Below are 237,130 nucleotides of genomic sequence, written 5' to 3'. Positions count from 1 at the left end.
TAGTCATATTCTGCTTAAATTGTTAATGAATTTAGCTTCTGTTAATTAATTCTTTGTAATACAATGCACATTCATATTAACATCTAAATTAATGAATAAATATTATAATTAACCTGTGTTGATTGGCAAGTTGAGAATGTTCGGTTTTACTGTTGAAAGTCACACTAGATGGCGATATAAGTCTACATTTACCTTGTTTTGAATTTGAATTTGAGTTAAAATGTTATCAACGGTTATGACTTATGAAATCAAGTGGCAATGAATAGATAATTAAGTGTATGTATTATTTATAATAAAAAAAATACTCCTTCGTTTTTGGCTGTGCATAGTTTGTTAGTGGTTTTAGTATCGAATACCATAGTAAAATATGCTATTCCTAATTCTAAATAATCCTAGCCTACTTTGTAACTACAATCTTTATCTACATTTGTCTTAACATTAATAGGTACCTACCTAAGTATTTGATTCAGAAGTGAAGCATAATTATTAAACACAAAGCTTAACACAAAAAAATACACAGGATAAAATATAGAAATAATAAAATGTTTCATAATAAGGCAATTATCCTAACATGAAAAGATTGCATCACAACTGTCTTCGGTTTAAATAGATTGCTTGTCGAGAGCAGTTGAAAAGCCAAAATAAACAAGCACCAGCACCGAGAAGAATCCTCACAAAAAGCGGGAATTTGATAAATGGCTACAGACGCAACCATTTATATGTAATACGACCACTTTATTCTGAACCACGGAAATCTTTTACTTAACACGGCATTGAGCTAAGTTGGGGGTCAAAACAACTGGTTTCCAAGCTCGCAAATCCCGCGTAATTCATCAATCCACGTGATTAGGTGGATTTAGCTGAGGTATGGAATGTCTACTTGTACGAAATCAGCGGGAAATGTGTATTGAAAATACATTAGGCGCTATTCGTAATAAGGTGATCAAGGAAAGTGTTTCTAAGAAGTCTACACCCAATAAAGTTCACTTGCAAAAACTTTTACGCTAAACTTTTTATTGAGTGTTTTTTATTCGGGTAGAGACCTCTCACAGCCTATCTAGGAGACATTTTTTTATTTATTTTCTATAAAAACTCTGTATTTGTGTCAAAGTGTGGGTGGGTGAGTAGTTAATTTTGTTTTTTATAATCAAGTTTCAAACTGTTTATTTCATTAAATTATGGTGATTAACCAATTCGTAGTGATTAACGAATAATAATATTATATTATTATAAATTGTCTCATCTTTAAAACATTATTTTTGAAAATACATTTTATTCCATTTTTCTGTTCTGAGCTCGTAACAAAAAGGTTTTTCTGCGATCTACAAACTCTACACTGAGCAAAAAAGGTCATTAGTTATTATATGTTTTGCTCGTTAAAGGTCGTGGACATGGTTAACAGGATAACCTTAATGAATTTAAAAATACGTCGCGTATTAATAATCAGTCTACGCAAAGTTTTCCGTACCAAAGATCAACATTTGACAATACCTTCATACTAGGATTTGTGAAATTACGATTTTTGATAAATAAAAATTGCATAGATTGATTATACCCATAGTCTAAAGACTATGAAATAGGTATAATCATCAACAGTATTCATACTGTTGATGTTTTGAACTATTTATAAAGACTTTACATGAATTAATACATTTAAGCTGGGATGTTAATATCAATAAAACTGCCTTAACATCAAAACCGTTTATTTCCGTATATAGGTAGATAATAAATTATATATTATTTATAACCTTTATGTATTTAATATACACAGAGAGAGCATAAGGCGGGGGAGACGATACACGAACAATCCTAAGTAAATACATCTTACATCTATCTATACATTACGGTACTATGAATTTCGTATGATATGTCATATAAGAAGTTACGAATAGGTATATGGAATCTAATATAGCTATTATATTTTGAAAGTTATTCCTAGATTGATATTCAGCTTTTATCAAGACTAGATTAATGACAACTCGAAACAGCTTTCTTAAAAATATTTAACAGATTTTTCGTTGCAATTTCATACCACAGAAGCCTTTATGATATGGATCTAAGTTACTTCTAATCTAATGAAGATATGTATTAAATAATATCATCAGACTATATTTACACGTGCCTCCCCCGCCCTGGCTCAATGCTCGTCTCTGCGTATATTTAGAGCAATATCAAACGTTCTAGATACAAGAGTTTATTCATTTAACGAAGAATTATTTACAAAAAACATCACTATTCGTCTTTTCTTTTATATGTACATCGAATCGTCCTTACTTATTTACAAAGAAAGCTTATTAATATCGTTTAATACATCGTGTTTGCTTATTTACATTACTTAGTCTATTGAAGATCGCAAAAGTTTAGAACTTATATATACACAACAGTAAGAACAAGTTTGATAAACAGCGGTTAATATAGTTTAAAGTTCACACCACAATTGGTTTTCGTTCTCGCATTTTGCAAGAACAACTCTTTTTTTTAATGCTACTACTATTGTTCTTTTTGGTCACGTCGGTAAGAGACTTTGACGTTTCCCGCCGCTATAAGGACTCTGCTCTTTCACTTATTATCTTCACATTTGTACACTTGTCGAGAATGTTGTCTCTAATATTCACAGCCTTTATGTTGTTATAGTCGGGTTTATCCTTCTTCTTGATTTCATCTTTGTCTTTCTTCTTGGTGTCGTCCTTTTTCTTGGAATCTTCTTTGGCGCTGACCGTCTCTTTGATTTGGACGGTCTGCCCGTTGGCCAGCTTGGTGAAGTCCGCAGGCTCGGTCTGCGTCTCCTTATCCGCGCAAGGCACTTCTATAAAAAATAACATTAAGTTTCAAAAAAATGGATTGTACGAACTACTAAAATGTTGGTATATTCGAGCATACAAAAATTTAAAAATACAGTATTTATGTCACCTCGTCTGGCAAAAAACTGGTACTTTCCGGCTAACGGTAGTCCAGGAACCCAAAAGAGATAATGGTATTCGAAACTCATAAATTATTAATCGTATTATTAGTCGTTTTTATCGTCATTATTATCATTTATCGTTAAATTACGATGATCGGCGCAGAGTTTTTTCCCAGAGCATGCCATGTTGTATACTCCAGGCTCGCTCATCAGCCAGGCAAACATTTATGCATCATAACTCACTCTTAATCTGGGGATGTGGCAGCGGCTGCGCGGGCGGCGGCTTGCGGCTGTAGCGCACCGGCATGATGCTCTGCCGCACGTTGCGCTCCGGCCGCACCAGGATTATGTACAGCTGGAATATTAGCACATAACACCTATGGTTTAAACACTAGACGTGAACGAAAACGATTTTTTTAAACAGTTACTCTCTTTGATGCAAAGAAGAACATAGAAAAGAAAGAATATTTCACTTTTGGTTTCTTGTTCTAGGAAGTGACTACTTCTACTTCCACTAGAGATTCTGCTATTTCTTTATATACGCATAAATTACGTAAGATTTTCACATAACTCGAGCTTTCCCAAAAAAGTTTCTTCATAAGATTTTTCTCTCAGTTCTCCTAATGTTACTTTATTACCTGTCTGGTTATTTGCAATCGATTCGTGCAATCGATTGCATTACAGAATACAGTTACGGAGGTATGCACCCAGAAATCTAAGTTAGAATGGCCTAAATTATTGTCTGCACATTCTCCTAACAAACGTACAAGCAGAATAACGTACCTATATCGCACTGAATTAGTCGTGAGTACTGTCACAGCTAATCCCGTTGAGTTTTAACCTTTAAAACCTTAGATGTTTGGTAAATACCTTGGGCGAGAATAAGCAGACAAGGGTAACGCTGGCGCTGAGTGAGATGGTGACCGCCATGCTGGTGACGCGCAGCGGCACGTGGCTCGCCGTCCCGAAGTACAGCGGGACGAACGCCAGCCAGATCACACAAGTTGTGTACATTGTGAAGCCTGCAAAAAAATATGCACTTCTAAGAGATGAAATTCCACAAGCAGTTCAAATTGCTTAAGGAAAAAGTAGTATGAAACGTATCTACATTCGACTTTTTTATAATCTTATCAATGTTATTTAAAGTTTAAAAAGTTCAAGTTAAAAGTTTTATCCGCACTTAGCCAGAGTTGTGTGGTGCACTAAGGCAATGAGCCGGTCTTAACATAATTAATTTTCTTCTGTAGGTTTATAATATTGAATTAAACAGAACTAATTGAAATAAAATAATATTAGTTACAACTCCTTATTAACAATTATATGGTAGAAAAGTAGGTTTTATCGACATACCAATAGTAATAACATAGATTGTAGGCACAGAATGTAGGTTTAACATTGTTTTCACATTTCAATTTTAAAACAACAAACTGTCCATATTTATTTTGCCAGAAAAAAATTCAGTTGGAATATTTTTCAAAATGTATTTTGTATTATTTTGTGAACAGAATAGTACTTTAAACATTTCTGCGATTTCAGTATCTAAAAAAGGTGCAAATAGGTACGCAAATTCAATACGTATTTTTATTTACGATAAAGTTTTTTTATGTCCCTACTCATATGTTCAGGGTTTATTTATTCAATTCAATATACGGATTAACATAACATTTACAAAGAGCTTTATAGTCGATACGTTAAAATAAGTACCTACGCAGAAATGATTACCAAATTTCACTGATGCAAATGTGGTTATTTTTAATCAGGGCATCATTCTCTTTTATGAAGGTAATCGGCTGAAAATATATGCAATTACTGGAATGATTTGGTTGTAACGGATTCGTGTGGATAAATAAATAACAACATATAAGCGCTTCTATTAGTACGTTATGTCACTCCAATTCACTTAAATCTTATTGCTTTCGAGTACCTGTAATGTATCATTATAATAAACCCTTTCAATCTTTATGAAACTCTTGATTTTGTCTTCAACGTAACTGAAATGTGGTAATATTGTGAATTGTAAGTGGTAATATTGTCTGAAGAGATAAATCACTTTTAATAGATAATAGAATAGAGATAATATACTTCTTATAACCTTTCACTCCTTTAAGTACTTATTAAAATTAAAGAACTAAGTCGTAAATAAAATGTTTCCATGTGAATTTGTGACGCAATAAAGAAGAAACATCCATCTAGTATAGAAGCTAAGGTTTGTCGTTAATAAGTCCTTACAAACTTATGCGTATAGGAGGAAAGCCAAAACTCATACAAGAAACTCCAAGGAATACGCCTCAAGAATAAATATCCACAAAGTTTGCAAGAAGCTATAAGTGGCCCTACAAATATACGAGTATGTAGGTAATCGATCCGAAGATCAGCGGTAATCCGAGGGTCTATAATGAGCTTTAATCCGCCATTGTCAAGGATAACAAGCTTCCAAGTATACGCAATTAGAATTTAGTTGGCAATGTCGCAGTATTTGCGTATAAAGCTTTTGTTGGTATAATGAATTGCCAAATTAGTATTCGGCTTTTGATTTGTAAGAGTATTAGTCGTACCATTAAGTCCAGTAGTAGGTAGGTAGTAACATTTCTGCTTTATAAATTATAACCGTAGGAAAAAGAAACATAGATAATATTGTAAATTAAAAAAAAAATAGCAACGTTATTAAATTTCACGGGTAGTGGGTATCCACTCACTGCTATCCTGCAGTCGTTAAACTTCTTCGAAGATCTCATTGGTGGTATCAAAAAATGTAACTCGAATTGACCATTACGTTACGTATACGTTCTTTCTCTCAAGTTACATCCGAACAGCGAGGTGGAATATCCCCTAAGTCTTTTACTGTCCCAGGAAAATCCCGTGAAAAATTGCGATCTAAATGTCACTGTAATATAACCTTAACTAATGAGTTCTACGATAGTACACACAGAGCCTTCCAAAGGTTTACTTAGTAAGTTATGTTCACATCAGCTCAACTTTATCGAGTACTTTGGCAAGTGTTTGGCAATAACTTAATTATGTAAATTTGTGCAACGCTGCCAAGCTGTTACAAAGGGGATCGATATTCGTCTTATCTTGTGAACTATTCAAACCCGACACTAATGGAATTGTTTAACTATTCTTGAGTATCACGAGAGTTACCCGAGCAAATGATATGATGTAATGAAAATCTTGTACCGTTATTACTATCTTCTTGTATTTAAGTGTGTAATAAAAGTTAATTTTTTTATGTCATTTCCAAATAATTATGCTTTTCAATGTTTTTTCTCAGCATTACTACTACTGACATAAAAATATTTCAGTAAACAATGTAAGTACTTGGAATAAAATATTTTGATTCCATTTCATTTCATCAAGCACTATTTACTTTTATATATGTCTGTCGTTGTTCTTCAGTCAAATGTAGAAAATGAATAAAATAGTTATTTTTACTAGGTTTTACAAAAACTTCATAGTACCACAGGTTACATCACACGTTAAAGTTTACTTATACTGATATTAATTTTAAATGTTTGCTTTCCATTATAATAAGCGAAAACCAATTCTATACATTCGTAATGTTCAGGTAATTCCTCATAAATAACTTCATTTTGAAATAGCCGTTCAATAATAAAATAAGTTGATAAGGTCAATCAGCTTACAGTTATTTGTAGAACATCGTTTCTATCACAAAATAGCTTACTTAGGTCTACTTGAACAAATAGTTTCCCTTTGTACTTTCTGAAAGTTATTACAGCAAATACTACTTAAGTGTCAGTTGAGTTTTACTTTTGTTGGGTATAAAAACTTGAAATTCGTTTAAAAGAAAGTTAAATAATGTTTCAGTTTACAAGATTTCAGATTTTTTTTTGTATAGTTTTGTGGGTTTTCACTACATAGATTTTGTACCCTTAAATGTAAATGTAACGATATTATTTTTATTTATTTCATAATAGGTTTACTTTTGGCCTTAATGTCGGCTCATATTTATAATTTTACCTTTTAAACGTTTACCACCTTACCTTAGGTTTGCCTAATTTGTTATTTATATAAAAGCAAGAATACAAAACGCTAGCCTGACACAAATCTAGCCTAAAATAAAGCATAAATGTGAATTTCAAAGTTAGTTGCTTGTTTGGCCAGCGATCAACCTAGAACTCTTGCGTGACTAAAGTAGATACACGACACGCTACAAATATAAACAAAAATCAGAATAAAATCGAGTCTTACCAATATGCTTGCTCTCGTTGAAGGCTTCGGGGATCTTCCTCGTCAGCACCGCGTAGACAGTGCAGATCAGGATGAGTACAATAGGGTAGAAGAACGCGATCATGTAGCTGGCGTCCACGTACGAGTCGCACACCAGCATGTTGTCCTCGCGCGTGGGGTAGTGGAACATCGCGCGCGCTGGAGCCACTATCATCCAGACCACTACGATGAGCACCTGGAATAGAACGTATTGCTCTAAAATAATCAGGCAGCAAACAAACGTGGTTGTCACGTTTTGAGTCCGATCTTTTTCATATATTAAGATACCAGGAAAAAAGACACAAGGTCACCTCGATTATCGGCTATATGAAAGATTTACTATTATTAATTGAAACCGTGACGGAATAGTTAAATATATCTCAATTGTTTGTAATGTAAATAGGAAAAAAGAATTCACATTTCCATGTGAGGATATAAAAACTAAATGAAACGAGACGTTGATCATTTGATTGGAATACCGCGACACGAACGTAGAAATCACTATCTTAATGGCAAAAGTTGACTTAAACTTGTACTAGATAAGTTAGATCGAAAATTAAATTAACCGAAGCACAAATAACTCATAACAAGAAAACTAAAGTGATTTCGTTAATAGATTTAAAATCAATTAATTCACATAAAGCGAGGATCGTTGACCCTATGTCGATAGAGCCACTTGATCCCTTCTGAGGGTCGATTGGACCCACATAGAGAGAACCGCCGAGTTGCAAAGTAATTAAAATTTGCGGCGCATGATTAACTAGCGTCCTTTAGGGACACTAAACCGGGTTGGTTGTGGTTTGAGGAGTAGAAAAATCTACTCTATTTCCGTCATAGATTTTACGTTTGTATGATTACATATTAAGGAGTATATCTGCTTGCTGTTTTATTTCATACTGTGTTCCATAATATACTATTTTTTTCTGAAAAGTGCAGGTACAAATAAAGCGTATTGTTGAAGTGTTGTAAAAGACAATGTTTTCATAAATAAACATGTTTTATTAATGATTTTTAATATTTGTGTGTGTAAAGTGTGTATGCGAGTTTATGTGTGAGTGCGCAACACTCACTCACATGTAAGAAACATATTTTATTATTGCTCATAAAAATAGTTACTGTCATAGATCATCTAAAATCTAAAACGATAACTACTTCAATTCTACGCTAATATTAATTGATAATTATTATTTGGATAAGAAATAGAATGGAATATAATATTATGAAATTTCGAACATTTGCTCATATTTATGTGGTTAATAATCATTTTGTTCGGGATGGAAAAATCGTGAGGAAACGTACGTGCCTGGGAATATGCTGTACCCAGCTGTGGAATAATGAAATATTTATGAAACAAACAATCAGTATACGAATATAGGTCCTTATGAATATTTACTCCTGTAAGAGAACAAAATTAATATAGGTATTTACCACGTATATTCCTGTGTACAGAGAAGTGTACTGAAGTTCCGGAAGCTAGACGTTTACCTCAAATTGACTTCTCTTGAGCAATCCAATTAAGCGCCTTTAATTAAATTAATCGACCCTTTAGTCCCTTACAACGAAGTGCACGGCAAATAACGATCTTCTAATAATGGTTTGGCGAGGCATGTGTGGCTTACCACAATAATGACTCCGTTTTGAAAATGATTCTAGTGTTTTTTGTTTATGTAAATAGTAGTAGTATTAGTAGTAGTAGTAAATCCTATTATTATGCAATTATGTTGTACTCAATAGCCGGCAAAGAATCATAACTATCAAATAATCAATTTATAATTTATTGATCATTATTCTTGTATTGTTATTAGATATTTTTTCTTAATATGTTTCGCATGCAGTTTGTACCTATAACTGAGGTAACACTTACCAAGATTATTACTGTATAGCTGCCTCCAATACAATGTTATACTGTTTACTTTGTTGGTACAACTAATAAAGAAATAAACAAATTACTATATTTTTTACTACTTACTACTACTTTTTTAGATTTTTAGTGTCAGTGTAAGTTCCCTTTAACCCAAAATGGAAGTGGCTCTCAGCTATGATACAGGAATGGGTGACTGTCTTACCTGTATAGACACAAGAGCAGCACAGATCGCCAGTTGCGAACTGGGCGAGATGAGTATGGGCCGCTTGGCGGAGTGCTTGCTGGCGTTGAAGATGCGCGAGATCCTGTTGGTCTTCGTCAACAGCGCCGCGTACACCACCGTGAAGCAGAAGCCGGTGCCGAACCTGCGTGCAGTTTCATGTTTATATCGTTGGAGCATTCTATTATTTAAGCGATATCATAGTGATTTGAATATTAGAGTTTTTTGAAGTCCCGGCTTCGCAAACAGACCTCAGATTTTTCGGTGTTATGAAGGTTATTATTTTACAAGATATTAGGACAAGTAAAAAGTAATCAAAATTATATTTGCTGACAAAATTCATTAAAGAAATCTTAAATGCTTATCAACAAATTAATGAATTTGTCTAACATTTTCTAACAGTGGCAAAAGTGTTTGAATTCTATTGCCAACATAAAAGTGTAAACTGAAATACTATAGATACGTGAGAACTTTCTTCTTATTCGAAATCATTAAAAAGCAGTGTAAGTACTCAAGCCGCTAATATAGAAATGCTTCCTTTTATTCAAAAACCATTATTGTAATCGAACGATAATATTGTTTAGTAGCTATATAGTTAGCTTTATTTCAAAACTTGTATTTTTATTGAGTTTTTCTAAACTCGATTTTTTTGTCTCTGTAATTGCTACACATGCTGTACTAATCCCCTAACACACTTTACAAGACAATCCAAACAAAGGATCCTTATCTCTATATAGTTTGGTCTGTTTGTACGTACAAAGTGTGATGTAGACTTAAAGTTCCAAGTGCCGAGTGTCCATTTACAAAGCTTAAGAAAACCGACGAGAAATGTTGAGAAAAGCAAATAAGGGCTGAACAGACTGAGAATTTTGTAGATATTTTTTATTATTATTTACATTGAAGTCATGTTTCTTTTTCTCAGTGGTTTATGAAAATATTTTTCACGGGTTCATTTTTAGTTACTTTATCGTTGGCTGGCGTTAATATTTCTGTTTTATGAGCGGTCAGAAAATATTCCACACGGGTTGGCTTACCCATAATCCAAGTGTAACATTTCGCATCGAAACACTTTTGAAAAATATAATCCAGATTTCCTTTGAGAAACCTCTGGCAGTGGGATATAACTAAATATGTATTAACAATTAGCGATGTCGATGTAAAATTATTTTTCTTATAAATTTTCTAATTACTCGTATCTGCTTACCTCAACTTTTTAAACATTAATTACCATAATGTGTTTGAAGCCTAAAATTACCTTTGTATTGAGCAGAGAATGTCCGTTGGCCGAAATACAAGCGCAAAGGTTACGAGATAGCACATCAAGATCCCCGCGAGCAGGACGTAAGATAGCTCCCTCCCGCTCGCGCGCACGACCGGCGTCGAGCTGTGCCGGACCCACACACCGCACACGAAACTGACAAACAAACAAGTAAACACGAATTAGTTCTTCTGTTAACCCTTACGTGGAGGAAACATTTGTGTTTCCTTTGTTTCATTAAAGTGTTAACACCTCACTTACTTGTTTGCGGTTTGCAAGACCTATTTCGGAATGTTAAGGACCAAAGTTTGTCTATTCTAGAGCTCTATTCACCTCTATTATAACATAATGCTAAGTTTTATGTGCCTCAAAAAACAAGTATGTGAGGGATTTGTATCTATATTTGTAGTATAACTGACTTCTTTTCGTATATGAAATGTAATATTTAAATTAATTTATTGCTGAATTCAGGTAATACAGTTCTTACGATATAGTTATATGATTAGTTTCATATAGTCAAATCTTATTAACAAACACGGAAGTTAAAAATTATTTATTAATAAAGATTTATGGAATTATTGTCCTGCTCCGCTTAAAACTTAAATAACTTACGCAGTCAACAAGATGCCAACAGATGAGAAGGACATGGCACCGATGGCCCAGGCGGAGTCCGGCCTCAGGTACACTTCAGGGATGGGTTGGCAGTCAGTCTTGGTGGTGTCTGGTAAGGTGCCGCGAGGGCACACCATACACGCTGTTTCTACGTACGGCGAACGGATCTGCGAACAAGAGAATCTATTTATGGTGTGCACAAACGGCATGCAGTCTACTTGATACTAAGTGGTTACTGGTTTAGGACTTCTATAATCAAATCCAAATATGATTGTAGCCTTAACCGAGGTCGGCCACAGATTTCGTTAGTGAGGATTAAGTTTGAGCTTCGGGTAGGTAAGTTTCCGTCTCTACAGCCTAAAACATAGCAGTGCTTGATATTGTATTTATAAGACCCAAACTGGATATCTAAATATGTATATTGTACAAGAACCACAGTGGATATCTAAATTAAATTTCATGTATTTTTCGGAATCAATATATTTCATATATATGTGTTGAATTTATCTTTTATTTTTCTTATGTTATTTAATTTTTAATTACTTCTTTTAACAGAACAATTTTAGACCCGTAACAATGCTTCGAAACCATCCCATTATTTCTTTGTCTAGACAATTGATTCTAGTATTAATATCACGATATTCTACAAGAGAAATCCTTATTAGATCGACGGAAATCTTTGACAGAATACAATGCCGGGTCGACTAGAGCACATTATTATTTCCACAAAGAAATGATAAGATCAAGCTATAGTAGCATTGAATGGCAATGTTGAATAAAAACGCTTACATTTGTTATATAAATCTCAGATAACAAAATAACAGAAAAAGCTTTGTACACTTTATATTGAAATACTTGTATTATTTTACATTATGATCGAAAATGTCGCGAACCTGAAATATTACATTATTTTTATAATGTTGCTGACGATAATTGACATAGACGAACGATGGCACGTGGCTGCCGCCCATGGACTTCTGTAATCAACCTAAGTTAGGATTAAATATTCCTACCTGAGATCGACCCCCTACCCTCAGATGCGCCGCTACCCCTGAGATCTAAACTGGAACGCCTCGGAAAAGTATTTTTCCCTCACCACACCCTTCAAATCACAACAGGGCAGTGCTTAACACTGCTCTTATTAGGTTTAAATAGGTGTGGCGGTGGTGCTGCCGGAGTCGAAGTACTAAGAGTTCTACCACCTTTAAATGGAGTAAAACCTTAACCTTAAACAGGAGTTCTGTTTATCATTATGTCGAATTAATTTGTTCACCGACAAAGAATTCTACCGAAAATTTATTTCGCACTGAACATGTATTGCACATTTTTGTAATTCGTGACAATTTGGCAATGGTCAGTCTATATTGTTGTTGATCTGAGGTACAAGGTAAATAATTTTATCCAGTCTTTTGTCAACTCGCGTCGCCAGACGGGTGTTAATCGATTGCATGTTACTGGGTTTTTATTTCGTGGAAAATTTAATGGTTCTGCTCATTGTGAGAAAGATCCTTTGTATGGAATAATATACTGCTTTTACGAAATAACAGAAATAAATGGACATTTCCTTACAGGTCTCAAAGGTCTTTTGGGTCCTAGAAATTAGCACGCAGTCCACTCGTTACAAACACAACAGCAACAACAGTGTTTAGTAAGGCTGCGTTACGGTTTGAAGGTCTAGTAAGGGAAACATAGGTACTTATCCTAAGTATTCCAACTTAGTTATCTTAATCTCAGGTAGGAATCTAATCTTATCTGGGGTTGAATACAGATGTCAATGGGTGGTGGTAACCATTTACCATCAGACGATTTGCATGCTCGTTTGCTAAATAAAAAACTAAAGACACGATTATCCCAAGATAAGGGTTTTATCATAGACTTAAGATAGATCCTAGTTCAATTATTAATCGACATCTTCCATTTGGAAATTCGGTTAAAAATTTAGACTACTATACTAGAGTATACTACATACCTCATACTGCGTGCAGTTGAAGCAGTGCCAGCAGCAGCTCTCCCCCTCCACGTACTGCTTGGCCTGCCCCAGCTCGCACTCCGCGCTGCACACCGATTCGGGAGGCCTTTTCTCACCCCACTTGAACTGGATTTCTGTTAGGAAGAAAATGGTATAAGTATCGAAACTGTACTTTAGGTTATAAGCTCGTAAAGAGGTACGTGTAATTAAAATATAGTTTAATACCTAAATGTTGTTTAGTGCATTTCACTCAAAACGTATTACAGCTGCTTACATACTTACAAAGAAGCATTTAACAAATTGTAATTCTGATGTCAGGCTCTACGAGATTTTTTTTAATTAGGATATTTATGATACAGATACCAATTTCAGTAACAATATTAAGTAGTAAAAAACATAAATAAAACATACAAAATGTTTAAATTTATAACAGAAAATTAAACTGAAAGTAGTCAACATAAGATATTTCTTTCAAAAGTAGAATGGCTCCTGTAATTCTGTACCAGAATTCCCGAAAAACGGGCTATTGGCAGATTTCATTCATTCATTAACCCAATTTGAAATTTTTGGGTGTGTATTTATATTCAGGTCGTACTCTGTAATTCAGGGCGGACATTGAAGGAATTACGAAAAAATCATTTGTTTTTAACTGCTTCCATTAAATCGGCTTCCAGTGGAGGCTTTGCATCAAATTATCTGATGTAAGCGGATTAGTATTCGATACGCCACTTATAGGATTACAATTTGCGTGGATATCGTCTAATAATTCTTATGGTTGAACGTGCGGGAATGTTATATAACCATGATTTCCAATTGCGGGGTATAATCCGTAACTTATAACACAACTGTAATAATTATATACGTATTTCCTTATCCATAAATAAATATGAAGGTAAAAACTACAAAAAGTGCAAATTTGCATGTAACACATGTAAAACTTGCATATAAGACGATTTTTTTTTATAATATAAAGGTAGCAGACGAGCATGCAGTCCACCTGATGGTAAGTGGCTACTGCCGCCCATGGACATCTGTAATCAACCCCAGATAGGATTAGATATTCCTACTTGAGGTCGGCCACAGATGCGCCGCTACCCCTGAGGACTAAGCTGGAACGCCTCGGAAAAGTCTGTCTCCCTTACCACACCCTTCAAACCGGAACACAGCAGCGCCTAACACTGCTGTTATTAGGTAGAAATAGGTGTGGCGGTGGTGCCGCCGGAGTCGAACCACAAAGGGTTCTACCACCTTCAAATTTCCTTAATTAATTAATTTAATTGTAATCCTTAGGAGTGGTAACTCATCTGTGATCAGCTTCAGGTAGAATTCATTTTATGTACGTTATTGGTTACAGATGTCCATGGGCAATCACTGCTTACCATTGATAGAGTGCAGTCTCGTTTACCACTTCAATCTTAACAAAAAGTGTTCTGATGTTGAATGGTTATTGTCCGTGTATAAATTGGATAGGAGTAACAACTGAAACCGCTGATGTATCGTCTACCCCTATGGGTCTAGATACAACCCCTATGTGTCGAGATAAGAGACAAAAGCGCCCAAGTTAACAACGTTGAACCACAAGTCAAGTGTCACTTGTTCGCGTTCAAAGTAATTTTCGGTAGAATATAAAAGTAAAAACACTGTTAGTCAATTTATCTGTTACTTTAAACTACTATTTCAATTAACTTTGCTTTAACCGAGGCCCGAGTGGCCCGAGCGATGCTCCGGTGCTTACATCCAGGTTACCGTTACGTACGAAACTAGGTATCTACAAGACCTACATTCGTTCCCGACTCACTTACGCGGCACCGGCATGGTCCGCGTTGGTCTCTAGGTCGAACCGGCAGCGTCTCCAAGCGCAGCAGAACCTGGCCTTGCGAGTGATTGCGCTACATCAGGAACGACGTGTTGGAGCGCGACCTTAAAATGCAGTCCGTGGAGGAGTTTGTGGTCCGCCTCGCTCGCTCGATGTACGAGCGGGCTGAGGCCGGACCACACTCCCACCTAAAGGGGTTCGCGCCCCTTCACGATCGACCACCTGAGGGACGGCCGCTTCCGCGGGAGATCCCAGGGTTTGTTCCTCCCTCCGACCATCAGAAGGGGGACTGCCAGCTTGGTAATTTGACCGAGTCCCGTACCCCCCGCTAAACAGCGGGGTTGGTAAAATTTTAATGTTGTCTCATTATATTATGATATTATTAATAATATTATATTATTATGAAAGAATATTAAAAAAATCCGGGGGGTATTCACCTCCTTGAGAATGTGCCCGGGCAAAGAGGGTACCCTCGAGACCCGAATAATCCCTACCCACCCCCATATTGCAAACGCAGACGCGGCATATGAGAGACCGGTGGGTATGAAGTCCAATCTTGCTTGCTGCGGATAGTTGTCATATTTGTTTTATTGTATAGAAGTATCAAAGGGGCATGCAGTTCACCGGATTTTAGGTTAACCCATATACGAGCAAAGTTCTACTTGTGGTCGACCACAGATAGGACCATGTTGGACCCTGAGAACTAGGCCTAGAGATAGGCCTCGTATATAGTATGTCTCCCTTATCATATCCTTCAAACAAGAACACAGCAGCGCTTAATACACTTGTCACTGTATGACCCTCATACTTCTCCCTGAAAGATAGTCTATAAATATAAAAGCATTGTATGTAGTCATCAATGTCCTGAGGTCTTACGGTCTATGTTGAGCTTTAACTCCTCATCCAGGTACTCGCCGACCTTCAGCCAGCGGTACACGCCGCGGGAGACCTGCTTGAAGTGCAGAATGTTGTATCTTGTCGGACCGTCGCCGTTTGAATCGAAGTGGAACTCATCTCCGCTTAAACCTGAGAAAGCAGGAAATATAACAGATTGGTTGGTAGTTTTGCATTATTTTTAGGTCAAAGAAACTCTGCAGTTGGAAACATTAGAGGTAGAATATTCAATATTTGTGACTCGGATGATTTTTTTTTGAGCTGGACGTTTTCTTACTTTGTTTTCATTTTTTGTCCCAAGAAATGCCTTATGATTTTTCAAGGATAATTTGAGATAGAGGGGTTATCTGTATGCACTATCAAGTATTTTATAGCTAATATGTAATAAACAATCTATCGATTGTTTGCATACCAACGATCCAATATTTGGCTGATAGGCAGCAATTGTCAAATTTCGAACTTTGAAGGGAAAAATAAATGTCAAATAATCCGAAACCAAAAATTCGCCTGAACAGATACCATACTTAACACCGATAACCTTTAATTGTTCAATTTGTTTTATGCAAGAGGACCTTAGTTATTAAATCTAGATCCATACATTTATAGCCTTACCCTTAAAATGCACTTTCCTTAGATACCGCAGCAGGTCAGCGCCACTGGCTGGCCGCATGGCATCACACAGCCCACGTCTGCCTCCACACACCGCTGCGTGCATATCTCTGTAACAAAGTTCATTATGTATCCATTTTTTTTTGCGATTGGATTTGAATAGGACAGGATAAAAAAAATAGCCTAAGACGCTTTTGGCGGTTGATGGGTGAAACTGGAGATGAAATTTAATATATGCTTTCATGTTTGTACCTACTTTAAACTGTCATTTCGGGTTGTTGTCGTTTGATACCGTAACGTTTGTTCGTGGTACGGTAAACCCGGTATCTATATTAGACCAGTTTATCCCTTGTTGTTGTTTTTTATGTCTCTCTTAGTTTCAGAAGTGCAGGGTCTGCATAGTGTATAAGCGTCCGATTACCTCTTTGGCTGTGGTACGAGGCATGCAGCACTGACTGCTATTGACGGTACTTTGAATATTCATAGGTCGTTTAATCACATAGCAAGTTCCATCGCATTGGTTACGTCATTTTATATTAAAGAAATGAACAAAAATATTTAATGTAGAAATATTAATAAGTAAATACACAATGCCTCGGAACATTACTCCATTTTCTCCAATAAAACTTACCAGTTGCCATTCGAGAGCACTCGAGGATATCTCTTATCTTTTCTGATAGTTTGAGTTTTCAAATAGCTCCATTGAGGGCATTAAAACTCTTTGTTACATTAAGATTGCAGCTCCACTGTAAAGCGAGAGGACAAAGAGCAGATTATGAACCGGTAAAATGACACAACTTTGTAGAATACCGGTTACAACGCAAATTATGTAGCCAATTATCATCATCATCATCATCATCAACCCATTACTGTCTACCGCGATGGCCAAGTGCGGATTGGTAGACTTCACATACCTTTAAGATTTGTTTTTTTATAAATCTCTCAGGTATGCAGGTTTCCTCACGATGTTTTCCTTCACCGTTTCAGCAAGAGATAATTAATTTCTAATACGCACATAAATTTGAAAATCAGAGGTGCGTGCCTGGGATTTAAACCTCGGACCCCTCGATCGAGAGGCCGCGTTTCTTAACCACTAGGCTATTACTGCTTTGCCAATTATAAATTTACATGATTGTGAAACGGTCAAAACATTATTAGAGAAATATTTTAAGTCTATAGTATGACTTTTTATTGTTGTCTTTCTTAAACCATAACTGCGTTTGGTCCTACGCATATGTAGGTAATAGACTAAAGGTAGAACCTCTTTTCTATGTGGAGTGGGTTACAAATGTTCAGGGGCGGCAGTGGCCACTTAATATCAGGTAGCCTGTAGTTTGCTACTTCAATATTATAAAAAAAAAAACTAAATTTATATAATAAAGCTTGCTAGGTAAATAATAAATACGCGTAAATTATATTTCTATGTGTTAACTCCAACTCCATAACAAATAATAAACAATAAAAATGTTGATTTTAACGGCACATGTGATGTACGCTCGTATGTGGAAACGCTTTGGTTCTTCAATAAAACACAAAAAATGCCTTCGAATCCGTCGATGTATATACGCGATAGTATAGTACTTCGCAAGCGTAGTACAGAAAAGCGTGTGTTACATGTATTTTGTAGGAAAACAAATATACCAAAAAAACATGCATTTCCAGTAGAACTTAACCGTCTTAACCAGAAATTATTTACACGTTTTAAACCAAAACAGCTAATCGCTTTATCATGTAATCGCTTTAGTAGTACGTACTCAAGTTGCAATGTATGAAAAGAATTTTATACGTATGTCTAAGTATATTATGAATATCATATGGGAGTCTCTTGAACCTTCCCTCCCATTCAAATCTCTTTAAAGCTAGAACAATGAAGTTCAAACATTCAAATTCTCGAAATTGCTCTCAGTCACATAACAGAACTTTCTCAGATTATTTCAACTTGTGAATATTTCCAGGATAATCTATTTTCTAAAATTAATAAAATCTAAAAAACTACGTACCGGAAAATTTCGGATGAATATTCAAATGGAAACAGTTCTGAATCGGATTGGGACTCGTGGCTAGTTCAGGATTCATGAGCCGGCGCCGACCGTTAGAGGCCTAACAATACTGGATTAGAACAGCAAGCAATAGAATTTTTAACTGGATACATACTGTTGTTATTGCTTATAAATATTTTTATTCATTTTTTTAATGCCGTTGTAGGAGAAAAATCTCCATATTTATTCTATAAAAAAGATACTTTGTTATTTAGACTTATTATAAGTTCGGGTCTTGGATGAAAATCTGTCTGTTCGGATGTATAAAACTGTGATTGTTACTGCATCGAGTATTCCAACTTTTAAAAAATAAAAGGTGTATCTAAGATTTCTAATCCTTAAATATAACAAGCCACTATTTGTGCACATCTATTTCTGCTTTATAATACCAGTACGCGCAACTACATCTTAAACTGAGACACGGACCCTTAATTTAATAACACAGAGTTACTTCAGATATATGTATGTACGTATAACTAAATGTATTTTACATTACTTCGAATACGGAACAAATCAGATGTACATTTTAACCCAACTACAAAGCACGTAGGTGTAACCACTTTGTATTACATTAATTGTAATTGAGAATTAAGACGCGGTAGATTGGGATACTTGTATATAATACCACTACATTATTCCCGGGATCTCAGAACAGATTCGATTAATCATGTTAGATCCTACAATGTAATCGGAATTATTTATATGGCGAGAGCAGTAGCATCGGAAAATAGTAATTTCCGAGCGCCGTCATGGATGACAATAACTTTAGAAAACAGTAACATTGGAATGAAGTAATTTCGAATAGCAGTAACTTTGAAAATGTGTACTTTCGGAAAGCAATTACTTATGTAAACAGTATTTTAATAGGTTGAAAATATCCATAGACTGAGAATTTTTTCGCTACATCCTATATCTATGAAAATATCTATTAGTATTTAAAGAAAGGTAATAATAATAATAATCGCTGAATTTTTCAATATCTGGCGTACCCTGCGCCAGGAAATCTAGATGTGACTACCCGAAAAGCACATCCATTTCGTTGTTCCATAACACGGTACACGCATACACCTAAAAAAACAAATTATGCAAATAGAATTTAGGCTCAAATTTGTCCGCACGGCACTTACGGCGTAACGTTTCAAACTTTACAATTAATCCTTTTGCTCTCAAGAACAGTTGCCCAAACCCACTGCGGTCACACCAGCTGTTATACCAGCCTAACTGTTGGGTACAGTAATTGAATCAACAAGATTCAACCTTATTTACTCTACCCTTCGGTCCATTAAACTCGCCCTTTTTGTGCCATAAATTTTAAATTCGTTTACTTACATAACAACCGGCTGACTGACTGACGCACCATTTGCTCGGTTTTCGAAATGGCTTCTATATTTTAAATCAATTTGACGTGTAAAGTGGTGTACAGAGATAAAAGACCAGCAAGGCCTTTTTCAGACATGTTTTGTGTACTCGAAATATGTCTGGGTCGCCCTAATTTGTTAGGTTGCTTAAATTATCTTTGAAAGTACAGCCTAAAGTCGGCCGGTTTATGCTTTAGACCACAACCACAAATGCCCTAACGGATGTTACCCGAGGGCCATGAAGAGCGATGTTTTAGCATTGATATATTATGTAACTACCGATATACTAGATGCTCCATGTTTTAAGCATATTGCATTATATTGCTAAGTATCTTAAATTTATGCGATGCTTCTTGCGAGGCGTGTTTTACACTCATCGATTTTGTATTACATGGATGCTATAGGCAACAAAAAGCCATTCTTTTTTTATAATATAACAGTAGCAGACGAGCATGCAATCCAACTGCGCCGCGACTCCTGAGGACTAAGCTGGAACGCCTCGGAAAAGTATTTCTCCCTTAACACAGCTTTCAAACCAGAATACGGCAGCGCTTAACACTGCAGTTAATAGGCAAAAATTGGTGGTGGTGCCACCGGAGTCGACCAACAAAGGTTTCTACCACCTTTTAAATACATCCCCATAACGGAAATCTGGTCTGATCGAGGGTTAAACCTGGCTGTGCCTGATTATCAAACCTGTAACGCGCTTGATCCACCACGTAGATCGTCTGCTAGTGGTTAACGCAGTTACAAGCTTTGTACCAGCCTTTGACCTCAAGGACTATTACACTATTTGGGGTCATATTTTCCACGGGTGCTGTCTTCGTGGGTGTTTATTATTAATTAATTCAAGCGCAAGGTCGCGTTGCGGTCTGCTAAACTGCCACTTACACGGAGAGAATTATCCTTGCACGGTCCAGTTAGTATATTCGTGAGTAAATATTTCAAGGTGGTAGAAATTTGATTTTCGGCTGCGGAGGCCCCACCATTTCTGCCACATAATTGATTTTCGGCTGCGGCTCCACCACTGCCATTTTTGCAATATAACAGGAGTGTAAACACTACTGCATTATTTTTTTTTGTTTTTGTCTCTTGATTGACAATCTTAGGGACTCCAGTAATTCAGTAGACGTTTTTGGGTGTAAAACATATGGTTTGTTTTGGATATATAGCCATGGCACTTCATTGGATGGGCAATTTCAAAATTAAAGCAATTCCAAGTTTTTGCTAGAGATATGAGGCGAAGGTGCTTCAGAGCTTTCGTGTTTCGGAGGGCACGTCGAGATCTCAATCCCAGTTGTTATCATTGGATACCGGTGAAACGTTGAAAAAAGCCTCGTAGCTGGATCGTAAACAAAAAAATATGCAAAATCTCTAGCTTATTAAAACATCCATCGTTTGAATAACAATACCCATTCTCTTTTCAAATGCGTAATGCGTATTTCCATAGCCATTATAAAGCAACCACTTTGCCTAGACACAAACCTAATACATTATTGCTGGGTTTAAGGCAATTTATTATAAGCTAAGCTCTATCACATTTATCACGAACGAATGCTCTTTGATTTGCATTTTCAGCTCGCGAATATATTAGGGGTTAAAACAGCTCTGAAATATTACTAAAATCACCTATTATATTTGAACAGTCATTTCAGAACTATTACTTTTGCTCTTTGAAAACGAACATAAATTAGGCTTTCTGCTCTTATTTGGAATTCTCTGTGTTGTATGTTCCATAAACATATGCTGAACACTTTGTGGGTTCAAACAACCAGGTGTAGCACGTACATTTACAAATCAAATTACTTTGCGTATCGTAAGATACCCGTCCTTGTTCCTATAATACATAATATACAGGAAAAAATTGTAGGGATGAGTACATAAATGTTGTTATATCTAAGGACTCAGGGTTCTAGCAGCGCCCTTTAAACTCTTTTGGACGCTCGAAACTTCAGCAATTGATTTCGGAAACCGCGATGCATTGAAATGCCTGTTAGACGCTGTCACTGAAATGTAATAGCAAGTCGCCAAAATATAGTGCAGCATCGATGCAATCGACAAAACGCGAATCGTTGTGCAGTCCTAATATTAGGGCTGTGAGGAATCTCAAGTTAAGGTTAAGTCTTTTTATCTCAAGTTAAGTCAAGTTAACTTACCAAAACATTCAAAACACAATAAAGTTGCGCTACTGGAATTTAACATGGACTCAGAGTAATATTCTATATTATATTAAATCTTTATTCGAGACAAGCCCTCAACTCTCAGCTTTGACACTTATAACTCTCACGTACTTACTGCTGAAAGCATGAGACTGTAAGCACCGCAAATGGACGCTAAGTGTACGTTCGCAGTTTCGCAATACATCGCTGGTTTTATTGTACGTTGTTCCGTAAGTCTCGTGCTGAGCGCGTAATGGATCGTGAAGTTCTGGGAGTAACGGTTATGGTTGCACGGTCATTAGTAGTGATTCAATGAGTGGTATTAGTACCTGACCTGAGTATATTTTTAATCCAGAATTATTTTATAATAACTTTATTCTAGATTTTACACAATTGCACAATAAGTGGTTAAAAGTATCTACAGCTCTTCATTTAATTGAAAAGGTATTATTCGTGATATTGATTATTGAATATTAAAGATAACGAACCTGTTGTTTTTGTGTGACGGCGGGTACGGACGGGCCTGTCAATTTGCCTAAATATAGAGAAATAATGTTTCCTGCACACAGCCACATCAGATTTATTTTTGTCATAAAATGCAAAACAGAACATCAAATTCTAATCTACATGCTTGCGTTGAACACTGAAATGCGTATCTAGGTTAATACCTAGACAATAAAAATACCTATATCGTCGTAGTTATAAAATCCAGGGTAAGGGGATAAAGTAGAGCATGTCATATAGGTGTTTATACTACATAGAGGGACTTAATACCTGTTTTACAAAATCATGAAAAGTTATTTAAAAATAAATTCACTAACTGTTATACTGTTGACTATTAACACTTCTCGTTTCAAAGAATGCTCTTGGTTAAAATGGACTGGATTTTTTTTGCGAAGCCTGGAGTATAATTAAGTGGTAAAAAGTCGAAAAAAGTTGGCATTCAGCCAACGGTAATAAATTTTAGTGTTTGGTTTCCATGACGTGTGTTTGAGGATTGTACAGGATTGTGTTAACATTATTCTTACATTGAATCATTTGTATCAGATTAGCGATTTTATTATTTTAGTAACGGCACTACACCAAATTATTTAAAGTGAAGTGTCAAATAGCTAAACTGCACGTCAAGTAACCATACGCTTGAATCGATTTTAGATTTTAGAACAGCTCAATATTTTAGAACAAACAGCGACACACACACAAGTGTAAACTTACCTTATACGTCTCACACAGAATTATCGTAACACACAACATTTTATAACATACAACACTTTGTAACATGGCGTCAGTATCACCTAAAAATATCGGTTCTGAACATAGTGGCAGAGCTTTTATATAAAGCTCATAAAAGCTCCGACTTGATTCGATTAAACAGAAATAGCGACGCCTCAGGGAAACTTCCAAGGACTAAAGTAGGGATGGCTATATCATTTTGAAACCAATTTCGAGAAAATCTTTATGATTTTGGCCAAAACTCTATAACTCGATTTTAAATATTAATTAGTAATTCAATGTCATATAAGTATTTAAATATAAGTTACAATTGGTTTGGTTTCAATAAGATGTCTTATGGCATATTATACTACAGTATCAAAACTAAAAAAAAGCTTGACGACAATATTCATGTTGCGGATAATGATGAAATAATAAAATGAAAATTTAATGAAAATGGAAATGATATAATTACTAAAATATAAGAATGTACACAATTTTGACGACAGATTATTTCACTAATTGATCTCAGATCTTCCTGCACCAAGTACTTCGTACACGAATCCATCCAGGTGTACAAGGATTTCTTGTTTCATTTACCATCAAACTCCAACAATATTAACGGTTTTAATATTTATTTAAATTAATTAATCAACTAACGTATTAATTCAATTAATTTGATGAAATAATTTAATTAATCAGTTTAATTTCGGTAATTCATCGCGATTAATCGATTTTGCGCTTACTTCCCCTCCCTAGCTTGAAACTCAACAATACACGCGTGAGTTGGATACGGGAATTTTGAGCGGATTTCCTGATAATTTTATAAAGAAGCGAGAATAATGGGTAAGTATAAAGTTATCCGTGTTCATCTCCGAATTATGTATTGTCGAAACTTTAGCACTTTCTTCGATTAAACTGATACGGACCAAGTAATAAAATTCTTTGATAATATTAATTGTGAAAATTTTATATTTTATTAAAACACGTGTTTATTTCATCTATATAAAGTCGCCTATATCTATTAAATACTCCTTTATTTCGTAAAATAAAAGTAGTAAACCTGTTCCTGATGAAATCGTGAGGTAGGTATGGTACCATGTAATTGTATATATAAAATGGGTATTGAACATCAACAAACATAACGGAATGCCATAGGAGCATAGCTTTTACTCTTGTATGCCTCGTGAATCTCGTGATACGCAAGCTGGCTCGCGAAATTACATGGACTTGTTAGGAAAATTTTAATAGTAGAATGTAGTAAAACTCTTTCTGGTTCGACTCCGGCGGCATCACCGCCACACCTATTTCTGCCTAATAACAGCAGTGCTAGGCGCTGCAGTGTTCCGTTTTGAAGGGTGTGGTAAGGGAGACATACCTTTCCGAGGCGTTCCAGCTTAGTCCTCAAGGGTAGCGGCGCATCTCTGGCCGACCTCAGGTAGGAATATCTAATCCTATCTGGGGTTGATTACAGATGTCCATAGGCGGCAGTAGCCACTTACCATCAGGTAGACTGCATGCTCGTCTGCTACTCCTATATTATAAAAAAAACATTTCGAATTGCGGAAAATTATATTGGTTGTATATTCGCTGATGATAGAAATGTAATGTTCTAAACAGGTTCTAATAAATGACTTATTAAATTTAGTCGACTCACTTAAAAATGCAATTCAGGATGATACTATCTCATGTGAGTCTTCGGAAAGACATTTCAACAAGTTCTAAATGTAGTGATGTTGATGGCTTCATGCATGTGGGAAGTTATAATGGACGACTGAGTTAAGCTGTTCGAGTTACTACTTAAATGACATGAGAACTTGCTAACTTTGTTTGAAATAAGTCTCTTTGAATTAATTATCAATATATATATTTTTTAAAGAGGTTGACTTTGCTGTGGTGCGACTGAATTTCGCTGTTTTAATATTTCTTGTTAATAAAACTGTTTATTATTGTATTTTCTGGCCGATGGTTAATATCGTATTTAAAATGGACTTCGACTTTGTATTTGCTGTTCTTAGTTGAGGAAAATATGACTAGTCTCGTGTTTTCTGTTTCCGTTATCGTAGCAACATAAATTTTAATCAACCTTCTAAATATGAAAACGTTGATCCAAATTCACCTCGTAGTTCATTAATGCTCGGACAAATGAGCTAAAAGCAGTTTAAAAATAAATAAATGGTTTCTTAGAACTTTCCACGAGTAGCTTTATAACCCCAACTATATCTTATAACAGAGGCTTTAGGCGGCTGTGGTCTTGTTAGAACGTTAGAGATATTAATATCAATCGCTCCTATAATTTGCCAGGTTGCAAAGCGCGGTAAAACCCTTTGTTGTTCGTCTCTTGATCATTGCCACACAAATTTCTAATAACAGCAGCCAAACACAACATGGCTTTGACGGGTGTGGTAAAGGAGATACATGTACCTACTCATGTTCATAGGATACAACATAGACCCCAAGGGGTCCTCTAGTACAAATATGGGCAACCAGCTAGGACTCTCATCTTAATGTCTCGGTGGCAACGACATGCTACTATATACAGGGTGAATTTTTAAAACGGGCCTTCAGGGCCAAATCCGAAACTATAAGGATTAGCGAAAAATGCTGAAAGGAGTTACGAGGCCGATTTTGATAAAAACTAAAACTGCATCATTAGTTTTTTAAAATATTTTTTTCCTTAGCCGGGAATCGAACGAGTTCACTTTGAAAAAAATTACACCTCTATATTATTCCACTATCTGATAGTGTCGCTTATAAGGATCAAATTCTGGGAAGTAATGTTATGTGACAAATTAAAGGAAAAGGAAAATTTTGAAGAAAATACGTATTTATCCATACATTGGCATACTAATCCTTAAGGATTATACATAACAAATAATTTATGTATAATTCTTTAGAAACGACATTAAGTCATACCATTGAAGAATTTATTGGTTAATCAACTAATTATTCGATGTTATGACTATGACATACGGCTTAGTATGAGAAAGTAATAGTTTGGCAAATAAGTTACCGCCGTTTTTAGGATTTATTTTTTAATGAAAATAGATAACTGATTAAATAGTAAATTCTTATTGTTTGTTGTTTACAACTTCGTTTCAACGTTAAATATGATTTTCTATATCTCTTTTTTTAGCAATCATTCTGATTTGACTCTAAAAAGTAATTCTCGCAAATTGTCAACTTTACATCTGTATTAAACGAAACTCCGCCCATAGCAAGTAAATCTATTTTAATGGTCCTAAAAATAACCTTAGCTAAGTCGGACATAAAAATATAAATTTTTGGGAAACAAAACGTCCATTTCGAATGATTAGAAACATTGAGCCAAAAAAAATGTTAATACACAAAATGTTTAAATTGATGAATGGCGGGAACTTAACTGCCAAATTAATATGAAAAAATATGTATTTTCTTAAAATTGAGGCTTTTCCTTTAGTTTGTCATTTATCATTACTTTCCAGATTTTGATCCTTATAAGCAACACTATCAGATAGTGGAATAATATAGAGGGTGCATTTTTTTTCAAAATGAACTCGTTCGATTCCCGGCTAGGGAAAAAGTTATTTTAAAAAAGTAATAATGCAGTTTTAGTTTTTATCAAAATCGGCCTCGTAACTCCTTTCAGCATTTTTCGCTAATCCTTATAGTTTCGGATTTGGCCCTGAAGGCCCGTTTTAAAAATTCACCCTGTATATATAAAAAATCTGTGATCTCTTAAGTCACAGCAGTTCATCGACACAATATAGGTATCTTAGTCTATTTTTAAATAGGGTTAAGTTCAAATACCTTTACGATATTCGTACGTAGATATAACATTATTATGTCGTAACTATAGATCATACGAGTACATTATATATATATAATCCTGAACTTACCACTGACTGACTGACATGCCGTTCTCCATGATGCCGTCTAGGAGCGACTTTGTTGTCTATGGCGGGTTTTCTCCTCTCCCCCCCGAGGCAAAGGGAAAAATATGAGATGCCATAGATTCAAGATGGCGGCCGATTTAAAAATTTTAACTTTTTTATTTATTGACTTTATGCTGATGTTTGTTTCTTTTTCGAATTATATTCGGGTGGGTATTACGATGAAATTGGAAAAAAATGAAAAACCAAGATGGCCGCCGAGATATTTGAGTTTGAAATTTTTCAATTTTCGAGGTGTTTTTGGGAGGTCGTATCTCTTGGGATTTTTAATATTTTTTTGCCATTTTTTAAAATTTTCTCGGATATATCCTCGATTTTGCCAAATTGGATTTAATTTTTTTTTCAACAAGATGGCGGGTCGTCTGTTAGGCGATTTGTAAAATGTACGAAAAAACGGATTTTTTGAAGTGAAATATTCGGAGGTTGGCAACGTTTGAGCGATTTGGTTTGTTCGGGGCGGTCGTGGGGCTCGGTCCGAAGTGTTGCCAGGTTAGAGTTTTTTTCTCCCCACTCTTACAATTTTTCAAACTTTTCATTCAAAAATATGAAAAGTAGAAGGAGAAATATTTTTGATGAAAATTTTTCACTGGAATATTTTTTTTGGCTGTCGTAATGACATTTGACCAATTTCGTCGATGTCGACTGGCAACACTGGCCGCAGGATTTTTTTTTCAGTTTTACGAAAAATCGACTTCCTCGACCTGAAGGAGTGGTGGGGGGTGGGTTTGATGTATGAGTGGATTTTTTTATTTGCCTCCGTGTCTATGGGAAAAATCTGAAACTTTCAAAATTCAAGATGGCGGCCGAGCTGGATTGGGCAACTTTTTTTTTTATTTTGCACCTATCCAAGATCGGTATCGTTTCCGGCTAACTTGAGGGCGACTGATACGATGAAATTAGAAAAAGTTGAAAAAAACAAGATGGCCGCCGAGATACTTGAGTTTGAAATTTTTCATTTTTCGAGGTGTGTTTGCGGGGTGGCACTGATGTGTTTTTTTTAAGATTTTTTGTATTTTTTTCGTTTTTTTTCTCGGATATATGCTCAATTTTACCAAATCGGATTTTTTTTTTTTTTTAACCAGATGGCGGATCTTGAGTCAGGCAATTTGTAAAATGTATGAAAAAATGCATTTTTTGAATTGAAATATTTTGAGGTTGGCAACATTTCAGCGAATTGCCTTGTATGGGGCGGTTGTGGAGCGTGACTTGAAGTGTTGCCAGGTTTAGGATTTTTTTTCTTCGTTCATACTTTTTTTGGAACTTTCCATTCAAAAATGTAAAAAGTAGAAGGAGAAACATTTTTAATGAAAATATTTTACATGGGTATTTTTCAGGGGGGTCGTAATGACATTTGACCATTTTCATCCAAATTAACTGGCAACACTGGGAGCTAGATTTTTTTTTCACTTTTCTGACATTTCGAGTAGCCCAGCCTAAACTATTGGTGGGGGGTAGTAATAATGTATGAGATATTTTTTCGGTATATTATGGTGGTTATGGGAAAAATGGGAAACATACAAAATTCAAGATGGCGGCCCTCCTGCGATTTTCAACATTTTTTTTATTCTGCGCGCCTACCTGATATTGGTGTCATTTTCGGCTAATTGTGGGACGACAGTTACGATAAAATTAGAAAAAATTGGAAAAACAAGATGGCCGCCGAGATATTTGAGTTTGAAATCTTTCATTTTTCGAGGTGTGTTTGTGGGGCCGCAGCGCTATGGTTTTATTAATATTCTTTCGACATTTTTATTTTATTGGACGGAGTGTATCCTCAATTTTATCATATGGCAATGTCATATTTTTTAAACCAGATGGCGGACCTTGTATTAGCCATTTTGTAAAATGTACGAAAAAATGCATTTTTCGAAGTGAAATATTTTGAGGTTGGCAACATTTAAGCGAGTCGCTTTGTATTGGGCGGTCATGGAGCTCGGCTCGAAGTGTTGCCAGGTAAAGATTTTTTTTTCATGCTTCATACATTTTTTGAAACTTTTCATTCAAAAATGTGAAAAGTAGAAGGAGAAATATTTTTAATTAAATTTTTTCACAGAACTATTTTTTATGGGTGCCGTAATGACATTTGACCATTTTTGTCTTAATCGACTGGTAACACTGGGATACAGATTTTTTTATCACGATTTTCACTTTTTGAGTACTTGAGCGGAAACCATAGACAAAGCATATAAGTTATGTACGGGAGATATTTTTTATTTCAAATGGACCGTATGTAAAAAATCGAAAATCCAATGTTGCCATATACAAAAAAAATGTTTTCATACAAATGCATTTTCTACAGGATTATCGAAGATTTCAAGCTGTTGCCACTATTTGTCGTCATTTTTTTGTATGAGGCGCTTAATGGCACTTATAGATTGTACCAATGTGTAAAAAAATATTTCAGTGTTGCCATACAAAAAATAATAATTTTCATACATGTGCATTTTTGTATGTCACATTTCAAGCTGTTGTAAATTTTTGACAACGTTATAATGTATGACGTGTTTGTATGTACTAATAAACTGCATATTTTGGTAGAAAAATATTTTAGTGTTGCCATACAAAAAATATTAATTTTCATACATACGTATTTTTGTATGTAATATTTCAAGCTGTTGTCTTGTATTGGTAACATTAGAATGTATGAGGCGTTTGTACGTACTAATATTGTGCACATTTTGATAAAAAAATATTTTAGTGTGGCCATACAAAAAATAGTAATTTTCATACATTTGTATTTTTGTATGTGGTGTTTCGTGCTGTTGTCTCCCTTTAAAGACCACCACCACCAAGCCCAGCATCACTAAATGAGGCGTTTAATGGTAGTTATAGACTGTATAAATTGGTGGAAAATTATTTCAGTGTTGCCATATAAAAAATAATAATTTTCATACAAGTGTATTTTTGTATGTCATATTTCAAGCTGTTGTTTCCTTTTGATGTCATTCCAATGTATGAGACGTTTGTAGATACTAGAAGTATTAACATTTGGGTAAAATAATATTTCAGTGTTCCCATACAAAAAATAATAATTTTCATACATATGCATTTTTGTATGTAATATTTCAAGCTTTTGTATATTTTTGACAACCTTATAATGTATGACGCGATTGTAGGTACTAATAGACTTCACATTTTGGTAACAAAATATTTAAGTGTTGCCATATAAAAAATAATATTTTTCATATATATGTGTTTTTGTATGCAATATTTCAAGATGTTGTCTTCTGTTGATATCATTAGAATGTATGAGGCGTTTGTAGGTACTAATATTAAGCACATTTTGATCAAAAAATATTTTAGTGTGGCCATACAAAAAATAGTAATTTTCATACATTTGTATTTTTGTATGTGGTGTTTCGTGCTGTTGTCTCCCTTTAAAGACCACCACCACCAAGCCCAGCATCACTAAACGTCCGTTTTCTGTATGAGGCGTTTAATGGTAGTTATAGACTGTATAAATTGGTGGAAAATTATTTCAGTGTTGCCATATAAAAAATAATAATTTTCATACAAGTGTATTTTTGTATGTCATATTTCAAGCTGTTGTTTCCTTTTGTAGTCATTCCAATGTATGAGGCGTTTGTAGATACTAGAAGTATTAACATTTGGGTAAAATAATATTTCAGTGTTCCCATACAAAAAATAATAATTTTCATACATATGCATTTTTATATGTAATATTTCAAGCATTTGTATATTTTTGACAACCTTATAATGTATGACACGATTGTAGGTACTAATAGACTTCACATTTTGGTAACAAAATATTTAAGTGTTGCCATACAACAAATAATAATTTTCATATATATGTATTTTTGTATGCAATATTTCAAGCTGTTGTCTTCTGTTGATATCTTTAGAATGTATGGGGCGTTTGTAGGTACTAATATTCTGCACATTTTTATAAAATAATATTTTAGTGTGGCCATACAAAAAATAATAATTTTCATACATATGTATTTTCTATTACATATTTCAAGCTGTTGTATATTTTGACAACATTAAAATGTACGATGCGTTTGTAGGTATTAATAGATTTCACATTGTGGTAAAAAAAAATCAGTGGTGCCGTACACAAAATAATATTTTTTATACGCATGCATCTTAGTATGTAATATTTAAAACTGTTGTCTCCTTTTGAAGTTATTACCTAATACGTGGCGTTGTTAGCTACTAACAGTTTGAACCATAGATATATTATACTAATAGATTGGCAATCCGAAAGAGTCAGAGTATAGTATACGTATGTGTTAGAGCGAGATAGACAGGCGAGACATTATTAACATTATAAAAATAAATAAAATTAGGTTAAAACCTTTCACTCGAAAAATAATGCTGGCCACATATTTAATTGGCTGTAACGCTGTATTCGTGATTTAAAAAAAAACAAAAGGGTATTATGGCGGGAAACGGCAGATGTCAAGGACGATGTTTGTGGAGGTCTTGGAAATAAATAAAAATAACTAGGTTGATTCAAGTCTTCCATTGGAGATACCCCCAACAATTCAGCCAGTGGGATCGGGTGCGTAAAACTGCGTAAGTTAATTTATTCGATATATTTAAATACAACAAATTAAGAATCGATACAAATGTTGGTTGGCACAGATTGTTTTAAGTTTGCTATCTGAGTTTATAAAATAGATATATAGTAGTCTAGCCGGGCGTTTTTCAGGAATTTGATTTGATTTTGGGTCAAATGTTTTTGTTTTCATTTTACCTTAATTTGATATAAATCATAATAACACTATATTAGAAGTTCTTACTTACACAGTCGAAATATAAAATGGCAGTACCGTTGTTATGAGCAAATGTTATATTTGTTTAGAAGAACTTTAATGTTATAAGACAATTTTAGCAGGCTTCAAATTATTAATATTTCGTGATACATTTAACACCTCACGTTTTGGAGTATATGTTAAATATTTACTAGGGTTCATTGTGCAGATAATATCCGAAAGTAATTATTGAATTTTAAAATTATCGATGTTATATTGTTTAACATTATATTATCCGTATAATAATAATAATGGGATTAGGTTATAGAAAGTTTGTTCTATTCCTAAGTGTCCATTACGTTACGGACAATTGGAAAAGTATGGTTACAGCTTGTACTTACTTACTTACATTTTTAAATAGAATTAATTGCAAGTTTTATTTTTGTTTTCATGTTAATATTGGATCAAACAATTAAGAATACCTGTGGTCTTTGGAATGTAATAATAACGGACTGGGCATTCAACACTAAAGTATTAAAAGCACCTGTTACCATTTCGAAGGAGAAGAATTACGAGTCATAAGATATGAAAGAAGAAAAGCAAGACAAATTGTTTAGATTATTTGGAGAGAATTTGATGGTTATCGGTTACAGGGTTTATAAGTATATATTTCGGAATTAATTTATGAGTCGTTTAAAAATGTATATGATTTAATCTTAATAAGCTAACTTATTGGTATGTTGAGAAAGCAATAACTGGTTTGAAATTTTTTTATGACTTGAGTTTTTGAGTATTCTATTTAATTTAATTTAATTCGTTGTATGTGTTAAATTGTTTGTGGCTTAAGTTACCTATATGAATTTTACCCGTGATTATTCATTTTGGAGTGTAGCTCTACCATGCACATAGCAGGAAGGGGCGTAAGATGTTAGATTCTATTCTTACGTATTAATTTATAATTATTTATCAACAGACACAGACACAGATTTTGTGGATGTGGTATGTAGTCAAATAAAGGATACAAAATGTATTAATCTTCAACATTTTTGTGACTTTAAAAGAGGGGTAAAATATAAGATTTACTAAAGAAGGGCCATAATCAATTAGGTATATTTGGATATTTTCAAAGGATGGACAGGATAAATATGATATACGATTTACAAAAGAAGGATATAATATAAGAGGTATATTTTCTGCACTGCTCTGCTCCTATTGATTGTAGCGTGATGAAAAGTATACTATAACCAGCTCAGGAGTATGAAAAATAATTATATCAAGTTTCGTTAAAATCCGTAGAGTAGTTTTTTTTTCTATAACGGTTATATAGACAGACAGACAAAAATTTTAATGATTGCATTCTTGACATCAGTATTGATCCCTAAATACCCCCTGATAGTTATTTTGGAAATATATTTCTTGTAAACAAACTTCTTCTTTTTTTAGATAAATGTAAAGCAAGATACTGGAGCTAATGCTTTATTAATTATATGTAAAAATAATGGCATTTAAAAAAAAATAAAAAGAGAATAATTCTTTTTAAAATTAAAAAAGACAAACCCACTGAGTTTCTTACCGGATCTTCTCAGTAGAGGTCGCGTTCCGATCCGGTAGTAGTTTAAGAAAATATTGTAACTGACAATTTGTAAGTGCCGCCGTTGGCCTATACAAAAATAAATATATTTCATTGTACAGAATTGACCTCTCTACAGATTTATTATAAGTATAGAATTAATATAGATAATATAATATAAAGAAATAATGTATGACGCGTTTTTATGTACTAATAGACTACACATTTTCGTAAAAAAATATTTTAGTGTTGTCATACAAGAAATAACAATTTTTATAAATAGTTATTTTTGTAATATATCTATCTATTTACAAACTTAAAATCTATATACAATATACACAAAAAATATAATTTAAACAAAAAAGAAATATTAAAACTTAAATAATTAAATATAAAACAATGAGTCCAAATCACTGCCTCCCGGTAGAGTCCCAAGAATGCTGGCTGCGTTGCCGCGTTGTATGGCCAAACTTATTCTTTGGCCAAAGTACGCACCAGCTCTTGGGTCTCCAGAAATGTCAACCAGACGCGACGACATTTCTTTGTAGAACCGTCGTGCTTCTGGCCCCCACGGACCCAGAGTCTCTACCGCAAACGGCACAAATATGTAGCCATCCCCCAAGGCTGCATATTTGCGCCGCTTCACAGATTCAGCCGCCTCTGCCGCACCTCCCGCATGCGTCGAGGTCACTGAAATATGGGATGGAGCCAGCGTATCCACGCAAGTCGCATCCCATACAAGTGACCTCCCCTGTTTCCAGGGAACGAGAGTCATACCGTCGGGCCGCTTGCCATCATCACGTGCAATACCATTCGGCTCAAGGCAAGCCGGCACGTTGATGGTAACAAGGGCCCTTCGGATGATATCGTTGACACACGCATGACGCGACAAGCGACCAGCACTGCGGCGGCAAGACAGTCCGTGGTGGCCAAACTGGCTGACATTTTCACCACAGAGACAGCGATGTGGCTCATTTGTTTTCATACCTAAACGCAGGCAGACACAAATTGAAAATGATATATTATCAAAAAACGTACCTAAATTGTATGATGGTAAAGCCTGCAGCCAAAAACCTGACTCTTTTTCAGAGACTGCTAAAAGACGAGCCCGCTCTGAAAGATTTTGTGAGTTGTCTAAAAGTTTTTTTTGGTAATATTTACAAATGGGCTCGTCCCACAATCTCTGAATAGTTTTGTCATCAGGAAAATTTTGCCCTGGGCAGGCCAATGTCCAGGCAGTTTCGGCTTCGTTCACATAAGCAATTTCAGGATTACTAAAAGACATTTTATGTAGTATCTTGTCAATTAAACTTTGTGTGCTATGTGAAGAAGCCAAAAACGCCGGTAAGGATACACTGGAAATTTTGCGAATTCCCAAACCTCCGTACCGAATAGGAAGGGAAGCCTGAGACCATGCATATTCGGAAAGATTACAATTAAGAATTTTGACAAGAGTGTTTCTAATGAGTGAATCCAGAGAATTTAGAATACTTGTAAATTTAAAAATAGGACTACATCTGCATAAATATGTAAACCTTGGAACGAAAAGACAATTTCTAATAATAAAAAAAGCCATATGAGAGTTGATTTCATAAAGTCTGTAAGAAATATCATTAAATTTCTGAATATGTTGATCTATGAGCGTTGTCACAGACTCTAGAAATACTGGAGCACCGAGGAGTTGAAGTGTATTTTTATTTAAAATTTTGATGCCAGGTGCTATTTCACTAAATTTTATAAAAATATCAGAATTTTGTGAGTTGTTAAAAGTATCATTAATATACAGTTCACATTTTGAAAAATTAATATTTAGACCGATATCTGAAAATTTTTCAATTATCTCTTTTAGATCCGAAATTACTGAATTTACTTCACCTCCTAAAGTGCCGTCATCTAAATACCAAACATTTAATTTAGAATTTAGATGTGAAATTATGGGGTGTATAGCTAGACTAAAAATGGCCGGCCCAAGTGGGTCGCCTTGCTGGCAACCAACAGAAGAAACTATTTCGTTATTCTTGTACATTAATTTTGAGGGGGTACTATAACACTGCCAAAGATAATTGAAAATTTTGGGAGCGAAAGATTTGATTGCTTTTAGCAAGGCGCCCCTATCAATCGAATTAAATGCATTTTTAATGTCCAACTTTAACAGCACTTCACCTCCATTATTTAAAAGAAAAGTTCGAGTGGCATGTACAGCAGCCTCGCACCCTCCCTTGCTTCCAAAGCCCAATTGCACAGGTGAACATTCTGACGACACTATTGGTGAAATATGTCTGCAACACACTTGCAAGACGCAAGACGGCGGAAAGTACAGCCTACAGCTATTGGACGAATTCCGCCATCCTTTTTTTTAAGGGCACATAAATTGGCATTATTTTTGTATATAATATTTCAAGCTTTTGTCTCCTTATTATGTCTTTAAAATGTATGGCTTATAGACAAAAAAATCACGACCCAAATTCTTGGTAATTTGCAAATATTAACTCATATCTTTTCCAAACAGCCTCAAACAGAATTAATAAAACATCAATATCGGGTAAAAAATGTAAAAAAATTTTGCACGCAAAACTAAAGAAGACAACCGTTTCGCGAGCTGCTTTAGCAGCGAGCGCACACAAGCGATACCTAGTTATTACGTATAATTATACAGCACAACTCCAGTATAACTTCTCGCAGAGCTCTGCGTAACAGCGAATCTTGCTGAAACTACATAGAAACTTTAGCTTGTTGATACATAATTTCCATGCAATTACTGAAATGGCAAATAACTAATACAATTTAATAATACCACTGCTGGTAAGCGAAGGAAATCAGCGCGATGGTGTAGTTAGGTACTGTATATGTATGTCTGCGAGATTTCCATTATTTTTCCGGGTAGGAATCCTATTCTGAGCTGATGTCCAAGGGCAGCACATGACTGATCAACTGATCACTTACCATCAGACAGTTTGTACTGACGGGTTCATTAAATCAACCTACTTAATAAACTTAAGCTAAAAATATTGCTACAGCAATGCTTAAATTAAACATCTTCAGAAACAGTTGTATAGAAATATACTTTTAAATTTTATTTCTTTGTAAATGGAAATTTATAAAGTAATGAAATTTAATATTTTACTTGTAACACAGTTGCAGGCACTAAATTAAATGACATCAGGGACGAATCTAGGACGAATAAAAAAAAGCAATGATAGCCTAGTGGTTTGAAATTCGGCCCATCGCGACAGAGGTCCGAAACTGGAACACCAGGCAGGCTCATGATTTTTCGAAGTGATGACTATATTGATTAAAACAAATGGCTTTAATGATTAAATGAAACATCCTAACGAAAGATAGATATATGAGAGTTCACAAAAAAGGACTCGATGAAATGTGACATCTATCCACGCCACTAAGCCTGAGTGGTACATTTTGGTCTAAACCCTTCACTATCTATAATGGGTTGATGGTAACGAATAAATCTGGAAAACCTCACGGATCTCACGGAAAAAGCAAGAAAGAGCTAAAATACGGGCTTGCGTTGCATAATAGAATTTGAGCTTTACATTAAGGCTTGTATAAAGGAATTTTAAAATACAATCCCCTGTAGTAAATTGTTTTCAGCTGTGAATTGTTAATGTACGCCATTGTGGCAAGGTTTCAGCTTAATCGTCCTTTCATTCTTAATGGATTCTTTTATCAATGTTTTAAAGTTGTTAAAGTAGTGGACCGACTGTAGAGACACCAACGTTCTACATTTTAAGGTTGTCAAAGGCTTTTTGTAAATCAATTTAGTATAGTTTCTCTTCTAGTCTTGGTTCTCCTTAAAATAAAAAGGGTTTTAGTTTTTAGTCCAACACGCTTTTTTTTTTTAATGTAGAAGTAGCAAACGGGCATGCAGCCCACTTGATGGTAAGTGGAATTTGCCGTCCATAAATATCCGTAAACGACCCCAGATAAGATTAAACTTGAGATCGGCTACTGATGCGTTGCTGTCTTTGAAGACTAAGATGGAACGTTCCAGATAAGTAAGCCCCTTTTACCACACCTTTTAAGCCACAAAACAGCACTGCTTAACACTGCATTATTATACTTTCTATAGTTTTATTCAGTGTAGGTGTGACGGTGGTATCTTGCGAGTAGTTCCATAAAGACTTTAACTATCTTCAAAGTGATAAGTACCTAATGATAAGGACCTTGAGAAGTTTTTTTATGAAAAATTCTGTGTACTTACCTACCTAATGTAAATGTAAAACCTTTTAAATGTTTTCGTCATAAAAAATATACGAAACCAATGGATAACCTCTCTCCTTAGGGACGTCGGTTAAAAAAAAAAAACAAAAAAACAGCTCTATAATATTTAATAGGATCGAGCAAATAAATATACCTACTATTTAAACGCTACTACCTTTCACTTTTATCATCAATAAATTATTAAGTACTGGTTCTGTGGACTACGATTTTCCTCTGAAGCACGCTCTTCATGATAAGAACGAGGCTTTAAAGGCACTTAGACCAGCATCTTTGTTTATTACAGCTATAGAAAAGAATAGACTCCTAATGTAAAATACTCTATCTACTCGTGTGAGAATTGATCCATCCATGCAGCTCACCTGACGAGCGGTCACACATCTGTAACCAACTCAATACAGAACGGGGTTTCTACCTGAAGCCCATTGCAAATACGTTGCCATTCCTCAGGAATAAGATCATCGTCTCATAAGCAAGTCAAACAGCATCAAAACACAACCACCAAAAAACAAAAACTACTTCATGGTAGAAATAGATATGGCGGTGGTACCTTCCCGGTCGAACCACTTTTAAAGATGTACCTTTAGCGAGAACGTAACCATATGAAAAATTAATTTCAATGAGGAGTCTGATTGCTTAGATCCTCTACGGGCGCTATTCAGAATTTTTCTCACGTACCAATTACATCTACCGTGTCACGTAGGGAACTAGTAAAAAGGTACTTTGTAATTAACTAATGTAAGTTCTTTCTATGTAATGTAAAGCTGTCAAGAAAAGTAATTTAACGCTGAACACTTTTTGAAATTAGATAAAGAAACATCTTTTATTGTTAGATATATTAATTTATTGTAATACTAGTAATACATTTTAGGAAGTCTAATATTCTTTCGTAATTTCTGTTTTTTTCACGTATTATTGACCAAATTACGCTCTAGTGTCTCGTGTCCTCAATCAATGGTTATTCCGTAATAGTTCAACGTATACTAATAAGCTTCTCTTCTATTTTGAAGTTAGCTTAGACCATCATTTTATAGCCAATGGAGCTAAAATCATCTATTGCGCCTTTTATCTGAAACGGGCTCTCAACAATAAAAGCCCTGAGAGGCACTCAAGGCGAACTCTCTCTGTTAGGTCAGCTCCCGACTGAGGTTTCGCGGCAAAATACGCAACGCTAAGTACTTGAGTACACGGTACATAGTTGAGCAAAAGTTTGGTACATTTCCTTCGCCTATATGGGTTGCTTGCATATAAGCTTTGAGATATAATTTTAAGTGTGAATACAAATGGACGAAATTATATTCTGTACAGAGTTATGTTCCCAGAAATTTGAGGCTTATAACCCCCAAACTGGCGAATATAAATATTGTAACCATTTCATACGATGTTGCTATGATTATGAAATATTGACGTATTTTTTCATCAACTTTTTCTCCCTTACAAATCAGAGATAATCCTCCAATATGCAAGGATATAAGACTGATATAAGGAAAAGTTATATGGGATGTATAAGTATACCCGTTTAACGTTAAATTAATGTTCACTTCTTTTAAGATATATATATTACAAAATTCCATAATTTTGTCCCTAGTCTCGACTTGTAATTCTCTAGCTTTATAACACTAGCTACTATCGCCACTACTTCCATGTATTATACGATACAAAGTATTTTTCTTTTATTGCACCAGATTCCCGAAGTATGTATTCTGAAGCTACACCTCATCGATGCCTCGATATTTGACCCGGCGTGCTGAATGCAGATGAAAGCATTGTTGGGTGAATAGGTAGAGAAAAAACGTTACATTTTTGGCGCGGCTTCTAACTTTGGGCAGTTTTGAATTTCAATTTAAAGTTCCCTGTTGGTCCGGGGAAGTAAAAAGCTTTGGATTTCAATCCGAAAAACTTTCACGATAGTCTACGATAGTTTTATATACAAATCGGTAGGTAGTATGAATTTTGATTTCGGCCTGAATATTGAAACACCTCTGATTTCCGTAGTTACGTGAGGAAATAATATTTACCATTTACATCATAAAGAAATGTTTAATTTTTTCTTTTCTAAATACAGTTATTTTTAGTTTGTTTGTTTCTTTCTTCTTCAGTCAGATCATTCAACAGGCCTATGAAATGTGACAAATACGTAATGAAATTCCCAATTTCATTTTCGCGTCAAATACCTATTATTAATATTGGGGCTGTTGACGAAGTTTATGATGATGAAGTGCGATCGCGACCCGATCTGTCACAAGTGAATGTAGGTAGGGATGTGGAATAAGAATCGACTATTTAATCGAGTTTTTATTTCGGCGTCAAATTTCGGGGACTAATGTCGACATTCTTTTTTGAGCAGCCAATTTTGATTTCAGATTTAAAAAACTGTTAATAGATTATTTGTACAATAGATAATCGATATTTAATACAAGATATATTTTATATAAAGAAAAATCGATTATGATTTAATCGTTTTTTCACTCGCTTTCACATCCCTAGTCAATTTATATTCACACAAAACCTTCGAAACGAAACTCATTCGATGCCAGATAAAACTGGTACTATCATAAATTCCACATATTGCTCCATTTGCCGGAATAAGTGCAGTTCGCGTGTTATTTTTATTATTTGTCATAGTGTCGGATACTATTTGGCTTGGTTTTGGATCGTTAATCTCTAAAATGTTATTTCATTTTTAGTGTATCGTTCACCTGAAATAGTCCGTGAAATGTTTTATGATTTCTTTTTCGCGCTTGTACCCAAGTTTATATTCCGCGATTTTATTTTAGTATTGTCGATTGCGTGTACTCTTTATCGTTCATATTGTTGTATTATTGTTCATATGAAATCATATGTGTAAAAGTAATACAAATTTTCCCAGCAATGTTTTCTTTTCAGTCTTATTGTCTCCAGAATAAGCTAATATTTAAATACTTTTATTTTGTATAATTTATAACGTACAATTAGGCTTAGAGAAAGCTACATATGTTGGAATACTTAATTGACATAAATTTCAATTTTAATTGATTGAAAAGATTGGCTTCTTTATAGATAAGTTTTTCTTGGAACAAAGACTGCGCCCCAGCTCCAATATAACACAAACGATTATGTTATTTCTATCTAACTGGACTCGATATTGTTATGCCGTTCCGGTGCTTTGGTAGGAATCTCCTTATTGAATGCGTGTACTGTCCATGACCCTTAAACTAACTGTCGGTTTAAGCTCTAAAGGCATTTGACCAACATCAACTGTCCATTAAAACGTAACATTTTAATTAAAATGCACAACCAACGGCTCTTGAAATAAAAACTAAAAAATGCCGCAAGTATTCGCCACAAAATTCCTACGATTTTTCAACAAAAGCGTCAATCACCGCGGCAGAAATGCAGGTCAAATTTCTGCTACCGATATATTACCTGAGTGAAAATCGAGCAGAGAAGTTTTTAGGGTGGTTATACACATCCGTATGTAGACGGTTAAAATGTACAATCTCTTGTGATTCTACTGATGTGGCATTGCTGCCACTTTTGTTTTCTCGCTGTAACAAAACGGCTCTTGTGTTCCGATTTACATGCTACAATAGACATATTTATACGAACAATTCTCAGACTGAGAAAGGGTTTTTGCAATATTCCACCAATTTCACCGAGTGTAGATTGGTACACACACTTTTGAAAACAATTTAAGTCTATTAGAAAAAGTCGTGAGGAGCTTATGTACGCCTCTTTGCGGTAAAACAAATGATAATTATTATAATTCTTTAAGTTTTGTTGCTTTAACATACCATCATACCAGAAATAAATGCAGACTTCTGTGTTCCACAAAATTGCTTCCACCAAACTTTTATCTTCACATTTCAGTCGTAACGTTTTGTAAAATATAAAGTAATTATGAAGACTAGAAATTCATTTTATTAACAAAGATCTATAACTTAGCCTTATCGTCGTCTTTACTTGGGATCTCAGATCCTTAAATAACGTATTCGATTCAATAATCAAACTCGAAGATCTAAATTCAACTAAAATATACAGCTCCAAAGTTAACATCATTATTTAAGACCAGGTCAAGATCTTAAATCGTGGTAAGTGTCTTATTCAAGGCACAGATATCCCCATTCCTGCCAAAGAAATGTTATTTTAAGTGCCACTAAAAGGGCAGCCGTCCCTTTGCGTAGGCAAAATCCTGATTTTATCTTACGGAGAGGATGGCAAAGTAATTGATCCTTGGACCGGCATTTGGTGAAGATTTTGGCAGGTTTTGTTATTTAAATCCTGCCCCTGACTCCTTAAGATACCTCGAGAGATAATTCAAGAACCCTTGCTGTATAAAGTATGTTGTATTAATGCTTTCTATACAAGATAATATAAGCAGTAATTTCGTATAAAATAATTATGTTAGATTTAATAATATTATAAGTATGAATGCCTATGAAGGTGCTAGAACCCTTTGTGGTTCGACTTCGGCGGCACCACCGCCACACATATTTCTACCTATTAACAGCAGTGTTAGGCGCTGCTGTGTTCCAGTTTGAAGGGTGTGGTAAGGGAGACAGACTTTTCCGAGGCGTTCCAGCTTAGTCCTCAGAGGTAGCGGCGCATCTGTGGTCGTCCTTAGGTGGGAATATCTAATCCTATCTGGGTTGATTACAGATGTCCATGGGCGGCAGTAGCCACTTACCATCAGGTGGACTGTATGCTCGTCTGCTACTCCTATATTATAAAAAAAAGTACTTTAGTAATATTTTTGTAATCCAAGCATTTTTGCTTCGTCACTGACAGTATTTTTAGTACCTGGTGCTTTTCAAAGATATTGAAAACCAGTATTTTGGCAAAAATAACGTATTTGTAAAATTGCTAGTATTGAATGCATTTTTAGCGACATTAAAGCCCTAAGTTTTTTTAATCAATGATAAATTTTAACTCACCTGATTCTGAACTTAATATTCAAACTTAGAGCGACATCCGTACTTCCAATAGATACCTAAATAATTTAACTATAGTAAATCAGTCATACCTTATAGCATAAGCGAAGGCCATGACAGCATCAGACACGAACTGCAGCTGCCGCTCGAACTCCGTGTTGTTGACGGTGAGCCTCTCGCGGCCGGAGCAGCTCTTCTCGTACTGCCCGTTGTACGGTGTGCGCGGGCTGCCCGGGTATCGGCACTGGAAATGATCTTCCCAGAATTCTGTTGAACAAGACACCAGTATTTCTTCATGGTCCAATGGAGTTGGTAATACGATTTAAGTTAGATGAAGATGTTGGTTTCTTCGTTGGTAGCTCGGCTTCATTTAAGTCTGGATAAAGCTAAAGTAAATTTTTTAAACTTTACTTTGCCTATATGATCAATCGGTTAGATTCATTTAGCAGTCTCGTTTAAATAAGAACTTTAATGCAAAATACAAAACGCAATCCAAAGCAATATATTGCACAAAAATATCTTGCTGTATGATTCTTAGAAAATATTCCACTAGACCTTTTCCAGTACATCAATCTAGGTTTAGAGCAGAACATAGGTATAGTAAATTAATTCATTGAAGTCTTGAAACTTACCAACAAACCAAGGATTTCTCTTATTATTCTTCACATTCAGATCCAAGAAATACTCCTTGAATCCTACCACGTCATTGGCTTGCGGCTGGACGCTGATAGTTCCCTCAACGGCCCTCTCGTTCCCTTCAGAGACCAAGGAGCGAGCGCTCCATCCGTCGGAGCCCACCCAACTGAAAGAACTAGTGGCGTTGGCTCGCTCCACTGCTCGCATAACGCCGGCCACTTCCTGGTCTGAACCGAAGATTATTGCACCTGAAACAAATATGAATATTAGAGAACTATGTTTATACTTGAAACTTTTTGATAAAAAACGGTGGATTATATGCATATAAGAGTGCAGATTTATTTTAACAAAAGTTTTCATGTCCTAAAAATAATCTCTTTATTAATTTGATCGATTTGATTCATCGGTTGTTATTACTTTGCAATGCCTGATATTGAAACATTAGGTACATATTTCCATCCTTCTTCATCTTATGCAGATACTAGATACTGTTATTGTAAAATAAATAAAAATAATATTGTTGTTGTAATGATGTCGAAGTTTTCTACTTTCGAAAACTGTTAAAACTCATAATTTCCATTTTCGTTTATATAACCTACATATCCTTTATATCCGTTCTTTTGTTTAACTCATAACAACTGTATACCATCCTAAAATCCGCAACATCATTTTATTTCCTGATTTAAATCAATTAGTCTGATAAATATTGAATGTGGCGAATAAAATGTTATGGCGACTGTTATAGTCGCTTCAGGAGCAATATCCCCGGAAGTTTCTCGGGAGCAAAAGAATAAATGTCGGATGATTAGGATTTATCTTTACTTGTGGTAAAAGGGAAACCTGTGCGTAAGCAATAATCATTACATCTAACTCCAATGAAGTATTTTATGGCGGTTGCGAAGCAAGTGGTTCATATATAACATATTATAGCTGGATTAACTTTCATTGCTGGAATAAATCACTCTATGCGCCCAACATTGACAATTTTAGGCGTAATGAAAATGTAATCGATTTTATGAAACGAATGAATTAAGCTGTGGAATGAAGTTTATGAAATGAATGATGAATGTAACTATCATTCTTTTTTTATTCAAAATACAGTACATTTTGTCCGATTGTTGCTCAAATTTCTCTAGTTTCATTATTTTTAAGTGACCTTCTAAACGAGAGATGTTCTCAATTCATCGCATATACGAGTATTACAATATGATTTAATAGCGATAATAGTATATTAGAAGTTCGTATAATATTTCTTTATACTACTTTCTAGATTAATTTAAATCTTGCAGAATCTTATGTAATCCAATATGTGCACAAATTAAGAATAATCTTCAGTAAATCTATTTTGTCTATCAAATAATCTAGGTTTAGGCTTTAATACGTCACCATTTAATCTAACTAATATAATAAAGCCTGTGATGATTTATGGACGGATTTCTGTTACTCTTTCACGCAGACTTTCACGTAGTGATTAGATTTTGATGATATTAGTCACACATATTGTTTGTGACTTGGATTAACAAATAGAACCACAAAGTCTATAATGTGGTAAAGATCTACCCAGGAGGAGCCGCAAGCAAATGCTAGTAAATCCTCAATATTTATTTCATCCGTACTAATCCTTACTTCCTTACTAATATTATAAATCCGAAAGTAACTCTGTCTGTCTGTCTGGTTGTCTCTTCTTCACGCCTAAACCACTGAACCGATTTTAGTGAAATTTTGTACAAAGATAGTCTGAGACCCGAGAAAGGACATAGGATAGTTTTTATCCCGGAAGTCCCACGGGAAGTAGGGATGGCGATCTAAGATCGATTAATCGGAGAATCGATCTTTTGGACCAAAAACATCGATTATTTCAATCGATATTAGTAAGAATTGAATCGTAAACTATGCATTTGATCAAGTGATGATCTTAAGCAAAGTTGTTGTCCATAAGTCCACGAAGGTTTAAGAGTTGGTACGACCAATTTTCGCCAGATGGCGCGCGCCACTGCCATTCCAATGAAGGTATGAATTTGCAGTTTTATGTTTGTTAGTTGATATGTCATATTATTTTCTTTTAAACGCGGGCGAAGCCGCGGGCAAAAACTAGTTACTTATAAGATTAAGTGGGTATGTGTAAAGTATGTAGGTGTGAACGTGGTTGGGTAAGTAATTAACAAGTTACACTTGCGTCTAATTACACTTGTGTATATTACCGATATTAATGAACGTATAGTGTAATCTTAAAAGAGAAAAAAACAATTTTATTATTTCTGCATTTTTTATCTTAAAAAAATCTCTTTAGTTCCAGTAAATTGGCAGATTATGTGGTATAATCAACAAGTTACGCTATCATCTTGAACCATTCACGCCTCGATAGGAAGTGCTCATGTGCATATTGAGGGCTTTAGAATTAATTATTCAACACAATCCAAAGATGTAAGTGTTCCAATCTAGACAATCTGTAATTGTTTTTTATAAAGTGAATTAAAGAACATTTTGTTTAAAAAAGGTGGTTTTTAAACTCAGTTTAGTGTAATGAACGATTGATTCGGTAATTTTCGGATTCAGAAAATAACTTTACATTGATATTCGGAATTTATCATTGATTTACTAACCACTGGACGACTACAAAAAGTAGTGGTGAACTGTAAATATATTCCAAAATCTATCTAGATCTACATAAGTTGAAATTATTCAAAATATTGTATTTACGATTCACTTTCAGAATATACAGATACGTAGACTTCTGGAATGGTTATTTTATTCTGAATTCAAATGCAACGTATATTTTACAGAACTTGCTCGCAATATTATGAATTTTCGTAAAAAATATTTAAAGATGATGTTGTTATAATTGTGTTGTTTGGAGAACCGACAATGAACCAACAATTCCTATTGTTGGCATTTCAAACAAAATAAAATCTTCAGTTATTTTGCTTCTATACTTAGACCAAAATAGTAGTAGAAGTGTTCTTGCGGCTTAATCACATTACCCATAACACCTTATGGTCACTTATTCATATTCTATAAATAATTACATTAATTACCATAAAAATGATTTATTTATTTAATTATTACAAAATCCACAGCTCTTAAAATCATACAAATACATTTCTTATATAGTATTTCTTACAGCCAAATAAATAAATAAATGATGTCATCGAAATTTCGGATCCGCTAAAACCAAATATGATAAAACTTTCCTATGAGACAACTTGAATTTGCTTTTGGACGAATTTTAAAGAAAGTTGGCTTTTAGTCGAGTCGTCATCCGAAGCAGGACTTGCCAAAACTTTGGACGAAACTACGGTTTTCGTGCATTTCATTTATTGCTCCTCATCGCATTTGACTAAAGTTCATCGAAATAAAACTTTGAAACAAGGAAAAAAAAATGTCGAAATATCCTAAACTTCTCTTTTTTATTATGTCTGACTTAAATACACCATCTTCTTCATCAAAGTGGTTTTGTAGTCATATTATATGTGTGTGTGCGCGCTAAACGGCAATCATCGGTTATTGAGGAGCTGTGGATTCAATTTGCGCGCGCACTTTAGCGAGAAATTGTCCCGCGTCGCAGCTGCCTATCAGCGGCCGCAAACCCTATTTGTATCGGTCGTATCGGGCCAATACACTGTAAGCAGTTCTGCACTTGAATGATTTATCACAAGCCTTAAATAGCGTCCTCACAGCATAGTATGTTAGATTTAGATATCGTCTAAATATGTAGAAAGTGCCTTTTAAGTTGTTTTGTTTAGCCTATATTAATATATCATGTTGTCCTATTTCAATAGCAGTAAGTCATGGCTTTATCAATACCAATGTTTTTAAAAGTATTTAAAAAGATAAGCACGTCAATTTTTGTATATTCTCTTTGAAATTGGCAGTTTAGTGATAAGAGCGATGTGTGTGCGCGCTAAACGGCAATCATCGGTTATTGAGGAGCTGTGGATTCAATTTGCGCGCGCACTTTAGCGAGAAATTGTCCCGCGTCGCAGCTGCCTATCAGCGACCGCAAACCCTATTTGTATCAAAGGCATCGGAGCAACACACATGTTAACAGTTCTGCACCAAATTATGCTTAATCGGAAATTGTTTTCAGTATGGATGGTTTCAATCGGTCATTAAAGTTGGTAATTTAATCATAATTTTTGACAAAGACTTAAAACATTTAAAATATTTATCGAAAGGTAAATTTAGTCAGTCTTTGCACAATTATTTGCCCTTCTCTCGAAAGATTTACGTCATAAATAAAAATAGTAAAAGTTTCTATAACAAATCATGTATGAAGTCTACGACAGAAGTTTATCATTATAAATAACTCTTAGAAAGAAAGGTATTTTCGCATCTGAAAGCTTCGGTGTAACAGATAAAAATATGAGACTAATGAATAAGTTTTTCATTAAAAAAGAACTAGAAGGCTAATTTGTAATCTGCCACCTCTGACTTTATCAGAAGTTACAACCAAAAAGCACTTACGAAGTTGGTCGTAACCGAATTAGTTCGCGACAGGATATAAGAAACGAGTGAGAACCCACAGGAACAGATTAAAACTTTTAATGGAAACACTCACGTACCTACATTCCAGGCCTGATTCTGGTCAGGGATCCTATTACTTCTAGCTTAGAGAGCCTGATGATATTGATTAGTTGAAAGGAAGTACATTAGGATGCTGACTACATCTGTGGTATGTGTCGCCTGTCAGCCGAATTTCTTTCATGTGACAAAAAGATAATACCTGCGATTTATGATACCCGTATTGGAGGAGTTATTGTAACGTGATGCATTTCTGTTTTGGATCTGGGTAATTGCCATAACACAGCAAATAAGACTATGAGTACAAAAAAATATTATTTTAATTTTTCAGCTATTTTAATCTCCATTGGAACTAATTGAACTTGGTCTTTTGGAGAAGATATTTTTTATAGAAGATAATTAAAAAAATTAAGATCTTATTAGATTTGTACAAACATACTCCTTTTATATCTCACGTGTCATTATTGCTGATGTCAAATAATAGCTTCATTATGAAAAGGTAACAATAAAACAAATAAACCTTTGGTATAAGAGACAATAGAAAATAATGAGACGAATCAAAGCCTACTGACTCTCTAGGCCCGTGAAGACGTAATTATATCTGTGCGTACTTTGTGAACAATGAAAATGTGACCGAGGTACCACATAAATTGTTCCCACAATGATTCCATTTTTCATCATAATTATAACACACGTAATATGAATCTAATTCTTTACTAAAAGTCTTTGATTCCAAAATAATTATCGTTTCTTATCTTACTTTCAGAAAATTAAAAAGCCGTTTAAGAATACGTTACCGCCTTAAACGTCTATAATAATGGTGTCGTTTATAAAACTGAAAAGTGACCTACGAATATACCTTTTTAGGGTTCCGTACCCAAAGGGTAAAAACGGAACCCTATTACTAAGACTTCGCTGTCTGTCCGTCTGTCCGTCTGTCCGTCTGTCACAGGGCTCTACCGCTTAAACCGTAATAGATAGACACATGAAATTTTGACAGAGGAGGCATAACGGTGGCAGCTATAACAACAAATACTAAAAATAAAATAAAATTGAATATTAAAGGGGGTCTCCATACAACAAACCGGATTTTTTCGGCATTTTTCGATCTAACTGTTAAACTGTACTCGGAAGACGGTTGATTTTTTTGTAATACGTTTACTACTATAACTGGTATTATAATAAATACAAATAAGAACCATAAAACATATTTTAATATACTTATTTTAATTTTATTATACTTTGATTACGTATAATCGTCGTCCCATTGTCACCCCCAACGCCATCTATTTGTGTGTTATATAACTAAGTATTGTTGAAAATCATAAAATGAATTAAAATAATGAACATTTGGTAGTACGGAAGCCTCCATGTGCGAGTTCGACTCGTACTTGGCGAATTATTTATATAATATGATATTAACTAGTATGCAGTACACCTGAAGGTAAGTGGCTACTGCTGCTCGTGGACATCTGTAATCATCATTCTCATATAAAATTAGTTACTCCTACTTGAGGTCAGCCAGATGCATTGCTACCCCTGACTACTAAGTTGAATCGCCTGGGATAAGTATGTCTTCCTTATCACATTTTCATTATCAAACCAGATAAATAGATGTGGTGGTGGTGGTTTCGGAGTCAAACCACAAAGTTCTACCACTTTTCATTAACAGAAACCACCTGATGGTAAGAGGGCCATGCCCCCGCTAGACATTTATTATTAAGTCCAAATAGGATTACAGTCATTCCTGATATACCGAACTGCCAAAGTACTTCAATACATTATCAATAGAAGAATGCCTATGGCATAGGTTTTGAGGTACAAAAGGAAATTATTAGGATTTTTACCATTTCACTACGGAACTCTGAATATTCTCTCAATGTTTGTTTTCACGAATACTGAAAGCGATCATACATTTGGCTTGAATTTCAAATGAAATTTTAAATTGACGTCAATTCATGTACTTAACTCGTGTAAACCGTTAATTATTTCCATTTTAGATTAAATGACTAGTCCGTGTGCCAAAGAATAATATTTTAAGAATTATTATCTGTCTTTAGCGATATTTTCACTCGTTTTTATGATTTGAAGAGAGCTAGATTAATATTCTGATACTCGCATAACAAGATTAGTACCGACCTTGATTTCACGAATCCCAGAAACTAAGCTTGTCTTACGATGTAGGATTAAACGATATTTATGACATACTAATTTAAATAACAATTTTAAAATTCCAAGTAAAATTACCATGTTGAAGAAAACTATTCAGCCAGGTTTATAATAAAACTTCGGATCAAATATAATTCGTTTCAAGAGTTATGTTAAAAAAAGTCCCTAGAAGTCAAACACATTTGGGAAAATAGAAAACGAAAGACGGCTTCAATGACTTAGACATGCATATAACGTAGAAGAAAACTAATCTTCGACTATAAGACATTTGGTTGTTTTAAAATTCCTGTTCAAGTAAAATAACGTGGTTACTAAACAATATCGTTACCAATATATTTAATCAGATTGGTATAAGCTGTATTAATCTCTTAATCCTCTTCATACTTCAATATGATAACAAACTTACAAATATCACTTGATCATTGTTACCAGGAAGAATCGAAGAACGTTTTTGCGTCAAAATATCCGCAGATATTGTCAGAAGGTGGTAGAAGCCCTTGTTGTCCGACTCCGGCGGCACCAACGACACATCTATTGCCTTACAACAGCAGTGTTAAGGTTTGAAAGGTCTGGAGACATACTTTCGAGGCGTTCCAGCTTAGTCCTTAGGAGTAGCGGCGCATCTGTGGCCGACCTCAGGTAGGAATATCTAATACTAACCGGGGTCGATCACAGATGTCCATGGGCGGCAGAAGCCACTTACAATCCGGTAGACTGCATGCTCGGAGTAGTACTCCTATATTATAAAATAAATCTTGCTAAGCCCGAAGCTCACAGTGAGACAAGTCCATAACATAGAGATAACAAGATTAAGCACGGCCTTGATTTTGCGATTCCCAGTGAGAAATTAAAGATAATTCGATTTTGTTTTACGAGTCATGGATATCGTATCCAAAAAGGACTTGCCTAAAACATTTTAAATATAATTAAGTAAAATTTTATACTGTCGATTAAGCTGCGTATTTTATCAAACAATTTTTATTATGAATGTCCTGGAATATTTTGGAATATCATCAACTTTATATCGCACTTATGGTTTTGGAAGTCTGGGCCCTGGAACAACATATAATTCAAAAACAACAAATTTTCAGCACTAACTTATAGGGTTACCTTTTGATGACGTCACGAAACCTTTCTCAAATAATGGGTAACAGCTGGTCCATTTATCAGAAGGGATGAAAGGTAGTTCCGATAATGACTTTTAGTTTTCAGTTATTCCTATACCCATTTGGATGATGGACGTTATTCTAGGGTTAAAAACATTAATCTAAATCGAGCTGAGGCACCAGAAACTTCCGAATCGTTAAAAATATTAGCCCAATTGCTGGAATTAATGAAATCATGAAAAGTGCAACGTATGTTAATGTTTATTTTGATATTATTTTCCTTAATCCACTTACACAGTTCACACCTTGCTGTTCTATCTTATATATATATATATATATATATATATATATATATATATATAAATTATAAATAGTACTGGAGTTTACAAGAACCAGTCGCTTATGAAGCGACTGAAGCAAGGAAGATTTCAGATCTAAAATATATTGTTTGTGTCTTTGTGTATTCATAGTATACACGATAAAGGAAATTCTAGTACAGACTATGAGTGTAGAAACTTTCTACTAGGAAGCAAGATTGTTAATTTACCTCTAGCCCTGGGTTTGGTGAGTAGTTTTTGCACAATCTCATCGTACGCGGTCTCCGCTGCCACTCCAGAGTCCTTCACCAGCTTCTCCTTCACTGCTATGCAGATCCCGCTGCGTGCGAGCAATGCTTCGAGTTCTTCAAAAGCCTGTTGGTGAAAAACAATAACATTATAGAAATAGATTTCTGCTTTATATTGGAAAGCGCAGAGCTTCGTGGCTTAAATTTAAATTTACTGCTTATTGGCTATATTTTCGTGCGCTTTCCCACTTCAAAACACCACTTCATTCGAAGCCATTTATTTTAGTTCTTGTTGTTTTTTTATCATATTAAAGTGGCGATCGAGCATGAGTTCACCTGTTAGTAAGTGGTTACTGGCGCTCATGGACATGTTAGATGTTATATCCCTGTTAAATTAGACTCTTACTTGAAGTTGATCATAGGCGCATTGCTACGCTTGAAGGAGTAAGTTGGAACACCTCGCATAAGCATGTCGTTACCAAATCCTATCAAGTGGAACACAACAGTGCTTACACTGATATCAGTAGACAGAAAAAGGCAAGGTTCTATGCTTCGGGAGTCGAACCACAAAGGGTTCTATCACCTTCACTTGTTACTACAAAGCAGTTAAACCATGTCGGCTTCAAAGCGTGTTCGAGAACATTCGATGCGGATTTAATAAAATGTTTAAACCATTGTTCTAAATAAATAACGTAACGTTTAGAAATATTTTCAATCCGAATAAATTGTTAAACCCAGCTATTACTTCCACTGAAGTTGGTACAAGCTAGTTCTAAAACTGTCAAAAGCGGTTTAGGGCATTGTTTTCGAATGCAGCGCACATTTCTGAATTATCAATACCGAGCGACGCTTCCCACATTGTGTAATATGGGCTTTGGCGAAATGACATAAATGTACATAATCGCATTCAATTCGGCAGCCAATTGTCAAATAGAATATTGAATTTAGTTGTGGTTTTAGTCATCATGATATCAAGCGAGTTTCATTGTTAGTGGTCGTGTAATTATGCATATTTCCTCAATGCAACACGAGAGTTGAAATTGTAATGCAATGCAATGTATTTGAAGTCAATTAATCGAGAACACTTTTTGAGGGTAATTATAACTGCGTAATTGCCTTTGTGGAAAGTGTCATGTGTTCATGTCTCATTAGTATTAGCTTAACTCTTGTATCAATTGTGCAAACCAGAACGCAATTATAAGAAATAGGAGTGAAGTTGTTTACTCCGGACAAAAACAAAAGACCTATCCGACTCAGTATTATAACTGTAAACTGTGTATGGGCATCAGTGATAATTTAATATCACTATTATATATAATTTGAAGGTGGTAGAACCTTTTGTGGTTCGACTCCGGCATCACCATTGCCACACTTATTTTTTATTACAGCAGTGTTAGGCGCTGCTGTGTTCCGGTTTGAAGGGTGTGGTAAGGGAGACAGACTTTTCCGAGGCGTTCCAGCTTAGTCCTTAGGGGTAGCGGCGTATTTGTGGCCGACTTCAGGTAGGAATATCTAATCCTATCTGGGGTTGATTACAGATGTCCATGGGCGGCAGTAGCCACTTACCATCAGGTGGACTGCATGCTCGTTTGCTACTCCTATATTATAAAAAAAACATGGACAGCATGCTCTTTTACTAGCACATTTTTATAAATACAGGTATGTACTTACTTTGAGGGTGCCATGACAGTAACGACAAGTGTAAACCAAGATACGCAATACTATTCATATCTTACGCAACATTTTCTAAAATATCTGTTATAAATTCAAACACCCAATAGTTCCAAAATGCTGACTTTTCGTTTAATACGTAACTTTACACCGACGCGCCCAACTTTTTATTTCGTACAAAAACTAAACCAACCGCTGCGTAGCAGACATTAAAGTGACGAATGAACTTCACTGAAAAAAAAACCGTGAAAAATGTAGCTGGAAGCTGAAACATGAAACATTTAGTCACGTTTGTTGAAATGTTTTTGAGTCGCTTTTCGTGTATGGACGAAATGAAATACGTTTCAGATGAAGCCTTTTGTTACGAAATTCGGGAAAAAGAACATTATTATGATTACACTCGCGTGTGAAATATATAAAACTCAGACGTGGAACTAAAAGTGCGACATGTTTTTAACGGTATAATTATGTAATGTTATTTTGTAACATGATTTGGGTTTTAAACTAATGTGTTTAATTTAATTCTCAGTGACAACAAAGCATTTGTATTAATTCCAGATATAAATCTATCCTATTTGGAGTTTTATAAAGCATTATTGTAGAGCAACAAGCAGTATTAAACTCGTGGTGAAATGAAATGAAATTGTGTGTTCCGCTGTTTAAAGTCAAGGCAAGTACCTCTGATTTTTTAAATGATGTGCGTATTAATATTTTTGATTTGCTGTAACGGTAAAGAAATATTTAAGACCTACACACCAGAGAGTTCCTAAAAAACTTCTTCCGAAATTGTACCAATCCACGCTTGGTCAGGACGATGGGTAACCTAAATCGCTCTCACTCTGAGACCTGCGCCTAGCAGTGGGACAGTCAATACTTGAGGAAGAAGCACATATTTCCTACCTTGTGCACTAAGAGGGATCTGGGTCCAGCAATGGGAGTGTCATTAGTTGACGAAGAAGAATACATTTCCCGTCTTGCGCATTATGACCGTTGATCGGTTGATTTAATGTTTTTATGTGACAACCTAAATTGGGGTTTTGTTAGCATCGACCGTTGACTCGCAGGGTTCGGTTTATTCAAACTGGTTATTCTCCATTACATTATGGATATTTATGCAAAGTAAGTAAATGAGTTGTCCGCAGTATAAATCGTTTTTGGCGAGCTAGATAAATTTGAAGCAATTTACAAACAGTAATTTAGATACAAAGACCTTTATAACATGGTTTTCGTCTTCGCAACAAGCAGGCATTTGACGGGGATAAATTGGACCCGCAACCTTTTTATTATTGAAAACCTTGTATACATCTAAGTTTACTATTACAAACTGTTAGAGTAAAGGCAAGGTACATTGATTTTTTAAACTGGTTTCTGAAAATAAAGCCTATCTTTTTAATTCTTGTCGGCTTGTCTCTTTGTTTGATTATGTAGTATGGCTATTATTAATCGCGAATTGTGAAAAAACTATTCAATTAGTTTAAATGGATAGCTTACAGTTCTAATACGATAAAATTTAGACCTAAAGCTACACGTTTAGTAGAATTTGAATATTCAGATTAACTCTGCATACTATGACTCAATGTTTAAACAGGAACTAGGGCGAGAACAGAAATATCCTTACTAAGATCTTCGATCTTTTACAAATTAGATATCTATCTTTTGTTTGATTTCGTACAATTCCTTAATATATTATGTGCAGTGCATAAGTGCTTATGAAATCAAAATTGCAAACATATACTTTAGTTTTATGAAATTTTCTTTATATAGATACACGGAAACATTACAAACATATCAGATCTAGTTTGATTCTAAAAATCTACTGATTAATTCTATTGATTAATATTTATTTACCTTAATCCCATAGCTGGACTCTTCATAGATGATGGAGACGTAGCTCCAACCCAGCTTCTTGACTATCTCGACCATGGCCCGTACCTGGTGCAGGTCCGAGGGTATCGTCCTCGTGAAGTACTCGAACCGGGCCTTGTTCGACAGCTCTGGGGACGTTGAGAAGAAGGATACCTAGCGAAGAAATATAAGTATGAAGATAAATCAGCAAAAGTAGAAGACAAAGGAAGAAAATAGTAATAGAATAAAATGGAAATTCTTACGCGCCGAATACAGAATTTTTAAGGGAGGCCTATATCGAACATTAACTGTAAAATCTAGTAGGTAGAAATGGGAAATACGCACAGTTGGGATCTCCAGTTGCTGGCGAATAATAGCTCAAACTCCGTTTCATTTTTATTTATCGTAATTTTGAGCTTATTTTCTTTCATATTAGCATTTACGTTCAACATGGTGTAAATGGCGTGATGTGCTTAAATATTTGAAATCTCAAACATTTTCAAGAAATCATTATAATGATAGATCTTTTAGGTGTTTTCATCACGATGATCTTAGGCAGGTTTCCTCGCAATGTTTAATATTTAAGATTACTTCTTACTACAAGAGTAATACTACATTGATATACTTCGTACAAGTATTTCTCTCTTATACCAATCAAATTTTAACAATGTTGTTATTAGGTAGAAGTAGGGAAAGATGCATCCGAAGTTGAACCAACTTTAATCCCTACAGATAATGATAAATATTAGTACTAAGAAGAGAATATAAAAAAGTAAGTAATCAAAGTTATAAATTTTTACATGACTAGTGTCCACCTCACTAGATAGCTTTAATCCTTCTCACTCTGCGAGAAGCTTCAGAAGGGTGCCTTATAGGAGAAAAGACTCATCGCAAACTTTAAGGCTTTTATTTTTTCTTGAAAAACTCATAATTAAATAGACGACGGTCAAACGCCTCCGAAAAGAGATTGAATTTCAGTTATGTTTATAACTTAACGGATTAGACTAACTTGAGGAAACTTGTTGAATGAACCAAGTAAAAGAGAAACTTTTAATTGAAATGGCCAGAGGTGCAAGAATATTTAAATATAATTTGCCTGCCGCCGTGCTTTTGCGGCTTCTTTTAATTTAGTTTCATTTCGAAAAGTTTTGTATGGGTGTGTGTTTGTGTGGTTTTTCTGTGTATTAATGAAATGGTAACGGAAAACATCTATGCGGAAAACGTAGAGAATTTATTATTCACTTTTTTTACACATTTATTTATACACAAAGATTTTGTATTTTGATCTGTTTAAGGTCCGAATATATTATATGGCGATATATTCGGAAGGTATATTAGAGTAAAAATAGACCCGACATGGTAAGAAAAAATGAAGCGACTTATTACCAATTGTTGCTTAGTGGTTCTGTAATATGTTGCAATAATCGAACCTTGAAAGGGTCCGATAAACTCTATTAATAACTTTTCCAATTAAAGATCATACCGTCACTAGAAAGGTTAAACCCGACATGTCTATTCTAACCCTTGCATTTAAGAATTTTAGCCTTTCTAGTGATGATATGATAAATGAACGAATATTGCATAAAGCTACGTCATGCAGCGCTGATTTCAAAGTAATCTTTTACACGCGTACAATATAGGATTGCTCTCAAAATATAAGGTGTTATATAGACATAGCCACTGTCATTAATCACAGTCAAGATATCGTTTTCAAAGGACGCAAAGTCGAAATGAATGACGCGGTTTTGCATAACACCGTTTCTTTTGCTCCTTTTGACTTTGAAGGGTCGAATTACAAAGTGAGATGTGAAGGGAATGAAAATGGAAGCGTTAACGTAACGTAAACGCAATTCTTTATTCATAATTAAAGAATTTAAACCAAATAACCTCTTGGTACTGATAGTAGGATTTTTCTGTGTAGTAAGTGCCATGGACACGCATAGAGGCAAATACAATACAATCAATTCTGGTCTGGGCTCGATTGTGCTCCGATTACAGAGGTTTGCCGCGACACTTATTTGCCTTTTATAATAGTAGTGTGAAACTACTGTGTTCTTATCTTGAGAGTGTAAGATGGCAGAATAATGTGAGTAAAGAACAACTATACAGTAAGGCCAATCAAGGCCAAACAGTTAAGTTTTTAGGGGTGTAAATTGGAATGCTTCATTTGCCTGAAATGGCGGAGGCAATTGGCTAACGAGGACAGCAGTACATATCTTTTTGTAAGTTGGTCATGGTGGACACTTAAATATATAATGATATATAACCTGTACCGTATGAGTATTTTTCGAGCTAATTACACTTTCCACTCAAGGTAATATGTCCGCTGACGCAGCTGCCTAGACCCTTTTATTATTTGGTAGCAGGATGCCCGTAACCCCAGACTCGGCTACCAGCTGATTTATTATAGCCAAACACATTACAGATCCTAATTAAGGCTTCGTTTTTTTACATATTATGCAACACAACATCTACATCTCAAATTCTAGTTATCATTTTTGAAAGGTAATCCCCATAGAGTAATTTCCCTTCCTAAGCATTAAAAATAATAATGGATGAATGAAAATCGCGACGCAGCGAAAAGCGTCGCAAAGTAGTCGCAAATTTAGGTGGCATTTAATCCAAGATGTTAGCCGGGCAAAATTAGCAAAACACACATAGTCTATGCGAGTAGCCGCAGGTACACCTGGGTTTGCTCTATAAGTTAGTTTCGCACCTATGGAATAGCAGAGACAAAAATGGTATGTGGGTATGACTACAGACAACATAATCTGTAATACTGATATACTAAATACTGATTCGTTATTAATATGTTCCTTTATTTAAAACACAGGTGACTGTGTGGACATGTATGAATGGAGTTTCGGACAAGTGAGCTTGAGTGTGCGCGTGATAGACTTGTGCGTGTCTTGCATGTCTGTATATGTGTCTCCATAACAATATGCACCTGTGGTATCTTGAAGAGTCGCAGCAGGTTGGCGACCTGCACGGAGGTGACGCTGGAGGCGGCGCCCACCACGCCGGAGATCACCTTGCGCACGGCGGTGGCGTTGCACGCGTACTCCGCGTCATCGATGTTGCTGATAGATCCTGGAAGAAGACGGGTTAATTAGCTCTACTAGATTTCACTAATTAATAGTTTATGGAACTCTGTAACTTAGCAGATTATTGAGATAGTCTTTGCTCCAGCGCTGGTAGATATGTTTCTTTTATAGGGCCCCTAAGGTTCAAATTCGACACTCAACCTTATATTTTTCGCAGTTTATCCATGTGATTTACATAATATCCTGAGCAAAGCTATAGACCTGAGGGTTTTCTAAAAATGTCAAAGGTGTGTGGGATAGGTATCAATAAAATGATAATGATGCTGACGCTACACGTAATTTACGAAGAGAATTTTTCCAGCACAATTACGGTTTTCCGTTACGACAATTCCTAAGAAAATCAAACAAAAGGCCTCTTCCTGAACATACAAGGCGCCCATTGTAGGTGAGAGCCGGTCTTAATTCTTTGTGTGGGATATTTACCTCTTTCTGCATTAGAGGTCGAGTGTCGGGAAATCTCGGCGAAGTGAGCACTTGCGGAAAGGTCTGAAGATTTCTTCGTTTGAGCGGGCGGATCGATTGAATTGCTTAGTCTGGTTAAGATATCAATACTGAGTAGGTTGTGGTTTTCTATTGTGTTCATATTATAAATATCTTTGAAATTAACATAGATATGAGTTGATGGAATATATAATTATTATTAAAACAAAAACGCCGACAATGTCTGTTTTAAAAAGCAGTAGATAGTAATCGCTATCTAGTTTGATGGGACTGGCAAGGCAACAAACGCTTCGACTTCACATAAGAGTCATTTCATCTTAGTTCTCCGGTTGGATTCCAGTCCTTTTCAGAGCTGATAACAGGCATATTATGTGAGGTGGGAACTACTAACTATAAAGAGGACTGCAGAACTTTTACTTCTACACAAACTGCTAAGATGGCGCTGCTGAATCACGCTATCGAAGTTTTCTAAATATTTGGCTTATATACAAGCTCCGAATTGAGACTGTAGGAGCACGGCCGCGGCCCAGGCACGATCACCTAGCCCGGCGGGAGATCTCTCTTTGAAAAAACAATCCGTTTCTATTTAAAACATCCCTGGAATCCTTTGATTTTCCAATATCTTTATTTCATACCTTTATTAGTCTAAAATATTGTTAGCATTTCCGTATCTCTTGGTGCTCACAAACAATACTTTAATTGGCTCCAGTGCTACGGTTCGAGCTATTATATTCAGATTTTACGAGAATTAATATTGAATTTGCGACGTCATATTTCACGGTGTTGCCAAACTTGTAACGCTATCGGGATATTGATTGTGTACGAGTTTGTAACTTGAACATTTCTGTATTTAAATGAGGTTTACAGAACTAGTAGGTACCACTAAAACATTTTGTTAAAACGTTTGTTTTGAAATCGGCGTTTAGAAATTAATAATTATTCAACATATTTTAGAGGCACATAGTTCGTTGGAACACTGCGTAAATTGTGTCCAACATGCACATCGACATCACAACAATTTATTCAAGTAGTAGAATCCTCTGTGGTCATACCCCATAGGAATTGCGTTTAACAATGCTGTTCCGAGGTGAGACATACTTTTCCGAGGTACTTTTACTTTATTCTCAGAGGTAGCATTGCTAATAATGCCTCAGTAGTCAATCTCAGATAGAAATCTAATTTTATTTGGAGTTGTTTATAGATGTACATGTGCGGCAGTAGCCACCTACCATCAGGTGGACAGCATACTCGGTTTTTAAATGTTATAAAAAAGAGAAGAAAATACATATAAAAACCGTGTGCTATACAACCAATATATAGTGAAACTGATAAAATACTTTTCTCTTACAATAAGGAAAATGAGTTTAGAGGAAAACATCACGCGTTAAGGAAATTGCATGCTATCTGATTAAACCGCCCAAAATGAGGGCGTTAAGACAAAGTTATTGTTATTTCAAAAACAAATAAAGCGTAAAGAGCGAGGCTGTATCAGTTTACTTTTGTTGTTGATTGTTGACGTGATAATCTATGCTGTCTATGGGTATATTTGTTTCGATGGGCTTATTTGGAAAATATCAGAAGTGATCTGTTATCTATAGGCAAGTTTACATTTAGACTGCCAATTAAAAATGCTTTTTAACATTAAAATACGAGATCTTACAACGTTAATATGTAAATAATGTAGTCTCACACTTTTACTGAAATAAAACAACATACTTATTTTCGTCAAGCGCAAGATTTCCTTACTAGGGAACTACTACGTATTCCCTAGAGACGCTTAAACATAATCTACCAGTAACCGCTCATATTTCACCTCTGTTCAACCCGTTCGATTCCCAACCCACGCCTTTTTATATCCCAATAGGCACAATACATAAAATAAGAAAAACGCCGATATGAACGCTTGAGTGCCAAAACAAAGAACATTTTTGCCACCACACTGATCTCTTCAGCAATTTGTTTCATGACACGTTTTAAGGTAATGACATGTTATAATATAGTGAAATAATCTATGCACAATGTCATCTTTGAGCTTAAAAGAAATAACAATACAATTTCTAGAGCCCAATTATTACGTTTTGGGAATACTGTTTGCAGTATAAATAATTCGAGCGATATGTATTGAGCGAGATAAATAATATATTGATCTTACGTAGTCGAGCTAAAAATAAACAAAAATGTCCTTATGTATACGAGTATATAAAGCAGCGTATGCTACGAGTATATGTGTGTGTAATCGCTGTTGTGATTCCTACTTAGGGTATGTTAGACACAGATATAAATAAAAGCAATACCAAAAAATCTATCTTTATATATATATATATTTCTTATGTGCGTTTGTATGTCACTGAACTCCTCCTAAACGACTGGACTGATTTTGATGAAATTTGTTGTGTGTGTTCAAGGGGACTTGAGAATGGTTTAGATTCACAATTTAGTCCGTGGGAAAAGGTCCGTCCGTTTTTTAATTAATTTTGATGATCTTTAGCAAAGTTGTTGTCCAAGAGCCCGCGAGGGTTTGGGAGTTGGTAAGACCAATTTTCGACAGACCATCACTGCCATTCCAATGCAGGTACAAATTTTCCGTTTTATGTATGTCATATTATTTCTTTAAAATGCGGGCGAAGCCGCGGGCACCACTAGTGTAATTATATATTTACTGTTTTCCTAACACACCATTAGGTTTCGTTTGGCGAGCTTGCGAGTTTATTTTCCATGTCTTCCTTGGGAAAACATGAAAAACACCGTTAAATATGCTTTGTTTCGGTACTCTAGCCTTAGCTAGAGTACCGAAACAAAGCATATTCCTGCCGCCACATTGATCTTCTGAACCAATTTTTTTGATGGCACGTTTTACTGAGCCGTTATATTGAAATTACTGGTCTGTCTCATCACTGACAATGAAACTACAAGCGATTGAGCGACCGTCAGTGTTTACTCTGTTGTCAGTTAGTAAGACATGGAGAGTCGCAGTGAAAAACTAGTGTTTAAATCACTGGCCATGTTTTTGCTTTGGTAGAGGCCTTTCACAAATCTCATCGGGTGGACTGCATGTCCGTTTGCTATCTCAACTTTAGTCAAAATGTAAGAGAGACTAATTTATCATACCATCTCACATACAAATTAATATGGCGATGGTTTCGGAGTATTAGAACGATACGAAGTTCAGATACCTTTATTCGTTAAATCGATCGAGATAGGTCAAGAGTCTTATGAGGGCATTCTACATGATGAACGATGGATCGGGAAAGGAAAACTGGTGGAAGCGAACATTAATTGGAAATTGGTATTGGCAAGTTTAATTACCCGTGTATCGAGGAATTTATTTATGAAATATGAGTATTGAAGAGTATGGCTAACAAATTGACGATTTTTATAGTATAATATTTTGTATCATAATCCCAGGAATAGGGGGGATATATTTATTTCTATAGGGTAAATGAAGGTTTTAAGAACTGGCTGTTATATTTCTCGACAAATCGCGTATAAATTTACAATTTTAATTAAGAAAATCGAGCAAAAAACCCATAATAACGCAAACTACAATTCTTCAGTGATATTCAAGATGCATGTTCTGGACATTTGCCTTTTTACTAAGGTATCAGTCTTCTAATTAATACTGTAAATAAATAGAATTGTAGTCTGAATAAAATATTTGTATATATTATTTCGTAACAACACATGAGATGTTTCGGAAACCGGCGATACGATTTGATTAAATATCAAAGATGCGGCGAGAGTTTGGTGATTACTTAATATGGTCTAAGAAAAACTGAGGAAAAAGAAACAATTCTAAGCTACTCCTAATATTGTCTGAGATGATAGTGATAGATTTACTAAACGTATAAAAATCTTACCTTTTATAAAGTCGACAGCCATCTCTAATCCATACGTGTCTCTATCACAGTCATCCAGAACATGCGCACCAATCTTCACACCAGGAATCAATTTTAGCTTATTGTTTATTATATCCAACGTATACAGCATTGTTTCTAATGCCTGGACCCCGCCTTGTGGCATCACTGGTCCGCAAGTCATGCTGTCGGACCTCTCGTGCACCATCATGAGACCTCCGAGCACCAGGTCCCCTTCGATCACTGCCTCTCTCTTGATCGGCCAATGCTGGGGATGCTTCTTGTCTTTCAACTCACCGACCTGATCATTGGACATGTTCATCCAATCGCGACTACCCCAACTATTTTTATTTTCGTTATGAAAGGATACTATCTCATAGCCGAGTATACTTCTGTCTAGATATGTTTTTTCCTTGAAGTCGATGACAGGGTCGTAGTAATAGAATTTTTCGAGAAACGGCGTTTCTGTCGTCTTATGTCGATGTCTGTGGTGGTGTCTTGCACTCGGGTTCTGGCGGTCTTCCAGGATGCCGTGCTTCATTTCGGAGTATCGCAGACAGAGGAGGAGCGTCGAGGTCGCCAACCAGGTCGGGCCGGGACGCATGTTAGTGTTCTGTGTCTCATGCCACCCACAAGTGTTTGGTCCATATTGTGAATCTGAGTGCGGTCATTTTATTCTGCAACAAATAATACATCAAGAATTAGTTTCAAGAAAAGAATTCAGACTACACTGGTAATGTTTAGGTTGTATAGATTAACTATTGTCGGTTTGATAACTGATAGGTACTTTTATACCTATAAATATTTAAACCTTTAATAAATATTAATTAATTTAATACAATATTAAACAGAAAACTAAAAGCAATTAAATCAAACAAATCTTGACAACGATGTTGAAATTAATAAAATAGAAGGCAATATTCAGTACTCGCAACAAACTTCTGTTAAATTAAATCCGAATTCATATTTGGGTAAAACAGTTCAAGTGGTCAAAAGTAAAGTTTTTAATTATAACAAGCCGTTAAAGCCCTCGTTTAATTGTTTTAAAATTCAGCTACGTATTTCATATTTTGGGTTAAACGTTTTATCTTAACTAGGTAATTTTATTTCAAAATTTCAATAGACTGGGAATTTTTATTACTGGTGGAGTTTTATGTGGTAGGCATAAATCTAATAATATCACTATTTCTCATAAATTCCTGTAATATATCATATAATATTAACCATCTTACATCAAATGCAAGATATCATGGATTTTTTACACTCAAAAAGTTACCGTCGACCTTACGTATAAAGTAAAGCAACTTTGGACGCGGTCAGAAATTGAACAGGTCACCAACTAGGTACTTCAATTTCACCTTATTTGTATCTAAGCTTGCTTGCTACTGTGCTCTGGTGCGTAATACAGTCGTTCCCGCCTGCTACTATTTGGTAGCAACCATCATAACTTAACTAAGGGTTTGTAAATAATTTCAACAAATAAGGGCTGGTCACGTCTTCGTATTTTATGTATTTAGACATACTTTAACCGCCATCAACCAATAGACGACAGCAAATATAAATAAATTATATCCAACATTGGCGTGGGTAACCTCGTCCCACGCTTAAAATAAACTTTGTATATTTTCTTCATTTCGCCTAAAGAAGTATTATTTCAAAAAGGTTTGCAATGTCTGGTACAAAATACCAGCTACATTAGATTTTCCCGCTAATGCTTTATCGAACACAATGTAATGTATTGTTTTGTGGTAATGGATTGGATCGGTATCGCGCCGCGGCTTACGGTGAAGTGCTACAGTGCTGTTCAATGTGTGAAACATAAATACAAAACACTTGTATTGTATTTTTAATATATATATAGTATTTTATATGTTTTATACCTATAATATCAGGTTCATAGTGAACTAATTTAAAAAAAATCCTCATTAAGAATGTTCGACATGATCTTAGTCATGTACTTATAATAAATACTAAACATTTCATTGAAAAGGTTTTAAAGTTTTAAAACCTAATAATAATTTCCCAAAGTTACTGACAGTAGTATTTGTTAAGTTATTTATTTATAGGTTTTCATTTTGTATTTAGTTCTTTATGAGATAAATTTTCAAAAATAATTCCTCATGACTAGGCTTTGCGTTCTTTACCTTTATTATAATTATCTAAGTGACTTTTGTCGTTATTATAGAGAACTACCCTCAGTATTATTACGATGCTGACCAATTGATTTTATCACCTTCTATCACGAATCCATCCATCATCTTTCATATCCAATCGAAAAATACGGCACCCTATCGGTTTTAAAAATAAGTAGGTACTTCATCCACAAACTCAGTCAACATAATTATTAAACTGGTTGGAAATTGGCGAAGTTAAAGTTAATCAAACATAAACGATCTTTCGATACTGTAAAAGTTGTGCGTAATATTGGTAAAGTTAAACCTAAACATATATTAATTTTCCCGATCACGCACAAAATATTGCTTGTATCAAGAGAATATTGTCAAAATGATGCCGACATTTTTGCTCGCACACACAGAGTTTTTGCAAGAGCTCATTAAAAACAACTTTTAAAAAGAGCTAACTAAAAATAAAAATCCTGTGAATTTAGATTACAATCTTCATTAAAACACGTATGTTATTTGAATGACAATGCCATAATTTGGTATCTTGGAGCGTGTACTTATTCATTAATTTTATTTTTATCAATTTTATGCCGCAAACTTTATAAGGTATGCTCCGAGAGAGGGAATTCTCGTAAAAAAATAGATATTATTGTAAATGATTTTATTGTAACAATGACAAACAGTATCTAAGATACTGAAATAAGTTACATTCAGAAATCTCAAGTAAGCAGAGTGATGCGAACTGCAATCAATCTCTGTTGATTCTTTCAATTTATTCATCAAAATCGAATCTGTTTAATTTATATGATAATTGAGGAACAATCCAATCTTATTATTTAGATTGGATTGTACCTTTTCTATCTATACATTTAAAGCGAGTTCAATAATGAGGTTTTCAATTTGAAATTGCATTTTGTATTGTGTGTTGTAGTGCGCGCCAAACTGCTAGTCCGCTCTAGTAAAGTTGTTGCGAGCAGGTGTAGTCATACAATTTGCTATGGTGACGCGATTCATTTCTATATTGAGAGCGGGCAAACAGTTTTATGCAGAATATACATGATTACTTGTTGAATCCAATGAGCAGTTGTAACGACAATGTCCGACACTGTTTGGTCACTAATCGGATTAGTGATTAGTCTAATCCACACTTTTCTACCATGGATCACATTTTTATAAGATCTAAGTAGCAAACGAACCGCAGTCCACTTGACGGTAAATGATCACTACTATTAACCAATGTGACAAAGTCCATATGGAATAGGTTTTACCTAAAGCCAATCCCAGATGTTTGCCACTACTGGGGACTAAGAGGGTCATTTTACTATGCGCCGGGTACGATATGCGGTTATTTCATATCTTTAACATTTCAACTCAGTTAAGTAAATAAAATTAAGAAAAACGCATATCGTTAGTACCCGTTACATAGTAAAATGTCACAATTCTTCGATAATTTTAGTCTACAATCTTAGACTAAAAGGGTCACCTAACGTACAGGTACTTAAGCCGGCCAGTACTCCACCTCTCCATCGAAACGTGAATCGCTTTACGCTACATATAAGTGTAGCGGCGGTACCTCCCTCTTCGAACCATACTGGTTGGCTGGTAACTTTCTCCCAATCGCCAGAAGAGATGCACCAGCAGTGTCTACAACAATTTTTTGTGTCAACAACATGATTGTCATGTGCTTGCACTAACCGATATATAATTTCCCACCGCCTGTGTACGTGATTGTATTTAATTACAAGGTCTACATAATTTCGGGAAGCCTATTAATTAATACGACAGAGGGCCGGAGGGATTCGGAAATTGCGGTTGATTGAACTGGGATCAGGAATATTGATACATATATTATGGAAATAGTTGTAAATCGACGTGGGGCTCCCTATTGGATAGTTGTCGTCAACCCATTACTGTCCCACTACTGGGAACGGGTATCCTCTCAGAATAATAAGGATTAGGTCACAGTTTACCGCGCTGGCCAAGTGCGTCTTGGCCAACTTCACATAAGGTATGTGAAGTTAGCCAAAAGAACAGACTTTTTTAAATCTCTCACGATGTTTTAATTCACCGTTACCGAGGCTGAGTTTCAATCATTAGGCTGTTTTCGGCTTTTTTTCGGATACTCTGAGGATCTGATTTTTCCAAGTTATGTGTATATGCTACAAGAAAATATCGTGAAGAAACCTAGAGCCGTTAGAGATCTTTGAAATAGTAATATTATCATGCCCATCAATTTCAATTTTATGCGGAGTAAACGCAACTTCGTTAACATATAATATTGTCCAGAGACTAGACAAGAAACTTGACAATAATAACAATTACAAGAATGTTTTAAATTCATTCAGGCCTTTTTTATGATTTGTTGCTCTACAATCGGCCTATTTTAAATAAATAATGTTTATTATAATGTCAATCAAGTTTACAAAAAGTAAAATATACTTACAATTACAAAATCCTATTATTTTAGTAAAAGGTCAAAAAATATCAAGTACAAAACATCTCGTTTCGTAACATAATTTGTAACGCCAATAATATAATACAGTAACGCAATACGGCAATCAAAGGGCAAAAGCAAATCAGTTTGTAGGGTAAAGGGCCAATTCCAACGATTCGTAAAGGTATTTTTTACCTTTAATTTAGAAACGGTGAGGGTGAATAACAAATCATGCGTTTACAGCCCTATAAAGTATTCCTAATAGGGCCATAGTTATGTCGGGCAAAATGTCTGCATATTATTAGAAAAGTTTGCATATTAGGAGATTTTTTTATGAGTTGGTAGAACTCTGACTTTTACGTAAAGAGACGCTTTCTAGACTCACAAGCCTATATTAGGGATACTTGTGTCGTGGGTTCCGTGGACACATAAAAGACGAATACACAAAAATCCTAACAACAACATCTAAGATCAAAATTCATTTTAAGATATTTGTTTAGCCGGGGATCGAACCCGGAACCCTATGCGCGTCAGACCGTTATTATAGTTAGACCGCACGCTACGCGGGTCGTCGACGACCTCCCACGTACTAATCGACATCAAACGTGCGGCTTTTCATTATCCAGCGCTGCTGTATTCTGGTTTGAAGGATGTGGTAAGGGAGATTTGATTTTCAGAGGCATTCCAGCTTATTTATCAGGGGTAGCGGCGCATATGTGGCCGACCGTGTAGGAATCTTATCTGGGGTTGATTATAGATGTCCATGGGCGGCAATAGCCACTTACCATTAGGTGGACTGATTGCTCGTCTTTGCTACTATAAAAACATATTATTTGTATTTTGTATTTTATAAATGGTATCGTTTCTCGTTTATGGTTGGTGGTTAACAAATGTCTTATACTCCAAGAGATATGGAGCGTGATAAAGCACGCTCGTAAGACGAGTCAGGTTGTAAATCAGATGGACACTCACATTTAAGTTATTACGTATTAAAATATATAGCACTTGCAGTATAATGCTTTAAATCAAATCAAATCATTTTTTTTTATTCAAAATAGGTTCTTTACAGAACACTTTTTGAATGTCAATACAACCACCACTACTTCACAAGGTGTTTCGTTATGGAGAAGCGTCGAAAGAAATTCCATAACACATCTTTTTAAAAAAATGTTTTTTACAATGTTAAACTTAACCTAATGGTACATGTGGAGCTGGAACTACTTCAGACCACACCGATTTGTCAGTGAAATAATCACTTATTTATAGTACGCTTTTTTACATAGCGTTTGTTTAACGACATTTTTGAACTATTTTTCTGTGAGATTCAAAATGTGGTCAGATATTTAATTGTAGTAGCGAATACAGTTACCCATGAAAGATTTAGCCACCTTGCATAATCTATGTTTAGGTATTGCTAATTTATTTCTATTTCTAGTATTAAAGTTATGGCGGTTACTATTTTTTTCAAACATATCAGTGTATTTTCTTATATACATAATATTTTCATAGATGTATTGACTATGTATCGTCAATATGTTAATGGTGGGAAACAGTTCTCTCAGGAACTCACCACGTCGCAGACTATATATTGACCTTATTGCTCTTTTTTTAATAGTAAATATAGAGTCTATGTCAGCAGCACTACCCCGCAGCAGAATGCCATAAGACATAATGCTGTGAAAGTAACTGAAATAGACAAGCCTGGCAGTGGGAATGTCTGTTAACTGTCTAATTTTTCTGACTGCAAAAGCTGCAGTACTAAGTTTGCTGGACAAAGCAAAGATGTGAGGACCCCACTGGAGTTTAGAATCAATGGTTATCCCCAAGAAAACAGTTTCATTGACAGATTGCAAAGTCTAACCAGAGCGACATTCATCCCCGTACTCCTTACATTTGGTAGCATAAATTTAATACATTTAGTTTTATTAGAATTTAGGAGTAGGTTATTTGCATCAAACCAGTTCTGAATCAAGTAAAGAGTTTCATTAATGACGTTGGTAACCTGTGATTGTCCTTTACTACATATGGCAAATCATTTATATAAACTAAAAATAGAAATGGACCTAGGATGGAGCCCTGAGGAACACCTATTTTAATATTAGAGCCTGCTGATAATGTTCCATTTACTTGCACTCGTTGTACTCTATTGTTTAAATAAGAATTCATCAACTATCAATTTAGAAAAAGAATTAAGAGTTCGCGACCTAAGACTTATATTTATTGACGCTGAAAAAGTTGAAACAGATATTTTCGTAATTACGTTAGGGCAAAAAAGTGTGGAGTTTCATTTCAACTTAAATTTGTTCCTAATACTAGTGTTTATAACTCTATACTGACATATTTTTCATATTTATACATTTCTCAAGGCCTATTCGATTTGGTAGCACAAATTGATACCAAATAAAACAGCTCTTATATTTAAACACATATAGCTTATAAGGAGGATGAAGGGTAAAATACCTTGAAGAAGATTACCAACCAGGTGGACCCACCAGACAAAGATCGCCCCAAAAGTGCAGAAGACCAAGCACACTGTCGACATTTACAGCATAACCTCGTAACGACCTATGGAAGCTGGCACGATCTTCAGCTACGAAGACACAACGAAGAAGAAGCATATTATAAATAAAAGTTTAAAATTATATACCATAACCATATTACAGTGAAGGTATTCTTAAGACTCAGCGGCGTCTTATCAACTTGTCGGCAATGCCGCCACGTGCGATAATACCCGGATTATGAGATTATGAATTAACATAGCTTCCCTTATCGCATACTTAATGCTGCTGGTTTGTTCCAGTGGTATTTTGTTTTATCTTAGCCTATCGAAATGGTAAGTATTATGGCGTACACTTTTAGCAGCGGCATTTGGGGGAATGCATCGATGTTGAATCTCAATTTAGGGACTTGCTGCGAAAAGGTGCATTCTAGAGATTGCTGTATTATGATCTTCGTGCTCAGTTACAGCACCGAGCGTCCAAATGCAGACGCAACCGTCGCTTAATATATCGAATTAAGCGTCAGTCAGTGTAGAAAATAGCTTCTGAAAAGCAGCTAAATCTTTGATGTTAATAAAGGCCAAAATGGGTCGTGTAATAATTTCATTTACTTAGGAGGCCCTGCCTTGAAGAAGTCTGAAACCATTACAAATGAAAAAAAAAATCGCGTTATTGGTCCTAAGGACTAAATTGGAACGTCTTACACCTCGGCTGATTTACTACCGGACGCAACTGCGTTATAGCAGAGATATGAGCAGGCATAAGGCGGAAATAGATGTACCGGTAATGCCACAGCTGCCAAATTATAAAGAATCCTATCAATATCATTATCTTTTAAGCTTCCATTTACATACAAAATTATATTTATATGACAGATAAAAGTAAAGCTCTTCTAGTAATAAAACTATTAGATAAAAATAAGTATCCATTGAACCACTTCAATTTCTATTATTTATTTACTTTAAGCTCTCAAACATATGAATTGTCCGTTTGGGACCGGTCAGGCTTTGTGAAATGTTTTGTACAATTGTAATTTTCTTAAGTAAATTTGATACTAAAATTGGGGCAATTGAAACCGTCGCAGTAAAGGAGACGACCTAACTAGACGGTTGTAAATTGGGCTTCCTCGGAGCTCAAACTATATTACTTCTTTGTGATGCGATGAGAAATTGTACTTACATAAAAACTTATCCCAGCTGGGAATGGCGACTGTATATTGGTATGGAAGTGTAGGTTGGCTATAAAAGTATATATAATTTGTACTGGCTTGCTTATTTATGAAATAGGTAACAATATAACTTTTACGTCATTACGTAAAAGTTCTCAGTTCTCAGCTCTATCATTATAGAGCATGCTAAAAATGTAACGAGAGAGAGAGAGAGCGAGTTAAATACTCTCCATTAAAATCAAGAAACAAAAAGTTTTTAAAACAAGCTTTTTAGTAACGTCCTTAGATTTTCGATTGTTTCTCAAAAAACAAAACGCGCGTAAGTGGCAATGGCCGCCCATGGACAGTCATACTCAACCCTGGATAGAATAGACAGGACAGGATTAGTCCTGCTACTTATAGGCACTACTACTAGTGTGAGGTCGGCCCCAGAAGCGTAGCTACCCTGAGGACTAAATTATAACTCTCGTACATTTCTCCCTAACCACATTCTTCAAAACAGAACCCAAAGCAGAAATAGGTGAGGCGGTGGTGCCTTCAGGCTCGAACCACAAAGGGTTCTACTTTAAGTACTTTGACGACCTGAGTGGCGGAGCGGTCACCATACAGGTCTGACGCGCCGACGGTCCCGGGTTCGATCCCCGGCCAGACAGATGTCTAAATAATGAATTTAGGTTTCTGTTTTTAGGTTTGGGTGTTAGTGTATTTGTCTCTGTGCACCCACAATACAGGGAATCCTAGTGTGGGGTTGGGGGTGTAGAAAGCGTTTATTTAAACGTATGACGACCCGCGTGGCGGAGCGGGCACCATACTGGTCTTACGCGCAAAGGGTTCCGAGTTTGATCCCCGGCCAGACAGATATCATAATGATGAATTTAGATATCTGTTCTGGTTCTGTGTGTTTGTGTCCTCGTCTCTGTGTGTGTCAATGTCACCCACGATACAGGGAATCCTAGTGTGGGGCTGCGAGTGTAGAAAGCGTTTATTTATTTATTTATTATGTTTAGTAGCAAGTAAAATCAAATACACCCTCTCATGTCAGGGTGCTATCACAAAATGGAAATGGGAAAACTTTTTCTTATTTTCCATCACGTTTATCGTTAAGGAGGCTCATTTTCTGTATGGCGTAATAAATTTCCGTTACACTAAGTAACGGGAAGCTGTGATACAGCCGGATTTATCGCACACTTCTGCCATTTTAATCTAAATCGGGATTCGGTGTTCTGATTTGCATTTCCGTATTTATATAAGTGATAGGGAAAATGCCTTTTGCCAGAAATTGGCACAGCGTTTTTTATCTAAAATCCAAATATTCAAAGTCGAGTCAGTTAGGTACCTAAAAAGGTAATTAAAAAATGTTTCATATACAGAATCACATATTCATTTATATTAAATAGGAGCACTACCTGATATATATTATTTTTAAGGCCTAAGCTAAAACGCCTCAAAAAAGTTAATCTGACTCACCCTTTGAATTAGAACAATCCATAACCTTCCACCGAAACGCAAGGATTGCTTACCTTGGAAAAATATGTGTCGATGGGACGACCTCATGGTTCTACCACCTTTCAAATAAAACGCTTCTGACATCTGGACCCACTTCCTTAGTTTTACGTATATCTATAAATATTATATTAGGTACTATAACTCGTTATTACTATTTGAGTTATGTAGAGAAAAGTAAATTTATAAAAGATTTCTCCTTTGTAACAGCAAGATAATGCCAGACCCACACCAGGGCACGGCCGCGGGCTGGATACGCAAATCAGTACATTACAACTCGCTTAAGATTAACTGTACGAACGTGAAAATTCTATATCTTAGCTATTATTCTTTCAGGATTATGTCGAATGTGTCGTCTGGGCTTTTAGGGCTTGTTATAAATAATAGGTTTCCAATGTAGCGAAGATATCAGATGTGACGAATACATTAGTGTCATCAAAGACACTTGATAGTAAGTGGGTATACCTTTCGCACGAAATAACAAAAATATATTTATAAATACAATAGTTAATGTAATGGATAATGAATTATTCATTTTATGTACGCATGTGTGTAAACATGTGTAGTCAATACACGTACAGCTTACGTGTGTGCACAAGACGTATGAAGATGCCAACATGAGGACGACATGCTGTTTTGCCGTGAGCAGCTGGCGCCGGTAGTTACCGGCCGGCCAGTGAGACAACGTGTGCAGTCGATTTCATAGAATTTTGCATCCACTGATGTCGTTGCCGTGCCGTGCCGGTACTGTCCAATAAGAGCCCAAACACATATAATAGTTTATGCAACTAGATGTAACATTCCAAAACAGATGACAAAAATCTAAAGTTAACATTTGAATTTGAGTTTAGTGGGATATCAAAATTGGAATCTTCTAAAAGTTAGTCGATAAAATGCATTGCGCCACGCATACTGTTATAATACTCTCCCTATATCTATATGAACAGAATAGCTATCGTCATCCGGTTATAAATCAAAAGATTTGCCTAAAACGTCAGGTAGTCCATAAAAAGTCCCTAAAATACAATGCGACGTCATATATTCCAGTAGATAACGTCAGGCGGTATACATCAACGCTACCCATCACATAGCGAGATACCAATGTTTTATAACCCCCATTCGTCTCACATCAAGGCATTGTGTGAAAACACGAATTTTTAGCCATATTCCATGTTCTTTATGGATAGCATTTGACCCCTAAGGGGTTGGCGGCACTTCATTTAACACGTTGCCTGTCCGTGCATTATATAATATAATGCATTTCAGATCCAGCAATGACGTCCGTGCATTACATTTAATGCATGGGCCTATACTTTTTAAATGAAGTTTTGTAGAATGGGCGTAGGAGCTACACTTATAATATTTTGCAGACGTATAAGCTGTGAATTAGGAATAATAAAACACCAATGTCCCCCGTTTTTTTTTTTAATTGGCTGGTAACAAGAACTGACTTACTAAATAACATTATTATTTCAATAAAATCTACTGTGAATTAGTGAGAATCGTTATACGAGTAGCATTGTAAGCAAAATGGTTTTTTACATGGAATGCATTCGGTTGTAACTTATGCCGACTTCTTCCTTGCATCAGTGGCTGTGAATCCTGATTCCTTTAGCTTCTTGTAGCAATTGGTACAACGTTTTTGCCAAATTTTTCTATTAGCGTCCTTGGGTATTTTCGTTAATGGTATCTTACATCGCTTTCATCAAGACTTGAGGGGTCACAAGAATGCGTGCTTTAAATTAATTAGGGAGGCGCGGCTATACCTGGTTTATTTATTTTATGCAAGATTTAAAGAAGTATGAAGTTTAAATTGTCTTTTTTTTTTCAAAAAGAAGATTGCTTTGGTTTGGTTGTAATATTGGACATAAAAAATATTTCTATCTGTTGTTACAGTGCAAATAAATATCCTAACTAATTCAAACTCGTCCGTAAGAATGAGTTAAATTAATAATGCATCAGTGGCCGACGTGTAAAATAAAACAGTAAAGAAAAATCATATCTTTAAAATTGTACTCGTATGTAGTCGTAATTGTTACATTGACGTTGGTAACCCTCATAACACTATTCTGAAGAACGTGTAATATATGATGTCATAGTTTAAAAGATGGCTGTATGTGAGATACATACTTGCCATCATACCAGCTTCGAGATACGGATACTTTTATAGCTTCCATTTATCTCGCATTGAAGTATTGCGAAAACACGCATCTTTGGATATATTGTAAACCATTTTATAAATAGACGCCTTTGACCTCTGAGGGGCTGGCAGTACTTCATTGTATTTTATAGTACTCATTTCTTTTACATTGTGCTCTCGTGTATTGTGTTCAAGAACTTGCAATATTGAAGATGTATTCTTTAATGTACCAATTTTAACGTTAATGGAGAGGATAAGAAATTTCATGAAGTTGCGTTGTACACATTTCGCAACTGACGTCGTGCGTATTCAATGAAATAACGAGCTCCTTCGAAGGCAGTATACACGTAGATATTTTATTGTTGTGTATTATAAACCATTAGGAAACATGAAAGGAGTACCATATCTCACCAATATTTTTGATGGTAAGTGGCCAAAGCCAGCCGTGACTATCTGTAATCAATCTTAAATTAGATTACAGTCCTGCCTGAAGTTTGTCACAGATGTGTTGCTAACACTAGACTAACCACTAAGTTGGAACGCTACGAACATATGTCTCTCTTGCTACGCCCTTCAAACCGCAGAAGCAGTTACCATTGTTGTTATTAGCTATTTAGAATGGATTCCAACCACAAAGCTTTCTATGTTCGTTAGTATTCTATTAATCGTAGTGCAATAATAGTAAAAAAAAAAACAACAGACAAGACACTTAACTATTAAAAAATGCGGTCTCATATATGCATTCGCAAAAACGCGTATTTACGATACTGCAACCGAAAGCAGCAAATCATCAAAAGCTAAATACTACAAGTAGTTAGTCTGTTACGGCCACCAGACAAAGGTCATTGGTAACCTCTCAACCTAACCACAGACGAGTTTAATAACGTAAATACATTACATTTGGGATGCCCGAATTTAATTTTGAAATCTAATCGAGATAGATCTTAACCCGCAATCTTATTTGTAATAGTTTCTTGAAATGGAAATGTCTATGATACAATTTGTAGTTTGCTGTCAAGTTTAGAGGACGTTGATGAAATTTTATCTATTCTACTAAGAGAGAGTAGACAATGACAATAATGGAAATATTTTAAAAGTAGTTTTGAAGGTTGTAAAAATCTTTGTGGTGCGACTGCAAGGCACCACCGCCAAACCTATATCTGCTTAATAACAGCTGGGATAAGCGTAAGGGCATTCTGGTTTGAAAAATGTGGTAAGGGAGACATACCGAGGCGTTCCAACTTAGTCATGAGGGGTAGAAACGCATTTGTGGCCGACCTCACGTAGGACTCTAATTTTATTTGGAGATGTCCAATGGCCGCAGTAACCATTAGATCATCTGCAATGTCGTTCGCCCTTCAAAATTATAAAACCACACATACCTACTATGGTTCCATAAGTATGTATTGTATTTGGAGAAATTTAAATTCATCTTATTCAATCATTTAAGTACGCAATTTTCAGCATACCTAATTTATTCATGCTCAAATAATAAATACCTTTTCCCAAGATTTTTTCATTCCTCGAATTTTTAGTACCAATTTACTTAAGAGAGAAAAATTGTATGTATGTAGCATTTTTATTGCCGTCAACATTCCTGCCTTGGAATGAATTTTGGTAAAAATGTCTGAATGTTGTAAACGTAGATTGTTTTACAACATAAATATAAGGTATGTAAGGAGACAATTTATATACCTATGGAAATATGTACGTATTTTATTTGGCTGTTTAGTTAAAGGGTTGATTGGAGTTGCGCAAGACATTGTTAAGTGTACTTATTCGAAATTAATCTTGACAGTAGTTTTAAAATGTTCAATTAAAGTTTTCTTAAAAAAAATAACGTTCTTAAAATTTTAGTTATTACACTAGTGGTGAGTTAGGTAGCGGGTAGGGAGATGTAACTTTTAAAAAAGAATTTATTTAATAAAAGAGAGCACAACCGATCGCTCTGGCGTTTCTTACAGAACTAGTTACTACTACTACATAATTTCTTAAGGCTACGTTATCTAAACGGTAACACTACACTTCTCACTTCCACTTATTGTTCGTTATGCTAACGTAACTCCTCCCCCCTTTAGAGAGAAGCGCGCCGAAGAATGCTGCTGCTGTATCTGCTGCACGTCTGCTGGCGCTGCTGCTGCTGCTGCTGCTGCTGACGTCTTCTTGCGGTACGTCAAGTACCACCTGATGACCAATACTGCGCTGATTGATATGATGATGATGTAGAGGGAGATGGATGACCAGCTAGGCCTTGATGATACTGGCGGCATGTAGACAGGTTCCTCGAGCTCTTTAGCTTTCTGTAGGATGTCTTCGAGGTTGTCCAACGGGACATCTTCCAACTTCACACTTATTGTGAAATTACTCGGGATGCTATACGTCTTAGGTAGCGGGATGCTCTCTTGGACGTTCAGGAACCTCCGATGCGTTGTTAGGGTTCTTTCTGCTATCTTCACTCTACATTTATTGTTTACAGTAATAAGGGATACCCCCCTGCTGCGTTGATATATGACATCATTTCCGCAAGTGGATTTAATTACTTCTTCTCTTTTCAGGACAACGATCCAACTATTTTCTTTTACTTGTTGAATTATATTGTTTTCAAAGCTTGCCTTTGCATAAGAACAGTTATGCGGGTTTTCATGTTGAATTAGCTGCGCAATGCAATCTTCTGACTTCTTCAGGGCCTGCCATTCTACGTGTCGGCATATAACTTCGGAATCTGTTACATGTATACACTGCTCGCGAGGATACGCAAACTCGTTACTTCCCAAGATAAGGTAAGGGCTTTTTGGAATAAGGAGCGTGTTGTTTTCATTAGGGATTCCATATAGATGGAGCAAGGAGTAAGGTTTGTTAGTTACTAACGGTATTTCTAATATGAAGTTAAGAGATTCATTTGTACTATAGGCTTTGACGGTAATTGACTTTATTAGAACGTGTATGTTATCTATCGTAGGTTTATACGGAATTTGTAAATCTATTTCTCCTTCTATGTTTTTTAATTCTTCTAATAGGTGACTTGAATCTACTACACTTGGATGCAGTTGACCCAGGTTGGAGAAGGTTACCGCGTTCTCTAAGGTGAGTAACCTATCATATATTTGCTGTAAGCATACCGTGATTTGATTGTATATTGCTGCCGCATTAATGTAACCTTGCATGTGCTTAATTTCATTTATAGCTACCTCTATTCTTTCTTGGTTTTTCTTAATTTTATTTAAATTATCATTATATTGAGCTATAAATTCTTTCATTAGTCCTACTGTTTGCCTATTCTTATTTTCACTAGCTACAGACCAGCTTTTAATCTCTTTTATTTGACTTTCAAACCTCCTAGCATCTTCTTGGTCTAAATTTCCTGTTATTGCTTTAACTACAGAGCCTAATCCATCAATTAATCCTCTTTTTGCCCTTCTATTTACTCCTGCTAATCCTATTCTTTCTAATCCTAAGTATACTAACTTATTTTCTATGTTTCCCACTAAATACTCTATTTGATGTTTACTAATTATATTTCCCTTATAGCTAGATATATTTTGATTATTGTAATTAAACGTATAATAATCTCTACATACTTCTACGAATATTTCACGTATTCGTGACATGTTATATGACACAATAAGATGGTATGTATCCACCTGGTTTCGAACCATTGCTTCCTTAAGCACCAATACACCATTGTGGCTGTCGATTGGTTCTATAATCGCGGTGACTCCGGTGAGTCCGAGGGCTGCGATGAAGATGAAGGTGTTCCTGAAACATGTACGGGGCGTCTCAGCATTCTGAAGTGAACCCTGATTGTTTTAGCATTTACGTGTTTACCTACTATCTCCGCGATTTGTTCCGGGTGTATACGTACAATCGTGTACGGACCTATATACTTTGGTTCTAATTTACTGCTGCGAGCCGTTTTAGCTACTTGCTTGTAAACTTTGTCGCCTACTTTAAACGATGCTATTTCTGTATTCCTATTACCTTTTTCTATTATTGCTTGCTTATCTTTTGCTAGTTTATCGCTTTCCTGTATAATATTTTGACGTAACAAATTGTCTACCTGCTTTTCTATTTCCTGTTTTTGTTGTGGTGCCTGTCTATAATTACGCACAAAAATAGGGGTACTATCTGTTAATCGAAGTTTATGTTTAACCTGGTGTGTAAAAGTTAAAGGAATTTCTTCACAATAAAATAAATCCCTGTAATTAAAACAAAGTTTCCTAATGTCCCTCTTTTCTTCTTCGTTCATATGTTCTGTCCGTAATCGATTTAAATTTGCCTTTAATAAATCGTCACTATATGCTACATTAGTGTATACGGGATGTTCATTATTTACTTCACATAACGGATCTAAGTATGTCATTTTAACCGGGTAACCTTTCCGTAATCTTATTTTATTTTCCGATTTATTTATAACTGTTGTCTTAATAACTCCACTTTTTACTGCTACTAAAGCCGCGGGAAACAATAAACCACTTTCGGTTTCTTGTTCTTCTAGTTCATAGATGCCTTCGCTATAATTGCAAGCTAATGATATTAGTTGTTCAGTGTATGGATGGATTGTGATGTATGATTTAATATCGTTTTTGATTGGAATAATTGTCGATTCAGTTTTTAAGATCATGTTTTTCATGTCTATTTGTGCACCTAAATAGCCTAATAGGTCGACTCCTATTAGTCCGATAAAGTCCTTGTCAAACTCAAACAAAAGAAACTTATGTGTTAGATTACACCTAAACATCCTCGGCAATTTCAGATAAGCGACTTCATTATGCCTTGTTATACCATGCGGCGTTTTAATGTAATGGGTCTCGGCTTTTATCTGCATGTTTATCTTTAAGTTTCGGGCTACATCCGGGCTTATAAGAGACTGCGAAGCTCCGGTGTCTAATAAAAATCTGCCGCCTAGTTCGCTAATGTAAATATACGGCAATTTATTACTCTTATTAATATTAACATATACTAAGTTTCTTCTTTTATTTCCTCGGGAAAAAGAAAATTTTCCTCTTCATTTTCTTGTGGATAAAATAATTGAGGTTCCGGCTCAAATTCTATCGTTTCGTTTTCTAATTCGTTGTATTGAACATTTAACCTATGCTGCGCCGGTTTAATGTTCGGCGGGATGTTTGAATTTTGTTGCGCGAAGCGCGGTTGAGCAGCACCCTGAGGCCGAATATATTTATTACCGACCTGTGGCGGTATGCCACGTTGCGCCTGATAATTTGCCGGTGGCACTGGGTACCTATAATAATTGTTAGGGATTACATTTTGCCTAGGAGGCATTATTTGCCTCATCCTATTCTCCGATACTTTCCTGTTTTTTAGTTTTAGTTCTTCTTGTTTAGCTATGGCTATGGCAGCCTCTAGTTGTTCTGTTCCCCTAACACGAACACTGAGAGATATTAAAGGATCTAATTGATCTAAAAACACATTTAATGCCATTTTTTCATAAAACTGTTTTTTATCGATGTCAAAGCTAATTAATGCGTAAGCAATATCCCTAACCTTTTCTGCGAATTGGTCTATCCCCAACCTATCTTTCGTGAGTTGCATTAACTCCTGGACCAGTTGCACCTCGTCCCTAAAATCTCCGAATCTGTTTTTCAATATGTTTTTTATATCTTCCCACGTACGGAAATCACTGTTTTGGGAAAGCGCCTCTACCGCTTTACCCGTAAGTTTGTTTCTAATTATACTAGCTACTGCTGATTCTTGCACGATCTCTATGTCTTCTAAGACACTTTCTACTCCTTTAATAAAAAATTCTAACGTTTTTTTATTACCGTCGTACGATGGTAATAATATTGACAACGTTTTAAAATCAATTGCCGTTTTTTCATTTTTTGATTCCTGAGCCATTTTAGCACAAATGAATTCAATAAAACACAATAAAAATAACACACACACACACAGTAAAATAACACAAATTAAATAATTCAAATAACAAAAACACTAAAACAATGTTAGTTATATGAGGTAAAATGTAGGAGTCTCGGGAGTAATCAGAGTAAATGCTTACCCCACAAGCATTGCCGATTTCATGGCGTGAGTTCCGAAGAGCTGGAGCTGGATCGGCGTGTCTGGACCCGCTGAGGTTCTTCTTTGGATTCGCGTCGCGGATTACCCGAAGTCACCAGTTCACACACAGATACTGTCCGTTTATAACTGATTTTACACGGGAAACCGTTTATTCAGATCGCGAATCCTACCGACTGCGCCAGTTAGGTTGCGGGTAGGGAGATGTAACTTTTAAAAAAGAATTTATTTAATAAAAGAGAGCACAACCGATCGCTCTGGCGTTTCTTACAGAACTAGTTACTACTACTACATAATTTCTTAAGGCTACGTTATCTAAACGGTAACACTACACTTCTCACTTCCACTTATTGTTCGTTATGCTAACGTAACTGGTGTCTTGTATTTGTTTCAAAATATCCTTCGGTAAAACTGAAACAACATGAGCTGAAATTTATATTCGTTTGTCTTCGACATGAATAACGTTTCTTCATTCCCAGCCTTATCTCTATCGTGGTTACCAAAGATATATACAGGGACACGTATATAACCATTTCTCCCATGAACAGATATTTATATTCATCAGGTAGTAAAGCTAGATATAATGGTTGTATGACCCATAAATAAAATTTTGGTCGTCATATGAATATTGGTCGGGGTCGTACAGTATCGATTGTGGAAAACATTGGATTTTACCTTGAAGTCTTATACAAACGTATGTATCTCATCCTGAGAAATGAACACAAATTACACGGAATAAGTAGGTATTAAGCGAGATTAGAGAAACGTGTTCTATTCGAAAACATAATAGAGAAATTCAATACTAAACTCTCTGAAATAGAGATAAATCTTAATCCAGTTATACAAACTGAGCCGTTTACTCTAAGGGTAAGTGTGAGGGGGAACTTGTATTAAACTTTAACTCACACATAGATGTAAGGAAGAATTGGTATGTGGGAAGAAAGGATTAAGGAATGACGAATAATTTTCATTTTTCTTACGTGATGCATCGGAAAATATTATGCTAGAACTGGGTATAATATGATAAAAGATTTCAAAGACTTCAGTTATACTAAAAAAATATTTTTTTCATTCTTGGACTTGTACCTTCTTTCAGAACCAAGAGTGTTTGAGCCATAGTCATAATATTAGATGACACACGAAATGAAAATGAAACGACGAGCATCGTCGACGAAACTCATCCACATAATTTTAATTTAAAAGGATTCATTTATTCTGATTTAATCGTGACCAATTTGTACAGTGTAACTATACTATTCTTCTGTTAATAGACGAAAACCCAAAAGAATCTATGTCTAGTCAGGCTCTTAGTGTTGGTGTACTCATTTTTGTGAGTGGTAAGCTCGCACGTAATAAAAGAAAAATATTATTCCCTAAGGCTAAGAAGGCTAGCCACTAGTTTAGAAAACTTTTTATAACTTTGAAAGTAGACATTACATTAAAGGACAAAATCCTTATGTAAGAACGTCTATGTAATTCTAAAAGAGAAACATATTTCGCCACACGCGACATTTAACCAACCATTTATAAGACCCCAGATGTACGAGTAGACATTAAAATTATTTGAACAGCAACATTCACGTTAATTTGAAGCCGCGAGATGGAATCAGTGAGGCAGAAGCGCTGCGGAGGGCAGAAAGATACACTGATATGCGTAAGGTCACGAGTATAAGGTCTACCTACCAGAGATGGGCGATATTTAAGGTAAGTTGAAATTAGGGGTTCCACCATCACACCTGTTTGAATATAATAGCTGGAATCAGAATAAAATTGTGATTTAAGTAGCACTCTTTGTGAATGCGATTTTTTACCGCGCGACTGTTACGGGCAACACCATTGCGATCGCCATATTTTAGCGATTTTATTGCTTTTTTTGTACTATAGAAATAGTGAACGAACATGCAGTCGACCTGATGGTGGTTACTGCCGTCCTTGTATACGTAACGAGCCCCGTTAAGATTGGATTTCTCCTCCAGGTCGGCCACAAATGCGTTGCGCTAAGTTGGCATGCCTCGTACATGTAGGTATGTCTCCTTAACCACATGCTTTAAACCAGATCACAGCAGCGCTTAACACTGCGATTATTAAGCCGAAATAGTGTAGCGGTGGAGCCGTCAGAGTTCAACCTACAAATGAATCTACCACCTTCATAATATAGGTGCAAAAAAACGTTGTGTCTAACCACGCTATGTTAAGCTATGAAAATGAAAAGATCCTATTAGTAGATATCCCGCACATCCCTCGCTTAGCATCCCCGTGAGGGGCCCTAATGTATCACGTAATTTATCACGTTTAATGTGACGGTATGATTGAGAAGAGGCTTTAGTAAAGCCCAGGACTTATGTTGCTTCTTTGGTTCATTTCAGGTGACATATCACCGGATTATTATATAGGGTTACGGTGTTTACGGAATTGAGGTAGCAAAGAGACATACAGTTCATGTGGAGCTGTGGTAACTACCGCTTTTAGACATGTTTTCGTTTTAATGAGAGAGCTCTATCATGTTGTCATGATGATTCATCTAGTTGATAAGTTATTAAAACAACAAAAAACTCAACTGCTTGAAAATCCGCCCATAAATAAAAAATAAGCCTATTGTCACACCCACGTATTTCTAACGACACTTGACTATATCAAATCCCTTAAGCCGTTTGGGCTGTAGATGTGCTAAAAATGAGACATTCATACATACATATGCATTAACCTCAAAACATTACCCTCTGCAGTCGGGTATAAAAAATACTAAACGCATACATATCTAATATGAAAAAGCGCTTCAGGCATTTGATTTAACAATTGTTATTGAATAATAACGTCAGGTACATATAGCTTAAGATACCCTTCGAAATATAAAAGCGTGCATGAATTTAACCACTAGCGGTCACCCATCCACGCAACCATCCGCGTTAGATACTGCTTAATTTTATACTTTGGTTGAGATTTACGTAAGCTATGGTGCTATGCGTACTTCAGCTTTTGAACGAAATCCTAAAAACGAGATTTCACATTTTGGTGAAAACATTTACTCTAAAATCATAGTGACCCATCGCCATTTTATTTCTTTGTGTGGGTTAATTTAGCGCTACAAATTAGAGAGAATGTGGTTCTAAATTGTTTAAATGTCTGCACCCAGCTTTCATTCTATTCTAGTGCAATAATTTAGCTACATAATTTAGTGTCGCAGCGCGGTACAATGCCACTTTTTGTGTAGCGTCCTTTAAATTCGCAAATTGTGTTGAGAATGGGTCTGCAAGTTAATAATCCTGACTTATTTAGTTACGTTTGTGGGGACAGTTTTAATTACAAGTCACTTTAATTACTAACCTTAACTTTGCTTAGTAAGTCAATAGTTTTTAAGTCTATTTGTTTAACCATTTGTTGGTATGAAGCTTAGCATAATTTTATCTTGAATATTCGTTCCTATATATTCCAGGCGTCTTCGATTTTTTGATATCATCTATTCATATTCTCGAAACATTTGTCTATCTAGTCGGAAGGCGGTTTGTGCTGTTATTTTTGAGTTTAGCCATTCTAGGTGGCAGTGGAGATAAGCAAGGAAAGGTCTATACCTTTCCTTGCTTATCTCCACTGCCTAGATTAGTATCATTTAGGGGATGGTTTTGTTCTTCGTGCATTGAGCCATCGAGCCTGTTGTTATCATTAGGGAGCAGTTGTCGAAGGTTGTTCAGATGGAGACTTCTTTACACCTTTACACATCCTTCAGTCATGGGGACCTCGTCCTTGATCAGTAGTTTGATCATTCCTGTCATTTGGTCAACCAACCTACAGTCCATCTGATGGTAAGTGGCCAATGCCGCCTATGGACATCTGTAATCAACCTCAGATAAGTTTACAGTCTTAGTTGGAACGTCTCCCTTACCACACCATATACAAGCTATACGTATATACAAGGTTACGTTATTATTTTTTTGAAACTAAAACAGCAGACTAAAATCACGTAGAAAATTCCTCTTAAATTTCCAACATACACTATGTTCACTGTATTCTTTTTATTTTTCACCACAACATTTTATGCGAAACCATTACGACCAAACAAAAGTTTGTTTCACTGGCAGTTCGGAATTTTCAGTTCAGTTTTATAGTTTAGTGCAGCATGTGTTACAGTGTCAACTTTTTGTCAGCTTCATTAAAATAATACCTTTAAACTTGGCTGGAGTTGCTGTGTGTGTGTGTGTGTGGTTGTGTCGTACACAGTGGATTTTGTGAGGGTGACGATGAGTTTGGTTTTATCGTACGAAAAACTTGTTATAATACTGTGTTCTACGCTGTTTTACAATATGACAGTGGCGAACGGGCTTGCAGTCCACCTTATTTCATTCTACTGCCGCCCATGGAATTCTGTAATCAATCTGAGCTAAGACAAGAGTCCTACCTAAGGTCGGGTACATATGTGTTGCTTCTCCTGAGGACTAAATGAAATGCCTCATGTCAAAGTCTTTATCCTCGATGTTGTCAACTGTATCGTCGTTTGATAGACACAATGATGACTCTATTAGGGTTTTATTATATTAATGTATGAAACCCTAACTGTACTGATAATTTAATTCTAGATTCTTTTAAACGGCTAAATTATTTATCCCTTTAGATGAAACGATAAGTAATTATACATTTTAAGCCTCTCAGCAGAAATACCTAAGAAATGTTAATAAAGAAGCTCTCAACCAGTTACTTTTTGGACAAAACTTAGTTTCCAAGTAGCCGTAGGTTGATGAGAACCTAAAGAAATTAAGTTATCTAACTTAGTTATAGCTAATTCCTCTATGTAATCTAATTCTAGATAATTACGGAGATTTCACAAAGTTTTCGTCAAAAGAAATTTTAGGTGTAATGTTTTGAGAAATTCTGCGTATTTTTGGCTGAGTTTTTAAGAAAATAAAGTTGGTAAACGATTTTTTGTTAAAGGCCGTTAATACTTTAATCGTAGGGTCTTCTGTATTTAATAAGATAAGTTTTGCGGCCAGTTTTTCTTGTGCCTAATAGTTTTTAGGATTTTTTTTACTTGACTGTGGAAGGTTTTTCGACCGTATTTATGTCTCATTTTTTGGTTTGCCCTACAGCCAAAACTATTTGACGGATTTTAATAAATGAGGTGTCGTTAGAGTCGTCTTAATTTTGGGCGTGAAATATTCTATATTATTTAAATTTTCAGCATTTTTTTAAGCAGTCGGGTTTTTATTTTTATAATAAACACTAGTTTCAATTACTATAATGTTTGACTGTATTATTTATCAAATATCCGGTGTCACATATTGTGAAAATTTCAACCCGGCAATTTATTACGGTACGAAATGATGCTCTTCAAAGGTAGACACAGACAGATATCGTAGGTGTATTAATAAGGCTCCTTTCCATAGGACCGTAAAACGCTGACATTAAAACGCATGTCTGGTTAATGTCTTAGGGTCTTCCCACACTTGTCGCCGTGGAAATGACTTGGACCGCTAAGAAATTTTTGAACAACGTTGATTCTTCATGTTCAGCATCTCACGATGGAGACACAGAGTTCAAATCCCAGGCATCTTTGATTTTTCGCCTCTATGTGTGTGTGTTAGGAGACTATTACATGTTAGTAGTTTTTTTATAAAAAGCTGGAGGGATACGTAAAAATATATGATCACAGGTCAAGGTTCTACTTCAAACAATGGGTCATGTTGGGAAAATATTCCTTCAGAGCAGTAATACAAAAATGATTACTGCTCTTAAGGAATATTGTACAACTAGGCTATCCCTATGTATTCCTATTCCCCTACCAAAGATCAAAATTTGACAATTTGTAGTAAGATGAAATTGTCAATCGCTCTTTGGTAAGCAATACAATCGGTAGTTTGATATTTAAACCTTTGTAAAGTTCTATAATAAGTAAAGATACGGCAGAGAAACAGTATATCAGGAGATACCCTTAGACCATGCGTGTACAATATCTATTAAGTGATAACATTTTATGGTAGTCACAAATTGCTCAGTAGCTGTTACAGACGTTATATTATATACGGGGGTGAGGGGCGGGGGTAGTTTAATTGCCTATAAAGATAGTTGGTGTATTTTTAGTTCGTATGTGGGCGGGTGTATCGTTAAATATTTGGCAAAGTTTTATGGGAATAATTTTGTATAGCATAGTAAAATTGTTGTTCATACGAGTAATTGAAGTTCTCTATTAAACAGGGGTTAGTATGTCAGCGTTCAACGCAGAAGGTTAAGTTTTGATCGCCGGATGGGCAGACATCAAAATGATGACAGATAGGATGGTGTACCTACCTTTATTTAAGATCACAAAAACAGGATTAAGTACTTGTACGGAACAGTTGTTGAAATCAATTTCGTGGCAACTTTCCACAACGCGACTAATCCGATCTGGCTATAGAAGTTTTATAAACAAATTACATATACCATATACATACATACGTTTATATGTTCGCAATCTTTGAATTAAGATTTCTGAAGCTCGGTGATAACCTAACCTTTTTTTTCTTTTTTTTTGGTTTTCGAGGGGGAAACCTTCAAAAGGTACCCGACCACGTGGGAGCGACGCCGGGTTATGTGGGATTTTTACCGCACTAAAACCCCCCTCCGGTGGCCGTCCTCAGCGCTTGGTGGAGAACTCCGGGATCTCCGATGGAACACAACTGGAGTCGGTGATAATCTAACCTAGCAGAAGATTCCTTTGCTACTCTTCTAAGAACAGATTCATGCCCAACGGTAAAACAGTTTAAGAAGATGATCGTACAGTAGTAAAAAACTAACTTGCAACTATCAACTAACTTGCAGGAGAAGTTATACTTGCATTGAAAACTGATATTCTAAGACAGAACTTTTAAAAACACATTACTATGTAAATTGAGTAACATCCGCAAACTTCCAGGGCCGAAGTTGGCGCACCTGAACCGATTCCGATAGCATGACTTAAATTGAAAAACATTGCACTTTATCAATTTATAAACAGATAGTGAAAAAGGCAAAATAGAGTTTACTTTTAAAGTACAAGTAGCAGAGGAGCATTCCGCCCGATGGTTCCGACTACTGCTGCCAATGACTTGAACTTGACAATGAATTTGACTGACAAAACGGAGTGGTATGAAGTAGTTCCAGCTTCATATGTACCATTAGGTTAAATTTGACATTGTAAAAATGTGTTTTTTTAAATGTGTTATGGAGTTTCTTTTGCTGCTTCTTCTCTATAACGAAACACCTTGTGAAGTGGTGGTAGTTTTATTGACATTCAAAAAGTGCTCTGTAACTTTATTTTGAATAAAAAAAAATATTTGATTTGATTTGAATGGACATCTGTGATAATAATTGATATCTCCGGTCCACTACTAAAGCGTTGTTACTCCTGAAGACTAACTTGGTACGCTTGGGATGGGTATGTTTCCCTTACAGCGCCCTTCTAACTAAAACACAACGGCACTTAACACGGTGATTATTTGGCAAAAATAGATGTGGCGATAGTGCCTCTGTAGACGAACCACAAAGGGGTGTGCCATTTTAATAATTAACAAAAAACTTAGATTGTATTTTTGTAAAATAATATTTAATAATTGTAAAAATTGTAAAATAATTTAATAAGAACTAAATCAATATCGCTAACGACTACGCTGTATTGACAAACAACGATATCTGGGGGGCTAGCCAAGTTGACATTCTACAGTCGCTTGCGCTGTAGAAACGCTATAGAAACGCTAAAATGTATGAAAATATCAATGATCACGTGATCAAAATAGCGAAGTAGAAAAGTCGTAGCCAAGTTACACGATAGAATAGAACGCTAGCGATTCTACAATGCCCATGTCATTTCTTTTTTCCATACAAATGACAACCTTTGACAACCTTTTGATAACCTTTTGACTTTTTTGTCAAATTTGTTAGCGAAGCGTATTCTAAGATAAATATCATAGTGAGCGATCGCGCCGACCCTGTAGAAAACGTAAACGCTAATAAAATGGTGGATTCTGTATCAGCTGTTTGTCACTTCACTACGCGCTATCACTGCATTATAGACTTTAATTACTTTTGATCATTTGAAAATGTATACTTTAAATGTGTTGAACTTTGAATATGGCTCTCTATAACTAGTGTATCCTAAAATATTATAGAAATGAATTGCAAAGCCGTTTTTCTATTTTAAATTAATATGAGCATATATATATAACTAGATGACCCGGTGAACTTCGTACCACCTAATTATGAGTGACTATCTGTACCCCGTAGTTTCACTCGTGTAACAGTCTTAAGGGTTGATCTAAACAAACAAACAGTGACTCAGATGCTTCATTATGTCTTATGATCATTTTCTTAGTGCTCCAAATTAACAGATTTTAAATTAAAGTTCCATACCCGATTAAACGACCGTAAGAGTTGATTTTCCAGAAACGGTGAAATATGTGTTCTATTATTTTCAATATAAAAGCTAAATTCTAATTTTCATAGATTTTGCTTCAAAATCTGCCGACTTCTAAACGAAGTGCCTTTTAAAGCCAAATGCAATTTTTTACAGCCTTTGCTTCCAAATTAACGGATTTTAAAATAAAATTCCAACCCCTATTTAACCAACTTAGGGTTGATTTTCCAAATATCGTAAAATAGATATTTAATTACTTTCTATCGAAATCCCAAATACCAATATTCATATAGTTTTGCATCAAAACTGGGCGACTTTAATACAAACTTTCTCCCCTTATTTATTCATGGAAACGCGGTCGAACAGGATAAAAAGTATCCTATGTCCGTCTCCTGGTTCTAAGCTACCTCTCCACCAATTTTCAGCCAAATCGGTTCAGCCGTGCTCGAGTTATAAAATACTTCACGGAAACGCGGTCGAACGGGATAAAAAGTATCCTATGTCCTTTTCCTGGTTCTAAGCTACCTCTCCACCAAATTTCAGCCAACTCGGTTCAGCCATTCTTGAGTTATAGTGTAACTAACACGACTTTATTTTTTATATATAGATATTGATTCAACACGTGTTCGAATGTAACTCAATGAAAACAAAATATTTTTTTTCAATTTTTCAATTCGATTGCAGCGCCAACTGTTGGTAAAAACTATCATTAGAATAGATTATTATTTAATATTTGAAACTGCGATGGTAGCGAAGTCTGTGGAATCCAATGTGAAACATTCCAAAATCAACAACTACTTACGAATTAAAAATTAATTAAAAAAACCGTTTCCCACGGACTAAATTGTGAATCTAAACCATTCTCAAGTCCCCTTGAACACACACAACAAATTTCATCAAAATCCTTCATCAAATTCCATCAAAGTCCAGTCGTTTAGGAAGAATTCAGTGACATACACACGCACATAAGAAATATATATATATATATATATATAAAGATAGATAAAATAGAACTTAGAGTTATTCCAGTATTTAAATAAAAGTATTGTCTCAGTTTAACTGTTTTATTGCATCATTATATTAATGCTTCTCATATTACTCGTATCTTTACTTGTAACAAAACAATTTATTAAAACCTTAATAGAAAAAAATAATATTAATATCAGTATCCTTTTTTTTCATTATTATCACCAGTTTCCCTGCAATTTCCCTGTCTAGGCAAAAAGCTGGTGGTTATGAGGTTTCATTTGTTGGCATGGCATGTATAGTATACACCCAGTGGCGTAACCATTTATAATTATTGCCTCCTTGGAAGCCGCTCCTACGATGGAAGAAGATCCTGAGTAGCTCTACTTTTGATGAGTTTAAAAGTGCGGGTGGATTTCATAAGCTCAGTAGTAACTTCATTGGAGTGTCTTTATATGTCGAATACAATGATAGGTTACCCCTATGGACGAGTATATGATTTTAGTTTATTTGTCACTTCCTCTTTCACTGTTGTCTCTGTGGCATCAGCTACCATGTGAAGCATCTTCGATTGGAAGCGTTGTATGATGTCCAAGTTTGAGTTGGATGCGGTTCCGCAACGTTTAGATCCATATGACCATATTGGTTTTAGTATGGCTTTGTTGCTTGATGTTGCTGAAAGACTTTCGTGCCATGAGCAAGTAAATCTTACGTCCAGATATTTTCTTTTAGTACGAGGTACGTTATTCGTACCTCAGTTGAAGTAATAATTTTATATAAAATACTGTTACTGTCATTAGTAATATCTCTATAAACAATATGTATACTCTTTGTAAACAATCACCAATCACCATAGTTACCGTTCATAGACACATTATTAAGTCTAGTTTTTGCAAATAATTGTAATTAGTAAAATAAATGTACTATAAAATATGGTATATTTTTTATGTATTTTATAATGTTTTATTGTAATATTACTATTAAATAATTAATCAGTACCATCTAGGTATTTTTGGTAGTGTAGAAACTAGACGATATTGTATTTGACGGCTAATTGATATAAATTGATCGCTAACCATAGACTTATCGTATATGTACAATGACATTTGCTAACGAATAGAATAGAAAACGAATAGAATGCAAAGTTTGTAACATGGCTAGCCCCCCTGATTACAACCTTTTAAACGATCGACTGTTAGTAATATAATCACCTTAACCAATTGTTGTTCACATCAGTTTAACATTTCGCAAATTTTGAAATTTGCGAAAAAAAATACTAGACAAAAGTAATTTATTAATTTATTAGTACGGACATACGTTGTCAGAATCAATATGCGCTTCTATATTTTTTCGATACACTAATCGGTTATATATTATTTTATTGTTCATTATTTCTAATGTGCGTAAATACTTACGTATTTTATTTATGGACGCAGCAAACTATTGTACAGCTTATATCAAAATGGGGCACTATATGATATACGATATGACAGGAGAGAATTTAAAATTTAAAAAGTTAAGTATATAAAAAATAAAACGTTGATAACAACATGAAACTAACTAACATAACTTGTAAATATAAGTTTTTTGACAAATTGTGACGTATATTACATAATTTTTGTTAATTTTAGTTTTAATACTGTAAAATATACTTGACAGCACGGAGATAACATTAAATTGCTTTAAACTTCTTGTCACGTCATGTTTTACTTTGGGTTCTCCTAAATGTAGCTAATTTGTAACTAAACAACCTTTATAAACTGTTACTCATCATCTCGATATACAAGTAGCAAGAAATCTTCTCTGCTTGATATTAAAAGGCCATTGTTTGATCTGTAATCAACCTCAAATAGGAAGCTTGCAATGGGAGCATCACTTTCTTAATCGCCAAACTCAAACATAACAGTGCCGCATTCTACATACCAAAGCACAACAACGCTTGTTATAAGGCGAAAATACATTGGTGTGGCCGTGGTGTCTTGAAAGTTAAAAAATTGAGAATTTTACTTTATATTTTATTTAACAAAAGCTTTAATGAACTTAAAAGCTTTCCGCACTTACACACTGAACAATCAAATTGCAGAGCCAGTTAAAACCAAACTGCAACGTAGATCTCATCCGTGATCAAAACTTTCCGAATTAAATTCCGAACTTCGATAATTTTGGCTTTCAAACACCCAAAGAAAGTCGGAAGCTCGACAAATTCACGAATAAATTCGGCCAGTCCTACATTTATCAGTCCCTTCGAATTCGAGGCCTTAATGTAATTTTCGGTCTCGCCTTTCATCTCAAATATCGATGTAAAATATCCGGAAAATAGTACAAAACCTCGTTTGGGAGTGAAATTAAGAATTGACTTCGATATTGCTTCGTAGCTTTGTACGTAATCGAATTACGGTCGATAGTAAGTTTATGATATTTTCAGGCCTTACACTGCGGATCTGTTTCTTACTTATATATTTTTGAAATAAATTAGTATGTTGTTCAATAGATTTCACTTGTTTAAAGTAACGAAAATCGTAAGGTATAACCGTATACTACAGTTCTTTATAAAGTTGAAGTATTAACGAGCTTGCTGTAAACTTGACGGTGAATGGCCACTGTCGCCCAAGGACACCTGTGACCAACTCAAAATAGAACAGGGGTTCTCCCTGAAGATGGTCACTGCAGCGTAGCCACTGTAGAGGTGGTTATCATCATCATCATCAACCCATTACTGTCCCACTGTTGGGAATGGGTCTACTCTCAGAATGAGGAGGTCTAGGCCATAGTCCACTGAGATGGTCACTTCATATAAATATAAGTCAGTCGGTATCCACATCATTCCAACCAAAACGCAGAACTGAACATGTCACCCATCCACCTCTTGACCGCGCCAAATATAGCTTAATTTTGTAATTACGACCTACAAGACGTCTTTCAATAATACTCATGAAAGTCACCTTATTAAGTACAGATTCAAATAGATTTGTGAACAAATCAATTAATTTAATCTCAACGATAATTTATTCACAGATTTGTATTTAGAGATAAAACCTGCCCACGACAATAATCCTTTACAAAGCTCGCGGATTAGTCCTCATTAATTATTTTCAATATAGACCCAGTCTGAACTTAATTGAAATACTAAACTTATTAACTGTTACAAATCTCTACGCGGTTTAGTTTTAAACCAAAATTAGGTTAGTTTTCCTTATGTATCCTTTTGGTTATTTAGTGTGGTGACTATATCTTGATAATGTGGTGACTTCCCACTACTCGTCAAGATAGTAACATTAACATAGGTATGTTATTTGTCACATAATATTACTTCTCAGAATTTGATCCTTATAAGCGACACTATCAGATAGTGGAATAATATAGATAGAGGGTGTATTTTTTTTCAAAATGAACTCGTTTGATTCCCGGCTACGGAAAAAAGTATTTAAAAAAGTAATGACGCAGTTTTAGTTTTTATCAAAATAGGCCTCCTAACTCCTTTCAGCATTTTTCGCTAATCCTTATAGTTTCTGATTTGTCCCTGAAGGCCTATTTGAAAAATTCACCCTGTATTGTTCAGTGGAACATGAGGATCGTTTTCTACATAAATATGTAATACAAGTTTATCCATCAAACTTAGCAAAATTAATTTCCGCTGACATTTTACGGTTAATTCAATTTCTACTTTAAGTCTTTGCTTATTCATTTATTTTCAACTTTAAAAGCTTCAGACTAGAGAAGTTAAGGAAGTCGTCAAACAACGCGCGGTTTTGAAAGCGAAAAAATCGCGGTAGAAAATGTTTGACTTTATGGTAACACTGCATCTTATGTCTATCCCGTCCTCTTTAACAGTTATGGGGCAAAATTTTATGGTCCAGTAGTGTAACTTTTGATGGGAGCCTTATTCTTCAGAGTTCGGGGTTCGATCATAGGCCAAGGGTATCTAAACAGGGAGTCCTTTGTCCATTGATATTTTTTAATGACGTCGCACCAATTATCTTAAATGTATTATTTTATGACATACATTACCAATTTATTTTTCTAAAAACGTTACTTTAGAGAGGTTAAACTTCATTCCATATTGATTGAAACAAAACATCGTAAAAATACGTAGGATATTATCAATATAAAAGACAAAAGTAGAAAACGAATAGCTTATGTTACCTCTACGACAAGCCGTACAAATTACGAGATAATTGTATCGTCATAACGGCCATATGAAGGCCGCAGCGCTTTGTCTGTTAGCCGTAATTAGCTCTTGTGTTTCTTTTACCCTTTTGTAACAGTCATTATTTTATTATTTTTGATATGCGAGTAATATTGTGACTAGAACATATGATAGATTGCTTGTATAGTTCATTTTATGTACCTAATATATTTTTTTGTTAAAGATTTTTATGGGAGATAATGATCGTTATCAGGTTTTAAGTGTGGGGGGAATATTTCGTGGTCCGAACGATTTGGGCCACGAAAGATTATTTATCTTATTATAATAATGTTAAGCGTGGCTCAGGGGTAGATGGGCCGTCCCATCGAAGAAATCGTCGCAGTGATGCCACCTGGCTGTCGGCTCCCGCCCGATCCGACACAACCATGTCCTGAGAGTATTTGTGTCGAAGACAGGACGCCGAATCATCTACCTAACCACTGCTCGAAGATCGGACGAATTGCCTCAATATTCCTCAGGCCGGCACTAGGATGCGCCAACCTTGAGGACCACGTCTCCATAGCCCATTGACGCAGCTCCAGTTCCTGTCATACGGGCGGGCGGCCCCGGGATCTATGTGCCTCCTCACGCCACTGACGTGGCGACGCGAGGGTCCTCGCTTCCAAATACCAGGGCGAACTGCCCGCCAGCACGCAGGCTGCCTCACACGAGATCGTGCGATAGTCCTGTATAACCCTGATTGGCCCAGGGGTACTAAGTCAACTGTACTTAGAAAATCACTGTGACTATTATTGAAAAACAGTATTATCAATAAATAACGGCAAGAATTAAATTAAGAAAATACAACGGAATCGGCACATTAGAATAACGATGCTCCTTTTTTTTCAATGAGGATGGTAGATGTAGTTGCACTGAGGAGGAATTACCAAAAAATAATATATATTTGTGTTATAATACATGTACATCATACTTTTGTACGCATTTTCGACTTCATCAATATCTTTCAAAGTGGCTATTACAACTTATTCATGATATACTTTAACATTTAGAAAACATCGTTATATGCTTACATGCATAAGAAGTCTCCGTAATGTTCTCGAAAATTTGCAGGAGCTATCAATATGTTTTACACAGAATATAGCCAATTAATGGTAAGAAGTCACAATCGTCTAACATTAGAAGAACAGATTATATTCCTGAAGACTACGTTGAAATGCCTATTCAATACGAGTATGTTCTAGCACATTGATCGAAAAACTTTTTAAAATTCAAAGCTTGGAGACTTGATAACCATTAAGGAGAAAAGGTTTTCAAGTGGTGACCACTTTAAGGTAGAAAGTCCTTGACCAACAGACCAATGACTTAAAGAAGAAAGCCGGGAACGTAGTGAATCACAAGGCTCAAGAGCGGTTGAATAAGCTTCAATTAGAGGCTCAATAAGATAACGATAGATGTTTGATCATCACTTCTGGTTCACATAAGCCTCCCTCAGTAGGAGTTGTCGATACTCTACTAACCGTCTTTTAGATTTAAATATTTAGTTACATTAATAAAAAATATCTATTTAATCAAATTAAAATAATAATATTGAAGGTCGCAGAACATATTGTGGTTCGACTCCGGCGGCATCACCGCCACACGCATTTCTGCCTCATAACATAACTTTGTTCTGGTTTGAAGGGTGTGGTAAGGGAGACATACTTTCTCGAGGCGTTCCAGCTTAGTCCTCAGGGGAAGAGGCGCATCTGTGGCCGACCTCAGGTAGGAATATCTAATCCAATCTGGGGTTGATTACATATGTCCATGGGTGGCAGTAGCCAATTACCATCAGGTGGACTGCATGCTCGTCTGCTATTCGTATATTATAAAAAAAACCTAGGATATTGGTTAGAAGGTGTTCCGGACATAGGTATATTGAACATAATAAAACAAATTAAGAAGATTTTTTGAAAATCTATTCCCTAAGAGGGTTGAGTAGGAAACGAAAGCTAGTGGGCATAAAAATCCCATAATTCATTTATAATGGTCACAAAATAGAGGAGGCACGTGTTCGGGTTTGCATTAAAACAAGCGTAACGAACGCCACTCGCCTGTCGATGAGTTATGGCCCAGTTTCAGGATAAATGTTTCGCAGCAGAAATATACTTCAAAATAACCTTTTTCGAAGTGTATTAGCCAAAGACTAGTTATTTATAGAAGTGACATCGTATTGGGGTGTTACAATCAATGAATAAAGATTTTTTGAAGATCGATTCCCTACGGGAGTTAAGTAGGAGACGAAAGCTGGTGGGCAAAAAATCCCATAATTCATTTATAATTGTCACAAAATAGAGGAGGCACGTCGTCGGGTTTGCATTAAAACAAGCGTAACGAACGCCACTCGCCTGTCGATGAGTTATGGCCCAGTTTCAGGATAAATGTTTCGCAGCAGAAATATACTTCGAAATAACCTTTTTCGAAGTGTATTAGCCAGAGACTAGTTATTTATAGAAGTGACATCGTATTGGGGTGTTACAATCAATGAATAAAGATTTTTTGAAGATCGATTCCCTACGGGAGTTAACTAGGAGACGAAAGCTGGTGGGCAAAAAATCCCATAATTCATTTATAATTGTCACAAAATAGAGGAGGCACGTGTTCGGGTTTGCATTAAAACAAGCGTAACGAACGCCACTCGCCTGTCGATGAGTTATGGCCCAGTTTCAGGATAAATGTTTCGCAGCAGAAATATACTTCGAAATAACCTTTTTCGAAGTGTATTAGCCAGAGACTAGTTACAATCTAGGTTTTACAATCTTTGAATTGAGTGAATGCTTAGGAATAAGTTTTTTGAGTTTATAAAAATTCCCTGAAATAGAAGCTGAGACAATTAAGTCTAAGAAATACGAGTATTAATATACTTAATGTTATAAAATTAAAACGTTAAGATTTTTTTATTGATTTAAAACAATCGTGTACATGAATAACGTGGAGATCCCGGCTGCGTTGAATTAATTTGCAAAGTCGAGTAACGTCGGGCACGGTCAGCAATTTGATGTGTAACTGCTTGTCGTTAAAATTCATGCATGTTTCCGTGGTGTGGGATACATGTTAAGCTGTCTGTTCTAGTTTTATAATCCAACGATACTAAAACATCCGACAAGCTAGGTATATAATGCTCTCAGTTTCCTTAATAATAGGTAAGAAAATAAGAGTTGCGATAAAATTAGTTCATACTGGCATTTCTATAGAAACATTACTCTGTGGTATCAACCAAAGGAGAGTTCTTGTTTAATATCAAAATGTACTGGTTAATTTGGACATTTTTCCTTTCCTGTGCTACAGCGTAAAAGTTCGCTTCAAGCGTAAAAGTATAAAAAGTAGCAAATGGACGTGTAGCCTCTGTGTGGAGTAATTAGGGTTATTTTAGTATGGAAGTTTTAATGAATTCTGTGTTTCTGGTCTCTATATCTCTAATAATTTCCAATATTATTTTATCATTATGATCACGTCATGCTGCAAAATTTGTCAAAATATTGGTGTAAAAATATTTACTGACAGTAGTACTTGATTAAAATACATATTGTTTAATGTATGTATAGTCCGCGTAAAACTGCTAGTCCGCTCTGAATATAGAAATGAATCGCGTCGCCATAGTAAATTGTATGATTACACCTGTATAATTACACCTTTGAAGGTGGTAGAACCCTTTGCGGTTCGACTCCGGCAGCACCACCACCACACGCATTTCTGGTTCATAACTGTGTTCTGGTTTGAAGGGTGGTAAGGGAGACATATTTTTCCAATGCGTTCCAGCTTAGTCTTCAAAGGCAGAGGTGAATATGTGGCCGACCTCAGGTAGGAATATCTAATCCTATCTGGGGTTGATTATATATGTCCATGGGCGGCTGTAGCCACTTACCATCAGGTGGACTGCATGCACGTCTGCTACTCCTATATTATAAAAAAAAACCTGTTCGCAACAACTTTAGAGCGGACTAGCAGTTTGGCGCGAGCTATACACTACATGAATCGGTTTTTTAGTCAGCTTCATGTATACTTATTAAGAGCCTATCTATAGACGTTTGCCAACAAAAATAACATAGTAATTTTTTTACTACAAGAAATATGGAAAAGCTAATAATATTTGAATATAACACTAATTGTGTTATCTCGTAAACTTAATGAATAAGTGAAAGCATATTTTAATTAAAAAGAGAGGAAAAGCTATGTGCTAGCCTTTATCACGATAGATCAAGCGAGTAATGAGATAGCAACTCCAGGCAACGATGAGTTATTGCGAAGTGCGGTGACAAATGTACACAATATCTTCGACTTGACATTTCGAAGATAAAATATTTTTCAGTAGCGAAATTAGATACCGTGATTTGAAATGTAATATTTTTTGAAATATTACACTAGCAAATGAGCGTAAGAATGGTAAGTACTCGTAGTTAGTGTCGTTTTACAGGTCATATCAAATGTGTCGCGTATGTGTCTGACAACAGTCGAACAAAGTTATCAATTTAATCTCGTTAGAATAAAAATCGAGAGTGGTTTTAAAACTTTCATTTAATATTTGGTAATAGCCTGCACATAGTAACTTCATTATCATGGAAAGATCCTTTGCTGACAAAAATGAAAGAAAAATGTTTATATTCCCATTTGAGTTATGACCACAAATATAGTTCTAATGATCAATGTTCTGAACCGCTGTTGTTCAAAAACCAATTATACTTTTGAAATGAATGATGGAGACCAGAAATGCCGATTCACTGGGACTTAAAACGCGATTTTGATGAAACTGGATTTATCTCAGTTTACTCGTAGATTGGACGGAATTTGAGAAAATAGACTTTTAATCGTTTGTGATTTATTTCGTCTTCAGAGGTATACTATATTTTTGTACGTGTGAATAATTCTTATACAATGTTATTTCAAATAAAAATTAGAATTACATTTAAGTTCTGTTATTAAAAAAGTTTGTTTAGCGAAACTAATTTTTTTCTATAAAATTAAGTGAAACTACTGATGTTGATTTTTTAAAGGACTATAAATAAGAACAGGAACTTAATATAATCAATGCGAACGAGGGTATAGCTTAGTAATCTGTGATACACTTAGCAATATCCTATAAAATATTAGGCCACTAAAATCACTTAATAATACAAATAATTATAATTATCTTCCCCAGAGTATCGTAAAGAATGAATGAACGTTAAGCATTAGTTATTCCAATTTCACTTACCTAATCAAAAATAGCCCGTTTGTGGAATAATTTCAGACTAAAGTTTTTCTATCTAATGCAATCAATCAAAAATAATTTTGGCGATCACTTGAATAGTATTATGCTAACAAGTAATTAATTTAAAAAATCAAAAACCCGACTGCATCAAAAAGGCTGAAGTAGAATTTGCAAAAGCAGTGAAATAGGCATTTCATTATTTTTATCCAGAAAGCCAAATACAAAGTTTCATAGTAGGTGTCTGCTTCAAAAACAAAAAATGTTCAAACAATATTATCCTATTTTATTTTATCCTCGTAGTGTTCATTTACGCTATATAAAGAACCTATGTGTAAAATTCCAGCACGCTTAAGTTCAGCGGTTTCCCTTTGCGTTGATCTTTGGCACATCAACTCTCTCATTTAGTCAGACAGTCATCTCGATGTGTATATACTAGTATATATGTACTAGCTGACCCGACAAACGTTGTGTTGCCATATAAATAAAAAAATGTTAAGGATGAATAACCCTTATCACTTAGGTGTAAAAAATAGATAGTGGCCGATTCTCAGACCTACTGAATATGTATATAAAATTTGGTGAAAATCGGTGAAGCCGTATCGGAGGAGTACGGTCACTAACACGAGAATTTTATATATAAGATATATTATATAATGTATGTGTAATCTCCTCTTAATTTCCTTTATTTTGACACCCTACTCGATAGGTTTGGTTAACTTTTTTAAAACGTGTTACTATTTCGCGAAAAAATTCACCATTTACCGTCTATAAAATATATAACTTCAGTAAATCAAAGTTTCGGTCATTATTTTACCTCGTTAGAGGTAGCATTTCATTATTTTTATCCAACAAGCCTGATACAAAATGTCATAGTGTTTGCTTCAAAATTGACGATAGTTCAAATGAACTTTTAACCCTTATTTTACCCTCTACGGGGTTGATTTTTCGGAGGGAGATAAATAAGTGCGTCCTTGTTCCTATCCAGAAAGCCAAATACAAAATTTTATAGTAGTTGCTTCAAAATTAAAGGATTTAAAAAAAACTGTTTTCCCCTATTTTACCCTCTTAAGGGTAGAATTTCCAAAAGGCCTTTCTTAGTACTTATTCAAGCTATATAGAGAACCTGTGTGCAAAATTTCAGAACTGTAAAGTCCTTGGTTTAGGCTGTACGTTGATTTCTGAAAAATGAAAAAGTCATTTAGTTAGACAGTCAGTCAGTCACCTTACTGTTTTATATATATATAAATATGTTTTTATAATCTCCGTTTAATTTCCTTTCATTTGATACCCTACTCGATAAGTTCGGTTAACTTTTTTTTTTAAATGTGTTACTATTTCGCGCCAAAAATCCGCCATTTTGATTTTTTTTTACTAACACCTATCTAAGGACACTCGGGTCATTGAGACAAATATAATGACACCCTAACTGTTGAAATTCATCCAGCCGTTTGTTAGATCGGATCAAATAAAGAAAGACAAACATACAAGATACGCGCGAAAAACATAACCCTTCCTTGGCAGTCGGGTAAAAAATACACACTACAAAATTCAATACAGTGTGAATCTTTTTCTGTGATTTCAATTGAAACACTTCGTTTCGCTTGGAAGACTTTAAATAAAAATATCATATATATAAGAAAGTATATGTTCAAAAGAAACTTACAATTACATGAAATAACTTAGTGCTCTATTAGGTATTTGTTCCGTTCCGGGACCAGATTAGGGCTACGGTATCATCTGCCTGTCGTAAGAGACGACTAAAAGGGGGCTTCCGGGGTTGCGGACGGCAAGAGTGGGAGCTTGAACCGCCCGGCCAGCAACCGTCGTGAACACCAGATGGAGTGGTGAGTTTCAAGCTCACCTGGGCGGAGCCCCATGGGGCAACGCGCCAAGTGGACTCTGGTTGCGTTCCGTTGGAGATCCCGGAGTCCTCTACGCAGCGCCGAGGACGGCCACCGGGGGGTTTTAGTGCAGTAAGAATCACACATAACCCCGTGCCGCTCCCACGGCACACTCTACTTGGAATTGATCACAAATGTCTATAAACGGCAGTGTTCAGTATTTAGGACTGATGGAAATACTGATTATAAAAAGTAAATTAAAAATTTGAAATGTTGACGTTTCTTTCATTACTCACATGAAATTATACAGACAGTCACAATTTCGAGTTCGTCACGGGACGAGATATAAGTATATATATTTTATTACGAAGGTCCTGAGGACCTATTTGGGAGTCGCGAGTGAGTGTATTGCATCAAGGACGACCGGTCGCCAAAGGGAGCAGAGCAGAGCAGAGCACCACTCATCGGTATCTATTTATTGTTTTACACTTATACTTATTGGCACTAGCGCACAAGGATTCTAAATTATATCGGATTAGAAACCAGCGACCTGAAATTCATATAGGCAGTGATCACTTATTTTTGGATGATCAGCATGGACGATTGCGAGATATATAAAAAAGAAATATATGAGAGGATATATTATATAAAACTTGCTTTTCATGTGAAGTTATTCAAACGTTATCCTTAATAACTTCCAAATATAGACGAGATTGGTAAGAAGCCGTCATACCTGTCGATCAATATGAAAATGTGGGCTAATAGGTTTGTATTATTAATACGAGATCTGCGAAGTTCCTTTGACAATGTAGCTTGACTTGTTTGACATCCTGCTACTAAACGAAAGCGACGAATTTTTTGTTCAAATAAATAATGTCGTGGTTTAAATATCCAGCTGATGAAGATGGTGGATCTTACGGACTACTACTCTTTCTAAAGTAAATTTTCTTTACCTTATGTCATTAGTTTTTAGTGCTACTATTGTAACTGAGTTCTGTAGTATTTAATTCTTATGGCAATGATGGAATATTCGTGAATTTATCGCTAGTACAATATTGACTTACATTTACATCTCCTTTATCTTTGCAGCTCTTATTGTCATTTTATCTAAGATTGATATAAAAAGATTCTGTCCGATGTAGAATCTGTCAATGTCGACTAAACCAAAGTAGCTGTTTCAATGGTACTGCTGCTAATTTCATCGTCTGCAATCTGATTTTAGAATTACAAGCTTTTTATTGCAAACCAAGGCTCCTTATTCGGCAATTTTAATGTTCACTTGTGTCTTCTCTATGCGCTTATACTGAAACGCTGGACGCGTTTTGCTAATGGCTTTGAACGTGAATTCAAGTTCAGTAGTAACTCAATCATTTTAAGTACATTTCTCCGAGGTGGGTTGGTCTGAGGTAATTTGGAACTATTGGATGCTGAGTACAAAATTTGAAACTTCAGATGGAAGCGCACGTGAGCTCATTCGATTTCATTGGAATTTAATTTAGAAACGACTCACGAATATGTTTGAACAATCTCGGAGGACTTCGTTGAAACGGGATGCAATACCATAAAGTTGTAGTAAAAAGATAACTTAGTTAAGAATGGTTGAGGTTTATCCAATAAGAATATAGGAGTCCCAGAAAATGCGGAAAGTATGCGTATGGGCGTAAAACTAAACTTGGCATTTCCATCTTGTTCTTCTTCAATTTTGTTTTAGATCACACATATAAATATTGTAATATTAATTGAATTTAAACCACATCTGCGTTCCTAGCATTTCCACTAAAACTCTGTTAATTATTTGAATAGCCGTTACCGTCTATGATGATAATAAAACTTCTAGTAAGTAGTAAAAAATGTGATTTTTTTCAATTGTATAAGCCACTAGTTTATATCATAGCTTTCACATAAAATTTTACACAGTATTTACTCTTGAGGATTGAAAACTCGTGCAAAGTTCAAAGAATTCTTTGTAAGAAAGTGCAGTAAAAGGTGTTGAAAACTAGTTAAAGTAACGCAGACCACAAAGTAGTTTTTTATACGGAAAGTTCTCGAGTCAAAAGTTATAATAAGGAAACGCAACAGTTGTTAATAGTTAAGATACAATATTCCAGAGGCTGTAAATAGCATAAATCACTACGTATACAATATTTTAATTTCGGTGACTACCATTGCACAGTAAATGACTTACTTACTAATTTTTAGTGGAATTAATTTCGCCTTGCAGAACTCTTCACATGCTTCACATGCGTTTAGAATTGTATTTATGGATTTAAGAATTGTAAATTCAGTTGAAATACAGCGATATTATTCATGGGTTTCGAGTCAAGGAATGAAATTGAAGGACCCTTGGATGCATCGGCCGACACAATAGTTTGGTCTTCAAAAGTAACCTAAAGCTAGATGTCATTCCGCAATATATTACTACAACGAAATACTAAATTCACAAACGAGTATTGTAGTAGTGACGTAAGTTTTTCTTTCATATTGTTAAACATACAAGTATCTCATTTCTTTGTATTCTTTGTATGTTACGAAGTCAGAGAAAAAGAAATAAAGTCTACTACTGATGTTTTTAGTTTGGATATCTCCGAGTATTCAGTATTGCGATATTCATCAGATTGTAATGTGTCTTTATTCTAGTTTCTTTGTCTCCTTTACTTCAACTTTGCGAGTCAGAAAATTAACCTAGAACAATATACTTGCTATATATTACTGGCTTCTTATATTTAGCATTAGGTTGGGTCTCTTTACATATACATGAAGAAAACGAGATTTTCATATACATGATAGAAATTAATTACTAGTTCTACCAGTCATATTGTGGATATGTGTAATTTAGGTTTTCTATGCATATTTTTAATGACTACAGCACCATCTATCGGATCGTAGCTAAGAAACATCGCCTCCACTAACAATGTACCAACTCTAATATACATACAATTTATAGATTACGTGAGAAATTCCAAAGAACTTCCCGATCCAAAACATTAGACACCCGTCCATTGGCGAAATTCTAATGATACTGAAAATTACTGTAAAGGTCGTTTCGGCGTATTTATATTCACTCCGCGCCCAAAAACTGAGCAACTCCAAGTAATATCACAAGTTTGGATGGTATTTTAATATCTTGGAGAATTTGTTAATAAATTGATGAAAGGAAAGTTTGCCCTAATCGAGCGCCAACAGCTTCTTGTAGGTATTTCGGAATTGTTTTTGTTTTAAGGCTTCTGAGATATATTGTTTTATTTCAATGCTACATTTTACGATATTCTAAAGGTATGATGTCGTTTTGTGGTATGAAGAGCGTCAATAATAGAGAAGTAATAGTATTCTTAGTACCTGTACGTAATATATTTAGCTTCATCGCTTTATTTCCAAATTACTGAGTATTCCTAAGTTAATATTACGTTTATTTGCGTGATACAAGAACATTAATTATTTTATGCGTATCTGTCTGTCTGCACGAAATAATCCTGTAATTGATTGAATGTTGGAGCGCGCGGCTTAGGGCTTGTTTTGACTAATCGATTATGAGAGTTAAGCACGATCAGACGCGGTCGGGAGGTGGATTGGTGATCGCAATTGGCTACATTTCATGAGTCAAAGGTCCTTTATAGAATTGTAAACTATTTATCTGATCATGTGATGATCTTTAGTAAAGTTGTTGTGCATGAGCCCACGAAGGTTTATGAGTTGGAACGACTAATTTACCACAGATGGCGCCACTGTCATTCCAATGACGGCTTACATTTTCAGTTGCATGTACGACATGTTATTTTTTTTAAAACGGGCGAGGCTGCGGGCACTACTAGTAATTAAATAAGAAACAATGTTTGCGCTAAAGAGCAGCGAAGTATGCTTTATCTATCTATAGTTTATCTATTCGTATTGTTAGATGTTCGATAACAATGCAGGTAACGAGCGCCGTAGATATCTGCATCACTAACAAGGACGGTCTACAATTAGATACAACTTCATTTTGACTTCGGAGTATTTACGTTGGAAGTATTTTTAGCGTAACTATTGTAGCGAAGGAATTTTAGTCGGAACAATTTATTGCAACAATTTTATCGTGACTATTTGTGTTACCAAATAAAAACAATGTAAAATATATGTCTATTAGCAGAATAAAGATGTTTTACTTAATAAGAAAATATCTATTTAAAAGATGGCTTTATCCGTCAACAGCCAATCTGTATCAAAGGCCAAGATTTTTTCGAAATTTAACAATTAATTGTTGTTTTTTTTCCTCAATTAATATGTTTTTTATTTTAAGCACAAATAAAAATAAAACGAGGAACATTATTTAACTCACTTTACAATTTCTTCAACTAAAACCTGTTAATGTTGCTTACCTGTGAACAAAAAAAACAAAAAAATGCGATTAGTTTATTCAGCAACAATAATCAGTAATTAATGTATTATTACTTTAAGACTTATTATTCGATACTAGACATAAAAATGTTACGATTCTCTGACTCACTGTTTACATTTTTTATCTTGTCTCGACTTCAAATGGTGATAGGGATAGACGCTAAGTGAATTAGCCTAATTCAGCGGCACGGCGCGCCAAGTGAAAGTTATAAGAACCAAAGTCCATCGCTTCGTTGACCTTTGGCTAAAGTAATAATTTATACTCATTACTGAACTTTTTGGAAACGTCGAGGTTAGTCCTGGTGTTGTTTATGGATGGATTTAGTATCTATTACGGAGAATATTCTTATATATAGGCATAGATTAGTAAAGATTACTCACTCCTAACAAGAAAATGTACCCAGTTGTGAGAATCGAAATAGTTGTGTAAAAAAGTTTTGCCACGTCGCCGTGCTAAAATGTCCCTAAAATATTTGAATTAATTATTTATTTATTATGTAAATTACGCAGTATTCGTTATTTATTCGTAAATTTTCTCTAAAAATGTTTTTATTTGTCAAGAATTCAAAAAATAACTTACTAATAAGCCGTTTGTGGCTTCATTCAATTTCAAGGCGGCGAAGTATCTTTACCAATCTATGTATATAGGTGTATTCAGTATACAAAAAGATTGTGAGTCAAACAAGACGGCAATTGTATTTTACTTGTTGAGACTTGACAAAAGTTGCGTTTTACATAGTTACATTACTTATTAATCCAATATTTTCGATTTCGTTTCACAAAATAATTCTAAAGATATATGTTAAAATAAAAGGGTAAAGTCTACACTTTTAATTTGGAAGACCATAACGAACTTAGATAAAACATTAATTGCTTAGATTAATTTTCATTCTTTTTAAAATTCTAAAGTGTATTTTTGCAAGCTTTGATTTCTTTCGAAGCTGAACGAATTTTATACTGAAAAACTTAATTAAAAATATTAGTTGATTTTTCATTGCACGTAGAAATATTAATTTCAATATCATTCTAAAATTACTTTGCTTAATTTATTTTTTAAGAAATTTTAGAAAACCCTACCCGAGTAACAGCAGATTATTTATTAATAAATTTCCCAACTTATCTTTGCTCGACAGGGGCAGGCAATTTTCTACGTAGACTACAATGTATGTGGAACATTTTTTCAATACTATCATCGCAGTACGCACGAGTGAGTCCAAATAAAACGAGCAGTCGTTATTCAAGCCGCGAGCTTTCTCGAGGGAAGTTAAAGTCATTAACTGTGCATTTGCATCGCTGCGTTTCCGCACTTAAACTTTATTGCACAATAATAAATATGCAAGTAGAATAAACGTTAAGATCAGTTGCAACAGTTGCATTTTTTTGTATTTTATTGCTGAGTTACTCTATTTCCCTAAATGGAGGAGGTCTGTAGTATAATGTGCGCGGTCGGAAGTTAGATTTTTCATGGTACGAGTATTTTTCGGCTGTAGACCGATCTGGTTTCAGTTGGATTCGGAGTTGTTCAGTTGATGATATTTGCTTTTATTTTAGCTACTCCTTATGATACTCCTATAACGACCTTCTTAGGCGAGGTGTTCCTACAAAGAATAGTAAACTACACTATGCTAAATTTCACATTCATAGTCAGACCAGTATTATGATCGCGGTCGATTCTTAACTCTTTTTGGGCATGGTTGAACTCAACTTGAACTCAACATCAATGCATTATTGGTAATTCGGTAATTAGCAGTCGATCCCAGTTTTTATACGTGAAAGCTGCGAAATGGAGTGTGTTCGAGACCCTTCTAGCTGGGGGAAAATCCAAGTCCATCCATCCATCAGCCTTTTGAGGTCCACTGCTGGACATAGGCCTCCCCTAATTGGCGCCACTCCAACCGGTCCCGTGCCCTTTGAATCCAGCGGTTTCCCGCCGTCTTCTTCAGGTCGTCGGTCCACCTGGTCGGGGGGCGGCCTGAACTCCTTTTGCCTCCGCGTGGTCGCCACTCGAGGACCTTTCTTCCCCATCGGTTATCGGTCCTCCGAGCGATGTGGCCGGCCCATTGCCACTTCAGCCTGCTAATTTTGAGAGCTATGTCGGTAAGCTTAGTTCGTCTACGGATTTCATCATTACGAATCATGTCTCGTAGCGAAATACCAAGCATAGCTCTCTCCATAGCACGCTGAGCGACTCTGAGCTTTCGAACGAGGCCTACGGTAAAGGACCACGTTTCGGCGCCGTAGGTCATCACTGGCAACACACATTGCTCGAATAGTTTCGACTTCAGGCACTGAGGAATTTTGGACGAGAAGATGCTCCGTAATTTCCCGAACGCAGCCCAGCCGAGTTGGATTCTTCGAGTGACCTCCCTCTCAAAGTTGGACTTACCCATCCGGATCGTTTGTCCCAGGTAATTGTACTCGTCGACAACTTCGAGAGGAGTGCCATCAACAACTACCGGTACGGGTGTGACATGGACATTGGACATGATTTTCGTCTTGTCCATGTTCATCTTAAGACCCACCCGTTGTGAGGCACTGTTGAGGTCTCCTAGCATTTTACTGAGGTCCCTCAGCGAGTCTGCCAAGATGACTATATCATCGGCAAATCGAAGGTGTGTGAGGTGTTCACCATTGATGTTAACGCCAAGACCTTTCCACTCCATCAGCTTGAACACATCTTCCAACGCAGCGGTGAACAGCTTCGGCGATACGACGTCGCCTTGTCTGACTCCCCGCTGCAATTGGATAGGGTTCGTCCTCTGGTCGTGTACTCGGACTGACATGGTGGCGGCTTTGTATACACACTTCAACACCTCGATGTACCTATAGTCGATCTGGCATCGCTGAAGGGACTCCAGCACCGCCCAGGTCTCGATAGAATCGAAGGCTTTCTCATAGTCCACATAGGCAATACATAGCGGCAGATTATACTCCTCGGTCTTCTGTATAATCTGCCGGAGCGTGTGTATGTGGTCCATGGTGCTGTAGCCTTTTCGGAATCCGGCTTGTTCGGGAGGCTGAAAGTCGTCAAGCCTGCGTGCAATACGGTTAGTGAGGACCCTCGAAAAGAGCTTATAAACATGGCTCAGAAGCGCAATGGGCCTGTAGTTCTTCAGTAGGGTTTTATCGCCCTTTTTGAAGAACAGTACCACTACGCTTCTGCTCCACGCTTCCGGGGTAGTTCCGCTATTGATCACGGAATCAAACAACTTTTGGAGCGCCACTAGTACGGGTTTCCCGCCAGCTTTTAGCAGCTCTGTTGTGATTCCGTCATCTCCCGGTGCCTTGTTGTTTTTAAGCTGTTTGAGAGCCCCTCTAATCTCGTACAGGCTGACTTCCGGGAGGTCCTCGGTGTAGTGTCGGGTCAGCTTGGCACGTTTGTCGTTCACCATCTTACGGGCTGGAACTCGTGCGGAAGTATACAGCTGTCCGTAGTAATTCTCGATTTCTCTCAGAACTTCGGGCTTAGACGAAACTATGGTGCCCGACTCGGTCTTCAACCTCGTCAACAGACTCTGCCCAATGCACAGATCTCCTGCGAACACTTTCGAGCCGCGGTTTCGCTCAATAGCGTCTTTTACGCGATTAGCGTTATAAGAACGCCAATCGCGTCGCCTACTTTGGGAGATCTGTTTATTTAGCAGCCTGTATTTCGACATTGAGGTTGGAGACTGCACACATAGTTCTCGTCTCTCCCGCATAAGACCAAGAGTATGCTCTGAGAGAACTCGAGACTTACCACCGGAGGGGGCCTTGAAGTACTTAGACCCTACCTCGTGGACAGTTGCTACAACCTGGGTGTTAATATCGTCCACGGAAACGCAAGAATCGAGGCACGCGAAACGGTTTCGTAACTCAATTTGAAAGTCTTCGGAGCCCTGGATCTGGACAGGTGTTGGGCGGAGCGTAGACTTCATCAGGCGTGACCGTTCGAGCTTAACGTTGATATTTAATGTGCCTCTTACCATCCGGTGATCACTTCCGGTTTTCACCCTGTTGATCACAGAGACATCATTAAATATGTGCCGTTTGTCTGCCAAAATGAAGTCTATCTCGTTCTTAACGGTACCATCGGGACTTATCCAAGTCCACTTTCGCTGTGCCTTCTTCTTGTAGAAGGAGTTCATCATAAAGAAGTCTTCCCTCTCCAAGAAGTTGGCAAGCAAGTGGCCTCGATGGTTTCGTTGTCCAACTCCAAAGGGCCCCACCTTCAGTTCGTCACCATTCCGCACGCCCAGTCTTGCGTTAAAATCCCCCATAACAACGGTATAATGGGTTTTTGAGGTATGTATGGCTCTACTTATGTCCTCATACATAACCTCAACCTCATCGTCTGGGTGTGTCGACGTCGGCGCATATACCTGTATGACCTTCAGCGAATACCGTTTAGATATTCTGAGTATAAGGTACGCTACCCTTGCCGACACACTGTCGACCGTTACCAAGTTGTTTACAAGGGATTTGTGGACGAGGAACCTGACACCTCCTTGAGACAGGTGTTCGCCCTCCCGGTGATAGAACAAGTTACCGGATTTAAGGATTACCGTGTCCTCCCCCTGTCTTCGGACTTCTGATAATCCTAAAACACTCCAGTTTAACTTGTCTATCTCTTCTTCCAGCTCCTGTATCTTCTCGTCGGTCCTCAGTGTCCTGGTATTGTATGTTGCCAGGTGCAGAAGTCGTCGTGTGTGGTAGCCGACTCTCTTCCGGGGATTCTTAGCACCCCCTGCCCCGCCGTTACCTTGGCCGCTACCATAGCCCGGAATAGCGGGGCCGCCGGGGACTGGGGGCCGTGGCTTTTCTGCACCTTTCATAGGGGGTTTATTGCCATAGTCACCGCGCCTGGCATGCGTGTTGGTGACCGCAGTGGGTGTTATTTATTTTACACAGGAAGATGCTGCTGCCCATCTCCTGGTATTGTCCCTTAGTCGACTCTTACGACATCCACGGGAAGAAAGGGAGTGGTGCTATTCGGGGCCGACACCACACGGCTCGGGTGGAAAATCCAAGTATACCAAGTTAAGCTGCAGTCGATTCACAAATTCAAGTAGGAATTTAAACATGACGAGTTGAAACAATTATTAATAAGAGCAACGGTTTTCACCTTAAACACTGATTAAACCCGATGGGTGTCAAAGCGACGCCATTTGCATTTTGGTCGGATTAAAAGACGGATCGGGCCTAATTGAGTTTCCGCGGAAGGCCGGAGCCGTCATTACCGCGGGCGAACGATGAGATTTTAACTGAACTCCTAACTGGGTTTTAGGTTTGGAAACGTTTGTTTGTCAGCTATGCTGGACTGGAATACTCTTCCGATTGATGGAGTTGTATATGGTTAAGGATTAAATGCAAGGGACAGATAGCGTGTACTATGTAGTTATTCCTTATCATATAGCGTCACAGTTATAATGTTTTTAGTGGCAGTCAATGTCTAATTACTACACATGGCACGGTATTTATTTCAGAATGCCGAAAATTTAGGTTCTAAACTATATCTCATATGATGTCTTAAAGAATATTTTCGACTTCTACGAAAGTCTGTGACAATTAACTTGAAATACGCAAATATCTAATTTCCAAAAAAGCTAGTAGGTACATTCAATATTTAATCATTCCACCACTCATTTATTTATTGAATTTATGTACAAAATATTTTCTACTTTACTTTTACTCCTTCGTTCTCATTTATATATTTATTTACATGTCTGTTATTTATTTGATCACACGGTACAATCCCCATTATTATTGCTGATTCAGCACATCAGTCTTTAATAACAACCAGATTGACAGGTACATTAAAGAATGAACTTCTATTAACAATTTGATGGCTTGTCAGAGGGAGTGGAATTATTACTGAAAGCTCTGATTAACTCGTATCGTGATACAAATGCTTAATCTTCATTCTGATGAGAAATTTGATTGCATGGCATTTAGTCTTCTATTAATTTGTATTTGGATTGTTCTCAATTACAGATGCGTTGGTTTCTTCATTTTAAGAAACTTATTTAAGTAATATCTAATCGCAATAGTTTGTTTCAATAAATTTCAATTTAATAACGCTTATGTCTACGCTGATATTTTAATATTTTTGCGACTTACATAATTACTATGAAGATTTTGAAGTCAATTCTAATGTACAAAATATTAAAAGCAGCTTAAATATTATTATTATTTTATTATCCATAGATATTTTTGGGATACGCAACTACTTTGGTGCTTTGGGGACAAAAATGTTATTTATTAAGATCACGTAGGAAGAAGAAGTAAATATTGATACTAAACTTTCAGCACACGTGCACTAAGCAGCCATTCAGATAAAATATGTGGCAATACGATTTCTGGAAATCCGCCACCAGTTACAAAGCATAGTTACGAGGTACGTGTGGTTGTACCAAAATTTGAATTTTGCGCGAAAATTTGAATTTTTGGCGAAAATAGCGAATACCCAATGCGATTCGATTGCGAGTAGAGCAAACGCTCAATCCCAAATTGGGACCTCGTTAAGATGCAACACGTGCTTGGATTTGCAAAAATTCCTTTACAAAATTTTACTACACTTTAAATTCTTGTTACACGCGATGGGAGTTTTTTGCTGCTTGGAATGGGTACCTAGAAAAGCAGTAGCTAGTCGGCATTCAAAAATAATATATTTAAACCACATTTGAATATCTGCCGAGGTTGAGAATAATAAAAATAAGGTAAATTGTACTGTAATACGCGAAGGTCTTTTTAAACAATGTTAACAATAATATATAGAGCAAACATTTCCATTATTTTTCAAATATAATCTCAACTTACAATGATGCTCATGAAAATTACCTAATTATCGTAGGACTGAAGGTCTATCTTAAATAATTGTAGATCCAATTTGCCTTTCAATAACAGGGGGCCTATCACCATCTTTTAAAAACCATAATAGTTAAGGAAAGTTTAGTTCCTCCTTAAAACAGTAAAATATTCTGTTATACACAGTTGAACAAATTGAAACCCTTATTAATGTTTCGCTTATTCATTGTATAAAACTAACTGAAATTGTCATATTTTGCTTAAAATGTTAAATTTCCTGCAAAAAAAGTAAAAATATGATTAAATTAATATTGTTTTTAGAGATGGTAGTAACCACCCAGAACGTAACAGAAGCTATGTACAAATTGCCAAAAAGAAGTAATTGATGTAGCGATGGTGGCAATGGAAACAAGAATGGTTTAAAATTTTCGTTTTGTAAATATATATAAACGAAATGAAAGGAGTAGCTATTGTAATAAAGGTATATTTTACGAGAAACGTTCCGATCCCAAATTGAGAGCTCGTTAAGGCGCAACTTCGTTACTTTTAAAATTTGCGTATTTCACGAATATTTGGAAGCAAAAGACTAGCAATATGTGATGATCTTCCAACAAATGGTTTTACATTTCTAAAAATTGCCAGATAAAAGATGAAATAATGGCGCTATACCCAGGTGATATTAAATATCTTCACTCCGTTTGCATGAAATTGCTGAGGGCACCAATAATGAGAAACCTTTTTGGATACATAAATCTAAGGATAAGGTAGACGAGTTGGCGAATGGAAAATAGTTATCGTCGTCATAAATACTTTGCAACTACAATTTTAAAACAGGTGCAAACTTTTTGCACCTGTTTTAAAATTGGCATATAATGTGAGGCAAAGAATGTAAGAGGATTTTAGATCAATTCAAATGAAAATTAAACGGTCTCTGTCATCAACAATTTCACTCGTCCACGGGCACCCGTTGTGGATTGTCAACGTGAAATAAATTAGCGCGGAATTGAAAACGAATGACAAAACAATGGGACAAAGGATCACATACCACGATACTGGAAGTAAAGGGAACATAATATTAAAGTTCTGGGGTATGTAGAACTCAGTATGGTGTAGATGTAGATGAACCAGAATAATATTTTCAAATTTATATTAGCACTAAAGTTTTAAGATGTCCATAATTTTAACAGATATTGACGACATGTCAGAACCGTTTGCTACTTTGAAGACATCAATACAATTTTGGGTATGAAATGTCTACGACTGATACACGAATAATCAAATCAGTAGACGCCACCGGAACCGACAGAAGTGAGACAGCCGAATGACATGAATTGTTCAGAATTCATCCATTATGAATGGATGACGGAATTACATGCAAAAGCCTAACGTTATCAAATATGTTAACTGTAGAATATGACAAATAAAATATATTGTGTCGTAACACTTAAGTTATTTCTTCAACAGACAAATAAAACGCAGGAATAAAAGTTTCTACCCGATAAAACGAATAAATAAGAATATCAAGATAAAATAAAAAAATCAGTAGTAATATTACTTGTTAAGTTAAGTGACGCCGGAGCAACAATTTGTAATAATTTGCATAACATGATCAAATTTCAAAAAGTTGAGTACTCGACTGGAACTGGAATAAATTCAACTCTTATTTTCCATGTCTCAAAACGCGAAGCAACGACAATAATTTGGTTATAAACCTACGAAGTACAATACGAATAATATATGCAAAGTTATGGAGACACGAAATACATTTCATACAATTTACCCTCTTTCTTGCATTGTACAGAATAGTATTTTTGTGAGATTATCCCTGAAGCTGTCTTTTTTGTCGTGAAATATGGGATTCCAGATATTAAGTTACCTGTCATAATATCTTGGGCCTCAGGTGTCTTGTGACAAATATGGTAAAGGAAAATATACATAGATTTTCAAAATGTTATCACTATTTTATTTGCGCCTACAATAATCATATCAACTGTTAAAGTTAGATAGGTAGTAACTAATGTTAATTTGAAATGTACGTTGATGAAAACTAACACTATTGGCCATTAAAAATGTAGACGATGTTGTACTGGAAGTGAAGGGAGTTAAAGATATAGACTACGTTAAAAATCCTTTTTAAAAGGACGTTTTTGTGCATCAATGGGATTATTTTATATTTATAATACGTGCTGTTAGTGCAGACATGGCCTCGTAAAATTAAATGATGACAGATTTAATTTTAACAAATTCAATAATAACCATTCTTTAAACCAGGAAACAACAGCGCAACAAAGTTTTTATAAGTTAGAAGTGATAACGTCACAGCAGTTGCTCGTCAAAGTTTTATCACAAGATTACGTCTTGGATTATGTATTAGATCGCATATTAATAGGACGGCGATAAATGTTTCTTGTAACTCTAACGCCCTTATTTGCAAGCTGTGGGTGGCCCTTATGATTGATGATTCCTTGTGGCTCGAGCCATTAGTTCGTCATATTGTTACTCAGAGAGAATTTCCGTGTATTAAAAAGGAATTTAGGAAGACAAGCTACAAGGAAACTACTAAAACTAATATGAAGGAATACCACTATTCTCTCAAATTTGCTTGGGAGATAACACATTTTTTTACTTGTTACATAATATAGTAGGAATTATAGTTCTAAATTGATAGTAGAACTTGCTAGTTTGACTGCGATCGCACAATATACCTTTTACTTCTGTAAAGTTGATGTGTCCTCATGTACTTTAGAGGCACGGAACGACAAATAATTGTAGTAACCTATTTGAGGTTTATTTCCATGTGATGAAAACGTTTTTTGGGATACAATGGTTACTTAATGTAACTTGTATACTTCATTAAGGGTTTATTATTGTTTATACACAGTAATATAACAACAAAGGAAAGAAATCCAAGACTATTGCAAGCAGACAAAGCCGTGAGTCTAACCTAGTTTAACATACAACTCAAGATAAATATTTGAATGTGATCCACACGAAAAAGGGTTCAACATTCCGGCTCTAACAGAACATTTGGCAAAAAGGTGCTGAAGAGGTGTGCCGAGCATACATTTTAGGCGTGGAGTGAAATTTTGTGGATTCTTGCCAAAATGTTTCGGAAACGTCCGACGTGGGTACATTAAAATTTGTGTTCTTTTCGTGGATATTATTTTTGTTCGAAAATTTTGCGAAGTTATGCCGAATTTACGCCTTGTACAGGTTTTTGAAAATAAAATACGAGCTGTAATCTCACTGTTACCATAAAACATTTTTTAGTAAACTATGCTATTGCCTAAGAAGTTTTTTTAGATGGAGTGGTTCCACTGTGTTGGTACCAACACCTTACTTATTTCTATGCCGCTTTGAAAGGTGTAGTAAAGTAGAGACAACTAATTACAACTCGGTTTTCTGGGGCAACAACGTTTAAGTAGCTGAGGTCATGCAGGATTTCAATCTTGTTTCTGATTGATCAGGTACAATTCTTGGTGGCCGGTGTATCATCAGTTAGATCGCGTGTTTTTTGGTATTATAATATCATAAAAAATCATAAGCGAAGCTGCAGATTACACAACATAATCGCATTAAGTCCTAAGTAAAGTCGGTAGAACCTGTCGAAACAAATTTTAAAGCAATACGAAAAATCAGCTCTTCACCTAAAATATAATCTATTAGACCTTTTTTATCTACTTTGAGCAATACACAACAAGTAATAAAACGTTGAACGAAATATTGTTTCATAGAGTTTAATCAAACATTAAAAGCTAAAGAATAATCGTAATCAGAAATTTATTAGAATTTTTATACGATTTTTGTCTGAAAAGTTTAGAGGACAAACTCCACAATTAGGCTATAGTTTATACGAGTTTTTATTCATGTTGCAAATTTCAGCTGGTTTCGTAACTAATTACGCCTGACCTGTATGAACTTCGCAACAATTTAGTTATTTAACATACGAAATAATATAACGTATTTTACGTAGCTAACTATGCTTCACAATGTGTAGCTTTATAGTATTATTTTAAAAACTGTTTACATGCGCAGATAAACAGTTTAGGCATTTTAGGCAGGTAACACACGAGCGACTATCAGCTAATACACGCTAATACAATGTCGGCGATGGTCGCCGTCTGTCGTCACCCACTGCCAACTACAGAGGGTGGGTTAGTGGCTGCCGTGATGAAAATTTTGCCTAAACCCTTCTACTATTTCGTAAGCCAGTCAACCCGACTAAAGCTTCTACCAAAGCCCCGGTATAAATTTTGAGAATCAAATTTGGAAATGATTAATTTACAGCAAAACGTCAGCCATCATTGGAAGCTCCTAAAATATGTTTAATGACAAATTTGCAAGCTTCGCCCGGTCTCATAATGCTTTAAGTTTAAACATTTTCAACGTCGGACGCGTCCAGCATAAGGCGCTTGTTGCACCGATACAGATAAAAAATACCCGACTCTACTAATAATAATAATAGTCTTTATTTAATTCAGCTAATGCCAACGGTATCAGGTACAATCGTCGTCAACCTGTTACTGTTGGCTGTTAATGGGTCTCATTTCAGAGTGGGCATCAAAGGGGTTTAATTTTAATACGTCGTGCTGGCAATAGTGCGAATTGATATACATTACACGCTGTTGAGAACTTTTTTAAAAACTCTCAGAACGGCAGAGGAAAACAACGTAGGAAAACTATGTAGGTTTCCTTATGTTGTTTTCTTCACCGTTATAGCACGTATAGCACGATCATTAATTTTTAATACACGCATGACTTTAAAAACATAGAGGTGCGTCCCTGGGGATGCAACCTTGGACCTCCCAATTAAAAAGCAGAGTTTCAGATTAGATTAGTAAAGATTACAGATTGTCACCGTCATCTATTTTCGTGATCGAAAAAGTTTTAAAAATTGTAGTTTTTAGATCATTTTCGAATGAAACGATATTTCTCCGCACTTTATCTTCGATTTCGTGTTTTTGCACCACTTAAATTTATTATGTTACATTGTAGCGCGTAAATAATACCATGCCAGCCATTAAATGGCTGACACATTTGTCAGCTGTTTAAGCCATTTAATGGCGTCCTTCAATTACAAGGCGGTGAGATGCCTATACTTATCTATGCTCTATGCTATCATGACTAACACCACCACTAGGCAGCAACCTAGAACTGAACTTAAGTGAAACTCTCTTAAAATTATGATTGAAAGAAAAAAAATTGCAGAAAGACTGTAGGTTGATTTGCTGCTTGCATTTTTTACAAAGTAGCTCGTTTCGCTTAATCGCTTGCAGTGAAACCGGCGCAAAAGCGAGCAAGGCTGGCACAACCCGTCACCGGTCATTCGACATTAATTAAAAGTACAGCACCTTCCCCCTAAGGATAAAAGGTATCACACAAAATGGCCGACGCTCCTCAAAATGGCGATCCCTCGAGCTAAATTGGTTTTGATAAATATTTTAAGGTGATTTATTAGGACCTCTATTATGATGTAGGGACTGATGTGTCTGCATATTGAAGGGGTTTTGTGTAAATAATTTAAAGTTGGTTATTTTTTGCGTATGTAGGGTGACTCGTCATTATTGGAACCACACCTGATTGTACCACTCCGTGTACATAATAAATTGATTTTAGTGCTACTTTTACAAATAATGAACTACTTCAGGTTTTTAAGTTTATTTCAGACTAATCCTATTAGTTTATTCAAAGTCACGGAAATTTATTTCCAAGTGGATTTTTAAACTCTTTTTAAAAGCATCATTACATTTTAATTATGAATTCAAATCCTTAATATTATTAAGCCGTATGAAGTACCACATATGCAAAGCAAAATAATATACTAGGCCAGTTTTAGTAGTCGCGTTGTGTCAACACCTACCTTTATTACAAAATACCTAGGAATATTAAACAAAGTAGTTACTCCACTTTGTAGTTTTCGTAGGCTCTCGTAAAATGAAATTTTCCAGCGCTTGCATAAATGCTGACGTAATGACGTAAAACAAAATGGCGACCCTTTGTATTAAAATGAGTTAAGAGCGAGCGGCTAATTCATTTTGAGCTGATATGAGTACAATCTAGAAATTCTTGAGACATTCTCGTCAGGAAAATCGTTTAATTTGTGGGCAGAGATAACAGAACATCTCGTTTAGTTGCTTTAAGCATTAGAAGTATGAATCGAGAATTCAGTATGTCTGATGAAGCCTATGGAAACTTGCTTCTACGAGTAGGTCTAAGTAGAACAGAAGTTCTGTTGAAGATGGTGACAATGTGAGTATGTGTTTGTAACCACGTGTGGCCTTAACGGATTTTGAAGTTGTGCGTCAGGCGTCGACAAACTGTATTATCTATAGAACAGCAAATGAACAGAATCAAACTTGCCTTCAAAGATAATCTGCAGACTCAAATCGTGTCAGGGGTGAAATACCTTCCGAAGCGGTGGTAGTTTGTTGACTTTCAAAAAGTATTCTATATGAATCAATTTTGAATAAATGAGATTTGAATTTGAAAATTTGAATTTGGGTGATGCACACGGTGGTATCATAGGGCTCAAAAAAGTAAGCACGACCTGATCTTGCAGAAAAGTAGTCTCAATGCACTTTACAAGTCACACGCGGTAGTACGACTACTCCACGTGAAAAGAAGGAGCTAGAGGGCAGAACATCATTACCTATATTCTCGCTGAACGCAAGACGACGACTGATCACGAGAAGAGTCATTAAGAGACAACTCTAGTATTTTTTATATCTACCCACCTACAAGTGAATTGTACAGAAGTAAACAGTGTCGTTAGATTCTGCCTCAGTCATAGGAATTAATTTAACAGGTAAAAAATCTCTAAAAGAAATTTAGCTGCAAATTATTAAACTGTCTAAAACATACGTGACGTTTTTTACATTTTCTTCGTCCTTTTTGATCAGACGGGTTTATTGGTTTTTTACACTTACAAATTATTTTCCAAATCGTATTAAATGGAAGGGTCCAATATGTTAACAGCCGGCCATCAGTCATCTCCCGACCCGGCATTATGCAAATGTTCCGGGACCACCGGGATAGCTGACAGACCCCCGGGATACGATAGCTCTACGAGGAATTGAATTTTTTGGAGCAAACACGAATATGACGTATCTGTTTTCATTTAAACGAGCTTATGAACACTTTTTCGCTTTTATTTACGGTTTTTGTACACCTACGTACCTCTATTTATATCCATTTATATCTATAAGAATAGGCGTTGTTGTTCTGGTATGTAGGTACATAATATTTTACACGTGACCGATTTAGTCATTAAGAACTCCCTAAACGCATAATTCACTGATTGCAGGTGATCTTATATGAAAGTGAATGAATGAGTAAAAGTGAGTGCAAGTTTCCATGAGCGACAATGACAATTTTTTTTCAATTTCATAGAAAAATGTTTTTTACCACAACCGAAATATTAATATAATCAATAAAGTACATATATGTATGAGATTCTATTTCAAAAAAGAAAAATCTTGTGCACACGTTATTAAGGTTTTCTGCTGGTGAACGGACATCCGTCTTTAGTTTTGTCAATACAGGATTATGCAAAATGTGTTTGCGGAAACCGTCTTTTTATGGGAAGGTCAATAAATGCTGTCGTAAACAATCTTATCAAACAAATTCATATTTTGTCGAGGGTCATGTAGACAAATCGTATCGTTCGTGTAAATAAAATATGAAACTCGTATATGCAATGTTCATAAAGTTCATAGTGCTGCAACAATTTCTAGTTGCAAGCATAGCCGTTGAATTATATTCTCTGTCGTGCAATGAAACACTTGTCGTTATCTCGATATAGTGGTGATATTGCCGAAGCCAACATCCACATCGCTCGACGTCTAGAGTGCTAGATTGTAGTGTTGCAAAATAAAACATAACGTATTGTAGCAAGAAATCATTGTGAGAAATAGTGCTGGACCCACGGTAACTTAGCTGAGATATCCGAACTTCATTACTTCGGATACTTAATTATTTAAAAATCGAACCATTTGAAAAGTCACTAAAACCGTTAACCGTTTAAAGGTAAAACAGACAAACGGACATACGGACAGCGCAAGTTAGAGATAGTCTTGTGCATAAAATCGTAAATAGCAACGTAAATAAATATGATTTATAATTAAATCCAATTACCTCTTCCCGAATCTCTATAGCGTGTGAGCAAGATAAACAGAAACCGCCATTTCGGTTTCCATTCTTTATTGAAACAAATTACACTTATCGAGTCACCGCGTCATTGCGTCATTTCCAATATACTGGAGGGTAGGATACAATTTGTGATAACGCAAGTGTCTGAGGAAATACTTATAGCTGATACGAAGGTCGAGTTTCGGAGTCATTTTTATCTCCACGGCCTGAGTTGGTCAATAAATTTTATAAGGCTGGATGATTTAGGATGGTCTGGGATGACTGTCGGTTAAGATAAGGTGGAAAGGGTATTCTGGATGAGAGCGTCCTTATAACTTCGCACTTGTATACTCGTACCTAGTAACTTTTTGCACTTATACTTTGCAGTTTGCACTTCTTACCCGTTATATATTCTAGAATGTCAACTCTGTTGGCACCACTGGCATAACTTTTTCTTCGTAAACTGCAGTGTGTGTTCAGCTATGAAGGGTGTAGTGTAGTAAGCGATATACGAGTACGTGGCATTCTAATTTGGAACACAGAGGTAGTTGTGTAGAATGGCTTTGTAGTCGACCTCAGGTAGGATCCTATCCTATCTAGGATTGATTGCAGAACGCCATGGGTGGTAGTGGCCACCTACCATCAGACGGTCTACATGGTTAGCTACTTCAAAATTATAAAAAGGAACTGTACAGTATTTCATATTAATCAATAACTATATCTACTTGTTGACGATGATGATTATGATGATAGATGATATAGGTGTGTGTAAATGTATCTATGTATATTGTATATTTATGTTATTTTTATCCAATTTAAAATCAGATAGACTTAGTATTAATGAGAGTAGATCTCTTATTAAAACGTTAATTGTATTACAGATACGAAGTTAATTAAATTCAAGAATCACTATATTACACTTAAATACGTATAATCCTGTACAAATACTCGGTTGACTGATAACGGTACACATTCGAGGGTCGGATAACCTTTAACTAATGTTTTAATTAGAGATCAGCAAAATGGCCCCCGAGTAGGATTAAAACGGCACCATAATCTCTAAGATTGAGTCCATATTGTATGGTAAAATATCAGTTGTGTGTTGGTTATCTCTGGCTTATGATTGTTGTGTTATGAATAGACAGGTATTATTATTGTAATGATTGTTACTCATCCAACTTGTATTCTGGCTTACGAGTACTTAAATCGTCATTTTTTTAATTTATCGGAAGGCAAATCTTAAACCAAAAGGACTTTGATATGAAGCAGTGGTTGGCTGGTTAGTGGATGAAACTCGTCGTCTTATCCGGGGTCCGGATCCACCTTCATTTTTTTTAAGTTATGAGCGAATTAGAAATTACCGCGTACTGTTGCGTTGAAGGAAAACTGGAAAAAACCTATGTCTGAGTTAATTAAAAAACTCTCATACTACACCTTAAAACGTGGAACAATACTTTCAGAACTTCAGCCGCAAAAACAATATTGACAATTATGAAGCACATATCTAAATGATAATATAGTAAGACTATTTACTTATGTAATATGGATAAAGAGATCGTGAACACTACGTATTACCTCTTCAAATAAATTTATTCAACACAACGGGTTCTCAAAGTCTTCGAGGTCCCAAATTTAAAACGGGAATACTTGAGAATAAAGACAAAAGAGACAATTACGAAGATCCCGGCTCAAGAGTTGCTCAGGAGAAAAAATGACATCGTCAAATAAATGATTGCCAAACTTCCGTCGGCTTAATGTTACGAAATTAGTCCGGTCGTCCTCTCAGAAGACATTTGTTACTGTGTTGGAATTTGTTGAACAACTGCCTTAAGTTTCAATTTTTAGGGCAGAATAACTTGGACGAAACAAGGGATCTTCAGGAAATTTTATCAAGCAGAATTATAAGTTACGCAGATGGTTTCGATTTTAAGTGGAATATTATAATATTTTATGTTAGTAGAATTGAATTGTGGGTTGTATTTTAGCCTGACGTCAAAGGCAGATAATATATTCTAACTTAGAACAGATTCAATTATAGCGTGTGTGATTGTATTTAGGTATAACTACTATCCTATTTGGGTAGATAATGATAGATATGATAGATATTTCCGAAAAGCTGTTTGAAATTCTCTGATGTTGTATCGTGTATATTAATTTGTATGGAAAAATGTTGGGTACGAGGCAAAATAATTTTTTCATCTAATTAAACTACACTTGATGGAAATTTATGAGATAGGAAAATCTTTAACGATATGGATAAGCTATATTAACTGTAAAGATCGCTAAGAACAGTATTTATTTTAAACCACTATCAACGTAACTCAATTAAGATTTTTTGCTCAAGGAAATTGCAGAAAAACAAAACCTCAGCAAGATGACGAGAGACGTAAAACTAAGTACATTTTTAATTAAATTCTGCAGAAATCACGAGGCAAGTCCGCCGTTAGGGAGGAAATGCTCTAAAACCTCATTTGTTTTCAGACCCGCAGAAAATTTCCATCTGGGGTGAAATCGAAAAAATTGAATCAGAAACAATTTTGGGGCCCACAAATAATCACAAACTGCCTGCTAGGGGCTCCTCGCAATAAACGTTAGGATAGTCATTGCCAAATTTCCGCAATCTTTCCCTTGAAATAGAATGAAGACTGTAGATAAACATAAAGTAGCTTCGATTGTACTTTCGTACGGGGATTTCGGGTTAGATGTAATAAAACTGCTATAACATTCTAATGGTCAAATAGACTCCACACGCAATATACTTCCAACGCGAACTGTTAAATAGAAACGAAATAACTTAAAAGCAACAGGAGTGATAATTGGATTAATCGAAATTCCGCCGTCAGATGTATTGTATAAAGAAATGTAATGAATTTAAGCTAATTAAAACAGTTGTTAGTATATATTTTACTGACTAAGATCATAGTCAAAATGTGACGTAACATTTGATATATCGGATCGATGATTTACTCTTACTCGAATCTGTTTGTTTGAGTTTTCGTCAACTTATCAACAATTTCCATATTTATGTACAATGATGTAATTATAAATATAGTTTAATTATTAAAAAAAATTAATAGGCAGCACTGTGGTCGAATTATTAATAAACTCCAATTGACATATTCCTAATCTTAACCAGACATCAAATTATCCTTAACAAATGATTATTATCGTGCTAATGGACGGAGTAGAGCATTTTTAGGTTAGCTAGTATTTATATAAACTTAGGGTCTTATAAAAATACTATCTCCAGTCGTTTGACCTTTGCACAATAAGACGCCATATTAGAAAAAGTTTCCACTAAAAGTGTCGGCGATAATGAAAACATTGTCGACATAATGTCACCAGGATTTTCTTGATTTCAGCGTCCTTTTTAGTTTTGTTCGTTTGAACACGCCTCTTTCTCGTTTCATTAAGTACCCTATATTATTATATTTGTGCCCAAGGTTATGAGAATGTACTTACTATTATTATGCTCATAAAATAGAAGACAGTCATCAACGTATAGACTTGCGTATAGCTATGATGTTAGTGTAGGCCATAACTAATCTACAAAGTTTAAGGAATGGAATTTGATAGTTGGTAGAAGCAGTATAGTTTGAACAGGGTACAGGGTATATGGTTTAGGGAACAAAGGTACAATCACCATAGCTATTGTTAGTGTAAAGCGATTTTTCATTTCCCTGGACGGATGTGAATGGTAGCTGACTTACTTATGGAGCGACCAGAAAATTTCCAGTAAAACTAGTAAAATCTTATTTTACTAGTAACAACTTTATTATCATTTTCAATTTCGTTCAATATTATAAACCATACACAATTATTTAATACTAGCTGGACCCGGCAAACGTTGTGTTGCCATATAAATAAAAAATGAAGTGTGTCATCCATAAAAGATAGACATATGCTGTCGTGGGATGTTTTTTATATAATTTTAAGGAGAACATTTCCGTCATACATCATTTCTGTGTAGCTTTAACCATTAAGGTTTCACACGCGACGAAAGCTTAAAAAATGGAGTAACTTCTCCCGTTTTCCCAACAATCCCTTCACTGCTCTGCTCCTATTGATTGTAGCGTAATGAAAAGTATACTATAAGCAGCTAAGGAGTTTGAAAAATACTTTTACCAAGTTTCATTAAAATCCGTCGAGTAGTTTTTGTTTCTATAATGGTTATACGGACAGACAGACAGAGAGACAGACAGACCGACAGACAGACAGACAGACAGACAAAAAAATTACTGATTAAATTTTTGGCATCAGTAATCGATAGGGATCGCCCTAATCACCCCCTGATACTTATTTTGGAAATATATTTCATGTACAGAATTGACCTCTCTACAGATTTATTATAAGTATAGATTATAGGTCGCGCGCGCGCGCTCATCGCTTGAGCAGGCAATGTATTAGCTCCGTAACAATAAAATCTATAAGTGTCATAATAGTGAAAAGTACACAGTAAAACTTATACCACAATACAAATAAATAAACAAGTGATTAAGTTATAACATCAAACTTTATGCAGTGAAGTGATTTAAGTGATAAAGTAACAATTTTTGATTTCAATACCACAAGAAATTGCTAGAACTGTGTCGGCTGACTCATCGGATTGCTCCACTGCAATCGTTATTACCATATATGGTCACGAAAGTTAACATTACTCATTCTATACTTGAAGAAAATAACGCATCCATACCAGTATTTCGGACCTTAACGCAGCGATCGTCGTAGCCGAGCGGCAGTATACACACCTTGCGGACCTGTAGTCGTGCGTTCAAATCTCACCGACGCTTAATTTTTTTATTGTGTTATTTGGATTGGACTGAAGATCTTGTTTGACAGTCAAAGGATCGAATCTCGACAAGTCAACATTATTTGATTTTATTTTAATTTTATAAAAAACAAAAAAAAATATTTAAAAAAAAAAAAAAAAAATTGGACAGTGTAATAAATTATATAATAATAAGGAAAATGAATGAATCTAGCAACGTAACATTTAGAAAACAGAAAAAACTGATGTCGAAATCTTTAGATTCGCTAAATAATTCAGATACTTTAAATTCAACATGCTCAGATGACCTATTAGGAAAAAGTATTGATTTATCTACACATATACCTTCTAATATTATTGACGAAATGAAATCGGAAATGAATCTCCTCAAAAATAACTTACAATGTACGCAAAATGAGCTTGACAATATAATATTAGAGAATATAGAGCTTAAAAAACATATAACACAACTTAATCAAGAAATATCTTTACTAAAAAATATTTGTAGAAGTCCAATAACGACACTTCGAGTAAACTCTAATACCAGTCGTAAGAAAAGTGCTCGAAGACGTCTAACTGATAGCTTTCAGGAAAGTCCAAACATATCGAGTTGCGTTGATGAACCCCAATCAACAACATCTTATCAAGAACCAAATACCATACCAATTGAAACAGCTACTTCTCAAGCTACAAATAATCCAAAAACTGTACCCGATAATGACCAACCGATAACTGAAATACGGAAAAGCTACTCTACTATGATCTCACGCGACCAAAAGATTAATAATAAAAGCAGGAAGAATCTTGTTGGGAAAAATAATAAAAGAAGACTATTTATATTCGGCGGTAAACAGTGTTCTAATCTTTCGAATACGTTAATAAAATCAAGAGAAAACAGCCCCTATGAGCACTATAAGGTGACTTCATTTATTAAGCCAAACGCTTCAAGTGAAGAAATTTTGCTATCCTACAAACTATACGACATTAATAGTAATGATAGAGTCATATTATGCGTAGGCGAACATGATAGCAATCCAGTGAAAATTATGACTGAACTATGTGCAACTCTAAAACATCTGAATATGTGTCCCGTTATTATTTTAAAAGTTCGAAAAAATATGTATCTTAATGAAGTTATGTTAAATAATATGATAAAAACAATAAGTAGTCAATTTTGTAATTGTAAATTTTTAGATATTGAATACAATAATGACCTGAAAAGATATAATTATTATAACTTGTATGAATTGTGTAAAAAAATTAATTATGAATTAGACCAAATTGATTATAACTTAAAATTTCTACCATTTAGTAAAGATGCTCTCAAGTTATCACATACAGGGATAAGTGTAATGAAAAAATACACACGAAGTACCCAGACATCGCCCCAAAAAAAAGAATGTAACAGTTTTTTTCGGAACTACAAGTGTCGATGGAACCTATTTTAGAGTGATGCATCAAAATATTGCAGGCCTCTTAAGCAAATCCAACCTATTACAAATCTATCTTTTAGAATTGCGTAATATAGATAAAGATCCTGACATAATATGTTTAACGGAAACTTTTGTTGGGAAGGGTTTCGAAGATCTGATAAAAGTTCACGGTTACGATCTAGCGACATACTACCATAGATCAAATTCACAAAAAAGGGGTGGAGTATGTATACTAGTGAAAAATAAGCTTCCTAATATACCTTTGGAATGTATAGTATCACATGCCGTTGATTTTGACTTTGAATGTTGTGCTACTAATATAATACATCTAAATATTATTGTAATCTGTATATATAGAACACCAACATCAAATGTGTCATTATTTATCGAAAAATTAGACAATATATTAAGGAAATTAACATATAAAAACAATAAAAAAATTATTATTGCTGGGGACTTTAATATAAATACGCTTAATGTTAATAAAATTACATCAGAGTTCATTAATTTGATACAAAACTTTAAATTTATACTACACAACAATGAACCCACTAGGCAACATACATGTATAGATCATATAATAAGTAATATTATGGAGGCTAAGTGTGAATTATTACACCTTGGTCTTTCGGACCATAATACAGCGCAACTGTTAACCATTCCCACTACTTATAAACCTGAGTCAAAAACATTTCACTATATTTATAAAAAAGACTTATGTGACGAAAACATCAAAAAGTTTAAAAATTGCATAAAAAGTATCAGCTTTTTAGAGGTGTTTTTGGACAATAATCTTGACTCTTCATTCAATAACTTTCATGATCTCATAACACTGTTTTATAAGCTATGTTTTCCTACAATAAGACTGAAAATAACAAATCAGAAGACAAATAAATGGATAAGTAGAGGCCTTAGGATTAGCTGCAAAACCAAGAGATCGCTTTTATATGCATATTATGTCAATAAATCAAAATATAATAGGATTAAATATAAAAAATATTGTAAACTTTTAAAATGTTGCATAGATAAATCGCGAAAATTATATAACGATAAAATAATATTAAATTCAAAAAATAAATGTACTGCAGCATGGAAATTAATAAAACAGCAATCTGAAAAAACGACAGCTCTTGACAATGACTCGATAAAAGAAATAATCATTGATGGAAATAAAATTACAAATAAATATGACATTGCTAATGAATTTAATAAATATTACAGGAGCAATAAAGCTAATACAATTAGAAATACTCATACGATGAAAATAATGCACATAAATAATTCTATTTTTCTGAATCCCTGCAGTACTGATGAAGTTAAAAACATAATCTCGAATTTAAAGAATACAAATGCTGTAGGTTTTGACGACATTTCAACTAAGGTGGTAAAATCATGTGCTAATGAGCTAGCACCTGTACTGACCCATTTAATTAATCTTTCATTTACAAGTGGAACATTTCCAAAATTACTTAAGAAATCTATAATTAAACCAATATACAAAAAAGGAGATAAATCTTCAATCGATAATTATCGTCCTATAGCACTAATCTCGGTATTATCCAAAATATTTGAAATATCAATGCATAATCGAATTACTGATTTTATAACAAAACACAACGTATTATGTACTGAACAATTCGGCTTTCAGAAAGGCAAATCTACTACATCAGCTTGCTTTAACATTGTAAGTAAAATTATTAAAAATGTAGACGATAAAATACCTACGGTAGGAATATTTTTTGACATGAAAAAAGCTTTCGATTTTGTTTCACATGACTTATTATTAGGAAAATTAGAACACTATGGTATTAGAGGACCAGCCTTACAGTGGTTAATTACATACCTACACAATAGGGAAATATGTGTAGAAGTTAATGGTTTCCGTAAAAAAATGTATCATGAAAGATTTAGATCATGCTATATTACACAAAATGGATTTGGTGTACCGCAAGGCAGCGTTCTTGGTCCCCTCTTATTTATAATATATATCAATGACCTTCCTCAAACGACAAACGTTCCGTGCACACTATTTGCTGATGACATATCTGTTGTATTGACATGTAATAATAATTTGGATAATTTCGTAATTAATATTAATAAATCTATTGACAAAATAATTAAATGGCTTATGGATAATAATTTAGAAGTAAATTTGTCAAAAACTAAAATTATACAATTCTGCTCTAAAAAGAGTAAACGTGGAAATTTAAATTTAAATATAAACTACAATGGTCAATGCGTAGAAGAAGTGACAGAAACTACATTTCTCGGTATTAGGATAGACAAATACTGTTCATGGATACCGCACATAGATTCTGGAAGTAGCATGCTTTACTAGAGCTAATCAAAATTTATTTGTAAAGGCAAGTGATATATACCCTAGAAACTCTAGAAATCCAGACCGACTAGTACTTCCTAGAAAACCTAGAACAGCTTTCTATCACCGAAATTGTGTCGCTATGTGTGGAAGAATATTCAATGCTGTTCCTACGGACATAAAAGACTTGCCATTAACAAAATTCAAACATAGGCTAAGATTGTGGCTAATTGACAAATGTTTTTACAATGTGCAAGAATTTCTTGACATAAAATGATTAAATTATTCAGTATGTATTATTAAGTTTTATTAAATTAAAATTTTATTTTTGTATAAGTGGCTAAAAGTCTTGACATTGTAATTATAATGTATTCTAATTTATTAATTATGATATTTGTATGTATAATTTTATATTGAAATAATAATAATTGATCCTGTAATTTTATTAATAATTTTGTACGTCAGTGATGACAAAATGTATATGAAGCATTTTACAAAATAAATTTGATTTGATTTGATTTGATTTGATTAGAAATACTGAAATAAACGTTATCGTAATTTGATAGCAATATTTGCAAAAACCAAAAAATACCTAAGTTGTATTAAATTATATATTTAAATCAAATGCTTCCTTTCAGACAAAGGGCCTACGAATTTACCTATAAAATATTAACATAACGAGAAATAAATTTCTAGGGCAAAGTAGTTAGGCAACACAAATCAAGTAAAACGACTTGAAACTGTTAGCTCACGTAAACTATCCGAATTGTAAGCACTGAACATCACGCAAGCATTTGTAAGGAGATAATTGTAGGAATAATCAGACAAAATAAATGTTATAGTTTGTCTGTGAATGTGCTACCATTAAACCCTTTTGCATGACGGCGGATGGTAATGTTTTGACTCACTCCAATGCCCAAATGGTTCGAAGGATTTTGCACTTTTTGCATGATTGTAATGTTTTTCAAGTTTTATATGAATGGATGACCCATATTTTGACACGCCCCACAGCCCAAATGGTTCGAAGCATTTTAACATATTATCGACAATGTTTGCATGTTTGATGGGTGCCATGAAAACAAAATAGACCTGGCGAAAAGCAAAAATTCACATTGATTAATTAGAAATCTGCTTAGCCGGAAATCGAACCCAAAACCTACTGTGTGGTAACTGTCACGCGTTTCGGGTATCTTCGTGTAGATTTTTAAGTTACAACTGAAATCATTTATTCAATAACCTTACACGTAGACCCAAATAGGATCTTCTTACGTCCCTTATTAATAAATCATCAATTTATCCAATGTTTGCCTATCAAAGATCGAAATTCATAATGATAATTTCTGATGATGATTCATGATCATGTTTAATAGGTAGACATTTAATGACGGCAGTTAGTAGTATCGTATCGTAAATCCATAAAACAAATTTAAATTTGAACAAACTTTGAAGTCGAAATCCCTACTCCTGCAGTTACTGGGAAGACTTAAGCCAGTGCAGAAGTGTGATTTACATAGTCTCGGTATTTCCAGAGCAAATTCTATAATGTAATTCGGAATTTGGAAGCGTTCACTTCGAGAGTTTTGTGAGTACTTTTGGTAAACAGGGATGAAACTTTAAACATTAAACTGTATATTTACATTATTTTTTTCGATTTTGTTGATGAAATCTATATGGCTGAGAGTTCTGCAAATTATTTCGTAGAAGTGTGCGGCTACTAATGCACACTTGACCGATATGGTTAATTTTTAGAGGCGATTAATATCCAGCTATGGGACAATAATGTCATTGTAAACACATTAGTATCCCACTGCTGGGCACGAGTTTGCTCTCGAAGAGAGAGGAATTTAGGCCAGGTTGTCTAATTGCGCATTGAGCGACTTCACAGACCAAGTTTCCTCATCATGTTTAATTTCTATTACACAACATAACCTTTGTAAAATCGGAGCGTGCCTGGGCTTTGGAACCTTCAAACCCTCGGATCACAGTTTCAATCACTAGGCTTTTTCTGCTCGGGACAATAACGAGTCGATGATAAATAATATATCACAAATCAACTATATAAACTGTAATATGCGAGCGGGATGTAAACACAATATGTAGTGGAGCTCGCAATCTCCGAATACGGCACTAGCGCCCACTCCACTCGATTGCATTGCAAATGGCGAGCAAAACCTCACATTTCAGTACGCTACAAACACAGTACGCCACAAACTGTTTTTTTTTTAAGTGTCATCATCTGTTGCTGATGTCAACACGTTGAGTGATGGAAGTGATATTGTAGTCCCAGTCTTTTCAGTGGAAATATTTGTTTGGAAAAGTTTTGAAGATTACAGTTACCTTTGTGATTTGACTGCAGTGGTGGTCTGCTACACATGCCATCGTGCCTTTTGCCTTTTGAAATCGAAATTAAGCACTGTTGTGCACTGGTTTTGAAGAGTGTAAAACGATATTCACGAAAATTACATATGACTAGTATAGAAGATTAGTATGAATGAAACAAGGGTTTGGTGGAATTAGAGCACGTGCGAGGAACATTATTAGAAACACCGATGAGAATTTTATGACAGACTGTTTGAAAGAAATGACACTGAAGAAAATTATACGTATAAACCTTCGGGCGCACTCTTTCATATTCGAAAACACATTCACACATTCAAACCTATAGTAAACATACTTTAGAAGGTGGTAGAAACCTTTGTGGTTCGACTCCGGCGGCACCACCGCCACACCTATTTCTGCCTTATACAGCAGTGTTAAGCGCTGCTGTGTTCTGGTTTGAAGAGTGTGGTAAGGGAGACATACTTTTCCGAGGCATTTCAGCTAGGTCCTCAGGAGTGGCGGCGCTTCTGTTGCCTCAGGTAGGAATATCTAATCCTATCTGGGGTTGATTACAGATGTCCATGGGCGGCAGTAGCCACTTACCATCAGGTGGACTGCATGCTCGTCTGCTACTTCAATATTATTAAAAAAACTAAATAAACCAACATATGAATAAAATACATAAACCAATACTTATTAAAATACACAGTGCGTCGCCTACAACTAGGTTAGCTTGTTCCTTCCGAACGTTGGTCGAAAAGACGATTCAACTTTATCGCACCCCATCATTATTTCATAATGAAACTTCGATCTAAGTTTAGTTCTGAAGCTTAGATTGAAGCAAGAATTATTACAAACACACTCATGAATAAGACGCAATATAGGAACGAAAATAAAAAACGGATTTAAGCGATTTCAAACCAATAAATTGCTTAGTTCTCGTAACAATCCCGAATGCTTGCACTTCGCTTCACAGGATTCGATTGCATATGAAATGCCAGACGAATCCTCTTTGGCGTTACAGCTAACGTTGTATGTCGTTCAATACAAACCGTCTACAGACTCATACAGTATGTAAACGATCATTTGTTGCTGACGTTAACATGGTTAGAAAAAGATCTATTTTAATGGAAACAATATGAGGTGCGTTTTGAAATAAGGGGTCTCTTATTTTCCCGGTTTTAAAATGACAAATTGAACTAGAAGCAAGTTGTTTATGTCCCAAAATAAGGGGTAACTTCGAAAAATAACATAGGTATCTGTGAGGATTTTTCATATCTTAGCAAGATGCTTGTCAATAAGTGATTTTTTATTTTAATTTGTTAAATTCAAGATGTTATAGAGATTTAAATCGTAGAACACCTGATCATATGTTTATTAGGATTTTAATTGATATTATTTTTTTGGATAAGAGCTTAATTTAAATCAAACGTTATTCCTATTGGAAATAACATTTCCCGTAGATAGAATCAACATCATCATCAATTATCAACAACCCATTACTGTCCCACTGCTGGGCACGAGTCTCCTCTCAGAATGAGATGGCCTAATCGGCCATAGTCCACCGCGCTGGCCAAGTGCGTATTGGTAGACTTCACATACCTTTGAGTTTTTTTTTTATAAATCTCTCAGGTATGCAGGTTTCCTCACGATGTTTTCCTTCACCGTTTAGCAAGTGATAATTATTTTCTAATGCGCATATAACTTATTAGAGGTGCGTGCCTGGGATTTGAACCTGGGACCCCTCGATCGAGAGGCCTATCACTGCGTAGATAGAATCACAATGACAAAACCCGAGGTAAATTTAAAATTCAAATAAAAAAATCTGAACATGGCGAACCACGTGTGTCCGAACCGAACATAAATTGCTTAGAGACCTCACAACAACCTGCACAACGCCACTCCACCTGATTGCATTTGAAATGGCAAGCATAACCTCTATACCGTGGTCCGTGGTGAATAGTGGGAACATGTTCAATACAAAGTTCAATACAAACTTTGTTCAATACAAAGATCCCAGTATGCCCTTTTTCTGTGGCAATACCACACCTCGTGTCTATATACTTAATTATGTATTTTCAAATCATCATATAAAATACCATAACTTTTAATGGTTTTCGCACATTCTCTGATTTTATGTACCTAAACCTTTTTATATGCCACTGCTCGACATAATTCTGTTCCCACACCTGGAGAAGAATAAGAGTGATTATAATCGAAATCACAGAACCAGATAAAATGTAGTCACTAGCGGTCATCCGTACAACCGCAGACGCTCGACGTTGCTCAACTGTACCCGGGGGGCGCTTACTCGTACAACAAATGAAACCAACAAGTGAAAAGCAATAAAAGTTGAAAAGACGAAACAGCAAGTCGAGATATCGCCACTGAGGCAGAAGAAACCCGAGCTCCGTGCGATTGCACACTCCAGGCGATTTTCAGCAATCCCAGCGTCCAATGATGACCTAAATAAATAACAAACCTGTAGAAAATGCAGTCACTAGCGGTCATTCATACTACTACTTACCGGCGACCCCTTAGACTACAAATTTAGAGTTGTTGCAGGGCGCTTCGCTTTCTCACTACTTTTATTCTGTGCTACTTCAATATAAAAGAAATCAACAAGTGAAAAGTAATAAAACCTGCAAAGACGACACAACAAGTCGAGATGGCGCCACTGATGCGGAGCAGGAAACCCGAGCGCCGTGTGATTGCACATTTCAGGCGATTTTCAGCAATCCGCAGTCATGTTTACGATTCGCGAATATTGCCGTAACTATTCAACTGAAAAGTTTTTCAGATCGTGTAAAATACCTGTGTTTTATTGCGAAACATCAGATACATAATACCATATCGGAGTGTAACAATTTTGTAATCTTTTGACTTTGTTGTGCGTATATGATATCTATGTATTAGCTTTAAAATATTAGTGCATTAACACTTTGTCTATTATCCTTGCTATTTAGAAGCCATTGGCTTTGCTTAGCCTGACACTGAACCCAGGATATTGTCTCCACTCTCTCTACGTCCCTAGCAGATGTAGATAAATAAAATGAGAGAGATTTTATATGTGTACAAAAAATAAACAATAGCATGTACCTTACGTTTGATTAAATTTTCCATCCCTTGAAACACGAGTGACCTCGCTGACAATGTTTTAATCTCGTGCCTGACGTTACAGCTACAAGGGCTAATCAAACAGCAAAATGCAAGCTTACAATACGACTTTTCCTATTTTCATTTCTTTTTGGCTTTCCAAAATAGCGTTTTTCGGTTCAAACAAACTATGGGACGACTGACCCGGGAAAATTCCAGCGATACTGTTTTTGTTCTTTGCCGGGGTTAAATTTTTACTAGCCAGTAAAATATGAAACTTTAACTTACTTTAATTACTACGAAACTCATTAAGATGTGATCTCAATTAGATATCTTGCACTTCTTTTATGGCTTTTTTTGATTACTTTTTAATCTCCGAAGTAACTTAGAGTCTTATCTTAAATAGAAAATAAATCTTATTATTATATTAAGTATCTTTGATTGTCCTTAGAAGTCTAGTGGTCATCGGCCTCTCTTAGAAAATAGAGCTTCATTATTTATTACTTATCAAAGTTTATTACTGTTATAGTCCGCGTACAACTGCTAGTCCGCTCTGAATATAGAAATGAATCGCGTCGGCGTAGAATATTGTATGACTACACCTGCTCGCAACAACTTCAGTGCGGACTAGCAGTTTGGGGCGGACTATACAAGATAACATTAACATAGGGCAAATAATTTAAGAACACAGCAACTATTATTAACAAGAAATAAAAGATAATATAATTTATGAAATGTAGCCATGTCACGAAAATGTGATGTTTTCTATATATGAGCAGTGTTAAATTCTGTTGTTTTCTGGTTTTGGTTAAAGATCTACAATGATCTACACAGTAACTATGTATATTACATCATTATTGATGTTAAATCGACTAGACGCTGTTGACAAATACCCAGTACAAATAAGAGAATCGATAGCAAGTTGAAGGCAAACACAGCTTACCTTGCGTCATTATCATCGCACACAAATCCAAATATTATCGGACGGCGTTGTGTAAATAACTCTTACTAGCTAAATACAACGCTTTGATATAGCTTAGTTTGCTATGAATTATTATGGAAGTAAAACATAATGTAATGGTTTAAAAGTATGGTAAGGGAGACATACATTCCCGAGGCGTTCCAACTTAGTTCACGGGAGTAGCAATGCATCTGTGGCCCACATCAAGTAGGCCTCGAACCTTATCTGAGGTTGATTACAGAAGTCCGTAGGCAGCAGTTGCCAAATGGCCACCATGGCTCATGCTCGTTTGTTAATGCTATTTCTTAAAAAAAACCTTTCATCATAGGTCACCGGAATTCGTAGCTAAGACCTTAGGGAATTGGGTGCCTTCACAAATATTGCAACTTAAAAATATAGTGAGAAAACCTGTTACACCTACTTGACTTTTATTCCAATTTAAAACCTAACTTTTATTGTTCTACATTTCATAGATATCAAAGCCTGAATAAAATAAGCCAAACGCAATCCTATTAATGCATTGACATTCTAATGTCGTCATTTGAAAACAGAATTATGTAAATTAGTTCAAGCGAACAATATTTAGTTGTTCAATATCAACTAACAAAATGTATGTGTATTTATGAGTAGTCACATATAAACTCACGTCCGTATAAATACAAATGTTCTGATTAATAAAAATAGTGTACGTAGTCCCACGCCAATTAATACATAAATCTAAATATATATAACTCAAAGGTGACTGACTGACATAGTGATTTATCAACGCACAGCCCAAACCACTGGACGGATCGGCCTAAAATTTGGCATGCAGGTAGATGTTATGACGTAGGCATCCGCTAAGAAAGAATTTTGATCAGTTCTACCCCCAAGGGGATAAAATAGGGGATGAAAATATTACTTCGTAACGCGAGCGGAGCCGCGGGCAAAAGTGAGCATAAAATGACACAGGCCAAAAGTATGACGTCAAATGGATATATGTATATAATTGATATATAAAATATACACAAATATACCTATTGAACAAATTTCTCCACATTGGGCGCACACAGAACTAGAATCAAAACATAAAACGGCAAACAGACCGGAATATCCACATTGATGTTTTTGCGAAAAAGAATTTTGGGGTCCAGCTCCAGCTTCTACATATAAATCGTCGATATGTTGCTACGTATTGTACGTATGTTCGCAGATATTGGTTTGTGTCGCAGATGCCTACAAATAGCCTCATACATTATTTAGCGACCGTCTGCAACTTCAATGGTGTGGAAAATAGGAACAGAACTTACTTTCCTGATATGGAGAAGCGTCTCCAAGACACTCGTCCGCCGGGAGAGGATACAGCCTTCCATTTCATTAACATAACTCTGCTTAGAGTCAATTTGTATATATATGATAGTGGAAGTCTGTGTGGTTCAAATACGGTGGCACCGCCGTCACACCTATTTCTGCTTTATTTTCAGCTGATGTGTTGTCGTTTGAGGAATGTAGAAAGACATTAAGGAATGTATTTAAAGAGGTTAATTAAATAGTTAATTGTATCAGGCATTACTTTGCGGTAATCCATGCTATTAAGTTAAGATTAAAACTACTTCGCAATAATCCGCTATAAATGTGTATGATGGTATATATTTTAAACCATGCAGTATGTAACATCCTCCCTCCTACAAAGGATGCGTGCAGATGCAAAAAATTAAAAATATATGCCACCATATATACATACACCAACACGTGTTTTGCTCCAAAACGGAGTATCATCAGGGTAAGTTGACTCTACGACGGTTAATCGTTAAGTTTTCAATATGTGCTAGAAGGAAATCTGTTATAGTTTTCCTAAAAAATTACCGCTGATGTTGCTAACAGATTTCCATACTGAATGTAGGCTGAAGTGACGGCTAAACGAACAGTATGCCTCCCTTTGTGCATAAAGGATTAAATATAGCAATAGCTTTTTTCGGCCAAATTATTATACAGTTACTGTCTGTTGTACTACAGCGAAGTCTGTTATATCTAAACCCGGTCACGGGCTTCTACGAGTCAATTAATAGATAGCCATCTTTCTATTAATTGAAAAAATAAATTGACTAGTCTATAATAGTAATATCATATTTTTTTTTCATAACAAAATATCTCGTTAAAAATATAAAATCGACTTAAAAGTAATATTTTCGTTAGTCATCTGCTTACAAAGTCCTTTTTTGTCGAGTTAATTACCGTAGTAAAACTGACGGCAAATTGGGCGTCCAATTAACGATCACTAGTTAGATAAGCAAGAACCGTTTAATTTTCTCTTCGGTGCAAAATTTTCATTTTAGCATCAATAAAGATGTTTTGTGGTATCTTCTTGTTTCTTGTTTCTTGTTCATCAAATATAACAGAATTTAGAAACAGTGATTTTATATTAAAATGATTATTTTATCGAAATAATATTTATTATTTTAACGCTAAAAAGTTTTCCCAGTTTAGAACAAGGGTTGACGACAAGCATAGAATGAGGATATGTTGTTAAGAAAATAAATAAAAATAATTTGACATCTTCAAATCATAAAAACAGGCTCCTTCATTCATTTCTTCAAATTTCACAATTTTAGTTAAGGAGAGGAAAGAATTTTGTATTTCTTAAGTGTGAGATGAGTTAGGACAAACTTGCGGAAATAGGGTCGCACACCGAATTATGTCCGGAATTTCCGAATTTTGTGGAACCTGTCTATCGTGGGTCAAAGGTAAGCAAACCACCGGGCCGCGGTAAGCATGGTTTTTCAAAGGATTTGGCAGTTTTACAGGTTGATGGGCTGTTGAATGGCATACAATATTTTATTAACGAGACCAGATATTTTATCGCATAGACTTTGGTCTTCTCGTTTAAAGAGGTTGATTTGCCGAAATATTCTTAACATTTATTTGAAGAATAAAAAAGTATTCTAATTGGTTTTATAAATAATTTATGTTGTTGTTTAAATTCGAGGAATAAATGGTCTATTTATCTATCTATTACTTTACGGTAATCTTCTTCTTTATAAAATACTGTGTAAATTTATATCTGTGAACCTAGATATTTTTGTTAATAAAGCATTTTGATAATTATGTACATACGTTGTCTGAAAATGTTTAAAAGTATTTCGATAACAATAAATCAAACTGTTGTCAACCTCTCTGATAGGTCTTAATGATACAATCGTATACCATAGCCCATATACCTTTTTTGTTTACGAGGGGGAGACCGTCAAAAGGTATCGACGACGTGACGACGTGGGAGTTTCACCGGGTTATGTGGAATTGTAGCCCATGTACCCACTGTTGTTACCGGATATTCATAAAAAATGAAAATAGTACACATTACGATTCAAATATAAGTTGAGTGTAAATATAATAAAGATGTTGAAAATTTTATTAAATATTTTACTAAAATTTTCAACAAATCCGCATAATACCCCACAGCAGCGTAGTCTCTCCGCTACTTGTATTTTACTATTTTCCTTGCAGCTTCGCGGAATATCGTATTTGCACTTGACAGGTTAATAAAGTACCAAAGAATACATAGAATGCATAATATTTATCTAAAGAAACTAGATATTTTTATGTTAAATTTCAAGTAGTAAAAATTATAATTGTTATACATGGGCTGAACAATTTGGTGAATAGATTACATACTAAATTTTATATATTAGAAAATCTTTTTTGTAAGGATTCTGTTCCTATCTGGGACTTTGGACTTATGCACTTTAGACTTATCTTCAAGGGGATTGCTCGTGTGCAACATTTAATTGTGTTTGATTATGTATTTAGGTTTTCTTGCTAATAACATCAGAAGAGATTTGTAAGTCAGTATATTTCAAACTACTGATTGGGACGTCCTCGTTTAACGATAATTCTAGACTAAAGTTCCAAGTTCTTTGAAGTAACATAAAATATCGTTAAATTTCCAGCTCATGAAGCGATATGACGCAAGTGGGACGCATGCGGACACAATCCCACGCGATAAGAAAAATACCCGATGTGGTAAGGAATTGCTTTCCTGAAGCGTTTTAACTTAGTCATAAGTAACGTAACTGTGACAAACCGTGAGGTCACACTTAATAAACCTCCCTTAATATAATCTTTATACATTAAACATTTCCAAAGATACGAAATTTCTTTGAAATATTAAAGAAATTTACTCAGTTTAAATCAAATTACCAGAGCTTTAAGTAACTCTATTGGATTTTCTCACTTTAATTTTGACTAGTTATGTATTAATATAAAATCCTATTCGTTTATTCTGAAGTAATATTCCAATATGCTGCATCTTCGGCTCCGTTCAATATTACCCGATATTAAAAAAGTCTCCAATCCGCCGTAGATAAGCCGATTTGTATCTTTTTCAGAAATACGTGGTGTATTAAAAGTCTATGTAGGTTGAGATTATTCATTATTCTGTTCAACATTCTACATATTATTGGAACTTGAGATGTATTCATATGTTGATATGATTTTCCTTGTGTAAGGATTAAACACGATCGCATAAGGAACGAATATTTAGTTAAGACGTCTGTAACTAACTGATGAAAAGATAATTTAAAAATTTAAAGACTGTTTTATTAAAATATGTCTCTAAAATTTTAATATAAACTCTCTCAATACATTTTAAAATTAGAATTACCACGAAGAAAAATCGAAAATCTAATTCATGACGGTTAATAATTTTTAATTTTGAACTTAATTCGTTATAAGTCTAAATTCAATACCTTATTAAAGTCTTATCTTCACGAAACTTAATTTTGAAACTAATTTATTTCTTAAATACCTATACATAAATAGATTGTTCACGAAATCTTCTAAAGCTGATTTTCACCGGTTCGATGGTCAATTTATTTATCTACATTCCGAAGCAGATCTAATGGAAACTTTGATCAAGAACTTGGTTTGAGCAGTCTGTCGGCTTGGAAATTAGTTAGGGATTATAATTGGCGTTAAGTACGGATTTAGTTGTAGTAGACATCATTGATCGTTTATTGGAACTTAGTGTCTAACTGGACTAGGGGATAACGTATGTAAGAATGTTTATTTATTGTACAATATATTTATGTACAAATAATTGACATTGTATTCATTTTTATAGAGAACACAAATGTATTAATAGAATTTGTCACAAATATTTCAGGAACATTACATTGTCATAGAGTTAGAACTTTTTTGTTTTTATGTTAGGAACGTTACGACACGGCAATGTTTTGACTCTTACTTATATAACTTAAAGGGCAACTTATTTATTTAAAAACATAAGGATGAAACTTTACAAATGGAAGCTTATATATGTACACAACACAAATTTAAAGATGCCAGTACGAATTCGATATGTCGTTTTACTGTCGACGATAGTTGGCGTTGGCTACGGCATGCCGGTGTCGTGCCGTGTCAGTGAGCCAGCGCGCAGTACAATTTTATAGAGTTAAGCGTCCACTGATATCGTTGTCGTGCCGTATTGTTGTCGTACCGTGTGGTTGTCGTCCGTGAAGAAGAGCCCATCATGGTATCCAGCTAAGATTTTAATTACACCGCTGCGAGCGATGCTCCGCAAAACCTGAATATGAGCTTGACGAGATACTTGACACCGATTCGAACATTTGTATTGTAGAAGCGAGCATTGGACTTTTTTGTAGTGAACTATCTTATACAAAAGGGATTTTTACGAAGTTTGTAAGAAGTCTGAACGATTTTGGCTGTTTCATGTTTGTTATTTATGTGTAAGGGAGCTGATACACGAGCGTCAGTTTATGTGGACGACCGTCAGTAAACGTTTTCGCGTGTCGTAAACGACCATAGCCGAATAATTGTTGTTCATGTTTAAGTGTGAATATCGCTCGTGTGATACCTTCCTTGGATTCATTGACGTTGGATCTAGCACGTAATGCAAAAAATGCATGAAATAAATAATTTAAAAATAATTGGATAGGTATTGGATAAAACAACCATTATTGTACAAAGATCATTATGGGATGTTTGGAAAACTCCAATTAGTATTACATATGATAAAATTGTATGTCCCGTATTGTTTTCATTTTTGCGGTGAATATTCTGATAATTTATTTCCACGAAAGAACGTCATTAATAATTATACGGATTGTTGCTTCGGCAGAGTTGTACAAGTCAATTTTAATGATTCCCTATATCTTTTCTTCCTGGTAAAGTATGTCTCCCTTAACACGCCCGTTAAACCAGAACACAGCAGCGCTTAACGATGCTGTTATGAGGCAGAAATAGGTGTGGCGGTGGTGCCGCCGGAGTCGAAACACAAAGGGTTCTACCACCTTTGTTACATTACATCACAGTGAGTAAGAATTTCACGATAACTACGTGACAATACTTGACGTAAGCCTGGCTTTTTGGTTTTGTTTCTCGTGTCTTGTCAAGTGCTGCTCTGTCTGACGTTATATTCATTTTTGAAATACCTTGTGACCTAGACTTGGGCGCCGTGTGCCATTCACAGATTTTTTTTTATATAACTTGGCTAAAACCTGACGTAATTCCAGTAACCGACGTATTTCCAGTATAAACTATCGTGGGTATTGTTATTAGAGGCGTTTTGGAACCTACTTTTTATTAAGGACGAACAATTTCATCCAGTACTGTTTCATTTTTACTACCGCCCAATATTGAATGATATTAATGTAATTATTTTTTTATATTCTACATATAAGAATTTAAGTATGTCACTTCTTTTATTAAATTAAATATATTAAAAACTATTCGCATATTTTGTTATGTAACAAATTATTTCACTTAATGTCTAGTCTTGTTTTGTTACAGCTAACATAATGTTTTTAAAGTTAAAACTTGGAACAGTTCGAGTTTTGTAACATAAAACATAATGTTTTTAAAGTTAAAACTTGTAAATTTCTTCAAAAACACGTGTACGAAGCAACGTGTTCTCTTTTCATCCTATTTGTCGGGATTCGTTTTATTTCCCGTGCAGTGACAAGTGGCGTCCAACGAGCGCTTTAGTGACGTCTGGATACATTTTACTTTGGTACGGATTTATATTGCGAACTTTTCTATAAAGATTTTGATGAAATATATAATTTAAATCAAGTATAATAAAATTAACTGGCTGACAATGAGGCTGTTTTTAGCTATACATATTAACCATATCCGAACAATACATTAATATATCTGAATAAAACAAACGATTCTGGGATTAAAATATTTCTTTCATTTTATTTATTACTTGTAATTATTATAAAGTATCTAGAAAGTATTAAAGCAAGTACCTACTTGTAAATTAGGCGCTTAAAATTTATAGCAGTTGTGTTAAACTGAAATCAGATATTGACCTTTATTATTAAGTTAGAAAAATAAAAAAAATATCGTTTATTGTCACACGATATCAAACACTACTTAACTTAACTACTTAAGCAATTTTATTTTTCATATCTTGGCTGTCAACTTGTTATATCATAAACATAGATAATGTTACGAATTGATAACATCTGTTTGGGATGTGATCTTTTGTTATATAAGCCCCGTATTTTCGATATTTGCAGTAGTATAAACGAACAAACGTAACTAAAATATTCTCACAAGAATAAAGCAATGAGTTTCACAAATAAAGTGGTAATTGTGACGGGAGGCAGTGCGGGTATTGGAGCGACTACTGCTGTTAATTTCGCGAGAGAGGGCGCCAAAGTCGTAATCGTAGGGAGAAATGAGGAGAAATTAAGGAAAGTTGCTGACAATTGCCTACAAATAAACCCACATTGTCATATCGTTAAAGCAGACATTACAGACGAAGATGAAGCAAAACGTGTCATAGAGGAAACGATTGGGAAGTATGGAAAGTTGGACATACTCGTAAATAATGCAGGAATTATTCGGGAAGGCAGCATTCTGGATGGGAAATTATTGAAAGTTTTCGATGAAGTTATGAATACTAATCTCAAATCGATCGTCGTTCTGACTTGTGTAGCCGCTCCGTATCTTATTAAAACGAAAGGTAATATCATAAATATTTCCAGTATAGCTGGAACAAGAGTGAGATCTCCACGTTTCACAGCATACAGTACTTCAAAGGCAGCTCTTGATATGCTAACTCGTGCGACTGCATTGGAGATGGGACCTCACGGTGTCCGAGTCAATTCTGTAAGTCCTGGACCTGTTAAAACGGAAATAATTAAATCCGGTGGAATCAATGAAAATATTGAAGATTTAAAAACTTCAACAACGCTCGGCCGAATAAGCGATACCCAAGAAGTGGCTGACTTAATTCTATATCTCGCCAGTGATAAGGCCAAGGGCGTCACCGGCTCGAATTACATCTGCGATAACGGCAGCCTTTTGTACAGACCATAATATTTGGTTGTTTTTAAATTGTATTTCTGATTTTTTTATCTTGTATGACTAGATTCGTGTAATTTTCAATAAATTATATTTTGTCGTTTTATTGTATTGTTATATTACGTATATTTATTATTATGGCAATATAAATTATTTTGCAACCAGCAAAAAAAAATCGATTTCCCTCCTTACTGATAGTCCCAAACTAGGATTTCCTGTATTGAAGGTAGGATGGAAACAAACGAACATGTGTGTAGAAGTATCTAGATAAGTATACGAGTAGAACAGAAATATAATTTATCATTCTATCGTCAGTCTAGCCGGGGATTGAACCCATAATCCTCTGCGTTTGAGATCGTTACAGTATCTACAATCATTCACTATGCAGTATATACTCGTAAGTATAAGTATAGTGCAGTATTCACAGTACAGTTATCTTTCTTTTCAATACCATTGAGTATATAACTGGATATAACTTTTAATTACTGTTCCATTCATAAAGCCAAGCGCTTTTTATTCATCCGAATAATTAACTAAAGCTAGTGCTGAACGCAGACAAAGATGACCGTCAAGGGATTCATCCCCAATATTCCTTTCAAATAACGATGATTGGTAGCGAATTGAATACACCAGATCGAACGACCCAATTCTGTGCCTATCGAGGGAGAAAAAACGGCTTAAGCGATGAGACTGGACATTTAATATTCCAAGATAATCTTGAAAGTAATTTATATCCACTGCTTAAATATTAATTTGTGCTATGGCCATATTATATTTGTAATTAATACGTATTTTAGGAGCATTGTGGGTCGAAATTAGTGAATGGATTATGGCACATGAGTTAAAACTCTTAATAAAATCTGAGAACGGTGATAGAATCAGTATAGTTCGGCTAGGAAGTACCACCGCAACATCTATTTCTATCGTGAAACAATTCTCGCGTTCAGTAGAAGGGCGTGCCAGGTGACTTATACATGAGGCGACCATGTTAGTAGTTTTAGTAAAATCCCTGTTTCGCATGAAATTAATTTAAATTCCATATTTTCCATATTCAATTTATTGCTACACCTCATTCATGCGTTCATGTGTTCCTAGAATTGTAAATAATTATAGAACAATTATAAAACTAACCATGATTGCAATATTGAGTATTGAATTAGCCGCTTACCATCAAGTAGACTACGCCACGTGAGAATTCATTTAACATTAGATTCGTTTAAATTTAGAAACATCTAATGAGGACCTCACAGATGTTTGGGTAACAGTAGCTTTATTCAAAGCGTCTCCCCTCGACTCTTAAATATTAACTTTGAAGTCAAAATCATCTGCGCTGGAAACGGATGCGCTAGCAATATCAACAAATCAAATTAATAACTTCCGTCTCGAAGGTAAAAGTTAAAAAGACGTTTGCTAAGATTTCGAAATAATTTTGTTTAATTTGCAGATGAGATCTTCCTCGGAAATCTTTGATATAAGATATTATATATGTAGCGGTAAATATATATCGAAAATAGTTCTTGAACAAAGCAGTTTAGGTATTTATTAGACCCCTGACGCTGAGTCTCGGGTTTTGCTAAATTGCGTACAGACTGTTTTTTCTGACAGACAGACAGATGACTCATGATGACTTACACCACGTGATTATGACTTTATTCAGCTTTATAATTATGACATTTCGAATTCAGTCCGCATTTTTTATTTATTTTCATTCGGTAGCAATGTTAATTGATTATATTTTGCACGTCATGTGTGTGTGTGTATCCCGCACCCAACATTTTGTGAATAAATCACGTGAAAGACTGTTTATTAATTTTTATATTTTATGGTTTTATTGGATGGATGCGTCTCGTTTCGTAAAATGATTTTGTTATTTTAATTACATTTGTACGTTAATTTACCATGCGTTAAATGTTGATTTTAAACCGCTTATAATGTTTTGCATTATGTTATGGGACCATACATTGCTATAAAATAAGAGCATTGGGCAAAAACAACATTGAGAGCAAAGACTTAAACAAACAAAGTATTATGTAGTCCGAAATGGTGGTGCACTGAATGATAATGAATTATCTGAAATGTTTCATTGATATCATAGCATGATAATGGTTAGTTCGTTCGTTTTCATCTACGTTATTTATGTAAGTTTACCTACATTAAAAACTGTTCTGTTTTGTTTTTAAATAAAAAGTCAAGAAAAAGCTGATTCCTCAGAAAGCGGACTTAAAGTAAAAAGGGACTGAACTCCATTGCCTCCAACTTAGGACATAAACCTTTGGATCAGAACCACATCGGTTAACATAAAGTACGAACTTCGGACCCCAGCTTAAGGTGTCGAATAAAACGGAAATCAGTAAAAACTTTCGGAAAGGTGCAAGAAATGTCTGCTCAGCCTCCAAGTTTGATACTTTTACGACCTAAGAATTACTGATTAACTGGGACGTAAAAATGAGAGACGCCGATTTTTCCTGAAAATTATCAAAGAGCAGGTATCAACCTGATCTAATTTAGTTTTGGAATTTGGTGAAATAGTATGAACAGAAGGTGGTCGAAATTGCTTTATTATACCTGTTTAATCCTCGAATGGTTTTTTTTTACCTGACTGCGAAGAATGTTGTTTTTTCGGGTGTATGTATGTCTGATTCTTTTGCACGCCCTGCAGTCCAAAACTGTACAACAAATTTTAATATATGTATAATAATATGACATGTTGTTAAATTCTACTGAACGTGGAAGTGACATATTTTGAAACAGTCAGGTCTTTTTGTTATTTTAATAATTTTCTACTGGAATAATAGTAGGAGAATAATGGTAACGATAATACTGATGTTTTGTGGTTGCGTAGCTGTTTCAGAGGTTTAGGGGTAACAGACTACTTGTAGTTTCGGGACCTGTAGTTTCGGGACTAGAATAGATCTACGGTATCCCCTGCCTGTCGTAAGAGGCGACTAAAAGGGGCCGTCCGGGGTTGCCGGCGGCAAGAGTGGGACCTCGAACCGTCCGGCAAGGAATCCCGGGAAGGACGGCGGCATGTGTGGTCGCATACGTCGTAAACACCAGGTGTGCGGGAGGAGCGTAAACTGCTCCCCCCAGGGCAGAGCCCGACCGGGGCATTGCGCTAGGAGGACTCCGGTTGTGTTTTATCGGAGATCCCAGAGTTCTCTACCAAGCGCTGAGGACGGCCACCGGGGCGGTTTTAGTGCGGTAAAAATCCCACATAACCTGGCATCGCTCCCACGTCGTTGGGTACCTTTTGTAAGATTTCCCCTCGAAAGCAAAAAAAAGGGGTAATATACGAGTGACCGTGATCGTATATACGAACAAGTCGGAACAGCTCAGTGGTTGTGGCTGTCTGAGTACATATTTTTAAACAGAGCATATCAGCTGATTTACAGTTTATACTGTTATAAGGCAAAACGGGTTGAAACACTTAACTAAACACTTGGAAATTGTAGACGTAGTATTTCTGTTTTCATGCAAAAATATTTTATTATTCGCACTTTATTTTATGAATCTATAAAAAGTACTCAATTCTAGCGTGTAAATTAAAAAAAAAGTGCACGGAAAGGAACCTCAATGGAGTCGCGCACGAAAGCCCGGTATAAATATTACAGCTAAAAGTTTTAAGCAGGCATATATTATGATTACGTGGACACTCCACATCTTTATAACATTATTATGAAACTAAGCCAAATATTCTCCATTTTCCGGTCCCTGGAGAAGCCATAATCCCTTATCACGGAGGAGCGGCTGTGATTATTCCTTGGATTACACGGTGCACTGATCAACAGCCGCGTTTAATGTCCTTTTCGGGAAAATAATTCAGTATCGCGTTTCATAAGGAGTGTAGGGGAAATGTTATCTGGTTGTATGTATTTTTGTAAAAAAATATTGAGAACCAACGTTTTTAAAATAGAAAGATATTTCAGCGCCTTGAAATGGATGAAGCCATAAAACGCTAATTTGTCAGTTATTTTTTTAATTATTGAGAGATATAAACAATTTTACAGAAAATGTACGTATAAATAACTTATACTACGTGATTTACTCAATAAATAAATGAGTATTTAAACATTTTAGGGACATTTTAGCACGGAGATGTGGCAAAACTTTATTTACGCAACAATTTCAATTCTTAAAATTGGTTACGCTTTCTTGATAGGAGTGATCTATGTATTTTACTCATCTAAGGCAGATTTGTAGAAAAGTAGATAAGTAAATGAAAGTAGAGCTCGAAAATCCTTATTTTAAAATTCATATTCAAATTGGAAGATTCTAGACGGTTTGCTTTAAATTGCTTTAGAGTAATTCAAGAAATACTGGATAGGATTTGAATTACTTTATTGTTAAAAATATATGTTGCAACATACGTAACACATATTGAAGGTGATAGAACCCTTTGTGGTTTGAGTCCGGCGGTACCACCGCCACACCTATTTCTGCCTCATAACAGCAGTGTTCAACGCTGCTGTGTTCTGGTTGGTTCATTGGTTACAGTACATAACGTAGAATTAAAATTAATGCCAAAACACAAAATTTCCTGAGTCGAAGTCGCGAATAACGCAAATTTGAATAAGCATAATATTGTGGGAGATGGCTTAATAATAAAATGTATATGCCAGCTGTTTGTAAAAATAGCCTCATTTGTATACCGGTACTCTCTATTTGCAGAGGAATCCAAAGACATACAGAAAGCAGTAGATAACAATAATATACTAGACAATCTTATCACTAATAAGTATCACTGTACAATCGTGTAAAGAATTACATTAAATGTTTGTACCCCGATTTTTATAAGATTTGTGTGGGATTGATATTAGGGAAATGAGTCGAACCCAAGTAGAAATGGTTACTACTTCCTACTTAAGGTCGTTGCAATGAGAATTACGTTCTTCCGATTACTGAGCAAGTTAATTTAATTCATTTTTAAATCAAGCAATGTTTTCATTTTAAATCAGCGCTGTACTGCTATTTTGAGGCATAAATTTGTGTGGCGTTGGTACCTCCGGAATCTTACCACGAAGGGTCAATTAAATACTTGCAAGAACTAAACTACTTATTGTATAAAATGCGTTAGTTAAGAGGCTATATAAAGTTTTATAGAGGGCAGAGTATAGCGTACCGAAGGAATACCTTTAGGAAACTTAAAAAAAGATACACATAGGAAGCTCGCCATAACCATGCGCTAACCATATCGATAAAACCCTCATTTACATAGAAATAGGACACTCGCGATACCATTCAGGCACATTGCGTAGATCCTATCACTTCGCGAAATTATATGCGAAAGAGCCAATTTGGCTGTTTATGTCAACTTTAACTCAGGACATGAAAATTCTAAGAGCATCTTTTATATTTTGAAGTGCTAGTCTTTATGGTGTATTTACTGCATATTATATACACTATAGCTATTCATAAAATACGTCAGCAATTCTGACTGAGTAGTCAGTATAATGCCGCTTCGGACGCTTGCCAAACCGTCAAATTTAAACATGTGGATAGAGCATATGATGATTTGTGTAGGTTTGCAAGCGCCTATACCATAGCTTTTGATTAATCCAAACGTTAGCAGTGGTTTGGAGATTGCGGCTAACGCCAAGCGTGGACGCGGCATGAAATTATAAATAGTTGACGAGATAGGGGAGAATGGGGTGATTATGATAATGACATAGTTTCCTCTTACTATTATTGAATTAAATCACGTAGGTAGGCTATTTATGTTATGAGCGATTGACTAGAATCAGTATAGGATACAAGGATAAACTTAATTCTTACGTTTATTTTTATCTAAGAGTATTAGATATATTTATCCTATATAAAAGACGGATTATATACCATCCTATCTCATTTAAATAACAATAGGACAGTTGCGTATTCCATTCACGTCTTGCGTAGCGGGGACAATATGATGCGAATGTGTCCTTTTACCCCTTTGTTTAGGTTTTTCTTTATGAAAATGGAGTAGTGTGTGATGTATGTGATCTATCAGATGATACGCATTTAATGTCATTCTTGGGTATGGTTATACATCCATAGACCCCAAACAGAATTTGCTTCTAACCTGCGGTCCATACATATCTTACTTGAGGACTGCGTGTCTCTCCCATACATACCACAAAACGAAAACACAACAATAGCGACACATACTTGCTGTGATGAAAAAATATGTATGTGTGTGCTTGCAAAAATGTCTGCATAAGTGATCTCATCGATTCTAATACCTATAAATGTATAGTTGAGCCAGAAAACATAATTTAAGTTTTATAGTTATATGAATGAAGCCAAAGAATACACAGATATGTCTTGGGCTCATTTACAAAACCAATAATCAACAAGTCATCATTACCAATATTCATAATACGAACGCAGCAAACAGGAAAAATAAAGGCATAAAAATAATATGTGCGTATACTCACTCACACATCAATATAACGGATCTGAAATCCCTCATTTACATAGAAATAGGGCCCTCGCGTATTCCATTCACGCCCGCGTTGGGACGATACGACGCGAAAAATGTGCACTAGCCCTTCTATTATTTTGACTTGAAATATTTCGACCTTAAGTTACTTACGCAAACACCTTAAAATAATAACCAAATAAATAATAATTTCATAATAACAGAACAACCAAATAAATAATTATTGTGTAATATGAGTTGTGTCCGTGGTTTCCCGTTTAATAGTGTGAACATTCGCGAGATTTCACTTCTAGGTTTTTATTGTTTTTGCGCGATACAATATTTTTTTAAATAAAAGCCTAAGTTATTCCTAATAACATCAGTTAATTGCCAACGAAAGTCCGTCAAAATCGGCACAGTCATTTCAGGTTTAGCTATAAGAAACAGACAGATAGGTAAAAAATAGCTGATTTTTTATATATCTACCGTAAGCCGTACTCGTGCTTTAAAATAAATAGATTTTACTTTTTTAAATTGGTAATAAATAATAATGAAGCTAAAAATGAAAATTAAAAGCAATGTTTCAAAGAGTGAATCACTTTTATTACAAAGGAGTAAATTATATATATGTACAATAAATTGTTTGAGAAAATTAGTCATTAGTCACTAGTTTTTTGTGGCTTAACTTGCGAATATTTTAAAATGAAAACGTACTGTTAACCGCAAAAAAGGTAGAAAGAAATAGGAGAGCGAGAAAAGATAGATAAACCAGGACTGTGCGTAGCGACTTTATGTAATTCGACAAAGGTCCTTCTCACGTACGAACCCGATTTAAAACACCAAGCTTGATAATTTATTGCCACCATTTGTTCCACGCTCCCAAATCTGGAAACCTTAGGTCTTAAAATCTTTATCTTGCAGCTGGCGAGGCTTATGGATGTTTTATTCATCATGAAGCTGAATTAAATCGTTTTGGATTGTCCGCTGGTTCCTTGTGATATTGCAATGAGTGGTAAGGTTTTAGGACTGATTGCCCTTATTGTTGTTTAAGTAATGGATATAAAAAGTAAGGCTATTATAATATGGTTAGTAAATAAGAAATGATCCAAATAAGGATTTTAAAATCTTTGTGGTTTTTTTTTGAGTATTTTAGTAAAAAACAAATTAGGTTTACGTCGATTTAATTTTATTACAAGTGTATATAGCGGAGACAATAATTATATATAATTAGATATATGTGAAAATTCAAGTCTGCTTAATTTACCTACCCGTGTATGCTTAAATTATATTCCTAAACCAATTCTAAACCTAAACAATTTTCTTAAATTGTGATAAAGTAACAAAAATAGAGAGAGACGTCATACATGATACATCACAGGTAATCTTCAATAAAAAATAAGCATTACGTTCCAATATCGGGAATCGGTGAAGATCATCCAATCCATCTTTATGGCGACTACATCCAATAAGAAAGGGTCCAATCAGAATTTAGGTATAAAAGAAAACAAAACGAAACCAATTCGTCTCATAATGGTTTACTATAACAATTTATCAGTCTTCTAAACCTTTTCTTTCCATCTAAACCGCAAAATAGATTACAATCTCGAAACAATTTCGTCTGAGTCGTGTTAGATGTGACAACTAGCGAGACTGACGAGTAGAATTAGTTGCAAACGATGTCATTTGAAAGCAATTTCAGCTAAATTTACTGATTTTCGGTTCGATTTTTTTAGATTTTATTTTAAATCCATTTTCCCTTTTTTATAAGAGTAAAATAGTAAAGAAAAATTGCGATTAATCTAACATGCAAGTGATTACTGCCACCCATGGACATAATCAGCTCCATAAATATACCAGTCGCGTTACTACTCCTGTACCCTTAGTATGAGTTTTTAAGTTTTCACAAAAATTACTGTAATGTAACTATGTAACTGTGTAATGTATTTACGTATTACCATACATTTCCAATCAGTTCTGCTAGGGGTGCTGATTGGAAATGTTTGGACAAATACGTAAATAAATACAATAACAGTCATTTTTGTAAAAACGTAAAAACTCATACTAAGGGTACTGATGTCAAAGGTAATCCCGTTATATCTAAATCAGTCGCCATTCACACCCTTCCAACTAAACGTAAAACTGATTCTCGCTAGAAATAGGTGTGGCGGTGGTAGCTACCCGAACACCTTCCAGTTCAATTAGTAGACTTATTTTAAAATAAAGAAGAAAATTATTTCACAATACTAAAAGAACAGATAACAATAATACAAAAGCTTTTTAATGTCATTTTAATAATTATGAAATTGCTACCCAACGTAACGTTTTAAGAGAACTTAACTCACCATTCCGTCCTGCTCTCACAACATTATCTGAAACGAGACAAAATACAGATTAACGAACACGTATCCCTATGTCGTTAATATGAAAATTTCTCATTAACATACACGTGACTGTAATAATTAATGCCACGCTGTAATTAACTTTGTTATTAATATAGAGATTTACAAGTAAAGCGATCACGTTGAAGGTGTAATTGAGACACTGAATGCTGTAATCTATACTCTAGGTGAACTAAATTATAATTCTATGTCTGGATATATATAGAAAACATAGGATTTTATAAAGGACTTGTCTAGTGTTAAAATTATCTAGAATTAATTTAATACCGATGGAATGAGGGGCCAAATTATTCAAAACAAGTCATATTTTGTGAAAAAATAACTATCTTCACTTCTGTTACCGTTTCTTCCACCTGTGGGCATTTGCTAGCTAGAAATGTAAAAACCACTGTCTCATACTTACGTTATGGTAAGTACCGTATAGCAGTAATGGTATAATTTTCCATGGAGTAGAACATACTATATACTATAGGTACAAATGTTTGCAGGAAGTGACATAAGTTAGATTAACCAAGAAATTTAAGCATTAAGCAAAAAAGGGCAGAATCTCGTTACAAATGAGGTTCCGTGAAGAGGATTCTGTAGAAATAACAATAGATATTAATTAAATCCGTAACGAGATCGCCGCAGACTCCAATCTTGGTGACAATGTTATCGCATCTGTGTTTGATCCTATAACGAATGTAGGTCAAGGGTATTACTGGAAGCATTGCTTCTTTAGTACGCTTATTACGTCTTTTTATTTTTGGAAGATTTATGTAAAGTAAGAAATTTAGTAGTCTTGAGGTCAATCTTAAATGCATCTCAGAGACCAGAAGAATGTACTGTAATTGTACTGTAATTGACATATTAGGATTCCTTGTGTCGTGGATGCCATGGTAATAGACGATACCGTGGTGGAAGAATGCTCTGTAGAAAGAGTAATTTCTGTCAATCCAAATTTAGAACTCCATGAAGAAAAAACAGACCTCCCTAAGAGGGTGAGGAGAAACGATACAAGACGATAAAACACTGCAACTATGTTACACCGTACAAACTAAAATATAATAAGTTCCGTCAGATAGTTAGCAAAAACCTAAAGGGCCGTATAAACATTGTACGATATAACTTGACGACCAGAGTAATATACAAATTGATTCGACCAATAAACATTTTTCCCCATTAATAATAAACACATTAATGAGAACCGATCCTTCAAAGCGAAAGTCTATAAACTACACTCCATCCGCCCACGTCCGAGCACAGCCAGCTAATAACAAACCCTAATACCCAGAAATTAGGGTCGTGATTACTGGAGCGGTTAACGAGAGAATTGAATTAGATGAAACAGAACAAGCCATACTTGTTGCGTCTCACGAGGGCGTAAGATCCAATCAATTTTCAATCTTACACCCCTATAAATAGGGATTACGTGAAATGCCTTTGTGATTCAAAATAAGTATAATAGGGATAAATATTCAGAAATCAGCGGAGAGGAAAGCACTCTACGGATTTAATAAAGTTTATCCGTAGAGCGACGAGAGTTCGTAATTATGGCGATGAGTCCCGAAAACGATTAGGCCCAAATAATATAGGACAGCGCTCGAGGTTGAATAAATTAATAGTTGAAAACGCTAAACAAACACGCTTTTGGAAAATGCAAAGGAAATAATCATTATTGGACTCGCTTCTATATACCCTGTAAAGGTCTTAGTAAGCGTTTTTTCAAAAAATGTGAAAGAAATGCAAGCATTTCCGTTCACATACCATTAATTTCAGGAACATTTTTCTTTTTATAACCGTACGACTTATATTTCGCTTAACTACAAACATTGCTTATACTAAGGCTTAAAGGGTAAACAGATAGGACACGACTGAACAATTATTATTATGTGTTTTAGTGTTCAAACAGGATTTGTTATCCTTATTGCTAATTAATTTGTTTTTTTTTTTTAAATAATTATCTTTATTAAATTAACATTTATTACAACCATACAATGTTGTTGTCAAAAACATTTTTTACGAATTTGTTCCAACCAAGTTGGTCGGCAAATTTTCTATTGGGGCAAAAGTTAATAATTCATAAGAAAATATTATTCGTAATTAGATTCATAAGGAAAATTAGTGAATTTTTAATAAGGCACAGCCAATTATCCCACTGCGTGGCTCCTACCTTTTGTGCCGGTGTCGAAAGTTAACAAAATGTACATAAATTTGTGTCATAATGAGTCACGTTATTGGTAAATTCCTTCTATCGGCAACGAACTCATATTCCTACGCACAAAAATGTGCGAGATTTTTTATTAAGTATTCATACATCATGCGCTAAAATAGAATTTAAAATTCATAACCTTGAAATATTACTTTAGGAATTATCAAAGTAAGAAAAAACATAAGTATTTAGTTGAAAATTACAAAATGCCAAACCGCCACTAAAAAAAAGTGTAACTGATCCGGCTGGAAGGACCAAAATGAGTTTATATTTAGTATAAACATCTAAAAGCGGTTAAGTTGTGGATAAACTCGCGTAGCAATTTCAACCACAACCAGCTGTTGCTTAGCCGTTAATTTGTTGCAGCTTTCCTAACCGTCCTATGGTTAAACCATCGTAAACATGTAAGCCTACTAAGCTTCATACCTCAAGGTGCTAAGATCTGAAGTTCCTGGTTTTATTAGCTGAATATTGCCGGTCGTAAAGTTTAAGATAACCAGGATTGATGGACCTCGTAAAGGTTTCGGCTATTTGTAGATCTTGAACGAAATTGTAGATACATTTTTTTAATTACTTATAGTTTTATAACCGACTTTAAAAAGGAGGTGGTTATCAATTCGGCCGGTATCTTTTTTTTTTTATGTATCAATTACTCCGCCGTTAGTGGACCGATTTTAATAATTCTTTTTTTATTGTGTAGAGACGAGCCGAAAAATAATTCAAATAAATGTTGGTTTAGTACATATTTCTGAAGTCGGCGCTCATATTAGACACGCCGTTTACATCGTTATCCAACGAAATATATTGAGCGCCGACTTCAGAAATATGTACTAAACCAACATTTATTTGAATTATTTTTTACTTTGTAGTGACATAGAAGTCGGTTGAATTTATTGTTTGAGTGGCTTTAAGCAGTTTGTTTCGTTTCACCTAGCTGTTTTAAAGTATTTATTCAAATAAATAACGATTGCCAACTTCAATGCTTATGCTCTTATTTTTAATACTACTCTTCCCATAAACGTAAATAAAATCAGTAATGTAATCAAATAATGTTGTTGAGAAAACTCTTTGTTATTACATAGAAACTATGGGTTAGTTAAGGGTAAGGCTAAGGTTACGGCTAAGCTTCAGGGATTTTATAGAGAGTAAATACCATGGACTACTTTAAACCCCAACACTCGTTAATCCGTTAAGTAGTTAGGGCTGCAGGACATAAAATGAAATATATGCTCGTAAAACATTACCCTCGGCAGTCCAACAAAAAAGGATTTTGTATTAAGATTTATTATTAACGATATTTTATAACCGTTGTCTCAAACTACAATTGTTAAGTAAACCTATTAGAATGTGCAGTGCGCGTGAACTGAACTTTCTAGTTGAATGCTCCCAAGTATCCTAATTTCACTTCCAATCCCCGAGAATACAAACTGCTACTTGTACATAGTTTGAAGTACTTCGCACTGGAACAAAACGTTAAGTCGCATTGTTTCGCGATAATCCTTGTTTCCTATTGTTTATTTGTTCTGTAAAGCGACGACTTACAATCTTGGCTTAGAAAGATTCAAAGTCTTATTAAAACGCTTATGAACAGTGTTTAGCTATTGAGTGTAAATGTATGTTTGTTTTCACCATTATGTCGAATTCGACATTCCATTTTAATGAAAAGTCCCATATACATAGTCCCAAATATAAATCAGTTATTTACGGTATGAAAACAGCAAACTATCAGTCTCTAAATAATTATGTTCAATTCGGAATACCTCAAGGAAGCATACTAGGGCCGTTACTGTTTTTAGTCTATAATATAAATATCAATCACAGTACCTATTGTAAATTAGGATGTTCTTTTTTAAATTTATAAGCAGGATAAATAATAAGTTGCAAGAATGGCTAACCTTCCTAGGTATTGCGCTTAGGAACTATAACTTATTTGACGTTTCATATTAATTAATAGTTAAAACTTAGATTACTTCAATAGGAACATATGAATTATTAATGCAAGCTTCCCCCCTACTAAACCATATTAGCATTAACCCACATATTTCCGGAGAGTCAAACTGTAACCAACGGAAGTATTCCTGAATAAAAAATGCCTTCGAAAGCCGGAAGCTAACGACTAGCGTGCGAGGAATACACAAAATTCCCATGCGCTCCGATATCCTTACGTTCATTTACATACATTTGTTCACGCACAAGTATCACGAAATGAAATGTATGACAATTTCCTCTTTTTCCAAAACTCTATTCAAGCTCGCGGTATTTCTAGCTTCAAAGCGATTTTCAAAGTTTTCTTCCAAAAGTTAGTTATTTCCTGACAATATTTATTCCTTTAGAATTCTCTCTGAACATCAGCTAGTTACCATCGTTTAGAAAGTTTCACTTTGAAGAAGTTGCGCAAAATTTTCTAAAGGTTAAATAAAAAAAAAATCCATTGTTTATCTTTATATCATAATCATGAGAAATATGAAAATATAGGATCCATTATATGAATTTTAAAATCTATTCCCTAAAAAACGGCGTCCAATTAGAATTTAAATATCAAGCATCATACCATGCGAGTAACATCAAAATGCATTTAAGCCGTGTGAATTGATATCCGATAAAAAAACTGTGAAACCAGAGCACCTCGATTAAATTTAACCGGAACATCGATTTAATTTAAACCTTTGAGGCTTAACTCTAACAGTGCCACCGCATGGTATTAAATGCCAAACATTGTGGGACATTTTATTATTTTTGCTGTAACAGCAGTAGTTGCTGGTTTTGGCAGTAATGTTCATAGTTCAGCATTATAAACACTACTAATTCTCCCCTATAGCACAAAATAAATATAGTTTATAAATACTAAAAAACACGCTTTTTTAATAAAATCAACCAAAAAGTAGAAAATAATTTTCAATCTAGGAATCAATTAGGAACAGTAAATAATATAATAGTGAAAAAAGCGTGGGGTTTTCGAAAAAGTTTTCGAAAAGCGCCCCATAGTTACATACATATATACAAACATATATACATACATACATACAACCCAAGCTAATAAAAGCGTGTTAATAAATAGATGGCAGAGTCTATTATCGTTAAACTTTAGCAGTGCTGGTGCTTTTCTAACTTCTGCTTTATTATAATAATAACGTGGCGGAGCGTTCACCGTACCGGTCTGATGCCCAAAGGGTTTCGGGTTCGATCTTCGTCCAGACAGATATTTGATTGATGAATTTAGATGTTCTGGGTCTGGGTGTTTGTGTATTCGTCTTTGTTTGGGTCCATGGCAACCACGATATAGGGAATCTTAGTGTGGGGCTGTGAGTGAAGAAGGCGTTTATTTGTTTATTAATATATATAATAGAGTACTTGAACGTTGAGAATTGTGGGGTATACGAAAGCTCTTTAAAGGTGCTGTTTTCACACAACTTTCACAAAACTTTCACTCTATTCTATTGTTCCATTTAGATAAAAAATCTACCAGATATTAACAGATCAGTGCCCTGTGATTTCATTATAAGAAAGAAATCTTTATGAGCCATTTTTCTTACACAGTATTTGGTGTTTTAATAATCGGTGCATTTTTCAGAGCTGATGTGCTGCACGATGTTTGATTAAACTCTGTAATCTCTTAATAACTTCGCAAGGATCAAGCTTTGACGTCTGTGCTTCAAGCGATTTGAGGGAAAACACCGCATTCGAGCGTTTAAAACTTTTTATATAAAAAAAAGTGTGTGTGTGTCAGCTACGACGCACGATTGGAGTTTACTCCTTACGAATGATAATTATGATATATATCGAATAGAAAAAAGGGTAGGTAAATGAACGCATCTGCTAAAATGATAAGAGAAACAAACATATATCTGTAATTATTCGGATTATTTATATTACTTCAATAATGCGTATTACATAAAGTATGTTACAAAATAATATAAAATAGCGCCATCTAGTGGCAAGTTTTATAAATTGTAAGTTTGCAAGTTTATCAATCTATGTATGTATTTTGGTTCCAAATATTATAATGGTAACTTAATATAATTGTTTATATTAAAGTAAATTTTAATATAATATAATTATTTATATTTAAAACAATGTTAAACGTTTTATAACTTAAAACTTAATAATTATAATTTCTTTGCCATCTATAAAATATCCTTGTTGCAATTTACGGATGAAATTTATATGAGACTCAATAAACATGTTATTATATGTAATTTGGATTGTTTCTGAATGTTTTATAATTCTAGAATTCATTTAAAACGTATTGCTAATTTTATATAACTTATTTTGAACATAATTCATTAGCAATAATTCTGTAATAAATATTAAATAATACTGTTTTGATTTTGCCCGTTTATCGTTGATTGATGGTGCTGGTCAATAATGCATCCATTTTTATAAGTTAAATTAATATATCAGTAACTTACAAAAGCCTCTTTATGTTAAAAACTTATTGTGCTAATATTATATCATATTCAATTGCTTACTGATTTTATATGTTACTCTTCTTTAAAAACGTTCATAAAAGATTGTTAATCATATTATGGCGCCAATGTTCATATTTTTCACAGTGTTTATAAATGATCAAACCTATAACTTAATTTATGCAAAAATGTAAACAAATTAGTTAATGACGTTTTAATGTTTTATATATTGCTAATTATTTTTATTGTAATAATTACTTTCATATGGGATTTGAACTTACTGTATTTTAAATTAATAAAAGCACTCTTGATTCATATTTTGGTTTCCGTTACGCCTCAACTTTTCGTGTTACACTTGATTTTACTCCTCATAAAATTTCCGTACCGGGCCTTATAACTCAAATCGTTTCTTAAGGAGTAAACTCCAATACATTGTAATTAATCTTTTAGTTTACCAATTCATCACTAAGTCCCACCAAATCGATAGTAGATAGATATTCGGTAATAAATGGTCAATGTAATCATGATGCAATGTCACATAAAGTCAACAGATTAGGAATTAAACATTGTTATTTTTCTTACCAAGATTTGTTCAGACACGTAAATAAGAAGGATTTTTAATTCAGAACCTTGCAAAGGCGCGTATGAACTTAGAACGTGGTAGTTATCTTGAAATCGCAAATTAACTAAGAGTGAAATATCCATAAGACATTTTCAAACAGTCACCAAAAATAAGCTTTGAGAAATAGCATTCATGGCAATGGAATATGAGCCATTTACCTAATATCTACTTGAGCAAGAATTTCTTGTCCAAGTAGATTCATCTTCATCTTTGAGACCTCCGGGAGTACAATAATAAATTGAACTTGATTAATAAACTTTTTCCCTTCTGATACTTATGAGCCGTCTAACTTTTATTTCTTGATTTCTTTCCATTTGACTTTACGTCATAGTATTGTGTAGGGAATACTCCATCGGTTTAGTTGTGCTGGTTTTCTAAGTCCATCATAGTACATGAACCTTCATAGAATAGAATGACAGTTTAGCTGTAATTCCCTGGTTATGTATGTTGGTTACCGTAGTAGATAAATTACTTCGCAGGAAGACGGTGATCAATTTGCTCGATTTATCCTTCTCCTCATCCTCCTTAGCCGCCTTAAATCATACTCATGGGAAGAGACGTCAAAATTTCATTTCAACGCAAATATTGGCTAGGTTTATGGTTTTTAAGATTATCTACTGTGGAGACGTAAGGTTGTAAAAGCGGAGCTATGAATTTGGTATTCTCCAGAAATTGATATGCATGAGTGTAGAAAATAATGTTTACTTTAAATCTCATACGCACATCGTCACACTTAAACGACAGGTTGATTGGTCCATGAACGTGACTTTATTTGTACTGAGCCTGTTGTTATTCGTTAGTATGAAATTGTAGTATTAACTGATTTCTGTTAAGTAATAAGTAGTTATTAAAACGAGAACTAACGCCCATATTCTTATAGATCAATTATAATTATGTAATAATTATGTTGTTGTTGTTGTTGTTATCAATTATAATTACTAATAAATAGATGTTAATGTTGAGAATAGAAGCAATTCAAGACTGTAATATTACGCGCAAGATAACAGAATGGTACTATTACGTAGGCGGAGGCAATATCGAATTGTGAGGCAAAAAGAACATGGGTGCTACTAATTGGAGCAGACCCTTTGTCTAATTGGAGGCATAAGAGGATATGAAACAATTCGCTATCTTGACACAATATGACTGTATTCAGATATTGTTCATGACAAGCGTTGTATTGAGTAATCTGGGATGACATTAAATTGTCCTCTAGAAAGGCAGATAGAAATCGTTTGGAACGTAAAGAAATGTGCGGGCATGAGCGCGAATGGTAAGTATACGAAGCATTCTAATTTAGTCCTCAGTCCAGCTTCTAGCAACTTTTTTGTTGCTACTTTCAGGTAGAATTTTGGAAGGATTTTTTCACAGGTGGTTTACACCGTTGGTTTTCTACACCAATTTCATTCGTTGTCAATTATTTTATTGAATAACCCTTCCTTGGCAGTCGGGTAAAAAAATAGATGTGAATAAAAAAATATTGGATGAAATTTTAAGTATTCATATCTAAGAAACGATCATCTTCTGAGACCTAAAAATGATTATTGTTATATTTATACTCGTAGTCCAGATGTGCTGTCTGGCTGGAGTTTAACGCAAATATTTCGGATATTCTACGGAATGGCACTGATGTTCCTTTTGCCTATATATGACAGGTGCCATTATCCAACATGTCAGTCTGCCAAGATGATGCCAGAAAATGCCAGGGCTATGATGAGATGCCGCGTTCGACGATAAAGATCAAGGTCGGTAAAATTAATTTTTATTCTAGAGCTTTAACAATATGTAAATCGATAACGATCGACGTTCGTAAGACGGGGACTAGGGATGTTATCGATACGAAATTTTGGATTTAAATATGGATACGGATTTATTAAAAATATTACTTATATTGGTTACGGATGGAATTCTTACAGATGGAATTGTTTCGGATTATTTGATAATTTCGGATAGTTTATGTTACGTATACCGGAAAATTGTACAACAAAAATCAACTTATTACCGATTTGATTTTATTTGTAAAGTAACTTACATCGGCGGTCGAACGAAAAACTTTTCACAATAGTATTACTTAGACTCGACCCATATCTGAAATTATTCGCAATTTATTTCGTTTTGGTCACGGAACAACTGCGACATCCCTGGCTGTAACTACTCAACTCCACTATACGTTACTCAAGTTAGTTAGCCACTTAAGCAGACTTGACACTATAATTATAATGAAGATGTTTTCTAACGACGATACACGATTCTTCTCATTACATTCGTGTTTTTTTTACAAATTCCTATTTGATACTTCATCTAGTTTGAAAGGAGAACTTCGTATTTTCCCCCCATGATTTTCACCGTCTAGCAATTGTATCTCATAATACGATAATTCTTGTTTTGTATTCAATGACATAAGAATGTTCGAAAATAATATAAGAATGACTAAACGGTTTTGTTATTCCAACAATAAAATTAACACGTAGGTGTTTAAATGAACCACTAGAATTATTTTATTTCGATATACAAATAATGCATAAGACGTACAGCAGGTATTTTAATTTAATCTACTTCTCATAATTCACATCTAACACAGAATTTGTCCCGTATGGAATTCCTACAAAATCAATCTTGAGCAGAAATAACTACGTACGTAAAAGCAGACTAACTTAGCACGCTGTACTCTACTTCATAATACATAAAGCTATAAGACCGAGTTTATAAAACATTCCTACCAAAACGTGATTTATTTGTCTTAATAACTCTGAGACATCTTTTTTAGATACAATCGCTTACGTGTACTAAATACCAACTATGCCTGTTCCATACAGTGAACCGTGACTTGAAATGAGTTCTTTCAAAAGGACATGTAAATCTTGAGCTTATATTTATGTAAATTATTGATGTTATTTTGAAACAGATAGATTAAAGAAGTACTTAAGATTGATGTGGTTATTATAAATTCTTACTAAATCGTCCATTATAGAGAGAAAAAAGAGTACTAATGGAATTACTTCATCATTTTCTATTAGTTTAATGTTCTCATAAATTATTTATTTGTACGAATAACAGTTATAGAATGCTGAATTGTTATAAAATAGTTCAATTTCTATAATTTTTTGTAAAGTAATCATGATATTATAATAATAAATCGTATTTTAGTCACGTCAAGGTGGCGTCTTTATAAAGTACATGCACTTTTTATTCAACCCCGAGATTGCGGAGTGAATACCAACCATTCAGATCTGTTCAACCCAGTGGCCCGTATTCTGAGATATGGCCTTTTAAACGGACATGAATTGCGATCCACATCATTTGGACCCGACGTTTTCAACGAAACGCTATTATGGTCTAGGTTTAGGGACGGATTGGCCGCGACATTGAAATATGAGCTGATGTGTGAAATAGTACTGACTGGTTGAAAGAGCTCTGATAAACAATACGTTAGACGTTATGTACGTGGAATTTTCTCCATGGCACAATGCAGATAATATACATCTATTATCTGCATTGTGCCATGGAAAATTCCCACTAATCCGATAAAAAAAAATATTATAATGCTTGCAAGTCGGTACTGGAATTTTGAATAAATGATTCAACAAAAATGATCACTACTAAAGGTGTGAAGCGCAAAAGAAAAGGTGGTAAGCCTTTGTCCACTATAATGTAATGCAGGAGGACCACAGTTTTACTATATTACATGTAGCGTTCTAGTTCTAGAAGTTGGAATAACCCTTTGTCGTTACACTCCAGCGGCACCACCACCGCGTATTTTTCTACCTAATAACAGAAGTGTTCTGTACCCTTACCATGAGTTTTTAAAACATCCCAAAATTTTACGTTACGTTTAATCAATCCATTATTCTGTTCCGTTTGCTTATTACACGTAACACACGTAAGTGCTCAAGTCCTTTTGTCTGCCTCACATGTTCGCAAAAAAGAGAGACAAAACATAAAGCGCCATTTAGTCAATTTAGATATTTAATTTTATGTTACTGACACTATAGTTCTGATACAATCCGCTAGGGGCGCTGATTGGAATTTGTATGGGCAAATACATAAACAAATACCAAAGCAGTCATATTTGGCAAAACGTAAAAACTTAATGATAAGGGTACAGTACTGTTGTGTTCCGCTTTGAAAGACGCGGTAAGAACGATATAATTATCTGACCGTGGGGACCAGAAGCGAAGCAATTTTATAAAGAATTGTCTTCGCGCTTGATTGAGACCTCTGGTGACCCAAGAGCTGGAGCTTACCTCGGTCAACAAATAAGTTTGGCCATACAACGAGGTAATGCTGCTAGTGTCTTGGGTACACTACCGCGGGGCAGCGATCTGGCTCATTTATTTTATTTATTATAGTTTTAGTTATTTTTTTTGATTACTGTAAATATTTTTATTTCTATTTGTTTTAAATTTAGTTTAAGTATAAATTATAATTAAAATAAAACTAGCAGAATGTATATAAATTCCATGTAATGTAACCTATAAAAAAAAAAAAATTATCTGAGGTGTTCCAACTTATTTGTCTGGAGTAGGAATACATTTTGTGCTGGGTTGATTATGAACTTCTATGGGTCGCAGTAGAAAATTACCATTTGATGGACTGCATACTCGTTTGCTTAATGGAAATTATTAAAATATATTATTATTAAATTAATTACAATATCATGGTTTAGGTCGCGCATTTTTACATATACTAGTTGACCCGGAAAACGTTGTGTTACCATATAAATAAAAATAATGTTAAGGGTGAACAACCCTTATCACTTAGAGGTATGAAAAATAGATAGTAGCCGATTCTCAGACCTATTCAATATGCATATAAAATTTGGTGAAAATCGGTAAAGCCGTTTCGGAGGAGTACGGTAACTAACATTGTGACACGAGAATTTTATATATAAGATGACAATTGGAAATACGTAAATATAAAATGTATAAGGCCAAAGTAAAAATGTTCGTTTGCTATTTATATTTTACATAAAAATGTCATCAACTTTATCACTCCAATCCCCGCGGATCGATCGCTAAACTTATAATGTGGTTCGCTTCAACGCCAACACAATTCAATCCTATCTCATCTATCGAGTCGGAACGATGAGGGAAAAACGACTGGTAATTTATTCGGAATATTTACAGCTCGTTTAGCCACTTGACCCACTGCCCGCGAGGATAGCGAAGCGGTTAAGCGTATATTTGTGAGATAATATTATGTTATGGTGTAGCGCGTTAAACAAGAGGTAATGCTTTGTCTACTACTTTGTGCGGTAACACGGTGGTAGAACCCTTTGTGGTTCGACTGCAGCGGCACCACCGCCACAACTATTTCTGCTTATTAACAGTAGTATTGAGCGCTGCGGTGTTCTGGTTTGTAGGATGTGGTAAGGGAGACATACTTTTCCGAGGAGTTCTAGCTTAGTCCTCAGGGGTAGTGGCGGATCTGTGGCTGATTTCAGGTATATCTAATCCTATCTGGGGTTGATTATGGATATCTGTGAGCGGCAGTAGTCATTTACCATCAGGTGGACAGCATGTTCATATGCTACTTCCATATTATAAGAAAAACACCACAATATTGCGGGAGTATAAAGCGTTCTTTTTAGAAAAATGGCAGGTATGCAGGTTACCTCACGATGTTTCCTTTACCGTTTAAACGAGTGATAATTGATTTCTAATACGCACATAACTTGAAAAATCAGAGGTGCATGCCTGGAATTTGAACCTCGGACCACTCTGTCAAGAGGCTGAGTTTCTTAACCTCTAGGCTATCACTGCTAACACAACTGGTCTTAATCCTATAACATCGCCTGTGGCTTGCAATCATCCGTTGAAGTGCAATCACTTGTACGGTACGATTACACTTCGACGAATCTCTGCATACATGTATGCAAATCCTATGATTTGGATATACGATGTCATTAAATTACAGTGGTAGTCTAGTGTTCACTATGTCATCATCAGTAATTATCATTGTATCATGTTTTACTGGCAGTGATAGCCCAGTGCTTAAGAAATTCGGCCTCTCGATCGAGGAGTCATAATCATTCAATTCAAATCCCAGGCACCTCTGATGTTTCAAAGTTATGTGTGTATTAGAAATCAATTGGAACTTGCTTAAACGGTGAAGGAAAATATCGTAAGGAAACCTCTCAGGTGTGCCCTGAGAGATTTATTATAAAGAAATCTCAAAGGTATGTGAAGTCTACCAATACGTACTTGGCCAGCGCGGTGAACTACGGCCTAATTCTTCTCACTCTGAGAGGAGACCCGTGCCCAGCAGTGGGACAATAATGGGTCGTTGATGATGATCATTTTCTAGTGGTTAGTAACTCGGCCGCTCTACTTCTGAAAGTCATCTGCGTATTAGAAATTAACTTGTATCATTTGCTAAAACGGTGAATGAATACATTGCGAAGAACTAGACGGCATTATTACACCAGAATTCTTTAAAAATATATTCTCAAGAGTTTAAACAATAACATGCTTGTAATTTTAATTTTAAATGGTATAGGTAATGGTATAGGCAGTATTACAGATTGTAATGTAATTTTGGTTAATTATTTTCTGCTCTACCAAATACTAACATGAAACCACAAAAATGCGTATTCCTCACTTTTAGTTGGGTGTTAAACAAGTGCCTTATCTCCTTTTTAACAAAAATCTCTCCATCAGCCAACCAATTACTGGGAATTACTCAACAGAATTAAGCATTGGACGGGAGGCTTTCGTTGGAAACATACGACCTTATATTTGGAACTACTCAATATTCAATACTCGATTGTTTAACGCAGTGAATATACATAGATTTTATTATTAACAACATTGAACCCTAATAGTAGTCAGAGCGACCGCGAAACGACTTGATGGCCTTATTATATTGAAAAATATTTTGATGTAAATAATTTGTTAAATAATAATTTATGTTTTAGTTTGAATTTTCTATTTTATAAGTCCTTAAGACGACTCTCTAATCCAATTAGGTAAACTTTTAATAGCAATATATCTATCAACTTCAACTAATTTATTAAAAAAATCTAATTCAATTTAAATATTAGAACGTACGATATTCCGTAAATAAATGTAAGAAATATATATAAATAAATGTTTAAAGTAACTTGCGTAGCTTTATTATTTACAGCAGCTGGACGCTTGATCAATTGAGTGTCCTTATGTTTCCACCACTTAAACTGGAGTAGATCTGGGTGCGCCTGATAATACTACCCTATAATTATATGCCACGTTCATCAAGAGATTTACCTTGAATATGCTTTCGGTAACAAGGTGGAGCATAAGTTGATGAAATTATCGCTGGGTATACCGCATAATTTAGACAGTCTTCGCTTAGCGTAAAATATAATAATATTATACGCTTGTTGTTGATACTTAGAGTATTTGTTGTTTATATTGGGATTCTTGGTGTATATAAAATACAAATCTAGGCACGCAAAAGGTAAACCTTCATTTAGACCATGTCGGAGTATGGAGTCCCAATCTGACTGCTTGTAGCTATTTGATATATTTCAACTAAATTATATTACGTTCTAATATGAGAATAAAAAATAGTGTATATTAAGATTATATACATTCAGATATCTATCTACTCGTATTATTATCAAAAAACTTATTTTTATAATGCTTGCTAAAGCATTTTGAATTATTTGTATTCTTTATATTTTTATAATTACCTAAATAACCCACATCTGGAATACACATTTGTACGGAATCCATAATGTTTATACAATTCGACTCGCAATTGCCCACTTTAGTTATGTGATAGGAATAAAGATCGGCCGTACAGTTCAGCTGATGTTATGTGGCCACTTGATCTATAGACATGTGTCAGTTACTAATAGGGCAGGATTCAGCTAGTACCCGCTGTACCCGCTGTACCCGAGGGCGGCGAATCAAACGTCTATGGCTGAAATGTATGTACAATAATAATGTTCATAGATAATATGTTTAAATGAAGTGTCGCTTTATATGACCTTTAAAAATAAGAACATTATGATAATCTTCACTTCGCTTCGCTTCACTTCACATCACTTATCTTCTCTTCGCTTCAATTCAATTTGCTTCACTTCAGTTTAACCCTGCACCTTCCTTTCCTTCTTTTTATTTTAAATGATTTCATTCAATTCAAGAGATTATGACCGAAAGCGTAAAATAAAATCTTTTGAATTTGAGCCAGTATGATTCGACGGGGAAACAGTCCAAAATTAGCATACCTATAAAGATAATCTTTCTACACTCAAAGCCACACAAGGATTCCCTATGTCGTGGGCGCCAAGGACACACACAAAGACGTATACCTACACAAACACCAAAATAAGAACAGATATCTTTACTCATAATTCAGATATCAAATCATTAAACCGGTATGGTGACTGCTCCCCCAAAGCGAGTCAAAAAAAGCTTGAGAATAATACTAGTAAGCTGGCAAATGCTGTATGATTGCAACAAAGGGGTTTTGGGGGTCAAAAAAGGTCTAGAAGTCTAGAGATGTGTTATGTATATTTGTATTCCCCTGACGAATATAATACTTATTTGCGTTCTGAATAACTAAACCTTATTAAGTTCAGACAGATACGTGTTTGTGAACTTTATACGTTAACGTTATCACGGAATTCTACAATAGCCTAGTTTAATGTGACAAAGGTACATTAAGCATTAAGTTAATAGCATTTTACGATAAAGCGTTATCTTTCCAGCGTTATTGTGTTCGCGTCAGACTGAAATTATGATAGACAAGGTTTGAATAGATATTATGTTTGAACAATGGCCGCTGAAATATAATTTCGTAATTAAGTTGTCAAGAATTGAGGGTTTCATCTAAAACTAAAGGTAGAGATCCTTATCGTTCGTATAAGATTGAGTGTCTTAACTGTCTGTTTGTTCGTCTGTCACAGCAAATTTGCTTTGAATCTGGTGGACAGGTAAAGTTGAAATTTGGAAAATATTAATTTATGTGACCCAAACCTGTGTTAGGACCTTCCATCTAGCTGTACGGTCTATATGCATGCATAGATTTTAAGTACAACTAAGATGTTGATTTAAATCATATGAAAAACTTATATGGCTACAAATCCCTAAAACTGTACGTTTTATATTTTGAGCAACAATCCGTTAATATACAACTGCTGGATAATAAAAATATACGCTCCAATTAGTACGGAAGGAAGCTTTTGGTGTAAAAATCGATTGTCAGTTACATTTATTCGTTCAAAGGCCTCCGAACAAGTTTTACACAAACATCGTTAGGCTAAAAGCTGAAGCAGTTATCAACCGCACCAACACGTGCGGATGCGGAATAACTGTTTATTTAGAAAAAAAAAATAACAAAAAAATACAACCGACTTCTATGTCACTACAAAGTAAAAAATAATTGAAATAAATGTTGGTTTAGTACATATTTCTGAAGCCGGCGCTCAATATATTTCGTTGGATAACGATGTAAACAGCGTGTCTAATATGAGGTGCAAGATACCGGCGTCAATTGTGCAAGCCACAACACCGAGACACGTTATTAACAACTCTTTTAGCTATTGACATAAGTACCACAAGTAGGAAACGTATATATATCATACACATTCGAAGTGGCAAATAATTTCTTATTTACTAATTTTACTATCTGCTTAGTCACGTGCCGAACTATGGTCAGAGGTGGTCGTTCACGTTTCTGTGTACGTAAACAATTTAAAATGCCGTCGTGTTTTATGAGATTTTGATCAATCATCACCGAACAAAAAATGGATAAAACGTGATGGAATCATTCTTAACATGTATTTTAATTATTATTATTCTACACGTGTTGTGGTTCTGCGGCCGAACGCGGCTGAAAACCGCTCCATGAGTTCTTACCCTTAGATGTTCTAGAAAAATACGCTGGAATCTTACACCCCAAAGTAACCGTTTCGAAGACATTCGACACGATGTTATTACAAGATTTTCATCACTCACCACCGATAATTTTTCACGAAAATTGCTAAGTACTCGGTACTGTAATTTCGGTACGATTGTAATAAATATAATTTTGTTGAGGGTTTTATGTGGCTTATACACCTTGGCTTGGCTTACCTGGAACAATAATAATAGAGAATTAGATATATTTTAGGCGATGAACTAAAAAAGGTACTATTTGACATAGGCTTTTACTATAATGGAGGTAGTGTGATTTGTAGTTAGCACGCTTACCTGTGCGGGTTAGTTCGTGAACACAGAGTACATTTTTATTTCGTGAATAGATAAGAGTAAAACGCTGATGCTTATTTACGGAAAATTAAAAAGTTCTAAATGGATTTTATAATATTGAATTAGCAAAGCAGTCCATCTGATGGTAAGTGACTACTGCCGCCTATGGACAATTGTAATCAATCCTAGTTCAGATTAGATTTCTACTAGAGGTTGGCAACAAATGAATTGCTATCTTCGAAAACTAAGTAAGAATGACTCGGATAAGTATGTCTCCCTTTCCATACCCTTCAAGTCAGAACACCGCTTAACACCGATATTAGCCAGAAATGGGGGTGGCAGTAGGGCCACCGGGTGTCAAACCATAGATAATTCGACCATCTCCTAAAATAAAAAAAATACTTTTATATACCTTTTATAATAATAAATTCAATACAACATCTTTATACTCTAGGCCAAACTACTTCAAAATAGTATAAATTCGAGTTATAAATGAACGAACAGAATTGTAACGTAATTATTAAACAATTCTGTAACGAGAATAAATTAAAATACCAGATTCGAGGGATGATTTAGTAAAATTATATTACATTTCAGCTTCGTTATTGCTAATGTTCACAATTAAAATAATTTATGTTGGTCCGTCTTAAGTTTACGAGGGCTTTCGAATTTATTGTCACGGACCACACTTATTAGTCAAATATTAATTTATGGAGATCTTAAATAGAATTTGAATGTTATGATTCAAGAACAATGTTTCTTGAGACTAGAACACAGACCAGCAAATATTATTCAAGACGTTTCGGACTTAAGATTAATGGTCACTGGTAAGGGAGGGCCTTTTACGACTAACGACTATAATATCTTACAGTAGCTGTCTGTGGCTATGTTTGCGTGGGTTAAAAGACGAGACCTTTGTATTTAGCTGATCGTGATATGCCCTATTCCACTATGTTTTCAAATATATTTGATTTTTCTTCTCTCGAATTATTTAGTTTTTGATATGAACTTGCTTCAACAATCCACATTGGAGTACCATAGTAGAGAATGTGCAGCAGTGATAGCCTAGTGGTTAAGAAACGCGGCCTCTCGATCGAGGGGTCCGAGGTTCAAAACCCAGGCACGCACCTCTGATTTTCAAATTTATGTGCGTATTAGAAATTAATTATCACTTGCTTAAACGGTGAAGGACAACATTGTGAGGAAACCTGCATACCTGAGAGATTTATAAAAAAAAAAAAAAAAAAAAACTCAAAGGTATGTGAAGTCTACCAATACGCAATGGCCAGCGCGGTGGACTATGGCCTAATCCTTCTCATTCTGAGAGGAGACCCGTGCCCAGCAGTGGGACAATAATGGGTTGATGATGAGTAGAGAATGTTCCAAGTCTTTTCCAATTAGGAAGCCACCGTAGTAGGTAGACATAGTTATAACCATTTTATAATTGTAACATTATTAAGCTGTGTTCTGGTTTGATGGGTGTGGTAAGGGAGACATACTTTTCCGAGGCGTTCCAGCTACTTACTAATAGGAGTACAGGGCAGCGGCGCATCTGTGTCCGACCATCAGAAATATCTAATCCTATCTGGGGTTGATTACAGATGTCCATGGGCGGCAGTAGCCACTTACTAGAAGGTGGACTGTATGCTCGTCTGCTACTCCTATATTATATAAAAAAAAGCGATGGCACGTCATTTGAACAGTGCTATTCACACCAAAAAGCATACGATAAAGTCGTGATCGCATCGTACGTACCAAATGGGAATCCTAATTACATTTTAGAAAGCCGCTTTTCATTCATAATTAGATTCGGCTTCTTTTTCACAAAGACATTTCATTAAAGATGTTTCCGTCGCAGTTGTATTTAATGGCCGCCTTTATTTGATTATTTTTAATCACAGACAAGTAATTATGTAGCATTTTGGTTTCGTAGTTTCTGTATTTGAAATTAAGTTTTTTTATGGCATCACAGCATAAGTCTATTCTACTATTTGTCTAGTAGACGTTGTTTCTTCAAAGTATTCGATTAAAAATGCTGATTGATATTTTTACCACTATTTGGTAATTCTATGGAGAGTATTCTATACAATGTATTTTTAGATAATAATGGTTCTATAAAACATCCTAATAGATGATACTTAAAAAAATCAGATGCAAGACATCAGGTGGCAATCTATAATCAACCTCGTACAAGATTAGTTTTTACCTAAGCTCGGCCACAGATGCATTATCCCTACTGAAGACTAAATTAAAATGCCTCGTGTAAGAATGTTTGCCTCGTGTAAGACCCCCTTCAAAATAGTACACAGCATCGCTTAGCAATCCGAACCATAAAGGGATATTGATCAATTAAGAATGATTAAATAATTATTCGTTTCTTAGAAGGGTAGAAATCAATTTACCGTAAACATTTGGTTTGATATCAAATGCCATTGTCTATTCCGAGAAACTTTCTTTTTCTGATAAATCGGGTTCTACCGGATCTAATAAACGTACCTTTTCCTAATATGGTTTTGAATACGGGATCAAAGGTTACCGGCCGTCGCTAAAGGACTTGTTAAACCCTTCACGAATAATGAAGTAGGCGAGCAAATGTGTCTTATGATAATATCATAAGACAAACTTAAACTTCATATTATGAAGTTTGTCAAAAACTTTGAAGAGGATGTGCATTAGTTACTCGCCATCAGATGGACTGCTGCACTAGTCAGTCTCCATCAGATGGAATGCATGCCCGTTTGCTACTCCATTTTATGAAAATAATTATAATTGGCCAACCTATTAGCACCGTTATACATACTCTGTAAAAAAATCAAGTCTCTATCTATTACGGTTCAGAAGATAGAGCCCTGTGACAGACGGACAGACGTATAGACGGCGGAGGGTTAATAATAGGGTTCCTTGTTAACCTTTGGGCACGGAACCTTAAAAATCAGTGATATATTATCTCGCTCATACGTTATAAAGTATAAAAGATAGGCCAACATGTATGCAGTAATTTTGGATTATATATTTTTTTAAATATCTTGTACTCAGTAAGGTAATCGGTAACACATTTTTTACAAAACAGTTTGTCATTTATAGTTCATTCGCTCCTAGTCAAACTGGCGTGTAATATTCTGATAGTTTGATACATAGATGAAAGAAGTTGTTAGAAAGCAGAAGTTTTAGGAGATCAACTTGTACCGTTATTGTATTTCGTTTCTTGTTGATCCTTTTCACATTTTACTAACGAAAGTGATTCACAATGTGTTTATGTTTTTAATGATTTTTGGAGAAGCAAAGAATCCTTAATTATCCTATCACGAGTTAAGTGGTCAATGCAGCCAGTCATTTACTGTAATCGAATTGAAAGGTCACAAATCATAATTTAGATAATACATAATCATCTACCTTACATCTGCTGCAGTACACTCTTTAAACCAGACAACAACTTGACATTCTTCTCACAAGTGAAAGTACCCTTACATTAAGTATAAAGACTTCATGTTCTTCTTTACTTATATTAAATCTGTAGAGAGGTCAATTCTGTACATGAAATATATTTCCAAAATAACTACCAGGGGGTGATTAGGGATCCATACTGGTGCTAAACGTGCAATCAGTAAAATGTTTGTCTGTCTGTCTGTCTGTCTGTATAGCCGTTATAGAAACAAAAACTACTCGACGGATTTTAACGAAACTTGGCACAATTATTTTTCATACTCCTGAGCTGGTTATAGTATACTTTTAATTACGCTACAATCAATAAGAGTAGAGCAGTGGGAAATGGAAAATGATGGGAAAACGGGAGATGTTACTCAATTTTTTAAGCTTTCATCGCGTGTGAAACCTTAATGGTTAAAGCTACACAGAAATGATGTATGACGGAAATGTTCTCCTTAAAATTATATAAAAAATATCCCACGACAGCATATGTCTAACTTTTATGGTTGACTCACAATAACACGTGTAACTCCCGATAGCTTAGCAGTTCGAAGCTTTCTGATAATATTTGTCTACTCCTTCGTTTATAACACTCTCAGTCATACCTAATTAAAAAAGTTGTGATAAAAAAATCGGTTGTCTGTAAAGTCGGTTTACTGACGATAGTTGAACGTGACAACGTCATATGAAAATACTGATGGAATGGTTGCATTTTTCAAAAGAAATTTGTAAAATAATAATTAATTAATTAATTAATTTTAAACTAATAATTTACTTAACACTATCAACATTTATCAATAGTATGACATAACCTATAAACTCAGTTTCTCAACTTTTGTGTCAATCTAACAATTAATCAATCAATCATAGTTTACGATAATGAAATATCAGTGTACAATTATTTACCTTTATTGTTGTAGTTGTTGTAAATGATAAATGACGAATCTAAGCACTCCATATTTTCACTACAGACACAGCTGACGATACTTTAACCACACGTGTGAACTTGTATTGTGACGCTTTCTTGTTTTTCCAACGCCAAGAACGTTCGAGAAAGACAAAGACAGAGACACAAGCATGCGCCGATTCAATGCGCCTAATTCTCTAGTGCTGCGCGCGCGGCAGACCGATCATAGTTGTGTGGGAGAGAGACGCAAGGCATTCGGCGGGCCTCTCTCTCGTTCGGTGACTCATCGTAACGTTACCGGGCGTTACACTTTTTCATAAGTGACTCCCAGCCGCAACCTAATTTAAGACGTTGTCACGTCAAAAGGTAAGGGTTGTTTACCCTTATTTTTTTTATTTATATGGCAACACAACGTTTGCCGGGTCGAAATATATTATGTTTCCAGCAAGTATTTGGAGCGTGAGTAGAATGGAACCGGATATTGGACTAGACCCTTGTAAATAAGCATTCATAAGTACATAGTAACTACAAACTAATTAATTTAGGCTATCATTTTTATCAACCGGCCTCTTTAATCGTCGCCAATATTTTTTTACATTTATAGATATACTCGTAGATGATAGGACAAAATTTAGAACAGGAATCTTTGCATATATATCGAGCCCGGGATCAAACCCGGATTCTCTCTGGGTGATAGACCAGCAAGATGATTCCGCGTATTATTGCTTCATGTGTAAATATTACTGTAACATTTTTTATAATATAAGAGTAGCAGACGAGCATGCAGTCCACCTGATTGTAAGTGGCTACTGCCGCCCATGGACATCTGTAATCAACCCCAGATAGGATTAGATATTCCTACCTGTGGTCAGCCACAGATGCGCCGCTACCCCTAAGGACGAAGCTGGAACGCCTCAGGAAGGTCTGTCTCCCTTACCACACCCTTCAAACCGGAACACAGCAGTGCCTAACACTGCTGTTATTAGGTAGGAATAGATGTGGCGGTGGTGCCGCCAGATCCGAACCACAAAGGGTTCTACCACCTTCAAAATAATATATCAAAATAATTTATCCTAAAAGTATTCCCGTAAAAAAAAAGTATTCTGTTCTGAAAAGGAGCTTCCATCGGCTACGATGGATTTATTGACATGTGGATTCCTAATTATATTATTCCACTTATGAACACAATTAAACATAATGTAAATACAAGAGAAGTTTAATGCAATCGCAGCTGGTGAACATTACGCGATTATATGGGAGTAGTTTGCAATCACATGAACGAAAACGTCGTTTCGATGGAGTGTTGGTTCGCTTAATTAAAGTTGTCTTGCAAACTGAGAATGTTACAAATGTTCAAAATTGAATTATGTTTAGTATATCTACTGGAGTTTTAAAGGTGGTATAACTTATTTTGTTAGCGACACCAGTAGGATTTTTCCCACTGAAACCCTTTAGTGGCCGAGGACTCCAAGATTTCCAAGGCAACACAGAGTTCTCTAAGCGTGGTGCCTCTAACGAAACCAGATGAGCATCTACGTTCGTCATATTTTAGCTTTTTTTTCTTTTTTTTGCGCCCAGACAGACCATAACGACAATAGCGCCAAACAATAACGAGCCCTTCCTAGAACTGGCTCCTGGAAGACTAGACTAAACTAGACTGAAAAAAACTAAACTCTCCTGGAAGAGGGTGAATGCTCATGCCCTAACACCAACGCCGACTCATCCTTAAGGGATGCCTCATCCACTAAACACCCCCTTGTTGGCTCAGGACTCCTAAGCCCTCATCGGATGGCGACCTCTTAGTGGAAAAAAGAGGTGCAAATGTGTATAAGACATTTTATGCGGCCACACACCGTCGTCCTATCCTTCGAGCTTACACGCTTGCTGCCCGTAACTCCGAAACCCCCTTTCAGTTGCCTCTTATAACAGAGTAAATAATTTAACTCTTCAGGTCCGCGAGGCTACATGGACGGAACTACACTGAACGTATTAATACGGAAAAATAAAAATAACTAGACTAAAAACATTTTAATCTTTTAAATTCTCACATTTTTAAAAAGCACGAATTGGTGTTCATTCATCTGTTAAGCTTTTGTTCGACGATTATGAAAACTAAACGTTTCTCGGCTTTATTTAGTACTAGTTTTACCCGCGATTTATTTCCATAGAATTTTAGATTGTAAATATTTCCTATTAAGCGTTTCGTAACATGCTCTATTCTACATATCTAGGGTTCCGTACTTAAAGGTTTTTTTATAACATAGGAGTAGCAGACGAGCATGCAGTCCATCTGATGGTAAGTGGCTACTGCCGGCCATGGGAATCTGTAATCAACCCCAGATAGGATTAGATATTCCTACCTGAGGTCGGCCACAGATGTGCCGCTATCCTAGTGGACTAAGCTGGAACGCCTCGGAAAAGTCTGTCTCCCTTACCACACCACTGCCTAACACTGCTATTATTAAGCAGAAATAGGTGTGGCGGTGGTGCCGTCGGAGTCGAACCACAAAGGGTTGTACCACCTTCTATAAATAAATTTATGCACAAAACTACATTTGAAAAACAAAATACCTATCTTCTTTTATTAAGCCCCATTTCATCCTTTAAGCTTTTTATTTGATCAAAAGTGGCCTATGACCTTCCTCGATGTATGAGCGATGTACATAATTTTGTTAAAATTAATTCATTAGTTTAGCACTAAAAGCGTAAGAAACCAACTAAGTTACTTTTATAATTTATAACAATAGTAAAGACGTATTTTGCACTCACTGCAAATTATTTTCAATACTTCCTCCCAAATATTTCTTGGCAATATTTCTGAAAACTCTAGAGTTATAACGTTGGGGAGGAAATTTCAACACTACAAGTTTAGTTTACTGCATCAGCGTTCTTTTCTTGCAATACTTCTCAATATTTGAAGCGAATTTCTTGTTCTCAATAGTTGAATTACGATGTTAGTGGAAATATTTCAAAACAAGCAACAGCGATGTTATTTTCACAAAAAGGGTAAAGTAAGATTAATAATAATAAAACGATAATTTAGATGTTAGTATAAGTACGTTTATACATATTTTTGATGTTGGGTTATAAATGGATCTGGGTTTGATTCTCGACCACGAAAACATGCGTTCCCCAGACTCTATTTGTATTTCCTTTTTTCTACTTCTATTGCGTATGTGTAGCTATTATTTGTAAGAACTGTTAATTATCCAATAGATGCTCATATTGTCCGACTTTGCGTACATTATGACTTTATTTAAAGGTAGAACCCTTTGTGGTTCGACTCCGGCGGCACCACCGCCACACCTATTTCTGCCTCATAACAGTAGTGTTAAGCGCTGCTGTGTTCTGGTTTGAAGGGTGTGGTAAGGGAGACATGCTTTTCCGAGGCGTTTCAGTTTAATCCTCAGGGGTAGCGGCGCATCTGTGGCCGACCTCAGGTAGGAATATCTAATCCTCTCTGAGGTTGATTACAGATGTACGTGGGCGGCAGTAGCCACTTACCATCAGGTAGATTGCATGCTTTGCTACTCATATACTATAAAAATATATATATAGAAAATTAATTTTCAATCAAACTTATGCGCCAGAGAGTAATAAATTCAAAGGCCGTAAACTGCAGTTTCTTGCCAAGAAAATATATTTGTTCTTTTGAGGCGATCCTCTTTTCATTTATGCTTGCGAGTATTAGAATTTTTATAAAGATTGCAATACACAACAATAGGCTTTGGTTTTATGATAAAAGTTTCATAGTTTTAACTATTCCTTTCTATTGTACCTCTGTTTTAGTAAATATAGCAACTGCAAACTCATTTAAGTGATATTAGAATTTTTACTTTTACCTATGTGTACCATGTACAATTGAACTAGCTAACAAGCGTACAGTCCACCTGATCGTAAGTGGTAACTGGCGCCCATGGTTATCTGTAATCAAATTCAAGATTCAATGCCAAATTTCAAGAATTTTTATTCATAGTACATTACTTACAGAATTATCTCCGAGAATTAATTAGCTACGTTCACTTCACGGCGTTTCCTTTACGGAGAAGCGGCGAAAGAAACTCCATTATACATGTCTCCTTAATAAGGATGTCAGATACAGCCTAATTAAAGACTACGATTAACTTCAGTGGAGCTGAAGCGTGGTTATTTAACTATATGTTACAATATTTAAGCTTTTATGTAGTATCTTTTCATCTTTGAGAAAAAAGATAAAAGAAACTTTTGTATAGTAGTTGTAGTCTCAAAGATTTATAACATAATATGTTTTATCCTATTTTGGCTTGAATAGAACTATTTTGGCGCCCTATGTGGAATTTTTTTTCACATAGGGCGCCAAAATAGTTCTATCTTTTCTTAATGCTGAGATCATTTTCGTTTAACAAGGAAGTCATATGCAGACTATTTTTTAGAAACATCAGATAAGGCTTTGTGTAGTGTTAATCTGTATTAGAAATTTAGTAAGAAGATCTAGTGTTTAATATAGCAACGTGCCATGAAAAATTTTACTACCTTACACTAGATATTCACAGATTTATGTCCTCCCAACCATTTTGAAAATTAATAACTTTGTATTGCCCCGCTACTTTTTAACGTTACCACATTTTAGAAATCACAACTTCAAAACACAATCAATATTTAATTTGATTAAAATGTACCTTTCCAGGCCTTCCTTCCTTCTATGTGCCTTTAGGGTCTATAAAAGGGCGTTCTAGTTTACTTTAACGATACCTACCGTATACGGTCTATTTTACCTATTATTAATTGGGTGTTGCGTTTTTAATACTGTTACAGTAATAATACTTTTGCTCATACGAAGTTCCAATATGGTTTCTAGGTCTTATAAAGTCCCCCCCCCCGAACGGGCTGCCACCTTGTCGTGGTGGGGGGGCTTGAGTGTCCTAATGATCCCCGAGGCTATACGGCAGAGTTACTCATACCGGAAGGCGAAGGGTGAAGGATCAGACTAAGAGCGGCTCAGGGGAGCTCACCCCTTAAAAAAGATGCAAAAAAATGGAGAAGGCTAGTTGCAAAAGTAGTCCCCAGGTGGGTACCCGAAAGGGAGAATCCCACCCCTCTGCCACGGCGGAGGGCTGCCCCTCGTACTCTGGGGGGGGCAACAACTGCCTCGTAGGTCGGCAATCCGCCGACCTCCGTAAACACGATATTTGCTTACCCATACTGGACTCCGAATTGCTTAGCGAGAAGGAAAAAATCCCCGCTGTAGAAGCGACGAGAAGGAAGACACGGCAGAGCAGGGGTGGGGCAATAGCTCCCCCCACGCCAGCCGTCTCGTCTGATGCAGACGACCTGTCGGACTGTTCCCTGATGTCGGGTGTGTCAGTGCAGTCCACAGCTACGTCGGTCAGCGCCCGTAAAAGGGCTCTGCCGGCGTATAATAGTGAAGGCGAGAGGCCCAAGAAAAAGACCGTCAAGCCTCAAGTTAACAAGGATGACGGCTTCCTGGAACCCCTGACTCCAATAGCCAAGACCAGGGCAAAAGCTTCTCTCCCGAGTGCGGAAGAGCTGCGCCGGGAGATGAATGAGCAGCCCACTGATGACCTAGGTTCTCGCATAATCGAGAACCTAGAGATAATCGAGAAGGTCGCGGATAAATCCCGCAATATTAAGGGAGATATGGTGCAGGCCATTCGCCTTGCCGTGCGCCAGATTCAGGCGGCAGCGACCGAGGTAGTGCAGCGGGCGGCCACTGCACACCTAGAGAAGGAGAACGAGACATTGCGCTCTCAACTCACCAGCCTGAGCGACAAAGTCGAGACCCTTACGGCGGAACTTGAGGAGATGCGTCGAAGAAACGGACCTGGAGGACCACAGACCCGATCCCAGACAAATCGGGCAGGAAACGAGGAGGACGCTCTAATGCACAAAATCGGGTCTGTCATAGACAGAAAACTAGCGTCCTTCCGGGATGAGCTATTTCCGGGAAGAGCAGTCAGACCTCTCCTGGGGCAGAAGCCCTCGCGCGCTGCCCCTGTACCACAGCGCCTGGCCACAGCGCCGGTGGGACTCCCGGTCGCGTCGACCTCGCCCGAGCGGGTAGGTGACTCTGAGGCGACTTGGTCTAAGGTCGTAGGGCGTAAGGCCAGAGCGAAGATGCGCCGTCCCCCTCAAATGGAAGCAACTCGGAGGCAATCACCGAGCCGCGGGCGTGGAAAAAGTGCTCCCCAAAGGCGACCTGCAGCGTTGCCTACTAAAACGCCTGAACCAGCCCGATCTGGGAAAAAAAAGAAAGCCAAGAGGGAAAAACTTCCGAGGCTGCCAAAATCAGCAGCGGTGACGGTGACGGTCCCCGAAGGCTCAAACACCACCTATGCACAGGTGATGTCAACGGCAAAGAGCCAGATAAACCTGCCTGACTTGGGCATTGCCGGTGTCAGGCAGAAGAGGGCCTTAAACGGTGGCTTGTTGCTTGAAGTGGCTGGGGAGGGTTGTACAGAAAAAGCCGATGCCCTTGCGAGGAAGCTGCAGGAGGCAGTGGCTGAAATGGGCGCCAAAGTGGCAAGACCCAGCAAACTAGGGGAGGCCAGGGTGATGGATCTTGACGACTCTGTCACCCAACAAGATGTCGCTAGCGCCATCGCCGTAATGTGCGGTTGTGTCGCAAGCGACATTAAAGTCGGCGAAATTCGCAGGAGGGCTTCTGCGTTGGGGACAGCATGGGTGCGCTGTCCGCTCACGGCTGTCCGCAAGCTGGCTTCTGCGAAGCGGGTTCTCGTGGGCTGGGTCTCGGCCAGAGTGGAGGTGCTGCCTGCTAGGCAGCTGCAATGTTTCCGTTGCTTGGAGACAGGGCACGCCAGGCATCAATGCACCAGCGCAACAGACAGGAGCGCCCTGTGCTATGCATGTGGTGAGCCTAATCACAAGGCGAGCCAATGTGTGGCACCAGTGCCGAGGTGCGCTCTGTGTGCAGACCTGGGTCGTCCGGCTGACCATCGTCTCGGCAGCAGGAATTGTAAGCCTCCAAAAAGGAAAACACGAGGCAATGGTGGAATCGAACAGGCGGCCACGGTTGCCAGCTCGACACGGGTAAATGGGCCTGCGCATAACAGCGCTTCGTCCCATTGCCCGCCAGAGGAAGTGATGGACACATAATGTATAGGTCTCCGTCACTTAAAATACTGCAGGGGAACCTGAATCACTGCCGCGCGGCGCAGGACTTGTTCCAGCAATGCGTTGCAGAGTGTTCGGTTTCTTTGGCAGTGGTGGCGGAGCCCTATACAGTTCCTGATCATCCTCGGTGGTTCGGGGACGACTCGCGCTCTGTCGCGATATACTGGGCAGGCGGCGAAGGAGACCCTCCATGCTCTAAAGTCCACGCAGAGCGGGGCTTGGTCGCAGTGGAGTGGGGTCCCCTGTCCGTGTTGGGATGCTATATCTCTCCCAACTGTACCCTGGCAGAGTACGAGTCGTACCTGGGACGAGTGGCGAGCTGCGTCCGTGGTTGCCTTCCGCGACCCGTTTTCATCCTAGGTGATTTTAACGCCCACTCCAGGGCTTGGGGGAATGGCAGAGATAATGCTAGAGGTGAGGCTGTGCTCGAATGGGCGGCGGAACTAGACCTGCGCTTGTTGAACCGGGGCTCGGTCAGCACATGTGTGCGCTGGCAGGGGGAGTCGATCGTGGACCTTTCATGGGCGACTGCCTCTGCCGAGCGTTTGGCAAGTGGCTGGAGAGTGGCGGAGGACATGGTGACATTGTCCGACCACCGCTACATCCTGTTCGACGTGACGCTAAGGCTCCCGGTTCACACTGGCCGTCAGGGCGTAGGCTTTCCACGACGTTGGGCTCTGAAGCGGCTCGACAGAGACATGCTCGTCGCCGCTGCCCATGTCGTGGACTGGTCTGGAACCGCCGTCGAAGATGCAGACCTCGAGCGACAAGCTGCCCGACTCCAGGCTGACATGGCCTCGATTTGTGATGCTGCCATGCCAAGGGTTCGATCCGGCAAAAGGGTACCGGCATACTGGTGGTCCGAACATATTGCGCATTTGCGCACGATTTGCCTGCGAGCCAGACGCAGGTATACCCGCGCCCGCAGGCGTCGAACCACCAGTGCCGAAGAGAAGGAGGAAAGGTACAGGGAGTACCGTGAGTCGACTGTGGCACTTCAGACTGCTATCTTTGATAGCAAGTCTCGAAGTTGGTCGGGACTCTTGGATGGTCTGGACAGGGACCCATGGGGGCGCCCGTATAGAGTGGTGCTAGGAAAGCTACGCCCATGGGTTCCTCCGTTGACGGAGACCCTCGACCCCGACTTTGTCGCAGCAGTAATGGAAAACCTGTTTCCTTCTCCTTCGGATGGCCCTGATGCCGTGAACGGAGTGTCAATCCCGTCGGTGTGGTCTGAGGAGCACACCATTACTGAGGCTGAGCTGGAGTGGGCGGTAAAACGACTGGCCGTGAGAACCACTGCCGCAGGCCCCGACGGAATCCCGGGTCGGGCATGGGTGGTTGCATTACCCGTGTTGGGGGATAGATGGCGGCGCCTCTTTACTGACTGCCTCCGCTTCGGAAAGTTCCCCGCGCAGTGGAGACTAGCGAAGGTGGTGCTCCTGCAAAAGGCGGGTCGCCCCTTGGACTCACCAGCGTCTTACAGGCCGATATGTCTGCTGAACGAGGCAGGAAAAATCTTCGAGCGGATAATTGCCGTTCGCGTCAGCAGGCATCTATCGTGCATTGGCCCGGACCTGTCCGACAATCAATTCGGTTTTCGCGTTGGGCGCTCGACAATGGACGCTATTCTACGCGTCCGGGCACTCACGGAGCGGGCCTTTTCCAGAGGCAGAGTAGTCTTGGCAATAAGTTTGGATATAGTAAATGCCTTTAACTCTCTGCCCTGGAACGCGATAAGGGAGGCTCTCGTACATCATCGGGTGCCTCCTTATCTGCGGAATGTCTTGTCGGCCTATCTGTCGGACAGAAACATCATTTACCCGGGCCGATACGGGAGAGTCCATGAGAGGGGCGTCGTATGCGGGGTTCCACAGGGGTCAGTCTTAGGGCCATTCCTTTGGAACCTCGCATACGATAAAGTGCTGCGGACAGCGCTTCCTGCAGGGGTCACCATCGTTTGCTACGCAGACGACACCTTGGTCCTGGCGGAGGGAGGATCTTACGAAGGGACGGCGAGGTTAGCCGAACAGGGAGTGGCACGCGTTGTCGCTGAAATAAACGCCTTAGGTCTTCGCATAGCGTCGAACAAGACCGAGGCGCTATGGTTCCACGGCCGAAGGCCGAGCGTGAGACCACCCTGCATGTCAGTGCGGGTAGGTGACGCAGTCATTGAAGTGGGCAGATACTTGAAGTATCTCGGGCTGGTGTTGGACAGTCGTTGGAATTTCGACGAGCATTTTGGCCGTCTCGTTCCCCGGATTCATAAGGTAGCGGGTGCTTTGCACAGACTGCTGCCAAATCTCGGGGGACCGAAGGAGGAAGTCCGTCGCCTCTACGCAGGTGTCGTGCGCTCTGTCGCGCTCTACGGTGCGCCCGTATGGTCTGATAGACTGTCGGGCTGCCGGCGCCGCGCGGCCAAACTGAATGCCGCGCAGCGTTTGATCGCGATCAGAGTCGCGCGAGGGTACCGTACCATATCGTACGAGGCGGCTACAGTCCTGGGGCGGTTTCCACCCCTGGACATTCTGGCGGATATGACCGCAGAGATCTTCTTTAAGATCCGCGGTCTCCGCCAGAGGGCTGATCCTGAGACGGTCAAAATGCTTCGGACGAGAGCCAGCTGGCGCGCCCTAAGACGCTGGCGTGAACGGCTGCAGGAGCCACGGGGCGCACGCCAACGCGTAGTCTGTGCAGTACTGCCCAACTTCCGAGCATGGCTCAAAAGAAGGAAATGCGTCACCTACCGGCTGACACAGATACTCACCGGACATGGCTGCTTCGGTGAGTATCTGCATAGAATAGGCAGGGAAGCGACAGCGCAGTGTCACCACTGCGGGCATGACCAGGATTCCGCGCAGCACACGCTCGAATATTGTCCAGCGTGGCAGTCCGAGCGGCGGATCCTGGTGCAACGGATAGGACCAGATCTCTCCCCGGAGGCTGTCGTCGCGGCAATGGTCCGTTCTGGCGAGGCGTGGGATAGCGTGGTTGCATTCTGCGAGCGCGTTATGGTCGCCAAGGAGGACGCCGAACGGGCCAGGGAGCGCGCTGATCCCGCGCGGAGAAGGAGGCGCCGAAGGCGCAGATAGCGCCCCCCGGCGCGGTGTCCCTGTAGTCCCGGGACTAGAATAGGGCTACGGTATCCCCTGCCTGTCGTAAGAGGCGACTAAAAGGGGGCTTCCGGGGTTGCGGGCGGCAAGATTGGGAGGTCGAGCCGTCCAGCAAGCAACTCCGGGAAGGACGGCGGTATGTGTGGTCGCATACCGTCGTAAACACCAGACGGTGTGGTGAGTCCTGAAGCTCACCTAGGAGGAGCCCGAAGGGGCAACGCGTTCAGAGGACTCCGGTTGCGTTCCGTAGGAGATCCCGGAGTCCTCTTGGCAACGCTGAGGACGGCCACCGGGGGGGTTTTAGTGCGGTAAGAATCCCACATAACCCCGTGTCGCTCCTACGACACTGGGTACCTTTTGAAGGTTTCCCCCTCGTAAACAAAAAAAAAAAAAAAAAAAAAAAAAGGTCTTATAAAGTCCCATATGTTTTCCAGAAGCAGGGCCACTATTTGAGTCTCGCCGCAAAAGGAAAGAGCACGCGCCATTGCGTTTTGGCGCACATTCCGGATACGGACTACCGCCTGTCAGGTTTATGCCAAAAGTTTACACTTAAGTCGGAAAACCCCGGGAAGCTTCCAGCAAAATTACGTGATTGTTATCTCATAATACTTTCTTATAATATTGGAGTAGCAGACGAGTATACTGTCCACCTGGTGGTAAATCGCTACTGTCGCTCTTGGACATCTGTAATAAACCCCAGATAAGATTACATTTTTACTTGAGGTCGGCTACAGATGACAACAAAGCCGGAATGCCTAGGAAAAGTAAACCTTCTTTACTATACCTTCCTAACCAGAACACAGCAGCGCTTAACACTGCTGTTATTAGGCAGAAATATGTGTGCCATTGTTCCGCCGGAGGAGAGTGTGTATGCAATACATACGATCGAAAAACATTACCCTCCACAGTCGGGTAGGTACTTTCAAGTTTTTTTACCCACACATACAAAAAACAGTAATACAACTCTCATATTAAACTAAATACTTATGATATTTTCTTATTATTTGTCATATATCTTCTTCAAAACATTGGAAATAAAATACCAACGATCGTATGTGGTCATCTTGTATGTAGATTGTATGTACCTTTCGAAAATACATATCTTCTTCCGTCCTTTCATATTTATAAGTTCCACGTACCAATGCATATCAATGAGCATTCAGAATTGTTTGCAGTTGACTTTTATTTACGGATGCTATGACTATTTCTGGTCTAGATATTTCTGTCAGTTTCTTACGGTTTTAACGATAAACTATTCAACATTTTTAAAGAAGACAACGAAAAACAATTTCACAGGATGGAGGATTAATTCTAATAAAGAGAGGATTACTTAATAGTAGAACACCTAACATTGTTGGATGATAATATATTTACAAGACCTGTTCTATTCAGAGGCGGATTCAGGGCTTGTGACGTAGTGTGGTTTAGGGTCGGACTTTCGGTATGGGTGAGGGAGACATTCTTATCGGAGGCGTTCCAACTTAGATCTGAGTGGTGACGGAACATCTGTGGCCAATCTCAGGAAGGACAATCTATTATGACTTCGTTAGAGATGTCTATGGACGGCAGCTGGCGCTAAGTATGAAAATTATAAAAAAAAAAAACACGTAGCGTAGGTTAGCCAATTTTTGAATACGTTGGCGAAAAGAATGTTTTTTTTTTACATAAAGTCTAACGTCGGTAAAAAAGAACAGTCCTGCTATTTCTAAATAATTGGTTCTTGATTCTATCAGCAATGGGTCCGCCAGTAATTTTATTTAATGCAACCTTAATTTGTCGTAATATGCATGCCAGCCTGCTCTACCTACTACTCTACGTCTACGTGCTAAGTTCCGTTGAGTTAGTGAAGTTCTGCCTTCCACCGGAAGCGCAGCGTGTTTGTTAGCACCTCAGCGTACGTTTACTGACACATTATTAATGGTGACGATACTTTAAACCAAAGTTAAATTGAGTTTGTCTAGCAGACGAGGTCTCTAAGCTACGCTAGCTTAAGATTTTGTTATTTATCGATATATTGTGTGTGTTAGTCTTGAACGTATGTATTAGGTCAGGAAGAAAGGGACGTTATTTTTCTTAGGAAATGTTTAAAATCATATTTATTTATTTACATTATAAAAAGATTTACTTAAATTATAAAAACACGTGTTTTGGAATAACACGAGTTTCAATTGGTCCATTCTTTTAAAGATGGTTTTCAATGGAAAAAGTACCTATGTTATGTGTTATTTCTTTCTTCATAAACGAAGTAACTTGAGAAACGGCAAATTGAAAAAGGCTTCTATAAAGAAGCCACTTTGAATAAACGTATTTAGATATGGTTGTTTGTTCTTTCCCATTTTAAAATGTTTAATGTGTCAACAAACAATGGCAATAAAAAGGGAAGGTTTACATTGGACTACACATTCTGATTAATCCTATGCTTTAACTCTTTTGTTTATATCGAGGAGTCCATTAAGCACTCAATATAAGCTGCCCAACAAGTAAATAAACAAAAATAAAACATTAAACTCTGTAAACATTGCAATCTGCTCGTAATGCTAATTGTGAACGTTGTCACTGGTAGATTTAAAATCTTTACCCGCACTCAGAATTTAGGTAGAATTCTTCCTAGTTCAACTCGGGGATAAGGGTGCTTTTCTACCAGAAATGTGCGAGCTATCTGGTGAGCAAGATGGATGCTAAGCTTTGAAACTATACACGACAAACATACGTCATCTTTTCTACTCTTCCCATACTTAGGTACATCATATAAAAAATCAAAAAATAAATCGATCGCAGATCCAACTTAGAGCGCACTACAGAAAACCTCTTCCATTATTCAGCTTCACTTAGTTTCAAAATTCACTAATTTTGAATATTCTTTGTTATAAGCCATTTATCCATATTACTTGATCTTACTTTTACTTTACTTCGAACTTTTACATTAGCAACAGCATTGACCTGAAAACATCTGCGAGAGTTCTGAACAAGTTGGAACATACAGACAACATTCGGAATTTCTAATTACAAGTATTTCGTTGTACAGCTATTCACAGCCGCTCAAAGTCGTCAACGGAATCCATAATGAAATGAAAGATAGGAAGCTTTGAGAGCGTATTTTGCACAGGGTAAAGTATTTAAATGTGCGAGCGCTATTTCAGAAATGATGTACGAGTAAGTAATATGCAAAAACGCTGATATTGGACACGCTGTTTACGACATTATCCAACGAAGCATATTGGGCGCCGACTTCAGAACTATGTATTATGCTAAACCAACATTCATTTGAATTATTTTTTACTTTGTAATGACATAAAAACGGTTGTATATTTTTGTTTTTTTTTTACTAAACAAAGTTTATAGTATCTACATTCTTGTGCAAGTCCTAACACATTATAATTTATCGATATTATGTTGAATTGTTTCAGTAAGTAGCAGTAATCTACATCTAAAAATCGTATTATCGACCTTGTATACTGAGCATAGCAAGGTTATCAATCCACGTGAACACGTTAATACACTGTATAATATACACTTTTAAATCATACCCAAGTGTTGTCCTAGATGCTATGGATTCCATCCCTGTATTTCCGGGAGTAAAATAGGACTACGGTATCTCCTACCTGTCGTAAGAGGCGACAAAAAGGGAGCTTCCGGGGTTGCGGGTGGCAAAAATGGAAGTTCGATCCGCCCGGTCAGCGACCCCGGGAAGGACGGCGGTATGTGTGGTTGCATACCGTCATACACACCAGACGGTGTGGCGAGCGACAAGCTAACCTGGGCGGAGCCCGACGAGGCAATGCGCTAAGAGGACTCCGGTTGAGTTCCTTTGGAGATCCCGGAGTCCTCTAGGCAGAGCCGAGGACGGCCACCGAGGGAGTTTTAGTGCGGTAAGAATCCCACATAACCTCGTGTCGCTCCCACGGCATGGGGTACCTTTTGAAGGTTTCCCCTTCGTAAAAAAAAGATGGATTTACATGAATATAAGAGATGAAATGCAGAAATAATATAGACACCGAAATCCATTATTTAAATGTGCCTAGCCGAAAATGGTCTGAAAATCGAACCTTGTGAGACATTAGACGGATATGACCATTGCGCGGCACAATAGCCAATTTACGGCGCAATTTGCGCCATGTGGGTCGTATATGAAATTAGGTGTTATACATATACGTATATTTACGTAGGTACATAACCTTTACTTATATACCTTCATTTTATAGACGTGGGTCGTGAATAAAATAAAGTATACCTACATAACCGGATACCTAAATTGCATGAATTGCTGATGGGATCTTTTGTGGTTCGACGCCGGAGGCACACCACCAGACCTATTTTTGTCTAATAATAGCAGCGTTAAGCGCTGCTGTATTCTTCTTTCAAGGGTGTAGCAAGGAAGATATACTTATTCCAGGCGTTTAACACAGTCGTAGGGGTAGCGGCGCATCTAATGCCGACCTCAGGGAGGAATATCGAATCCTATCTGAGGTTGATTACAGATGTCCAAGGGCGGTAGTTGCCCCTTATTCCCAGGTTGATTATACGTCCATTTGATAAAAAGTAGTTCACTGATAAAAGAAACAAGAATACATTTCTTTGCCTACTAATATTCGTTTTCATTTAAAATGAAAATGCCTTGGTCTCTCCCATTAATAAAGCCTCGCCCCCGCCTTCTAGCGCTAATCAGAGCTAAGTAGATTTGCAAATAAAATAAACATAGCTGATTCTCTCATCACAGTCTAATTACGAGAATATTATTTTAATAAATCAAGCCCTGGAGGTATTGTTTCGATGTTAAATTTAATAAATGATAGTGCTAATAACCCGAGTAGACCCTATATCAGACTGAAATGCTGGGCTTGAAACTTGGCCAGGCAGACATGAGGCTTTCTACACTTATCGCTATACTGTTTTTTTGTGTGTGCCATATTCGAATATACAAAAAAAACATAATCTCAGAGACACAGGGGACTGAGTCCGGAATCTTGGGCGCATCGTACTGGAATGGTAACCACTGCACTATCCGCTGAAAATAGTTAAATAATATCAAGTTTTCTATATGCCTATTTTCATTTGTATACTTAATTTTGTGCATATTAACACACTTCGTTTTGTCATATAAATATATATCTCTTCATAAGGTTATATACTCGTAGCAAGGGCTATAATTCCGGTCTGCTCAGATAAAGATTTAAGTCCATCTCCGGACTTGATCTGAATGCTTTTGTATTTCTTGTATGTCGACGCTACTCACTGGAATTAGTTCAGAATATCAGGTCTAGGCCATAGTCCACGTTTTTAGTTAAGGGTAGTCAAGATAGTATTAGGAAAACATTACGCTCTTATTGACTAAAGCTATATATTATATAACATACATAAATACAGGAATAAATAATATTTTTGAGTGCACGATGTTTTCGTAAACCAACAGACAAGGCGAGGAATATCAAAGAAGTATAATGTAAATAAGCAAACGATAATATTGACGATCCTATAGCGAATATTTAGAGATAAGGGGCTGCCCATAATTATTTGCATTTGATCGGTTTACACCTTAAGATACTTTAAAAGCTCCTGGTCTAAAATATTATTTTCATTCACCACAAAATGTTTAGAATGGATTTTTAAATAAACTTCAGGAATGTAGGTTTTTTGTAATGTTTTCCTTCAATGTAAGGCAAGAGCTTCAAATTCAATTCTACGCATATTATTTTGATTACTTCTATAAATAATTTCTAATACGAGCTAATCGTATTGTTTGACAACAATAGAAAAAGATTATATTTTCAAGAATTGCTATCGATATAGAAATTTTTAAAATATATTCAAAATATTATTTTAAAATAAATAATCAGCTAGAAATTTACTTATAAAATTATAATTACGATTGCGGTGATTTATCAGCCTAGATTTATGACGTAGTCTGAGTCTAACCAACTTTATTTTATATATTTCCAAACAAAATGGGTTCATATTCAAACTGTTTAGGTTTAGGTAAAAGCCTCCGCGCAGTTTTCCAACGTACAAATGTCAGTACTCCCAGACACATCCTAAAGAGACATCACAAACATTCATATTCTTTCGCAAATAGACTTTCGATATTTGGCTGTTATTTGATGGATAGGAATTACGGATGGTTGTCCCTGTAGTTCCGGGACCAGAATAGGGCTACGGTATCCCCTGCCTGTCGTAAGAGGCGACTAAAAGGGGGCTTCCGGGGTTGCGGACGGCAAGAGTGGGAGCTCGAACCGCCTGCCCAGCAACCCCGGGATGGACGGCGGTATGTGTGGTCGCATACCGTCGTGAACACCAGATGGTGTGGTGAGTTTCTAGCTCACCTGGGCGGAGCCCGACGGGGCAACGCGCCAAGTGGACTCCGGTTGCGTTCCGTTGGAGATCCCGGAGTCCTCTACGCAGCGCCGAGGACGGCCACCGGGGGGGTTTTAGTGCGGTAAGAATCCCACATAACCCCGTGCCGCTCCCACGGCATAGGGTACCTTTTGAAGGTTTCCCCCTCGTCAACAAAAAAAAAAAAAAAAAGGAATTACGGATGGTTGTCCCTGTAGTTTCGGGGCCAAAATAGGGCTACGGTATCCCCTGCCTTTCGTAAGAGGCGACTTAAAGGGGGCTTCCATGGTTGCTGTAGGCAAAAGTGGGAGCTCGCATCGCCCAGCCGACGACCCCGGGAAAGAGGGACCGTCGGACTTACCGTCGTACGCACCAGACGGTGTGGGTGCTAAAACACATTTATACTTTTAATGTACTTAAGCTAAATGAAGCAAACATTTATTTTATTCTCAAAAAAAAAAATGGAGCATAAGACTTATGCGTTCACAGAATACAAAGAATTTAGAATACCCTTCTTACGAATAGCGTCAGCATTTTTGGATGCATTACAGCATCGTTTTCGATATATACAAATCACAAAAACACACACACACATAACATGATTTATGAAATATGTACTTACCTTTCATGCAAATTCTTTGTCATAGCCATCTGTTTTTTTTATGTTCTCAGTTATTATTTTAGGCGTAATTAAAACAAAGTGCCTAAAACGTGGGTACATTTTTAAGTCCATATTTTTTACTTAACGACGGACTAATGGAATTATGCTAAATAGTTTGAAAACTGTAATTTGATTTTAATGTTCAACTTTTATTATATTTTAATAAAGGCTTTATAGGCTTTATCATTCTAAAATATTGTTACTTTTCTACTTACAACAAACTAAGTAGTAACGCCCCGACTGCCTTAAAATATCGCCTATATCATTCCCACATTCACTGTATATCTTACAATCCGGCAACCGGCAAGCGGTTTGATCTGCAGACGCTCCAAAGGACCTACAGACATACTTGACATATGAAAATATTATGTCGCTCTATTTAATTTTGTTTCTGATGGATTTAATTCTAGCATTTCTCTGAATTTGCGGAATCATGAAAAACATGAAACTAATTATCCTAATCTCCAGAAAATCCGGATAACTTTGCATTCGACAGAGAAGCAATTAAGATTAGTGCTCGGATTATCCTTATATTGCTCGGTAGATAGATGTCCGAGCGGATATAAGAGGATATATTTTTTTTTATGTTAATGAAGTATTTATTAAGAATCATGACAACCTTTTAATTCCTATGATTGAAGTGTATATTGGAAAAGTGTGTAAATATTGCAAGCGATGATGCTTAAAGATGGCAAATCCTTGCGTAGTTCCTTGTAGAATAGTACTAGATAGTTTAGAGACAATACCTATGAAGGTGGTAGAACCCTTTGTGGTTCGACTCCGGCGGCATCACCACTACACCTATTTCTGCCTTATAACAGCAGAGTTAAGCGCTGATGTGTTCTGGTTTGAAGGGTGTGGTAAGGGAGGGAGCATAATTTTTCGAGGCGTTCCAGCTTAGTCCTCTGCAGTAGCGGCGTATCTGTGGCCGACCTCACAACAATAATAATAACTTGCGCCCCTAAAAGTTGTAACGGTGATAATAATGACTAGGAAATAGTTTACTTAAAAGTAATTAAACTTGATAATTTTCCCTTTCCACAAGAAAAAGATATTGCGTTAGCTGATATAACCTGAATCCATTCAATCGGCGGACATTACCATATTGATGAACTTATCTACAAGTCAATTCAAGTATGGAAAATCCAATTCTAAAGTATACATTTTGAGGAAAACGAATTTAAATTACTATAATATTAATAAAAGCGGGATTTATTCGCCATTGTTATAAGTACTCATCATTCGTTCATCAATTACTCATTTGACCCACGTTATGGAGCGCTCGTACTGGCCCGACACATTTAAATAATTAATTTACATCTCTGCTCACGAGTTTTGGTGGTTATATACTTATCCTTGTGTTCATATCGCTAGTGGGGACTTTTCACAACTTGTCAAGAGATGGAGCTACTTGTGTTTCTGAAACACGTTATCGATGTTTTAAAAAAGTTTTTATTGATATAAGCGCTCTAAATTGAAACTATGAATGTACGGCAGCTTCTGCGACGGATTTCCATCCAGGTAAGATTGTGACTGACATATGAGAATAGTTTAGAATTTTGAGAGTAGAAAGAGAGTCAATGCGTAAGCGTAAAAGAGAAACGAGATGTTTCAATGAGACCTTTAGGCCATAGTTGCGGGACGACCGCAAGTGGATCTTTAATCACATTTGAGGTAAATTACATACGTGTTTGGGTGGCAGCGAACTCTTACCATGCAGAGTGCATGCTCACTTATTTCTTGGTTTCAGAAAAAAAATACTAGAGATTCCCTACGTTACTACTCGTCAGAACAAATTTTATAATTGTATTTCTAACTATGTATTTCTTCAAAACATACCACACCAGCTTTAGGCAGAAGGCAGAAGTTAGTGACAAGCTTGATTCACGAAAAACTCTATTATCTTCCAACATGTTCGTAGAATTCTCTAACCGGATGACATAACTTACACTGAAATATCCCTTAAGATTTCCAGTACATTCGTGAAACTATCAACATCAAAATATCCCTGGGGATATAGGATCGGTGTCGTGTTGAGTGACACAGCTTTGCGCTACAGACTGTTACACTCCATTTAGTAAATCTTGCAAACAGAGATTAATACGCGTGACATGTGTTATGCAACACAAGTAGCTATTGAGTTCATTCGGTACTGAATTGTACATACAGTTGAATATGGTACGATTGACACAGGCTTTTGACGTTCTATTAACCTTTTCCACGTTTCAGCTACATTTTAAAATAAACTGCATCTTTCATATTCTTTCACTTTACCTCTATTTACTCTAACTCAAACCAATCTCTTTCTCATCGTAAAAAATACTAGAAACTATGTTTCTTGAGCTCTCGCGTGTTTGTCGGCATGTACTACAGAGAGGTTAGGTTAGATCACCGATTTCAAATTAAGTGTAGATTTTAATCAACAAGAGCACGATACCATCGCCAGGTAATATCCAATCCAATTCAAAAATATCAATTACAATAACCGCTATCTTAATTAACTAACAAATTCTTCAAGATTTTATAATATTGGTAGGCGTCTGGTATATATTTACATATAAGAGACTTTACTAGACAACCAAACATATAAATATCCCTGGGGATATTGAATCGGTGTCGTGTTGAGTGACGCAGCTTTGCGCAACAGACTATTACACTCCGTTTAGTAAATCTTGTGCTATGATTGATACTCCTAACATGTGTTATGCAACACATGTAGTAATGGAGTACATTCAGTACTGAATTCTACATTCAACTTAATATGACTGACAAATGCTTTTGACGATCTATCAACGTGATGTATGTTAAACAATGTTGCGAGATTTTATCCGCTTTTAAAAATAAATCTAATATAACACTTTATTATTATCACACTATTTTACTATCCCTACTTCCATTCGTACAATTCACCGTTTCTCACGATAAAAAATCTGGTAACCATTTTCATTGATTCCTCACGAATACGTCAGCGTATACTACGGAGGGTTCAAGTTAGTATTTCCGATTTTAGGTTATCGATTTTTATAAGTGATAGCCTAAAACCTTTCCAACTAAATGGCCAATCGAATCCAAAAATATATTTTGCCAACAAACAAACTCTTAAGATTTTTGTAATATAAGAGTTATACGATAAATTACAAGACAACCAATTATCAAAACATACCCAGGGATAATAAAGCGGTGTTGTGTTGAGTGACGCAGCTTTGCGCAACAGACAGTTACATACATTTCACTCCATTTAGAGATTCTTGCAATCATAGATTAATGCGTTTGACATGTGTTATGCAATACATGTAGCTACTGAGCACGTAAGCTGGAACCTACTCAAAGGATGAATAATATACCGTGACACGGGCTTTGGCCAACTACCAATTTGGTGTTAAATTAAGTTATTGTATCTTTTCGTGAAACTTTAGATTAGGATATAGTAGTGGACGTTGCAGATGCAAGATAGAATTGCAGTAATATTTATTATTTAAAAGTATTCTCGTTACACAGTGACAGTTAATATTTTCGTAGTTATATTCTTGTTGTATGAATGCCATCGCTAATTTTGCTTGAAAACAGTATTAATGTACCCCAGACTAGTTAAGACTTCAGTTAAGACCCAGCCTTTGAAAGTAAAAAAATAAATTTTCATGTTTTTTATTTGAGGTTGATCACAGATATATATTTCATTGCTGCTTCAATTTTATAACTAAGAAATTAAAGTTCTAAATATCAGCTTTATGTTAGTTGTAGCTGAATAAGACATAGTTATTGTATTGGAAAATATAAATATGTTCTGTGGCACCACCGGACTCTCTTTTGACCAGCGATTTTTATTTTAAAACGAATACAGTGAAAACGAGGACTCAATATTTTTTACAGTTATTTTTCCAATTCAACCAAAACGAGAAAACGACATCCAAGTAAAAGATTGCACGCAAACTTTTCTTACTTTCTTTCTATAACAGTTGCTCGCTTTCCTAAACGGAGCTGTGCATTTTGATATTTTGTCGCGTGATCCGTCTTCGTGCTTGGCGCCGCGCCACGAACGAGAAAACAAGATGGATGATACGAACGTATAAATTTAACTGGTGCTGATATTTTTATATCACTTTGTGGTGCTTATGTTACCCTGTTTCTCTTTACGCGACATTAAACATCAACGTAAGTAAATACATTCACGCAAACACCATACTTCGATTATGTAGTGTACACTTAGCTATCTACATTTTAGGAGCCTGGTGTAGTATGCTCCATTATATCCGCCACTATGACTTCTTCAGTACTTGAACATAAAAATTGTCTATCTCTTGTGTGTCTACTAGACATAATTCTCTTCTGTAAAACTGGTTGTAACTGCGCTTCCCCGATTCATTTTATTTCATTTCATTTCATTTTATTTCTATCGTTATTAATTCTTTATTAATATCGCCTTTTTGGAACGTTAACTAATTTTAACTCTATTATTCACAATTTAAAAAATATTAACTACACGTGGATAAACCCACAAACTCAATGTAATTCATATTTCTTATGTAACCACTTTTCAATTTTTGCGGTTACGTCTACAAGCAATTGAAGTAAAAATAAACTTAGCAAGTAACGGTTTCCACAAAAAGAATACTTAAAGCACAATCTTAAACCGCTCAAAATGCTCTAAGCAAGTCGTTAAAAGTAAAAACAAACAGAATGTTCTTAGTTGCAAAGGCCAAGTCAAAGACTCGACTTCCTTCTTTTTCCACCGAGTTGCAGGGCAACTTAAGAATTTGCAAAGAAAGCACGATTCTGACTGCAAACAGAACGAATTCTAATCGTAATTTACCCCAACAAAAGATAAGCTATGTAGATTTTTGAACGATGTTTTTGATGCACGGCAGGAAAATGCATAAAGGATCAAATTTTTCTAGAAACAGAACTCGTTTTCGAAGCTTTAAAAGACTTCAGCCTTTCTTTGAAAGTCTTTAAAATAAGTTGCTTCGCCATAAAAACGACTTTTAAGTAGTTTATGCCTAAAGGTTGTTCTTCAAGTCTAAGCTAAGATTAAGAAACTTTGATGTCAGTTAAAGTTAAAAAAAGATATTTTTCTCTATTCATACTTTTTCTCATATTTCTGACACTATGATTTTATCGGAAAACTCATTACAATGTAGGTATAGTACTATTAAAGTAATAATTGATTAGTGTATAATAAATCGTATAAGTTCAAAAAAGTGAGGGCACAAATTTGGAATTTTGAAACCTCCTTAGTGTTGGGTACACTACTACCAAGGGTATCAATTCATACTGCTACGGTTCCAGTTTAAGGCATCTCTGAAATTTTGAAATTTGATTTTTTTTTTCAAATTTAGAAGCGTGGGACATTATACAAGAAAATCTATTTCTATTATTCTGATTCTTGGTGAAAACGATAACTATCAGATAATAGTTCAGATTAAATCAGAATCAGATTAAGTTTTCAGTCAGCCGTTGGTTTGAGACAACGTCGTCTTTTTAATTTAAAAAAGTTTTAATTTATGACAAAATAAATTCGAGTTAAAAATGTAAATTTATCGTAAATGTTTATTTATTTAAGTGAAAAACATCATGTAAATTTAGAATTTTGTGTATTCTAGTTCTATAAACACAAATAACACAGGCTCTAAAAACATTGATATGTGAAGCTATTAAGTAAATTTATGGAGGCATTTGAAGAGCAAAAAGTGTCAAATGAATAGCAGTTTATATAGCCTTCGTTGTTTTGAATTGAACAAATAAGCCTGGGAATAAATTCTATTCGAAACGTTTCGTAATAATGTACAAGTAACCTAATATTTGTTTTGACTACACGACTAGTATTGCTAAATTGCTAACAATAAATAGATACAGAAGGTTATTTAGGTTATATTTATTTTTCTTTTCCAGAAAAACCTATTTAGAAAAAAAGTTCGAATTGTGAAAGAAAGTTATTATTTATTTCAATCGTATATTTAAATAGTAAGTAGTCGTAATAAGTAGTGATAGTGTAGTGGTTGAAACGGGGCATCGTCAAATGGCAAACGTCTCATCGAGGGGCCTGAGGTTTGAAGCCCAAACACGTAAGTAACTCTGATTTATCAAAATTATGTGAATATTATTAATTAATTATTACTGGTTTTAACGATTAAGGAAATAACGTAAGAAAACCTACATACTTAAGAGATATTAAAAAAAACTATGTAAAGTTTATCAAGTCGCACTTCATTAATCCTTCTCACTCTTGGCGTAGACCCGAGCCCAGCAGTGGGACCATAATAAATGATAATCAATAGTATATTTTTTCTTAAATATAACTAAGACCTTAATAAATATAAATAAAAAAATTACCACATAACGCCGTGAATAGTGTTACGTTCTTTCACCATAGAATGTGTATGGGACCGAACCCTGACAAATCAATCACTATTGCGATTGATGAAACTTGAGCGATCGACTCGATCGAAAGGGCAAGTAAACGAGTGAGGGGTTAAAAAAGGATTTTCTTGTTGGTTTATAATATTTTATGGATTTTAAGTAGAAACGAGCATGTCCACATTGTCCACATATCAGTGAGTAATGCTATAAATATATAGGTGTAGAGATGGTGCCCTCGCAGGTGAACGTCAGTGTTTTCCCATGAAGTAAAAACATCACTTTGACATGACATATGTTTCTTTAAAAGATAACTTATTTTAATAAAAAATATTAAATTCCCGCATTTGTTGTCGCTTCCTGCTTGATCTGTATAATTTCGAAAATCAAGAAAATGCCGCTATTTTAAAATGTCTTTGTTCTTCGTTATTCAATTAAAATGTAACAAAACGAAGGAAACTAAAATTCCCGTCTGTTGTTCGATAACGAACTTTTTGAAAATTGTATCTTTTGTAGAGAAGTCAGGTAGAGTCGCTAGTAGCAAAGAGAATAAGTTAAGTCGTGTACGCGGTGACGAGTTTTTCCAGTGTGAGCGTTTCCTCGGGGAACACTTCGCTCACGCTGTTTGCTCTACATTTTGTCGCTTCATATTTTATAGATGGCCGCTCTCATGTGTTGAGTTTGGTAGAGATTTATGAATAACTAGGTGCTTCATGCGGATTTACCTCCTCTGCTGATTTCGTAACATTTTTGATTAGATTGAAGTATGAAACGATTGCCTGTTAACTAAATAGTATTTGGAAAAGTGTATATAAATCAACGCCAATAAGCTATCCTATGTAGCTATGATCCGCCACAGATTCGTTTTAACCCTTCAGACTAAGTTGGTATGTCTCGTGTATTTTTTCAGGAAACTATTCTCGAGAATATAGTTTTAGGTTATTTGTTTTGTTTTTTATTTTTACATCGATATTTTATGCTTCTATTACTTTATACCGTTTTCGATGTACGTATTTTTTTAAAAATCTAACATGTTTTTTATTCTGAAAAGAAACACTATTCAAAAAGTGAGTTCTTGAAGATTTTTTCACTTCAGGAAACTCAAAATCTTACCGCCTTGCGATATAATTAAACTCAATCCGATAGCAGTTTAACGATGTTAGGGGAAAAGGGCAGAGTAAAGTGAATTTCATACATAGACTTTCTTAATTTTCAACGAGTTAACTTTTAATTTTTATGTTTTTGTATTTATTATTATTTAAATTTTAGTTCCTTTAGTGAAGATGTGTAGGCATGTACGCGTTTCAAATATCTTATTAATGGAGTCCTTAGGGGTAGCAACACATTTCAGTACGATGTTTTGGGTAAATTAAGGGTGTTATATTTATGGGGAGGTCTCGACTATGACCCTGTTAGAGAATAAAGAGGAAGAGATAAGTTAGAAATTCATTTTACATTATTTTACATAATATGTAATAAGCGACCAATAAAACTTTCATTAAAATCAGATGAATTTAGAAAATATTTCTTTAAAATGTATTGCACATAATTGAAATCTTAATAACAAGCATAGATTTTTCAGATTGATACAACTATTAGCTATAGTCTGCCGTTTAAAATAATCTGATTACCATAACCATGACTCAATATTACTTAACAAAAATCATGAGGTAATATTCAAAATCAAAAAAAATATTACGAAACAATACGTCAAATGCATTCATTGTACCATCATCTTAAGGTTTAGGGATGGAAATGGGATGAACGATGGAGCTTATAGAAAAAAGGGTCAATATAGAAGGGTAAATGGATTTGAAATAGACAGATTGCCTTTGACCTTTGCCGGGTCCGGAAATGGAGGACCCGTTCTTTGATTAAATTTTTAATAGCATTTAATAAAATACAGCCCTTTAAACGTCTTACATGTATTTTATGATAGTACTAAAAGTGTAACAGGTCATGTGGTTTCCAAGTTACTGATATTGCAACACCTTTAGAGGAAATATATATTATAAATCATTTTTATTAAAGAAATAAACAAATTCTTGAAATTAAACGTGTATAAAATAGAGTCAAGCTACGTGAAAATATTTAATTTATAAAGAGGAAGACTTCTAAAGAAGCGCCGCGGAAAGTTCCTTTCAGAAGCCAAGTTAAGCGCTCAAGGTTCTTGGTTTCAAGGATAAAGTATGATGAAGATATTTTTTAACCTCTGATTGATTAGTGCATCGTAGTATCTGACTAACACCGTGACTAAAATCTTCTCGATATCATCATCATCAACCCATTACTGTCCCACTGCTGGGCACGGGTCTCCTCTCATAATGAGAAGGATTAGGCCATAGTCCACCGCGCTGGCCAAATGCGTATTGATAGACTTCACATATCTTTGGATTCTTTTTTTTATAAATCTCTAAGGTATGCAGGTTTCCTCACGATGTTTTCTTTCACCGTCACTTTTAGCAAGTGATAATTAATTTGTAATACGCAAATAACTTTGAAAAATCATGGATGCGTGCCTGGGATTTGAACCTCGGACCCCTCGAACGAGAGGCCGAGTTTCTTAACCTCTGCTTATTCTTCTACTTCTCGATATATATCAGTTATTTCGCTTGTAAAAAACTAGTGAGAAATGAAGAACTCACCTTACACAGGCATTTTACTTGTGGTACAGACAATAGTGACAATAGCATATTGCGTACTCCTCAGGGGTTACAACGCATTTATGACCAACTTAATTTAGAATGTCCCCTGGAGGCCATGACCACAAAAAGCTAAATTTTCAGAACCATGTAGTACTTAATAACTACTATTATTTTTGTTATATAGTCATTTTTTAAATCTGTTTTGTGTACAACTGTTTTATTTACGCAATTGTGTACGCAATCTCAAAATATAATGTTCGACGACTTTTCACTTTTTTTTATAATATAAGAATCACAGACGAGCATGTGGTTGCATGCTCGTCTGTTACTCCTGATGGTAAGTGGCTACTGCCGCCCATGAACGTCTGTAATCAACCCATATAGACTATAATTCTACCTGAGGTCGGTTACAGATGCACCGCTACCCCTGAAGACCCCTCGGAAAAATATGTCCCCCTTACCACACCCTTCAAAAGAAAACATATCAGCGTAAGCCTTTTGTTATGAGGCAAAATTAGGTACAAGGGTTCTACTACCTTCAAAGGCATTTTAAAATGGTTTTGAGTATTACTGTTATTCACACAATTGTATACGCAATCTCAGAATATAATGTTCGTCGACACTTCTCTGTTTATAGCTTCGACCTCATTATAATTGTAGGGGCGAGGTGCTATAAGAGACACAAGGAAAACAGGCACGTTTATTAATAATTCAAGTCTAACCCACAGAAACTTACCAGGTACAAATATAAAATGTATTCAGGTAATGAAAGTAGAAAATGGATGAAAGTATACAGTCCATCAATAAGTGTAGTCAGTCTTCTATTAGTATATTTACACATACTTCAAACAGCCACTTGACGTACCATATTTTTAAGTAATTTGCTTGCAGTTAATCTGGCACTCAGAGGCTCAGCGCTTCCAATTCTTGGTTTCTTCAATTTATCAAGGTGATGTATGTATTAGATTTTTTTATCACTTGCTATAACAATGAAGGAAAAGATCGTGAGAAAACATACCTACCTGAGGGTTCTTTAAAAGTTCGCAAAGGTGTATGAAGTCTATCAATTCGCAATTGACCAGCGGGGTGGAATATGTCTTAAGCCATCTAGCTCTGAGAGGAGACTCCCGAAAGTAAGCACTAGGCCTCCCCTCGTCTTAGAGAGAGGCTCGAGCCCGGGGGGACAGCATCGCAAGGGTTACAACTTTATTTTATGTACCTAATATTTCTGGTGAGAAACAAATAAACGGGTGGGTAATTTGAATTGAAATTGTATTTGATAGCAACCCAAAAAACTCGACAAAAAATCGTAACTGCAAAGTGCCTGCTCTAGAGGTTTTATTGCCTAAGTTTCGCATTTCGAGGCTTATCAGCTGTGGCCTATTCCGAGCCACATCTTTTTCATAATTTACGAAGGAAATTGGAAAATATACTATAAGGATAGCGGTAAGGGCGTTATAGTTACTGAAGGCTGTACCCGGAGATTTAAATTATAGATATTTCCTGCTATTTATAGTGTGACAAATGGACGCAACAAATAAACTACAAAATATACAAAACATATACATAATATACATATACATTATTTGTATAATAACGTATGCTTAACGTTTATCTATTTTTATTATTTAAGAGATATTTAGTCCTTATATTTAATCCTTTTTATATCGTCTATCGAATCAGACTTGTAATTAAAGTAGTAACCGTTACATTAACGTTATCGTTATAATACTAGATAAGACTTATTTAAATAATTCAATTCGATTGGCTCAGATCGCTGATCTGATCGAAGTGCACTCTGATTGGTTCAGTCCCACACTGATCAGATCGGACTGCTCGCTGATTGGATGCGATTGCTCGCTCACTGAGTAGAATTGTTCATTTATTATAATTGCATCGTATGGACTGCAGATTAATTGAATCAACTCTACTTTTCATATTATAAAATACGTAAATCTAAATCTAAAGAATATACATTGTACAATCCTCTATGGTTCGACTCCCGCAGCACTAAAGCCACACCTATTTCTGCCTAATAACAGTGTTAACCGCTACTGTGTTCTGGTTTGAAGGGTGTTGTGATAAGGACATATTTTTCAGAAGCATTCCAGCTTACTTCTCAGTGGTAGCGACGCATCTGTGGCCTACTTCACGTAGGAATCTTATCTTATCTGGGGTAGATCACAGATGTCCATGGGCTACAGTAGCTACTTACCATCAGGTGGAGTGCATGCTCTTATATTAGAACAAAAAATACAAACATATGAATAAATTTAATTCATTTATATGTGATAAATACTTTTAGGAAAACTCATAACTCACAACAGAGACATAACAAAATAGAAGAAGTTAGTAGGAACGTGATTTGAACAATAAATGCCACAAACATTGTTTCCTTAATAAGTTATGGAGTTGAAGCAATAGTCGTAATATGGAACCTCAACTCAGCTAATAAAACCGTGGAGAGGCTGTTTAGAATATATGCTTTTGTCACGTTCCTTGAAAGGGCTCTTTCGAAACATTTTCGCCAAGTTTTATGTTGGCAAACGTGCTTCAATTTTTAATTTAAATGTTTCCTGTTTTGTGATCAGAAACCGTAAGTTACTACCATAATAATAATAATAATAATATGTCTTTAAATATAAAGACATATATTGTAGTGAACGTATTTCTAAAATTAGTTCCGCCTTTTCCAATAAATACAAGCAAATAATATTAACACTACTAATTCATCGATACCGTAAAAATCACTTACCATGAGTTTAGTTAACCCATTTGCAATATATTTATTGACATATTTAATCTTCATTTATATAAAATTCTCGTGTCACAATGTTATTTACCGTAACGGCCCTTTCCTCCGAAACGGCTTTACCGATTTTCACCAAATTTAATACGCATATTCAGTAGGCCTGAGAATCGGCTACTATTTATTTTCACACCCTTAAGTAATAACGGTTGTTCACCCTTAACATTTTTTTATTTATATGGAAACACAACATGTGCCGACTCAGCTAGTTTCATATAAAATACTTTTCATCTATTAACCAACTCTGTAAATGTCGACCTATATGGAGATCTTAGACCAATAGTAAACATACGCTCAAATAACATTACCATCCTCAGGAGGGTAAAATTTACAATATTTTTGTAAAACGGTACTATGGACAACCCTAAACAATATCACCTTGATAATATAAACATCTATGGTTACGTAATTCGAGACAACGAAAATTGTGAACAGATAATATTGTTTTGTTGTTGTAATGACTGTTTTGATAACAAATACTATTATGATAAAGCTGTTTATATAATTGCGAGTACAAACAGAATATTTACGGCCCCAAAGGAATCTTCGAAATAGACGTTTAAAACCATTTGTTATTTTATGATGGACTCTCCTTCGTGATTCGTAATGTTTTGAAAGCAAAAAGTAAATTTTAAAATTAGTAAAAATAAGTTAATTGACGGATTTTTTAAAAAGATTTTACTTTAAATACCATTGTAAAACTAGTTATAACACATAGTAATATGAAGTTGTTACAATCCTTATCCTTACTAGTCCTTACTAATATTATAAATCTGAAAGTAACTCTGTCTGTCTGTCTGTCTGGTTGTCCCTTCTTCACGCCCAAACCACTGAACCGATTTTAATGAAATTGTGTACAAAGATAGTCTGAGACCCGAGAAAGGACATAGGATAGTTTTTATCCCGGAAATCCAACGGGAACCAGGGATGACGATCTAAGATCGATTAATCGGAAAATCGATCTTTTGGACCCAAAACATCGATTATTTTAATCGATATTAGTAAGGATTGATATTAGTAAGGATTTATATATGTTAGTATGTTATATTATTTTCTTTTAAACGCGGGCGAAGCCGCGGACAAAAACTAGTTCTTTATAAAGTAGTTTAAGTAATTGTTAACTATTCATTCTTTGTTATGTGAGTCCGATAACTTGAAATTGAAGTAATTTGATAGATCATCGAAAACAGTTTCACAAATTTCCATTAGATGAGCTGCATAGCAGTTACGGTTACCTGTTAATATTCACTCGACATCTATAATATCAATAGGATTGACCCTCATTTGTAGTTCTAAGACGTTTTACCATTTTTACCACACACTTTGAACTAGAATACAGCAGTGTTTGTCTTTGCTGTTACAAGTCAAAATATGGTAGGCGGTAATACTTCCCTACGTAAACTACAAAGGACATATCCAAATTTTCATATATTATTTATAATCATTTGTCTTTTGATTATCTTTTTTTAACTTCTAAGATCAAAGATCTGTGAGCCAAAAACTAGACTTAGCTTTATTCTTAATCCGACAATATTTGAAACTACCAAAAGTCTTATCGAATGCAACCACCTGACGCTGCTGACTTTATAACTGGCAAACTTCGTGCTGAACTGAGGCGCGAGTTGCTAATATTTGGCTCTTTTATTAAAATTGTATTCCCCATCGGTGATTCTTGTATAAAAGATTCTGAATCTTACGTAAAAATAGTTTTTGATAATGGGTCTTACATAAAACTGAATAGTCTCCAAATTTGACGTAACTTATGTACTTGTGTTAAATAAAGTGTTTATTGTGATTAAGAGTCAATGACAAAGATCACTATCGAAAACTCGCACGAGTGATTTCAGGTCTCTTAGGAGTTTTAGCTCTCATCTCATAGAGTTGTCCCTGTATTCTCGGGACTAGAATAGGGCTACGGTATCCCCTGCGTGTCGTAAGAGGCAACTAAAAGGGGGGCTTCTGGGCTTGCGGGCGGCAAGAGTGGGAGCTCGAACCGTCCAGCAAGTAACCCCGGGAAGGATGGCGGTGTATGTGGCCGCATAACGTTGTAAACACCTGGTGTGTGGGAGGAGCGTAAATTGCTCCCCCCAGGGCAGAGCCCGACATGGGTATCGCGCTCGGAGGACTCCGGTTGTATTCCATCGGAGATCCTGTTCCTTTTGAAGGTTCCCCCCTCATAGAGAAAAAAAAGGTCTCTCAGGAGTGACTTCAGGTCTTTTTATGATTTTGACGTTTTATATGGAGTTGATTACATAATATGTTTACGACGAACATTTGGTATTTTTTGTTTCGTAAGTCTTGTAAAAAATATTAGCAGTGGGAAATATTCTTAACGTCAAGAATTAATAAACTCTTTCGTGATGTTTTTTGAATTTGGTCTATCTTTAACGTGGTTGTGTCTTTGTTTGGAAGCCACACGTTTTCAGCGGACATTATTTAACTGACATTAAGTGGACATTCAATTCCGTTTCATTAAGATTAAATTTTTACAGCGACAGCGAGCATTTACCAAACGGACTCAATGCTCGGTGGGACTTGGTTCTCTTTTATAAGAGAAAGCCTAGATACTTCGTGGAATAAATATCAGTGTCGTCTTGGGCTTCGGGAAATCTTATGTCAGATTCGTAAGAATTCATGTACCTACGTGGGTAAAAAATCATATAAGCTATCTCTTGCTGAGACGGTCAATAAAATATTGTGATGAAGCCTGCTTGAGAGCTTTTTAACTTCCAACATGTGATGAATCCTGCGATTTCTAGTCAACTTTTTAATAAAAACCCATCCTTTAAAGGATGTTTCTGTACTTGAACCGTGTAATTTCATAAATGTGATGCATATTCTTATCAGCGTTCGTGCTATGCGCCCGGAGATGAAATTATACACTGTATGTCGTTTGATAAAAATTGTTAAGGAAAAAATTTAAGATAAGTCTTTTACTTAACAAAAAATACATTTTCTTCATCACTTGTGTGCAAGAAGATTATTTTTGGAAATTAACAATAACCGTATATCTACGTAAACTAGACCGTACATACGATTGTACAAGTTATAATTTGCCCTTTAGAGTCATTTTTTGGACCTTATATTAAACCAGATTCATGGCGAGTTTTGACACCAATATCAGTAATTTAATTCAGATTGGAGGGTAAAATGTAATATAGCATCCGTCGTCCACTTCCATCGAGAAAACATTGATTTGGCGTTCCCCATGCTGGAAATTAGATTCAAGCCGCGCTTTGAGAGGTCATTCGCGGTTAATGAAATGAGGCTTGCTATACATAGGTCGGGATATATGAATAATTTTGAAACGGAGGTAAATAATTTTAACGCGTTACTGTTCCATAGTTGGGCCACATAAAAAAATTAACAAAAAAAAATAAAACCGACTTCTATGTCACTACAAAGTAAAAAATTGTTGAAAGAAATGTTGGTTTATTTAGTACATAGTTCTGTAGTCGGCGCTCAATATATTTCGTTGGATAACGGCGTAAACACGGTGGATATTTAATAGTCGTGACTTTGCGTGACAACATTTAATTATGCACCTCAATTTCCAAAGTATTTCTTCCACAACTACAATTGCCCAAAAATACAAAGTGACATCTCACTACACAAACTTACTGTATGATTAATCGTCTCCATATTAATAAATGTACACCGATTCTTTTTACTTTTCATACGGCTTCATCTATCCGATCTTTTTGGTTCAAATTGTAATTATGTATTAAATATGTCGATGATGTGCGGAGTTAATGGAACTTCTGAAGAAATAGGCATCTTATTTTAAATTATCACGAATATGCCACCGTTGAGTGCTACATTGGCGCGTTATTATTTGACGTAATATCTCAGCTTTTCAGAGTGGAATAAAGGTAACATATTTTACTTTACGTCAACTTTGTGTCACTACATGTACTTTCACTTTACGTCAGCTTACGTAACTTCCTTCTAGATATAGTAATTTTTAGGGAAATTTCAGATAAATTTACCGACGTTGACGTTTTAGGTCAGCTCATTGAGTCTTTATTCAGTTCAGACGGCATTATGTGCAGTGATCGTTTTGTGCAAGACAAATCTTTTCTACATGTATATAAACAGTGTATATAGTTTTTGTTTTGCTTAATTGTATCATTTGGATATTAATACTTTTTTTTTGTTATCGAGGGGGAAACCTTCAAATGGTAATCGGTGCTGTGGGAGCGACACAGGGTTATGTGGGATTTTTATCGCACTAAAACCCCCCCGGTGGCCGTCCTCGGCGTTGCTAAGCGGACTCCGGGATCTCCAATGGAACGCTAGTATATTAATCCTCTTTTTTTTCCTTTTTTTTTTGGGTTGGCGACCGCAGTCAAGATATAAGTTCCAGAAAGATACTGCTGCACATTTCCTGGATATTAAATCCATTTAAACTTTTCATACAATACGATGAAAAGGTATAGCTCTATTCAACAACACGTCCAGATACTACCATTATACATACTAAGGCATTATCAAACAAATGACAGACGAAACGAGACGAACCCTTGGCTAGCATCACCTGATATCTACCCAAATTACATAAGCTAAGTCAAAACAGCTGAAACAGTTTGGCAACGATTCTAATTACCCGATTGTTCGCAGTTTGCCAAACGAGCACTTTTATAATATCGTTATAATATATGGAGTAACTTTAATAAAGTTATTGGGAACTAATGAACGATTCAGTTTGATTTGAAACTCAACATTATAGAAAACTAGTTATTGCCCGCGGCTTCGCCCGCGTTTAAAAGACAATAATATAACATACTAACATACATAAAACTAAAAATTCATACCTTCAACTTTGCTAAAGATCATAACTTGATCAAATGCATAGTTTACGATCCTTACTAATATCAATTAAAATAATCGATGTTTTGGGTCCAAAAGATCGATTCTCCGATTAATCGATCTTAGATCGTCATCCCTAGTTCCCGTAGGGTTTCCGGGATAAAAACTATCCTATGTCCTTTCTCGGGTCTCAGATTATCCTTGTACAAAATTTCATTAAAATCGGTTCAGTGGTTTAGGCGTGAAGAAGAGACAACCAGACAGACAGACAGACAGAGTTACTTTCGGATTTATAATATTAGTAAGGATATCGGTTTCATGCCTTAGTTTGTTTTTCTCCTGCTTTTGGGTGCGGATCTCCTCTCTAAACAAGAAAGGTTTGTGTCACAATGGTTTAAGAAGAAATTACGACTTGATTAAACAGTTTAAATAAACTGTTACAAGCATTTTAATAAATTCGTTATAAAGTCGTCATATCGTTACGGTTATCATGACATAAATATAATTATATATCTTAAAAAAATCCTGTGGCACCTGTTTCTGTCTTGTTTTTTCTGCGATGTCAAGTGCTGTAGTGTTCCGATGCATTATTTACAGACAAATTCACGAGGCATTTCAACTCAGTACCCTTACCATGTGTTTTCAAAACATCCCACAATTTTACGTTACGTTTACTCAATCCATTATTATGTCCAGAGACAATCCAGTAGACTGAGTAAACGTAACAATAAGTAAGTGCTCAAGTTTTGTCTATCTCACATGTTCGCAAAAAAGAGAGACAAAACATAAACCGCCATTTTGCCAATTTAGACATTTAATGTTACGTTACTGACACTATAGTTCTGATACAATCCGCTAGGGGCGCTGATTAGAAATTGTATGGGCAAATACGTAAACAAATACCAAAACCGTCATATTTGTCAAAACGTAAAAACTCATGGTACAGGTTATCAACGCGTATATGTATATGACCTCAGGTATAACTTTAATGCAATTTGATTTTGGATGACAGGTCTATAACCTTAAGTGTATTCCCTTATAATCAGTTAAATTATATGCTCATTTGCCACTTCACTTTCATAAAAAACACACAACTAACGATTGGCTAAATCATTACGCTCACTGGACGGCGAGCGTTGTTTCTATACGTTTCAGAACAAACTTCTGCGACCACGTCGAAATTCGATGACCGATTTCATAATGCCGACCTCCATTTACATTGGATGACCTATTTCTGTGATTTGTACTTTTACGATAGACTTAAGAGCACAGTAATACGACATGTTACAAATTTTTATTTTGTTTATGCATGCATCTTTTTGTAATGTAATTTGAGGGTGCTAGAACACCTTGTGGTTCGACTCCGGCGGCACCACCGCCACACCTATCTCTGCCTCATAACAGCAGCATTAAGCGCTGCTGTGTTCTGGTTGGAAGGGTGTAGTAAGGAAGACATACTTTTCCGAGGCGTTCCAGCTTAGTCCTCATGGATAGCGGCGCATCTGTGGCCGACCTCGGATAGGAATATAAGGTAAGTCAAAACGGCTGAAACAGTTTGGCATCTATCTGGTGTTGGTGTTGGTGTCCATAGATATAGGCAGTAGCCACTTACCAACCGGTGGACTGTCTGCTCATCTGCTACTCCTATACTATAAAAAAAGAGATACCATCCTGAGGCAAAAACCCCTGTAGAAGTAGTTCTATTGTGGTTGAACATCGAGGGTTCCGCACTTAACGAATGGCTTCTCATTTTCATTTTCTTTGATGAAGGTTCACTCAATCAGAAGATGCCCAACACACACTACAAGTTCATACAACAAGTACTTCACACTTGAGAAGATACTAACGTAACATTTAGTAGGTATCTGACGTGGACGGAGTATTAAATAGACTCAAAATTGTATGATATTAGTTTCCTGATATTAAGTCGTATAGATCCAGTGCATAATGATTTTATTAAAATGTACACATGTAGCTAAAAGTTACGCAAGTAAACTGCATTAGCATTATTTTATAATATTCTAGGGTAATGTTACCTATAGTCTGGAGGACTCCAATTTATTACTGTACAAAATTTATTTTATTCATGCGAAACTATTTTCTAAAAAAAAGCCAATGTTATTCTCTTTATCCTTATTAAGGCTACTTTTATATCCTCAAAATCAATTTAGACCTTTTCAGGTAAGCTTATGAACAGTTTTGGGGACATGAAAGTGTGATATGAAAGCAATCGTATTGAAATTACAGACATTTAAATTTTATTCAGTTACTGGTTTTGGAAGCTCGATAAAATATTCGACGACCACCTGCGACAAACATGTAGGATAGTATATTTATAAATTACTAAAATTTGTGTGCTAAGGGAGACATACTTTTCCGAGGCGCGTTTGTGGCCGACCTCAGATATGTCTATCTAATCCTATCCAGGGTTACCTTTTTACCTTACGTTACCTTTTTGTTTTTGTTTTTTTTTCTCGAGGGCGAACTCTACAAAAGGAACCCGATGCCGTGGGAGCGGCACAGTGTTCTGTGGGACTTTTACCGCACTAAAACCCCCCGGTGGCCGTGGTGGCGAGATTGTATCACCAAACGCTTGCATTACCTAAGAAAAACTTAAGTACACGTTTGATTTCTGTTCATGCTGGGAGTCTATGCAGAGTATTCATCTACGTCACATAATAATCTTCATCCGAGCAGAGACGTTTGCTCTCCCGTCGCCGGCCGTATCTCCGGCCCTTCCGGAAGCACACAAACGGCAATATAGTGGCCGTAAATACTACACTGCCACAGTGTTACGGTAGATAAATACGGCTTATTTGTACTAAGCAGTAGTTTACTGTCAGAAATGTGGACAGGTTGATTTGGGTATGCACTATGCGTATATTTCAGGAGTAAAGATTTTTGGCGTATTAATAATAATTGGCCGAGAACGAGTCGAACTCGCACATGGAGCGTTCCGTACCACCAACATTTTCATATTATTTTTATTTTAGTATTTTTATTACAGCAGCCACTGAATACGTTGTGAAAATTTGAACTGTCTACTTAATACGGTTCAATAGATAAAGCGACAAACGTCGAGTAATAGCGGTTTCTTGTATGGCGACCCCCATTTATTTTAATTTTTTTTTTATTTTTAGTATAGGTCGTTGTAGCGGTCACCATTATGCATCCTCTGTAAAAAATTCAAGTGTATACCTATTACGGTTCCAGAAATAGAGCACTGAGACAGACGGACAGACGGACCGACGGACAGAGAGCGAAGTCTTATTAATAGGGTTCCGGATTTTCCCTTTGGGTGCGGAACCCTAAAAAAGAATATACATCAATAAACACACGTGAAAAAAGTGAAACTCTTTACCACAAAAAAAATATACAAAATGTTTGGTACAAAATGATCCGTTTCAACACGACAATCATCATTAACAATTGATATTAATACAATTAGTAATTATTATCATAATATAAACCCAACTGCTTAAAAAAAGCCTATAAAACTCCTACAATTTAGACGAATACGAGGACAGCTCAAGTGTTCAGATCCGTCAAGCTGTTTGAGCTGGAAGGTATGTCTAAGAATGAGACACACATATAACATAATTTCAAAAAACATTACCCTCTACAGTCGGGTAAAAATCCGCATCACCAACCCATTGCTGTCCCATTGCTGGGCACGGGTCTCCTCTCATAATGTAAAGGATTAGGCCATAGTCCACCGCGCTGGCCAAGTGCGTATTAGTAGACTTCACATACCTTTGAGATGTTTTTCTTTTTTTTTTTATAAATCTTTCAGGTATGCAGGTTTTCTCACGAGGTTTTCCGTCACCGTTTAGCAAGTGATAATTAATTTCTAATACGCACATAACTTTGAAAAATCAGAGGTGCGTCTGGGATTTGAACCTCGGAGCCCTCGAACAAGAGGCCGAGTTTCTTAACCAGTAGTCTATCACTGCTTTTTTTACAAAAAACCGCGGACGTATTTATTTAGATCTGTAGTGAAATACAGCCTCTAACCCAATCTCCGACCGACGACTTTTAGGACAGACCTAATGCGGCTTACAGAGATATACGAGTAGGTAGGCATTTTGATAGATGTTTACAGCATAAACGTCAGAGTTTATAAAGAAGGTACGGATACATTTTTCATATACGGAAAATCCTATTTTCTTGACATATTATGAGGAGATTCTGAGCGTCTGCAATGTTAAACTTTCATATTCCACGCCTTAACAATAGAAGGGGTTTTTGTAGGAAAATTTTGTTTAACCCCGCTGAATCTACTAGATAATATGTTGGTTTATATCTTGGTGTGTGTGTGTGTAGTGTTTATGTCATGTAAAATTGGGTAAGTATGTGTATATAGTGTCTATGTAATGAAAAGGTAAGGCAAATTCTATTGAGAAAATGAGTTATTAAGTTTTTAAGGATTTTTATGGAAACTGCTAATTGGTTAAGTAAAATGTTTTATATCTACAAGAAGTCATTATTACAAAAATAAAAACCCACATACTTAATATTAATGGATTGAAAAGGGAAGTTGTAGACTATGCAAATGCCACAATATAGACTAATCCAATGACACCTTGTAATAATAAGCTAAAATCCATCAAGGCATTAGGTATATACTAGTACATACGCACAAAACATATTACCCTTAGCATTCGTTTAATTAATTTAAAAAATCAAAAACCCGACTGCACCAAAGAGGCTGAAGTAGAATTTCCAAAAGCAGTGAAATAGGCATTTCATTATTTTTATCCAGAAAGCCAAATACTTAGTTTCATAGTAGGTGTCTGCTTCAAAACCAAAAGATGTTTAGACAATATTATCCTATTTTTACTCGTAGTGCTCATTTACGCTATATAAAGAACCTATGTGTAAAATTCCAGCACGCTTAAGTTCAGCGGTTTCCCTTTGCGTTGATCTCTGGCACAGCAACTCACTCATTTAGTCAGACAGTCATCTCAAAGTGTATATATAAGTATATATGTACTAGTTGATCCGGAAAACTTTTTGTTGCCATATAAATAAAAAAAATGTTAAGGGTAAACAACCCTTATTATTAGGGGTAAAAAACATAGATAGTGGCCGATTCTCAGACCTACTGAATATGTATATAAAATTTGGTGAAAATCGGTGAAGCCGTTACGGAGGAGTACGGTAACTAACACGATAATTTTATCAAGTCATTATTTTACATCGTTAGAGGTAGAATTTCATTATTTTTATCCAACAAGCCTCATACAAAATTTCATAGCGTTTGCTTCAAAATTGACGATTGTTCAAATGAACTTTTAACCCTTATTTTACCCTCTACGGGGTTGATTTTTCGGAGGGGGATAAATAAGTGCGTCCTTGTTCCAATCCATAAAGCCAAATACAAAATTTTATAGTAGTTGCTTCAAAATTAAAGTATTTCAAAAAAACTATTTTCCCCTATTTTACCCTCTTAAGGGTAGAATTTCCAAAAGGCCTTTTTTAGTACTTATTCACGCTATAAAGAGAACCTATGTGCAAAATTTCAGAACTGTAAGGTCCTTGGTTTAGGCTGTACGTTGATTTCTGAAAAATGAAAAAGTCATTTAGTTGGTCAGTCAGTCAGTCACCTTACTGTTTTATATATATACAAATATGTTTTTATAATCTCCGTTTAATTTCCTTTTATTTGATACCCTACTCGATAGGTTCGGTTAACTTTTTTTTTTAAATGTGTTACTATTTCGCGCCAAAAATCCGCCATTTTGATTTTTTTTTACTAACACCTATCTAAGGACACTCGGGTCATTGAGACATATATAATGACACTTTAACTGTTGAAATTCATCCAGCCGTTAGTTAGATCGGATCAAATAAAGAAAGACAAACATACAAGATACGCGCGAAAAACATAACCCTTCCTTGGCAGTCGGGTAAAAAGAGGTGTTTAAAGAGTGTTATAACTAAAACGCCTACAGCAAAGTGTTAGTAGACACTTTACAATAGATCTTAAGTGGGATGATTAATGATACCTAAGTAGGTTTTCTATTTAGTAGGAAAACAGAATTATAATGTTCGATGCCTACAAAGGTTCTTTTTACTATACTACACGAAGAAAAGATATTCGATCAATGAAAACACTATTAGAATTACAAAGGAACTAATGTACCAAACAATGACCTTAAATATTACAAATTGATTTTACTAGCCGTAAAACTGACTTGTTGCACCGACTACTAGTAAGCGATAGACGATTGAAATTAATATTGGAAGATTGGTTTGGATTTATGAAGGATGACAAATCGATACATGTTAGCTATAAAGTTCGATACTGTTTTTTGATCACGGTATTCCTGATATATATAAATTCATTAAATAAAGTCTTGGTCTGCATATTTGACGAACACGCATACCACATCTGTAGTCAACTTCAAATAAAACAAGAATACTTGTGGTCGGCCTTAGATACATTGCTACTCCTGAGAACTTATTTTATTTTTATTTTATTTTATTTTACAAGTTAGTTGAACAAATGCCTCGACGAAAAGAACGACAACAGCATTTCCTACTAAATTACAAAATAATAATAGGTATGTGAACTTTTTAAGCGCCTATCCACATTTAATTATGACTAGAATAAAAACGTCGGCCAATCTTCTCTAAGATTCATAAAAAGAACAAAAATAGTCGAATTAGAATCACATCTTGTTCAAATGAATTTGTCCTGATGTCGTACTTATTGTTTTAAACTATCCTCTTATAGACTTGTTAATTCTCATGTAGATGATAAGGCATATTTTTTTGCTAATTCTTGATAAATTCTCGCTTAATAGAATAACTCGTTTCCTGAAACCAGTCCCTAACCTCCGTCCAAAACATGTGCGTTACGTGTTTTATTAAATTGCTTTTTGTAAGGAACGCGAGAAAATCCTCACGTTCTCTATTCTCGCACAAAATATTTTTCTAATAAAAAGCAAATAGGCTACGAAATGGCGGTCTTCATATTTTTTGGAGATTGGTTTTTGGTATATGAAGTGAGCGAACGGGAAGTGGACGGTGCGCAGACACAATCACATTAGTATGAAAGTAATTTGATAGAAGTCAAGATAGCGAACGACAAACATTTATCATCATCAATCCATTAATAGTTATTTGTTGCAGGTTTTGTTTCTTAAATTTTGTTTCATGTTGGGGTGATAGATTTTTAGAAGATGGAAAGGTGGATGCCGCCTGACTTACATATGACGCAACCATCTAAGTCCTTAAGAATTGTGACGCATCTGTGATCTGATTCAGGTAAAACCTAGTCTAAATGAAGTTGGTCAGAGTTTTCAAGTCACAGATGTCAGGATCGGTAGAAACCACTCATCATCAGATGGTCAGAAATCTCTTTTTTTACATCAATCTTTCATAATAAACAAAACTAGAGAAGATATTTCCTCAAAATCAGAAAAGTTAAAACTTAAATTTGCCATGGTGGTGAACTTCAAGGTGATAAAGTAAAAGTTTGGGGCGAGACACCATTATTACATGATCAGTAGATTTCCTCGTAGAATTAGTAAGATTAAGACTATAACTTGCGACGGTGGGCAATTTTAGGTTCATTGACCTAATAAAGTAAGTTTCCCCGAGATGTTTTCCTTCGTCGTTCAAGCAAATGATAATCCCGGGACGATTGTCTTCGATAAATTAATGAGAGACGCGTCTATTGTTCATCATTTGACTTCCGGCGTGGGAGACAAAATTAGTTCTACTGAGCTGTCGCTGATAATGATATGGAATTATGACGAAGTTACTGTGAAGAAATAGCAATAACTCATAATATTATGATTGTAAACAGTTTGGTCGCGTTGCTGTGTTCTGGGTTTTATAAAATAATGAAAAGAATAATATAAATTTAAATGATATTAAGTGGCCAATGTCTCTTAAGGAAATACGCCTTCCAACAAAATATCAGGGATTCCGTTTGTTCCCAAGGATTAGGCTGGAATGCCTTATGTAAATAAGTATGTTTATTCAGTTAGTATGAGAACAAGTTGCAATACAGACTAAGGTCTAGCGTTTATGATACTCAGGAATCGTGAAGATTTTTACAACTAATAATGACGAGAACTAGTCTAGGAGATCTATAGTATATTATACTAGCTGACCCGGCAATAATTGTGTTGCCATATAAATAAAAAAAATGTTAAGGGTGAATAACCCTTATCACTTAGGTGTATGAAAAATAGATAGTAGCCGATTCTCAGACCTATTGAATATGCATATAAAATTTGGTGAAATCCGGTAAAGCTGTTTCGGAGGAGTCCAGTAACTAACATTGTGACACGAGTATTTTATATATAAGGTATGTATAATACATTTACAGTCGATTACAACTACTATCTCCTAAATGCCTCAGGTGGGATACTCAGGAATGTATTAGCTAAGTTACTGCGAACATCCTCTCCGTTGGCAGTCGACCAAGAGACGCCCAAACTAATGTCGTAAACTTCCTCGTATTCATTTAAAATTTTATATCGCTTGCAAGGAGCCGGGATGCAAGAATCCGGGTTGAACAAAGTAAATGAAATACGTTTCAAAGGAACCGTAAAAGATTTTTTGTCGACTGAGTTTACTGATGTAAAAAATATATATTTCTGCTGACTATATCATTAGTGCGGAGTGACAAGCCATCTGTTATCATTTTAAGTTGTAAGTATTGATGGTAAAGCATTGGATTGGATTTTTTTTATCTAAAACCTTAAACTAAATCTTAGGATAATGGTTGCAAGTCTTCTTTGCAAATCGTAATGGTTGCAAGTCTTCTTTGCGGTTATGAGATGTCGATCTTTAATAACATCTTTATTTTCGGACAAAGTCCTTGATAAAATTATTTCATGAAAAGAAACAGTAGTTAATTAGTGTCGGTATTATGGTCACTAATCATTATATTCCAAAATTCCAAGTTTCATTATTTAAGATTCTGCACACAAGCCTTTTACACAACCCGTCTGCCTGTTTATTCCACCGTTAAAATTTGTCTTACAATAATCATCATCACCATTATCAACCCATTACTGCCCTAGTGCTGGGCACGGGTCACCTATCAGAAGGTGAAGGATAAACCTTTGAAAAAATTTTTTTTTAAGTTTCTAAGGTATGCATATTTCGTCACGATGTTTTCCGTCACCATTTAAGCCAGTGATAATACATTTGTAATACGCACATAATTTTAAAAATTGAGAGGTGCGTGCCTGGGATTTGAAAGTCAGACCCCTTGGTTAAGAGGAGGAGTTTCTTAACCACTAGGATATCACTTCTTTGTTTTGTCTTACAACGCCATTAGTAAAAGTTAATCCTCAATGCCAGCAGTAAGTAAAGAACAAATTTACACTATACAGTAAACGTGTCGATATTACTCCTGAGTGCAGTACTTACTGCTAATATCTTAAGTTATTGGCATCAGACCAGAACACGTTCCAACTAATACCGTAAACTGCACTCAACTTAGTGGCGAATTGCAAACAGCACGGCGTTGGAGATCTTGGCTCGTAAAGTTTGGCTTATTGAGTATACATGAATATAGTAGATTTGTATACGATCCAGTAATTTTATGTATTGTATCCATCTTTCTTATGAAACTCTTCGAGTTTCAACTCCAGATCAGACTTATTTCTGCCTTATTTCAACATTTCAAGCGCTTCATTTTCTCAGTTTGAAGGGTGCGGTACTGGAGACACAATTACACGAAGCATTCCAACTTAGTTCTTAGGAAGGAAGGACTCCAAATTTTTTCATGTGTTTTATTGCAATGGTTCATGAGCGGCCGATTCTTTGTTAATGAATGAACGTAACCTTTTTTTTAAATTTCTCTGTCATGAAAACAAAAAACGGGCTTAAGAATATAATATGCCTCTAGCACAATTTAGACCAATCCACATGGCACCTCATAGGGATAATATCATATATGAAGATCCGTCAAGTCGTTTGGGCTTTAAAGTTTCCTAAAGAATGAGCCATATATATCTGATCTCGAAAAGTGTTACCTACCGCAGTGGGGTAAAAAGGTCACTTAGATCTGTTAAAGGTTTACGAATTGAACAGTTTCCTGCTATCAAGTTGTTAGTCAAATAGTCTAGGACCAATTGAGCATTTAGTTTATCGTCGTTTCAAAGATCGTAACAAGGTGTGAATTGTATTTAATGGTAGAATTGTTATAGATCCGACAGTGATATACGAATAACGATGATTACTCGAGGTCGGTGCAGTTCCGCTACTATTTTAATGATAATAGAGATAGACGTGCCCTCCGACATGGAAACGAGCATGTCATGTGTATTGTTGTTTGAAAAATGGTTTAAAGTAGAATGAGGGAAAACCTGTTCTTAATACAAATTTATACGGTAAGCAAATATATGACTAGGACAAAAATAGACAAATATAATAAATTGACTAGTTTATCTACTTGACTCGAGAAACTTACGAGTGGAAATACAGCCTCCGCTTTGGGAAAGTTATGGGTATATAGAACGAATGAAACAATATCATTATTATTAGAAGAAAGCACTACTTAATAGTGTAGTTCAAGGGCAGAAGTGTAAAATACTATTATTGTAACTTCTTCAATTAATTCTTCTCTTCTTAAGATATTATATTTTAGATCAATACTCACCAATGCGTACACTGACTCTTATTCAATTAAAATGATAAATCAAATTAGTTAATCGAACAATTTTCGTTTTTTATGAAATAACCCTCATTAAATAAATTCTGCAATACATTCAATCATTTATGTACATCGTGCTGTGCATATTTAGTGTGTATACACTCGATTATAATTTCCCTCCACTCAATATCAAACGTAAGGGTGCCTTTCCACGTGCGAGGTAGCTCGATTTTCATTCAATATCGAACGTTTGTCGCTGAATATGACATACATAGTTAAGTAAACTGGTTACATCTTTGGTGGAAAGTCCCCTTTAATCGGATTAATACCGGCGCTCAAAATACATCAAGAACATGCAGTCTGTCAACGACGTCGCTAATTATTAACGACAATGGATACAATGTTAGACAGGAGATTATAAACAGACTAACATGTCTATAATAAATATCAGGTGATTAATTATTCAGGTTTACATTTGAACCTTAACTGGTTTGAACTTACTTTAGACCCCTTCTTGTATGTAATATGTTATGTTTTGTTCAACCGAGTTTTCTGAAAAAAACTTTTTCTATGATAGGTATAGAAGTAAGTTGGTAAGTGGTTTCTGCCACCCATGGACGTCTGCAATCAATCCCGGATAAGATTAGATTTTTACCTCAGGTCAGTCACAGGTGCGTTGCTACCTCTGACGACAAAGTTGGAACGATACATAAAAATATGTCTCCCTTAATACACTTTTCAATCTATGTGTGGCGGTGGTGTTGCCAGAGTCCAACCATTTGGTTCTACCACCTTCAGTTGTTCCAATGTTCAGTAAAAATCAAATGTATTTCTCAGTCACCCAATAACGAGTACTAACCAGATTAATCACAGCCATTCACAATTTATCAAGAACACACAGTCTGTGGGTGACGTCGCCGCTAATTATTCGATTCGGTTGTTGGTAATTTGTCTGGCACGCCACAATAAGAGGATATTATCTGAACGGAATACTTTCGTATGTATTTAAATATTAACGACCTAATTAAGTGGTCACTGCCACACATTAATTTAATTAACCAAAATAAGTAAGGAGTTATATTGTAGGTCGCTTATAAAATGAAAATTACATTATACTCGTATGTATGTAGATCAGTATAAAATGAAGTCATTATGTTACATTTAATGTTTCTGGAAAAAAACTTAGCCTACATAGTACTCTGAAAAGCTCCTATGGAAGACCTGAACTATAAAAATACATAATTAATATTGGTCAGATAGTAATAGGCTAAATTCTTCAAGACATTGGGTACATACATACGAGCATATACATACGCACGAAAAACATTACCCTCGGCAATCGTTCAAATAGAGGTATTATAACTAAAACACCTACAGCAAAGTGTTAGTAGACACTTTATCATAGATCTGAAATGAATGGGATGATTAATGATTACCTTAGTAGGTTTTCTATTTAGTAGGAAAACAGGATTGTAATGTGCCTTAACATTTTTTTATACATATGGCAACACAACGTTTGCCGGGGCAGCTAGTTTTATATGTACATATATAAATGTGTTAAGTGTCTCTACTTCGATAATTGTAAAAGCAACAATCATCTTACCAACTGCCGCTTTCTATTAGAATATTTGTCAATAGTACGTATAACGAAAAAAATAAATTGAATCCTTCGAATAAAACCGGCAAATATTCAATGCATTATTTACCGAACGACCCTTCGGAATCTCGAATCATTTTATGATAACCTTTCATACTATTCAATAAGGTAAACTTATTCAAATATAGCTCAAACCTTTGCAAAACAGGCTCTATGCTTTGGTAATACGACGTGATTACTGCGACGTATGTGGAGGTATAAAAACTTCGGCAGTTCTCGCGTTAGTGGATCGTAAAGCAAACTTGGCGCTGGGAGATTGACGATACAGGGCGTGACGTCATAAATATGTAAGTTTGATTTAATGTACAAAGTTATTCTCAAGCTAAGATACGTTAAACTGTTTGAGAACAAATTATGACCCGCCCGAGACAACTTAAGCGGAGCTTAAGAGACAACAGAAAGTAAATGTGTAAGGTGACTGTTACTGGGCCAGTTTCGTGCGCACTTCAGTGTTTCAAAAGACAGGTTTCTATCATTTGATAGAATTTAAGCACATCAGCGTTGTACAGTATGTTCCTCGTTTGTCAATAATGGGATATAAAAAGGATTTTAGGACATTGGGAAAATCACATAACTCGGATTTAAAGTTTGAATCAAAAACTGAGAGGCCAAATTTCTTACTGTTGAACTCATCTATCAATACCAACTACTATCAATAAAAACGCAAATAGAAAAAAGCACGCAACTACGGAAACGGTTAAATTTGTTTTTCACATTTTTCAATGTTTACGTCGGTTTCATGCAGCGGTTTATTAACTCTTTTCGAGTCCGGTAGTACTCCATATTTTGAAGCAATTCGAGTGTTATTCGTACCTCGTACATGACTCTGCATGAAGCTAGAACTAAGTACTTCAGGCTATTAAAAAGCTACAACGGCTCAATAACCTACGGCTTAAAAATATAACTATGCAAAATTTTCATGAGTTAAATGTTTTATGGATACTCTCATCTTTAAAAGATTAAAGGGCAGTTTTTGCATATAAAAACCATGTATAAGCCAGCATAACACATATAACACCGCAAATAAAAATAAACTCTATAAATAAAGTATAGTTTAATATAAGTTTTTAATATTTTTCTTAATATTTGTATCTAATTAACTATTGTATTATGGTAAGTGATCACTGTCACTCTTTTATACTCTCTCATGGACATAGTATTCAAGTTAAAATATAATTTAAGTCAGATTCTGAGGTTAACCTGAGGTTTACCTCAAAACAAAGACTTTAAGGGGAATTACAACAAAACACAAATGTTATCAGTCTTTTCAAAGAACTGTACAAAAAGTTCTAAAAGATTCTACCACCCCTGCACTTTTTACAGTTAAATAATCATCTGAACTAACATACAATTTTCCAGCACCGAAATACATTTACACCATACATTGCTTTACTGGAAATGAAACACAAATAAGAAGCGCAAATACATCTCGTATTTCATGAAATACTAGTTAATTCATTAATATTACACACTATTCACAATATTTACCTGCACTTCTCTTTATTTAAATGGTTCATGTTTAATGAAACGCTCAGCCTATCTGATGCTACTGCCGCTCATAGACTTCTGTTACTGACTCTAAATAGTATAAGACCTAATATATGAAGATTTATTACCAAAACACATAGCAGTGGCGTAAAAATAACTGGAGTTCTATTGTCTATTGAAGTCGATTACAGATATTTTGTTACCTCTGAACCTTACCAGGACAGGAAGTCTCAGATTGTTATGACTACAATACCAAAGGCGGCGATGCATTGGCGGCTCCTTGGTGTTGCAATTGTCCATAGGAGACGGTGATGCTTTCCATCAGGTAGCCCGTCTGCATTATCGTTAGGTAAAATATATAAAAAAAACACCATACACTTGGAACCGGAAAATGGCAGTTTCATATCATTGTGATTGAGTAGTATTAGGTACGGCGGTAGTACCATCGAAGTCGGAGCATAAAAATAAAACTTCGAGTAAGGAAAAATTTCGCTTGCCTTTTCTACTCCCCACGAAAATTTACAATCACTTCCTAATGATCTCTACAGAATTTTAACAACGTGACTTAAAAACGTTGTTACAAGCTAACCTGCTTGTTTCAACTAACATAATTATACCATGTCTAATTTTATGCTAAATGAGAAATATACAAATATTGTTACTATTTCTTACAACTTACAAAATAATTTATTTTGAGAGTAATTAATAAAATTAACTATATATATAGTCACGCCAAGAAGTATACCTCACGTATGAAGGATACGCACCCCTTTTTAGTGCTAATAAGAATAAAACGTTTATCAGAATGACTTTCTTTTAATCGTAGCATTTCCGTAGCTAGTAGAATTCTCGTAGCAGAGAAAAGTTCTACGACCGACCGTAGCAAGTCAAATGTATCTTTTTAATTACTTTATGCTTCTCTTAATGTTCTTAAGCAGTTATTCGCGTGATATTTATTAGAGCTGGCTGGATATAACGGAAGCGTTGCGGAAAATATGCCGTTGTTTTAAATTGAAATTCCTGATTTTAACCAAAATGATCCTTTTGGTTGTAACTGTACATCGCTGTAACTGTAGCAATTTTTATTTTAACTTTTAGGAATTATTATTTTAATGGCATATAGTACTCATATGCTACACGGTGTTGACAGATTTCTGCTGAGACATCTATTAATCCAACATTTATAAATGCTTGACCATTTTTGGTATTTCTACCTCATCTAAATTATAGGAGTGATAGATGCTATATTTTTAAGCAGTCTGGTTTTTGTTATATAATTGTTCTCTATTTGTATAAATACGAATCTACTTGAAATCGACTAGTCCAGAATTCAGTAATAACTTGTTAGACTAAAATTATAGCAAATTGTTTACTGTGTTGATTGTTTTAATTACAAATTCGTGTTGCAAAGCAATAAGAAGCTTTATTTAATGTTCCACTAGCGAGTAAGTAGTGTAATAATTTAACTAATTAATTACCGTATACGAAACTCCTTGCATGTTTACTCCGTTTACAGCTATCCCGAGAATTATAATGTTTTCGGATCCCTATTTCCGCCTTACAACAGCAGTGTAGCACTTATGTGTTCTTGTTGGAATTCCAGTAATAGGACAGAAGTATGTTTATAGGATATTTAAACATAGCCTTCAGGGGTACGCATTTAGAGGTAGTTTAAAATAAGTCTCTAGAATAATTATCGTTCACTGCAGATATCTATTGCTTGCACAGAATACTAACTACCATGTGGACTATATGATTTTATTTTGTTTTTTTTTTTTTTAATATTAAACTACACTGTGAGTATGGACTCTATACGACTAAGACAAAAAGCCGCGTATGTATAGAGACGAGACTCAAAGAGCGCCCTTTTCACACCCTTTGTATCAGAAGTCAGTATACAGCAACTTTGTTTTCTAAGAAAAATGTGGTCGTGCCACATGAACACCACAATCATGGTATGTAGCAGTACCACCTTAAAAGACTCTGCTTCCACACACACGTGGCTTATTAAAAAGTTAAATGTAAATTGGAAGCTGTTAAAATATTTCACACCACGAGCTGCATATTAACATGACAATATTTAACCGAACCACATATCGGAAGTTTCGCGTACACCTAATTTTGATTAGTATCGCTCTCATATTAATTAAACACTGTTTTGCGGCGTCCATGTGGTTTTATATGTCATCCGAAACAATATTGATAGCCATTTATTGAATATGCAACACTGTTTGCTTAATATTATTTTAAAATACATTTATTTTGGAATTTTCTACATCCCAGGCCCGATTTTACTTATCATTATTGTTTCTCTATGTATTGTGTTATACCAATTATTGTCAAACTGCTAGGGATAAATGTCCCCTGTCCCTGTAGTTCCGGAACCAGAATAAGGCTACGGTATCCTCTGCCTGTCGTAAGAGGTGACTAAAAGGGAGTTTCTGGGGTTGCGGACGGCAAGAGTGGGAGCTCAAACCGCCCGGCCAGCGACCCCGGGAAGGACGCGGTATGTGTGGTCGGATACCGTTGTACAGACGGTGTGGCGAGTGTCACGCCCACCTGAGCGGAGCCCGATTGCGTTCCTTTAGAGATCCCGGAGTCCTCTACGCAGCGCCGGAGACGGCAACCGGGGGGTTTTAGTGCGGTAAGAGTCCCACATAACCCTGTGTCGCTCTCACGGCACCGGGTATCTTTTGAAGGTTTCCCACTTGTTAACAAAAAAAGGGGTAAATGTCCTCAGATAGAAAGAGGGGTTAGGCATTATCCCCCACGCTGGCCAAGTGCGAATTTAAAGAACTCTCAGGTGTATTATATAGGTTTGTTTCTGTTATTTTCCTTTACCGTTGCAGCGACTAAGTTTTAGTTCCAATCTTTATGTATGTAATATAATATTTTCGATAACGTTCGGTTAATGTTTTTAAAAACATATTCATTTCTACTTTACCACTAAAAGCGGAACTATCTGCCAAAAGATTTATTTTTTGACAGTTTTATCCAGAATGTTCCCTATTCTAAAACTAAATAGGATCTTTTGGACAAGCGTGCTACCCTTAACCGCATCTGACTTGACATCTGATAAGATTGCGGTTTTAAAAGAAGTTTTATTTGTGTATCACGTCTCACTACTTCTACTCATTATTATAAATATTCTTGGTTAAACTATAACTTGGTTAAATTCGTGTTACGGTATTACTGCTATAGTTGGTTCGATAATAGTTATTTAGTTTAAGGCAAAGTTAAAGATTATTTTACAAATAAAATATAAGTTGTAAGGCATAATTATGATTTAATGTAGAATGACATATAACAAAGATAATATTCTTATGGCAAGCAAAAGAACTAACCTACCCAAGCAGACGACTTTTCGCTTGCAAAAGTTAATATAGTCAGCTCATAAACTGTACCCTTAGTATGAGTTTTTACGTTTTTACAAAAATTACTGTTTTGGTATTTGTTTACGTATTTGCCCATACATTTGCAATCAGCGCCCCAGAAATGATTGAAAATGTATGGGTAATACGTAAACAAATACAAGAACAGTAATTTTTGTAAAAACGTAAAAACTCATACTAAGGGTACAGTTCTTACATTTCTAATTACACTTGAGAAAATTATTGTGTTTATGCTTCCCCAACATTTTGATGAATATTCTATTTATATCACACTCCTAATACTTAGATCGGATTACTTAAGACTTCCAAACTTTAAGCTTAAGTCAATGTTTACTATAACTTTAGTAATTGCGACAAAACCTGAACGTTGGGTCGAAAAGCCCAATAGTTTGCCGTTTAAGTAATATAATTATAATACTTGTTATAGTAGTTGTCATAATGACAGGTCGTTCTCATTATCGTCGACATTAAATTTTATGTTAACTGGGTTTCTAAATACCATTTCGACGAACTTTATATGAAGGCGTAACGTTCGTGTCATACTCGTAGTTCGTTCATAAATACACTCCCTTGAAAGTTCATACATACAAAAATGAAAAGCAAATATGTGGCTATAAGGCTTGCCGGAACATTGAAGCATAATTTACACGAGAATGACTGATCAGTAGTTTTTTTTTACAGCATGCAGTCCTCCTTCCTCAGTGCCTGAATCGAAACTATTCGAGCAATGTGTGACCTACGGTGCCGAAACGTGGTCCTTTACTGTAGGCCTCATCCGAAAGCTCAGAGTCGCTCAGCGGGCTATGGAGAGAGCTATGCTTGGTATTTCGAGACATAATTGGAAATTATGAAATACGTAGACGAACCAAGCTTAACGACATAGCTCTCAAAAGTAGCAGGCTTAAGTGGCAATGGGTCGGCCACATCGATCGGAGGACCGATAACCGATGGGGATGAAAGGTCCTCGAGTGGCGACCACGTGTAGGCAAAAGAAGCTCAGCCCGCCCCCCGACTAGGTGGACCGATGACCTGAAGAAAACGGCGAAAAACCGCTGGCTTCAAAGGGCACGGGACCGGGAGGAGTGGCGCCAATTAGGGGAGGCCTAAGTCCAGCAGTGGATCTCAAAAGCCTGATGGATGGATGGACGGATGGATGCAGTCTATCTCGCAAAGAAAACAGAACACAGAAGCGCTTAACTCTGCTGGTATGTACCTCCGAAGCCGAACCACAAAAGGTTATACTACCAACAAAGTTTTCGTGAATATTATGTATTTTTATACGATCTATATCAAATTTTATTTCCCTAATTAATTGGTATGTATTTTTTAATTTCAGGCACATCCAATTTGCTAAGAGTGCATGTTTTTGACTTTCACAAATAATTTTTATACTTAGTACTTGTAGATGTCGTGTTAAATATAATTATTTAAAGCTTTTATTACACTCACTACATTTGTAAAGCTCGAGGCGTTCAGCATCACTCCACTTGTAATCAACGCTGAGGGTTTTATGAAAAGCATTTATTTTATCAGTATACTTTATAATAAGCCTGAACTAAATGGAAGTTTATTTAACGTTATAGGGTTGAGCTAAGGTTTATTTGCACCTGAGGATCTTTAATACTTTTGTTCAACTCCCATAAAGAGGCGCGTGGAGGGGGAGAAATCGTCGCCGTGTTCGTATAGACCTCGAGATGGCACTACCGGTGTTACCAGCTTCTCTTAAAAGATGATGGAATGGGGGAACTCCTGTTCCATCCCAGAAGACGGTCCCTTAAAGGATGTCAAGCAACGGCGAGATCGCGGAGGCATGTAGAATCGTACTCGTGGCCCGATTAATAGACATAAAGTGTACTATTGTAGGGTTCAAGTCGGTAGGAGCCCGGCATAAAACTTCATCGGTCCCGGGACTGCAAGATATCCATGACAAATTTCTATACGTAAAAAAAATATTAAGTACTTAAATCTAATTGAAGTGGTTCATAAAGTATTCGCTTCAGTTAATTTGTCGTTTGTAGGTTCACCACTGAACCCAGAGCCCTTGTTGGTTCAGTCATAAATTCACGTGACATGGCGTATTCGTGATTAATGTAGCTGTGTTGCCCTCCGTTTTATTGTTCCGGCATTATGTTAAAAGCAGCCATTTATTATATACTAACACTTCACTCGTAAAGACTGAAACCTGAAATTATGTCAACTTTTAAAATAAACTTTAATACGAAAACACATTAACAATTCATATGTGATATTCCTTTTGAAGTATTTTGCAAATTTTCGAGAGGCAGTGTCTATGAGAGATGATATTTAGTATTATTAAGGATCTTGTTAGATTAAGCGGTAGGAGAGAAATAATAAAATGTAAGAAGTAGCTAGCAAGTATGTAGTCGGCCTAATGATAAATGATTATCGCTGCTCATGAGCAACTACTGTAATCAATGCCAAAAATAATTAGAATAACTCCTGAAGTTGGCAACATATACTTTGCTTACCCTGAGAACTAAGTTGAAATCAGTAATATGTATTTGTATCTTTTCCAAGATTCCTCTTCAAACATAACACATCAAACTCTGTTAATGCTGTTATAGGGCAGAAAAGAAATAGATGTGCACATTTTGCTTTTCACGGCAAACCACAAGGGTTTTACAACTTTTTACTTGTATAATATTCATCGCTCATGTGTCACTCGTCACCGGTGAAACAGTTATTTTAAATACATATCCAAGTTTTTGACAATTCGCTATATTTCTGGGTATATTTGAACAAGTTGAACTTGGAACGTATTTCACGTTGTGTACTGAGATGCCATAATTATTCCAATTTACTTGAGCTAAGTTTAGAACGTAATGGAATATTTGCAAGATCTGAATATTGTAGTGCTTATTTGCGGTGGAAAGAAAAATCTTTCCAACTGATTTCAGTACTACAGTTGTTGAATCTTAGTACTACCTTAGTTAACATAACTTTGTTAATTAACGTACTTAACAATGTTAAAATCTTAAATATTAATTACTACAGTCTTCTGATTTGAAGGTGTTTAAGGTAAAAGAAGTGAAACTAAGAGAAACAGTTTGTGGCCCAGTGGAGGTTGGTTTCAATTTTTTTTGTAGAGTAAAAATGATTAGCACCAAACCATTATCATCAGGTTGGCTGTTTCTCTTACCACGCCGTCCAAAGCAAAATACAGCAGCGCTTAACATTGCTGTTATTAGACAGAAATAGGTGTAGTGGTAGTGTCACCGGAGTCGAACCACAGAGGGTTTTACCACCTTGTAATCTAATTTACGGTTTTGTTTCGCAACACTCTTAAAACCAGGACAATGACTTGGAAAAATGTCTGTGACTTCAATATTGTCATTCAAAGAGAATAGAAAACAATAATTACGACGTTATACAAGATTCCCCTTTCATTCATAATGTTTTACTGCTTCATTAATTAACCCCGAAGAAATAGAAGTGCTTTAGCAATAATTTATATTTCTGTTGAGACAATGTTTGTTCGTTTGAATGAAATTTACAAGTTGCTTAAAAATGAATGTTTCATTCGCAAACTCTAAATTCTATGATTGACGGCTTCATATTTTTGTTGGTAGAAGTTTAAAGGGAAAACGGCAATTTCTTTGTAAGTGGTCAAGAAATTCTATAAGCACTTCAACATAATTTCAAAATAAGGTAGACTATTTAATTTATCTAGGAGGACTACTTCGTTCATCTAACATTTTGCCACTAGTTATCTCCCATCCATCTGTAAACCACGCTCGACATCGCTTAACTTTAAATCTGTAACTATCTACGGTCATTGTTAATAATCAATCGATCCATTTCTTGCTTAAAAAAGAAAGAAATTTGACAAATTTAGATCTTTGGTATTCAAAATATTTGTCTGATTTTAATAATAACAGCCGTTACACAATAAAACCTATTATTTGCGTATTTAAAATTAATGATCACTATATTAAACCATATTCCTCGCAAATTCGTGATAAGCTTCACGTAGCATTAAAAATTAATGATGACTGGTTTCAACCATGATTTTTCCACATTTATTTGAAGTCTACCAATCATTATCAATCCGAATTCAATACCATTTGACATTCGACACCTCCGTTGATATATGACAAGACATGAGCCCCAATCTCGAGCCAAAGAGTCAAGTGTTAGTACATAATAAATGGGTGCTTTTAACGTAATGCTAGGAACAATGAAACGTAGGGCAACATAAATGTGGTACATTAATCACGAATTCGCTATGTCACGTGAATTTATGACTGAACTAACGCTTGTTAGTGTTAGTTCTTGGTTTTAGAGTATACATGAGGCGTTGGATGTATTGTAGGGTTCTCGAAATTAAATTTGAAGATGGTAGAACCCTTTGTGGTTCGACTCCGGCGGCACCACAGCTACACCTTTTTCTGCCTAATATATGCAGTGATAAGCGCTGTTGTGTTCTGGTTTGACGGGTGCGGTAAGGGAGACATACTTTTTCGAAGCGTTCCAGCTCAGTCCTCAGGCATAGCGGCACATCTGTGGTCGACCTCAGGTGGTAATATCTAATCCTATCTGAGGTTGATTAGTGATGTCCAAAGGCGGCAGTAGCCACTTACTATCCGGTGGACTGTATGCACTGCTACCCCCTTATTTATAAAAAAGCGTTCTTGGTTTAGAGTATACCCAAAACATTGGATATATTGTAGGGTTCTCAAAATTAGTATATTTGTAGTTTAATTGTCTTTAATGATTATGAAGTTTTATGGTATAGTCCGCGTAAAACTGCTAGTCCGTTTTAAATATCGAAATGAATCGCGTCGCCATTGCAAATTGTATGAGTACACTTGCTCGCTACAACTTCAAAGCGGACTAGTAGTTTGGCGCGGACTATACTTTTATGAATTTGAAGTAGTAAAGGCGTATGCTACGATACCTGACGATAAGTATTATCGCCTGTACACATTTGTCTAATATTATATTACAGAGGATAACTCTTTCCTAATCCTATAAACAGATAGAATACGGTTGCTCTTTGAGGTTGTTTTAATCTTCTTGAGTTGAAGCTCCTTGTATAAATGTCCTTTCAAGACAGAACATAGCGGCGATTATTACTGGTATTATAAGATAGACTGAATGCAGCGTCGGTGATCTCTCACAGACTAATCACAGCCGATTCTGCTATATTTGAAAGATGTTATAAGATACTTTAGCCTTAGACAACGATGTAAGACTGCTATTTTCTGTTTTGAACTATAATGCAGATATATTATATGTTAGAACTTAATTCTCGAGGGTGGTCCTTAGATTTACCAATTACCGAGAACCTAATACAATCTTGTGTGTTATTACCTAATCCAATCTTGTTGTTATAAAATCTGCGTCCAAGTAACTAACCGTTATTACTAAGTTTTAGTATCTACATTATATTATTATATAATTATATTATGAGTGACTTATTTAGTTATTATAAAAGTCTGTAGCACAGACGTGTGTGAGTGATAGCCTAGTGATAAACACGCTTTCTAAGTCAGCGGTCCGAGCTTCAAATTCCAGGCACGGACAACTGATTTTTTAATGTACGTATTAGAATTTAATTATCACTTGCTATAAAGATGAAGGAAACCATTGAGAAGAAACTTAACTACTAGCCTGAGAGATTGTTTAAAAAAGTTCTTATAGTCCTGTAAAGTCCACAAACTCACAGTTAAGCAGAACGGTGGACTATGATCAGCACCTCTTACTTTAAAAGGAGACTAGCCAAGCCACGACCTATATTCAACGTTTTACAATACATCTCATTGTGTTACCATGAAATATTTAAGGAAAATTATTTCGTTTTTGCGCAAATCACAAACATAGACGTTCATGTACATTTCGTTCGCTCCACTGGGCGTTTTAAGTAACAGATCAATAAATACCTACCTATAAGCGGCGGTGTTTTATTTGTTGAGTATTGGTAAGAGCAACGAAATCAAACAATGTGTTCTACTTTTACTCATACTTAGCAGAAAAGTTAAAAGCTTAGACTGAATCTACCTCAAATAAAATGTTATTATGTGTGAGGTAATTATGTGACCTTACATAGACATATATGAGGACAGCCTGTTGGTAACAGGCAACCGTCCTTACGAACCAAGAAGCAACATTTGTATTTCAGCAAAAGTAGATAGCTTATATCGGCAGGCTATTAATTAGACTAAAGAAAATGCTGATTTTACCCGACAGCGAAGGGACAGGTTTTTCGAGTGTACGTACATATTAGGGTTTGTATGTATATATTATTTTTCGGCATCCCTTACAGCTAAAACAGCTTGACGGATTTTATGCCGAAACAGTAAAAAAATCTAATTTCTTAATCTTTGCTTCGCCGAGAATCGAACCTCTGCGTTGTTATCGGGACTGTGACCACTGCACGCAGCTCGTCAGTTTGTCATCTATTTTATATTTATGGGCCGACTCAAAGTTTGATGCCCGCTTAATATAATACGAACATACCCCTTTCGACAAATTTCTTGCTGACCTTGGAACTAAAAGTGATAAAATTTTATTACTTTCACTTCAGTCCTAACTGACGGCTGGAATTTTATGGCTGCTCTCCAGATAAAAGCTGTTTAGCTAACCCAGATAACAGGGTCCCTTAATTGGGGTGACATAAAATATTAAGTACACGGCATGGTCAGTTTTTGTTAAATTAATTAATCATTAGCATTTTTCCTTAACGGGTTTATTTAAAATATTATTTTGAATTTTTTCTTTGTCGTTATAAAGTGACAAATTGGATTATAAACACGTAATGATTGGATTGGAGTACTACTTTATATCGGAAGAAGATTTTTTTTATAGTCGAGAGTGCAGTCTACCTGATGGTAAGTGGCTATTGCCGAACATTCAACCCCAAATAGGATGAGACACTGCTGTTATGAGGCAGAAATAGGTGTGGCGCTGCCGCCGAAGTCGAACCACAGAAGGTTTTACCACCCTCAAAGATACTTTGTTACCCTGAAGACTAAGCTTAAATGCCTTAGATAAATGCTTCATTTGACGTTCTTCAAACAAGAACACAGCAGCGCTTAACACTGCTGGTAAAAGTCAAGGGTTGCCGGTTAGCAGCTCCCCTAGTTCGAAACGAACTTAAATCTTAATTTACGAAATCGTATTCCGAAAAGTTTTCTTACTTTCGAGTAAACAAAATATTTTAAATCGAACTTCTAATACATATGAACAAGTACAACCTGGAACTAATTTTCCAGAACAAACAGAGGTACTAATTCCAAAAGACGATGCAATCTGCGGAGTCGAGATTGCTTGTCGAGTTGTTTAATTAGAGATATGTCACGAGAGTTCTAAGCAAACATTGCTCAAAGCGCATTAGAATGAAGTTATGATAATACTGAACTTAATCTTTCTGTGGGTGTTTCTATAAGGTAGAAATATAGAAGCAAATGAGCATGCTACCCACCTGATTGTAGGTAAGGTAGTGCTGCCCATAGGCATCTGCAACTAACTTCATACAGAACAGGAGTTCTCAAGTCGAACAAATGTACAAGGCCATGCAGAGAACTATGTAACCACGTTATAATTATGTTAATGATCCACCATTGTGGATAATTGTGTTATTCATTGTATTGTCCATGATGTCCATCGACATACCATGGCATCCATCATACAAGAAATTGTAGTATAGATCTGTAAATTTCAATTGTGTAACATAATAAGGATCGTAAGAGATCCTTAGTGGCGGACTAATATTGTCGGGGTCTCGGGGCTGAAATATTAAGTGAGGCCCCCAGTTTAAAAAGTTGTTTAGGTTTAATTTTACAAAATTAAAATCTTTTTTTCGCTGATTTATACACATTACATATTTTTTATATATATTTCACAGATTGTTTGGTTCTAACGACCTTTTTTTAGCTACTGTGCTTGGGGCCCCCAGGACAGGGGCCCGGGGCAGACCGCCCCTTCCGCTTTATATTATGTACACTTGCTTTACTTTTCGCCCGTGTACATCTCTAGTTAACGCCAATAAGAGGAATATTCCTTTCAGAAGGTCATTAAAATATGTAAACACCATTGAGGGGCGCCTTCAATCATCTTGCCACACCCTTCAAGACAGAATACAGTAGCGCCAACCTTCACTAGTAAGCAGAAACAGCTACGTGAAACAGAAGTGAAATGCCCAAATTCTTTTAAGAGTTTAAGTACACACAGGCATATTAGTGACGTTATATTTTGTATGAAAAACCTCACTAATGTTTCCATCATGACTTCAAGCCTAAGGTCTTCGGAGGCTCGCGGCCGAAATGTTGAATGAGGCAAGAGGAGAAATGGAGGCCCCCAGTATTTCAGTGGTGGTTTCATTCGGGCGACCTTTTTTATGCTGATATATACCTATGTCCAGTTTGGTCCTAAAGAACTTTTTAGCTCATTACATATTACACTGCTTTTTAGTTCGGAGCAACTGTGTTTAGAGCCCCCAGGATCGGAGGTCCCGCACCATCCCTCTACCCCCCCCCTCCCTTTAGTCCGCTAGTGATTTAAGCTTCTTTATCGTTGTATAAATAAAATATGGAGTCCATACAATCATTCGGTTTCTATTTTGCGTTGGAATCGTCAATCATTGCTTGTTTTATCCGCTAAAAGCATGTCGACGTCATCAATTAATCAATTACAGAGTTGATGGCTGATGTTACTTAGTATATTGGTTCATGTGGACATAAATCATTTTGTAGGTATCCTAATCAGCATAAACGTAAATACTCTGTGCTCTAAAAGGTTACTGGACATTAGTTTCATTTACGGGCTTAGCTACTTTCAGAATAGGTGATTTGCGTTTTGGAGATTGCAGCATCACATTTTGACTTGCTGCGTTTAATGGCGGTATCAAACGAGCGTTTTCGCGCCTGTATTAGTGCTGCACCGCATTTTCGCGTTTGGTTACTGCTTCAAGTGTCCAAAAGAAGCAGCGACGGGCACTCAAATCTGTCTAGGATGTAGCGTTTAATCACTGCACCTTTTTTTACGAAGGGAGCCTTCAAAAGGTACCCGACGACGTAGAAGCGACGCCGGGTTATGTGAGATTTTTACCGCCCTTAAAGCCCCCTGGGCGCCGTCCTCAATGGAACTGTTGGAGAATTCCGGCATCTCTGCACCTAGCTTCCGAAAAACATCTAAATCGTCGATCACCGATGTTAAAAGTAGCATGTCAGGGTTCAAAATGAGAGTAATATTCAGAAATGAGCTCTGATGACACATGAATAGCACGTTCAATTGGTGGCTGAAGTAGATGAATAACTTCATACGGAGACCCTCACTATCTTCTACATTTAATCACTCAGTCTGACGTCCACGGGAAGAGATGCCAGTAATATCACAATTGTAGTCGGACGCAATACGACAAACAGATAAATTGTGACGTGATTTTTATTTAGTATGATTTCATAGGATTCGCTCTTGAAGATACATAATATTTAGCAACAATATTCAATGTTTCCTCGAAAATCCCCATCTCAATTCCAATTCCTGCATTAGTAATAAAAGACCGTACATAATGATAAACTTTGAAAATAAAATTATCTATCGAATTTAGATTTTAATGCAACTTTAATTTTATCATAATTTCCGTTAAAAGGTTGTCTGTATCAATATTGGCTCGTTATGTCATGGGAATGCGTTGATAAACGCGAGCTCCGATAGGTCGCTCAAATTTCATAGAAATTAATTACCTCTCGCTCTATTTATGCAGGAACGTCTGTCAGTAATAACAATGGTTAACAATTTTGCCTATCTACGTTCAAAATTGGGCAAATTTTGTGGTAAATATTTGCCAAATTTCGAAATATAGTTGACGAAAATTGTATAAGGTTGATTTTATTACTACCACATTAGTCACCATTAGGGTCTACCTTCGTAGATCCCGGAGTCCTCCACGTAGTGCTGTGGTCGGCTACCTTGGCGTTTGGGAGTAAAAATTCCATAAAACTAGGTGTCGCTCCCACGGCGCCAGGTACCTATTGAAGGTTGTTAAAAAAAGAGTCTACATTCGTATGGTGCAAAATTTGCTAGCGCACATTTCTCCAGGGTGACCTAGGCCTTACTTTCATTCTAAGAGAGGGTTAAACTAATAAACTTTTTAATTAATGCAAATAGAAACAAAAAATGAACCTCAAAATCTGACACGAATTTTACACAAGGCGTTTAGCGTCCCGTTCTGATTTCACACACGAAGATTTTTGGTTTCAATTCCAAATTGAATTTAGATATCTATGGGTATGTGTATTTGAGTTTTCGTCTTTCTTAACATCTTTTATTTTTTTTCCCATTTTAATTTATTTAAAAATTAAAAGCTCATTTAACGGGGCTTTCATAAATTTAACTTGCACCCTAAACTGAGATGTCACTTTTGTGTATTTATGTACTCACCAAATTCATGTAAAAAATTCTAGAAGTAAAGAGAATATACTAAATTCGTACGATCCTATAAAAAAACATACCAGGCAATATAAGGTATTTCAAATATATAATTTAAAAAATCAAAGTAGGTACTTACCAATTAATCAGAACTCGGTACCGACATCGCAACTCACATCCACAGCCAACCACTAAAGAAACAAACACGCGCACTTATAAAATAGAACGTACGCGAAAGTTTTAGCGCAGACCAGCCGTACTAGAGACGTCTGCACCGCTCGACAGCCGGCGGCATACTGCCTCTTCAATAGAAAAATCTCAGAGGCTCCGTAACCACGTTCCTATTCAATGTATGCTACGAATTGCTACGAATAAGCTGTAGATAAGAGGCTGGTGCAGCTAGATCTATCTTTTCAGTTGTTGTTTAAATCAGTATTATAAAAAATATTGGAGATAAATGTGAAGTAGAGCTTTTTAGTTTTACAATTGTAACTTACAGCGTTTATAAATACCTGCGTTGTTTTTATACCTTGATGGGATTTGTAATAAAATCCTGTTATGCTAACGTGTATAATGTATAACGTCCATAATGATTATTTTGAAATGTTTAACAGCAGTGGCATTTTTATTTTATAATAACTCGTTAATGTTAAGAAGAATGACACAGTGGACATAGTTGCTGATTTAAACATAGTTGAAGAATTTAATGTCTTTGTACTACTGCAACTTATAGCTACGAACATATTGAAATATTTACTTTATATTACATACGTTCTAATTTAGTCCTAAGCTACAATACATTTGTGGCCGTTTAAGGTAAGATATTAGTTTCAATGGGTTGTTGAAACATATATTGGTGGTAGTGTCCAGTTACCATCTTTTGCATAACCGTTTCTTCTTTTTGTTCTTTTTTGTTTTTTTTTTTTTATTATTATTATTGTATGTTTTAACTTATAGATAGGAGGTGTGTCCCAAAGTTGAGCACAAATGCGTCACTACTCCTGAGTATAAAGTCGTAGAAATAGGTGTGTGCGGACTTTAACGAGGCCTTCCAAATTAAAACTGAACTTTATTACTCCAGTACCATGAAAAACCATAAAAATTATTCCGAAAAGAACTCCTAATTATATTTTCGGGTGAATAACTTAGTTATAATTAAATTGTATAACAAAACGAAATATTTAAATCATTTCGTAGAATTAGCAAACAGTGAGGGCTGTCATTAATAGGGCATTGAGCGTAGCAAACCCTCCCGTTTCACGATAAATTCACAAAATTTAGGTCTCCCGACCTATCCCCAAATCTGTCGGAAAACGCCTATATTTCAAAGCAATAACCTACCCAATGTGTAGCGGGAAATTTTAATATGGTTCTAATTAGAGATAGAAAGTATTTGTTTAATTATAAAACTAAACTAAAACTTGCAGCAACTACGGTCTTAATGGTGGTAGAACTCTGTGGTTTATCTACATATATTTCTGCCTAGTAACAGCAGTTACTATAGTTATAGAGGGTTAATACTGCTGTATTAACCCTTAATAAGCCATAGGACTATTTTTTCCCACCTCAAAGTTGCCCACAAACTTATTTTTCTTTTTTTATTTCTACAGATATAATAAAATAAATCGAACGTATATTAAGATGGGTAGTTCATTTAGTTTTTTTCTAGCAATACTTCTTTCTAAACGTCATTAATTAAAATCAACTTGTTTGAAGCCATGGCCGATTAAGGGTTAAACCCTGCTGGGTTCTAGGTTGAAGGATGTGGTAAGGGAGACATGCTTTTCCGAGGCATTCTAACTTAGACCTCAGGTAGGAATCTTACCTTTATCCCTGTAGTTCCGGGACCAGAATAGGGCTACGGTAT

At 35.9% G+C, this 237,130-nt stretch overlaps 4 protein-coding genes across 5 annotated transcripts; 2 read left to right on the top strand and 2 right to left on the bottom strand.

The window, feature by feature from the left end:
- Positions 1–1,686: 1,686 nt before the first annotated feature.
- Positions 1,687–235,545, bottom strand: LOC140757230 (metabotropic glutamate receptor 2-like). Of its 2 annotated transcripts, XM_073092769.1 has the most exons (18): positions 235,403–235,545; positions 152,078–152,104; positions 62,421–63,094; positions 57,966–58,108; positions 55,022–55,192; positions 51,485–51,629; positions 43,138–43,389; positions 42,598–42,772; positions 16,375–16,481; positions 15,745–15,894; positions 13,053–13,186; positions 11,084–11,250; positions 10,469–10,627; positions 9,196–9,358; positions 7,112–7,325; positions 3,773–3,924; positions 3,146–3,257; positions 1,687–2,806 (listed from the first exon to the last, which is right to left on the bottom strand). In XM_073092769.1, the coding sequence occupies exons 3-18, from the start codon at positions 63,019–63,021 to the stop codon at positions 2,541–2,543; spliced, it is 3,111 nt and encodes a 1,036-aa protein (XP_072948870.1). In that variant the 5' UTR covers positions 63,022–63,094; positions 152,078–152,104; positions 235,403–235,545; the 3' UTR covers positions 1,687–2,540. The 2 variants fall into 2 exon arrangements, with proteins under 2 accessions (XP_072948870.1, XP_072948871.1); XM_073092770.1 differs by lacking the exon at positions 152,078–152,104.
- LOC140757234 (uncharacterized) lies at positions 33,659–35,083 on the bottom strand. The gene has a single exon (XM_073092783.1). It carries the CDS (start codon positions 34,933–34,935, stop codon positions 33,745–33,747), a length of 1,191 nt encoding a protein of 396 aa, XP_072948884.1. The 5' UTR covers positions 34,936–35,083; the 3' UTR covers positions 33,659–33,744.
- On the top strand, positions 142,580–143,353 carry LOC140757113 (3-oxoacyl-[acyl-carrier-protein] reductase FabG-like). Its single transcript, XM_073092649.1, has one exon. The coding sequence runs from the start codon at positions 142,598–142,600 to the stop codon at positions 143,351–143,353; it is 756 nt and encodes a 251-aa protein (XP_072948750.1). The 5' UTR covers positions 142,580–142,597.
- LOC140757110 (uncharacterized) lies at positions 178,875–180,974 on the top strand. Its single transcript, XM_073092648.1, has one exon. It carries the CDS (start codon positions 178,875–178,877, stop codon positions 180,972–180,974), a length of 2,100 nt encoding a protein of 699 aa, XP_072948749.1.
- Positions 235,546–237,130: the final 1,585 nt, after the last annotated feature.

Source organism: Epargyreus clarus, unplaced genomic scaffold, assembly GCF_041222505.1.
Source record: "Epargyreus clarus isolate Ecla_fem2 unplaced genomic scaffold, WU_Ecla_fem_2.2 ptg000004l, whole genome shotgun sequence".
Classification (NCBI taxonomy): Eukaryota; Metazoa; Arthropoda; class Insecta; order Lepidoptera; family Hesperiidae; genus Epargyreus; species Epargyreus clarus.
This window is presented reverse-complemented; position numbering and strand designations above follow the sequence as displayed.

Excerpts from the sequence above, each read along its gene's own strand:
- LOC140757230 (XM_073092769.1), bottom strand. The coding sequence starts at position 63,021 with ATGCGTCCCGGCCCGACCTGGTTGGCGACCTCGACGCTCCTCCTCTGT. Across the intron at positions 16,482-42,597 it reads GCCTTCGCTTATGCTATAAG|AGATATGCACGCAGCGGTGT; the intron begins GTATGACTGATT and ends ACTTTGTTACAG. Across the intron at positions 9,359-10,468 it reads ATTCTCTGCTCAATACAAAG|GTTCGGCACCGGCTTCTGCT; the intron begins GTAATTTTAGGC and ends AACTGCACGCAG.
- LOC140757110 (XM_073092648.1), top strand. The coding sequence starts at position 178,875 with ATGGAGAAGGCTAGTTGCAAAAGTAGTCCCCAGGTGGGTACCCGAAAG.
- LOC140757113 (XM_073092649.1), top strand. The coding sequence starts at position 142,598 with ATGAGTTTCACAAATAAAGTGGTAATTGTGACGGGAGGCAGTGCGGGT.
- LOC140757234 (XM_073092783.1), bottom strand. The coding sequence starts at position 34,935 with ATGGCTTTTTTTATTATTAGAAATTGTCTTTTCGTTCCAAGGTTTACA.